Raw genomic sequence first — 282,037 nt, forward strand, 5'->3', positions numbered from 1 at the left:
TGAGGAGCCAGCTTCCGGTGTGACTTCTTATTTACCTGATCTATGTTTCCACTTCAACAATTGCACGACGCGTACTTTGTTACTTTTCATTTCAGTCGTGCAATTGTTTCTTTTCGCCCGTATTTATTATGATGATGCACTTTTCTTTTTCCATATTTCAACTTTCATTTTATTTGCTACCTTCCGCTTATTCGTATTTTATTCAAGAAATTGAGCTTCCTTTGTTTTTAACCCAAATTTACTATTATTTTCTTATCACATAGCCTCGTCGTCGTAAGTTGACGTTGTTGATGCGTAGGATCCTGTATCGATTGATACTAATTTAGGACTATGATGATTACTTCTGCATTTCGGGACCGGAAATGTTCTCGAGGTGTGACAGTTTTAAGCTGCCGATATGTGCAACCATGGTAGCGGCTAACGGTTAGTTTCTATGCTCGCTTACTTCAATTTGCTCACAACAGATGTCCTAGTTGCTTTTTCTGGTCACTTTGTGCTTGATTCGTACCTTCTACTTCGTTTTTGCTGCTCTAGTTCGCTTTTAGCTTTAGCTAGATCCGTTTAGTCTTTGAAGTTTACAGATATGATTAGTCAGCTCAGTAGGAATTGCTCAGTTTTAGCAACTTAGCAACTAGCTTTAGAATTTTGAATACGTGTAGATGTGTATAATTGAGTTGGTGATCAGGGAGTTGTTGCAGAACTGGCCAATTACGATTTGTCAAAAGGAGGTTATGTTTCTTGTTGAGCTAGAGGAGGTTTTGGAGGCTACTCTTGACACGACCCGTCCCAAATTTACCATAATATCGAGGCAAATCGTGCGGGGACCATTGGTAAAGGAGATATACCAAAATTTCGGCATAATCTCATGTGAGCCCCTGAAATTTTTCGTCATTTTCCAATACATAGAACACGGTAACTGATATTTTTCTGAGATGTCGAATAAGCAGTTTAATATTTTTGTTCTAAACTACACGTCGTCACGAGCTTGGGACTGTTCACGGAATGTTTTACCAACGCTCAGTTATTTTCTACGAATTTTAAAAGTTTTCGTGTGTTATAAATGTTTTCTAATTGTTTCCTCATTTTAAAATCCGAACCGCTGATTCTAGATTGGGAGATTTTGGCCGTTCATTTCCTCCTTAAAGGGCCAAGCCCATTACATTTCCGGGGCTTTTTTTTCTTTCTTCTTCCCTCTCTCTCTCTCTCTCCCTCACGGAGCTCTCTCTCTCTCTCTCTCTCTCTCTCTCTCTCTCTCTCTCTCTCTCTCTCTCTCTCTCTCTCTCTTTCTCATGTCTCTCTATTTCAAACAGAGAGGCACAGTCCCTCCTTCTCCAGGTCGCATTGCCGCCGTCTGGTGACTCCTTGCCACGAGACCACTACCACCGTGATTGCCTCCCTCTCGTCTCTCCGATGGAGCTCCGGAGACGATTTCTCGAGCTCCGACGACTTTACATAGATTCGCTTGGTAAATCATTTTATATCGTTCATTGCCCAATGATCTATTATCTATTTCCTGTTATTGGAACCTTAAACTTGCGTATTCATCTCTTTGGTTTTCGCCGGCGTGTTCTTTGAACTCCGGAGTTTGTGTCCGTCGATTTCGGAGGTGAGCTTCGATTTCTGGGTTCATTGTGAAGCTTGGAGAGGCAGCAAGAATGTCTGGGAGGTGAGGAGGAAGTCCCAGCAGCCCGGATTTGAGGTGGTGGAGCACAGAGGCGACATGATCTCTTTCTGTGCTTTGTTGAGGTATCAATTGAACTCTGATTCCTTTGATTTTGGTGTTGTTGTGTTCGTAGCATCGTTTTGATTCATCTAGTATAATTGCATGTTGATTTTTGGTTGATTGGAGTTGAAGTTTTGGCCGGAATCGTGATCGGTGATGCAAGGGTTAAAAACCCTGGTTTTTACCGTTTGAAACTTACTCTTTTACTTCCCTTAAAGGAATTTTATCCCAAAATTCAAGTGCTCTACTCAACAAACAAGTACGGATATATTGTCCTCATATCTGATTCTAGCTCCTAAGAGGCATCCCCCTCATCATGGTGACTCCACAAAACTTTAACGAGCTCCACTTCTTTCCTACGAAGTTTATTTGTCGACCTATCCAAAATACAAACCGGCTCGATAACAAATGTGGCATTTTCCCTCACCTCAATGGAGTTATGATCAATCACATGTGACTCATCTTGTGTATACTTTCTCAACATGGAAATGTGGAAGACGTTGTGAATACCAGACATGCGCGTAGGTAAAGTTAGCCGATAGGCCAAGTCTCATACCTTCTCAAGAATCTTGAAATGGCCAACATACCTCGGAGCTAACTTACCCTTCTTGCCAAATCTCACCACACCCTTCATTGGGGAGACTTTTGGGAACACATGGTCACTAATCTCGAACTGGACATGTCTCCTCTTTAAGTCTGCATAGCTCTTTTATCGACTCTGTGCTGTTCGGATCCTATCTCGAATAATCGAGATATTCTCTGAGGTTTCTTGAACCACCTCAGGACCCATTAGTGCTTCATCACTAACTTCGGCCCAACAGATATGTGTCTATATGGTCTACCGTAAAGAGCCTCATAAGGTGTCATGCCGATGCTAGAATGGTAACTATTGTTTTAGGCAAACTGTTCAGGTCGACAGAGTCGTACCTCAACTCAGTTTCGATACATTGTTGTTGTAAGATGGTTTTAATATATTTGATTATTTTAGAGTTTTCATGGCTTCAAATTCGAATTTTTATCATTCGGAATTTCGGGGCTGTGACAATATATATATATACGTAGTTTTTATCCAGAGTAAATTTCATTATTTGACTCACTTTTTTCGGTCAAATTTTCACATTTACACCATATATATCTTAGAAAATAATGTATAGATCACTCCTGCAGAGTTTCATACATTTTGAAGGAGTGATCCCCCACAGGACTTTGGAGTGTTACTAATAAGCAACTGATAGACGCATAATTATACATTATTTGTGTCATATTTCCCTATATTTTACTTGCTAGTTTAGTATATATTATAGTTATTTACTTCTTTATTTGTTTAGTAGGTTTTTCGAAGCAAATAGGAAGAAAAATAAAAGAAAAGAGGCATTGACTAAAAAACAATTCGAGATATCTGCCTATGCAGATCAGTTGACTTCGAAGGAGCATTGAGATAGATACTGAAGTCTAGTTTCCATAGCTTTTTATGGTTCATCAATATTTTCTAGAGGAAGTTATATCCAATTTAGTACCCGAAGGTCAGTCTGCGCGTGAAGTTGAATCTAGATAGGATTTTATGTTACGTGATCCAAATGACGAGTTTGTGCTTCATGACCCGACTTTTTATACATATATGATGCAGATGATGAAGAAATAAATGAGTTGGTACCAATCAGAATGTCCGAAGGAAACTTATATAAAAAAGAATCTACGTCTCTCTTTCCTCTCTCTCGGAGGCTACACTCTCTTTGCTTATTCTTGTTGTTCTTCTTATATTATGTTTATTTAGGTTTTTTATAGTTAGGGGGCTGTTTGAAGCCCTAGACATGATCCACAAAATGATTTGAGATTTGGTTTTACTTTCTTTTAATTCAAGATGAGACTTTGGTTTACTACTTCTCCATTGATGAATGCTTGATGTGACGTTACGTTTGTGGTGACTATATTTATATTATTGTGCAAGAGTCGCTTGGTTGTAGTTCAATAAACATGTGTTGATTGTTATATTGTACGTGGTTTTTTCATTGAGTCTTGTTAAAACGTTTTCTGGTCTTCGGACGTTGTTGGCAGTAATCGGAACCAAGCCTTGGCCGGGTGTCAGTTACGATCAGTTAGAAATCTAGTATGTATGCCGGTGTACTACATGAAGGGTAACAGATGGGTTGCCTGGGTCTTATGAGTACCCATGTTTTGAGTGACATTGGGTAACAGATGGGTTGCCCAGTGTCTATCGGCGTACAACATAAGGGGTAACATATAAGTACTTGGGTCTCATGAGTACCCGTGCTTTTAAATGATATTGGGTAAACACATATTTTTAAATAATATTAGACAACCAGATGGGTCGTCCAATGTCTCATGAGTACGCTTATTTTTAAATGATATATGTGATTTTTTTTCTTTCATTGTATGCGATGTATGTTATGCTGTTGGTTTACTCATACGAGCTGAAAAGCTTACCGAATTTGTATTTACAATCCCGGTGCACCAATTCGATGGTGTAGGGGATAGTTCTGCAGGTGGGGATTAGCAGAATCGGATGGCTCAATATGAAGATTTCTGAATATTTCTTTCTTCTGTTTGTGGTGAGAATTGAGTGTATTTTACATTTCCATTTGTTTCAATACTCAGGTACAAACTGGTTATGTATTATACAAGTCGACTTAGTCGTATTGTGAACTCAGTTTCGATACACTGTTGTTGTAAGATTTTTTCATTATATTTGAGATTGTTTTTGAGTTATTATGGCTTCGAATTTGATTTTTTGTCATTCGAAATTTCGAGGATGTGATAGTTGGTATCAGAGCGTAGGTTGCGTATTTGGTGATATATCAATATCATCCAAGAGCGATGGCCCGACTACAGCGGATCCCCATCACATGTTATTCGGTATTGATATGTCACTAGATACGCAAGAGTGTTAGGAGCCACACCTTAAGGTTTGGTCCTCTAAATATAAGTGTTGTGATAATACTTCAATGATTTATCTTCCCTCTAAATATATTGGTTAATATATGTTTGATCAATTTTATTTAGGTTCAAGATTTTACATGTATTGACTAAGTCTTTAAATATTTCAAGGTGATGAATTTAGAGAAAGGACGTGCGAGAGGCTGAGGCTAAGGCTGAGGCTGAGCTAAGGGTGGAGGCCGAGTCCGCAATATGGAGAACCTTTATGAGGAGGAGACACCACAGGTTGAACAAGTGGACCCCGAGGCTGACGTGGGTCGTGTGCTTAAACTGATCAAGGACATCAGTAGTCTGTCAGCACCATTTTTCATGGGGGTCTGAATCATATGGTGTTAAATCATTGTATCGAGAGTATGTAAACCTACTTTGAGATGGTGATGTGCTCGGAGATTGAGAAGAAGATGATAGCCACATTCTTCTTAAAAGATGATGCAATGGATTGGTGGAAGAGTACAAGACGGACTATGGATGTGTCTACTCTGACTTGGGAGGGTTTTGTGGCACTCTTTCGAGACAAGTACTTCCCATCTACAGTGCAGGTGATAGGAGCACTTTGTGCGACGTTTTTAACATGTTTTTACCTCCATTTGTACTTTACTTAGCCCTTATTGTTATACTATTGAATTATTGAGTCGTACTAAGAGTCTTGGGCGGTATTAGATGCATTTTTATGCTTACATGAGTTAAAAACGCATAATTGGTATAGAGTCCTAGTTTGAGTAGGAATCCTTGTAGGACTAGGAAACCTAGTTGGATTAGGAGTCTTCATCTTTCTACGTTTTGGTCACATTGGCGATATTTTGAGAGTCCTTGCACTAGGAATCTTTGTTAGGTTTCGAAACTAATTATCTCTTACTTATGATTTTATTTTCATATTTTCATATTGGATTTAAGAGATAATACTAGAGGAAAACAAGGAGAAGTCATGCACATTGAGTCCTATCATCAACAAGTCATGCAACAATAAAATAGAAGAGATAAAAAAAAGTGGAGAGAATTAAGAGATGGAGTCCTTACCGTTGGAAGAAGAAAAGAAAAACGAAGAAATAAATGTTAAGATTAATTAAGTGAAAAAGAGAGATGGAGCCATGCATATGCAACCTAAAAGCTAGAAGATGATCATTAAAAGAATAAAACATGGCATGAATTAGGGAATAAAACATGACATTATAATAGGAAGAAAGAGAAAACATCAAAGTTCAAACCGTGCAAGCCTACCCTCCCTCTTTCCTCTATATATACATAGCTTCACCTCTCAAATAATATCACTTCTCATTAGCATTCAAGAGCCAAAACTCTACCAAAACACCACCATAAACGTCCCTCACAAATTAGCCAAGCCGTCCACCCCAAAACCATCATCATCTCCACCGAGTTTCACTTATTGCAGCCGTACCTCTAAGGTTCCTACAACGTGTGATTCTCGCAACTCATATCCATGGCTTCGTCTATTTGTGTTAATCTACACTTCTTTATCTATGATAATAGTAAGTTGTTGTTTATGTGTAAATATTGGTTTTGTATTTATTTTAGAATTTTTAGATTGTATTTGATATGTTTTTGAGACTATGCCGAATCTATGTTCTTATAATTATTGAAGTTTGTATTTCTATTGTTGTGTTCTAATCATCTTTCTCATACTTTTAGATATTTTTCAGATATGTGCATATGAATTTAATGCTTGGATGCAGTCCCTAAGATTTTGTTTGAGTGCTAGATTCATCAACCATATTGACACAAATAGAATCATGCCCTAAGTAGGTACGGTTTGTGTTGCTTAAAAGTGGTAAAAATTATGGAAATTTGCATGTGAAACCATGGCGGGTGACGCCATACATGAAACATGTCTCCGACAAAGATTTGGTGCTTAAATGCAATCTTGTTTGATTTCTACCCTAAGTGTTGTTAAACTGGATTGAATGCAATTTAGGTGAGGCCCTAAGTCAACCTAAACGTCAATAGAAATCTTGCATGATTATATGTTCCCCTAAGGCTCTAATTTTATTAGTGTCTAAAAATATGTAATCAAATGAATTAGAATACATGATAGAACCAAACTTGTAATTATGTGGTGCATTGGTGAATTTGGTTTAAGTTTGCTAAAGAGAAGTCGATCATGTAAATAGTAATTTCGGTTTTATTTTAGTAGTTAATAATCAATCTCAAATCTCTCATTATTTGTTAACACTAAAAGTTTAGAGTTCCCTTCAATTCCCCGGACTGAACGATCTCTGCTTATTCTATACTAATGATGACATTTTATAGGGTTTATTATAGACGTTTTAATTAACGCTCTATCAACAGGAGGAACTGGAACTTGAGTTCCTTGATCTAGTGTAGGGAGATATGACCGTAAGGGAGTATGAGGCCTGTTTTGCACAGTTGTATCGGTTTAGGGTTTAGGTGTGGGCAAGCGGGACATATGGCTAGAGACTGCACTCGACCTTAGCAGGGTAGATATGAACATCAGCAGAGGCAGTTACTTGCGGGCCAAGCTAAAGTGGGTCAGTGGGACACAGAAGTGGAAGGTACCTTATCTATTTTTGACTATCTTGCTAGAGTACTGTTTGATACAGGAGCATCACACTCTTTTATTGCTAGTTCGGTAGTGGATGTGTTAGGTTTGATTCCTACATCTCTTGGAAACTTTTTATGTGTCAGTTCACCTCTAGTGTCTCTCGTGCTGGAGACAATCTGACAGGCTTGTCCTATTGTGATTAGAGGTACAGAATTCTCTGCTTCTTTGATAGTGACTCCAGACCGCACCAATGATATGATCTTAGGAATTGATTGGTTGAGGCTACAACATGCTTTGATCGATTGCTTTGACATGATAGTGTTTTTCCATAGTCCCAGGGAACCAGTTTTTCGTTATCGTTGCCTCAAGTCAGAAAATGCCATGAGAGCAGGAGTCTTGGCACATGTGGAGTCTGTGGATCAGGAAGTAGTTATCGCAGACATTGTTGTGGTATCCGAGTATAGTGAAGTGTTTTAGGAGATACCGGGTTTACCTCCTCAGAGAGTGTCAATTTCTGCATTGATGTTGTACCCGGTACAACACTTGTGTCGAATGCGCCTTATAGGATGGGGCAGAACGAGCTTAAAGAGTTGAAAGTGCAGATAGATGGGCTATTGGACCGAGGGTTTATTAGACTTAGTGTTTCACCTTGGGGAGCGCCGGTGTTGTTCATGAAAAAGAAAGATGGTTTCATGCGGTTGTGTGTGGACTATAGGGAATTGAATAAGGTGACTATCAAGAATAGGTATCATTTACCTAGGATTGGTGACTTCTTCGATCAGCTTAGAGGGGCTACCTTTGACCAAGTTGAACAATAAGGATGTTCAGTTTGTGTGGACAGAAACATGTGAGGATGCTTAACAAACTAAAGACTAGATTGACTACGGCTCCAGTGTGACAATTCCCACTAGTGGGGGTGATTATGTCATTTATAGCGATGCTTCGCATCAAGCCTTAGGGTGCATGTTGATGCAGCATGGAGGTGTGGTTGCTTATGGCTCTAGACAGTTAAAGGTTCATGAGAAGTATTACCTCACTCACGATCTAGAGCTCGCTGCACTTGTATTGTAAGAAATTTCAACTCTTTTCTGATTAAAAGAGTTTGAAGTATCTGTTCTCACAGAAGGAATTGAATATGAGGTAGAGGAGATGGATTGAACTCCTTAAGGATTATTACTTCACCTTGGAGTATCATCCTAGAAAAGCAAACGTGGTTGCCGATGCCTTAAGTAGGAAACCGAGGGGTATGATAGCTTCTCTTATGGTTCAAGAATGACTTATGCTCGAGACTGCATCTGAGTTTCATCTTGTACAAGCATGAAGAGAACCAACGGTCTTTCTTAGTAGTGTCTCAATGCAGCGTACATTAATCTCAAGGTTCATTTAGGGTCAGGCACAAGATAGATTCTCACGAGCTAAGGTGGCAGATCTCGTAGTAGATTTGCTTGATGGATGTCAATTCGAGTGGAGAGTTGACTCCGATGGAGATTTGAGGTTTGGGACAAGATTGTGTGTTGCAGCATACTGATCTCGTTATACAGTGCACACAAGGAGTACCAAGATGTATAAAGATCTCTGTAGGAAATTCTGGTGGAATGGGATGAAGAAAGATATAGCAGAGAGTTCGTATCAAAGTGCCTTACTTGTCAGAAAGTGAAGGCAGAACATCAGCGAGAAAGGTCACGATGCAATATGGGTGATTGTCGATCGATTGATGAAGTCGGCACACTTTCTTCCAGTATCGATGAAGTACTCAGTGAATGTGCTAGGGAAGTTATATGTGGATGAGATAGTGAGACTTCATGGAGCTCATGTTTCTATTGTTTCTGACCGAGATGCACGTTTGCAAGTACCCCTATGACTAACATTCTTTTGTGGGTTATGAAAAATTGGTATATAAGTTTGGTAGATGTATGAATCCATTCCCACACCTGCAGAATTATACCCTACACTATTGAATTGGTGCACGGGGATTGTAAACACAAACCCTGTAAGCTTTTCAGCCAATATGAATAAACCAACATTATAACACACATCACATACGAATGAAATATAACATATAACATTTCAATACATGTGTACTCATGAGACACTGGACAGCCCATCTGGTTACCCAATATTATTCACAAATACGTGTACTCATGAGACACTGGGTAACCTATCTGTTACCCAAAATCATTTTAACTCATCTGTTATCCCTCATGCAGTACACCGGCATACAGACTAGAGCTCTAACTCATCGTAACCGACACCCGGCTAAGGCTTGGTTCCGATTAATGCCAACGACGTTCGAAGACTAGAAAACATTTTAACAAGACTCAATGTGAAAACGTACAACATAAAAATCCACACATGATATTGTACTACAACCAAGCGACTCTTGCACAACAATATATACATATAGGGTCACTAAAATAATGCATTATACTGGAAGGTACGTTATCTCCCTTCCGCCACAATTAATCGAAAACAATACAAACTCATAATTTAAATAGAAACTGTAACATTATATAATAGAGCAACCCATACATATGTATTGTATTTACCAATTTCGTACACATACACAACCCACTATATTATATATATGTCACAAATCATTCTTTTTAAGAAATCAAAATATGAGTCACCGCCAAGGGTAAACTTGTTATAGTGAGATTTACTCACCTTATTTTCTGCGTGCAACTTCTACAACACCGAAAGCGATTTCCTCACTCGTTTCGTCAGTCACCTAACATCATGACAAAATGCTTAGAAAACGACTCGTAAACTAACAGGTGATTATTAGTTACAGTAAAAACATTGTTCATGAAAATATTGTTCACGGAAATACTGTTCACGTGCCGCCTACACGGTCGCGCATGGGGCTCACACACCATCCTCTGGCAGCCACAAGTGGCGCTCACACGCCACCCACAGTAGCTGCGCGTGGCGCTCACGCACCGCCTCATTCCATCGCGTGTGGTGCTCACGCGTCGCCCATACAACCGCATGTAAGCTTGCCTGCGGCCACCAATTCCAACCCTCTTTCCACCTGTTCCATCCTACGGCCTAACGCCGTCTCTACGCCACCCCACTTCCTCCCATGCGCATGCGCACCACCACCACCTCCACCCAAACTTCATCAATTCACAACACTTCCAACATCAAGTTGTAGATCACAAGGTAGAGATCGTGACCATACCTTTAGTTCGTCCCAAGTCGGTCGGAAACCGCCGAAATCGCCACCACAAGATCTCAGATTGGAGATTGAAGATCGGAGGTTATCCGGCTCGATTCGGGCCTCACCACCGGTGGATTCGTGCCTAGGAGGAGTACGGAGGACTTGCCGTCGCAGCCTTGAGCTCCAGCGTCACCGGCGACATCGTGTTCGCCGGTGCTACAGCAATTCTCCCTCGGTGGCGACTGCGACACGGCGCGGGGTAGATCACCGCTACAATAGGTCGACGCGGCTCGGCCGTGCGATTCCAACGACACCGGCAGTGTCGAGCACGGCGGCTGAATGAGAAAGATTGCCATTGGAGAAATCGGCGAAGGGGGGTCAGGTTGGGGGAGAAGAGAGAGAAGCTGCGGGTGAATTTTCTGATTTTGGAAAGTTTCCAAAAATGTCCTTTTATAGCTTTATAAAAACGGAACCAAACTTCTGTTGCTAACAACTTTCACATACGACATCCAATTAAGGTGTGCCATGCATGCACAAACTCGTATCGACGAGTTCTACAACTTCCGTGAAGGAAATTTTCAGAGATGAGCGACTGAATAGAAGTCAACTCTCGAGCCACAGAAAATGTAACATTTTTCAATTTAAATTTCCGAAATCAGTTTCGTTTCACAAAAACTTTGACGAGAAGGCGTAAAAAGGCGATTTTTCTCGAATTACCAAGCTTAATAATTTACAAAAAATGATATGAATTTAAACCCGAAAATTCGGGGTATTACACTTCATTTCCTTTTAAGCTTCTTTGTGTTGGAAAACTTACTCATGTTCTATATTGTCTTGTCACATTCTCATCTTCTAGTGTGATTTTTCAGGATCGAGGCTCGAATAAAAAGATTGGAGAATGATTTTTTCTAAATGATATGTTGTACATTTCTTCATCTGTAAGCTTTTCCAAGTGTCTTCTTGCGTAATCAAACACCACCCTTTTGCAGCATGATCTGTGGCACAAGCGATTAGCTCACCATTCATCTCAAGTCATGTCTTTTATCTTTCCTGAACTATGTAAACATTCTCACATTTGTGCGATTTGTCAAAAGTCAAAGTCAACACGTTTGTTATTTTCCAGTTCTATGTCTAGAGCTTTTAGGAATTTTGAATTGAAACACTCTGATGTATGGGGACCTGTAAAAATTATATCAGTTGATGGGTATAAATATTGTGTGACTTTCATCGATGACTTCTCTAGAACAACTTTTGTGTATCTCTTAAAATCCAAGAATGAAGTTGCAAAGTGCTTCCAGGATTTTCACAATCTTGTCAAAAATCATTTTCTTCAAATATTTGCACATTAAGATCAAATAATGGTCTTGAGTACACTTCAAAACCATTTACTCAATACCTCAGTTATCATGGAATTTTTCATCAAACTTCATGTACTGGCACACCCCAACAAAATGGCATATCAGAAAGAAAGAATAGAGATTTACTTGAAAAAAAATCACTCAAGCTACATGCCAATGTTCCTAAAGGGTTTTTGGTCTTATGGTATTCACATTGCTGTACATTTGATTAATAGATTGCCTAGCAGTGTTTTGGAGTTCAAGTCACATTTTCAAGTTCTAAAAGCAATAGATATTGATGTTAGTCATTAGAGAATTTTTGGATGCATCTGCTATGTTCATCTACAAGCAAAACAAAGAGATCAAATTGAGTCAAGAGCTGTTAAATGTGTTTTTTTTAAAGATATTCTACTTCTCAAAAATGATTGAATGCTATGATCCTATTGCCATAAAATCTTATGTGTCAAGAGATGTCAGGTTTGATGAGTCAAAATATTTTTACCAAAAGCATGAAAATGATCTTTAGGGGGAGGGTGCGAGGTGAATTATTTGATGTTACTCCAACTGCAGTTGGATGAAACAAATATGCAGCGTATCAATATAGCAAAAACCCTTTACCAAGCAACCTTGATATTGAAGCTGATGGTGATGCTCTTTGTGATATTACAGTTTATCAAAGGCTAGTTGGTAAGTTGATTTATCTTACAATAACTAGGTTGTTATTACTTATGTTTAGTCAAAAGAATTATGAAATATCTCAAAGGCAGTGTCACTAGAGATATTTTAATGCACATTCATGATCATTTCAGTTTAGAAGGGTATTGTGATTCAGATTGGACTGGAAATTCAATTCATAAAAAATCAAATACTGGTTTTCGTACCTTTGTTAGTGGTAATTTAATCACCTAGAAGAGCAAGAAACAATTAGTTGTAGTTAGATCTAGTGCAGAAACTGAGTATAGATCTACGGCTTCAACTGCTTGTGAGTTATTTTTTGGTTAAAGATTATGCTTGCTGATTTAGGAATAAAGTGTTCTAAATCAGTTAGGTTGCATTGAGACAACCAAGCAGCCATGCACATCGCTACCAATCCTATGTTCCATGAAAGAACCAAACACATTGAAGTTGATTGTCACAAAGTGAAAATCGACTTCAATAAAAAATTCTGAAATTAATTTATGTAAGTTCTTTAGATCAGCTAGCTGATATTTTTACCAAGATTTTACCTTCAGCTTATTTTGATAGATTGTTGTGCAAGTTTGGAACGAGTTTGTCTCTTTATTCAGCTTGAGGGGGAGTGTTGAAGACTTTGAGGATGTTGGAGCTGTTGGGAGTGGTTGAAGACTTTGTGGTGTCTCAAGCTTTTAATGCTATTGATCTTCTCGATTTGTTTCTTCAACTTGAAGCATGTTAGGTCATACTTTGTCTTGGAGTAATTCTAGGGATTTTAGATCTCAATGTAAATGGTGCTAGTTGTAGTTGTTAGGATTGGTTTTGTTCAGCTTGTCCAAAATCTTTTTATTTATGTACTTGTAGTTTGTATTTGATATGAAAAATATACATGAGAAAATTCTCTCCATCGTTTTCATCTTCTCCTTCATTTTGTCATAAATTCAATGACATAAATGCCAATTTGCACCCCAAACTTGGCTGAAATTGTCAATTTGCACCCCGAACTTGCATTTGAGTCAATTTACCTCCTAAACTTGGTAAAAATTGCCGATTTACACCCCGAACTTGTATTTGAGTCAATTTACCTCCTAAACTTGGTAAAAAATTTGCCGATTTGCACCCAATCCGTTAAATTTAACTGTTTCTATCCAATTTTGCGTCACATGTCATGCATTTAAGGGGTAGTATTGTCATTATATATTTATTCATATTGAATAATGAAATAAATTAATAAAATTACATAAGAGGAATACTTGCTACAATGTTTGTTTTTTCGAAACATGTTATTGATTTATATATTTATTATTTTATGTGATATGGTATGTTAAAAGATATTAGAAAAAATATAAATAAATAAATACATTGAAAATTAAAAATAAATGTGTGTTCCGAGAGAATTACTATTCTACTATTGTGTGTGTCTTAGCCTTATTAGGTTTTCTGTTAGAGATAGATTCGCATCTCTGTAATAGATTAGGACTCCGAATCCTACGGGATTTTGGTTATGTAATGCCTATATATTGGCCTCATTATCAATCAATAAACGGTTACGTTCTGTTCTATTACGTCGTTATTATTCTCGTTTTGTTCATCCTCCAACAATGTGTATATATAAAAATATATTTATACACAACACACTATATTTGAATGGGTGGGTACAATGAATATATAATTCAAAGTAGGGTTAAGTAGGTAGAAGAAAAAGATGTAAATAAATAATTAGATTAACAAAATAATCCTCATTTTAAAGAATATTTTTATTTGTTTTTAAGAAAAATATAAATATATAATGACAATACTACCCCTTAAATGCATGACATGTGACGCAAAATTGGATATAAACAGTTAAATTTAACGGATGGGGTGCAAATCGGCAATTTTTACTAAGTTTACAAGGTAAATTGACCAAATACAAGTTCGGGGTGTAAATCGGCAATTTTTACTAAGTTTAGGAGGTAAATTGACTCAAATGTAAATTTGGAGTGCAAATTGACAATTTCAGCCAAATTTAGAGCGCAAATCGGCATTTATGTCTAAATTCAATAGATTTCAAGCAGGCCAGTGGCCTAACGTTTTTGTTGGGTCATTGCAGCAGGACCACCGGTTGGCGCACATCCAAGAAAGGCTGGTGGATTAGGTGCATAAAGAATAGTTTTCCATCCTTAGTTATGGATTGAAAGCCCAGTGAGGACATCTTCAAGAATTCAGTTGTAGATCCATACATCCATCCCACCTATACAAATTCGTCGCAAGAGGTAACTGTATTTAACAACAAGAATGATGAAAAGATGGAAAATCATTTAACAAAACCATATGAAACGATTTAGTTGAATCCTTTTTTAATATTTTAATTCAATTTTGAGATCGGTGTAATAGTTTAAACCATTAACTTTGATTATTAAACGGGCTTGTATAAGTTGTATCTATATTGAACTAATTTTATATTGTTATGGAAATTACTTTATTCTAATTGATCGGTTACATGAATTTTTGTTTGATTTTCTTCTTGTTTTCACGGTTTGATTAAAATTCATGTACTAAATTGATAAAACTCAGATAAATATTTTTTATCATTATTATAAAGAAAAACAAGGCATATTTTTGTTCAAAATAAAAACCACCAGACATCGTTCTGATCAATATCCACTTTTTGCCCCAATGTGTGCCGTACTCATATCCAACCCCAGCAACTTGGTATGCTACGTCAATAGTTTCTATATGCATTTTTGGACACTCTGCCTTCCCGTTCAAAGCATTCACAGCTGATTTGGTAAATTCCTTCCAAACATGTCTACTAATTCTTCATCAGCTATCTTACCTATCAAAGGAAACTAGAAGACTAAATTTCTTGATTACCATCTAAATATATTCAATCGTGTATATGTGTAATATCCAAGATTTTTAATCTCATTTAACCGACACATTAAGACTAACTAATCGACATTAGTCTAACAACATAATTTAATACGTCGGTATTAAACTACACGTTACCATAAGCGTTTCCGACACTCATATTTATCTTTACTGACTTTACAAATAGTTTCTCGTGTTTTAAAATGTTTTCACGCAAGTTGGTTTTACATTTTTACACGACAACGTTAGCTATCGATCTTACAAAGTCCAATCTCCATCATTTGATCAAATTTTAAATAGCAGATTTGGACTGTTGGGGGGCTTTGGAAAAGCCCATTTCTTCTCCTTTTCACTCCTTGGCCCGAGCTCAATATTGGCCCATTTCCTTTTCTTTCAACCCGGTCAATTCTCTCTCTCTCTTGCATTCCTCATTCTTTCGACAACTCAACAGAGTTTGTCACTCTCTTCCTCCACCGAAACACTGAGACCGCCACCGTCATTGTCACAGCGTCGCCATCACTGCCTGTTATAAAAATCAATGATATATTACATACATAATTTAATAAGCTGAATTATAAATAATTATAAATCAGAAATGAAGAACACGAAAAGAAATTCAACAAAAATACCGAACGATTTGTGATGGAAGAACTAGTCGAGACGTGTGTAATACCACACTGTCCTTAAGACGTTTACGCCTCCTCTACCGGTGCAAGGATGCTTAGCGCTTGTCTCCCAGGATATAACGACTAAATAATTCTATAAAGTTGCACTACTAACTAGAACCCTCAACGAACTCTAAAGGTACTTCTATCTATCACCAGAGAAGAACTAAGAACTTTGAGAGTGGGAGAGAAATGTGTTTCGAATGAGATTATTTTACAATGAAAGGATGGTGACTATTTATACTGTGAGGATTTGCAATCAGCAATTAATAAGATGGCTGTTATAGAAATCAAAAAATCATAACATATATGAGTTACATATGTTACAAACATTGATTTCAATTCTGTTATAATTCTCCATAAGACACAATAACTCAGTTGTTACAAAAGAAGAATTTGAACAGTCAAGAGAATTTGAAAAGTTAGAACTGAATTTTCGGAAATGCAAAAAGAATCTGCGTTCCGACCCTCAATTCGGTGTTGCATTCGTGTCCGCATATCGCACGGGCATACACGAGTTTCCCTTGTGACATAGGATTTGCACCCCCCTATGCGCGTGCGCGAGAGGGTATAAGGGGGCTTACACACTTTACAATCCATACACAATGGATTCTATATAAAGTCTTTTCAACACTTCTCTTTTCTAATGTGCGACAAATACATTTCCCTCATTCTAAGTAACCATCTTTGAGTGACAATTTCTTATTCACCCACAAACCAAATTACACAAACAAACATATGATCTTGTAGCCCTCATTATGGAGAACTCAAATCTATGTTCATCTTTGATTAATTATAAGTTTAACTTAATTTAATTAATCAATTAAAATTTGGTTTTAAATAGTTTTTCCAACCATTTTTTCCAACAATGCCCACTTTCTTCTTCCTTGCTCCATTGTCTACACCGCCATGCCCATTGACATCAACTTAGCTCAATTCATAGTTCTGTTGGGAACTGAAGCAGTACCGAGTTTCCATGGTTTCCGACTTGAAAACTAGGACTTCGGCAAGCTTCTCCAACTCCTTTTGGTATGTCTAGCACCTTATCGAGTACCCAATCCAATTTTATCAGATGTTTCATAAATCAGGATCTAATTGAAATTCACTTTTCTTGTATCAATGTTACTTGGCTTCACCGAGCTCTGCCGGTGGGTCACTGTGAACTCTCATCTCCGTCGGAAAGGACAGTAGCTTCAGGAACCGATCACTCCTTCGGTAAACATCCCTTCTCTCCCTTCAATTTCAATCTGATTCTCATTCAAAATTTCATGGATTAGAACCTGAGGCCAAACTCTTATTTTCCTCTGTTTCTACCATCGTTGTTTTTTCCTTCGAGCCCTGATGAAGCTTGTGGGGTGTAAGACAAGTTATGGAAGATTTCTAAGGCAGCAACATGTATTTCGAAAGAGCAGGGAGTTGCAGCTGCTTGGGCACGTAGAGCAACCATTGATGCTACCGTTTTGGTTCGTCAAGGTAGCAATTTAATCCCTTTTTGGCTTCTCTATTGTATATTGGTGCATGTCGGATGGGTTTAATGTATTAGAAGTTCTGCTTGTTGATTTTGTTGAAATTGTGAAGTTAGAACAGTCACTGGAATCAGTCGGAGTAGTTAGGGTGAAAAAATGGGGGTTTTTACTATTACCGAGTTACCCTTTTACAGTTTTACAATAGTGTGAAATTACCATTTTACCCCTGTTAGAAAATAACAGTTTTACTGTTTATCTTAACTGTTTTACAAAATGGTTTTACTTTTATCTTAGGGTAATTTAGTAAAATCTAAATGTAACTTGGCGACGAATATTAAACGATAGTTCTGATTTCCAACCCGTTCGGAAATCGAGAACTCTTTAACGTAAAAAATGTGTCGGTAATCAATTAAATCGTCAATATGGTGGTAAGTGTCTTGAATAACTTTAAAATATGCTTATTATCGTTCGACGACTGAAATTAGATTATTTTCTAGTTACTCAAGAAATAGTCGATAAAAAGGTTAACTCCTGGTCAAACCAGGAAAATCGGGTCAACAAAAAGTCAACCTTTGACTTTCCTGGTCAAAATAGGAAAGGAGATCGAGTCATTAGTTTTCCAACTTTTGAATTTATGATTGACTCTTTTGCACTTCTTTGGAATCCAGTGATGGTGTTACACGAGTTGTTCGATCCTTGGAGTATTAGCATTATTTTTAGAGCTAGAGCTTACGTTTTTATTTTCGGATTCTACATTTCATTCCAAGTAGGGGAGCTAACCCTCTTATGTTGCTTTGGCCAATTATATGAAATTTATAGCTTATGACTTGAGATTGAATTATTATTTGAATTATTATTGATGCATTAAATGCTTGTGAAAACCGGAGATTTGTCAACTTTTAAATATGATTGTTTAGAGTGTTCTAGACTTGAGAGCAATTGAGTTCTGGGATACCGATCCCGTGCCCCTAGATGTTACCATGTTACCTTTAAATGGACGCTCTCGCTCCTTTATTGTTTTTAGCAATAAGGGCGGTTGACCTCGACTTAAGAGGTGATTCGTTCGCCTCCTAGTCGTTAGGATCGGTCATTTATTCCAATATATTTATTACAATCCTACGAAAAGGCGCCTACTGATTTAGTATGATGTATTTATTAAATCTACATTGTTTTGAGAAAAGGTTTTCTCTGAGCTCAAACTACCCTCAAATGTTTTATAAAACTTTATATCCTTACCTGATTTGGTTTTCGAACTCATGGGTTGACTGGCCCCTACAGGGCAAGCAAGGAAGACGCTCACCCCTACTATAGTATCTTTGCAGGTTGTTTTGTTATTCTAGAGCTAGGAGCATCGATAGAGAGTCATCATTCATTTATTGTCTTTGTGTTTGTCTTCCTGGCCTTTGTTTCTTATATTTATATCTCTAAGGTTGCTTAGAATATTCAGTCACCTTTGTATTTGTTATTTTTACTTGGGTTGTTGTATTTTGCTTAAAATTTGGCCGGTGACATATCACCATCTTCCGTCTCTTTGTTTTGTAAACTTTGTAATTTGCAGAATCCGCATAAATGTTTAAAGTTGTTTGTTTCTCTTGTCATTGCAAAAAATTTGTTCATAGGTTTACTTGATCTTAGTGAGTATACTTAACGAACTCCTTCGGTTGTTTCGCTTGCTAATCTCATTTTTAATTCAAATATAGTATATTCATTCTTTTCCAGGATGTGACAATATGAGAGAGGTTTGTGTTTCTTATCTGATTACCATTCATCATGTTTTTCCACTTGTTTCTCCAACTTTCATGTAATTGGGGAATAGACCATAGATGACTTTTCGTCTATGAATACATCCTGTTCCGGAATAAAAAGGCCCTGAGTTCCTTAAATTGCTTGTGCTACATACTAGAAATATAAGAGATGCATACTTTCATTAGTTAGATACTAGGAACAACAGTCTGTACCTACTACCAACAACTTGTAAGTAAAATTACAACATTTAGTGTCTAACTGTATCAGTGGTCGACTGTATATAATGTATTGCTAAAACCTAAAAGAAGGCAATAATTTTACCGGACCCAATTTGAAATAACAGTTATCCCAAGTAGACATTATTGAATATAATAACAACCAAGGAGAAAAGGCTTATGACCAGGTAAATTCATCTATAACTTGTTACTAACACTCTAGAGTCTTGTGGGGATCACTCCTGCAAAATGTGCAAAATGTATGAAACTCTGTAGGCGTGATCTATACATTATGTTCTAAGATATATACAGTGTAAATGTGAAAATTTGATAGAAAAGTTCACTAAATAATAAAGCTTCACTCTGGATAGAGACTATATATCAGTCCCTATCCACAGTGAAGCTTCACTCTGAAATTACAGAGTGAAGTTCTAATTTTGGCACACTTTTCGGTCAAAAATTTTCACCATAAGCAAATCAATATTGAGGTATGTTATTCAAGATCATCTCTACAAAATTTCATCTAATTCAGACACCGTTAATGTATTGAAATTAGATTAAATCAATGAATGAATTAAAACTGTTCAACGTGAAAAGTTCGTGTAAATCTCAATTTTGAAAGCTCAAACCATTGTCAAATTGGATGAAACTTTGTAGAGATGATCTTGAATACCATATCTAAATATTGAAGCGCTTATAGTGAAAAACTTTGACCGAAAAGTGTGCTAAAATTAAAAGTTCTGAATAGGGACTATATATATATATATAATCAAAAAAGGACATCCTTAAACTCCAAAAGTGAGGATGTTTTCATTTCGAGCATGTAATAAACAATTTAAACTAACCATGTACTACATATTTATACACATATGAATCATATATAGGAAAGATTAGCAAAAACGCAAATCATTAACTATTCAATTAGCACAATGTTTTCTCATATAAGAAAAATCAGCCAAAACGCAATTCTTGTGTAATAACTTTCAGTATAATTGTTATTTTTGCAAAAAGAATGAGTATCTCCCTCAGTGTAACCATTGTTTGCTCTCGTCATTTGTTGGAGGCGGCAACACTGGAACTAGTGATGATGGTTCTGGCCAGATTCATGCAACCCGGTGGCCTAGGCTACCTAATTTCATTCTCATATCTTCTTTGGCGAGTGTAGACCTTTTGGAGAAGTCAATTTGCGGATCTCTCAAAGGTATGATTGTGGGTTGGGGTAGCAATGATCTAGACCCTTGGTAGCAATACGGTTGGAGGACTCGATCTACTGATGGTGGTTCTGATTAGCATGATAGTTTTGCGGGTGCAGGTTGTTAGCCAAATTCTGAGGTGGTAGCTATGGTGGCTAAAACTTACGACTTTGGCCTTAGCTTATGGTCGTGGGGCTGGTCTGGAGATGTTGTGCGTCCTTTGATGTAGGGCGTTGCCTAGGCAACCAACGTTGTGATTGATGGTGATGAGGTGCTGGTGGTTATCGATGGCGGCCTGCTAGGTCTGAAGCTTGGGTTGTAAAGATGGAGTTGGACTTTAGGCTTCGGCTTTATGGATGATGTGAAGGGCCCGGCCCAAGCCCATGCAGATTAAAGACGAAACTGGAATTGCTGAAGATACCCTTGATGGGTGTGGGCCTCGTGCTTTGATCACTGGCTTTTGAATTAGTAGTGTCACAAGTTCGTTCAAGGTTCTTTGAGCCTATACCCAGAGATTCAGCAGAGGAGTGATTAGAGCTCTAGTTCTTAAGGTTTACAATCATTATGCACATTTCAATTATGTCGTAGTCCGCAAGGGCAAAATGTGTTCATAATGTATCGTACTTTATCCAGTTCTAATATATGACTTTCGTCGATTTCCAAAAAATATATACTTGTGTAGAATGATAAAAATCCTAAAGTTCTTAAATCAAGGATGTCCTCTCTTGATATATATATATATATATATATACACACATATATAGCTCTCCGAGTGAGGGATCTTTTTTTTGTTTAAAAAAAGGATAGATCATTGGACAAACTTCTCAATTATATTTTCACATCTCCACCAAATTTTTAGAGTCTAATCTGAAGATCAACTCTGTAAAATTCCAGTCAAAATGGAGGTGTTCAAAGCATTCAAAACTGGAATTGAAACTTATAAACATTTAAACATGAACGGTTCATGTTTAACTGATTTGGTGCGTCTATTGTTTTCACCAAATTTGATATTTTAACGATTACCATTTTGGCTGAAATTTTACAGGGTTATCTAAAAATTAGACTCTAAAAATTGAATGGTGGAAATATGAAAATATAATCGAAAAGTTAGTGAATGAATTATCTTTTTAAAATACCCAAAAAATAATCCCTTAGTGGAAGGCCATATATATATGACCAAGTCTCTTGAGTCCCAGACTATTTTCTCGCACTCCAGTTTTATGTTTTATAGAGTTCATAGCTTCGGAATTAGGGTTACATTGTATCAGTCAAATATAATTTGAGTCCATAGTTAATTTGATATCACTCAATTCAAGATCGATTTCATACAGTGGTACTCAATCAAAACTAGTTACAATGTAGAGTGTAGACCCAGTACTAAATCAAAACTTTGATACATATGACTTTTTCGATCGATGTTTATCAAAGTAGATAACCTTGGGCGCCAAGTCAAATGCCCCCTGCGAATATAAATTAGCCTCCAAATGCAGGACTACGGACTTTTAAAATCCTATATATAGAGGGTGCTATTGGGCATATTATTGCACACATCGATATCGAACAAAACACTCAAGTTTAAGCTAAACATGTCCTTCTCTAAATCAATCCCCCTGTCTTTCTTGCTCTTCTGTCTTTTGCACCATGCAGCCTCTGGTGCTTCTCCACTTTACCATATCTGTTTCAGCAAGGCAAACTACACTGCTGCTAGTAGTCCATACCATGCTAACTTGAAGACCGTGCTCAATCTTTTATCCACCAAAGTTCCTCCCAGTGGGTTTGGGGTCGCTTCAAGAGGTACAGGACCGAACAAAGTGAACGGACTAGCACTATGCCGAGGCGACGTCTCAAGCTCAAAGTGCAAGACTTGTGTCGTCGAAGCAAGCAAAGAGCTTCGTGCACGCTGCCCTAGTAAAAAAGGAGCAGTAATATGGTACGACCATTGCATGGTGAAGTACTCAAATGGGAACTTCGTTGGGGAAATTGATAATACAAACAAGTTCTATAAGTGGAGCATCAAGACCGTAAGCAATCCCAGCATATTCAACAAGAATGTCAAGAAATTGTTGAGTGGCTTATCTGATAAAGCTTCTTCTAACCAGAAGTTTTATAAAACTGGTGTGCTCCAACTCGATAATTCAAAGAAGTTGTATGGTTTAGTTCAGTGCACGAGGGACCTGTCTCGCCTGGAATGTAAGAAGTGTCTTGACGCTGCAATAACCGAACTGCCGAAATGTTGTGATGCGAAACGAGGCGGGCGCGTTGTAGGTGCGAGCTGTAACTTTCGATATGAACTTTCGCCCTTTGTTTAGTTAATGATCGATCGGCCAGCTGCTTGGATCATATATATCAATATATGTGTAATAAATCTGATTAACTATTAATCAGTACTGTATGATATTGTGCTTACAATAAATAAATCAAGTCCTACTGTGACTTCTGCTTAGTTAAATGAAGTATTTGTATTAACTTCCTTCGGCATAAGCCACTAAAACTAAGGTAATGTACTAGTATCTATTCATTTTACGATACAAGAGTACAATAGTATTTCTTTCTAGAGAAAAATAAAATAAAAGAGTACAAATGAGAATGTACAGACATTAAGAGATTGAGTATCACATTTATGGTCCCAAATAGCAAAGAAGTCGTCGCTGATAATACTCTGCTTCGCGGCCCAGTAAAAATACAGTGTACAAGTTGTTAACAAGAAATAGAGCGGCAAACATTATGAGAGCCGGTCCTCCTATTTGCATCAGGAATCAAACAACATAGCATTTAAAAGTTGTTTAAGCACTCACTCGTTTGGTCAAGTAAAGTGCTTCAAGCATATTTTGATTCGGAGTCCATAGAAATACTAAATTGACGTAGATTTTACAAGAAAGGAACGATCATGATCGAGCTTCTCAATTGCATGTAATGAAGGAAATAAAGGAGTTATTATGTATGTTACCTTGGGAAGGAAACGAGAGTTGCTAATGATACAGTAGGCCAACAAAATGTAAATGGTAAAAACCCATGGAATTCACCCTTATCTCTCCGATCAAATCCCGTAACCAAAACCAGTTCCAAATCGTCCTCAAATAACATGCGCTAAAACAAGTTCCCAACAACGCAATCAGCACAAAATCGTAATCCAGAAATCAAAAGAAGAAGGCTTGCTACCTCAGTGGAGTTTCCAAAAACGCAAAAGTGTTGACGGTGTGCTCCACCGATCACTTTGTTGAGCTGCTACCGAGAAGCTCCATGCCCCTCCCCAAGCTCGTCTGGTTTATCATCAAGCTCGTCTTACCATTCGGAGAAGGAGAACGGATTTCATGGTAACACATGAAACAGAGGAAAAAGGAACTGGGATTATGTTCCAATTCGGAGAATTCAAGGGTAGAAACTAAATCTAAAATAATGATAGAAAATTGGGCTTACCAAAAGGGAGAATTGTGCAGCCAGAGATCAAAGATATCGCCGGAATTCCAAGATTCACTGCGGAGGAACAGTGGCGGCATATTAACTCAGAAAAAGGGAAATCGAACTTTAGATTGAGTGAAATTGTAGAAAAGATTGAATCGAAAATGAAGTAAGGAAGCTAAGCTCAAACAAAACGAAGGATGGGAGGCTTGTCACTCGTCAGGGCTCGATGGTGGTGATGAGTCTCCGACTGTTCTTCACTGCTTCAATTTGATTTGAAGCCAAAACGTGGGTGTTTAAGTGTTCGATGGGTATCAATAAGAACAGAAAGGAGACGGGAGTTGATGTGTGGTTGCATGCGGCTGGAATTTCCGGACGGCGGCGTGAGAGAGAGAGAGAGAGAGAGAGAGAGAGAGAGAGAGGTATGCTGCCGAGTTAAGTAGAAGAATTGGGCTTCTCCCAAGTCCAAAACAGAACCCAAAAAAAAAATCTATTTTCAATTTTTTTAAAACATTTCAAACATTGAAAATTTATAAAAATAAACATTGGAAAAATATTATGAATTTATTTTCGAGCTCGTGGCAATTTGTAGGTCAATATCAACGTATTAACTACGTTTTCGACATTTATCTTAAATGTCGATAATTAGTTATAATGTGCCGGTAATCGAAATTAGAAATTACGGATATTACATTACTGGGTGTCAGTAATTTATTATTAAGAAGTTACTGATATCAATAATTTATTATTAGGTGTTATTGAGTATTAGTAATTTTTCCCGGCGCCGGTGGACGGAGTCAGGTGATTATTCTTCCCATTCTTTGGTTATTCCACCATGCTCGAATTGATAGACCAGTTCCAAGGAACTCTAATATAATGTACATACTATAGATCAGCAACACAGCTAAGGGTATATAGTAAGCTGGTTCTTGGCCCTGAATTTACAGTATAACACTATAACACATATCTAGATGTCAGTGTTATAAAAACAGTGATATATTGCATATATAATTTAATAAGCTGAATTATAAATAATTATAAATCAGAAACGAAGAACACGAAAAGGAATTCAACCAAAATACCGAACGATTGATGATGGAAGAACTAGTCGAGACGTGTGTGATACCACACTGTCCTTAAAACGTTTACGCCTCCTCTACCGGTGCAAGGATGATTGGCGCTTGTCTCCCAGGATATAACGACTAAACGATTCTAGGAAGTTGCACTACTAACTAGAACCTTCAACGAACTCGAAAGGTACCTCTTTCTATCACCAGAGAAAAGCTAAGAATTTTGAGAGTGGGAGAGGATTGTGTTTCGAATGGAATGATTTTACAATGAAAGGATGGTGGCTATTTATACTGTGAGGATTTGCAATCAGCAATTAATAAGATGGATGTTATAGAAATCAAAAGATTATAACATATATGAGTTACATATGTTACAAATATTGATTTCAATTCTGTTATAATTCTCCATAACACACAATAACTCAGTTGTTACAAAAGAAGAATTTGAACAGTCAAGAGAATTTGAAAAGTTAAAACTGAATTTTCGGAAATGCAAAAAGAATCTGCGTTCCGACCCTCAATTCGGTGTTGCATTCGTGTCCGCATATCGCACGGGCATACACGAGTTTCCCTTGTGACCTAGGATTTGCACCCCCCTATGCGCGTGCGCGAGAGGGTATAAGGGGGCTTACACACTTTACAATCCATACACAATGGATTCTATATAAAGTCTTTTCAACACTTCTTTTTTCTAATGTGCGACAAATACATTTCCCTCATTCTAAGTAACCATATTTGAGTGACAATTTCTTATTCACCCACAAACCAAATTACACAAACAAACATATGATCTTGTAGCCCTCATTATGGAGAACTCAAATCTATGTTCATCTTTGATTAATTATAAGTTTAACTTAATTTAATTAATCAATTAAAATTTGGTTTTAAATGGTTTTTCCAACTATTTTCCAACCGTCAGAAGAGTAAACACCAAATATATTGTTATAACGGTCATCAAATTATATGCATCTGTGTGCGCACGCACGTAAACTCTTGTAATAATACATCTGCACCTCATAAGCATTTTGTTAAAGGCATTTATATCTGTCCATATCTACACCTCATACAGTGTTTGATTTAATAAATTTCATCTCAAGGCATGGTTCTTTTACCACCTAAGAAAAGTAAGAAATTTATCCCTGTATGAGGAAAAGGCATTTCATAAAGAGCCTTAAGAAAAGTGAGAATGAAAAGCAAAAAGTAGGTTGTTCAGAAAAATTTTACAAAAAAAATTGACCGAGTTGGGAAACATTAATTATAGTTTCTGCATGTCATAATTCCATACGTTTAGCTAGCTTTGCTTGAAAAAAAAATGTCTCACCTTGGGTAAGAAGTGCGAGTTGGTGATGATACCATAGGCTGGCAGGGTAGCATAGCATAGCTCAGGAACCGAGCTTAGCCCCCATGAAAGGATCCAGAAGTAGCTCAACAACTGCCTGAACTAGAGGTTTGCAAAGATAGCACCAAATATGGGACAGTTTTTGCAGAAGAGGATTTCAAGCAGGCCGGTGGCCCATCTTTTTTGTTGGGTCATTGAAGCAGGACCACCGGTTGGCGCATCGAAATTATCTTATCATCACAGCGTATCATTAGTGAGGTCATAGTACAACTCAGTCAAATGGATTATTACAAAACCAATTTAAAATTTAAGCATTATTTCAAATGGAAATGTATAATCCTGACAATCCTCACCACAAAATAAATAAAGAACTTCGAAGTTTTCAGAGTGGTCCGTCAATTCTGCTAATCCACACCTGCAGAACTATCCTCTACACCATGGAATAGGTACACCGGGATTGTAAACACAAACCCGGTAAGTTTTGTAGCTCGTATGAGTAAAACAACAAAACCCGGAGGATTCGGCATGCATAAGATGGATTTTCATCCCCTTGCATGGATCTTTATCCCAGTAAGGTCTTCAGTTATAGACCCATAAATCCAGTCTACACTGAAGAAATCGAGGCAATGCCTATCAAAACAGCAGGCTTGACTTCATCTTCTTTATTTGAATGATATAAGGGCCTATATATAGGCATTACATAGACATAAATCCTGTAAGATCCGAAATCCTAATATATTACAGAGATGCAAATCTATCTAATAGGAAACCTAAATAGACTAAGACACACAAAAATAATAGTAATTCTCGCGGAACACTTTTCCTTGTGTCATATGCATAGGTTACATGTCGCACAATGTTGTCTCGATAAAAACCTTGTCAAGTAAAACAAAAACCTCATGGGTAAAACAAAAGCTTGATTAAAGGGAAAAAGAGCACAACACACCAACTATTAAAGCTCTGATAAACGACACATGTCAATACTCTTCAGATGTTTCACAAAAGTAGATTTAGACAAAGACTTAATGAACAAATTCGTAACAGAATTCAGTGAACTCACTTTATTAATCTGAACATTCAAGAACTTATGTTGTTGAACATTGTAGAAGAACTTGGGCAAAATATGTTTGGTGTTGTCTCCCTTGATAAAACCTAACTTAGTATGCTCTTTGCAAAAAATATTATCTTCATAAATGCACGTAGGTTGATCAGTTGTAGGGACTAATCCATAAGATTCAAGAATATGACGAACAAGTGATTGTAGCCAAACACATTCTTTAACTTCTTCATGGAGAGCAATGATCTCCGCGTGATTCGAAGAAGTAGCAACAAGAGATTGTTAGTGGATCTCAAAGATATCGTCGTATTCCCAACGGTAAACATATAACCGGTTTAAGAATGAGCATTATGAGGGTCAGAAAGGCACCCTACATCGGCATAACCAACTAGGAGGTTGTTTGGAGTCTTTGCATTAGGGGAAGAAGTAGGATGGGACAAATCCTTGCTCTCGGCACCGTGAGAGGCTGCCATGCCGTGGTTGCCGGCAGCGGCTCTATCGGGTACAACAAGGCTGCCGGCGGTGCCGGTGTGAGGTAGCACGGACACGGTGGTCTCTCTGTTGTAAGGATATAACAATCTCATGTCAAGGGAACCTTTCAAGTACCTAAACAAATGCTTGATACCATTTCAATGACGTAGCATAGGCGTGGAGCTAAATCTAGCTAATAAGTTCACTGCAAAAGATATGTCTGGTCTAGTACATTGAGCTAGATACAATAGTGCCCCAATTGCACTAGGTATGGAACTTTATGACCAAGAACCTCTTCAGCATTCTCTTTAGGACAAAATGGATCTTTCTTAATATCTAGACTTTGGACGACCATGGGAGTAGACAATGGATTGTGTAGATCTATATTGAAACGTCGAAACATCTTCTGTGTGTAATTATATTATTACACTAAGATATCGTCAGACCTAGGTCCTTCATCTCAAATTCCGACTTCAAATAAGACACGGTCTCTTCAATTTCATCAAGAGTACCAATTATGTTCATGTCATCAATGTAAACCACAACGATGACAAATCTGAAATTTGTCTTTCGTATGAACATGCATGGTCATAGTTCATCATTCTTTTAACATCTCTCTTTCATGTATTTGTGCAACCGTTTGTACCACATTCTTCCGAATTGCTTCAACCCGTACAACGAACAACGTAATCTAACTGCATGAGCACTCCGTGGTCTGGAGGCACTTGATGAAGATAAGGGTAGTCCTTTTGGAGCTTTCATGTATATCTCTGCGTCAAGATCCCTATAGAGATAAGTTGTGACCACATCCATAAGCTGCATGTTTAGTTTTTTGGACACTACCATACTAATAAGGTAGTGGAAGGTAATGATGTCCATAATAGGAGAGTAAGTCTCCTCATAGTCAATTCTAGGCCGTTGTGAGAATCCTTGTGCCACGAGTCTTGCCTTGTAAACGCACGACCTTCTTCATCTCATTACACTTACGAACAAAAACTCATTTATGTCCAACAAGTTTGACATTTCTTGGAGTCAATTCAACCTTTCCGAAGACTTTTCTCTACTTCAATGAGTCAAGTTCTGCATGTATTGCTTCATTCCACTTCGGCCAATCTGCTCTGCATTCACATTTAACAATAGAGTGAGGTTCAACGTCGTCTTTAGATATGATCGCAGGTGCAACAGAATAAGCGAAAATATCATCAATGCAATTAATGGTTCGGTTTCAAACTGATATCTTGCTAGTGAAGTTAACGGAGATTTCGTTGTTTTCTAGCACCAAACAAGGTTCCATAGCATCACACGGAAACACTTTAGTTGATTAATAAGACATTCTCATACGATGGTGATTCATCATTGATGACGCGTTGTGCGTTGGTCATTCGCTTCTTTCTAAGCTTTGAATCCTTAGAGATTTTTGGTCTCCCTCTTTTCCTTTGAGGAGCCGAGACCAAGTTGCTCTTGCTCGGACCATCTCGGCACCATTGCCACAAAGGGCACCAGTAACACCGCCAAGTACAACTGTGCCGCCGCCGGCTGCCGTCCCATTGTCAGGAACAGACTAACAGTGCTAGGTCCAAGAGATTGTCTTCCACACTCGTATTTCTGGACATCTAACCTTTCTGGTACATTTGCAGTGGGTATGTTTGATCTCATCACTTTAACAATATCTACAAAGTCGTCGGGCATTGAAAACGCGACTTTCTAGAGATCAATAATGCGTTGCACTTCTAACTTACTTTGAGCAGTGCGGGGATCGTAATGAGACATAGTAGGGACACACCACGTCAATTCCTGACGTTCAATTGGAATGATAACATTCTCATCTCCCCCTAACGACGGGAAGCATGTCTTATCGTAATGACAATCTAAAAATCTTGCACTAAAGATATCTCCGATGTTTGGTTCGAAGTAGCGGGCAATAGTTGGAGAATAGTACGCAGTGAAGGCTTAATAAGCACATAGACAGTGCAACTAAATATGCGTAAGTGCACAATATTGGGTTCATAACCAGTGACCATCTGGTACGCACTAAACGCTTGGTTTGCCGCGGGTCTGAAATGAATAAGTATCGATGCATGCAAGACTGCATATCCTTACGCAGAGACCGGCAAATCAATACCCATAACCATTGCCCGAGCAACAAGCTGAATACGCTTGATGGTAGTCTCTGCTAAACTGTTATGTGAATGAACATGAGAAACAAGAGGTTCAACTTTGATCCTAATAGACATGCAGTAATCATCAAAGGTCTTAGAGGTAAATTTTCCAGCATTATCCAATCGAATAGATTTGATAGGAGGGTCAAGGTGGTGAGCCCTAAGTTTGATGATCTCAGCTAATAACTTAGACAATGCAACATTCCTTGTGGTTAGCAAAGCGACGTGTGACCAACGCGTCGAGGCATCAACCAATACCATACAATATCTAAAAGATCTACATTCTGGTTGAATAGTTCCACAAATGTCACTTTGAATACGTTGTAAGAATGAAATGTTCTCGGTTGCTGGACTTCCTTGAAATTTAGCAAAAGAACAAGCTTTGCAAAACGAGCAATTGGCATTAGAGATTGTCATAGAGGCATTAGAAATAACGGGAGGCATCACAAGCTCCTGTGAGGGAGGGGACGCCACCACTGATGGCATTAATGTCATGGAGCTGCCAAGAGGGGCCAGTTGCTCCACACCATGCAGGGCACAGGTCAGCTTGGCCTCATCATGTGGGGCACGGGTGAGGTGGTCCTCCAATCGCTTCTGGGACTTGAAAAATGGATGACCATGTGAGCAACCGCGTATAAGAATTTTAATCATCATATCACGTCCAGGTGCCTGAGAGGGCCATGCCAAGGCATATAAGAGTCTAAATCACAAAATTGTGAGCAACCGCGTATGATTCAAAGATTCGAATGGAAGTAAGATACAAACCATTCCCAAGACTCTTCATCTTCTCTAAGATGCGGCGCTGGTCTTTTTTCTCAGATGACACATAGATATTCCTCTCAATTCTCAACATAAGTATCCATATGAAAACCATTGTCACATATGTCCTTAAAACTTAGCAAGCTATGGGGAGACTCGGCACATAAAGAGCGTCAAAGACGTTGAGAGTCGTACCATTAGGCAACATAAAAGACGTGGTGCCTCTACCTTGAATGATGGATTTGGAGCCAATCATTGTCGTCATCGAAGAAGTCGAAAACATTAGATTCGTGAACAACTACATGTGCCATAGAATATTGTGGGTGGTTCTGCAATTAGCAAGACACTCTATTTCGCCGCGGGACATCTACAAAATAATAATTAAGGAGTCAGCGACATGGTAGAGATTTCTAGACAATACACCGTAGAATATTGTAAGAAACGGGATCGGAACAAAATGCAATCTCATGAAGTGTATCACATGGCAATAATACTACATTCTTCAACTAAAGAGTTGGTAAAACATGATATTGAAGCAGTGAAATACCAAACAGTAAATATGATGGTAGAAACCATCCAAAAATGGTGTAAAAACACGCTTAAAGAATGTCGGTGAGTGTAGATAATGAATTTGGAGAAAACTGAAAAAAAGTAACAGGAAAACCATGTCAAAAATAACTCAAAACCATGTGAAATTTGGATTAAGAAAACGTTGCAGCAAAACTATTAGAAATATGCTGAAAAAATGACGATAAACAACGAAAAAACTCACTGGAAACTGGCGGTGGTTGGAACTAGCCGGTATGAGGCTAGAGCAGCAGAACCAACAAGGAGAGCCTGCATTTGGCCAAAAAACGGCCAAAAACAACTAGAGTTGCTGGAAACCGGCAGATTGCAAGAAAATATAGCTGGAAATGGCCGGATCTGAGCCAAAAAAGGTAGGGATCATTCTGACATCAAATTTGATGTTCCGAGCTTTGTTTTCCAATCTTTTAAGTTCCAAATTCACAATGTAGTGTTATTGGGGTCCCATGTAACCCAAAAACGTCCAATTTAAAAACCACATGAGTTGCAAACGTTGACCATCATGCTAAGTGTAAGGTAAATAAAATTCTCAAGAGATCGACTTGTAATCAAAGAAACGAGAAATTGTATTGAATGTCAATCTTTAAGACATCATAAACGAACTTCTAATTCCAAAATCATAAGACTAATACAAAGTCAATGAAAATAACAATGGCATAGCCATAACAATACTTGAAAGCTTAATACTAGAATAAGCTAAATATGACTAATCAAAGTCTGGAGTATCCATTGTAGGTGTCGGAGTCTTTGCCTTGGAAGCAAGGGGCTCATGCTTTATGGAGATGTGGTAAGTCTCAATCTCGGGTTCTTCATCCACATGGTTCAATTTGGGTTGTAAAAACTTCTTGTAGGTGGAGTATGCCTTGATCAACTCCATGCTAGCTCTACAATCGCGATTAAAATGCTTGAAGGAGTCACATTTGAAACATGGAGACTTGCCATGAATGGAGCTGGAGGCAGAAGGAGGGGCATGGCCTCCTTGAGGGTTCGGACGGGGGGACGGCCTCCCCCAAAGGGTGCGGCGCCGCCACCACCACGGGTCTATGTATTGGACTTGGGCCGAGGACGGCCTCTTTGCCTAGCTTCCACCACGAGAATTGTTGCCTTGTTGTTAGTATGAAGCATTTTTTACTTGATTCTTTTGCTTATGAGCTTTCTCATAGTTAGACTGTGGCCTAGCAATCTTTTTAGTTCCAACATGTCTATTATTATTGTTGAGGATGATCTCAGAGTGTCTCTCTTTCTTTGCCAATAGCACCATTAAGTCGGCGAAAATCCGGATTTTTCCTTCCTTTATATGAGTGTGGTACGTATGAGCTTGAACCTCATAGTTGATTGGAAACATGCCCAAAGTCTTATAGAGAAGATCTAGGTCAGTCTTGATGACACCAACAGTGCCAATGTCGGATTGCAAACACAGCATATCCTGATTGAAGTCATCCACTCTCTTATAGTCCAATAGACGGAAGTTATCATGAACGTTGTTGTATCGCAAGTGAAGTTTGTCCCATAGTTTTTTAAGATCTTTTGCTTCAAGTATTGCCTCTTGAGAGTGACATGGATGTGACATCTCATAAAATGAGAGCTCGAGTTTTGGTCATAACGGGAAAAATAGCAGGAGGGTCATCAAACATGCCTTAGATCCCTCTGCTCTCAAAAGCGAGCTCCATGTCGGAGACCCAGCGATAGTATTCATTGCCTTCAAGATCAAGAAGGCCAAATTCCGGTCGCGATGTCGACGACATCTAAAAAACAAACACGAAATCAATTTGATTCAAGTATGACATGAATTAGAAGGGGTGACGTATATGGTCACAAGAAAAATCGATGCAAACGGCAATACTCACGATCGTGACTCCCCTAAGACTGTCACACAAAAAACATCGACCAAAAAGAAGAGTGGCGAGTTTCCTCGTTTGGCCTCATTCGCTGTATAAAAACAGCGGAAGATAGAAGAAAGGTGAATATTGCTCGATATAATATATTTATACGTTCAAGAACGGGAACGTTAATTAAAAGTTACCTTTTGAAAGATTGGAGAAGGTGAAAGTAGCTTCTTTTGAGCGAAGTTATTACTTTTGAAGTTCGCGTTGTTTGCGTGAATATGTTAAAGGAGCGCTTTTAAAAGCTTTGATGCAGAGTTTTGCGGGGCAAAAAGATGATTTTGCGGAATGAATGCGTATGAGGCCCTGCGGAGCTACGGGGCTGCCAAGGTCGAAAAAGGGTTCTGGTGGCTGAAAAACAAAGGTCACCGGTCGGAACAAGAAAAGTAGGGAATTTTCTGTTTTCCTAAGGGATTCTAAAGTTCAAGATTTTAGCGCTAAGTGCGTGATAACATGGTGTAGTATACTCTCTTATTCATTAATTCGTATAATAACGGTAACTTTATTGAATGATATGGGAACCTACATATAGGCATTATATAGACTTAAATCCCGTAGGATCCGGAATCCTAATTTATTACAGATTTGCAAATCTATCTCTAACATGAAACTTAAATAGGCTAAGACATACACAAAGGTATAATAGTAATTCTCCCGAAACAACAGGATCATAGTCTTTGTACTACCTGATCAAATAATTGTAGTTACTCTGAGTAAATGATCACATTTTGAATTTTGTCATTCAAATGGTCACAAAAGGTCCAAATTTATATGAATTGATCATTTTTTCCTAAAATGGAAGCTCCCACGGAATTATTATATGTAGATAAAAACAAAGGCTTTCCTTACCGAGGATCTCACATTTCCCAGAGGCATACAACAAAGCGATACTAGCTAGATAAAAACCTCAAAAAAACATGCCTGAGCCCTGACTGCTGCTGGCTTGTGGTTAGGAACACAAAGAAGACACTGAAAGCAAGCTACCATCCTGATATTTGCACAATGTGTAGAACAATAGTACAAGACCTGCAGACTTAGATATGATAGACATAGGAATCCCATACTTTCCTGATCGAAACAGACCTTGTAAAAATGGCCATAAGCATACCACCAACAAAACACTGCACATAGTCTCCAAAGAGCCTAATCCTACCCCATCATGGGTTGGTGTTTGAAGCCGCAACAAAGAGGTGGCCAGTGCTGTTAAGTGCAGAAGCAAAATTGCTGTGGGAGGTATGAAAACTGCGGACTGGTCAAAGGTGAATTTTCCAGCTTCACTGTCTTCAGTGCCCTGATCACTTGAAGTAGATTGATCTTTTCGTGTTACGACAAAAACCGTCTCAGATATGCCCAAAAGTTTGAGTATGACACCAAGAAATCCAAATAGCCATGCACTCATTGTGGTTATTCTTCCCATTCTTTGGTTATTCCACCATGCTCGGATTGATAGACCAGTTACAAGGAACTCTGATATAGTGTACATACTATATATCAGCAACACAGCTAAGGGTATATAGTAAGCTGGTTCTTGGCTCTGCATTTACAGTATAACACATTTCTAGATGTCAGAAGAGTAAACACCATATATATTGTTTAACGGTCATCAAATTATATGCATCTGTGTGCGCACGCACGTAAACTCTTGTAATAATACATCTGCACCTCATAAGCATTTTGTTAAAGGCATTTATATCTGTCAATATCTACACCTCATACAGTGTTTGATTTAATAAATTTCATCTCTAGGCATGGTGCTTCCACCACCTAAGAAAAGTAAGAAATTAATCCCTGTTTGAGGAAGAGGCATTTCATAGAGAGCCTTGAGAAAAGTAGGAATGAAAAGCAAAAAGTAAGTTGTTCAGAAAAAATTTACAGAAAAATTGGTTGAGTTGGGAAACATTGATTACAGTTTCTGCATGTCATAATTCCATACGTTTAGCTAGCTTTGCTCGAAAAAAAAAATGTCTCACCTTGGGTAAGAAGTGCGAGTTGGTGATGATACTATAGGCTGGCAGAGTAGCATAGCATAGCTCAGGAACCGAGCGTAGCCCCCATGAAAGGATCCAGAAGTAGCTCAACAACTGCCTGAACTGGAGGTTTGCAAAGATAGTACCAAATATGGGACAATTTTTGCTGAAGAGGATTTCAAGCAGGCCGGTGGCCCATCTTTTTTGTTGGGTCATTGAAACAGGACCACCGGTTGGCGCGCATCCTAGAAAGGCTGGTGGATTGGGTGCATAAAGAATAGTTTTCCAACCTTTGTTATGGATTGAAAGCCCAGTGAGGACATCTTCAGTTGTAGATCCATACATCCATCCCACCTACACAAAAAGAAATTGGAAGTTGGAGAGATTGGTAGCAAGAGGGAAAAGATGGAAAAAAACATTTAACATAACCATATGAAACAAGTCAGTTGAATCTTTTTTTTTTCCATTTTTTCTTATTCTAATTCAAATCTTGAGATCGGTGTAATAGTTTAAACCATCAACTTTTACTATTAAGTAGGCTTGTATAAGTTGTATCTATATTGAACTAATTTTCTATTATTATGGAAATTACTATATTCAAATTGATCAGTTACGTGAATTTTTGTTTGATTCTCTTCTTGTTTCCAAGATTTGATTAAAATTCATGTACCAAATTGATAAAACTCAGATAACAATATTCCTTTTCATTATTATAAAGAAAAACAAGGTATATTTTTGATTCAAAATAAAACCACCAGACATCGGTCTGATCAACATCCAAGTACCAATAAAATTCATATCAGAGGGTTCAAAGTTCAAATTAATTCATACCTTTTTGCCCCAGTGTGTGCCATACTCATATCCAACACCAGCAACTTGGTATGCAGCGTCAATAGTTTCAGTATGCATTTTTGGGCACTCTGCCTTCCCGTTCAAAGCATTCGCAGCTGATTTGGTAAATTCCTTTCCAAACATGTCTACTAATTCTTCATCAGCTATTTTATCTATCAAAGGAAACTAGAAGACTAAATTTCTTGATTACCATCTAAATATATTCAATCGTGTATATGACAGAGGTTTGTGTTTCTTATCTGCTTACCATTCATCATGCTTTTTCCATTTGTTTCTCCAACTTTCATGTAATTGGGAGATAGACCATAGATGACTTTTCGTCTATGAATACATCCTGTTCCGGAATAAAAAGGTCCCTGAATTCCTGCAATTCCTTGTGCTACATACTAGAATATAAGAGATGCATACTTTCATTAGTTAGATACCAGGAACAACAGTCTGTACCTACTACCAACACAACTTGTAAGTAAAATTACAACCTTTAGTGTCTAATTGTATCAGTGGTTGACTGTATATAATGTATTGCTAAAACCTAAAAGAAGGCAATATATGTTACCGGACCCAATTTGAAACAACAGTAACCCCAGCTAGACAGTATTGAATATAAAAACAATTAAGGAGAAAGGCGTATGACCAGGTAAATTCATCTGTAACTTGTTACTAACACTCCAGACCAGGCAAAAAATTATATTCTGCGAATGCGTACCTTCCACAAAACTATCATCTGATTTCCGAAAGGATCATCCTTTAGACCATCATAGAAGACTTGCGGACACTGAACAAATGCATTTTCATTTTCATTTTTTGAACCAAGTAGCATACACATTGCATTAAGAATAACGTTCGGGTTGTTGACGAACATGTCACAATCCACGTTTAGCATGTAAGGAGCATTGGTCATCAACCCAGAGACTCTAGTCTGCAGAATATTGTGTGATTCAATACTAAGTTCATTATTTAGTTAATTGGAAAAAGCTGTCTGAAACAAATTAAAGCATACCAGAACATTCATGGCCCCAGCTTTGGCATGATGTGGATGCTTTGGCCGTTTTTCTCTGGATATATAAACTAAATGTGGCACTGATTGATTCGAATGAACTTCTTTGTTCTCCCAAATAACCTTCAAAAATGAAAGGCATAGAGCATCAGCATAATTGATTTGGAGACCAACTTGTTCAAGTTGTGTACGATGTAAATGAAATAATTGATTTTGTTTCCGAGTTATCACGTTCTCGAATCTTGAATTTTCTTATGGCAAAATTCGGGGCGTGAGAAAAGAAGTATCAGGCAAATGTTTCTACAAGATGCACTTCCATTTACTTCAACAGGAAAGACACTTCAAATTGTAATGAGAAGAAATCAACTACTAAGAAAAGCGCTTGAACAAATAGAGCTTTCCTGAACTGATTTTCTATAACTCTCCCTTCATAGACTATTACAAGTGCTTTATTAGCAGTTTAGCACCAACTCCAAAAACAATTGTAGAGAAACTTCAGACAGGGACAAAACCAATACAAATCAGTAATTCCAAGTCTATGCTGTAAGCTTGTGTTGTTTACCTTGATAATTGTTGGATGATCATTACGTTGTACAGTTGAGAAAACTGAAAAATCGAATTCGATAGTATCAGATGGATTGATAGATTTGCTAACAGCATCCTTGATTTTGCCGCTAAGTTGCTCATACTCATCCTACAAAACATGAAGACAAACAATTTTATTTGTCAGTAGAACTCAGATCTTATCTCACAAATTTATAGAACAGAATTAAATGGACTTGAAGTAAAAGCTACACAAGTAAGATGATCGGACCAATCATTGAACTGACCAGAATCGCTTAACAGACTCCAACCACAAATAAATTATCATCACCTTCACTCTCTTCCAATCTTGTTTGAATTCAATTGAGCTATTATTATTTTCAGAAGGCGCAGAATTATTGGTGAAGTATCGAAAAGGAGCTCTAACTTGAACGTTGTACTTTTTGCAAAAGGGAACCCAAATCTTAGCAAATTTTGATGCTTCCACAAGTGAGTACAAGGTGATAGGAGAACAGCCATCATCAGAAACATAGCATGCTAATTTATTTGTTGGGTAATTTATTGCCAACAGAGACAGAACAGTGTTTACGGTAATGACTGGTGGTTCAAGCTCTGGGTCTGTGGTGGTCACAAACAAGTCTACTGCAGGAAGCTCATCCTTAGGCACCCTAAGAAGTTACATCAGCAAATTAGAAGTAAGAAAGGATTTAAATAAAAACATAATAATTGAGCTAATGGTGAACTGCAACTCTTAAAAGAAAATGAAATGAGATGCATCTTTTGTTAGTGTTACAGTTGCAAGAGGCGGTCAGGGTATGGTTTATGTTCAACACGATTCCATTTGTTGCTGATGGTGATAACCCAGCTGAAGGTAAACCAGAGCTCACAGAGGAATGCAAAGGACCAGGATAAACCATGGTTGTTGAAAGAGAGGAGACGATAAACAAGGACTGAAAGGAGAAGAAAAAGGATTATAAACTCCACGAATTTATGCAGAGTGTTTCTATGCTTAACCCTTTCATATAGAGGAAGAGATTTTAAGTTGGCCATGGTTTATGAACTGTTCTTGGAGTGTCTCAATGTCTTAAAATTTATATTGCATGTACATATTTATAGCAGTCTAGCTAACCAGTTGGTTATGTGGCATAGGTTTTCTATTGATACGGTGATGCAAGCGTCATATAAGGTTGTAATCGAAGAGAGGGTGAACAGCTTCTCTTGGTAAGGCATGCAGGATAAAGAAGGTACATGTCATTCAGATAAAAAATGTAAATTTATAAAATTCCACTAAAAATATAAAACTCTTAGTACCAATTAGCCAAATGTTTGAGGTTGTTATCATAGATACATACAAATTAGCAAAAGAAAATCTTGTGTTAAAGCATGTTTCAGACCTGATCTCAGGAACAGAGGAAATGGCATGAATGTCAGCAAGAGAACATGGTATTCCAATTCATTAAACTACAGACCAGCAGACATGCGTAATACATATTATCATAGTCCTCCTGGAAGACTTATAAAACAAAACAGAACCATCAATTACAGATATAAGCATTGTACAGGCTACAGAGCATGCATGTAAGTTGAGAACGTAGTTCACTACTTACAAAAAACAGCTTAATACATTCGAGAGCTCGATTCCACTATGAATTCTCAAAATTTAACTAGCATTCAAACTATGGTCAAGCGGAGAGCATAACAAGACGTCAGCAGTGACTGCTAATAGAGAAAATCTTGAAGTAGTTTGCTGGTTTATGTCTTTTTCTGTGTAATGAACACAAAATATCAAAAAGGTCGACATTTCCCTTTCCACATTAATCACAAAACAATAGTGAGTGACCACAATAGAATATGTAAACTTTTTAAAGCAGAGAAGACACACAATCTGATTTTAAAAAAAAAACACACACACACACACACAGCAAGAACAACAAAAGTGCCAGTCAAATGAAATTGCAAATTGAAGGGGACGAGTCCCTGCAAAGTAGGCAATGGACTGTAAGCCTTGGCCTGTGAGCCAAATTGATAAACATCTTGTCTTCTGAAGCATATTAAGATATTGATGAAGATAAAAATATGTACCAATTAGTTCTCAAAGTGGGTTTCTAATTTAAAACTAACAACCTATTCAAGTTCTGCGAGTATTGGACAGATCAATTTAATAAAAGTATAACTACATTTTCTCCCATGTAAACTCAAAAAAGTGCAACCAGACAACTTATATCTAATTTTTTTTTTTTTTGTCTATTACCTGGAAGGACTTTCAATATTGCACGATCACTGATGGACAAATGACTAAGACTGAAATGTTTTTGGTTGCAAAAAGGAAAGGTTACAATAGGTTTATGAGTTTCTCTCCATACCAACTGTTCCAAGCATTAATACATGTCCACTTTGGTGGTGGGTTATCAAGGTTGGCTTGCTGGTAAAAGGGTAATAACACATTATGTCAATGAGTCTTATAATTACCAACTACTCACACTAAGAAAGTAAATAATCAAACAAATGGAAATGCACAAGTAGCAAATTAAACTAGGCTCTAGCATAGTCTACCCTCCCTACTGCAATTAAAATCTAAATAAGAGTTGGTCTTGAAACTCATACCAGTAGTTATATCCAATGCTGTTTAGCATAATCTGATTGACTTCTGGGTGTAAAGTAGCCAAGTAGGGCATCCATCTGAGTTCACTCATTCTTTAGTAGAAAACGTCAGGATCTGGATCAGCCATTGATAAAACTATCGTCATTGTCATCCGCCATTACACAGATTATGCGGCTGGAATTTTCTACATTCCAGAATGTACCATTGATTTCCTTCCTCACAGCAGCAACATAATCCCACCTCTCGTTCCCAGCATCAATTATTCAATTGATTCCCAGCTTTATCTCCCAGCTCAGTGGTCCCACATAAATCTACAAGAATCCAAAGGACCCCCAACACAGAAGCATCAGGCTCAAAAGGCCAGTTCTTTAGAAGTCCAGTAAGCCTCTTAAAAAGTCCTACTCTGCCTAGGAGATCATTGCCTTACACGTAAAATCTTCCTTAAATTGACATTTCTCGAAACCATTCTAATCACTACCTGGAACAACCCAACTTTCCACAAAGATCCACCAAATGCAGACATCCAGTCCCCATAAAAACAATAAACCAAGTCTCATTCCTAAACAAAGTGGTCCACGAAGCCACTTTCTCAGCTGAACCACACTCAACTGAAACCACATCCCTCTTTATCATTCACCAATCTCTACATTGCACGCAACCAGACATTGTACAGTAATATTATCAAACACCTTACCTGCATCCCATCCCACCTTACTCAAACTCACAACCTGCAGCAATGGGTCACCCAAGAGGCCAAGACGCCGCCTTTTGCATCTTGGCCGTGGAGGGCTCTGCCGGTGATGGCTTTGACGAGCTAAAAGGAAGGAGGGGCTTGGTGGGAAAGCATGTGGGTGAAGAGAAGAAGGGTCTTCTGGGCTCTGATCAGACTCATCAGAGTGTTGTAGAATGTAGAGTGGGGTTGTCTTCCATTCTAAGGAAGAAGTAGGTTTGGGTGATCTGGGTTTATGAGCTGAAGCAAAGACTCGGCCGATTGTAGCATAAAGATCATGTCTTAGTGACAAAATCATAACTTTCTGAATGATTTTATATACGAAGTCCATAAACAGTAAATACAAATCCCTAATTTCTCTGTTCTCAGTTGCATAACGGCGTCGTTTTCATACACTCGAATACTCACAGTGAAAAATGTGAGACTTTACTTTCAGATTCTAAAGGTAAATATTTTACATAGTGAAAACCATAAAAGCTCCGAGCACAATATTGGATGCATTATTGATTATTGTAGCAAAGCTATCAAATCAGCAAATGGTGCAGAAGAAGCAAAACAAGCTCTGATAATCCCCAGTACCAAACAGCCCTTCAAAAACTGACCAGATAGAAGGCTGGTGGTTCTGAACCGTAGTGAAGTGATTGACAACGCCATCGATAGCACAAGGTGTAGAAGAGTAGTCATACTAGCTTACAAACTACCATTCTAACATCTGCACAAGGCTTAAAAAAGTAGTGCAAGACCAGCAGACTTGAATATTGTAGGCAGAGGAATTCCATACTTTCCTGATCGAGACAGACCCTTCAGAAATGGCCATAAGCATAGGACCAACAAGGCACTGCACATTGTCTCCAAAGAGCCTGATCCCACCCCATCACGGGCTGGTGGTTGAAGCCCCAACAAAGCGGTGGCCAGTGCAGCTAAGTGCAGAAGCAACATCGCTGTGGGAGGTACGAAAACTGGCGACTGCAGAATTTATATCATTTTATAGAGTTGTATACAGTGGGATATATGCATTGTTCAGTTCAAAAAAGAATCTTCTTCTCAAGGCATGAAGATGCAACGAGCTACACCTCTTCATGTTTAACGTGGCATTTCAAGTAACACCATTTGCCCATCTCAAGAAAGATATAAATAAAAACCAAGTGTTTTAGAAACATTTGCAGAGAAAACTTGTTAAATGGTGCAGATTGAGCCTGCATATGTGGCAATTTTGCTGACTAAGAAGCTTTTTGGTTGCGGTTTCTACAGATCACAATTTTATATTCTCTCAATTTAGCTTACTTTGCAGAAAATTAATATCTCACCATGGGCAAAAAGTGTGAGTTGGTGATGATACTATAGGTTGGCAGAGCGGCATAGCATAGCTCAAGAACTGAGCGTAGCCCCCATGAAAGGATAGAGAAGTAGCCCAAGCACTGCCTGAACAAAGAGAGCACCAAATATGGGGCAGTATTTTCTAAGCAGGACTTCAAACGGGCCGGTGGCCCTCCTTTTTTGTTGGCGCAGGACCAGTGGACCACCGACAGGCACGGCGAAAAGCTGGCGGGTTGGGAGCATAAACAATGGATCTCCAACCTTTGTTATGAATTTTAAGGCCAGTCAGGATATCTTCAGTAATAAGAGGAAATTGTATGTACTCAGAAGACTAATAAGATGTGATATTATGACTAAATAATAATATGAAACTAGGGGCGTCCTTTTCTTTTTCGAATTATTTTAATATTGATATGTAATCGATTTAAATGTATTAGTTTCAACCATCAGCTTTAACCTTGCAATAGGTTTTTATATTGGTTATATTCCAACACTGAAAGGAATCTCCCTACCAAATTCTCCATTCTGGGAATTTTTGGTTGATACTGTCCCTATCAATGTAGCAAGATTATGAATAAATGTAGCAAGCTGATAAAACTCAAATACCAATTTTGAAAAAAAATAAAATAAAACAAAAAAAAAATCAAAATTCAAGTACCACTTGAACAGAAGATATAATAAGACAATTCAAACTAATTCAAATCTTTTTGCCCCAATGTGTGCCATACTCATATCCAACAACAGCAACTTTGTGTGCAGCATCTGATTTGGTAAATTCCTTTCCAAACATATCTTCATCTGCTGATTCACCTATCAAAGAAAACTCGAAAAATAAGACTTGTTACATAATATGTTTATTAAGACAATCACCTCAATAAATTCTAAATATACAGATGGATAAATTTTTGTGTTTCTTTTTTCCATTACCGTTTGTCGTGCTTTTTTGATATGTTTCTCCAATATTCACATAATTGGCTGACAGACCATAGATGACTTTTCGTGTATGAACACATCCTGTTCCGGAGTAAAAAGGTCCCTGAATGCCTGAAAATCCTTGTCCTACATACTAATCAATATAAGAGAGGGATATATTAATTAGTTGGACTATAGAAGACAGGTTTTTCAGTGCCAACAAAACTCGTAGGAAAAACTGCCAGCTAGTGACTGATTATATTAGTGATGAATGTGATTAGTGACAAAAGGATTAGTTGCCAAAACCTAGATGTACATGATGCATGTTACTGTCGGAAGACCCCTAGTCCCCTACAGACAGCAGCTGCCCCAGCTAGACATATTAGCAAAACAACTACGTCTTCAAGAAAGGCTCATCAGCAGGTATACTCATCTGTAACAAAGGACTTGTTACTAAAGTCCTGTCTCTATATCACACCAGGAAAAAAGAGGAGTTACTGAGAGTACGCACCTTCCACCATACTATCATCTGATTTCCAAAAGGGTCATCCTTTAGACCGTTACAGAAGACTTGAGGACACTGAACAAATGCATTTTCATTTTCATTCTTTGATCCAAGTAGCATACACAGTGCATGAAGAAGGATGTTTGGGCTGTTGACAAACATGTCACAACGTTCATCATGTATGGAGCATTAGTCATCAACCAAGAGACTCTAGTCTGCATATTATTTGATTCAATTGTAAGTTGATTAGTTAGTTAATAGAAAGAGTGGTATGAAACAAATTAATTCACACCAGAACATTCATGGCCCCAGCTTTGGCATGATGTGGATGCTTTGGCCCGGATACATAAACTACATGAGGCACTGATCGATTCGAACGTGCTTCTCTGTTCTCCCAGACAACCTTCAAAATAAAAGGTATAGAGCTTAGGGATAACTCACCTGTAATACTAGCTAATTATTTTTGAATGAGATGACTCATTTAGCATTGCTTCTACAATTTCCAAAAGTGCTTTTCAACAAATAGATAGTATGTTTGGAAAATATTCAAAGGTGTTTTCTCAGTAGTATTTCAAGTACTTGTACAGAAAGGCACTAAATTATAATTGAAAAAAAATCAACTTCTAAGAGAGCGCTTCAAATAAATAGCAATATCCAGGCGAAGAACCATTTTACTATTACTCCCTTCATACTGTAAGTGCTTTCATAGCACCAACTTCAAAGTAATATCTGTAAGTCAATACAAATCAGTAAATTTTAAGACTGAAATCTATGCTGCAAGCTAGTTATTTTCTGTACCTTGATTATTGTTGGATGATTATTACGTTGTACATTTTAGAAAACTGAAAAGTCGCAATGGAACATATCAGATGGATTGATAGAATTGTGCAGTTGTGCACAGCATCCTCGATTTTGCTGCTAAGTTGCTAATACTTATCCTACAAAACATGTGGACAAACAAGTTCATTTGTCATCAGGACTCAAATCTTATTTAATCTATAGAACTGAATCAAGCGGGCTTGAAGTAACAGCTACACTAGTAAGACCAAACATTGAAATGACTGGAATCACTTAATGGACTCCAACCATTATTTATCACCTGCATTCTCTTCCATTCTTATTGAGCTATTATTATTTTCAAAAAGCGCAGAATTATTGGTGATGCATCGAAAAGGAGCTCTAACTTGAACGTTGTACTTTTTGCAAAAGGGAACCCGAATCTTAGCAAGCTTTGATGCTTCCACAAGTGAGTACAAGGTGATAGGAGAACAGCCATCGTCAGAAACATAGCATGCTAGTTTATTTGTTGGATAATCAACTGCCAACAGAGACAGAATAGTGTTTACTGTAATGATGGGTGGTTCAAGCTCTGGGTTTGCTGTGATCACAAACAAGTCTACAGCTGGAAGCTCACCCTTAGGCACCCTAACAAGTTTTGACAGCAAATTAAAATTTCGCATGGAAGTAACAACGTTTTTTTATTGAAACACAACGAATGAGCTGTTGAAGGGATGTAGCTCTAAAAGGGAAAAGATAAGATGCCTCTGTTGTAACTTATAAGTGATACGGTTTCAAGAGGCGTTCGACATACGGCTTATGGTCAACAATATTCCACTTATTGCCGATGGTTATAATCCAACTGAAGGTAAACCAGAGCTCGCAGAGGAGTCAAATGTACCAGGATAAACCATGGTTATTGAAAGAGAGGAGACGAAAAACAAGGAGTGAATGGAGGAGGATTAGGATTATAAACTCCATGACTTCATGCAGTGTGTTTCTGTGTTCAACCTTCTCATAGAGAGGAAGATAATTTTTTTTTTTGGCAAAAGAGAGGAAGATAATTTGAGTTGGCCATAGCTTATGTAAGTATCTGAGAGTTGTCCTAAAAATTTATTCTGCACATACATATTTATAGCAGTCTAGCTAGGCAGTTGGTGATGTGGTGTGGGTTTTCTAATGATACGATGATGCAAGCATATCCAATGTGGAAGGACATACTAAACCAATATAACTATGAAAAAAAATTTGCATTTGAAAATGACCGATGTAATCACAGAGAGGGTAAGCAGCATTTTATATGGGCAGCGCATGCACCTTGCATATAAAAGTACCCAGTGAAGTCCATACAGGAAGAAGGTGCATAACCAGGATAGTGTACGATGGCCGATATATCACTTCATCATCCAAATAAAATATATATAATATAATAACTATATCAAGATAAAAATGTCAGATCCATTTTTAGGCGTAATTGCTCACATAATGTTCTAAGATTTGTAACTAAAACCTATTGAACTAGCCATATATCTTGAAAAAGTATATTGCTACCGTAAATACGAGAAAAAGATTCCTGCCTTCGTGAGGTATGCTTTAAACCACATCTCAAGAACAGAACAAATCACATAAAATGTGAACTATTGAATAGGTAATCCAATTGTTTGGCGAAACGGAACACTATATATGCATAACCAAAAGAACTCCTGGATGACTAACACAACCAAATTCAAACACACCCATCAAGAAAGAGACAAAACCTTTTGTACAAAACATGCATGATTTGAGAACATTGTGCAATACTTATAAAACACTAATCTGATTAATACTTTGGAGCGCTCAACTCAAATACGTTTTTCATTATATTTCAAATGGCATGCAAAGTTAAATGGTCAAGTGGAGAACATAACAAGACGTCAGCAGTGACTGCTATTGTGATAGAGCAAACCTTTAAGCTGTTTGTTTGCTTCTACTTTGCGACGAACATAAAATAACCAAAATGTTGGAATGATATTCGATACAAGTCTTGACTGACCCAACTGGAAGATGGAATTATCTTTACCCTTATTTTTCAAACAGAACAAACAGAGAATCTAACCAAGAAATAAATAAAGAACCAATGTGTCATTCAAATGAAACTACTATTGAAAGGGATGACTCCCTGCAGTATATTAAAACTTTGGCCTTTTAGCCATAGCCAAATTGATCGTATGTAGCACGATTGTATATTAATGAAGATAAAAAGTATAAACTAAACCTACCAATTAATTGTCAAAGTGGGTTTCTAATTTTAGACTGTCAACTTATTAAAGTTGTACAAGTATACTAGAAGGACACCAGTATGTCTACATAGATATTCTTCTTTAGTTCAATTCTTTGGACTGGAAGGACTATTATTGAGGGAGGTTAACAACTCTCTCTCTCTCTCTCTCTCTCTCTCTCTCTCTCTCTCTCTCTCCCAATCACTGATGGCCTAATAAGAAAGATTGATTTCTTTCATATATAAAGGAAAGGCTAAAATAAGTTTTGAGTTTCTTTACATGCCAACTTTTACAAGCATTGATTAATATCCTGGGAGGTTTTGTATCAAGTATAAAGCTAACTTGGCTTAATGCTAAAAGAGTAATAACCAATAGTGTTAATGACTCTTTAGTTTACCAAATACTCATTCTACGTATAAAAAAAATGAAAAAAACAACAGCAACAAACTATTCTAGGCTTCCAGCGTAGTCTCCTCTCCCTACTGCCAAAAAAAGTGTACATTCTAATTCTAAACAAGAGTTGGTCATAAACCATACCGGTGGGTTTTTTTTATGACGTCCACATAATCTGATCAACTTCTGGACGTAATGTACGGTATCAATCTGAGTTCTGTCATTCTATAGTAGCTAACATCAAATTCTAAAGAAAAATAGCTGTCATTGTCATTCGCCATTGCAGAAATTAAGTGGCACAAATTCTACCTTACATCAATCATACTATAGGCTGGACTTTTCTGAATTCCAGCATGTACCATTTCTTTCCTCACAGCAGCAGCATGATCCCACCTCTCATTCCCAGCATTAATGTTTGACAGAACCAAGTATCGTCCACAATGATGTGGCTGCAACTCGATCAATCTTTTCCCAACTTCATTTCCCAGCTCAGCGGTCCCATGAATCTTACAAGAACCCAAAAGAGCCCCCAACACAGAAGCATCAGGCTCAAAAGGCAAGCTCTTTAAAAGTTCAGCTGCCTCCTTAAAATGCCCTGCTCTGCCCAGGAGATCAATCACACAACCATAGTGTTCCATTACCGGTTCAACCCCAAAGTCCTTGGACATTGATTTAAACAAATCCAAACCACACTTCACCAAATCCCCACGGGCACAAGCTGTGAGAATCGCAACAAATGTAACCACATTGGGCCGCAACCTCTTTTCCACCTTCATTTCCTCAAACAACTCCAAAGCCTCCTTCTCCCACCCATTCAAAGAAAACACCGAGATCATTGCATTCCATGTACAAACCTCTTTAACCTCCATTTTCTCAAAAACATTCCAAGCACTTCTCAAACAACCTGACTTCCCATAAAGATCCACCAACGCCGTCCCCATAAACACACTCAACTGACTCTCCTTCCTAACAACATACCCATGAACTTGCTTTCCCCAATACAAAGACCCCCACCCTTCCAAATTAGCACAAGAAGAAATCACACTAACATAAGTAGCTTCATTGGGCTTCACCAAACCACTCCTCACATCCTCACTCACCATCATCCTCTTGAAAAACCAAACCCCCTCACCAAACCACCCATTCCTCCCAAACCCACTAATCACACTCGTCCACGTAACCACATCCCTCTCCACCATCCTCTCAAATATCGAAACCGCACCAGCCATGTCCCCATTCCTCCCCAACACATCAAGCATCGCATTACACGCAACCACACACGGCTCAGTCATTTCATCAAACACCTTACGTGCATCCCAAGCTTCCTTAAACCTACCATACAAGCTCACAAACGCCGTCTGCACAAACGGGTCCCCCCAAACGCCGCGCTTCACAGCTTGCCCGTGGAGGGCTCCACCGGAGCACCGCAACCAGCCACCGGCGGCTTTGACGACCGGAGGAAAAGTGTGGCTGTTGGGTTGTGCTGAAAGGGACAACATTTGGGTAAAGAGCAAAAGGGTCTTGTGGGGTTCGCCGGAATCGAGGTGGGCTCTGATCAGATTGTTGTAAAGAAGAGTCCTCTTCCATTTTGGGGAATTAGGGTTTGGGTTAGGGAGGAGATGACCGTTGGTGATTAGGCGGGAATGGATTTGTTTGACTTGGATTGGGTTTTTCAGGAAGCTTTGGAGTAGCTGAAGCAAAGACTCAGCTGACTGTACCATAAAGACCAATTCTTTGAAACTAAAAATCGAATCTTTATACAAAATCAAAAAGCCCTAATTTTGTATACAAATCCCTAATTTTACAGTGACAAAACGGCGTCGTTTTAGTGGCCTTTTCGGCGTTTATAAACCCCCAGTTTGGTGGGTAAGGGCCACAGTGAAGAATGCTAGCTGGGGCTGGGTTTGCTGTCAATTTGAGATCTTTATTAGCTTCCAAAGCCTTCTCCAATTCTCAGTCGACTTTCTCACTCTCTTCTTCACTTTCTCGGGTTTCTGTTCGCGCCATGGCTGCATCTGCTGGGCCGTTTAAGAAAGTCCAAATCCAGAGAGATGATACTGTGAGTTTTTTTTTCTTGGGTTTTCTGTATTTGAAATTATGGGAGTTGGAGATTGATTGGTTTTTCAGTGAAGTTTCAAGCTTTTAGGGTGGAATTGAATTGAGTTTGTGTCATTTCTTGGATTTGTATGTGTTGATTTGGTGAATCAGCTCTTGCGAAGCTTGCCTCTTATCTATGGTTGAGCCAATGCTGGCTGTAAACCTTACCTTTTGTTCATGCTATCTAGTTTAGTTATTTAGTTAGTATGATATATATGTCTTATCAGTTTTTGATTCACAATTTAAGCTTTTTAATCAATGTTGTCTCACTAGCGTTTTGATAATATTGTATAATGTGATGTGATTATGCAAAAGCTTTTGGGTAATCTTGAGACTTGCGAGATTGTATTTGTTGAACATTTCAGTCTTTGGCTGCTACTAAACTGTGTATCATTTTTGTTTCTTTCTATTCTTTTATTATGTTGTCAGGCATTTGATGCGTATGTTGTTTGCGAAGAAGATGCTCCGGGAATTGTTGTACTTCAGGAGTGGTGGGGTGTAGATTTTGAGATTAAGAACCATGCTGTCAAAATCTCTGAACTTGCCCTGGATTCAAGGCACTTATCCCTGAGTAAGTTCGTTGAAGTCTAGTTTCATTGAAGGTTGTGAGCCTGTCGGTTTTACTATGTACTGCGTTTGATTACTGACCGTCTTCTTGCTTTGTTGTTCCAGCTTGTATCGGGGAAAGGTTGGTTTGGATGTTGCTGAAGCACAACATTTGATGGATGGTCTCGATTGGCAAGGTGCTGTAAAAGATATCCAAGCTTCAGTTAATTGGCTGAAATCAAATGGTTCAAAGAAGGTGCGTCGGATTTTACTTTTTGTTGTAACTAAAAGTGAGTTTGCTAGAAACTACAATTTTGGCTGGTTTTGTGTAATGATGCATGTATCTCGACTTGTGATACAACTTGTATTGAAAAAATTCGGAAGACATGGGAGAGGAAGAAGTTAACATTTACATGAAACAGTGGAAGATATGTAAACTTGTCCATATAACAAAACAAGGAGAAACGTGAAACATATATTCAATAGTTTTTGGCTTTTACAGTTTCGTTCTTAGAGAAACCACTTTCTAAAGATTCAGTGTACTATAGACCAAATACTGGATCAATGAAGGGAAATCTAAACTATTGTCAGGCTCAGACAATAAATTATTTTTGTACCTTTCTTTCCTAAAAGGGGATTAGGTTTGTGCTTGGATGTGTAAATTTGAGTTGTACATTAAACCAATCTCATGAATGCATAGTAAGTCTACAACTGTTTTGGCGTCAAGAAAAAAAAAGTTTACAACTGTTTCTACATCAAGGAATCTTGCAAACATTCCGACAGAGCACAATATATTTCATCAATTTCTGTGATGTTACTGGTCCTTCTACGCCATTGTAATTGCTAAACACACCTGTTTGCTCATCAAAATAGGTTGGTGTTACTGGATTTTGCATGGGAGGCGCTCTCTCAATTGCAAGTTCTGTTTTAGTCCCTGAGGTAGATGCTGTCGTTGCATTCTATGGATTACCATCATCAGATCTTGCTGATCCTGCTCAAGCTAAGGCTCCTATTCAGGCTCATTTTGGAGAGCTTGATGGTTTTGTTGGCTTTTCAGATGTGACGGTAAGTGCTTTTCTATTTGTATCTTCATCTTTTTTGTTGGCTCTTCTAATTGTATCTTTTTAAGTTCCTTAAATTATGGATACTTTAATCTATTGGTTGTTAATCTAGGCTCAATTTGTTGAGCACCTTGGTTGTGATGTTAAAAAATGCTCATTTAATAGTATAGTTGAAATATAACATGTAAACCACTCATCTGGAACCAAAACAATTATGAAGAAGTGAAGTGGGAATATAAGAATCTCAAGTTGCGATTCATATGTAAATCTGAAATGGCAATATTGGGTTAATTGTTTTAAATTTTCATTTGGGAACAGTAATTTGCCTTCCAAATCTGTTTTGTGCATGCGCAAGCATCCTACATTTCATAGGTTGCCTAGTTCTATTTACTGGAACTGTACCACTTAAGTTAAAAGGAACTATATTTTCAAATTGTTTTCCTCTTTACTACCTTCCTGTTAAATTACTCTCAAGCTGCACTCAAACTATTATGGGATGAGCCATAAGTAGGAGTACTTGAAAATTGGAAATGTGGGGTAGTTCTGAGGGTTCAGTCCTTGTATACACTCCTAGACATCATCCTTCTTTGAAAGTTAAATATTGAATACTGGCTGCTGAAACATAATAGCTGATGTGACGGCAGTAGTGATTACTTTTAGAGTACATACTTGAAGAAATAAAAATGTCTCGTCATATCACTGGATTTTGATTTTCAGGCTGCCGAGTCTTTGGAGGAGAAGCTGAAAGCATCAGGAATTCCATATGAGGTGCACCTGTATCCGGGCAATGCCCATGCTTTCATGAATAGGTCTGAAGACGGTGTGAAGCGCAGGAAAGGCATGGGAATGCCTGATGAGGATGAAGCTGCAGTCCAGCTCGCTTGGTCTCGCTTCCAGTCATGGATGACCCGCCATTTGTCTGCTGAAGCATAGTAGTGTTATGCACCCGGTCGTATGCTACTCAGCAATTTCTACTTAGTACCCATCCGTCTGTTGCGAGTGGGTGTTTTATTGAGACTCAAGGCCTTTAAGGATTGAAGTTGTGTGCTTGTAATTACCCTACTCTTTTGTTTGCCTAGCAATACTATCGTAGTACTTTGATTCTATCTTCTCTCCACGAGCAATCTACTCCTTTTTCCATGATTCTAGATTGTTGGCTCAATGATGCCCAAAGTTTGGCAATTCGGTTCACGGAAGTGAAAGGAAATCAATTCTTTGCATTTTCTGTGGGCATGTGAACCACTTGCCTCCTAATTTTCCTTACCTTTAGAAAACTATTATCCTTTCCGGTTCATTTCCAATTTCAGAAAAAACTGGAAATGTATCAACTTCCTTTCCCAGCACTGATTTCGCAACCAAGCATGACCTTAAGAGTCTCCAGGAGCCGACTGATAGATGATTCGAATAAATGCATGTGAAGTTGATGAAGATGTTGTCATCGAAAAAAGTTGATGAAGATGTTGAATAATGGAGAATCACTGTTTAACTAATCCCTTGGACTGCAAATGTATATATACCAATACTGGAACTATTTAGTTGTATACAAATTCACATTATATCATCCAAATGGACCACTCATCCTCTTTTTCTGTGACTGATTTTAATTTCTTTGTACTCTCTGCACCCTACATGCATACATTTAAGATGATTAAAATGGCCACAAGTCGCATAAGGAGGGGGAGGGCCATGGACCTTCACATGTGCTCCGAACGTCATTTGTGTTTGAATACTTGAAAACGAAATGATAAGTTTCTTGACATTGGAGACTTCGTAGTTGGATGAAGTTGGCCGAAAAGCGAATAATATTAGTATTGTGCACGTTAGAACACTCGAAAATGATGTGCTGCAAATCCAAACCCTAAAGAATGAAAGGCTAGTTAAGACTGCGACTTGTCAGGGTTGATTGAGGCTATCTAACTCTATTCTTGATATCAACTCGCTCTTACTAACGTTGTCTGTTAACTTCAACAGGCTAGTAGACCTAGCTCATAAGCACCTTCTCAAATTCTCTAGTCTACAAGTTCTTGGATGCCATTTGCGATTAAAAATCGAGCAAGAAACTTCAAACTTGTATATAATTTAGGGAGTCTGTAATGGTACTCCAGAACGTTATTTAAGTAAAGCACAATTGTTCAGTAGATTGCAATCAGGAAAAATTGTTCATGAGTAGATGAAGGGACCTGCGTAAAATTGCTAGGGACCATATGAAGTTGCTTATTTTCTCTTGACTTATGATCAAGTACTCATACCTAATCTCTATGACTTGAACTTCTCCTTCTGATTCGTTCAACATCAAATTTAAACCCAGAATTAGATACTCGTCATTCTTCAACTACAAATCACCTATTTCTTTCCTTTCCTTTTCTGACTGTTAACCCAGTTGCTTTTTGTTTGTGCATAAAGGACTACACGTCTACACTAACTCTCCTGATCATGATCGATATGGTCATATGGTTGGGGTATTAGTGACTTAAGTGACGTTGTAACTTGTAACCATTTAAGGGCAAGGTTGCAGAACAAAGAATATAACAAAAGAGCGATCAAGTTTCCAGTTAGGTAATTTATACACTTTAATGATGGGATTTAGAATTACATGGCCTTGTACCGTATATGAACATGTATATATAATTATATTTCAGTTCGATATGACAGATTGATTGTTTTATGACTCTTATCTATAAAATACCAAAATGAAAAATCTTAGGGAACTGACTTATAACATTTTTCTGTCTTCCTAATTATAATAAGCTTCTGCATATGCATCGAAAATTGGCTTAACTAAATTGAACTCAGAGACAAAAACTAAGCGTACGTACTATTTGAACTTTGACAAAGTGGGGATAAATTAGTTGACTCAAGCTTTATCAACCAGTGTATGTCGGCTGATAATTCTTTTAGAGCTAGACGGATGTTTGGATAATATATGTTGAAAAACCTTAAATTAGTTGACGGCGCGGACGGTGCCGACCGTGCTCCCCCTCCGGATACTCTGGTATGTGCCGGCCGGAGCTGTAGCCCACGCCGGACGGAATCTCAAAATGTCAAATTTCAGGACACCTTGAGGAAAGTTTTGAGATTCTGGACGGCATAGACCAGAGCGCCGGGAGGGGGAGCACAGCCTGCAACATCCGCACCGTCGTTGCGCGTCACCGGAATCACCTCGTTGCGTGTCGGCAGAATCACTGAATCTGCACCGTTCGCAGTTAAGATTTTCTATATATGATATATATATATATATATATCATGTTATTTATTGTTATGTATTTTAAAATTGGTAGATATATCATATATAAATGCACGCACGTGTATAGCTAGCTCAACCATCCCCCACCATCGATATATCATAGTATGTATAAGTCTTATCCAGCATCCCAGCTAATAATCAATCATATTAAACCTCTACGTAATTTCGCTGCTGCTAAGAATCATTACAGCATATTCTTCAGACCAACTTAACAAAACCAAAGAACGGGAGAAAAAGAAGAAAAAATTTACAGCACATTGTAAACTTATTGCGTGCTAGCTAGCTAGGTCTTGCTTTTCAAACATATATATGTTAATTAATTATATACAGGCCATCTCTCATTGATCATGCAGCTTAATTATTAGTTTCTGTTTCATTGGACCTAAGTATTCATTCAGGTTAGGTTTGTAATAACGATGGCTAGCTCGCTAGTCAATGGTTGAAGCAGACAAGAACAAAGCCGCAATCACTGAAGAATTAGGAGGTCTGCCTCTATCTCCTTCTCCATGCAGAGCCTTAAAGCAAAATTAGTATTACTAATACATGCAAAGACAGTTCTATTACTTCTATATAGAAACTATATTAGAAAAGCGATTCTGAAGTTGTCAGGGAAGTCGGTCTTTTCAAACCCTAGAAAGAAAATGGATGTCTCTACGAACATTAGAACAACAAAAGCTGTTTAAGAGCAATGATCGATTAATTAAAGTTTGAGAATCGTATGCAGCAGCCTTCTTTGTTAGCATAGGCACTGAGTGCACTCCACACTTCTTCAACTTGTATATATATGTTAGTTACAGCACACACAGAGTGGCCCATGCATAGTTGTCCGATCCCAAGCACAAGCAGTGAAGCAGGCATAAATGCCTCTACTGCCTAAATCGTCCAATTATGCATTTGTTAATTAAACAATCACACTAGAAAAGCATGCGGCAAATATATTTGGAAACTTTCAGACCAAAAATATAATTTGGAAACGATTTTCAACCGTGACTAACTCTCGTCTTTTCTTAAGATGCAGACAAGCCTGGCTTTCCAAACACTTTTTGCCTATTTTTCTCTCATTTTGGAAGACAACTTTAAGGTTTTGTAAACTGTACTACAGATCAAGTAAACATACTTGCTTCTACTTTCTGGCCGGTGGCCAGAAACATCTGGATTAATTGAATCACGTTTTAGTCCTAAGATTTCTCTCGCAGAAAATTAAACTTTTCATGCACTTTTCAAATCAACGATCTTATATATCTCGATCTTCACTATATCAGTTCCCTTTGGACAGCTGCCGAACCTTTTTCTTTGGCCAATTTCACATATCTAGCTAATTGCATGCCAACGAGGGAATTATTTTTTTTCCGGCCATGAATTTCAAAGAAGAGTCTGGCAGTTTTTCTTTCTGGTCCATTAATTAATATATACGATAAGCTTCATATTGGCAACCGGCCTCGAACTTATTACAATTCACATGACTCACGTAGATATCACAAATGAAGTTTGAGTTGCAACTTGCAACTTGCTACAAGCTTTGATTTCTGGTAAAATCATCGGAGATATTAAGACAATGGATCGGAAGACCCTTTTGCTCTTTTTGATAACTCTAAGTTGTTCAAAGTTCAAACTATGCGGCTCCCTTTCAATTCCTTCATTTATTTCAATGACTCGATCTATACTTTTGCATCATGCAAAAGAGTGGAGATCGATCCTATTTACTTTGTTAACATGTTGATGAATTAATATTCAAGTATTCAACCTAGGGTAAGAATGGAATCCCCGGCCATCACTTGGTACCTTAGGTAGTAAATCACCTTGAAATCTCAAGACTATTAATTTTATGTCTTATACGTACATCATCGTCTTTTCGAGACACGACTTGTATGAGTATTTGACTGTATCGTTGATTCATAGTCATCCTGGAGTGTCCATCGATTATTTTATTACATAATTTATTTAGATGTGTGGCATTATGGTGTGAGTATAGTCATTGAAACCGTAATGCAATTAAGCTTATAAGGTTAACTGATTCTCGCATGTATACGCCGCACCATTAATATCATATAGCTCTTTATCACTCAAGTCACAATTTCCTAGGGCTGTTAATCGGTCCCGGTTCCTTAAGGAACCGTTGGAACCGAACCAATTAAGACCCATTCAGTTCGGTTTCTATGAGAAAAAAAATACATATATGACTAGAACCGAACCGTTTTATATAAAAACGGTTCAGTTCGGTTCTAATATTTGAAATGCATAGGAACCGTTGGATATAGTCTGAGATAATACTGATCGTTAGATGTCTAAGTAATTATCTATTCAACCATGAGTGATGAGGCACACGCAATAACAGTTCGACTCTGCACTTTAAGACTTTAACAACCTCCCACTCCCAAAACTTCAATCCGTTCCCAAAGCTTCCAGTCTCCGGTTCATTGACGAAAACACGGCGCGGAGCTCCATAAGACCGCTATGGAGAGTGAACGACAATTTTTCTGATGGTGGTAGATTCGCTGGGTGGTTAAGGAGTTGACGAGATCCCCGACAGCGGGGGTGGGTGAGTCAGATTGGGATTCCGGCGATGGCTTGGTTGTGATTCCCATTGTCCATTGGAGCTTCTTCAAGTACATATCAGTTACTCAGTTTTTCAGGTAAGCAATTTTGATTCATTCGAGTTATTCGATTCTTCATTGTAATCGTTGTTTCGATTTACAAGTCGCAGATTAGAAGTTGTTTGTTTATCTTCATAGTATTATCTTGTCCTTTGGTATATTAGTATTGGGTTTGTCAAGCTGTAGAAGGCTATATATTCCCATCTCAATCTTGTCGTGTCTGGTTTCAATATCTTCTCTCTAACATTGAAGTTTAAGTGTTTGGTACTATGCTTGGGGATGTTAAATTTTCAATTTTGTAGGCTTGGATTTGATGAATTGGGCACTAGGAACTTTAAACTTCATTTGGCTATTGGGATTTTGGTTTCGCTTTCTGATTTTGATCATTGAGGTATTGGGATCATAAAGTTTTAATCTTTCTGTATAGAGCTTGGGTTGTTAGTTTGGATTTGATGAATTGGGCTCTATAGTCTATGACTGCTCTGAATTGGTTTTTTCATGTCTCAATATCTGCTTCTCGACATTGTTGTTCTGTTGGATCCTGCTCCTTTTAGTATATATGATTGAAACCTATTACTGCTCTGGTTGATCATAAGTGAGAGAAATAAAGAGGGAAAAACTAGAATCTTAGTTCTAGTTAGTGATGCTCTACTTCTGATATCGATGTCATGTAATTTGTTCCCGGGGGTTGCTGACAATGGTCTTGATCACCTCTGGCAGAAGAAGAAGAAAGCTGAAGTGAAACAACAGTAGAAGAAGCACTATGAACTTAAACAGATTTTTTCTAGTATTATTTGACTATGTTTTAAGTATCCAAGTGAACTATTCTATGGTGTAGTGTATTTTTTTATGATGGTGGCAACTGGTTGGCATCTCTTTGTTGTTGACTTCTGAGTTGATATACTCATTAAAGCTTAAGTTTGCTGGATTTTTTTTTGAATCTGTGGTCTTGATAAATTGCCAAACTAACTAGCGTTGTTTTATCACTTTATGTTTGTTGTTTGTTGTTTGTTGTGTGCACAAACAACTTCTGTTCTGCATATGCATAATGCCTTACTCCTGAAAAGCATTGCTATTTGCTTTAGTAAATACAGCTAAACACCCGCTGGCATTATATGGACTTTTGCATTTGCTTTAGTTTTCAACAGCATTTGCAGGAACCGTTTTAGAACCGGAACCGTAACGGAACCGTTTGGTTCGGTTCTTAACGGTTCCTACTCTGAAAAACACAAAAACCGAACCGTTTAAATAACACGGTTTGGTTTACGGTTTTAATTATTTTTGACGGTTTTGGAACCGTTTACAGCCCTACAATTTCCTCACTCGGAAACGTACAAGATCATTTAATAATCTCAAAAAAAAAAAGTTGAATATGTGCGTAGTGGGTCAATAAACTAAGTATCTAAATACACATTGGTCTGCACACTTTTTTTAACACGGTCGACATATACTTAATGTATCTAAGGTTTTAAGTTGGATCATAACTTTTTTGAAATACGTACATGCGACAAATTTACATTATCGGTATAGCAGTCAATTAGCGAAATGCTCACATACCATTTTGAATTCTTCACTTTACATTGTACTAGATAAGTAATTTGTTTCCCTATGACTCAATCAAAAATATACCTAAAAGTCATATAATATAGCCAACACTTTGCTTATTAGGCGTGCCAAAAGGAATTTTTTTTTTACAATATTTTACTAGAATAATCAACAAAATAAAACCAATTAATTTGTCTTCATAGATAAAAGAGAAATTGGAAAGGAACAAAAACGGAGTCAAGACTCTGACCCAGATGGACCACTATTGAAACATTTGCATTACTGACTACTATAGTTTATATCTAAGATGTCAGATCCTTAGGTAATCAGATTTAAAGAAAAAAACAGTAAAAGATAATTACAAAACACTAAGAAAATAGTCATACAGTGTAAACGATTCAGATTATAATAAATTATATATACACGCCATGAATAAATTTTATTTTAAAAATTGAGCCGTAAATCATACACTAACCTGAAGCTGACGGAGTCAAACCCATCCCTGAAGACTCAATAGTCTCTTATAATCTTCACCGTTGACTCGGACTTAGCTTTGCACGAGAGGCGCCGGGCCAATCAGGGAACGTCTGATGATTGTCATAAGCTTGAGCCCACAGAAGTCGTCCCCTCTCATTGATCCGTCACTATTTTAATTTGCCTGGTGTAGTAAAAGTCGTAGCGTAACTAGTAGGGTAACTAGGGTTTTATCATGAGAATTAAGAAATCACTCCAGGTATGAGGATAATTGACACTTCTCATTCACTATACATAATGTCGATTACTTGTTCAGTAATACATGAATCAGGTAATTTCCTACCAGGACAAATGTTTTAGATACTGTAGGAGCTACCAAACTTGCCATTGTTAATTAAGAGATTGTATTAACAAAATACTTAGATGTGTTCCGGGAGAATTACTATTCTACCCTTGTGTGTGTCTTAGCCTAATAGGTTTCCTGTTAGGAGATAGATTAGCATCTCCGTAGTAGATTAGGACTCCGAATCCTACGGGATTGTGGTGTTGTAAATGCCTATATATAGGCCCCCATATCATTCAATAATATATAAGTAATTCATCCTCAAACACGTTATCAGCACGAAGCCCTAAAAACCCTGAATCTTTTAGAGCCTTCCGAAATTTTTCTTCCTTTCCTCCGCCGCCGCAAGCTTCCTGCCGCCGCCGCAGCCCCTGCCTGCTGCCGCCGCAACCCCCTGCTGCCGCCGCAACCTCCTGCCCTCGCAGCCCCTGCCCTTGTAGCCCTGCAGCCTCGCAGCCCCGCAGCCCCTGCCCTCGCAGCCCCGCAGCCCTGCAGCCCCGCAGCCCTGCAGCCCCGTAGCCCCGCAAAGCTTCCTCCGCATTCGCCGCTCGCCGCTCGCCGCATTCGCCGCTCTCCGTTCGCCGCATTCGCCGCATTCGCCGCTCGCTGCTCGCTGCTCGCCGCTCGCCGCACCTGCTGTTCGCCTCAAAGCATTCAAAATTGCTCCTCCCGCATATTCACGCAAGAGACGTGAAAGTCACAAGCAAGGACTTCGCTCAAGAGAAGCTACTCCCGTATACTACAAACCTCCCAAGGTAAATTTTTATAAACGTTCCCGCTTTTGAACGTATAGATATATTATATCGGGCGCTATTAGCCTTCTTCTTGTCTTAAATCCGGCCTTTCTTATAACGCCGATGAGACTATAGAGGGATGAGTTTCCCCTCTTGGTCGATGTTTTCTGTGTGACGGTCCTGGGGGAGTCACGATTGTTTTGAAAGGGAAGTTAATCGATTTTCGTGTGGTCGCCTGAGTGCACCGCTGTTTTGGGTGCGATCATGAGTATCGCCGCTTGCATCGATTTTTCATGTGACCATATACGTCACCCCTTCTAATTCCTATTATACTTGAATCTAATCGATTCCGTATTCGTTTTGTAGATGTCATCGTCATCTCGACCGGAATTTGGCCTTCTTGATCTAGAAGGGAAGGAATACCACCGCTGGGTTTCCGACATGGAACTCGCGTTTGAGAGCCGAGGGATTGAAGGCATGTTTGCCGACCCTCCTGCTGATTTCCCACCTATGGCTAAGACTCAGACTCTCATCTTTATGAGACGTCACATCCATGCAACTCTCAAGAGGCAATACTTGAACGTAAAAGATCCTAAAGAATTATGGGACAAACTACGCTTGCGGTACAACAACGTTCATGATAAGCTTCTTCCTGAATTGACCATTAGATGGGATAACATCCGTCTATTGGACTATAAAAGAGTGGATGAGTTCAATCAGGATATGCTATGCTTGCAATCCGATCTTGGCACCGTTGGTGTCATTAAGACCGACCTAGATCTTCTCAATAAGACATTGGACACGTTTCCAATCAACTATGAGGTTCAAGCTCATACGTACCGCACTCATGTAGAGGAAGGGAAGATCCGGTCTTTTGCCGACTTAATGGCACTCTTAGCTAAGAAGGAGAGACATTCTGAGATTCTCCTCAACAACAACAATAGACCTGTTGGCACTAAAAGAATTTCTACGCCACAGGCTAACTATGGGAAAGCTCCTAAGCAAAAGAATCAATCAAGGAACGCTCCATATCAGCACCAAAATAACAACTCTCGTGGTAGGAGGCAACAAGGCCGATCTCGGCCTCGGTCCAATACATGGACCCGTGATGGTGGCGGCGCCGCACCCTCAGGGGGAGGCCGTCCCCGTCCCACACTCCAAGGAGGCCGTGCACCTCCTAATGCCTCCACTTCCGGTAATGGCAAGTCTCCATGCTTCAAATGTGGCTCCTTTAAGCACTTTAATCGCGATTGTCGCGCTAGCAAAGAGATGATCAAGGCTTACTCCGCCTACAAGAAGTTTCTACAACCCGAATCGAACCATGTGGATGAGGACCATGAGATCGAGACTCACCATATCTCCATGAAACCCGAGCCCCTTGCTTCTAAAGCTAGGCCTCCGGTTGCTACCATGGATACTCCCGACTTTGATTAGTCGTTTTAGCTTCTTTAGCTTTATGATTCAAGTATCGTTATGGCCAACTGCCATTGTTATTTTCATTGACTTTGTAATAGTCTTTTGATTTTGGAATTAGAAGTTTATGTGTGATGTATTAAAGATTGGCATTCAATAAAATTTCTCACTTCTTGCTTACAAGACGATCTCTTTGAGAATTTTATTTATCCGACACTTAGCATGATGATCAACGTGTGCAACTCACGTGGTTCTTAAATTGGACGCTTTTGGGTTACATGGGACCCCAATAGCACTACATTGTGAATTTGGAACTTAAAATTCGGAAAACGAACCTCGGAACGTCGAAAACGACGTCGTTTTGCCTTGGCCGGCCCCGGTTACTATTCCGGCGTTTCCGGCACGTTTTGCCGGCGTATTCGCCGTCTTCCGGCCATTTCCCGGCGTTTCCGGCACCGCCACTCGGTCCCTGCCGGCGTCCCCTGTCGGACCTGAAGTCCCGGCCTCCATACCGGCCAGTTTCGACAGCCACCGGCCAGTTTTTCCGGCAATAGGTGTCGGCGGTTTTCCACCGAGTTTTTCGACGATTTTTCGTCGTTTTCTCGTGATTCTTCCGGCATATTGCAGCAGCCCCTGCTGCCACGTTTTCCTCGTCCAAAATTCACCCGGTTTAGAGTTCTTTTGACATGGTTTTCCGGTTTGTTTTCCCGGTTTTCTCCAAGTCCGTTATATGCACTCACCGGTACTCTTTGTGTGTGTTTCCACACCATTATTGGATGGTTTCTACCACCCTCGTTTACTGTTTGGTATTTCACTGCTTCAATACCATGATTTCCAACTCTTTAGTTGAAGAATGTAGTACTATTGCCATGTGATACATTCGATGGAATCGCGCTTTGTTCCGATTCCCTTTCTTACAATATCCTACGGCGTATTGTATAGAATTGTTCCCGTGTCGCTGACTCTCTTAATTGTCATTTTGTAGATGTCCCGCGGTGAAATCGAATGTCTAGCTGATTGCGGAACCACCCACACTGTCCTACGGCACAGGCAGTTGTTCACGGATCTAGTGTTTTCGACTTCTTCGATGACTACAATGATTGGCTCGAAATCCATCATTCAAGGAAGAGGCACTGCTTCTTTCATGTTGCCTAATGGTACGACTCTTAACGTCGTAGACGCTCTTTATGCGCCGAAGTCTCCCCGCACCTTGCTAAGTTTTAAGGACATACGTGCCAATGGTTTTCACCTCGATACTTATGTTGAGAATGGAGAGGAATATCTTTGCGTTACCTCTGAGAAAGCAGGCCATCGCCGCATCTTAGAGAAGATGAAGAGTCTTGGGAATGGTTTGTATCTTACTTCCATTCGGATCTTTGAATCATATGCGGTTGAACGCAACTTTTGTGATTCGGACTCTTATATGCTTTGGCATGCCCGTCTCGGGCACCCTGGACGTGATATGATGATTATAATTCTTAAGAATTCACATGGTCATCCATTTTTCAAGTCCCGGAAGCGATTGGAGGATCACCTCACCCGTGCTCCGCACGGTGAGGCCGTGCCGACCCATGCACCGCATGGTGAGGCCGAGCATGCCTCACTCGGCAGCTCCACGGCTTTCATGCCGTCGGTGGCGGCATCCCCTCCTTCACAGGAGCTTGTGATGCCTCCCGTGCTTTCACATGCCTCCATGGCAATTTCTGATGCCCATCGCTCGTTTTGCAAAGCTTGTTCTCTTGCTAAATTTCAAGGAAGTCCTTCTTTTGCTAAGGCTTCAACCGAGAACATTCCATTCTTACAACGTATCCAAGGTGACATTTGTGGACCTATTCAACCAGAATGCGGACCTTTTCGATATTTTATGGTATTGGTTGATGCATCGACGCGTTGGTCACACGTCGCATTGCTATCCACAAGGAATGCTGCATTTGCTAAGTTATTAGCTGAGATCATCAAACTTCGGGCTCACCACCCCGATTATACTATCAAATCCATTCGTTTGGATAATGCTGGAGAATTCACCTCCAAAACTTTTGATGATTACTACATGTCTATTGGGATCGAAGTTGAACATCCCGTTCCTCATGTTCATTCACAGAACGGTCTAGCAGAGGCTACCATCAAGCGTATTCAGCTTGTTGCTCGGGCAATGGTTATGGGTACTAACCTGCCGGTCTCTGCGTGGGGATATGCAGTGTTGCATGCAGCGACACTTATTCGTTTCCAACCCGCGGCTAACCAAGCGTTTAGTGCGTACCAGATGGTAACTGGTTACGAACCCAATATTTCACACTTACGCATCTTTGGTTGCGTCGTTTATGTGCCTATTACGCCTCCGCTGCGTACTAAGATGGGTCCTCAGAGACGATTAGGTATCTATGTTGGCTATAATTCCCCAACGATTGTCCGCTACCTAGAACCAACCACCGGAGATCTCTTTACTGCAAGATTTGCAGATTGTCACTTTGATGAGACATGCTTCCCGTCGTTAGGGGGAGATGGGAATGTTATCATTCCAAATGAACGTCAGGAATTGACGTGGTGTGTCCCCACTATGTCTCATTATGATCCCCGCACTGCTCAAAGTGAGTTAGAAGTGCAACGCATTATCGACCTCCAGAAAGTCGCGGATTCGATGCCCGACGGCTTTGTAGATATTGCTAAAGTGACGAGATCAAACATACCCGCTGCGAACGTACCGGCACGGTTGGATGTCCCGAAATACGGGCGTGGAAGACAAGCTCCTGGACCTAGCAACGTTGGCACCGCCCCTGACAGTGGGACGGAGGCCGACGGCGGCACCACCGTACGCCGTGGTGTTGCCGGCGCCCCTTGTGGCGACGATGCTGAGATGGCCCAGCATGGAGCAGCTTCGGCCTCGGCTCCTCAAAGAAAAAGGGGAAGACCGATAAACTCTAGGGATTCAAAACCTAGAAAGAAGCGAATGACTAAGGCACAGCACGTCATCAACGATGAATCACCATCGTATGAAGTTGTCTCTGATTACAGCTATGTCCATGAATCAACTCAAGTGTTTCCGTGGGACGCTATGGAACCTTGTTTGATGCCAGAGAACAACGAAATATCAGTGAACTACACAAGTGAGCAGTCGGTCCGAAACCGAGCCACTACATGCATTGATGACGTTTTCGCTTATTCCGTCGCACATGAGATCATGTCTGAAGACGACGTTGAACCTCGCTCTGTAGCTGAATGCGAACGCAGAGCAGATTGGCCGAAGTGGAAGGAAGCAATCCAGGCAGAACTTGACTCATTAGCGAAGCGAGAAGTCTTCGGAAAGGTTGAATTGACTCCAAGAGATGTCAAACCTGTTGGACATAAATGGGTCTTCGTTCGTAAGCGAAATGAGATGAACGAGATCGTGCGTCATAAGGCAAGACTCGTGGCGCAAGGATTCTCACAACGACCTGGTATTGACTATGAAGAGACTTATTCTCCTGTTATGGACATCATTACCTTCCGCTACCTTATTAGTCTGGTAGTGTCCGAAAGACTAAACATGCAGCTTATGGATGTGGTCACAGCTTATCTCTATGGGGATCTTGACGCAGAGATATACATGAAAGCTCCTGAGGGACTACCTTTACCTCCATCAAGTGCCTCCAGACCACGGAGTGCTCATGCAGTCAGATTACGTCGTTCGTTGTACGGGTTAAAGCAATCCGGAAGAATGTGGTACAATCGGTTGCATCAATACTTGGTGAGAAGGGGTTACAAGAATGATGAACTATGCCCATGCGTGTTCATACGAAAGACAAATTCCGGATTCGTCATCGTTGCGGTCTACGTTGATGACATGAACATAATCGGTACTCTTGATGAGATTGAAGAGACCGTGTCTTATCTGAAGTCGGAATTTGAGATGAAAGACCTAGGGAGGACGAAATTCTGTCTCGGCCTTGAGCTTGTGCATAGGGCCGACGGCATCTTAGTGCATCAGTCAAATTACACGCAGAAGATGCTTCGACGTTTCAATATGGATCTATGCAGTCCATTGTCTACTCCCATGGTCGTCCGAAGTCTAGATATCAAAAAGGATCCCTTCCGTCCTAAAGAGGATGATGAAGACGTTCTTGGTCTTGAAGTTCCATACCTTAGTGCGATTGGGGCACTATTGTATCTTGCTCAATGCACTAGACCGGACATATCTTTCGCAGTGAACTTATTGGTTAGATTTAGCTCCGCACCTACGCTACGTCATTGGAATGGAATCAAGCATTTGTTTCGATACTTGAAAGGTTCCCTTGACATGGGATTGTTCTACCCCTATTGCAGAGAGAACACCGCCACGGTATCTCCCCACACCACCGCCGTCGCCGACCCCGGCCTTGCCGCCGTACGCCGCAGCGACGCCGCCGGCCGCCATGGCGTGGAGACCGTGCGCGGTGCCGAGAGCAGCCACCGGTCCCGTGCAGCTCTTTCCCCCGATGCAAAGACTCCAAACAACTTGTTAGTTGGTTATGCCGACGCAGGGTACCTCTCTGACCCTCACAAGGCTCGTTCTCAAACCGGTTATGTGTTTACCATTGGGAATACGGCGATATCTTGGAGATCCACAAAGCAATCTCTTGTTGCTACTTCTTCAAATCACGCGGAGATCATCGCTCTCCATGAAGCAGTGAAAGAATGTGTTTGGCTACGATCACTTGTTCGCCATATTCGTGATTCTTGTGGATTAGTCTCTACAACTGATCAACCTACGTGCATTTATGAAGATAATGCTGCTTGCATAGAGCAGACGAAGTTAGGTTTCATCAAGGGAGACAACACCAAGCATATTTCGCCTAAGTTCTTCTACAATGTTCAACAACAGAAGTTCTTGAATGTTCAGATCAATCAAGTGAGTTCAGAATCCAATGTTGCGGATTTGTTCACCAAGTCTTTGCCTAAATCTACTTTTGTGAAACATGTGAAGAGCATTGGCATGCGTCGTTTATCGGAACACTAGAGTTTGGTAGACTTCAGGGGGAGTCTACATCACATGTTAAGATCCTTAAGTAGTTGGTGCGTTGTGCTCTTTTTCCCTTCGATCAAGCTTTTGTTTTACCCAAGAGGTTTTTGTTTTGCTTGACAAGGTTTTTACCGAGGCAACGTTGTGCGCCATGCAACCTAGGCATGCGACACAAGGGGGAGTGTTCCGGGAGAATTACTATTCTACCCTTGTGTGTGTCTTAGCCTAATAGGTTTCCTGTTAGGAGATAGATTAGCATCTCCGTAGTAGATTAGGACTCCGAATCCTACGGGATTGTGGTGTTGTAAATGCCTATATATAGGCCCACATATCATTCAATAATATATAAGTAATTCATCCTCAAACAAGATGATTTTTTTTGTCAAGTACCGGTTAGTATAGCTGCATAAGTTCAAATTTCCCGAACTGACGCCACTGTTGAGAAAACCAAGTAAAGAGGCTCACGTCATTTCCCTCGACTAATCTATATATATTCTATTTTTTTTTCTTTTTATATCCCAAGATCCGATTCTGAGTTTCATTTCAAATAATCACCATTCACACTTATAATATAAAATCACATTAATACTTTTTTTTTACAAACCACATTAATATATTTAGGATATCTCTTTGACCAACCCAAAAGATGCCCCATTTTGAAAATATTGCACCCTGGAGGCCTGAAGATAAACTTGGTAAAAATCCCCAAAGATCATTCATGTGACACCTCTCTATAGTCATCACTCATGTGATTTTTTTTTAAAAAGCAAAATATCCAACTTGCTTGCTTCTCATTAAATACCTCTCCTACCATCCTCCCCCCTCAACTTTATCATTTTCCATAACAATTGTTTTCCTCTAGCTCACCCAAAAAAAAAGGTCCAATAATCAACACGACAGCACATCATAAACAAGTAGTCATGAAGAAACAACATAGTAGATTAGTAGTAATGCCCAGCTAGTCTCTTGCTGATTTTCCTCTTTCATTTTCTTTTTCTTTTTTGGATTTGTTTTTTTGGGCGGGTCTTCTTCTCCAAAGTCCAACCTCCCTCTTTTATTGCCTAGTCATCTGCACCTCTTTCTCCACACTCCCACAGACTCTTACACCTACGCACATTCACACCTCTCTCTCTCTATCTCTCGTCTAGTCTCTATAATTTTATGGCCAAAGGAGGTGGACTCCCCATTGATTCAGATCCAATTGCCTACTTGTCTCTTCACAAACCCATAGTCCTCAACTCCTTCCAACATCACTGCCCTAATAATTCTACTTCTGCTTCTTCCACCCACCACCGCCTCTCTGCCTCTTCTCCAATGGATCACCACCACCACAACCACCCCAGGTCACCACCACAGCCTCCTCCTCCTCCTCCCTCCCCTCAGCCCCAGACCCTACAATTCTCAGTCAACCTCAACTGCACCGACGACAACGAAAACGACAACAACAACCACCTCAACTCGCCGCCGCAGTCAGACGACAACCAGCGCAAGGTCGTCGACGAGCGCGACTTCTTCGCCGATAACAACAACAACAACAAGGCCGAGGAAGCTTCCACTGACAAAATGGACTTCGACGACGGCCCTTCCGGCATGGATTTCAACGTTAACGTGAGTCGACTCGCCGCCCTTTCTCTTTCTGGGTTTTCGAGTACTGTATGAAATGGCTCCAAAGCTTCAAGCTTTTTGGTTTCTGAGACTAGCCTAATTGAACATGCACATGTTTTTATATTAAAGAAATGCTCTTATTATATTTTACTGTAGTCTGTAATGGTTTTAGCCTATTCATAATTGCTGGGGGGTTTTGCAGACTGGGTTGAATCTTCTCATAACAAATACTAGCAGTGACCAGTCGGTTGTGGATGATGGCATTTCGTCGAGCATGGAGGATAAAAGAGCTAAAAGTGAGGTAAAATATCAATGTGAAAATTAAGTTTTGATCTTTTTGTGTCAACAGTTTTGGGTTTTTGCTGATCTTGCGATTTTTACTTGGGTTTGTAGCTGGCTGTTCTTCAAGCTGAGCTGGAGAGGATGAACGCGGAGAATCAAAGGTTAAGAGGGATGCTTAATCAGGTCACTACTAATTACAATGCTCTACAAGTGCATTTGCTGAGTTTGATGCAAAACCCGAAGGGTGAGAGCATTGCAGAAGTGGAAGAGAAGAAGCTTAGTACTGGCAATGGACCGCCTATAGTTGTTCCGAGGCAGTTTATGGATCTTGGACTGGCTGCAGCAAATGGGGATGCCGAAGAGCCGTCGCAGTCTTCTTCGGATGAGAGGAGCCGGGAGCAGCGGTCTGGTTCAGGAGACAATGGGAAGATTGGTGCTGGACATGTTGGTGATGAGGGGCATGTGTTTGATCAGGAGAAGAAGAAGTTTGGTAGGGGGGTTAGTGGGAGAGAGGAGAGTCCTGATCAACAAACGCAGAATTGGGGACCTAACAAAGTTCCAAGGATTAATTCTCCAAAGGAGGTTGATCAAGCTGAGGCTACAATGAGGAAGGCTCGTGTTTCTGTTAGAGCTCGATCGGAGGCCCCCATGGTAAGTCTTATTTCAACTGAAATGTTAGCTTCATATGTGTTCATTGCTTTTCGGACGAGCTGTAACTAGTTAGTAGTATCGTACGGTGCAAGACATTATCTTTGTTTGTACCAAAATGTTTGTTCATGGAAAACTTTGTTGGTTTCAGATCACTGATGGATGTCAATGGCGCAAGTATGGGCAAAAGATGGCGAAAGGTAACCCATGTCCTCGAGCTTATTACAGATGCACCATGGCTGCTGGTTGCCCAGTTAGAAAACAAGTAAGCTTGTTATTTTTTTGAAAATCTAACAGTGTTGTCTTTCTTTTTTGAACTTAGATGTTATGTTTTTACATTGCGAATTTATGTATTGATTTGAATTACTGAACTGATCAAACAGGTACAAAGATGTGCTGAAGATAGGACGATCCTGATCACAACATATGAAGGCAATCACAACCACCCGTTGCCGCCAGCCGCCATGGCAATGGCATCGACCACATCATCTGCAGCTCGAATGCTACTCTCCGGGTCTATGACAAGCGCTGATGGCCTAATGGATTCAAACTTGCTCACAAGAACCATTCTCCCATGCTCCTCAAGCATGGCCACTATCTCAGCGTCAGCTCCATTTCCAACTGTTACATTGGACTTAACACAGTCCCCCAACCCTTTACAGTTCCCAAGGCAACCAGGACAATTCAACATTCCATTCCCAAACCAGCCCCAGAACATAACCAACGGACCAGCTGCTGCCTCATTGCTGCCCCAAATCTTCGGTCAGGTGCTCTACAACCAGTCAAAGTTCTCTGGCCTTCAAATGTCACAGGACATGGACCGTAATGCTCAACCAGAACAAGGTCAGCAAGGACAGCAGCCGAACTCATTGGCCGATACTGTCACTGCTGCCACAGCCGCTATCGCAGCTGATCCGGGCTTCACTGCAGCTCTAGCAGCAGCCATCACCTCCATCATTGGCAATGCTCATCCAAACAGCAATGGTAACAATTCAACCACCAACAACACAAGCAACACCAATGGGAATGGAAACAACAGCAGCAAATTGCAACAATAAGAGTATTGGCAAATCCAGTTTTCCAGGGAACTGAAGAAAGCCACTTTTCTTTGTTCCTTTTAGGTTTTTTCTTTCTCTTTTATTTGGAGATGGAAAGAAAGTGAAAAATATACATGTTCTTTTTTCTTTGGGGATTTGGAGGGGATACAAGTTGAAACATAGGTTCCTTATATTCTTTTGTTATTTGAATAATGTCCAAACTATATGTCATCAAGGAAAAAAACAAAGGAAGAGCTAAGAATGCAAATTGGTTTACCAATTGTTGTTTGTATGCGGAAATAGTGGGGTTGGAGTTTTTTTGGCAGCCATTATTAGTTTATGTCAAGGTTCTATGTTTTCCTTTGTACCAAAAAAAAGGTTCTATGTTTTCCTAAAGAGCAAACAAAAGCCATTAGATGGGAAAGGAACAAAGGAAAATATGAATTTAGGAAAAGAACAAGAGGGAATTAGGGTTTATATGTTTTCCTGCTTGGAGTTATATAAGTGGCGGTCAACAAAAACGTCTGGGAGTGACCCCCCAAAGGAGAATACGAGATATGTGGATTAGTTTGACACGTTAAGAAGAAAGAAAGAAAGAGACTTTGGCTGGTCACATTTTTTCTTCTGATTTCTTTTCATGTCATCATGTTTGAAATTATCATTTTCCTTTTTTGCTGCAATCGAATTTTTTTTTCCTTTTTTTTTTTTCCATTTTAAAGCAGTCCGAGTGTGTCTTTAGCTTCACATATTTGGCGTCCTATTTTGGTAGTCATATCCTTTTGCATGATGCAGTACTTATGGCTTTGATAATTGATATGAATGGTTGGATTGTGAAAGGGGTTTTGAGTTCAGAGCTGATGTGATAGTGAGAGATGGACATTGGCAGGAGTGGTTGGTAATCAAAATTATTGTAGCTTGTTGGGAACAAGGCAAGTCTTGAATCTTGCTATGCTATTGCGTTTCTTAAAAAATTTAGTTGGTTCTTTGGATCTTTTGTAAGACGCGTGTTCATGATTTTCAGAAGTGATCACATTAGTTTTGTATCCTCAAAATCGGATCACAAACATGTTTAGATTACTCTAGGAATCTTATAGGCGTTGTTTACATGATGATTCAAGACGATTGCTCACCCCGGCCTTATGTTTAATTCTTCATGGCTAAGATGCAAATCCTCCTCCATTAGATATGTCTCATCTTCATCAATGGCTCACTGAGTCATTTGTATTATGTCGTTGGGATTGTTTGTAATAGATTTTTAAACGAGTTTTTCTCGTTATGGAGCGTATACACAATAAAGTTGGTAGTTCTACAAGGAAATGCTTGGCCTGTGGATATTTGTTCCTTCGATCTATTTGCAAATAATTCCTTCACTTCTTTTTTATTTTATTTTTGTTCCCTTTCTGCATTATGAGGATTTTAAGCTTGTTAGTATGGCTTGTGGAGATCTTTAGATGGTGTATGTGCTGTTGTGGTTGCTCGAGACTAATTTGAAGCTTTTGCCCGCGGATATAGTGATGTCAATGTGTCACCTTTGTCGTGCTTTATGAGATTGTCTATGTTTCATAGATTTATTTATTTTGATTTTGATGTCTTGTGGGAGTCCAAAGAGTCCTATGCACTACATGTATATACTGTAAATGGTTAAAATCGATAACTTTCATATGGATACATGACAGCTAAGACATCTTAATTGTCCATATTACATCAGTAGTTGCACACAAACTCGATAGTTTTGTTCTTGTTTGAATCTTACATCACCGAATTAACAATAATAATAATAATAAAGATCTAAGACAAGGCTTATGTGCTTCCTGGGCTTTCTATAATCTTGCAACTCACATAAAGGCGCCAGTATCCAAGTTTCAAAACCAGACTGGTAGGTGACCCCCTAGACCCGGACAGTGACTGGAGCTTGCGATTGCCTCCAACTTCAACGCTCACGGTCCCAAACCTAGATCCAATAGAAACAAAACACCTCAGCATCTGGGACTGTAAAAATATCCCAACCGTCCATCGACCAGCATTGAACCCATCAACAGAAAGAGTAGCTACACCGCAACGTAGACGAACCTCCCTCGTTTCTACTTGTGTCCTATGATTGAGTTTCCTCGTTATTTCAGTGTGTTCGTCTTCTCCCAGGAACCCAACTCAGTTCAACTCAGAATGTAAGTAAATTTCTTTTTCCACTTTTTCCCTACTGTTTGATTGTTTCAGTTTCATGTCTTATGATTCAACTCTCACACATATTCCATGTCAAATTGTGATTAGAAATTATTATTTAATTTAGTTATTAGGGTTCCTCAGAAGATTTTTGAAAAGAGTAAAAGAACATAAATTTGAAGCTTGATCATGTTATTGTTGAGACCCTTTTGATTTTCTTAAGTCAAACTTGTCGGGTATTTTTAGTAGTGATACAAATTTGGCTGGTTTGTTTTGCAGTGCTGAAAAATGGGTACCAAAATCAGGGCTTGTTTGGTGACTCTAATTCAGTTTCTGCTTCTGTCCCATGTGGTGCTCTCCGAACCCAATGATGGGTTGATCAGAATTGGACTTAAAAAGGTGAAATTGGATCAAACATCTCAGCTTCATAGGGAAACTAATGCTAAAAATGCACAAGGTGGTGTTAGAGCTCCTTTGAAGGAGTACCGTCTCCGTGGGGATTTATCTGGGGACACTGATATTGTTGAACTGAAGAACTATATGGATGCTCAGTATTTTGGGGAGATTGGTATTGGCACCCCTGCTCAGAAGTTTACTGTCATATTTGATACTGGAAGTTCTAACCTTTGGGTGCCCTCGGCAAAGTGTTACTTCTCGGTAAGTTTATTGAGTGGTTATGTTGGACTGGATTTGTATGTAATTTGTTGTGTCACAATGTGGTTTTCTTGAAATTGATTTTTATGTTTTGGAATTTAATGATTGCAGGTTGCTTGCTTCTTTCACTCCAAGTATAAGTCTAGTCAATCAAGTTCACACACAAAGAATGGTTAATTTCTGTTCCTCGGTCTACTGCATTCATATCCTGAAAAGATTATTGCTAGACATTATCCTTTTTGTTTTCATTTGTTTATAAGTTTATACACCTAGAGTTTTCACAAAGATCCGAATGGCCAACAACCTGAGTCTTCCATTGATCCACAGTCCACTATGTTACCACTTAATGCCACAACACTTTATTTTCAAATGCAGGGACATCTGCGGCTATACAGTACGGAACTGGGGCAATTGCAGGTTTTTTCAGCCAGGACCATGTCACAGTTGGAGACCTTGTTGTTAAGGATCAAGTAAATTTTGACAGAATTTACAACCAGTGAGTTCCAGGGTTGGGAATTAACCTTTGCTAATTGCTATTACTGCTGGTTATTAGGATTTTATTGAGGCAACCAAGGAGCCTGGTGTCACGTTTGTGGCAGCTAAGTTTGATGGCATACTTGGACTTGGATACCAAGAGATCTCGGTTGGAGGTGCTGTTCCTGTCTGGTACGTTACTGCTGCTTGTCTCTTTATAGAGCGAATCAGTTGATTGAATCTCTATACTTGAAAGTACTAAATTTGCTATTATCTTCCTTTATCGAAATGTTTCTTTTAACCTAACAAATTCTGTCAGACATGAATTATCTTTTTTCTGTTCTCAATTGTCTTTTAAGTTCATTTGACAATACATTTGCTATTAAACAGGTATAATATGGTCAGTCAAGGTCTTGTTAAAGAGCCAGTTTTTTCATTCTGGTTAAATCGCAACACTGAAGGGGAAGAAGGGGGTGAGATCGTATTTGGTGGGATGGATTCTAACCATTATGTGGGTGAGCATACATTTGTTCCAGTGACTCAAAAAGGCTACTGGCAGGTAAAATATGACCATCAATTCCACTTGATGTCATCTTTGTTTTTTCTTTTTATTGGCTCACTAATCTTTATATTATGTGCAGTTTGATATGGGGGATGTGCTAATTGGTGGTGAAACATCTGGTATCGATTTACTTTACAGTTTTTTTTTCTTTTTTCTCGGCATCTTACCATGCTGAAACGATAGAAAGTTTTTTATATGCTTAGCCTGCTTGTATGTATTGAAACATTGTCATGACATTTCCCAGGACTTTGTGCTTGTGGTTGTTCAGCAATTGCTGATTCAGGAACTTCCCTATTGGCAGGGCCAACGGTAGGTTGTTGCAAAATATACATCTATGGTCTTTTCCTTTCAGTAATTAGAATAAATAAGAAAGATGTCAGTATATCAAGAAGCATGGCAGGAGACATACAAAGATCATGTTTTAGTTTCCAATGGAATGTGGATTTTCTGCCTGTCAGTTACATATGTACAAATTACAATGTTTATGGTTTCCAATTCCTAGACTTTATAATCGTTTCATTTAATGCAGCTATCTGCCAGAAACCATTTCTAGTTCACTTAGCCAAATGTCTATAATTTTCTGATTTACGTCATTGTATAATCTCGCTTTCAGACTATTATCACTCAAATAAATCATGCAATTGGAGCATCTGGTATTGTAAGCCAGGAATGTAAGGCGGTTGTCGACCAATATGGGAAAATTATACTGGAAATGTTACTGGCTCAGGTATATGATTACAATATTTTTATGGGATTTGCTTAATCTTTATTTTATTATGTAATATTAAGTTTTCTGTATTTGATTTTTTCTTGTATTGGTATATGTTCTAGGTTAAACCCCAAAGAATCTGCTCTCAAATCGGTGTATGTACTTTTGATGGGACTCGTGGTGTGAGGTTAGATTCAGTTCAACAGAATTTCTGAATGTTGCTTTGGCGAGGATAGTAATTAACATTGACTATCATAGCATTTTCTGTCACATCGCTTCTCATCTTAATGTAAATGTGTTGATATCTTTACAGTATGGACATTGAAACTGTGGTCGATCAGAATATGGAAACTACATCTGATGGTGTGCATGATGCTGCATGTACTGCTTGTGAGATGGCAGTGGTATGGATACAGAATCGGTTGAAGCGAAATCTTAATCAGACAGAGGAACAGATCTTGAACTATGCAAATGAGGTAATTAAACTCTTTATTCACGTTTCTGTGATTCGTCCTTTATAGCAATCCCATGCTAATCTGTGCTTGCAGCTCTGTGAACGACTGCCCAGTCCTAGTGGTGAATCAGCTGTTCAATGTAACGATCTATCCTCCTTGCCCACTATATCATTTACCATTGGTGGTAAAGTATTTGACCTTGCTCCAGAGCAGGTATGGTATCATGACCTTAACTTTGAATCATGTAATCTTTCAATTGCAGTACCTTGCTGATTACAGAAAAGTTTTCCCCTTTTTCTGTTATCACTCTAATATATATGGAAATTTATGTAGTTACATATCTGATCAGGTGTTTTTAATACATCCCACGGGTGGCTAAATATGAGCTTAGAGGCTAAAATCCGATTTATATCATATGAATGATCCAATATAGTGCAGTTATGATGGCTGCACTACAAACTCAATAGTAGTTGTAGAAGGTCAACTTGTGTTTTGCCATAAAGTGGCTTCTATTGAGACTTGAAAGTTTATAGGGTCCATTTACCACCCAAATCAGAATGATTATTAATCACTGCTTCAGTTAGGAATGAATAGTTATAGCTAAGTTTGCCGACTCAACAGTTGCTACTTGCAGTTCTGGTCAGAGTTAGATAACAATTTACACCAAGAAAAAAGTTTTTTTTCTTGGAACTGTCTCACCTTTCAAGTTGTCACTTATGATAATGATTGCTCTTCCTAGAATGTGTCATACACTATTTTATATTTCCTGCATGTAATAATTATCACATTTAATTAGGGCCGAATTAGCTTCAAGCTGTTATATCTCCCTCTTGTTTTTTGTGTCTATATCAAATACTATGTGCTCAAGCTAAAGGAGTCATATTACAACTATATTAACCTTTTACAGGTTGAAATTTTTATTTACTATAGGCATCCCATTGTTGTCTTAATTTTCATTTATACAGTTCAGATATTAGTCATATTACCGCTCCGAGATTTGTTGTATATTGTTCTGAATGTTGGTTTGTGGAACAGTATGTTCTCAAATTGGGTGAGGGAGCTGCAGCACAATGCCTTAGTGGATTTATAGCTTTAGATATGGCTCCACCTCGAGGACCACTGTGGTATTTATCTCTGCTTATCTGTGCTTATAACATCTTTTAGCTTTTATCGTCCAACTACTATTTTACATGGAAATTGGTTATGCAGTAACCAATATAAATCATTGTTGTCTGCCTTTATTATTTCTGTATCTAGAGAAGTGATTCTCAGTAGTTCTCACACCCTTATTGCAGATTTCTTGTTACTACAATTATGGAATATATTCCATTTAAGTAGATCAAATCAATGACAGTGGCGTTAAGACTTTTCACTTTCAGAAGACTAATCTCATTTTCACGTCCTCAGTCTTCATCAAGACGTGATGGGATTACCAACTAATATGCTGCTTGTGTGATGCAGGATTCTTGGAGATATTTTCATGGGTCAGTACCACACGGTGTTTGACTATGGGAACGCTACTGTTGGATTCGCTGTAGCAGCTTAAATCTATATCTATCCTCCGATTGCTTACTCTATGTAAAAAAAAAATCTGACATTACCAGAAAAAGCTCGAGACAATGGAACTCGATAGTGTGATGACGAGCCGTGGGCATGAACCTTGTTATCTGTAAATAAATCAAATCATGATTGTGTAGTATCTCTACAAGAATACTGGGTATATGAAAAACCGTTGCTTCCTAATGTGATTGAAATGGACACTTGGCTTCACCTACAATCTTTAGCTAATCATTCTGCGAGCAATTCATATTGTTGCCTTTGAATTTTTTAGCACATAAACCAGCCGTAAGCCGTTCTAGAAGCGATGTGGATATCATATCATTTTCAATGAGGATTTGCCTACGTAGTAGAAAGAGTCGCATACATAATGATGGGCTCTTTTAAGAGTGAAGTCTCTAACCAACAAGTTACATTGACGCCTAAACAAACGTGTTAACGGGTGCTGAGTTTTTGTCTGTCTAATCACCACGAAGCACTTTCTATAACGGCACGTCCAAGCAAGCAAAGCCAGGCAAAGCAAACACATAAACATCTCCATCCATGATCCATCTCTATTCTCTAGTCATTGAAACGCCGGCTAACAACTTTATCATGCTTAACCACAACAACACTCCATATATTACTCAACAAACTACAACCTACAACTCTTGTCACCACTTCTTCTTTTTTGGGTATTGAGTCATTAAAGAGTATGATTTAATTGTGAGATTTCTCCAAATAATTTTTTTTTCTTATCACATTCGTGAACCATCAATTCATCATATTTTATCTTCATTGAAAACCGGTTAGTTTTTCGATTCTTTAATCACTTCATTACACGGAAGAATTGTTCTTTGTACTCCAAACTCATATTATGCAATTTATTCGGAGAAAGAAAACGGGATGCTACTTTAGTTATTCACTTCCCTACTCAAAATTCAAAATGCTTCCGTAGCCATTTGCATGAGTAGGGCTTTGCTTCTTCACTCCTACTTTGCGTGAAACATGATGCATTAGATAAGTGGGACGAAAACTTTAAGTTCAATTTTCTTTCACTCAAAATATGCACTAGCCAGCTAGCTAGATCCTTGGAAACTTCCATGGCGACGCCAATCTTTAAATATACATTAATCCATTTAAGAGTTTAGAGCATTATTAGGGCATAATATAGGGAAGTGGGGTTAGAATCTTAATGGGACCAAAATTAACCAATTGCAGTCATGCAGAGGCTTCTTTGTTCTTCCAAGTTCCAACTATTAAAATTCGCCAGACTAGAAATGGCACCAGAATTCAGTACTTTCGGTACTGTTCTCTCGTCATATAATTAGAAAAGCTAGCTACCAAAATATGAATGGAAGCTATATATAAACGAAGCAACCTACCTATATAGGAGCAATACAGAAGTGACATCATTAGGGTTCTCAGGAAGGAAGGACTCGAGGACCACGCACTCTACTCTTTTCTTCTAATTATTTCAGTTGCATCAAACTCACGTAAGCCTTTTTTTTTTTGGGATAGAAAACTCACGTAAGCCTTTGCTACACGCACAAACATCCACGTACAAAACGTGCATGTTTTTATGAGCTTGAAACAGTAATAGCACCAACGTGTACAATCTCCAATGGCTCGTTTCAATCCGGGGACTAAAACGTTTTAGAAGTGTGACTTTTTGCAAAGTTTTACTTAGGGCATATTGCTTAAAATGATTGCCAATAGTTTTCAAAAAATTGTGAGGGAGAAGTGAACTTGATCGGTAAAAATATGTACATGGTACTATTATTAAATTCGATCTACTCATAAATTAAGTGCATGTGATTGAGATGTACAAAATTATTAAGTCTCACTTAATCACCACCATCGACGAAGCTCTTCTCTCGAGATGCATCTAGAGAATGACAGCAGGATTTCCAGTCGCACCGAGAAGAAATGCATGCTTGGCCACACTGGCATAGGTCCTCCGACGACTCCCATGTCCATCCAACGTTACACCCATTTGTACCACGCTAGCACACCGTGGAGCCCGACTCAAGCTTTCGCCATGTCGTTGTGTAGAGTATTCCCAAACTCGAGCAGGATTGGCGCATACCATGCCATTCCAACCTTTTACCCCCCAAGACAGTCCAATCTAAAGTTATCAGTAAATTGTAATAATTTATCAAACATCTTATTATCTTCTACATAAAAACATATTCGATTGAATTATAAAACTTATCAAATTATTAAGGGATTCATTAAGAATATTCAATGGTTTACAAGATATAGTTTGTAAGCCACGCATAAGATTTGATTACCAACTAACTAAAAGTTTAAACAAGTTTGACGGGAATTAGATGAAGCGCAAGTTAGTGCAAGAACACCATTGGAGAGAACTCTTGATTAGGGTTGTTGTTAGCCCTTTGCTTTATAACTACAAAATCAACTAGCTAGCTAACTCAACCCCACATTCATATTTGTTAGTGTAATTTTTTATTCAACTCATGGTCCATTTGGAATAATTTTGGTTTCACACTTTCACCCTCTCTACCACTTCTTTTGCCCTTTTCCACTCTTGCTTTGAATTTTGATCCTTTTCTCCAGCTCTCTTCTGCAGCTCTCATCTCTTCTAGTTCGAAACCAAACCAAGCCACCACCTTTCAACTTTAGCTTCCGTTATTTAGTTCATCAAGCTCATCTACCAGTTTTGGGTTCCACTATTGTTGATTATAATTTAGGAAATAGTAGTGTACTTTTAGGCACGGTGGGGATTGGAGAACGATGGCTCAATTAAATCCTTTTATAATTAAAGATTCAAGATATGAGGTTTTAAGCAACGAGACGTAGCATATATTGAAATCAAGCATCGTGCTACGTGTGCTATCTTAATGTTTAGTTAAGTATCATATAGTCTCAACTAATGGGACCTCTATGTGTTTGATTAAGAGTGTGCTGAGAAGGTTTAGTCCCTTAATTAGTTAGCTTTGGTAGAATTGACCCACACGTGCATAATATGCATATACATCACACTGGATCATTAGTCTCAATTCCTTTGTATGCAATCAAACATGGAGTAGGGAGTGTGATTGTTTAAGTTTTTCACTGTATATTGAGCATTCACGATTGCTTTGCTTAGGGGACAAAAATTTCTCTTAATATACCCAGTAATTAAAGTGAAAACTATTGCTAGGTTAGTGTAACTTGACCAAAACACAGTTCTTTTTGACATCTTCTTCTTAACTTTGATAAAACTCCCCCATGTTGGCATATTCTGATATTCCATACTTTGACATTCTAACTAAACACTTATCCATACCAAAATGACTTCAAATTTGACAAGGCTTTGGCAACATGCCTAAACTCAACCATATACCAAAACTGAATGTGAAAGTGATACTAAATTTCAACCCCATTTTGGTGGTTCAACACACCCTCTACACCTTCCCTAATTCTTTAAACTTGAAACTCCCCACCTTCAAAAAAAACAAATTAGAGAATCCTATTTGTAGGAGACTTTATCCAATCCAATCTACTCTACCAAACCAAAACCAAATATGGTACTCCATTTGGAGCTTTGCCAACTCTTAAACCCCAATTCTCCTCCTTCACAAGTGTCGACGCACCCATTTTGCCAAGTCACCACGCCAATGCCGTCGAGTCCATCCAAAACCCTACACGTGGTGGACTTGCGTTAAAGGAATTGTCAACCCAGTTGGCTCTAAATTGAAAGTTGAGAGACCCAACCAACCAATAGACTATATACCCTTTTTAAAATGCCACCCTTGTAATGATGGCTAGTGAAAATGATCGAAGTAGCCAACTATATATAAAGGCAAACGCAACAGGCATCTTAACACAAAAAGATATTTGTACATTCTATTCTTAGCTGTATCATCTCCCAATGGACTGGACTAGAGGCCAGACCATTGGCCGTGGCTCCTCCGCCGCCGTCTCCCTTGGCTCCTGTTCCGCCTCCGCCTCCAACGTCTTTGCTGTCAAGTCCGCCGAGCTCCCCCAATCGGAGTTCTTGCAAAGGGAGCAAAAGATACTCTCTTCTTTGAGCAGTCCTCATGTGGTAAGCTGTCTAGGACATGACATTACTAGAGAGCACAACAAGCTCATGTACAACATATTCATGGAGTATATGGCCGGCGGCACGATCATCGATGTGATTCGCAACCGAGGAGGCCAGTTGGAAGAATCAGCGGTCGGGTTTTACACCAGGCAAATTGCCAAGGGGCTAGAGTACTTGCATTCAGTTCGATTAGTACATTGTGACATAAAAGGGAGGAACATCTTGGTAGGAGAAGATGGTCTGAAAATTGCCGACTTTGGATGTGCCAAGTGGGCTGATCCTGCAGCTGAAGCTGTGCCAATTGGCGGCACGCCGATGTTCATGTCGCCGGAGGTGGCGCGTGGGGAGGAGCAGGGTTTTCCTTGTGATGTTTGGGCTCTTGGTTGCACAGTTATCGAAATGGCTACCGGAGGATCAGTGCCGTGGCCTAATGCAGCTGACCCTTTAACTCTTCTTTACCGGATAGGACACTCCGGTGAGTCGCCGGAGATACCAAGCTTTCTTTCCGATCAAGCAAGGGATTTCTTGGGAAAGTGTCTCATGAGGGACCCAAAAGAGAGGTGGACGGTTAGACAACTTCTAAAGCATCCGTTTCTTGAGGAAATGATGATCACCAATTCTACTACTAGTACAAAGCAGGTTCAAGAATCCACTACCACTTCATTTTCTCCAACAAGTATTCTTGATCAAGGGATATGGAATTCATTACAAGAATCCCAAACTTTGAGCAATCTTGCCGACGGCCCAAGTGTCGAAAATTCGTGCCCCGACGATAGGATCAGACGGCTGTCGTTGTTTTCAGGGATACCCAGGTGGAGTTCTGATGAGGGTTACTGGATCACAGTGAGAGGGAATGATTGTGGGGAAAGCAACCCAATAGTGAATGATGGTGAAGCTCAAGTTGACGTGGTTGATAGCAAACGCAGTTGTAGAGATATAAATTTGAATAATTTAGGAGCCTGTAAAAGTAGAAAAATTACTAGCAGTAGTAATAGTAGTGTAGTAGCTTTGAGCAATCTCATTTTTGAGAGGCACAAAGAGAATTTATTGTTTCCTTCAATACCAATTTTCTAGTAATGATAAAAAAAATCACCATCTTTTTTTTGTAGATTTCTTACTTTTACTTTCATCAAGTTTTGGTGGGACTATGATTCTTGGTAGAGAAGTTAATTAAAACTGAAAGCCATCATGATTCATATCATCATCCTCTTGTTCTATCTGTTTCTCTGTTTGGTAGGTGAAGAGGGTGCCAAACTGGGTTGGTTTAAATTCAAATTTGCCAACTGCTGCTGAAGTTGGGGGTAGTTCCTCAAATTCAAGTGGCTGAGAAATTATAACTATAAAGAGCCAATCTAGGCAACTGCCAGAACAGATGGGATAGTGGATATCTAGCTAGTTAATTTGGTAAACCAGAACTTCCAACATCCACAACTGGATTCTGGTATCTGTTCCCTAATGTTGGAATATTAATCAGGAATAAACACCTTCAAAGGATATCTAGGAACATTGGTGTATATATTAAGATCCACATAACACAAGCACTACTAGTTTCAGTGGCTCTAGTTATTACAGGTGGAACTGTGCCTAAACCTTGTCTTCTTGGCCGGCTGAGGAGTGATCTGAGTAGTACCAGAACATTTTGTACGACGCTTCACTATCTCTAGTTGTTAGTGCTAAAGTTTTTTCAGACCATTGTAGGGACTAATAGTTCTAGAGGTTAACAGCTACTTTTTCACTTGTAATCCATCACTTGGCGCAGGTAATGGAGGTATCATTTTACCATAAATTTGGCCCCAACAAGGGGTTCATTACCATTCGTTAACATAGATTATACGAGATTGAGATTACGAGTCTTGTTAAATTTATCAATGAACGAAAGTCATATAATGTTATTATTGGTGAGTACTGATGTTTTATGTTTCATTAATGAACGGTACGAGGACTGCCGTTCTAGTCTTTCTTTCAACAAAAAAAAAGTATTGAGGATTGATTTTGTTTCTAATCTCAACCAAAATTTCAACATCCCTCAACGAGGTCAGGCAATTTTCTTCAGAAGGGAATTGATTGAAAAACCCCAGTTAAGAAAGTAGATTGCATTAATACCGCCGAAAAGGCCCAAATACATGACAAGGTACGAAAGCCCAGAGGCATATAACTTGCAAATACACACACAAACTATTTTGGAACTGGTTCATTTAGAACAGATTGATCCTAGTGGTGCAGCGAATGATCGAGTGGGAGGTTCTATTGTCATAGTACATGCTCTCCAATGTGATACAGCCCTTCGCATATCTGAACGTTCCGGTCCCTGAAACCACACCAAGCTCCTTGTACCTTTCGAACTGACGGCTGGTGCCTTGTATCTCAAGGCTGCTACCATTTCGAAAAGCAAACGACAATGCAACATGAACATTAGAACCGGAAAGTGATGAGGCCACCATGATGCCATGAGCTCGACCGATCTCGGCCGACCTCTGGTCCGCGGTTACTGTGATTGGGTCGTCGATGGTGAAAATGGTGCCGAATGAGGTGAAGGACATAGGCCTGTTTCTTATGCCGGTGATGGGGCCGGGACAACGATGGCGTTATTACCTGAGGCCAAGTCCTTTAAGTAAAATTCAGTAATTGTTTCGGTAGGCCTTTGAGCCTTTGCTAGAGATATGAGCATGAGTGCAAGAACTAGAAGCAATGGTGAAGGCATGGACATGGGTTTGATGGCTCTCGAAGACGCCATTGATGATTAAGAAGTGAAGAACAAATTGATCGAGCAGCAAGTAAAAAGTTTTGGGGATAGTTTTGCTTGTACGATAGTATTGTACCAATGGGGGTTAATTTATAAGGGGAAAGAGACGGTTAAAGACTTCAAATATTGTACCAAGCGTTAAACTTAATATGAACTGAGCACAAGATTGGTGCTGTTTTTTTTGACTAAACAAGATTGGTGCTGTTGCTTTGGGACCTATTTGAGACGTTTTGATGAAGATCAGTGTATCATGTGACATGTGACATGTGACAAGGTTGAACTTAAAATATGATCGATGACCTCAGTACTGTTACATATGCCTTTTGAGTTATTCAAATTTGGGATTGAAATTCAAACATCAAATTTTCGGGGATCAGAGTTCATACATAGATATGAAGCTGAAAGAAAGTAAAAACGATCGTTACGTAATTGCACTTCATTATATATCTTATTTAGTCTTTTTGGTATGCAGTGCACAAAAATATCTTATTAAGTCTCAGATGGTAGCATCGAGGTTGATTATTGATCACCATTTCACGTATACTTATAGCTAGTAGTGTTGCACAGTAACGTTGCATCGTATAACTGCGTAAGAAGTAGCAGGGTTCCCAAAAAAACATTTCAAAAGTAGCATATCCTCTAGCAAATCGAAACTTTCCGGTGCCGGCTACCACTGCAACCTCTCTGACTGGCTCGAACTACTTTCTGTTTACTTTCCTTGTAACTCTAGAGTGCTGCCATTGTACTTCAAGTTTGTGAACACAAGAGACACCAAGACAATGGTATTATTGGAGATGAGAGATCCCACATCTAAGAAATGACAAATAAAATAGAGATTATAAGTGGGTGGATAATAACCAATTGTACCGAGGCCTTTTGTGATTAAAACCCAACACCTGTAAGGTGGCTAAGTTAGGACAATATCGGTACAGTTGGTTCATGGGCCACACTTGTCGCTGTTTAACATAGTATCAGAACGAGTCCCTCTCCAGTCGTGCCTCCAATCTGTCGTGGGCTCGAGTTGGGTGACACTTTGTCATGGGCCCATGATGTGTGTCATTATCATGTCATCGGAGGATTTTCTGATTAGATGGTCACCAAGTGTCGTTAGTTACTGGATTTTGGTTTATTTTGTCTTAGTGTGTGAGATGTTAATCTATCACGTGACGGGGCGTGTTGGAGATGAAAGATCTCACATCTAAGAAGTGACAAATAAAATAGAGATTATAAGTGAGTTGATAATAACCAATTGTACCGAGGCCTTTTGTGATTAAAACTCAACACTTGTGAGGTGGCTAAGTTGGGACAATATCGGTACAGTTGGTTCATGGGCCACACTTGTCGCTGTTTAACAGTTATTACGTCCGTTCAGTGCCGATGCCACCGATATGCCTTGAGCACGTCCCACAATGGGAGAGCTTAAGTTCGGGCTTAGGGTAATGGCGCCGTCGTAGACGTAGATTGTTCCGAATTGAGTCATACTCCACAGCTTTCCAGCAATGCCTGCAACAGGTATGCTCGTGACATTTGGACCTGCAGTGAAGTACTGTAAGTACAAGGGTAATCGGGTTTCTTTGAGAATAGTGGTAGCTTCAGCTAAACTCATGGCGAAAACCAAAAGTAGTAGTGGTGGTAATCGTTGAGTAAGCTTCGACGTCAAGTTGAATGCCATTTTTGGCTAGCTAAATTGGGAAAGGGCACTGGCTAGTAAATAGAAACTTGTTCTGCAGTTGCTGTGTGATTTCTTCGAACGAATGGTTTCGATTTTTAGAGCACAGAGCTGCATAGTCAACGGATCAAGCTTTGCTTTCTGATGAAGTTGAATGCATTAAACCCCAAGCATGGGCACAATTGCCAAACTCTACTATCACATTTTCTGGTACCTGATAAACACCAAAGCGGCGCGTCTTGGTCCACTTAATTAATCTCCTCTTTTACTGTCACCCTCTATGTGCAGCAAGTATAGGTCACTAAATTAACTTCCACTTCCAGAGCTATCACACGCAGTATACCCCTGGTTCCTCCTCGTGTTTGAATTGCAAGAATGCTGCATCCGCATTAGGTTTTGTAGAGGAAACAGGAAGCAATTAATAAAACTGGGAGCAACTGGACGAAACGAACCAAGGCTAAGGGGGAAGTCTCTGTAACTGAATAATTGGATGACCGATTGAACTGTATATAATACATTTCAGACCTTGCAATGCCCTCAAGCAAATCTAAAAGTTGCAGTTCCTGATACGTCTCAATAGTATTAGTACTGCTTCCCTGAGCTGAACTCCTTGTTTGGGCACACAATAACAAACGTACAAACAAGACGGGAAAATTTAAGATCTGATGTCATGGACGGGCCTTCATGATGACCAACTGTGGCGAGTAAGGTTGTTCGTGGTGAAAAGAGTTGCAAACTGAATGAACATCAAAGCACTCGGACAATACCTGCAATAGGAATGGCTGCGGCATCCGGAACAGCAGAGATGTGTTGGCGTGAAACACGGTTCCGGAATTCACGGAGTGAAATACGGTTCCGGAATTCACGGAGTGAATCACAGATTGCTTTTGTGAGTAGACTAGTATATATGTACATCATGTGTGTATGAATTAATCATTCAAGCAAGTGTAAATTGATATTCCACTTGGTATCTGAGCCTCTTGCTCTGTTTTTTTGGGATCTTTTTTTTTGTTTTTCCTTCTTTCTTTTTTCCGGCAGCTAGCTCGGCGTTGTCACCAGCTCGGAACTTACCCGGAGCCGTGACATACCCGACCCGGCAAGCTCCTCCTCCACCTATACCCGGAATCGCGACACCATGTTCCGGCGAACTCGCTACTCCCTCGCCAGACTCCGCTGCCTCTCCTCACACTTCTTCACCTCGCCGCCGTCGATCCACTTCTTGATTCTCCCGGCGAACAGTGCCTTGAGGCAGTCCTCGAGCTCCACGCTGTCCGACGGCACCGAGACCTTGGCATCGAGCCAGGGGAGGAAGCTGTTGACCCGGTCGAGAGCCGGAGTTGTCCTCCGTCGTCGGGTTTCGTCCGCCTGTATTCGCTTAATTCCTCCTCCTCGCCGATCCGGTACTCTCGTCGCCTCCATGGGCCGCGCCTCCCAGAGCTAGACGATCGCCCGACCCGGCACGCTCCAACCCGCTCCGACCCGGACCAAATTCAATCCGGTCCACCCGACCCGGTCAGAATCAGTAGTCTTTCTTCCTGGCAGTGCAAGCGCACCGTCAATGCAAGCGCACCGGAGACAGATTCAATGGGTTCTACGTTTCTTAATGTTCAATTAGTTCCGGAACCAGATATTTATGGTGTGGTTGGGCATGATTATCATACTGCTGGAGGAGCACCTACAGCCTCCATGGTGGGCCGTAGTCAAATTGGTATGGCTTTTAATATTTCTAACTCTGTTAGTTTTGGTACATGGATTATTGATTCTGGTGCATCTAATCATATGACTTATGATAAATCTTATTTTACCGTATTGTCCCATCCACCCGTACCCCATGTTACTAATGCTAATGGTGAGGCATTCCCGGTATTAGGGACAAGGTCTGTTCGTATTACTCCCGCCATAGAGCTTCACAATGTACTTTATGTACCTGCTTTTTCTCATCATTTGATATCTATTCCCCAATTGAACGCTGACGCTCAGTGCTCTGTGACCTATTTTTCCTATGTATGTGTTATTTCAGGATCTTCTCACCAGACGGGTAATTGGTCGGGGGTATTTGAGGGGCCAGTTGTTTCATCTGGATCTGACATACGCTGGGGCAAAACCAGGGGGCAATCTCGGACCGCTTCACTCTCTACTTCTGACAAGCTAAGTGAAATTTGGTTATGGCATCGTCGCTTACGGCATCCATCTTTTAGTGTTATGAAAAAATTCATGCCTACTTTATTTATTAATGTGGACGAGTCTTGTTTATCTTGTGAGACATGTGTTTTAGGCAAGAATCATCGATCTACTTATTCCCCTAGTACCTCTACTAAAAGTTTTCTTCCTTTTGAATTAATTCATTCTGATGTTTGGGGACCCTCTAAAGAGTCTACTGTGTCAGGAATGCGATATTTTGTGTCATTCATTGATGATTGCACACGTCTTTCCTGGATTGTTCTTCTTAAAAATAAAGATGAGGTTTTTCCCGCTTTTTGTGCCTTCCAAACCTCTGTCCAAACACAATATAATGCTACCATTCGAGTTCTTTGTTCTGATAATGGGGGGAGAATATGTGAATCATGTCTTTCAGGAGTTCTTTAACACACACGGAATTATTCATCAAACAACGTGTCCTTACACACCTGAGCAAAATGGGGTTTCTGAAAGAAAAAATCGTCATTTACTTGATATGGCTCGGTATATTTTCTTTACTGCCCACATGCCTAAATACCTTTGGGGTGATGCTGTCATTACTTCCGCCCACCTCATTAATCGTCTTCCATCTCGTGTCCTTCAGGGGAAAGTTCCTTATGAGGTGCTTGCATCTCATGTCTCATTACCCTCTTTTCATAATCTTCCTACCCGTATTTTCGGTTGCGTTGCTTTTGTTCATCTTCCCCAACATCAACGTTCTAAGTTGGATGCCCGGGCAGTTAAATGTGTATTTGTTGGGTACTGAGGACATCAGAAAGGGTACCAGTGCTATCATCCACCTACCCGAAAGTACTATGTCACTATGGATGTTACCTTTTTTTAGGACATGAGTTATTTTTCCTCTTCTGATACTGCTCTTCAGGGGGAGAATTCATATTTTGAAGAGATGTATCATGGAGAGGGAGAGACCAGTGAGCCAGTCGATATGGTAACAGGTTATGTTGAGATTACCAATGTGTCAGCTACACAGGCACCACCGAATGGTCGTCACTCGAGAGATTCAGGCACCAGAAACTGACAACACAACTGCCCCTCATGTTTCCCCTACACCTGTTTATACCCCTGACCAATGCTCTCCTGGTACAGAAGATCACTCATCTGAGGTTAGTCATTCTATTAGGGATAATAGTAGACAATATGTTTTGCCAAATAGGTCTACTCGGGGTCAACCAACAAAAAAATATGAACCTACCATTCAGACAAAAGCCAAGTATCATGTGGCAAATTTTATATCTACCAAAAGATTATATAAGTCATATGAGTCATTTGTAAATCAAATATCAACTGTATCAGTACCTAACAAAGTGCAGGATGCATTGAGAGATCCAAAATGGAGAAAAGCAATGGAGAAAAAGATGGAAGCATTACAAAAGAACAATACTTGGGAGCTTGTACCTCCACCATATGGCAAGAAGACTATAGGATGTCGTTGGGTGTTTACAGTGAAGCATAATCCAGATGGGTCAGTAAGCCGGTATAAAGCACGCCTAGTAGCGAAGGGGTTCACCCAGACATATGGCATAGACTATGATGAGACATTCGCACCTGTTGCAAAGATAAACAATATCCGGGTATTGCTCTTTGTCGCTGCTAATTTGAACTGGCCACTTAGACAATTTGATGTTAAGAATGCATTCCTTCATGAAGAACTAACGGAGGAAGTATACATGGATCTTCCGCCTGGATATGTGGCCGCTTCTCCAAGTAACTCCGTATACAGATTGAGAAAATCTTTGTATGGTCTTAAACAGTCACCTCGTGTTTGGTTTAGAAGATTCTCACAATTCATGAGGAAAATTGGCTATATGCAGAGTAATTCAGACTACACATTATTTCTCAAACACCAACAAGTGAAGGTAACAGCCCTAATCATATATGTTGACGATATGGTAGTTACTGGTAATGATACTATTGAGGTGGACAGATTACAAAAGTAGCTAGCCACAGAATTTGAGATGAAGGACCTAGGTACACTCAAGTATTTCTTGGGCATTGAGGTAGCCCGGGAAAGTGATGGTATCTATCTGTGTCAGAGGAAGTACATCCTTGATCTACTAACGGAGACATGTATGTTAGATTGCACTTCAATTGATACTCCTATTGAGCAGAATCATCGGTTAGCAGAGTACCCAGATCAAGTGCCCACTGACAAAACTCGTTATCAGAGGCTAGTTGGACGCTTGATTTATTTGTCACATACCAGGCCAGATGTTGCGTATGCAGTAAGTGTTGTGAGTCAGTTTATGCATAATCCGAGTGTGGATCACATGGATGCTGTTGTGAGGATTTTGAGGTACTTGAAGTCAGCTCCAGGGAGAGGAGTAATGTTTTCTAATCACAACAATATCCTTGAGATTTGTGGCTTCACAGATGCAAACTGGGCTGGAAATATTACAGATCGAAGATCTACATCAGGGTACTTTACCTTTGTTGGAGGTAATCTTGTTACGTGGAAGAGTAAAAAACAAAATGTGGTAGCTCGATCTAGTGCTGAAGCAGAATATAGAGGTATGGCTCAGGGAGTGTGCGAATTGTTATGACTTAGAAATTTGCTACAAGATTTGTGTATTAAGCCTCAATGTGTCATGCAGCTGTACTGTGACAACAAGGCAGCTATCGATATTTCACATAATCATGTGCAACATGATCGTACAAAACATGTGGAGGTTGATCGTCATTTTATAAAAGAAAAGCTAGACGCGAAGATCATTAGTTTTCCCTTTGTTTCTACAGAAGAGGAACTTGCCGATATGCTCACAAAAGGAGTGTCTAAAAGGGTATTTTATGATTCACTTAGCAAGTTGGGCATGGTTGATATGTATGCACCAACTTGAGGGGGAGTGTTGGCGTGAAATACGGTTTCAGAATTCACGGAGTGAATCACGGATTACTTTTGTGGGTAGACTAGTATATATGTACATCATGTGTGTATGAATTAATCATTCAAGCAAGTGTAAATTGATATTCCACTAGATGTCTTGTAGGTACATGACTTGTTGAGTTTTCTTAACTCGGTACTGATTCAGACTGAACATGTTACTAAAGGCTAGAGGCAAACATACTACCAGAAGTGCAGAAAAGAAGGATGAAGCTTTTGATAAGTAGAGCAGGAAGATTTGTTGCTTTGTGAGCTGCAGTCAAGATATATGGTTGCTATCTAGAAGTCTATGACTATATGGCCAGCAACCCATTGTAATCATATCGAATTACTCCCTGAAATGTCATAATGTACTCAAATGGTAGCTTCAACTAATGAACTCTAAGTAGAAGAAAAACAATAAAAAAAATTAAACGAAAAGCGTCGTTGTAATATGACTCTGGCAAGACTAGAACATGCAGAAGTTAGAAGTAAAACTATTACTCTGAGAAATATTTATCAGATAATACTGAGAATCAACTACATTTGAATGATTCCATTGTGGTCTGCAGGTCCATGTAGGCTTGCTACATGGATGCAAGCAGAGCTGCAGCCTCTCTGCAGGTTGGTTGTCATCCAGCCCTGTTAGTGTCGTTTGCAGTTTATGGTTTGGTGGTCATTTGGGCAAGTTCTTGTCGTCTCTTCTCCCTCTGTGCATTAATTGCAGAACATGCAGTTTCTGTGAAGCGTGCACGAAATCTTCTTGTGTCCAATCTAATCCTTCCGATTTCCCTCTTTTTTGTTCAGTGATTAGTGATTAGTGCACAATAGTTAGTATGATGTAGTTGAGGTTGACACGTAGTGTAGTAGTTGGAGTTGTTTTCTTTCTTGTATTAAAATGGCTGCTTCTGCCTTTATTTTTTGTTCTTGTAAGAACGTTGATAGTTCAATCATAAATATTATTCTGCTCAAACTCGTTGTTATCTTATTCATAATTTCTTTATGGTATCAGAGGACAAGGTTCTAAAAAACGCTAGGCGTTAATCGGGCGGACAGCTAAAAACCAGCACCCAGAGGATTAATCGGGGATTAATCGGGGAATAATCGGCCCAAAATCGAGGCGGCCAAGGGTCTCCGGGCGCCTAGGCGGGGATTTTTAGAACATTATTCAGAGCAGTGATCCATATTGGACCTGCTTCTGTTCTTCATTCTCATTGTTTCATCTTCAGTTTTTTTTTTCTCTTCATTATGACTGGTGGAATCAGAGGCAAAAATGATGCCTCTTCGTCTAGAGTTGAGAATGTTGACACCAACACTTCCACTCGTCTCATATCCTCATTATTGAATGAATTCAACTACATTTCATGGTCAAATGCCATGATTCTTGCTATTGGTAGGAGAAATAATCTTGGATTCATCAATGGGAAGATCAAGATACCTTCAGCCTCCACTCCTGAGTTTGATGCTTGGCAACCTCAAGATCAATTGGTTAGAGCTTGGATCATTAACTCCATGGAACCAAGGCTTCACCAGATCTTTCAATTCTACGATTCTACTGCTAAGATGTGGAATGATATCAAGGAGTTTTATGGTGATCTCAACACAAAATTTTCAAATCAACCAGGAAATTGCAGCCATTCAGTAGGGAAATCTCACCATCATAAAGCACTATGGTAATCTCACACCAAAATAGAATGAGCTTGAGATCTACAAGCCTCATACCACCAACTCTACCACGATCTTGAAAAGAAGAGAAGAAGACAAGATCGTCAAGCTTCTGATTAGCCTTGGACCTGAGTATGAGGATCTTAAAAGCCACATTTTAATGTATTTAGAGCTTCCCTCTCTTAACTTTGTCAGTGCCACTATTCAGAGAGAAGAAACTAGAAAGAAGATTATGAATGTAGATGTAGTTGTTGTTTAAACACAAGTTATTGAGAGTAGAGCCTTTGCTAGTAGCAGGCCATATAGAGGCATGAGGCCTTATTTGAAGTGCACACATTGTGAAAAAATTGGTTGAGCTAGGATTGGTCATCTCAAAGAAACTTGTAAGATTCTGCATCCTAAATTCAAGCCAAAGAACTTTGGTGATGAGAGTAGATTTGAAAAAAAGGAAGATGAAACAAGCATATAATCCTAAAGCAAACTGCTCAAGCTCTGCTAACAATTCCTCCGACGAGATGATGAAGTTCATGGCCAATCATATTTCTCTCATCAACGAGTTTGCTAATTTCTTGCAACAAAAGTAATGCAACACTGAAAGTGATGAACAAACTGCCATGCTAGGCAAATTTGCATGATTTCTTGTAGAGGAGAAAATTACAGAGCTTGAGGACATTCCAGGTATTGTGTGTATTATTTTCACTGCTCTAAATCTTAGCAAGGATCATAATTTTTGGATTGTTGATTCCGGTGCCACTGATCATATGTCAAACAAGTCTTTTGAGTTAAAAGATTTTCATGTCTTTGATAAACCTTCTCATGTATCTGTTGCTAATGGGAAAGAAGTTATTATTTTGGGAAAGAGAAAAATGTCATTGTTCTAAAGTCATAAAGAGTCATCCATTTTGTATGTGCCATCATTTCTATTCAAATTGTTATATGTGGGAAAAATCATTCGATTGCTAGATTGTCTTGTCATTTTTTCAACTCATTGTGTGGTATTTCAGGATTGAGTAACTTACAACAAGATTGGTGAATGCTTCTTCCTTAATGGCCTCTATTACATCTCTACCTCCTCAACCTTTCCAAAAAGTCTCCTAGCTAAAACCAAGTCTTCATATCTGCACCACTTATGGCACATGCGTCTAGCACATCCCTCCAATCATGTTATGTCGTTTTTGTTTCCTGATGTATGTAAATCAGTTCATGACTATGAAATCTGTCACATGTCTAAGTCAACTAGATTACCTTTTCCTAGTTCTAGTTCTATAGCAACTCAACCTTTTGAAGTTGTGCATTTTGATATATGGGAGCCTGCTAGGGTCACATCTTTTGATGGATATAAATTTTATGTGACCTTTATTGATGATTTCTCAAGAATAACTTTTGTTTATCTCTTGAAACACAAGTCAAAAGTGATGAAAAGCTTTCAAGATTTCCACAATTTTGTTAGAAACCATTTTTCTTCCTAAATTTGTGTCTTAAGATCAGACAATGGCTCGAAATCTTGCATCAAACGAGTTGTGTAGGAACTCCTCAACAAAATGGAGTGTTTGAGAGAAAGAATAAAGACTTACTTGAGAAAACTTGTGCTCTAATGTTGCAAGCTCATGTATCTAAAAAATTCTGGTCACACTCAATTCAAACTGCTGCACATTTGATAAATCGTTTACCTAGTAGAGTGCTTGATTTTAAGTCTCCCTTTGAGTTCTAAAGGGAAGGAAAATTGGCATTGATCATCTGAAACTTTTGGAAGTGTTTTCTAGGTTCATGTTCAGAAACTATAGAGAGACAAGCTTGATCCTCGAGCCATAAAATGTGTCTTTCTTGGATATTCCTTCTCACAAAAGGGGTACAAGTGCTATAGCCCAGAGACAAGGAAAGTATATGTTTCAAGAGATGTGAGATTTGATGAATCACAGTTCTTTTACCAGTCCAGTGATGCTGACTATTCAGGGGGAGTTGTTTGATATTGTAACTCCTAGAAATGTTCTTGAGCATGAATATGTCAATCCTAACCGCAATGATGATAATGTAATTGACCCTGAAGTGGCTAACAATGAGATTGTTAATGATGTAGAAGAGTTACATGCTGAGCCTCAAAATCATGATGTTCCTGCTCAATAACATGAATTTGCTTCTGAGCCACCATCATCTCAACCTCGATATCCTAGTCGAACTAGGAAAATCTCCACTAAACTGGATGGTTTTGTTCATTATGTTCCAAAACATCCCCTTGGCAACTCAGTTAACTCAAACAATGTTTATGCACCTCATTTTGTTTTTCTGTCTAACATGAATGATGTCAGAGAACCTAGAACCTTTGATGAAGCAGATTCCTCTCCAGAATAGAGACAAGCTATGCAAGATGAGCTCAATGCACTCAATGACAACAAAACTTGGAGCATTGTTCCTTTGCCAAAGGGTCAGAAGGTTGTTGGAGTTAGGTGGATTTACAAAATCAAGTTTCATTCCAATTGCACTATTGAGAGATACAAGGCCAGGTTAGTAGCTCGTGGATTCACTCAAACTTTTGGTGTTGATTATAAGGAGACATTTGCTCCGGTAGCTAAGATGAATACATTTAGGGTGTTGTTATCAATTGCTATTAATCATGGCTGAAATCTTTTTCAAATGGATGTGAAAATGCTTTTCTACATGGTGATTTAGAAGAGGAAGTTTATATGCGACTTCCACTTGGTCATGCTCGTGAAAAAGAACCTGACATTGTTTGTAAGTTACATAAGGTCATTTATGGACTTAAACAGTCCCCTCGAGCTTGGTGCTCCAAGTTGAGTTCAGTTCTATTTTCTGTTGGTTTCAGTCGAAGTAGAGCATATTCATCCATGTTTATTAGAAATGGTAAAGTTGGTCGTCTTATTGTCCTTGTGTATGTTGAGGATTTGATTATAACTGGTGATGATGCTGAAGAAATCAAGGCCTTAAAGTCATCTCTTCATGCCACCTTCTCCTTTAAAGATCTTGGCATGGAAAAGGTGGCATTGACTCCATTATATATCCATCCATATTCGTCCTGTGGAGTAAGTGCACTCACTTTCCTTTCTGCCTCAATGCGGATCTACAGTTTCCCTCATTGAGGTAGATATTTGACATGTACTGAGTAACTATTGTCTTACGTCTTCTTTTTGTCATCAGAGTGTAATATGCTCTGATCAATTGATTTCAACTGGTACTGGTCACGAAGATGTTGGTTCTCTGCCATCAGGCGATCATATTCCAAAAGAAGTCCCTCAGATTGCTTCTTTAGGGCCTCAAAAGCCCAGTCAAAGCCTGACCTTATGGGCATAAGGTCAGGTAGAAGCCGAGGGTTCAAAGCTTAAGCTCGGCCTGATGGAGCCCATAAGGCCAAAGTCCGACCAGGCCCGACCATAAAAAGTCTGTTTAAAGCCCATTCATTTTTATAATTAATAATTTTATATGTATTTATTTGTTGTATATGTTAATTAGTTAAATTATTTAATTATATTTCTTATTTTTGTACTATATTTAGTTCAATAATTACCATAACCTATTTTTTCTTAATAAATATACATTACACATAAATATAATGGGCCTGGCTCGGCCAATTAAAAAAGCCTGGCCTGGCCCAGAAAAACTCATAAGGCTCAAGCCCATGGGTATTGATTTTATTAGAAAGCCCAGCCCGACCCAGAAATTTGAAAAAAAAATGATTTGAGGCCCGGCTCGAGTCCGGTAGTAATGGGCCAGGCCAAGCCCATTTCCGACCCTTATTCCAAGGTGATATAACCCCTCGCATATCTGAACGTTCCAGTCCCTGAAACCACACCTAGCTTCTTGTACCTTTTCAAATTGATAGCTGGTGCATTGTATCTCAAGGCTGCTACCATTTTGAAAAGCAAACGACAATGAAACATGAACATTAGAGCCGGAAACTGATGAGGCCACCATGATGCCATGAGCTCGACCGATCTCGGCTACCTCTGGTCCGGGGTTACTGTGATTCGGTTGTCGATGGCGAAAATGGTGCCGAATGAGGTGAATGACATAGGTAGTGTGAGTAATCAGAGGTTTAATAGGTAAAATTGGGTTGCTAAGGACGTGAGGTCTTTAGCGGTTCGGATGTTGTTAGTAGATTTGCTTGAGGAGGACTTGAATAGGGTTTGCCCAATGGGTCTTGTTTAGCAGATGTGTTGATTTGTATGTTGAGAATTGTGTCATTCTTTTGTGCTCTTCACCTCTTTATATAGTGGTTAGATTAGAGTTTTAGCGATTCATTGGTCTTCAAGGATTATAGATTTCATTTCGTAGAGAGTTTGATTCTGATTACAACAAAGATTTTCACTTCCTTGCCGACTTTGACAGCTCATGACTATGTGAATAGCTTCATTTTGCAAATAAGATTATGCAGATCCTATAATAAAAAATAATAAAAATAGTTTGGATCGCATGTATCGGTATTTGGACTAAATTAATTAGAATTTAACCTTTAGTTAAATTGGGCTCAAACAACAAATTGATCGAGCAGAAAGTTAGAAGTTCTGGGATAGTTTTGCTTGTATGATTGTAACGGTGCAATGGGGTTAATTTATTATGGAAAAGAGACGGTTAAAGGCTTCAAATAGTGTACCAAGCGCTAAACTTGATTTGAACTGAACACAAGATTGGTGTTGTTGCGTTGAGACAATGAGACCTATTTGAGACGTTTTGATGAAGATCAGTGTATCATGTGACAAGGTTGAACTTAAAACATGATCTATGACCTCAGTACTGTTACATATACCCTTTTGAGTTATTCAAATTTGGGACCGAAATTCAAACATGAAGTTTTGGGATCAGAGTTCATACACAGATGTGAAGCTGAAAGAAAGTAAAATCGATCCTTACTTAATTGCACTTCATTATATAACTTATTTAGTCTTTTTGGCAATGTACAGATATATATATCGACAACAACATGCTCATATGGTAGCATCGATGGTGATTATTGATTCATCGATCACCATATCACGTATACTTATAGATGGTAGTGTTGCACAGTAACGTTGCATCGTATAACTGCGTAAGAAGTAGCAGGGTCCAGAAAAAACGTTTCAAAAGTAGCATATCCTCTAGCAAATCGAAACTTTCCGGTGCCGGCTACCACCGCAACCTCTCTGACTGGCTCAAAATTCTTACTGTTTCCTTGTAACTCTAGAGTGCTGCCATTGTACTTCAAGTTTGTGAACACAAGAGACACCAAGACAAGGGTATTACGTCCGTTCAGTGCCGATGCCACCTTTATGCCTTGAGCACGTCCCACAACGGGAGATGTTAATTTCGGGCCTTGAGTCATGGCGTCGTCGGTGACGTAAATTGTTCCGAATTGAGTGAAACTCCACTCCTTTCCGGCAATGCCTGCAACAGCTATGTTCGAGATATTTGGACCTGCAGTGAAGTCCTGAAAGTACAAGACTAATCGGGTTTCTTTGAGAATGGTATTAGCTTCAGCTAAACTGATGGTGAAAACCAAAAGTAGTAGTGGCGGTAGGAATCGCTGAGTAAGCTTCGACGTCAAGTTGAATGCCATTTTTGGCTAGCTATATTGGGAAAGGACACTGGCTAGTAAATAGAAACTTGTTCTGCAGTTGCTGTGTGATTTCTTCGAACGAATGGTTTCGATTTATAGAGCAGAGAGCTGCATAGTCAACGGATCAACTTGCTTTCTGATGAAGTTGAATGCATTAAGCCCCAAGCATAGGCACAATTGCCAAACTCTACTATCACATTTTCTGGTACCTGATAGGCTGATAAACACCAAGCGGCGCGTCTTGGTCCACTTAATTAATCTCCTCTTTTACCGTCACCCTCCGTTTGCAGTAAGATTTGTTGCTTTGTCAGCTGCAGTCAAGATACATGGTTGCTACCTATAAGTTTATGACTACATGGCCTGCAACTCATTGTAATCATATAAAACTACTCCCTGAAATGTCATAATGTACTCAAATTGAAGCTTCAACTAATGTACTGAAGAAGAAAAGAAAAAAAATACAATAACAAAAATCAAACGAAAGTTAAAAAAAGACCAGTGTCGTTGTAATATGAGTCTGGCAAGACTAGAACATGCAAAGTTAGAAGTAAAACTATTACTCTGAGAAATATTTATCAGATAATACTGAAAATCAACCACATTGTTGCGCATCATTTGACTACCATTGGCACCCCATTATATATCCATCCATACTGATCCCATTGAGTAAGTGCACTCATTTTCCTTTCTGCCTTAATGCAGATCTACAGTTTCCCTCATAGAGGTAGATATTTCGCCTTACGTCTTTTTTTTGTCATCAGAGTGTGATATGCTCTGATCAATTGATTTCAACTGGTCGCGAAGATGTTGGTTCTCTGCCAGCAGGCGATCATATTCCAGAAGAAGTCCCTCAGATTGCTTCTTTAGGGCCTCTACCTCAGCACCTGCTACCTTTGCCTTCTTTTCTTTGGTCTCATGTTCGGTTTCCAGATTCTTAACTTTTGCCCTCAGTGTTTCATTCTCTTGTACCAAAGTCTTGTGGCCCTCGTTTTTCTCCTCTTGAGTAGCCTGGTTTTGTTTCTTTGCAGCCTCCATGGCCTTCCTCAGAAATCTAAGTTCTCTTATGTAATGGTGCAATCTATCAATCATCAGTGAAAGAAACAGAAAAAACCCTGCATTCCATAGTACTCAAGTTATTATACAAATTTGAACAAATAAACCAATCAAATTGTGAGATATTCCTACCGATTTTACACACTAAAATGAACTACATATTATATAAAACAACAGATTTATGTCCAAGGCACAGCCCCCGTCACAACATGGCCAAATATATTTCCTAACATAATAGGCGGAAGATTACTTTTGTAAAACTAAAATCAAGGTAGTCAGCAGAGCAAGTAATAATATGGGTCCGATGCACATAGGTAAGAATTGAAAAAAAAAATTGACATCTAGGGGAACTGTAAAAAGAATCTAGAGTAAACTCCATTAGAATGTAAAAAAAGAGAATCAGGAGGGTGTCGTGTCCAACAAGCTAGTTACACATAACATTAGCACTCAACATAAAAGTAAATATGAGGAAGTTCAAAGATATTGTGAAAATTCAGATACTGACGGGTGGTACTTCAAATGTTAACATGGGAAAACATGTGACCAATTAGGTTTGCCGTCAGAGACCTGAACCAATATCTTAGTTTATCAAAACTAATTCATTCTGATGTTAGTGAAACAAAAAGGGCAAGTAGAAGAGCTATCTACACAGTTCTCACTTCCCGTTGTAGATATGAACTCTGCCTGTAATAAGCACTCCACTTCTTCAAATGTCATGACATTGAACTCAAACTGCTCAACTAATTGACACGCGCAAGACACAAGTATAGCATATCTAAGGTATTAAAATCAAGCCAACTGATTGTGGAAAATTTAACTTCAAACAAATTGAATATAATGAACAAGAACACCGTGAGTTAATTACACTAAGAGCATATCAGCCGGTACGGGTTATCACTGTTTGTTACCTTAAGCCAACAGCAAGCACAATTTTCAACTAAAGAAACTCGGAACATATCAAAATATCCTCATATCATTTTTAATGATAAATCAAAATATACTCACAGAACATATCAAATTTCAACACCACCACCCCGAAAAAGTTTCACTTTACTTTACACCCTTCCTTCCATGTTAGTTTTCAACAACCACATACTTGGTCTTTTTTCCATATATTAACACGATTTACCATATATTCAATTATAAATTTTCACCCGTCTGACCTAGTTAATTTTCAATTCCACACCGAATTCAAATTAAGATATACTGTAAATCCGAAATTCTACAGCTAAAAAAGTGAGAGAGGTGGCTGTTTTACCCATGAGAGAAATCTCGAGCATTTTCATGGACATGAGGACCTCGTCGGTGGGATTAAGCATGCCGGCCTCGTTGGTGCGGCTCCTGAGCTCGTTGATATTGTAGACGCTGGCCAAGAGCACAGCGGCGACGGTGCCGCCGACGGTTTTGACGACAACAGGGCCTTTGCCTCGCTTGAGCTTATCGAGGCCCAAAATCACGAGCTTCCTTAGAGGCGTCTTGAAGAGGAGAGTCAGAATCAGCGCCATTTGGCTGAAGATCGCGGTGTACAGTAGCTGCATCATCTTGGTTTAGACCCTGTAGATCTGGGAGAATCGGAGAGAGTGAGAAGGTGTGGGTTTGAATCGGTAGGGGGTGACTCTATGTGTGGGTTGGTGTGGCGGTGTGGCCTTTTGGGTCGAGTGACTTGCGCGTGGGTGGTTGGGTTTGTAATTAAGGAGTGGAGTCATCGTCTATTGATGATTCTTTTTTTTTTGGTCAATTGTCTATTGATGATTCACTAGGCGTAACTAGGGTTCTTTCAATTTATTTATTTTTTGGTTACATACGGGGTCAAAAAGGACCTAAACAAGAAAAAAAAACATAAAAATTAAGACTCATAAGAATAGTCAACTCTTCTAGCTCTAGTAACAGCACATAAATTATTAAGGACACATTAAGCAGCATTCTCAAGAGGACCATTAGAGTAGATAATACCCAAATCATGATCAGTGCTGACTTTGGCTAAAAATATGTACCAACTTAGTATCAACCATTTTATCCATGAGTCTTCTGCAGCCCATAAGAAAAGAACCAAGGGGACGGAGGGCAAAGTTAGAGCTTTGGAACAGTTGAATTTTAGTATTACTAAAAATTATTTTTTGACATTGTTTTTATTCAAAACTCTAACCATGACAACAATTAGACTTCAACATAAACTTTGAAACATTGAACAGGATGAGAATGAGCAAAATTCGACAGGTGATTTGCTACGAAATCGGCTTCATGATACACACGTCAAGACATGGGCGCTCTGAGTTATATAGGGCTCTAGGTGAATACTGAAATGAGGCTCATTATCGTCAAATATATTTTCTAACAGTTTTATTCGTTAAAAATTACTTGTACGTGAAATAATATATCACTCAATTTCATTTATAATATATTGTATAACAGATTTTTCAAATGATTAATCGAATTCAGAGATTAAGTTGATAGTGAGTGTATGGTGAAAACGATAATAAATGATAATGTAAGGATAAAAAAATGTAAAGGTAGAAAATATAAAGAAAAATTAGAAAATAGAAGAAAATAAAAAATAAAATACATAAGTGCAATCGTGTTTGAACACAAGATCACCCCATTATATATCATAAAATCCTCTTATCCATTACAACAACTACACATTTATTGAATAAGAGAATTTATAAGTTATTTATTTAATAATTTTAATTTTTTGGGACCGTGTGAATATGGGGGCTCTAGGCACAGGCCTACTGGGCCGGGTATGCGTCGAGAAAATGATGATAAACCTGCTTTATAAGGTATGAGACTATGAGTTATGTATCGGATGAAACGCTTTTATTGCAGAAATCCTTGAATGCACGGAGAATTTTGCTATACGCTGCTGCATGGTATGCATCAGCACTTTTATCCACAAACAATCATCTCATACCCACTGTGTATTTTATCAAACCATTCCTTCACCACACTTACAACAGACAAACCCTGAATGCACGACATACAACTGTAAAAGTCCACAGAACCGCAGGAGATAGTTGCCCATCATACGGCTCACCAACTTCACTTGTCTATCTGTCATTGTGTACCATTGTGGATACTAGCACTATTAACTACTAGATCTGTCTATGGATGGCAGCGGTAATGTATGTAAAATGCTGTGGGCTTCATTAAAAACGGGGTCCATAGACTGAACCCCTTAAATTCAGCCTCACCAATTGAAGCCCAATAGTTGGGCTGCCGGATCTTGTTTCACTCCGGACTTCGGATCTTCTTGCCTATCCACCCAAAATTACGAAAAGTGGCAAAACAAAAAAAAGAAAAAAAAAAAGAGAGAAGGAAGGGTACGCACGTTTGATGGTCGGCGTGAAAATCGCTAGAAGCTCATATTCTTCTTCTTCTTCAATTGCGACCAATTCCGATCTCCCTACTAGTCTGATTTCCCCCACCCAGGTAAAACCCTCTCCCGGAGGGCTCTCTTCTCTTCACTTTTTAATTCCGCTTCTACCCCTACCGCTCCTACGCATTCGCCTCTCTTCTTCTTCTTCTCCATCTAGGTCGTTTCAAATTTCCCATATCTCCGGTTTTAGGTACACACTCCCTGATTTTCATTTCAAGCTCTTATATCTTCAATCTCAGTCTTACTCTCCATTTTGACCCCATCGATGTAGCCATAAGTCGTTTTCTACTTTTCTACTATATGCTCTCAGCTATTCCAGCTCTGATTTGATTTATTCTTTTTATTATTATTAATCTGGAATATAATCGTGATTTTGAGTTACCAATTTTGCTGGTTATGATTCTTTGTTTGTTCGGGTCAGGTTGCTGAAGAATTGAACAGAAATGATTTGGGGGACTATACGCCGGAAAGTCTCTTCGGTACTCATTCACACCTCCATTTGATTTTTCTGTTTGTATTTTGATCTAATCAGCATACTTTGTGGAGCTTTCGTGTCGTAATTACTGAAAGAAATAGATTCATTCTGTTGTTTTATGATCGACTAGTTATGTTGAATCGTGTCGTGGTTTTGTACTCATGCATTGTTTGGATGAACAGACTCAGGTGTTGGGACAAGCGTGGAAGGTTAGGTCTGCAGCCTCCACGCCGCGCTGTTACCGCACCGCACCTAAAGAGGTACTGATAATTTAGTTTCTGTTGCCCTCGTGCTGTGTTTCAGTGCTTTAAGGATATAACTTGGATGTGGCGTTGCAGTTGTGTGTAAACGTATTTCTTAGCTGCTGTGGAGTATCGTCTGATAACTTTTTGATCACATGCAGGCTTTGTTCAGTGGGAGAGGATTTGAGTGTATTCAGCGGTCAAGCTACCATGTTGCCTCAGGTAAGGGTTGAGTTCGTACAAGCAAAATCTGTGTTTGTTATGGCTTCGTATTAATTTTTTTATATTCTAACTCTGCAGGTAGTTATGCATCAAAGTCAAGCAGGTACTGAGCTCTGATCTTTTATACTGATGACTCTTTGTATTCCTCCCTTTCCTGAGATCCACGGCACTTTCAGGAATACCCTTATCACAGTCACAAAGTGCAGTGGGCTTTTATTTGTGGAGAGTGCAAGTCTGATGTGATGTTTACATTTTCCTCTTGGTTGCAGGGTGGCCACTTCGCTGATGCAAACAGAATCTTTTATGAGATTCCAGAATAGACCATTTTCTTCAGATGGTAAGTAATGAAGTTTGCCCACCCAATATAATCTAATGGGTAATGATATATTTATACATTTTTTTAAACATGCAAAACTCCTCAAAGTTCAACTGTTGAAATTGCAGGAGATTTGGTTGAAGCTGTTGTTCCTTTCATGGGTGAATCTATTACTGATGGCACTTTGGCAACATTCCTAAAGAGTATGTTGATGTATTTACTTTATCTTTGTTTCCAATTCCCTTCTCTGCCTGTGTGTTTAGAAATGAGTCGGATTTTTAAGATTGATGCTGTTGACATTTTGTGTGGAGATCTTTATTTGTTTACTGTTTATGTGTATTTGATTGTTTTGTAACTCATGCTTATGACACATTTGCAGAACCTGGTGACAAAGTTGCAATGGACGAGCCAATAGCACAGATCGAAACTGATAAGGTATCTTTCTTTTCTTTGGTTGAACAATGAGGTTGTTGCTTTGTATACTGTACTTGATTTCAGTAGGCTTTCCACGAATTTATGTATTTATTTGCATATACCTTTCCTGTTTACCACTAGGTGACAATTGATGTGGTTAGTCCTGAAGCTGGTGTGATTCAAAAGGTAATGTTTCAGCAACATCACTACAGAAGATTCTTAAACTAGCGTGTCTATACTTGCATTCACTTGTCCTGCTTGATACTAATTTTTTTTTATATATTGAACTTGTTATTGTTATTGTTAATAGTTTGTAGCAAAGGAAGGTGAGACTGTCGAGCCAGGTGTTAAGATTGCCATCATCTCAAAATCAGGTGAAGGTGTAGAGCAAGCTGCTCCATCAGAAACTTCTAATCAGCCAGAACCTCCTAAAGAAAAGGTAAGTGCTGGAAAAGAAGTTCCCAAAGCAGAACCTGCCCCTGTCAAGGAGATATCACCCAAAAGTAGAGCACCTTCCTCGCAACCACCACCTAAACACATGGCGTCGGAACCAATTCTTCCTCCCAAAGACAGGGAAAGACGAGTAAGTTGTAGTTTCCTTGTTCATATGGGGAAATGTATAGGGTTCATTGATTAACACTGGTTATACATGGGTTGCTTTTCACATCTACAGGTTCCTATGACAAGACTAAGGAAGCGGGTGGCAATACGATTGAAAGATTCTCAGAATACGTTTGCTTTGTTGACAACATTTAACGAGGTTGATATGTAAGTTCAGTAACCCCACTATTCTGGTTGCATGATGTCTCATTTCAGAACTGATGTATCTTGCCTTCCTGATCCTTTATACTGACTTTAAGATTGACATGTATGCAAATATGTGATATCAATGATGAGATGTGAACTAGTGTATCTGACTCTCGAAACACATACTAGTGTCCTGAAATACTTTGGTATCTATCATATCTGGTTATCGAAACACTTTCTAGTGCCATTTTTATTTGTTATGAGATAGGAATGAGGGATGTGAAAGTTCTGACTTATGTTGAAACTTGGAAGTGACAAAGAAGTCACTTGTATTGAAGTTGGTTGCTGGCATTGTTATGCAGTAGATCCACTTTTCTTGTCATATTGATTTTCTGTATGGTGCAGGACTAACCTGATGAAGCTTCGTTCAGACTATAAGGATGCCTTTCTTGAAAAGCATGGAGTGAAATTGGGGTTTATGTCGGGCTTTGTGAAAGTATGTGTAATTTAGCATGTTGTGTCTAAAGTAATGTTCTTGCCAAAGAACATAGCAAGGACAAGATACTTTACCCTTTTAAGATTGTTTACTACAGACTATGCATGTGGTCTATCAGTAAAAATGTTATAATGATTTCTTTCAGGCTGCCGTTAGTGCACTCGAACAGCTTCCGGTTGTTAATGCTGTCATTGATGGCGATGATATCATATACAGGGATTACGTTGATATCAGTATTGCAGTCGGGACACCAAAGGTATGCTATTGTTCTGTTCCTTAATTACGAGAAATTTAATTTGAATTCAACATATTGTTATAATATCTTGTCAAATTTTGTGGTTAACCTGAGAAACTTCACGACATGAAAATGCCTCTTCACATGAGAACTAACAAAATCAGATTCCTGTCATTGAAGGGTCTGGTTGTTCCAGTTGTCCGTAATGCTTGTGGTATGAACTTCGCTCAGATAGAAAAGGAGATCAATACGCTGGCTAAAAAGGCGGCAGATGGATCTATATCAATTGATGAGATGGCTGGAGGCACATTCACTATATCAAACGGTGGTGTATATGGAAGCCTCTTGAGCACACCAATCATCAACCCTCCACAGGTATTGTCCTACACTACACCCTGCAGTGCATTACAGTTTAACTGTATTTGACTATTATTTATTTATTGCTGCTTCCTCTCGCAGTCTGCTATTTTGGGCATGCACTCCATAGTGAACCGTCCCATGGTCGTTGGGGGCAATGTTGTTTCGAGGCCAATGATGTACATTGCATTGACATATGATCATCGTCTCATTGATGGAAGAGAGGCTGTTTACTTCTTGCGCCGCATAAAAGATGTTGTGGAAGACCCTCGCAGACTTCTCCTTGACGTGTAAAGGATTTAGTGGTTTGCAAACTATAGGCTATGGACGGCAAGTGAATTTGTCGATGTCTTTTTGATTGGAGAGTTGGAATGCTATAGGACAAGGGGGTGAATAATCCTGAATGCATTATCCTTTATACTCAGTCACTTTGTTATTGACAGGGGGTTTTAATAAAAAAGCAAATCTCATTTATCAATCCAAGGAATCTGGGATTGGGCATACTATGATAAGCTAAAGTTCTTCACGATTAACATTTCTTAGTTCCTACCATGTAAAAGGGAACCGGAAACTCAGAACACAGTTTCACTGAGGATCTAAAACTGATGCCTTGCTAAATTTTCATGCATTAATTTTCAGCTGTAACTATCATACATATGGAGAACCTAACGCAGATAACAGCACAAAATCAATAGACTCGGCTAGGCAGAGGCCCTAGAGGCATCTGAGCACTGATTTGGTACAGTTTTTATAACTTAATTCTGTATACTACAAACTTTATGCTTCATCTTCTGGTCATCTGCTTAGGTGACAAACAAAAATTTCAAGTCAGCTTCAGTCAATTTCCCGAAAGCCTCTGTAGAACCACCAATGGTGCTGCAGAAGGGAAAAAGAAGGGTTTTAGATCCTGAATCAGGTATATATGTACACGAAAGAAAAGACAACAAGCAAAATCACACTTTACCCCTCAAACACTAGTTCCTTCTTTTCCTGTAGTTTCAAAATCCTCTCCTCAATTGTGTTCTCAATGACAAATCTCACAATCCTGTAACATATACAAAACATATAAAATTCCAACCTTTCGAGAAGCAAAGTGTATTTGACAGGGTATTATGGGGTCTACAGAAATAGACAAGGAATGCGAAGCAAAATTTGAACCTGATCGGTTTGTACTGCCCTATCCGGTGGATTCTATCCTGTGCTTGCCGCTCCACAGCTGGGTTCCACCATGGGTCCATCAAGAAAACCTATAGAGTTCCGACAAATAAAATTAAATACGTGCTTGATATAAAATTTTCAATGATACCTCTGAAGTACCTTATCCTCGATTATATAGCATAATTTCAAGCAACTTATGAAACAAAAAACTCACATGTGATGCAACTGTAAGATTAAGAGCAACACCTCCGGCTTTCAAACTCATCAAGAAAATTCTGCAATCTGGATCCTCAGTGAATCTCTTTATAGCATTATCCCTTGCAGACATGGTCATGCTTCCAACCAATTGAACGCAGTTGACACCCGACTGCCAAAATTCTTTAAATCACTATCCGTACTTTATCGCAAAAACTTATAGATACTGTGTGGAGTTTAGTTTTACCTTTTGCAAGGAGTAGTGAATGAGATCTAAGAATGATGTGAACTGGCTGAAAACAATTCCCTTTGCGGAACCATCTCTTTCAACCATGAATCTTATTTCTTCTTTCTGGATATGGAAAAGAATACTGCAAAGTCAGGGTGCAGTATATGATAAAAAGTGAAAATAGCCACCATAAACCAGTGCTCATATATTAGACCAGTTCAGTGGCCTCCAGAATATCATAGAAAGGAAGAATATAGAAACGGTGTTCTCATAAATACGTACCAAAGCTTCTATTTTTGTGCTAGTCTGAAAATTCTCAAGCTGAATTCTGTTCAAAATACTCGAGGATCTAAACCCCTTAATGGTAGTTTTAGTAGTCTGATTACCAGCACCTACACTTGTGGTCATATCCACTGTAAGCAATGTTGAGCATGAAGGGCATGAAACTTGTCCCAGGGAAGCAGAAAATTCAATTAAACATGCCTTGCAAAAGACATGTTCGCAAACAGTTACCTGGAACATAGAAGTAAAACAATATCAGAGTACACGTATTGGAAAAAAAAAAGCAGATTACCGAGGATGTGACTTCAATCCAAGAAAATATGTACTTTAATCAATTCCCGACTAAACAGACACCAGGAGAAAATACACATCCCGACCCCCCAACAATCACTTTAAACCACTTCATAGCTACTTCCAGCTACAAGTTTATCTATCTGCCAAATTCTGCTATCAAAGAAGATATACTAGAACCAACCTTTCATAAACATAAATAGCGACCATAATTGCCATCTCAAATTCATGAAAGGGAAAAAATCAACTTTACATAATCAATCTATTAGCGTAAGGGAAGGATCAACTAACCACATGATCTTCAGCTGGATCATGACAAATGCCACATATTTTCTCACTGTTATCAATATTGGCCTGGTTTCCATTTTTTAGTGCAGCACTTGCAGAATACACGACAAGGTACGGATGATCAACGGCCTATAGCAATTGAAATAAAAACAAGCCATGACTACAATTCAAAATGAAGAATGCATAAAGTATACTTTTACATGTCAAAATCAATAACTACCTGCCGCAAACGTGTGAGAAGATCAAAGATGTGAGCATAATTATTCATCAGAGTTCCCGCATCAACATATCTGTAAGCAATAGAACATATTACATACACCAAGAAAAAAAATTTAGAGGGAAAATCAAGGCTATTGTCGAATGCCAGTAGCCTCCAGAACCAAGATCATTTATTGGCCAAAAGAGGCAATTGCCCTTAGTAATAAAATACGATTCCATTTTTCTTTTAAATAGATTAACTAGAACACAATTCAAGAAAATAAAAAATTTAAAACATGAAAATTTTCCAAAAAAGAATATAAGAACAGAAGAGAAGTCAGTGGAGTTGACATACGTACGTGTTAAATAATGCCTGACTATCAGTATATAATGACTCATAATAATCTTGTTCCTTGATATCCAAGGTATCCTTCCTCAGCGAAACCTATAGTATACAATAGGAAAGGAACATTAGAACCAGACTTCATGATTTGAAACATTAGCATAGTGCAATGAAACTTACAATTCGAGGAGGAAGTGCAAGGTCAGCAGCCCTTCCCTTTTTAGTTCGCCGCAGCACTATGTTCTTTAAGATCTTGTGTTTTAGCAATATCATTGCTCTTTTGCCACTATATGAAGTTCCAAATGATTGTATTGGTGTGGCCACATTCTTGCAAAGATTCAAGGATCAAAATGATGTAAGCAAATACACACTATGTTAATATATTAAGAAAATGCAACATTAAAAAAGAATGGTAATGAATTGCAGCCTTACTTTATTCCACCAACAAAAATGTCTAACAGAACTATGAGGGCAATTTGAACACTTTGTTGTGGAACTGCAAATGGACACCAAGAAATAAAAGAATATTTAGGCCAAGTAAAATTATAATTATGATAAATTATGATAAATGTCCCTTGTCCTATATGTCTGCCAGTACAGTTATAGTAGCATTCATTCTTCAGACATACCTATGATCAAGAGTTCTGCAGTCACAGTCCTTACACAAGTAATACGAGTACGGGACTAATTGCAAGAAGCGGACCTGTGTAAATCAAATTATATATTTGAATAGATGACGAAGGGAGACCCTGATTATAGTCAATATGTTTAAGTAAAGTAAATTTACCAATGAATAAAGTTCTCCAACACGATTCTGTAGGGGTGTGCCACTTAAAGCCCATTTATATGTAGATTCTAAAGCAAGAACAGCTTTTGCAGTATTGCACCGCCTAGATTTTATATAATGTGCCTGTGTTAATACAAGATGCAGCCACATTGAAAGTTAGCATAACATGGAATTTAAACCAAAAGGAAGTGAACAACTCAATAGATTACAAGGTGCAGGCTATTATTCCTTGTTATTTGAATTAAACATAAATTTAATTACCCCCATTGGCATACTACAAAAACAATTATGCGCACCTCATCTAAGATGATCCGGTTCCACTTCACAGCATGCAAAACTGAATTGCCTTTGTTCATGCCCCGTTCAATATCATCTAAGTCCATATTGTCATCTTTGTGCAGCTTTGATTTTCCTTTGTGAGCTCCTTTCTTCCAATTCTTTGTGCCCGAACTTCCACTGATCTTTTCATTTAAAGACTCACTTGTCTTCTTCGATGGCAGATGCATTTTCCTTTGTTGCTTAGACTGCTTCTCAGTTCTGGTGGCATTAGGTCCACAGAAGTATTTCAGGTGGACGGACATTTTTGTTTCATAAAAAAGCTTCCCACAAAATACACACTTTTCTTTGGGAGGCATCACATGCTTCCTATAATCAGCCTCAACAATGGAGTAAGTAGTTATGACAAAGTCATAATCCTGGAACTGTTTGGAACTCCTCTCTCTGTTGGCTCCATGATAAACCAGGATCTTTGCACTTCCTTTTGAAGTAAAGCGCTCAATCTCACTTACCCACTGGCTCACGGCAACCACAGGGCAAACTACAAGGGTTCCTTTAATGTGAGGCAAGCCTTTAGAGGATTGGGGTTCATGAAATGTCCAATTGATCTCCCGTTTAGCAAATACAAGAGCAATCGCTTGTATAGTCTTCCCCATACCCATCTCATCTGCAAGGATTCCGCCTCTAGTTTCAGACTCTTCCTGTCTCAGAGCCCAAGCCAACCACTCCTTCTGATATCTCAGCAAAGGCATAATCAAATCAGACGGTGTCTCAGCAACTTCATTTACCACATTATTCTGAACATCAAGATCACAGTCCTCAGTGAAATTCTCGTCAATCCATCTATTATGCTCACTTTCCCAGATATTCCACATTAGAATTGGCTTTCGCCCACCAGATTTTGACTTCCTTCTCTTGCTTTTCCCTGTCAAGCGAAGGAAGTCTATTTCGACTGGTTTTTGTAGAATCAACTGTAATTCATCAAAACTGTCATAATCCCCTAATTCCAATTCCAAACTTGGCTGTCCTCTTTTATTCTTCGCCTCGACCTTCCCCTTTTTTCGCAAACACTCCTTCGTTTTTCCTTTTGCTCTATCGTTTAAGTTAATAACTGCCTCCTCACTGTGTTGGTTGTCTTCACCTACACAGAAACTCATGTATGTCAGTGACAGATACAACCCACCAACATAACAAACTCCTTTCTTACAAGAACCTAAACGGCTAAACATGCTACCAACAATCTCTATAAAAAATTTCACCCAAACAAAAGCCACAATCAACTGAACTAAAAGCTTCATCGAAACAGCAACTTAATGACTATATTTCAACCATCACATTCGACACAAAGCATCACTCATCTCCAGTCACAAAACATCAACTTCACCTATTCATAAATTTGCTACATTTTCATCTCAACCAATTCACCAACCAAAACAAAAAAACAAAAGTACCTTCACTATCAGACCCTGAAGCAGAAACCCAATCCGAATCCGAAGAACAAAGATCATACAAATTCACATCAGAATGATCAGAGCTTCCACCACTCTCACTGCTCCCACCTTCCTCCTCCTTAAGCTGCTCAGTTCCTGCTTCCACAAAATCCAATTCCACACACAATTTTTTAGGGCAAAATTTTCACACACAAACAATAGAACCATCTATAACATAACCAACACAAAAGCCAACTCCAAATCACTTCTCCCGTCCCAAATTTCACAACAACATTCATAAATTTCAACGCTTTTAACCCAGTAACCGAAAAAGCCCAATTTTTACAGCGAAAAAAACAAGATAGCAGATGATGATGATGTAATGAGAGTCTGGGCGAGAGACTTACCGCCGGCGACCCTCTTCCGAGAACGGAGCTCCATTACCGGATTAGGGTTTTGGCGATCACGGTTGTTGTGAGAGGGTTTTTGATTCGGCGAGACGGAGGAGAATAAAATCGTCAAAAAGATCGGCGGGAAAGTCTTATTATTATATAGATGCGAAGCCGCGGGAGTACGGTGGGTTGGGATTGGATGCGGGCGCGGTAGGGGAGTGGAGAGATCTGGAGGGTTGGTTAGTGGGAGTTGAGAGTGAGGGACGGTGGGGATTGTGAGACGGTTGTGGGTTTGGAGAGACGCGACCCTGGGAACTTGGTTCCTTTGGAATTAACTAAAATGGATTTTTATTAATAATTACGTTTTTTTAGTCTTCTTCTTGTTCTGTTTGCCTTTTCTGTCGTGTTTTGGAGATGGAAAATAGGGGATATCAAGCTTTCTTTGCAAGCTTTTGTGTTGGTAGTGGTTTCTGAGAATATTAGAAACAAACTTCGGGCGAATTGGTCTGCTTACTTTTCAATTCGGGTATGAAATGATAGAATGGGGTAGACGAATATTTAGATTAGTGGATGGACAGTGTGAATGATGTTTCAAGTTCGATTTTTTCTTTCTAGATTAATTTTACCGAATCATTTATCTCATAATCGGTCTCTTTTTAGTAGTGTGATGACGATAGACTTGTGTCTTTTCTCAACATAACTTATACTGTATTGGTCAATGTTGTCTCATTTTTTTTCTACCAACTCTTACTTGCTTTAAGAAATGAAAACACAGTGTGTCTTCACAGTTTGGCTGGTTTGGCATGCCTTGACTAGGTACCATATGGAATGCCTCCCACATTGTACAGGGGGCTTTGTATAAAAATAGCCTAAAATGCAAAGTGTCATCCTCTGGAAATGTATTTAACCAGACTGCAGCCCATGCTTAAGAAAAGTTTTGCATTGATATTGATCATACAATTTGGATTTCTGATAATTTAATGCCTTGATGTGGCTAAATACATGTAGTAACTCAGACTAGATAAGCTCTCACTTCATACATATGTAACACTGATACCTTTAAGCACGCAGTCGTAGTTGTTTCTAAATCAAACAAGCCTTAATGTTTACCACCCCCACCGGAGCCGCTCCCACTCCCAACTCCAACTCCTTTACCAGAACCAGAACCAGCTCCCACTCCAATGCCAATCCCAATTCCAATTCCAAATCCTCCTCCGTGGCCACCGCCAGCTCCGCCACCTACACCCCCGCCGTGGCCTAAACCACCACCAGCTCCACCGCCGGCGCCAAAACCTCCTCCATGGCCAGATCCTCCACCCACACCGCCGCCGCCTCCTCCTCCACCACCTCCTCCTCCACCTCCTCCACCTCCTCCACCAGCTCCACCGCCTACACCACCGCCGGCACCGAAACCTCCTCCGTGTCCAGAACCTCCTCCAACACCACCACCGCCTCCGGATCCTCCGCCACCTCCTCCTCCAAGACCTCCACCTCCACCAGCTCCACCGCCCACACCACCACCTGCACCAAAGCCTCCTCCTTGACCAGAACCACCACCGACACCACCACCGCCTCCTGATCCACCTCCACCGCCTCCTCCTATACCTCCCCCGCCTCCAGCTCCACCACCTACACCGCCCCCAGCTCCAAAACCTCCTCCTTGCCCAGAGCCACCACCAACTCCACCACCACCTCCGCTACCACCCCCTCCACCAGCACCACCTCCTACACCTCCACCAGCTCCACCACCTGCTCCAAAACCTCCACCATGACCTGCCCCACCTCCGGTACCACCTCCACCGCCTGCTCCGCCACCACCACCACCACCAAAGCCACCACCACCGCCTATACCACCTCCAGCTCCTCCACCACGACCTCCACCACGACCTCCACCGCCACCAAAACCTCCTCCTCCTCCAATGCCGCCACCCCTACCACGGCCACCGCAGCGGCGGCCCCATCGACAATTATCATCACGAAACCTAGCTTTGTCAACCTTGTCATCACCTTGAGCAAGCATTGCACTCAACTGGAAGACAATGCAGAGCACAAGAAGACTCGCAGGCAACCATTTCCGAGAGACACCCATATCTCTTCTTCTCTCCCAATTAAGCTAATTGAATTATTCTCAGCTAGCTATCTCTATTAGCTCGCTCTGCTCTGTTCGATCTCACACCCTCTCCTTTATATAGGCTTCATGTCACCAGCAAATTCAACACGTACTGGTTACAGCACCAAACAGCCATTAATGTTCTGCATGATCGAGCCTTCATTGGACGCGTCGGAACCGTTGGGGGATTGGCGGGAACAATAAATATTGAAAAATAAGTCAAATTAGACGCTGACCTGGATTTCATATATATATATATATGTATATATATATCCAAATCAATTAAATTTGACTTAAGCTTAGGTCTCACCCTGAATCTTATTTCAGTAGTGATCCATAAGACCATTGATTTAAACAGTTGGGACTTGATGTCTTTCTTCAAATTAATTTGATGAAAGTGATCGGATTGAGACCAGAGATAGTGAAGACTTGGAAGTCGGTCAACTCTAACTAGCTAGCCACCGACGATGGACCATTATTGAGGGGTTCATCGATCTTTAGCAGATCAAGTGGAGTTAATGAAATCTATCTACCTTCCCCTTTTCTGCAAATTGCAATCTCAATAGTCTCGTCCTGTGGGATCTCGATTGTGTTCCTTTTCCATATATATCTTCGACATGTGAGAAGCAACGAACATGGTTCCTGACGTGGATATTTATGGCGCCAGTGGCTGCTACTGGGCTAGTGTGCAGCGGTATGATCAGAAATGTCATGAGTTGGACAGTCTTTTTCTTATACCATAAGTATAAGTATGGATCTCTAAAACGACACATTATTCGCTACACACGCATGTTTCTCCTTCAAATTCATTTTACATTATTTTTTAAGAATAAGAAATTTTACATAGTATTTTATCTTATCCATGACTTGTAAGTCGTTTAAGTGGTAACTAATTCCGAAAAGTTGTAATTGAAGTGTGCTCAAAGTGGTACATTGGATGGGATTATCATTTGAGTGATTGATGAAGGATGAAAGTGGCAATTAAGATATGTCAATATGTCATAGTGTCATACCAAGCTTGTAAAGAACATCACCCTGTTAAGGCCGTAATTATGATCTTCTCATGGGGATTAGGTGTATTTGATGGAGATAGATTGAGCTTGTTGAAATTAGTCAACACTGATATTGCCGTCCCTTTCACTCCATCACTGCAGTAGCTTTAGCCTTTAGGTGGTTCATATAATCATATATTCATATCAGGTCTTTGAAGTGTGTATGTTCGTAGTTACCTGCGAAACTGTGGTAATATGCAAGTCCTGTAACAAAACACTTGCTCTGGCCAAATTTACAGAATCACAGTAACCTCTCCCGCTAGCCAAACTGCCAAAGAGGTATATAATGTTATATTTACAAGATTAACGCTTGGATCTTGGCCATAACAGTAACATTGTTTCATTTCTAAGGACTGCAAAGTGTAAAGAATGACAATATCCAACAGCTCTTAAAGATAAAGGAAAAGAGTTGGGCTAAATACTTGTTCTTGAATCTTGATTAAAAATCGTGGAAAAATAAAGAGTACAGGATCCATGAGTTTCATATTGGATCACACATATATGAGAAATTAATAATTCCTGTGATGAGCATAACTGACCCTGCTCAGAAGTAAAGTCTGAAAATGGCTCGAGTTTAGCCTTGACTACAACTTCTGCAGACATATTTTCCTTCCTAGTTCAAATCTAATGCCCTGACAACCACTCTTGACAGTTTTACGTACATTACAATGATGCGCCCCTTTTTTCTTACAGAGGCCGAGTTCGCCTGCCTGATGCCCGGCCGCACAGAAGAGCATTCTTCGGAATAGGATATTCATCCCTCCATGAATTTACTGGAGAGTATACACGAAGATAGAACTGCTGGCCTAAGTACTGTCGAGCCCAATTCTCAGACCTCACATTCCACATTCCCACATTGTCCAGAGGCACATAAATTGCAGTCCATGAGTTGGGATACACCTGTGAAATGAGGTTGGAAAAGTCACATCAAAATGAACCATTAACAAAGAACTCACATAGTTATGAAGATGATCATTGCAAAATTTTGCCAAATTTATTCGTCATGTTGTGTTTACCTGAACGGTGCAACGAGAAACAGTGTCCTGCAGATTGTATCTTAATTTGCTTGCTGGTGTCCACTGTCCACCATCCATACTGTCCATAACAAAACTATCTTGTTTGAGAATCTTAACAAACAGCAATCAGAGTTAATATGAACTTTTGGACGTAGAATTTGTTGACTTACCCAACAACAAAGAAACTATAACCATCAAGGTGCCATGACTGCACAGTATCCTCTGGATTTTCAAACACAAATTCAACAAAGGCTCGGAAATCAGCATGCATTACAGAAGTCTGGAGATAACCACCACCACCAGTGGGGTTATCCGAGATGCTTCCAGTGGAGAACACTCCAGAGATCTTGAAGTAGTCAGCAAGTTTTAGTGGTGTATCAGGTTGGAGGAAGGAGACACTATTCACAGCATATCTTTGCTTGCCATTGATTATCGGAGCAGAGTTTGTAAGCCTGATTGTCCTGGTGATGTTGATCAATCCATAGTGATATGAGCCTTGAGGGTTAGGCCTTGGTCCGCTTGCTGTCAAATTCCTCCTGAGTTGATGCATTACACACATCGAGGGGATTTAGATATACACCCAAAAACACAAGTTTGTCATCAGGACAAATAATAACTCGTACTACCTCATCTTTCCACATATTGCGCCACCTATTTTTTTTTTTTCTCATCCTTGATGGTATCTTAACTCCCATATCCCTTAATTGAAGTTTTTAAATTAAACACTTCAGTTGATATCAATGTTATATATAAGAGGTAATATGAATTTATTGGTAGGATAAAAAATAGTTGTGTTGAAGGTATCTATGGATTTTCTAGTTCATATTTGTTTTGTGAATTTATTCTAGCAAAAAAGTATATGTTTTTCGATACCTCTATTCAAGATATGATTCTTCATGATAAATATGTGTTGCATTTTCCTTCTAGCGTACAAGTACCTATGTGTGTTTCTACTCTTGATTACACATAGTATGAATGTTTTGTCTTGTGTGATGTTTTTAGGTGTTTGTTTTTTCTTTTCTTTTTGGGTCAGTTTAGTTTAATTTGTTATGTTTAGAAGTTATAAAAGGGTGGGAGATCTTGAATCTATGGAGTGTGTATTGAGTGTTGCTTCTATTATGGTAGTAAATAGTTTTTATTCATGAGTAGTAGAATTTAATTTAATTTGAGGTGTTTAATAGGTATGCTGAGTATATATCTGGTTTGTAGGTAACGCACAGTAGACATTTGTTTCGTAGGCAATGCAGAGTAGATATCTATTTCGTAAGTAATGCAGAGTAAACATTTGTTTGGTAAGTAATGAGTTTCAATATGTTTTGTACGTAGACAACTTTTCATTCTCTCACGTAAAAATATAGAATAAATTAAACATAGAAAATTAGACTCCATGAAAGAATTCTATGTTTATTTTTAACATAATTGCGAGAAAAAAAAAAGAGTTTTTAACGCATTCAATCAATGTGATTAACACATACAAAAAATATACATTAATTTAATTTTTCATTTGACTTTTTGTGTAATTTCTCTTACCTAATTTATTTCATTAATTTACATGTACATTAATGTTTATAATTTTACATATTTATTGCATTTGAAAAATTCTAACGAACTATTTATGGAGTTAATTTTCCTTTTTAATTAGAAGGGTAAAACTGTGAATTGAACTAAAAAAATAAAATATGTTAATTATTCAATAAAACCCTGTAAGGAAGGTTGAAAAAAGTTTTAGGTGTAGATTTAAAAAAGAATTGGGTGTGGGCTAATCTTAAAAGAGGACTTAAAAAATGGGTTTAATACTAATTTTCTGTTAGACAACAGTATACAAAGTATATACATTCTAACAGTACAAAATAATGAAAATAATTTTTGTAAGGTAATGTCATAAACACCCTTTTTAGGGTGTTGAAATTGGCACACCCTAATTTGAAATTTGCACACCCCTTGTCTGTATTTTACCATAGTACCCTTTGACTTGGATCGTCCTCTCCCATCGCGTAAAGCACACACACTCCTCTCTCTCTCTCTCTCTCTCTCTCTCTCTCTCTCTCTCTCTCTCGGCACCGATTCGATCACCTCCACGGACTACTCGTCAGGTCCCTCATCATTCTCAACCAATGTTTAACTCGCCGCTGACTCTCTCTTCCACGTGAACACCCCTTGTAGTAGTTGTTGAAGTTGTCAAGGCCGATGACGCAGTCGCTGTGCTTTCTAAGAGTGACGGAGTCGTGGGTACTGACGAATTTGACGGCCCCAGTGATGAGGACGGACATGCCGCCGGAGCGGTGGATCTGGGCGGAGCTGCGGACCTGCTTCTCCCACTGGATCCCGCTCCATGAAGTAGCGGTTGTCGGAGTCAACGAAGCTCTGGAAGCTAAAGTAGGAGGCAGTGAGGGCTATGAGGAAGAGGGCCCACATGAACATGGTGCTGGTGGCGGCGAAGCAACGTTGGAACTTCCGGTTCATGCTGTGGTGGTGGTAGGACCCGCCCTGCTCAATCTCGAACTTTCCCGGCGTCGAGGGGAAGAGCTCGTCTTCCAATTGCGACGGCGACAACATTCTCCTCTTATTGTTCGCAATTTTCTCCTCCCTAAATCTTTAATTAATCTCACGGTTTCTAAATTCTTCTTTAACAAAAACTAGGGGGTGGGGGGATTTGAAGAGAAAGAAGAAGGAGATTGGCAAGTGTAGATAGAATTGGGATTGGAAACAAGAGAAATGGTGATGATCATGCTTTTATGTGTGTTTGGGAAGTGTGTGGGGGGGGGGGGATTTTTCATGTGCTTTTTTTTCTGATCATAATTATCTGCCTATTGAAGATGACACTCACTTCTGGAAAAATCAATAGGGTGTGTTAAACACCCTTTTTTTACTATTAACACAATTTCTCACATAATTTTTCTAAAAGATGATGTCATCAATACCTTTTATGTGAAAGAGAATGTGCTAATTCTTGCAATGTACGGTATATGCTTTCTACCTGAAAGATCGAGCTTGTTCAAGAGACCAGTCGACCTCAGTAGTTGGGCCACCAGGTGGAGGACCAGAAACGCTTCCTGCCGAGTTACTGTAGTGAAGAATGGAGGTTGCAGATAGCACTTGTGAAGTGAAACGCGTAGAGACGACAATGTAGTAATCTTGTGGTGGTTGATCAGCTACCACCAGAACAGAGAGAGACTGCCCCAAATGAATGTCGAGAGAGCTGTAAGTATTTTGCAAGGTGTGAATGCCTTCCACCTCAACCAGTAACATCTTGTGACCTTGGATTCTGAAATTGATGGAAGTTGCAATTCCAACATTTGATATTCTGAACCTGTAAGTTTGACCTGCAAAGCAAGTATGACAAAATGAAGCAAAGTTGTGAGCATTCTGTTACAGATCTCAGACAAGAATGGTTCTTTGACATGTATTGACTATTGACTAGCTACCTTGATCAACTGTAAATGTATTCCCATTTGATCCGCGGCCATTGATGAGCAGTCCGTCGGGGAAGGGAAGATTATTCCCACCATCTAAAATTGCCTTCAAATCCTGTAACATTCAAACATGCCTATCAATTAACACAGATCAAATGCCTCATTTTCTCTACTCTCTACATATGTGGCAAAAATTAACAGTTTTGAGACATCTCATTAATTTGGGCTACAGTGTTATCATAATCAAATTAACATAACCTCCAAGCAATGCTACTTACAGTGTGATTTTGCTTAAACCAGTCCCCAGCCAGAATGGTGAAATCTCCAGCAGGAGGAGGAAAAGGCACTGGAATTCGAGGCCGGCTTACGATTTTGATACCCCCAAACCCTCCTGCAGCTTTGTGGAAGCCAAGGGAGGCAAAGTAAAAGTAACTTCCAATCTGATCCTTGACTTGGAGAATATAGGTGAAGTTCTGTCCTGGTGGAATGGGACAATTTGTGCCAAAGACCCCATCTTGCCATGAGTTCCTTCTCTGCTGCACACCATTCCTGTACACAATTGCAGGATTTAATGGTCACACTACTTATCATTACAGGTTTAAGCAAAGGTATTCACTTTATGTCACATGCAACAGCCTCAAGTACTATGTCTATTCATATAAAGTGACTAAAATATTTAAACATGCATATTCAATATGAGATTGAATCATGTCTTCAATTTTTAATAGGGTAATAGCAATTATACATGAAGTAATTGGTGCTTAGACATAAACATTATATACTTTTGTCAATATACATAAACATGCATTATATAAGGGAGAAGATCACTAACCAAGAAATGAGAAAAGGTTCATCCAAACTGTTGAAGACACTGATAATAAGGTTATCATTGGTGACAGAATCAATCTGTGGCCCTGGGAATTGCCCATTTATCAATATTCCCTGCATTTTGTTTGAAAACTCAGAATTAGCAATCACTAATTGTTCTTTCCATAATTAGAAGAACTCCCAGAAGAGAAAACTGCTGAAAGACAAAATGTACTTGCTTGTCTGTATGAATGTGAGAGAGAGAGAGAGAGAGAGAGAGAGAGAGAGAGAGAGAGATTACCTGTTGTTTCACACCAAGGGGATAGATATCACCATAGGTGACAGTCCAGTTGAAGAACCTGTACGGATCTTCCCCGTTTGTGAAGCTCACATTAAGCAAAGCAACAACAAGACACAAGACACACTTGTGTAGAGTCCCTCCCATATGAGAATATTTCTCTACTTCTCCAAAGACCCAGATCCTTTATCTATTCCTGAAAGCAATGGAGATGACAAATGGGACTACTGAGTACTGAATAACTGAAATGCAAGTAAGAACCTTCAAGAAGAGAAAAAGATTCAATATTTGCCTCTCTTTCTCAGTTTCTCACTGTAAAGCCCTCAGCCTCCTCTGCTTTATCTTTCTTCTTTTTCTTTGAGGAAAGAAAAAGAAAGGTGTTATATAGAGGATTCTCAGAAGCAGCTAGTCTAGTCTGTTATCAATATCATAATGCTGGATCTGTCTTGGCATTTTTCTTGATGGGATTTGGTCCCTTATTTTTAGAAAGATAACAATGGCCAATTGCTTCTGTCAATGACTATGAGCTGTATCTCAATCTATCCATGGAAAGAAATAACTGAGTTTTGCATCTTGCAGTCACTGCCTCAGCTCAAACCGCGTATCTTGTTTTGAGTGAAGTAATCTCAATTTTATTTTTCTTCTCAAAAGAGGTATTCTTTTTAATTATTGGGGAAATATAGAGATTTCTTTGATTAGTCTCTTGGGATTTTCGAAGGAAAAAGGAAAAGCCATCACCTTTGGTTGCTTCATTTCCTTTTGTGGAAATTATTGGAGTAATGGGAGGTTAATGGATATCGATACTATTATGTTGCATTGTCCTGGAAACTAAACAGTTTAGAATTTTGATTTGTTTAGAAATTCTTCAAAAATGAGTTTAGGGTTAGATTTCGGATTCAGATTTAGGTATTGCATAGTAGTATATTGCATCTGCAATGTAACATGGACCATGCATGGTTGTATCTTATGTTTTACCATGAGCCCTGTCTTTGTTAGGCAGACAATATAATAGTGGAATAAGTGGATTGGTTAGGCCTCCTGACTTCAAGCACTGAATGCAGAACTTGGACAATGAAATAAGAGTAATGCCCATGCATTAAAAAGAAGGGTAGCAGATCTTACTGACCATGGAAGACTTTGGTTTCAAAACATTACTACAACAGCAAGCTGGTCATGTACGGATGATGCACACATTTTATATGCTAATATTCTAGGCATGATTCTTGAATATAAGATCTAATCTTTTTCTCAGATTGACTCAGCTACTAAGCTCTTTCTGTGTCATGGCTTTTAGTGGTTTAGCATCTTGTATAAGCAACCCACCGACAGAATTAAGTGTTTTTTCAATCCATTGATAACCTGATATTTTGGTTTTAAGTGCAATATGTTTCAGTATTGGATCACTATTCCCAACCCAAATCCCACTTAATTTTTTGCTGTGGATTTTGTAAGATTATTGTGTTATACTGTTTATGAAGATATCCTTTGAGAAAGTAAAAATTTTAATAACAGTACATGAAGTTTCGACCATTGATAATTTTAATGTTTTAAGTTTCAAAAATAACATATTGGTGCATGACGTTTATAAACCAACTCAGTTTATGTACACGCTGTTAATAACGGTGTTAACATCATGTCATTATTCATCTTTCCGAAGGGCAAGTTGGTCTCTCTTCAAGCTCTCCTCTCCCTCTCAGGCTCTCACAATTCAAACCAAGAACATCAGAAGCCCTCCACCAGACCACCACATCTCAGAAATTCATGCACCCAAATCAGAAAAAGACTTAATACATTTCACATTCACTTCAGTTTGGACCTAAGAACTGAATATTTGCACATATTCAAACCAATAATTACATTTTCTCAACCACCAAAGCAAACAAATAAGAAAGCAAAAGCTAAATTAGAAACCCAGGAGGTGAAAATCAAAACAATTAAAGAGTGACTATAGATTTGAAGGGATCTAAGCAATTGTTAATCTAAATAGACCTCATGAATTACCAGAGCCAAACCCCCATGCTTCCAGTTCGAGCCAATCCAACCATACATCTAAAGTCCCCATATTCCTACCCTAACCTCCCTAATACCTGAAAAAGGCAAAGACAATCTCCAAAGCTTGGAGGCATGTGCAACCCGCTCTCCTTCCCTATTGATTTTGATCAGTACGTAAACGATCTTGCCGACTTATTGTTTCTTAAATTTCTGGAAAATGGAAAGAGGGAGCAGCCCAAAGAGAAGCGAACAGACGATTTTACCCTTGAAAATTTGCTTAGTAACATACTAACGGAGACATTAAATTTATGTACACAACTGGGTTGGTTTTTAAACAATGTGTTATTTTTGAAACTTGAAACACTATAATTATCAGTGGCCGAAACTTCATGTAGTGTTCTTAAAATTAACTCTTTGAGAAAATGTCTGGTCTTAAGTGATTCTATAGCATAAACAATTTGACACTTGACGTGTTTTCTTCTGTCATTGGCATTTACTAAAAAAACTACCATGGGCTAAGCAAACCTCATCTTCTCCTGAGTACTGCCAATGATACACGTGTTTTCTGGACCCAGAAAGTTATTCTGACTAACATTTCAACTTGTATTAGAGCCCAGTTCTTTTATTGAAACCCAAATGTCTCTCTCGGCGTCTTCGGCTGTGTTTTGAGCAAAATCAGCTTTTCTGTCTCATATTTTCCACAAGGCTACATAATGGTTCCATACTTTCACAAATGTTTTACCAAACTATGGATCTAACTGCGGTGGCAAGTTTTGGCGGAGAACATTACCAAGATTCATAGTTTCTTACCCTGGCATGTGTCTGTAAATAGATACGCGTCCGGTCTTTAGTTATGCATGTCATCCCAATGTTTTTTCGGAAAATTTAGCTAATTAGTTATTATCAGGTAGAGCTAACCACACCCGTCAAGGACCGGACACGTGTCTATCTAAACTGTTATAATAACGTTATTCTAAATATGATGGTGTACGTATCATGAGCAAGTGCATTGAATTATGATAATAAAGAAAAGATTTGAAAAAAAATTAAAACGTGCCTTATTGGTAAATGTCATACTCCTTGAAGGCTAAGTCTTTTCTTCGTGGTCAGAAGATTTATCTCCTTTTACATCCGGTGTGGATTATTCTCTGAGCGAACAAAGCGTTTTAGGAAACTTTGTGATCTCAATGAATAAAAATTGTTAAATGGAGATGTAGAGTTGAGAATTCTTACATATATAGCTTGCATGTAGAACACATACCACTAATGTTACAAGTTTCCACACTCAGAGCATCATCTATATCGCACTGAGTTTACCTCCCAAGAATATTCTTAGCAATTGAGTGTTCTTTAGTACCTGATCCCTACTTTCTACACTGAATGCAGACGCAATTAATTAGTCAATTATCAGCATCCATAATAGTATTGCTTCTCTGACCTTGCATTAAACTAAATTAAGCCAAAGCGTTTAGCTCGTGCATTCCTAATTTTTTTGGGTAGGTAAGTTTTGGGTCGAAAACGACTTGTTGATGCCGTTACCGTTCACCAACAAATCAAACGTAAACTGATTCACATGTTTTTGGTTGTTTCTGTCAAGGGCTGAGATTTTTAGTCCACAAAAGTGGGACATGTCCCATATATAGATTATAGTCATTATACTGTAACAGAGAACCAAATAAAAGCACAAGGAGACTTTCACTTTCAGAGCCGAAGAGAAAAGATGGGGAGCATGATCAAGGCGGCTCTGGGGGATGCAGTGCTGACCTCTATGTGGGTTTTCAGTGCTCCATCCATGGAATTTTCACAACCATCATAGCTTCGTTTCTTGGAGTCCAAGCTAGGTCCTTGGTAGGGCTTTTCATCACCACCATACTTGCCACAACTATGGTCTTGACTTTTCAGCTTGATTGGCAAGCTCTTGGGTGGTGCCAACTTCAATCCTTCCACCACAACCAGCTTCTACGCCGCCAGCCTCAGCCCCGGAACCTCCAGGGTCAGTATTGAGCACAGAAAGACCTAGTGCGAAACTTAAAATGAGTCTTATATATAAATAATTAAAAAAAGTATGTAATCATCATCAAACATCACATATAAGGTGGATAACTATTGGCATTCAATCATTTATCATCAAAATCACAGGAAAAATGAAACAAAAACCTACATGTATTTTCCATCAATTTAACTATGAACTGAGAATCTCCGCCAAATTTCAAGAACTTCTTGAGAATCTACGCTAAATTTCAATAATTTAACTATTACTAATCCATACCAAGAGAGATTAGGAAAAAAAGATTTTGGGTGGGTTGAATAATCAGGAGGCACCTCTATGGGATCGCTTAGATTTGTGTTGGTTAAAGGCAGATGTTAGGGCTTAGGAATCACAAAAAACAAATATAAATATTGGTTAAACAAAAAAAATGGAAGGTTGAGTTTTGAACCCAAAACATGTGTGCCACTAAGAAAACCACCATGTCAAGTTGCCAACTAAACTGAAATATATTATATGAGGGACTATTTCCAATGAGTATCATCTTGTTAATGACTAGTTGAAGACTTCTTTGATTCACCAAGTTTTCGATCTCGTATTTAAATATTAACCGTTTAGCTTAAAGATATATATGAGTAGATCATCATTACAAAATTTCATTAGAATTGACAATTGTTAAGACATTCATAAATGAGATTTACTCATTATGAACTTGAAAGGTTCATGTTTGACAGTTTTGGTTCGTTCATTAATTTGACATACTTTGATACCTTAATGATCACTAAATTAACTAAAAGTTTGTATATATAATCAACTCATATATATCTAATATCTAAACGGTTGAGATGAAAAAATGTGATCGAAAAATAAGTCTAATTAACAATTAATTAGAAAGTCATTAAATATTCTTTAACAAGATAATTCTCATTAGAAAATCTCTCAATTATATGAATAATTGGTTTGACAATTTAATTAGTAGTATCTTTTTATAGGAACAATCTGGATTTTGTGGCCTTGCCAGAGCGTGGGGCCTTGTGCGACCGCACCACCAGCACTCCCCTATGGCTGGCCCTGGGAACCTCCCTAATCTCTATGGTGGTCAGGTTCCCCGGTCAAACGGCCGGCAGGGTAGGCAGCGCCAAGGCCATCCTGCATGTGATGCCTGACAAGTTCAAGCACTTTGTCAGAAGGCCTTCTATGAAAGGGGATGTGACAAGTGGTGTTGTTGTTGAAGGGTTATTCACTTTTACTCTATGTTTTGCTCTGCTTTGGATTATACTCAGAGATCATAAGAATCCAATTGTGCAAATATGGTTGCTTTCTGTGAATACTGTTGGATTGGTTGTTGTGGGAATATGGGGAGTGAGTATACAGGGCCTACTATGAACACTGCTAATTCTTTTGGCTGGGCGTATGTTAATGACTGGCACAAAACTTGGGAGCTCTTCTTGGTTTATTGGATTGGTCCTTTGATTGGAGCAATTTTGGCTGCTAGGGTCTTCAAGGTCTTGTTGCCTCCACCAAAACCAAAGGAGAAGAAAGCCTAAAGTATTTGATTATGTAGTAGATATGGGAAAATTCTAATATACATTGATGCATGTATCTATTTCTGATCCCGGTGTATCAATGTAGCTCAATGAATTAAGGAAATGAATAAATATGGATCAAAATTAGATTGCATTTGGTCTGCATAATTGGGAAAGGGATGAGTTCGGGTGTTGTGGTTTCTCTGTTAATAAAGACTACTACCTTTCTTTATGCAGTTGCAGATCCAAAACACTTTGTGCACCATGGCTCTTGTCACAGGTATCACGTGCAATATATGCTAACCGTGCGCAAGCTAATTTTTCTCGCCTGCCTTCTACCTATGATGGTGCTAGGGTGATCAATCCCATCCAGCCTTCCCTTTACGCAGCGGAATCTCTACGTTTTGTTTACCCTTATGAGCGATTAACTCCCAACTCAAAAGTCACTCTACACAAGCGTTTTCCAATTGTGCGGGGGTCAAAATCATGCACATACACACACTCAGATTTGTGGAACTATTGCCCATTTTCTCATTTATGGAATTCAAAGTACAACCTACAAATCTAGCATGGATCTTTACAAGTCTTTCTTTCCCAAAGTCTCATGCTTTCACTTACAAACTATTTAAACCTACTAACCAGTATGGAAGTTGACATCTCCAACTTCCCTAGGACACATGACATACATGCCTTAACTATAGGTGTAGTGGACAGTCCCCAGTACTAGGTATATTAACTGTCAAGACGAGGTGGCATGCTTGCATGCTTTTCCAAGGCATGCAACTGCCCAAGTAACTGCCCCTAAATTCGTGCACCAACTTCCCTTGCATAACCCCCTCTCAACATGCGTTAACTACCCCTGAATAACCGCCCACTAAACAGCCAAGTAACCTCCCATAAAGCTCTTGTAACTGCCTAGGTGAGTGCCATTATCCTTGCTCTGCAACTGCCCCTGTTGACGAGGCTAATATCCCCGCAACTGCCTGCTGACGAGGCTAAACTGCCTACATGGTATGCAACTACCTAGTGAGGCTAATCTGCCTGCACTGCCCTCCGCCACTGTTGCTGTTGGCGAGGCTAATATCCTTGCACGGATCTGCGTTGCCTTCGGGTCATCCTTGCCTGCGTCTGTGTTGCCTTCGGGTCTCAGTTTACCTGCGTTGTTACTGGTGAGGCTAATATGTCTGCCTGCTAGCGAGGCTAATCTGCCTCTCTGCCACCGAGGCTAATAGCTCCGCACAAGTCTACACTTGTTCTTCGTCTTGTTCCTATGCTCCTACTCCATGTTTTAAGCTTCCCACGCATGGACAAGGTGTAAAGTGAAACCATGCCCTGCGCGCCCCTGCCTATAGCATTAGCGAGGGTGTAACAGCTCTCCATCTGTGTTTTTGTATCCAAAACGGACCCTGTGATGCTGTAACTGATATTCTAGCTAGGTACTTTTGAAGTCATACCGCCAAGACATTCATAAAAGAAATTTCTTCATAAAATAATTGTCATATATTGTCATATATATATTTTTTGTTTGAAGCGGTGTTTAATATTGTAGCGTTACTATCTTTTCTCCATTCTTTTGCTTGTTCATTGGCGTCTTAGAGTGTTATGGACATTCGAAGATGTTTGTCGAACACTTTAGCATGAACGATGGAGCGATGGAGGTCACCGGTGCCCCGTGGTTATACGATTCTTGGTTTTATTTTAATTTTTATCGTAATTTCATGTCCTCATATACATTCACCGTGTCTTAAACTAATATTGTCTGCCTAATCTTCGATGTAGAGAGAGACGTCAACACAAGCTACCAGCAGTAGAAAAAAATATGTCACCTAAAAAGTGAAAACATATGTCATATGTGTATCTAGACCAACATTTGTTATTGCGATCCAACTATTGTAGGGAAAAATTATTATATGTACTCAATACATAGTCTACGTGGCGTACCCATTTAATGTTATTGATTCATGTTTTACTGTGTTTGTTTCTGACTGGTTACTCATATTTAAATAAGCTTATCACATTTCACCGCGTGCATGTTTATCACACATTAGAGTAATATAATTAGCTGGGTAAACCACATAGTAGTGTCACGTGGTATTCTGGATACACAAAATATTTACTATATAGGTACCATGTCACCAATCAATAGATTAAGGGATGAATATGATTGATTTGATTTTTGGGAAAATTATTGTTTAGTAAGAAATTCAATCTTAAATTATAAAAAGGTCAATGGAAAAAAAATCAATTATAAGATGATCATTACATTCAATTAGAAATTACAAGAAGGTCAACAAGCTTTAAACAAAATTAGAAAAAAAAATTATTTTTTAATATTTTCTGGACTGGTTTGCCATTTCTCACTTTTTTTTCATTCTTCTTCTTGTTTCAGTCGTAACTTTGTCATCCGGCGATGAATTTGAGCGTGGTTGGTACCGTTGGAAAGATCTCTCTTTCATTTAATATCATATCCACTCCGAACCGACTACTGTATAAGGCGCAGAAACCCTTGCAAGGGACTGCCGCCATTCATTGCGGTGCTCCAACCTTTTCCACCAACATTCATACCGGTTCCCTTTGAATTTTAACATAATTTCGTAGATTTAAAAATTTCTCTCGGCATGTCACGCTTGCAGTCACACCGCCAGTCACACCAGGTATCACACTGGTAACTACAATATCGATATTGTACCTAGTTGTGTGACGACCCGTGTTTTTAATAGTGTGACTATGTTGTGACAAGAAAAAAAGTGAAAAAAAAAGAAATAAAGAAGAAAATAATAAGTAGAATTAACGAACTTTTGTCTACTGTTATGTGATTTTGAAATTCTCAAATCAACTAATATGATTAAAATATCGGCATAGTCAGACAAATAATTTGTCAGCTGCAGTCACACAACAAGTCACACTAATGTTGTGATGTGACGAGTAGCGTGACATGTAAACTAAACTTATAACTGCACTTGTATATAACACTTCCCGTCATATTGAGCACATTCATACAAATCTCCTTGAAATTCTTACAAAATTTGTTGATTTAGACTTTCTCCCAACACCTAGCGAATAGTCACATTAGTGGTTACAATATGGACATTGTGACTACTGTTGTGGCTGATAATGTGATTGTACTTGTGACGGGCACTACAATGTACAAAGAAAAAGAAACAAAATTGATGTTGGCACCCAAAACTGCTATGGGCACCGATGTCACATCTCTGCTTTGAGCAATCAACTTCAACCTCTCGTTGTTGTTGAGCACGAGCTTGTAGTTGCTCTTCTTGATGAGATTGAGGTTGCGGACGGCGAGGACGATGTGGCGGTGTTCGTGGTCGATGTAGATGAAATAGGGCGGCGCTTGGCCGAGGGTATGACCACTGGGACTTGGATGCAACTATAAAGTTGAAGGAATCGCAGCGGAGGCAGGAGAGAATCTCTGGCGCGACATTGTAATTCCATAAACAGCGGCCTGTGGAGGAGCGCGGTAGCACGGTCAGGTAGCAGTTCGGTGACCAACTGACAAGTGTGCTCTATGGCGCCGCCGACGAGTTCTTGGCTTTACTGAACTTGGTGTTTTTTTTTTCCGGCAAGATCTACATCAATAGCAACACAACATTGTCGCCTCCAGATTGCACTAACGACGTCGTTGACAGATCCAAATCGGTTCATATTGCACTACTGTTGCCGCCTCCGATGCACTATCAATTGGAGCCACGGATCCTCGCTTCTTGAACGTGAGTTTGTCTCCAAATTGCTTTTTCTCCATCGCAGATGTAGCAGATCGGATAAAGAAGATCTGATTTTTTTTTTGATGAAGACGACATGTCATTGTCAGTGACAATTTTCATAAATTGAATGAAAATGGTGAGCTACGGTTTATGCATTTTTAAGAAATGACCTTTTTATAAATTTGAAACGGTCATTGATTGTTTTATAATTAAATGACTCAAATGTGAGTTTTTTATGAGAACCCCTTGATTTTTTTTTTCAAAATTGTAATATGATTTTCCCCTATGAAACACATAAAACAAGAATTACAAGGAAAACCCCCAACTACAACTCACTCTTAAATTATCTAGCAAAAAAAGCAGAAGAAGCAGAAAGTGGTAGATAAAGACACCAACTCCGTCGAAACACTTCATGACCAGAATGGAAAATGATTGATTAATTTGGAACAAGTAAAGTTGTAATTTATAATATTTAAGGCAAGCCAGTAAAATGAGTTTAAATGTGATTCATAATGATGTGTTTGTTTGAATCCAGGACGGCTTAGACAGACGTGGGACATTATCATACATAGGAGTAAACAAAGCAGCTTCTCAGAGCCACTGAAAGCTAGGATGAGCAATCTGATCAAAGCTGCTGCAGGAGATGCAATTTTAACTTCGCTGTTTGTTTTCGTCGGACCAATCATGCGGCTTCTCACAGCCATCCTAGCTTCATTTTTTGGCTTTCAAGCAAGGTCCTTGATTGGCCGTTTCATCACCACCATACATGCCACAGTTCAAGTCTTGATCTTCAGCATGATTGGCAAGCTCTTGGGTGGTGCCAGCTTCAACCCCTGCACCACTCTCACTTTTTACGCCGCCGGCTTCAACCCGGGAACTTCCCTGATCTCGATGGCAGTCCAGTTCCCGGCTCAGGCAGTCGGCGGGGCAGGTGGCGCCAAGGCCATCCTGCAACTGATGCCTGCAAAGTATGAGCAATTTGTTAGAGGGCCATCTCTGAAAGTGGACGTGAAAAGTGGTGCTATTGCTGAAGGGTTGTTCACTTTCTCTCTTTGTTTTTCCCTGCTTTTTGTTATGCTCAAGGGTCCTAGGAGTCTTATTCTGCAAATATGGCTGGTTAAAGTAGCTACTGTTGGATTGGCTGTTCTGGGGAGTGGGTTTACAGGGCCTTCTATGAACCCTGCTAATGCTTTTGGCTGGGCTTATGTTAATAACTGGCACAATACTTGGGAGCTCTTCTATGTTTATTGGATTGGTCCTTTAGTTGGAGCAGTTTTGGCTGCTAGAGTCTTCAAGATTTTGTTTCCTCCACCAGAAGCAAAGGAGAAGAAAGCCTAATGATTAGTTTGAGTATGTGATTCAGTAGCAGATATATATGAATGTGTGCATTCATTTGATTAAGAAGCTGAATGGTTAATTTAGATCAAAATTAGATGCCCTTTGTTCTATCTTTCATTGCCTTGCTGCAGAAGTGGGAAAAGAACATTGGCTTGTAACAAAAAGTTTGGTTCTTAATGCAATTGCAGATCTAGAAAGAACTCATCTTAATTGAAAGGGATATGAGACTCATGAGAGGAATCTGATTCCTTCCATTATTGGGTTTGGTGCGTGGGGTTTGTCACAGTATGAATCTGGTACTGAGAAACTTATTCCTTTGCATTTTAGGAGTTTAGGACACATAAAAATGGCTCTATATATAACCAACACGCCTCAAACTAGACTTAATCTTCAGTGAGGTAGGTTCGGCATATAGTGCATTTGGCCAAAGCTATAGACTTGTTATTTTGTTAAATATAGCAGGTTAGTGTTCATTTCCCCATATGCTTGTTGTATATGATCATGTGCATGTTTGAAACACAATTTACAACAATGCTTAATTTCCTTAAGTTTTCTGGTTTAGAGAAGTGACTATTAGGGAATTATGCCATTTCCAAGGTCTACTAGTACGTGAAGACACCGGCTTAAACTCCTAGTTTCGGTTACCATTAAGAATTTCCACAATATTTTATTTCATTCTTTTGTCTATGTAAGCCTCCAACAATCTGCGTAAAGATGGAAAAGGAATGGCTTCTGATTTAAGCCTGATTATGCAACTATGATATGAATCACAGAGGTTTAGATTTGTTTTTCACAGAAAAAAAATTCTGTGTTTCATTTGCTCATCTGCAAGAAGCAGTCACGAGTTATTTTCTACCAAGGTCATTGGAGTACGGAGGGTTTACTGAGCTTGAACTTGCAGAAAAGTAATAACAAGTGTGAAAAGCATGTTACTTCATTGTAAATATATCTTGAATGTTCAACTGAGATATAGAGAATTATTGATTGATATAGTACACACTTTCAATACATAATACAGATTTGAAGAAAACTCAGAACTCGGGAAAAAAAATCTCTCAATTGGGAACCTTACAATATAATGCAAACAGATTCTTGATCACTACTATAAAAGCTATAATTGACATGCATAAAAGTCTGCCCATCATATTGCTTCAGATATTTGTGATCATCAGCAGAATAGGGGCAGACAGTAGTGCGGTAAAAAATTACCACAAATGACTTGAAGTTGCGAAGGGGAACTCTTCTCAGTAACTATAAGGTCATAGGAACAGAGAGCTCCTAAGAACATTGATGATCATGATCATCACCATGATCTGATCTAGAGGATAATCTCAGAGAAGTACTTGATAGGTCTGTAGGACAATAGGAGTGAGTCACACAAAGAGGTTCTATATGGAAGGCAATTTATGCTGCAGTTCTTGCTTTGCCATGTGAAGTCATCATCTGTCCTCATTTTGGGTTTCCGCACCTTAATCTGACGGGTTCCTACCAGAGAACGGCAACGGGCAATGTAGGACTATTTTGTACTAATACGATCACACGGTGATGACAATCCTCAGCTCCACTGAACAAAACCAGATGATATGCATATAATTAGGTAATTACACTAGGAGCGGAACATGATTTAATCTATTCATCCTATTATTAAGAGAATCTTATTGAGTGATGACATTACTACACGAATGGTCGTGGTAAGCAAATTAAGTTTCTTTTAATCAAAAGAAAAAAAAGAAGCTTCTTTAGGTGTCCGAATTCCGTGTCATACGTACCTTATAATAAGAAAATATGAAATTGGTAAACGATTCACATTGTGACATATTTATATAAAAATCTATTCCTAATGTTTTATCATGAGAAGATGAGCAGCACAGTAGTCATACATAACAAGACTCATTCCCTTATAATACCAGAACAAGTTGACTATGCAATTATGCATACACCCTCATAATACTATATATCCAGCGATAGCCAGGATTAGTGCAAATCCCATCTTCCATTGGACGTATTTGAATATCCATGGAATCATACAAAACAAAAAAGAGGAAACTATAGAAAATAGATATGCATTAAAGAAAAAACTTGACCAGAAAGAATCGAAATTGAGGAAAGGTACCATGGAGCTCGAGGAATCAAAGAGGTTGAAGATGAAGATGAAGATGATGAAAGATGGTTATATAGGAGAGGGTGGCTAAAGGAGTACTCGATCGGGTTAAGAACGAGAAGGTTCAGACAAGGCCATGATGATCGATGAACAAAGCTGAAGAAAAACTCTCACATTGCTCTTTAACAGCTAGCTAGTGACGTCCCATCTATCCCGATCATGAACAAAGCTTAAATAAGAATCAGCACAACCAAAAAGAAGGTCATGGCTTTTGAGATTCATTGAACCTGGCCAAATAGTGATCACTGCACCCTTTTCTAGCTAACTCAGCTTTGCTACGCTAAAGGCCTAAAATTGGAATATTTTAAGAACATTGATACTCCTAAGTCCCGACCATCCACGCTTTGTAATGTTGTCAGTATTTAAAATAAAACATTTGTGTGTCATGGTACTGTATACTGTATTAAATTAAACAGAGAAATTTGCATACCCTAAAATAATACATCTCTAACAAATTCTTATGATGGAAATGTCAAAAGTGTCCATATCTTGATAATTTGAATAGAAAAGCATTGGTGAAGATATTCAAAATGAAATATTTTCTAATGATTACTGATTTAGGACTTTCTAACTGATTGTTAATTAGATCTATTTTTGTATCACATTTTTTCATCTAATTTAGATATTAGGTTCATATATGTAGATTAGATATATATGTTTCAGCCAATTTAGTATTCGTGAAGGTATTAAAGTAGCTCAAATAAATAAACGAACCAAAATTGTCAAACACGAACCGTTTAAGTTCATGATGAGAAAATTACATTTATGAATGTCTTAACGATTGTCAATTTTAATAAAATTTTTCAGGGATGATCTACTTATATATCTACAAACTAAATGGTAGAAATAAGAATATGAGATCGAAAACTAGGTAAATAAAAAATGATCTCAATTAGTCTTTAACAAGATGGTCATCATTGGAAAAAAAACCCTTAAAATGACAATGAGGAAGTAAATATAGGTCAAGACTTATTTAGTGTATTACCCAAAATTTTTAATCTCGTTTAACCAACACATTTGGACTAACTAATTAACATTTGTCGAATAATGTAGTTGAATACGTTAATATTAAACTACACGTCGCCATAAGTATTTCCGACGCTCTAATTTATTTTTTAGACTGTACAAAATATTTTCTTGTGTTTTAAAAATATGTTTTACTTAAATTTGTTTTTAGGCGATTACAATTGTGGTCCTCGATTTAACAACGTCGAACCTCAATGTCTGGATCAATTCTATCAACTAATCTGAGCTAACTCTTAAGCTTTGAGAAAAGCCCCAAATCAATCACCTCTGGGCCCAAAATCGAGCCCAAGCACCTTAGCCCAAACTCCATTTCTTTTTAAGTTAGCCACCACTTTCATTTTTGTTCGACACCTCTTCTTCTCTCCCTTCTCTTACCGGCGTAGGACACCGCCTGGCTTCTCCGCCTCACAGCTTTGTCGTCTCGGCGATCCAGCGCCATGAAACCTTCCCATCATACTCGCCTCTTCTTCCATTCCTTGCCCATGCCCATTGATTATCAACTCAGCCCAATTCACAGATTTTGTCGGGAACTGTAGCGGTACCGAGGGCTCCGACAAGCTTCTCTGACCCCTCTTGGTAAGCCAAGCCTTTACCCTTTAAACCTAACTCGATTCCATCACAAATTTCTCTAATCAAAGTCCAATATGAACTCTCTTCTTCTCTGCCATGTTGTCGCCGCCACTGCTCCACCGTCGTTCTTCTCCAATCAACAATTTTGAGAGCTGTAGCGACTCATCTACTCACTTCATGGTAATCTCTTCTTCCCTCTTTGATTCAGGACCTACACCTACACCCATATCCTTTGATTTGTTGAAAACACAGATTCTAATCCTTCTTCTTCTATGTTCTGATCAGGGGCGGATCCAGGATTGAAATGATGCAGGGGCTTCAATAACGGGGCTTATCTGACATTCTGAAATTAAGCATATTAACAATGAGATCACAACGACATAACAAGCTACTGTATGTAATTAGACATAGGCTATGAAGAGGCACATAGCACATTTGATAGAGGAAATGTAATTAGACATAACAAGCTCAAGTGCTAACCAACGTAGCACATTTGTTCCATGGATGTTAATATGGATTGCATATGCTAATTAAGCAACGCAGTACAAAGAGTATTAACAAATAAGTATACCAAAGATAGCAATATGTAATAAAAAAAAAGAAACTTTTTTTGGTGAATTAATAATATTTCATAAAAAGAGGGCCAGAAGAACCCAACCAGTCAACCACACAAAACTAGCTACCTAAGAGAGGCTGGTACGTTGAAACGTAGTTATACTTATAATTAGCAGCAGTTACATATTGTTCATTCTGTAGCTTCTGGCCTTCAGATATTTCCAAAAACCCTAGTGTAACCTTGCTCGATGCTAATGGTTAAAACAACAAAATTACGTACAAGGCTACTGCAGGTTTTGTAAATACAGACAGGAGTACTAAATATGGTTGGGTGAAAGCTACTGCAGGATCCTAAGCTGTGGAAGTCAGTACAAAGAGATCTTATGGTTGGGTGAAAGCTTTGCCTCAAGGCAGTTCTATGGGGAAATTGAACCCTTGCTGCCAGAAATCTCTTCATTGCTATCACTGTCCCACCCTAACATTGTTCACTGCCTTTGCGCGTTTACAGATGAGGAAAAGAAAGAGTGTTTCCTCATTATGGAGCTCATGAATAAAGACCTTGGTAGCTACATCAAGGAGATTTATGGCCCGAGGAAGCGAATTCCATTCACTCTTCATGTTGCTATTGATCTTATGCTTCAAATTGCAAGAGGAATGGAATATCTCCACTCAAAGAAAATTTACCACGGAGAATTAAATCCTTGTAACATTTTGGTCAAAGGAAGAGGGTTATCCACAGAAGGTTTCTTGATTGCAAAGATTTCAGGTTTCGGTTTAACTTCTATTAAAAACTCCACACATAAAAACCCTTCAAATCAGAATGGAAGTCCACCTGTTATATGGTATTCTCCTGAAGTTCTAGAAGAGCAAGATTGCAAGAACACAGTGAAAGTAGTGAGAAAAAGTACACAGAAAAGTCTGATGTTTATAGTTTTGGGATGATTTGCTTTCATCTTTTAACAGGGAAAGTGCCATTTGAGGATAGTCATCTTCAAGGGAAAGTGCCATCCAGTATTCTCTTATCGGTTAAGCATAAGATTAGTTTAAGAAGAAGATGACCAAAGAAGCTATCTAGGCACTTATTCCTACCTCCACTTCCAACATACATTAACATACAAAGACCTCTTATTACTACAACAGAAATAAGCTTAGCTGCTCACATCTCATCTCACTGGGAGAGAGGAAGAAGAACAGTCTAAGACAGTAAGACGCAAAAAGAAACTTAACAAGAATTCACTTCAGAGTTCAGATCACTTCATTATATTACTCAAAGGTCAAAGCAGTCAAGCACTCAAGCAGATGTCAATCATCAACAAGAGTACAAGACAACAACAGAGGAGTTCGCATCTGATTGATTCTACTTGAATTTTCAGTCAGATGCTAGGTAATAAGGAATTAAGGATGTCAACTAATGCAAAACGCAAGACTTTGAACAGTCAATGAGATAATTGAATTCAATGTAGCACAAATGCACAATCCATTTGATATAAATTACATCAATCAATCAAATTGAAAATCTGAAATCAGATAAGTGAGAGAACCTTTTTGTGGTGAAATCGACAGAGCCCGAAGGTGAGGGTGGGAGGAGCGTGGACTGTGTGGACGTATGGCGGAAGGCGCGAAGGACTAGAGGCAGACAGAAGTCACAAAACAGTGGGCGGCTGGGCAGTGGGCGCTGAGCAGCAGACCGGCAAGCAGCAATCAGCAGAGGGTTTCGCGTGAGGAGAGAGACGAAGGACGAACGATTGGAATGAATGGATCGAACGGTGGCTGCGACGAGAACTACTCCAAAATCCAAATATCTAATCTGTTTTTTTCCTTGGGCTAGCTAATATATAATAAATTTTTGAAATTCAAAATTTAAGCATGGGCTCCAGCCCAGGCAAGCCTTGGGCTGGATCCGCCCCTTGTTCTGATCCATCGCAACATTGACGACTCCGATGACCTTTTCCCTATTCCACGGTTGACGAGATGACTTGAAATCTTCTAGGTAACAGATCAAGTTGGAGCCGAGGAGTGCAGCAGCCTCTATTTACGTATTTTCAGTTTGTGAAGGTAACAATTATCTCTCTCTTGCATGGAGGGAACCAGGAATCGAAAATGGATTTGGCTAATTTTCACACAACACACTTATAAAATATTGTTTTGAGGTTTGGAACTCAGTGGGAGACTCATACTCACGCCTTTATATTAAAAACATATGAGGGGGACGTAAAACCAAAATCTAATAAATTGAAAACTACAATAAAAATGATTGTAAGAAAATAATAAACAATAACCTATAACTATCTAAATCGTACCTGCCTGGTTTCACTAACTTCAAACTTCTGAATCACATAATCATTATCAACACTATCTTTCCCATGTGGAAGTTCCGCTCATCGAAATCGAAACCAAAGATAGTATTGTGTTTGCACATCGTTTATCATCATCTTCTCTCTATATATATCCATTACTGAATCTGTAAGAAGAACAGAAGGTGATCAGGTGAGAAAGATGAGCAATTGGGGGATTGCTCATCAGAATTGGGAATAAGATAAGGAGCCAATTTTTCTTTTCCATTGAGCTGGGCGGGCTGGAGTGTGATATATACCTAAGAGTTTTTTGGCCTACTTTTCGGTTGGGCTGTAGCCCATATAACCTTTGTACTGCTTCCAACCTTGCTCTCTTGCATCTGCGGATACGAGTTTGGAAGTGTTTTTTTTGTGTGAAGTGTTAGGATGTATTGCATGTTACAAAGGTATCTTTCTAATGTTTTAATGCTTATGTGAAATTACTCTTCTGCCCATGGCAGAGAGTTACCATTTCACTGTTTTAATGTTTTGACTTTTACCATAAGTTACATTTTACTAAATAGTTTTTACGATTTTACTTTTTAATTAAAGATAACTTAGTGAAAATGTTATTTCAACTTGCCGATGAATACTAATCGATAAGTCTGATTTTCCCCTGGTTTAGAAATCAAGAATTCTTTTAACTTAGATATGTGTATGTAATCAAATAAATCGTCAATATGGTTATAGGTGTCTTTAATAACCTTGAAGCATGCTTGTTATCATTCAACGACTAAAGTTATATTGTTTTCGGGTTATTCGAGAATTAGTCGATAAATGTCAAACAAAGTCAACATAGTCAACTTTTGGTCAAATCATGAATGACTTGGTCGATAGAAAGTGAACCCTTTCATGGTCAAACTAGGAAGGAAGATCGAGTCTACTTATCTACAATATCTGGATTCATATATGATTCTTCATTCTACATAGATTCAGAGATTAAAGAGAAATGATCATTCAACAATTGGAGGAGCAGTGTTATTTCGGAGCTAGAGCATACGTTTTGGACTCAGAAATTATGCACGTCATTCCAAGTAGGGGAGTTAACCCTCTCATGTTACTTTGGCCAAATATATGAAATTCATAGTCTAGGACTTGAGATTGAATTGTTGTTGATGCATTAAATGGTAGTGAAAACCCGAGACTATGCAACGTTTTAAGATATGATTGTGTCGTGAGTGTGATAGACCTTAGAGTGAATGAGGTCCTGGGATACCGGTCCAGGACTTCGTGGTATCGAAACCACAAAACCTCTAAATGGGCAATGCCCAATTTTATTATCTCTCTGAGACTTGGTTCTTTGTATACAATGTTTATTTAAGACATTTCAGTAAATGGATACTCTCGCTTCTTTATTGTTATTTTAATAATAAAGGTAGTTGACTATGACTTAAGAGGTGACTTGTTTGTCTCTTATTCATTAGGGTCGGTCATGCATTCCTATTATATTTATTACAATCCTATGAAAATGATCATACTGTTTTAGCATGATATGTTTATTAAATCTACATTGTTTTGAGAAAATGTTTTCTCTAAGCTCAAACTACTCTCAATTGTTTTATAAAATTTTATATCCTTACCCAGTTTTGGATTTCAAACTTGTGGGTGGTCTGGCCCCTATTGGGCAAGTGAGGACAACGCTTACTCTTACTATAGTGTCTTTGCAGGTTCACTTGTTATTTATGGAGCTAGGAGTCTTGTTTGAGAGTTAACATTCATTTATCGCCTTCATGCCTTCCCTTCTTATGTTTATCATCAATGTTTTCGAATAAAGTTTAGCTGAGATCGATTCCTTAGTATTCTTGCCCCTTTTACTTAACTTTGGGCTGTCAAATATGTTTAGTATTGGCCGGTGGCATTAACGCTATCTTCCGTATTCTTGTTGTATAAATTCATTTATTTTCGCAGAAACGTAAAGAGTTATTCATTCCATTTTGTGAATGTATTCAACTTGTTAAAAAATAAATTTTGTTCACATATTCATGTTAGCGAGTGTCCGAGCGAAACCTATTCGCTCTGTTTACTTGTTAATTCCTATCCAGAATGTGACATTTAGCATGAGAGTGTTCGGAAAGGTTTTTAATATTGAGACAAAAATATTTTTCTTTTCCCTTTAATACCACATCACCCGTGTAGGAATTCCCTCAGCTAGAAGATACTAGGGATTAGATTTAGTAATTGTTTTTGGACGCCATTACTGTTAATCAATACCGGAAATTAGAGATAAGAAAGTTATTTTCAGTTGATTATATTAGAGCATCCGCACCCATAAATTGCATTTGCTCAAGCAAATGGTAGGGCCAGAAGCAAATTTTGCTTCAAGCAAATCGATTTCATATTTTGCTCAAGCAAATCGATTTTTTCACACACCCATTTACAATTTGCTTGAGCAATTCAATTTTGTCTTGTTGTGAAATAATTAATTTTTTTTATCAGATATATTTACAACCAATAATAATGTGCCACGTGTCATTATCGACTCGATATTATTCAAAATTTCCGATAAGATTTTCGACTAATAGATAATTGACACGTGTCACTACCACGTGTCATTGTCGCTAAAATAATTGGAGCAGATTTCCGATAAGATTTTCGACTAGTAGAGAATTGACACGTGTCACTGTCAGCAAAATAATTGGACCAAATTTCTGATAAGATTTTCGACCAATTTGCTATAAAAACGTCTAATATCACTCATTATAACTCATCCTTCAATCTAAACACTTAGCAACATTTCCTTGTTCATCACTCTGATGAATCCTTTCAGCTTTCACAATTTTTTCAGGCGGAGACAACGTCAACAAGAAGAGGATGACGATATGGAGCAATCATTCGTGAATCAGGTGGTCATGGCGGAAGCACAACACGATGATGAATCAACACGACCAAGCGGTTCACGTCGCGGTAAAAAACCGAATAAGCCACGTCAAAGGCTATCTAGGGGACACAATCTCATGGAAGATTACTTCATCGAACGTCCAATTTTCGACGCTCAAGACTTTCGTCGGAGGTACAGGATGAGCAGAGACCGATTCAACATTATCATGACGGACCTCTGCAACCACGACATGTCTTGGCATCAAAGAGAAGACGCCACTGGTTTGCTAGGGCTACTTCCCCAACAAAAGATGACCGGGGCTCTACGAATGCTAGCGTACGGGTCAGCCGCAGATCAGTGTACTGAAATTACAAGGATGGGGGAATCGACTACCCTGAAATGTATGAAGGAGTTTTGCAGCCAAGTTGTTCATCTCTATGGTCCAAGATACCTCCGCAGTCCAACACCGGCAGACCTCACGCGACTATTAGCTAAAGTAGAACGCCGAGGTTTTCCAGGTATGATTGGAAGCATCGACTGCATGCATTGGGAGTGGAAGAACTGCCCAACCGCCTATCAAGGGGCATACTCGGGCCGAAAGGGTCGCCCAACGGTTATCCTAGAGGCAGTGGCCTCGTATGATACGTGGATATGGCACAGTTTTTTTGGCTGTCCTGGAGCTAAAAATGACATTAATGTGCTCCACCTATCGAATGTGTTCTCAGAGATCCTTGCCGGAAGAGGCCCAACTGTCGTCTACGAAGTCCACGGACAGAGGTACACCACAGCTTATTATCTGGCTGACGGAATATATCCAAGGTACTCTACATTTGTCAAAACAATTTCCAATCCCCAGACGCCGCAAGATAAGCTCTTCGCAAAGAAACAAGAGGCATACCGGAAAGATGTGGAGAGGGCATTTGGCATCTTGCAATCTCGATGGGCAATTATACGTCATAGTTGTACATTGCACCACAAATCGGTAATGACTACCATCATGTTAGCTTGCATTATATTGCATAACATGATTGTTGAGGAAGAGTATGTGGATGATGAGGATGATGATGAGGAAGAAGAAGAAGACTTGCAAAACCCATCGAGGGCTTTCCGGGTTTATGATGGGCCGGTGAATGCACAAGGGAATCGAGTTCTTTTTGAGCCAATCAGTAGAGATGGAGCTAATATACAACGGTTTCACGACCGTGTTGCCGATCTCGAATCCGCTTACATCCATCGAGAGCTCCAAAAAGACTTGGTGAAACACATTTGGAGAGTGGAAACCGGTGAAATACTTTAAATATGTTTTATTGTGTGTTTTCATGATGTTTGTGTTTAATTATTAAGCTTGTGTTTAATTTCAGTATGTGTTTTAATTTAATGTGTATTTCAATTTCAACTTAATAAATAAATTGCATTTTATTTCTCGAAAAATTTAAATTACATAAAATGACGAGCCAAGCCCAGATTTATTCTTAGTACAATACTATAACTACTATGGAAAAAGCACGCGATTTGGGTGATAACAATCCAAATATGTTTCATCGGTAGGTTGATCTTGACTAGCTTCTCCTTCATTAAGGATTGCTAGTTTCCTCTTGGTAAAATACCTTTTCGAGATTGGGGTCATAGCCTCCAAATCCATTGTCATGATCCTTGTGTCATTCTCTTGTTTCTTCAATCGTAACTCTTCTTCCGCCCTTGCTTCTTTTCGCTTTTGAATGTCTATGTACTCCGCATAATAATTAAGCTCACTTTCATTATGGGCTAGCCTCTTGGTATGCCATGATGCTTGGTCACTTGCAATGGTATGCAAAACCTCCACCCGTTGCTCAATAGGAGTCTTACCATGTTTCTTTTGGCGCCTAGCTTCCTTTGCCGCCTTGGTTCCCATTGGTCTAGGTGGACTCGATGGAGTTGCCGTGTTGCTTTGAGGTGTCTCATTCAATTGGTCGTCATCCAAATTGATGGTTGGAGATGATTCAGTTGCGGAAGGAGTACCGTGGTAACTACTTGCATATGGAGATGGAGTAGTAGGTAGCACCGCAACGAAAGATGGATGATCTTTAACCACTTCCCAACATTCAAAGTGTGTAAACTTTTTCTTCTTGGCATTATAGTAACATGATTGAGCTTGTCGTTCCTGATGTAAAAAACTTATATTAGGTATTTATTTAATTACATAATTTAAATAAATTAGATAAAACAAATAATGTAACCAATTAGATATATTAAAACAAATAATGTAAACAATGCTACATATTTAAACAAATTAAATAAAATAAATAATGTAAATAAAATTAGATATATTCAAATAATTAAATATGTAAACAATGCTATATATTTAAACAAATTAGATATAAATTACATAATTTAATTCATATAATCAAATAAAAATTATAATATATGATAACACAATGTACTTACTTCGTCCATTAGCGAAGTGCCGCTAGCTATACGTTGTCGTGATGCCGCCAAACATTCGCCCCATTTTTGCAAGAGTAGCTTGAACTTGTTGTAGTGAGAAGCGAGCGCGATTCGGGTCGTTGGCTCCTTCGGAGGTTTCTCACCCGGTGCTAGCACCCAATTTTGCATATAATCGCAATGAATTGTCTCCCACAATTTGTCCCTCTTTTGTTTGTTACCGTCATATTCATCAATGCTATGACGGACAAAAGAAATGCACATTTGTAAATCTTCGGAAGGAAGCCAATGGGTGCCCATTGTTTTAGAAAAAAATGCTAAACGAAAAGAGAGAGGAGATACGAAAAGAGAGAGGAGATGGAGGAAGATGTGAAATTTGTTGTGCACAAATTGGTGTGAGTTCATAACAAATTGAAGTAGTATTTATAGGCAATTTTTTGGGAGAATTTTGAAATTTTGGGGATTTTTTTACAATTTTTTGGGTTTATTTCCGTTATGATCAAATAGTAGCCGTTGCCAATTAATTCTGACCGTTGGATCGAAATTTCTGATTCAAAATGGAAGGCCCAGATCAATTGGACCGTTGGCCAATCTGCTTGACACGTGGCAGCCATTCATTGGCTCGCTTTTTTTTTTTGCGCGTGCGTTGCACGCGCCTAACATAAAAAAAAATTCGCCCGTGCCTGACGTCACCCACGGGCGGTGGGCTCCGCCAGGCGATCGAGCAAACGCCGGAGCAAAATTTGCTCGAGCGATCGGACGAGCACCGCGGCTGGGTTGACTGGGCGAGCAGCTCGCCTCCTCCTGCTCGCCGGTGCGAGCCTCCCCTTCTCCTGCTCGAGCTCCTCCGGCTGGTCCCTCCTCCTGCTCGAGCACGCCGGCAAAATTGCTCGCCGCTGCGGATGCTCTTAGGAAAATTTATATATCAAAACTTTTCTATATAAAGATAGGGATTGATAAAGATGCACGAATCTCTTTCTTTGCAAGGTTGGTACGCTCTATACGCACGATCACAACCTTTCAGAAACTAGAGTACCATATTCGCGTTATTTAGATCAAGATGGGTCTAAATTTGCCGACTATCATGTCGATATTCATGTTCTTAGTGTTAGCGCCTACAGCAAAAGCCCAACCCCGTGTCATTTTGACGTGACAAGTAGAAAATATGGTGGAAAATCTAACTCTGATATAACATATTCCTTAGCACAAGCTTGGACTGATGCTTGTGCTTCACCATAGCCGAGCAACTCATTGTTCCAAGGGGCACATATTGGTTAAGAGAGCAACTTTTAGAGGTCCTTGTAAGGCTCCTATTGAGGTGCAAATCCAAGGAACGTTGAAATCTCCCAAAGATGGCCGCTATCTTGTGAAATCAGATTTTTGGGTTGGTTTTCAGTATAGATAGGCTCTACTTATCAGGTGGTGAGATTATTTCTCAATTAAGTTCAAATACTTCTCAATTACTCCACAAACTACCTAAACACACAATCAAGTTAATATGATATTTTTAAAGAAATAAACAAATAAAAATACACCGATTTACACTGTAATATCGTCGCATAAAATGTTCTTATCATCTCTATGCCCTAATTTGAAGACTGAGTCGCGGAAGAAGTCGTTGTAGTATGTAGTGGACGTCGACAATGCGCGGCGGAGGAGGAGGTGAACTTGGTCGAGGTCAGAAAGAACAATCGGGTTTCTCGATTTCTCGTGTTTAGTTTTGCGAATTAAATTCTAGGTATTTTGAATGCGGGTGATTGGGTTTAGGGTTTTGTTGACTTGAAATTGAGTTGTGATTTTGGATTTACAAATTGGGTACTCACTCACCGCCTTGTTTTGGAGTCAACATCTGTTCATACTTGTTTTCAGTAATAGGTATCAGGAACAAAAGATTGCTACCTGCTTTCCCGTTGCAAAGAGAACATGTAATGCAATTACTTTTTCCGATTTATCTCAACCTTTTGGTTTATGTTTTGTCTAGAGCTTATTGATATGTGTCTCCTACAAACTACTGTGATGCATATGCTATTTCCGTACAATTGATAAGCAGATTTTGCTACCTCTATGTCATTTCAGTTGATATGTCTGTTGTTCAATTGATATGTCTAGAGCTTGTTCTGCTCGTGGTGTTTGTTTACTGACAGGATGAGTCAGGAGAGAGAAATGAGGTGAAGAAGCTTGCATTTTCCAGCCACGCTTCTTTGGTTTTCGGCGAGCTTCAACTCGAATTCAGGTAATGAAGTTGATCCTTCAACTATGTTGCATGTGCCTATGTTTTGGTTGAGTTTGCAAGAATTTTGAAGTTCATGTTTTGATGTTGTTTTGGAATTGCTGCTCTTGGTTTTGATTTCTGTTCATATTGGAAGAACTGGTAATTGATGCTATTCCGAGTTTAATGTATTTGTTGTGCTTTTGGGGTTTTGAACAAGTTATATAGAAAGTGCAAAGCATGATTTGGGTGGTTCGTAATGTTTATTTGACGAGAAGAAGGGAGTTGCTACTTTGCGGGTTCACAGTTGGTGGTAGTGACTTTGGTGTTTTTACTCAATCTAAAATCGTAAGAAGGTTGTATAGAATAGATGATTTTAGTTGCTACTGGCGCTTAATTGAATTGATTGGTTAGTGGTTCTGCTTAATTGAATTGATAGGTTGAACTGACTTCCAAGAATAAGGAATCTGACAATATTTTCTTTGTCATCAACTTTGAATTGTGTAATGTTGAGGTTTGATCGAGGAATTTGGGGTGGAGGTCACAGGCTACATCTTATTTAAGTTGTGCAAAGAAGTGGAGCTGGGATGATATAATTTTTTTTTTGTGAAACTCAGATAAAATCATGGTTGACTAGTGCCCTCAATGGTGTATCAATATGTTTTAATAGTTCCAATGCATGCTGAAAACTTGTGAAGTAATCAGTTGAAGCTCTTTTTTCTTTGCAGGATTATCATAGTCCTATTATACTTTCGTCTTGTAGAAGTTTTAGCTTGACTACTAGTGATACTGACCGCCCACGTCGACGGGGTGAACAACCTGCCTACTTGTTTGTAGGAATGCATTGCATCTTTGACCAGTATAGAGCCTTTGGTAAATTTGCACACATATATAATTGACTTATAAGATTGGGTAAGAATAGAACAGTTAGTCACCTAGCGATATGAATCTCATTTTCTGAACTGTGTTACAATGTAGGATGTTTAGGTTGTACTTACCCGTGCATGTGTTCTTTCACTTTTGTTCAAATCAGTATATAAAGTCTTCATTTAAATGTGATGTTATATGGTTGCAGAGAACCAAAGTTAGACCTTATTGGGGCACAACTAAGCTATCTATGCATCCTCGCTACATATATGATGGTGTCACTAGATCAAGTTGTTATTGAACATGGTGCAGTTCCCCTGTTTGTGCACCTTCTAAGCTCCAACAGTGATGATGTTAGAGGTCAGGTTCCGACTACCTCTTACTACTTTTTTCTACTTGATAGAGTAGATAAGCGAATATGGCCAGCATATGCCTCTCTATGTCTTTATTATCACCAGTTGTCCCAATTGCACCTCTTATAGAGTTGGGTTGATCTATTGTTCATGAGAGAATGTAATAGAGATTTTGGGATATGTTTTTATTTTCAGACAAGAGGTTATGAGTTATGTTGATGTATTGTTGAATATTTGAGTTCAATATATATTTTTTAATTCAATAATTACTACATTCTTACTGTAGTTACTGTTGTGGTAAGTAATGAAATATTGATTTTTTGTGTGCCTAAATCTGCAATTATTCCAAATTAGGAATGGGAAACCAAAAGAAAAGGATTGTCAATGGGCACAAATAGCCCAAGTGTCCCTACAAGTGTAATGTATTTGTACAAGATATGAGAGTAGAAATACATTTGTAGTTTGAGAAATCATAGGTCACATTGTGTTTATATGAGGAAATATAATTTATATGTGCCATAAAACAATAAAAACACTAGCATAATGAACATTTGTGTTATGTGTCTCTATAGATCAATCCCCTTAAGCATATGTCTTGTAGTGAGTCATTGTTTGAACGCATTCCTTCTTTTTTCTTACATTATTGGATTGATCAATCGAAGCTCGCATGGATATACTAATTGATTAGCCAGATCAGTAAGTACTATGTCCTACATTTATTTGGACTTTTTCTATAGCACCATTAGATCGTAATCTATCTGCCCCCACGAGCTAGGGTTTTTGCAGACAAAGCACTCCTCATTGCCATGTTTGTGGGCGCTACTAATTATGGCCCATTGACTAGCAAGTGCATCTTGGGCCTGCAATTAGTCCAAGAGTGGATCTGGCGAGCCAATTAGATACAGATTTCACGTACTAAAGCACCAAATCTGCATAATATCAATCTCGAGTAAAGACCTGATACGATGCTTTAAGAGCTGCCAAAATCATATTGAAATGCCAAAATCACTTCCGCTCAGTGGTCTAGGTTTATATGTAGAGCGCTAGTAGTGCTGCTAAACTAATTATGTTTGGGAGCTTTCAATGGTTTGAGAGTGTTGCTCTTTTATAATTTTAAGTAGCTGGGTGTCGATGTATCCAGCTATGACTGGAAGTCTGGAACGATGTATATGTTCTCGATTTATGCTTCCAACTGTTTGATAATCAAGGCTAACGTAGAGAAACTTCGTCTAAAACAACCTTTTGTCTTTTGCCTTGTAAAATCTAGTTGGGGCACCTACTCACACCTACCTCCAGTATTCTGATCTGATAACTGGATTAGTGGGATTCGGCTTTAAGACTTCATATATGATCGATGTGGCATGGTACTTGTGAGGAAAAATTTGGCCCAAATGTCCCCAATTAATCGAGCCACTCGGTGACAATCTCCTTTCCTTTCGTCAATGATTATACACATTCTCCTTCTACATCGATCGTCGGGCGTAATGCTACTACTCTAGCTTTTCATACTGGCAATATTCCACCAGGTACATCAGCAGACTAGGGTACGTGACCCTGGATGGTCCGATCCATTTGTTCATCACATTGTATATAAGTTCGTTTATAATTCACCAATTCTCCTAGCAGTACTATATAAATCCGTCATCTGTAAAGCATGTAACAAAAAACATGATTTTTTAGAGTGTTTTCCGACTAGCTTAAGACAATAAGCCACCTCAATTGTCACCTCAATTATCAAATTCAAATTTGACACAAACATTTATTGGAGTTGCTCTAAGCCTCTAAGCATCAAAATATTCAAGACATGGTTTCCATTTTCGTAACGCGTAGGGTTATGGAAGTCCATTAAAAAAATTACAGCTCCTTTAGGTCTTATATTTTTTTATGACTATGATCAACTGGGTTGTGTGAGAAATTTTAATACACACCCTTAAATACTTAATACACACTGATTACTCAATATACTACTCATTTTATTTCTCATTCTAATTCTATACTAAATACACAATCCAAAGTGCCTAAAACACCCTTAACTAAAAGTATCTTATAATTGCACATGATTTTTCTAATAGATTTCATATAATTAGTTTGTACTAAGATATAATAAAATTTTCTAGAGGTCCATATATTGATTATTAAGAAATCCTTACATATACTCGTTATTCGAATCCTTAAACATGAAATACGAAAATTACATTCTTCATCTTGTTTGATAAAGTTTTACCTATTCTTCATTTTCATTGTAGACTTTATTTTTTTTAAGACGCCAAAATTTATTTAATGAAATGAGAAGATCATAATGGTTTAACATAAATTACCTTGGTTTGAGATTCTAATTTGGAAATTATCATGATTTTTAATAAATAAATAAAGAGATGAATTGATAATCAAATTTTTCCACTTAATTTTTTTTCCATGGATAAATGTAATTTCGTTACTTAATTTCTTACATTATTAGTTTATGAAATTTTAAGATTTTAATATTATATATTTTCTTAATCAGAGGTATGTTTTGATCATTTCTCATACATATAAAATTTGATTTGAAATCTGAAAAAATATGTTGTGTTTTGAGTAATTAAGAGTGTGTATTTAAAACTTCTCAGGTTATGGATAGTCCAAGGACAAAATAATTTATAAACTGAGAAACTTGCGAACCACTCCACCTTGGCTACTAACGTCGTTAATATATTCTCTCGGAAAACAAGGTATCAGCAAACTCAGTAACGCATATATAGCAAACTACACAAAGCTATGTTTTAAATAAAAAGTACAACAATGTGAGTTTCACCTACGTAACAAACCTTGTAACCGGCGCGATTACCTCCCACAAGAAAAGTGTGGCCGGGCCATCTAGTCAGAGGTGATTCGCAACAAGACATCCGAGATTCCGGCCACAACAGTGTGCACTGCTTGGCAAGAAGTTAAACGGCTGAAATCTTATTTTTATTGGCAAAATTAAACGGCTGAAATCAGCTTACATGAAAATCCCGATGGGTCGAGAAACAGCTATTAAACTAAGTGGAAGTCGGCATACGTATATAAACACAAAAACTTTTTCAACTGGTGGTTTCGGTTTTATGACCATTGGCCTTTTGCCTCCCCTTATGCAGCAAATGATGCGTGGAAAGTGCGAAGTTAATATTGATAATATAAGGCAGGTCATAGGAAGAAAAGTCCATATACTAAAACGGGTTTCAGAGTTCTATATATAACTCAGAGACATCCTTCGATCGAGAGCGAACTGCAGCAGGTAATAGGTATGAGGATTCCTCTCTCAGATTGTGTGACCCACTTTCCTCCCTTCTGACTTCTAAGAAAGTTAGGGATATGTAGTCTCTCTCTCTCTCTCTCTCTCTCTCTCTCTCTCTCTCTCTCTCTCTCTCTCTCTCATGAGCTGCAGGAGGGTTGGATCAGTTTTGGGGAAGAAGATGGATCAAGAAGCAGGGTCCAGGCTAGGTTTCGAATTGCAGGCTACAAAGATGGAGGAAGGTGTAGATACATACAATAACGAAGGTATTGACGCGTCTCAATTTGAAGATATGGCTATGTAGTCTTAGTCCTGTGTTTTGATTGAGCCGCGTCAATATCTCCTTTTGCACCTCTCGATCTCCATCTTGATTATCGACCAGAAACATCGAGCATCACGGTATGTTCATTCTCATCCCCTCTCATCGATAATAATCTGGGTTAGGTAATAATGACAAATCGATCACCATCAAGATAATTTACATGGCATCTACCTATCATGAGGTCTGTCGATCATAGTTTCATACAAGAAGATCTGAAAGAAGTAGATAGGTTAATCAAAGCCCTCAAACTCTCAACATCGGCTCCTATGCTAGGGTTTTATCATATAAAACTCTCCTCATCGGAGTGGTATAGAGATGAATAGCATTATTTGGCAATTTATTGTCGAGGTGAGAAAAGCAGGATGTTGTTGATTGTCATTAGAGTAGTTGGATAATTTAGGGCGCCCTTATCTCCAGTTCTCCACTAGCCTTATATATATATATATAATATATATATATATACACACACTCAATTATTTTGTCGAGGAAATTGAAAGAGGATCTCGCAAAATCGTTATAAAATTAAAAAGATGGAAATTAAGGAATAAAGAATAACACGTACGTTCATATGATATTAACACAAAGACATGGGATCGATAAATATGAAAGTAGCCAATGACGCATTAGTTAACTAAAAAATCTTGCAGGAACCTTCTAATGATTGTAAAAAAAGAATCTAAGATTAATATGGAAAATGAAGGGAATATGGAACATGTTTTATGCTCATCAAAATTTGCATATTTTCTCTCGGTCAGGTCAACTGAAGATACTGGCTTGAACGTTGTGTGCCCAAGTCGTTAATGATACATATGAGCGTATGTGGCTGTCTGCACATCATGTCTAATTATATAGGACCAGTGTACTGATGTATAGACTGTACCAGATTATGGCTATTACGTACCCGTCATTCATACGTTTTATCGAGAAGCAGAAGAAGAAAATCCCACAAAAATCTAAGGAACAGTTTAAATGATAGAGATTAGAGACTGGAAGGGAATCTAACACAGACAGCATGTCAATGAAGGAATCGTTTATATATATGGTCCAAGGCTAGCAAGGATGATCAACAATGATGAAGCGAAGAGGGAACCATAACTGCAGTATCATCAGTAGGGTCGGCGTCCGTCCCTTTGCTTTCAGCTGGGGATTGCATTAATGTTTTCAACCCTCTCTGTCTATTTCCCTCGTCTGCTAGGCAAAACCCTAGAACGAGCTAAAGGAAGTTACTCCAACGGCTGGTCTGGGAATAATTGTGTCTGATCACAATAACCACAGGGTTCTCCAAGTGTGAAAAAACTTGTAGGGGTTTGACGATGAGGGTAGAGCTAGCTATAAACTCAAAAACGTGCATAGTAACTCGTATGAGTACTGAACTACTGATATGGTGGTTACGATGAGTGACAAAACCGCCCAGCCCTACTAGATAACACAACACATGCATTCCCCTACCGTACTCGATCCCACAATATACTAGTTTCACGTGTATTTCAGAAATTATATAACTGTAGATATAAGAGCGTATATCTACATATTTCGGGCCGGAGATGGTACTACGCTCTCGTCTCTTTCTCAGTTTCTCTTATAGATGAACTTTGAAACGAGGTCTCTGTCATGGCGATGGTTCTATGCATATCTGATCCGTGCAGGATTCGTTCTAGCGAATGAAGCATCACTATCTCCAACGTCGCCACCTCTCCTTCATCTTTGCGCGCACATTGGAGACCTATGTTTGTTGATGATGTCGATACTAAGAGCTTTTTCCAAGATATCATTATTTGATCATTATTTGATGAGAAAAAAAACAAATTAAACCGTTGTAAAGAATTTTTGGATATGTTACATTCACCAAAGCTTAATCGCTTCCTTTCTTTCTTGTTACACATTGATGTCATAGAATCGTCATATTTGCATCAGAAGCTGGTAGAGGACTAAGAGGAGGCCTGGATCTGGCCAGTGTTGTGTGGTTAGGTGGGTGTGGGGGTCAAAAGAAAATAGAAAGCTGTTAGATTTATGTGCCTATTTGACAAAATTTGGCAAAGGGGCCATATTTTTGATCCTTGATGATCGATTTGATTGTTTTACTTTTCTGCTACATTTGTCTTTATTTCTAACAAAATCAATATCAGAGTCCCACTTCGGAGATGTGTTTGGATTTGGGGTAAAATTCATGGACATCTTTGATATTTTTAGTCATTACTTTCCATATCTTCTTTAGAGTCTTTGATTGACTTCTATAACAATGTTCTTTTTGTAATCTCAAGTCTACAATTAAAGCTAACTATTATCATTCAACGTGTAGTCAACATTAGCTACCCAAGCAGTGAAGCACCCACCTTTCAAGACAGTTTATGTCGCTAATTTAACAATACCACTATCTATGTAGTACGGATACGGATACGAGTGTCTGTATTGGACACGATTCGATACGTAGACACGGCATATATAAATTTTTTTGGACACGGACACGTGGTGGACGACACGTCAATTAAAATTATTTTAATATATATATATTTATTAAAAATTTAATTTAAAAATTTGAAAGTATTTAGATGTATATATATTAAAGTGTGCATAAATATAACAAAAACTGAATCTCTTGGAATGATTGAGGATTTTTTGGATCATTTGGATGACTAAGGTTCGAACCCCACCACAAGCATTCTTATTTTTATCATGAGTTTCTCTCCTTATATATATATATATAATAAAGTGTGCATAAATATAACAAAAACTGAATCTGTTGGAATGGTTGAGGAGTTGTTGGGTGCCTTGACCAAGGTTCGATTCTCACCATAAGCACTTTCACTTTTATTATGAGTTGGTGCGTGTCCGTGTGTCCAATTCGGACACTCGCGTGTCCGATTCCGACACTCGCGTGTCCGGGCCGTGTCCAAATTGAGTTCGCGTGTCCGAGCGTGTCCGCGCGTGTCCGTGCCCGTGTCCGTTTCGGACACGCAATACGGACCCTTGTCCGCGTGTCCGTGCTTCCTAGACCACTATTGATGTAGAAACTTTAATCAGTGAAACAACCATACCAAATTGTTACCGCGACCAGATTCAAACTAAAGACATATTTTGGGTCACAAAGACCACTTTTGTTCAATTATTAAATTATACATAAAAAACCACTTTAATTGATAGAACGAAGGCCACACCCACATGGGCTTAGCAGAGGCCCAAAGCCCAATCGACCTAAACTTGCCAAACCCTAACGACAGGGCTGCTAAGTGCTGCACTGATGCCAACTAGTGTGCCACCGCCATATTCTGACCACCATCACTGTTGAAAGAAGAAAGCCAGACAACCTAATTTTTTGCCCCAATATGTCCACCTGTTGTCGGTCTTCTTCCACGCCAAGAGGAAGCACCTTAAACTGATCAAAGCCATGTCGAACCACCGATGCAGCAGTATTGACTGCGGAGGGAAGCGATAACTGTGTTACCGCAAGGAAACTACCATAAATCCAAACAACCTTCACCCCAAGATTTGTTGAGCCACCCACAAACACTAGCACCCGCCCTCACATCTAGAGCACGTTGTCCTGATTTCAAATTAATGTGTACCATATATGGCCTTTTAGACTAGTAAACAAGATTGCTTCTAAATGCACGTCCGGACTTGAGGTGAGGCCCAAGTAGCGGCCGCCTTAGGCTCCAAAATCTGACCATTTTTATTACATAGATATTTTTATATTTAGAGAATTTTATAAATAATAAACCTACAATTGTTGAGAAATTGTAATCTTTCACATCATTCAATAAGAATTTTTTGAGCAGATTTGAGTAATTTTTAGTGATATATTTTAGAATTTGAGAATTGTAGTTTTATTTTATGATTTATCGTATGATACAGATTTTATTAGTTATCATTCGTAAGTCCAATACATGTTTTTTTTTTGTACCAAAGTAGTAGAAGACACCATTTTATGATCACATCTCAGGTTTGACCATGTCTAAAATATACCCAATAGATATCTAAATTTGCCCAACATTAAAAAGTAATCAGTCCATTTCTATTTTACCCTTTGTTGCACAACAATAGTGATCACTCAATCCAGCTTATTCTGCTTCCTCACTACGCCTACAATCTGCATCAGATTTCACCGACCTTCTACCCAACATTAACTTGCTAAGTTGATGGGTATCTGTTTTTTCTTTTTATGAGAATAAAGTAAGCGGTTGAGAGTTAAATGTATACTATTGGGTCTTAGATAGTTGTCGGATACATTTAGCAACACCCCTTGACAAGTAATATGTGTCAAAAGGCAATGATACTGAATTGAAATTGCCAAATCATTTCACAATGTATTAGTGCACGAGGAGCTATGTAATATATAAGAATAAGAAACCCCAGCCCAGCTATGACGTTGCCATCAACAATAAGGCCCAGTACTGTACAGAACGTCTCAACATGGATTCACCCCTCGCTGGTCAATCCAACAACACTGTTTCCGGTGACCAGGATAAGTTGGGCCCTTCCTTTACCCATAAAAGGCACAGGAGACGAACAGGGAGGCAAAGACAAGTCACTCCACTTCCCCTCCACAAAATCAAAATGAGTTAAAAAAGAAACATACTATGAATTATCCAATCCCTTCTATCACAATACCCACCCTCACCTTTCTTAATACCTTCCACCCAGAAAAACCATGGTTATTAATCTCTCTTCTTCCCCACCCTCATCTTCTTTGTCTCTCATCAAGCTAAGCAGTTCAAGGTCCCCCGTCTCTGAGTTTCCCTCAAAACCCAAAACCCACCTCCCAAAGCCCCTATCTTGCTGCTCGTTCTCTTCATCAGACCTCAACTTGCTCTGCAAGGATCCATTTTTATCTGTAAAGGGTGGGAACCCAATTAGGAGAAGGTTAAAGTTCAGGTCTTGTGCACTTCCTGGTTTTGATTATAGCAACTTTGAGAGTGTTCAGTCAGTTTTGGAGGCAGCTGGAGTGTTGACAGCCATCATTGTTGTTCATGAAAGTGGTCATTTCCTTGCTGCTTATCTTCAGGGCATTCATGTAAGTAAATTTGCAGTTGGGTTTGGTCCAATTTTAGCTAAATTCAATGCCAACAATGTAGAGTATTCCCTTAGAGCTTTTCCTCTAGGAGGGTTTGTGGGTTTTCCTGATAATGATCCCGATAGTGATATTCCAGTTGATGATGTAAATTTGCTGAAGAATAGGCCCATATTGGATAGAGTTATAGTTGTTTCAGCTGGTGTTATTGCCAACGTAATTTTTGCCTATGCTATTATCTTTACTCAAGTCTTGTCAGTTGGTTTGCCTGTTCAAGAAGGCTATCCTGGGGTTCTTGTGCCGGATGTTCGACCCTTTTCTGCTGCTTCCCGAGATGGGTTGCTTCCGGGTGATGTGATCCTTGAGGTTAATGGAATTCAATTACCAAAAGGGGGACCTAATGCTGTTACAGAGATTGTTGATGTGATTAAGAAAAATCCAAAAAGAAATGTGGTTCTTAAAGTTGAGAGGGCAAATCAGAATTTTGAGATTGGGGTCACCCCTGATGAGAATTATGATGGAACAGGAAAAATTGGAGTGCAGTTATCACCCAATGTTAAGCTTTCGAAGGCTAAACCCAAAAATATAGCAGACGCTTTCAATTATACAGGGAGAGAGTTCTGGGGCTTGTCTTTCAATGTTTTGGATAGCTTAAAACAGACTGTTTTAAACTTCTCGCAGACAGCTAGTAAAGTTTCGGGTCCAGTTGCCATCATTGCTGTTGGTGCAGAAGTTGCTAGGTCGAATCTCGATGGATTGTATCAATTTGCGGCTTTGCTTAATCTTAATCTTGCAGTGATCAACCTCCTTCCCTTACCTGCTCTAGATGGAGGTACATTGGCTTTCATACTTATAGAGGCTGCTAGGGGCGGGAGAAAACTCCCTTTAGAAGTGGAACAGACAATTATGTCATCAGGGATAACAGTAGTTGTTTTTCTTGGATTGTTCCTTATTGTCCGGGACACACTTAATCTTGATTTTATCAGAGACATGTTGTGATTGCTGACATGATCTCATAGTCCAAATGCAACTTGGGTTGGGGTGAGTGCCAGTGAAGCTTATCCCTGATGTCCAAGAGAGGGAACAAACACAAACCAAGAAGTTAGATGATGCTTGGCATGATGTTGTTGCTTACATCCAATAGAATAGGTTGGAGTTACTTATAGCATCCTCTTTTTTTCTCTATTTGTTTCACAACATGTGGTTCTTTACGTTCCTGTAAATCATACTTTCAAATAATGATGTCGACAACATTTAAGTAAACAATGTATTAAATATCTCAATTCGCTTTATATGTCTCCTTGAATACAGTGGTTATACTTTCGTTTGTGGTTAATATCTGGTAATTGAGGTTGTGTCGTAAGTGGTAGATATTTGGATTTCATTGGTGTGCTCTATTTCTAAATTTTGTTTGCTCTACGTTAGGCTGTACTGAATCAGGTACGGGTACGCGGAAGCGAAACGTTTGAAAATACGGAAGCGTTTTTTTTTAAAATTTTTAGGAAGCAGGTATATTTTGGAAACGTCGAAATAAAAATTATATTTAAATATATTTAAATTATACAAAAAAATAAACATAACAAATTTTTTATAAATAACTCAAAATCTCAAATAAATTAAATAATTTAGTGTTCTACATTCGAAATAACACAAACATAATGAGAGATCTAAGTATCAACCAAAGGGAGGGAGGGTCGGCGACTCAGCGGGAGGTCGAAAATATGTCGAAATGAGTCATTTGACTCGACTAAAATAGGTCTAGCCCTTCATTTTTTAGAAAAAAAAACATAAAAAACTTTATTTTATCGGAAACTCGCATTTCCACCGCATTTTCAAAACACTTTTTTTTTTTTTTCTGAAAACGCGTTTCCGAATGTTTTCGTAGTGGTTCTATTGCGGAAGCGTGAAACACACCTTTCCCGCGTTTCCGTGCTTCCTAGGCTCTACATTCTTTTCCTTTCTAATGTATATCTTTCCTTGGTTTTATACATAAGATGTCGCAATAGTGTCTTATCTTTTGCTTCTTTTTGAACTCTCTTGGCTTGTCACTCCAGAAGAAATACATTGTTCTACTATTTTTCTGGTCAAACTTGGCATTAATTCATTATCTTCTGTGTTGATTTCTTGCATTTTTGCAGACTTGTATATATTGCAGAAGAGTTATCAGTTATGCTTTAAGCATCAGTTATTATGGTATAAATTGATGAAAATATCACTTTCTCAGGAAGCAGTGAATCACACACTAAAAAATTCTATATACAGTTAGAAAAAGTCAAAAAACATCCACTTGTGGTATACCAAAGTAGTTGACTATTGTCCATACGAAGTCACCCGTAAGAATTAAATGTATAACATTGCACTTTAAGCAAGAAAGACGGGAGTACCGTGCCAGCAAGAGCATAAGCAACCACTGACGGAGGTGAGGCAAGGTAATTAGCTCTTGTCAACGGATGTACACGGCCCTCAAAGTTCCTGTTTCCAGAAAGAACAGCAGCTGCTACTATGTCTGCAACAGAAGCAAGGAAATTAAACACGAGCAATAAATAAAGTAGCAAATAGTTAAATATGCTATCAATTGTTGCAAATCGAAGTTACCATTTTCAGCTATGGCAGACGCAACAGAATCATCTAAATCTCCTGAGTTTCCAATGCATGTAGTGCATCCATATCCAACAATATTGAAACCCTGTTCATTCAGATACTTCTGCAACCCACTGCATCAGACGAATTAACGGTTCAATTGACTGTATGTACTGATTACACAATAGCAACAATATTGGCAAAGAAAAATACCTCTGGAGAAGATATTTTGTAACAACTCCTGAGCCAGGGGCAAGACTTGTTTTTACCCATGGTTTGACCTGTGTCATAGGTTAAACAAGAAACCATCAGAAAGAGTTGCTTGTACATTCCAATTGAAAATATACTTATGTATATACACAGAGAGAGAGAGAGAGAGAGAGAGAGAGAGATGGATGTGCTAGAAGCTAGATGGTAACTGCAAAGATGCCTTACCCGTAGACCTAGTTCACTGGCCTTCTTTGCAACAAGAGCTGCCCCTAGCATGACACTTGGGTTTGACGTATTGGTGCAACTTGTGATTGCAGCAATGACAACGCTACCATGCTTAAGCTCTGCTGGCTGCCCATGGAATGAAAAATCCACTTTTTTGTCGTGTACCTCTTTTGGTATAGCAAATCCCTGCAGCACATAAGAATGTACATTAGACAAGATGGTGACAAATGAATATATGAGAAGTTTTAGAACAGTGCTTCAACTACACTATCATCATTTTTGTAGGTGCACCAGTATCTAAACTTATCTAACCATGACTCAACATACTATCACTACAAACTCCAACATACAGACAGTTCATAATCACTTCAATTCACACCTGACTCCCTAACATGATACGGTGATACCAATAATTGATTAATGGCACAACATTTACCAAGGTTCGGATGCAAGAAAAATGCATTTCCATAAAAGAAAATGACTGCCATAACCGGCAGGAGATTACTTTCAATGTAGAATTTAAATGTACTCTCACTAATTATGTATTCCCTTCCTAACCTGTACTCGCCAATAATGTTCTCTTCCTATTTCTGAGCCAGTTGTGGCTCTCAATGTAGAGTTGACTATACTGGGAGACAACAGCAATGACACTAGCAATTTGAGGGAACTTATTGTATAACAATAATTAAAAGTTAAATGACGATACTAAAGAAACCAAAGGAAAAGAAGTCTATCTTGGGCCAGCATGCCAACCAAAAAAATAAAAAATAAAAACAAAAACCAGGGAAAACAGTTATACACCTCACCTTGAACCCAACTTTGTTATCAAGACAGGCATGCCAGTCAGATTTCATATCTTTCAAGGTCACCCGATCATGAGGTCTGCCAGAAATACCGATTACATGTTAATAAAAAGAAAAGTTCAAGAACCAGAGCAATTTACACAATAAAGAAGAAGCACCTTTTTGGTCCTGAAATACAGGGCTGCACTTGCGAGATAACCTTCAATCATGGCCACCTATAAATGAATAAAAGAGGTCACTTTTTTTAAAGAGATATGAAAACATTGGGAAACTAACTGACAATAAATCTTGTTAGCGGACGGAAGATAGTTTCAGGTTTTGAAAGAAGTATAAAATGAACTTTTAGGGAATTAGGGTTTCTAAAAACAGAAACCAGTCCCCCCTTCTCTCTCCTTCCCCGCAGCCCTCCCTTTCTCTCTCTCTCCCCGACCCTCTTTGTCTCTCTCTCTCTCCATCGCCTCCGGCGATCTCCACATCTCCGGCCTCCGTGGCCCTCATTGCCTACCCCAAAGGCAACACGCGGTCCTCAACAGCAGCCCCTGACCTTGACACGCCGCATCGGAGCTCAACCGGCAACACGAAGATTTCGCAAAAACCGCCGCCGTTCAAGCTTCTCCTCCGGCGACACAGTGCACGAGGCTAGCACGTCTCCACCGCTCCTCACCCCCGGTGCCACCTACAAGCGGATTGGGACTCGAAATCGCGCCTCACTTCGTCCTCCACAAGATCGAGCACAGTCATTGATCTAAGCTTCTCCTGCGACATTTCGGGGGTTCTAAGGTTCAATCTAGGTAAAAGTTTGTTTTAATTGATGGTTGAGATTGATTGTGTGTGGATTTGTGGCGATTTGTGGAGAATCGGAGGAGGAGGAGGAGAGAGAGATCTTACCGCCATCTGTGGCGGCGTGTGAGGAGGGCAGGAGGTGGCCTTAGGCCGTAAGAGGGTAGATTGGAAGAAAATGAAGGGTTTTGGGCGGCGTTAGGCGAGCTACGCGCCGGTTTTGTAATTAGTGTGTGGGCCCCACGCGCTGCCACTGTGGGCGGCACATGCGCGCCACGAGCGGCTGCCGGAGGTGGCTCGTGAACCCCACGCGCTGCCACGTGCGGCAGCACGGGAACAATATATTTCAAATAGTAAAGTTTTGTAAACAAATGATTTCTGTACGGTAAATGTAAAAATTAATTATGTATAGTAATTGTAAAAGTAGTTTACGTATAATAATTATAAAAGTAATTTGTGAAAGGTAAATCAGTGATCAGTATCTACTGGAACAGTAATACGTAAGCAGTACACACATGAACAATAATACGTAAATAGTACATATATGAACAATAATACATAAAACAGTACGTATGTGACCAGTAAATACGTAAACACCATAAACTGCTGATCAGTAACAGTAGAACTGATTCGGCATTTGAGGTTTTATGTAACGGTTTTAATCACTTCTTATCCAATCTAGGTGATCGACTAAACAAGTGAAAGATTTGTTTTCGGTATTGTGGAAATTACGCTCAGGAAAATAAGGTGAGTAAATCTCACTATGACGAATCTACCCTTGGTGGTGATTCATAATTACGCTTTATTTTAAAAGATTGAACTATGATATGTATATGATAAACTGGATTGTGTATATGTATAAATGGTAAAATCAATACATATATATGAGTTGCTATATTATATACTGTCAGATTTCTATTTCCAAATAAGTTCCTTCACTTGTTTAGTCGATCACCTAGATTGGATAAGAAGTGATTAGAACCGTTATGTAAAACCTCAAATGCCGAATCAGTTCTACTGTTACAGATCAGCAGTTTATGGTGTTGACGTATTTACTGCTCACGTACATACTATTTAACATATTACTGTTCATGTACATACTATTTACGTATTACTATTCATGTGTGTACTACTTACGTGTTACTATTCCAGTAGATACTAATCATTGATTTATCTTTTCAGAAATTACTTTTACAACTACTGTACGTAAATTAATTTTACAATTAATGTACGTAATTACTTTTTACATTTACCGTACAGAAATCACTTTTTACAAAAATTTATCAGTTAGGAATTTACTATTCACGCGCCGCCGCATGAGGCAGCGCGTAGGGTTCACGCGCCTCCTCCGCCGATAGCACGTGGCGCTCACGCGTCCCCACAGTGGCAGCGCGTGGCTTGCCCATCGCCGCCCAAAAGCTCTCCTTTCTTCTCCTCGTCTCTTCCACGGCCTAAGGCCGCCTCTAACCCATCTCACCTCCCCTCACGCGCCGCCTAAGGCGGCGGTACTCCCTCCACCTCCGATTCTCCACCAAATCGACACAATTTCAACCCCATTCAATCTCAACAATCACAATAAACAAACCATTACCTAGATTGAGCTTTGAAACCACCGAGATGTTGCTGGAGAAGCTTGAACTAGGCTGCAGTTGTGTTCGAGCAGGGGAGAGACAATGGCGCGAATCGAGTTCCAATCCACTAGCTGGTGGCTTCGGTGATGAGGATCGGCGTAGGTCGTGTGGTCCCCGTGCCCTGGTTTGGTCGGCGATGTGCTTGGACGGCGGAGGAAGTCACAGAAACTTCGATTTGGCGAGGGAGCTTTGGCGCGGCGAACGGTGGCGTGTAGAGGCGGAGGGTGGAAGCGGAAGGCCGTGCGGTGCCTTTGGGGTCGACGGTGAGGGCCACGGAGGCCGGAGCAGCTATAGCCGGAGAGTCGGGGAGAGAGAGAGGGAGCGACTGCGGGGAAGGAGAGAGAGAAGGGAGAACGGGTTTCTGTTTTTGGAAACTCTAATTCCTTAAAATTTCCTTTTATATTTCTTCCAAAATCGGAAACTAACTTCCGTCGCTAATAACTTTCACGTACGACGTCCGATTAGAACGCGTCACATGTCCACGAAATCGTATAGACGAGGTCTACAACGTTCGTGAATGAAGTTTTTGAAAACGAGCGACGGAGTAAAAGTCGACTCTTGCGTCTCAGAAACATAACGTTTTTCCAATTTAGCTTTCCGAAGACGGTTTCGTTTTCGATTCGATATCATCGTGAAGCGAGAAAATGTGACTTGGTAAATTTACTAAGTTTATAAATTTCTACAAATTAGTACAAATTGAACTCGAAAATTCGGGTTATTACAACTTGGGTCTCATGAGTACCCATGTTTTAAATAATTTTGGGTAACCAAATTGTTTGACCAGTGTCAGTCGGTGTACTGTATGAGGGGTAACATATGGGTTGCTTGGGTCTCATGGGTACCCATGTTTTAAAATAATTTTGGATAACGGATGGGTTGCCCAGTGTCTCATGATTACACATATTTTTAAATGATATTAGGTAACAGATTAATTGCCTAGTGTCTCATGATTACACATATTTTTAAAATAATATTGGGTAACAGATGGGTTTCCCAGTGTCACATGAGTATGTTTGTCTTTGAATGTTATCTGTCATATACTGTTGGTTTACTCATACGGGCTGAAAAACTTACCGGGTTTGTGTTTACAATTCTGGTGCACCAATGCGATGGTGTAGGGGATAGTTCTTCAGGTGTGGATTATCAGATTCGGAGGGCGTACTCTGAAGATTTCTTTATTCTGTTTGTGGTGAGGATTGAGTGAATTTTACATTTCCATTGGTTATAATACTGAGTTATAAACTGATTATGTATTATTCAAGTCGACTGAGTTGTGCTGTGGACTCAGTTTCGATACAGTATTATTATAAGATGCTTTCAATATATTTGAGATTGTTTTAGAGTTTTCATGGCTTCGAATTCGAATTTTTATTATTCGAAATTTCGGGGCTGTGACAATGTTCTTGGTAATCTTTATAGTGACAAATATGTCAAGATTCATGAGTTTTTTATTTAATTAATGACTATAATTAATTAATACAATTACTATATAGGCATTTCATACACACACACACACATATATATATATTTATATATATCTCGTCCGCGCGCACACATACACACAGATATATATATATATATATATATATTTCAAGCATATTTTGTATATATCGTATTTTTTTATTACATTTAAAAAAATAAATGATATAAAAAAGAACTACAAAATTTTTTAGTAATAATTTAGAGCCGTTGGATTAATAAGGATAAAATTATATTTTCATTCAAAAATAACATTTTGTAATTATTATAATTGATGACATGTCACGTGAGACTGTAGCGTAAAATCTGACGCTATATTATAACGCTAAAACATTTTCCGATAGAGAATAATGAAAAAGTAACTACCAACGACAAACTGACAGAATAAAGAGGCGTATCTCTGTATATGGCAAAAACAAGTGCTCAGTAATAATGTCCATGCAAACTAATAATTTGACGGATCAATAGGGTGACGTAACCCTAATCAAACCAATTGGCAGTGATTGGATAAGAACGCCGGAAATACGCTCAACTTTCGCTACATACGACAATATTCAACCTTAATAAAAGTCTCAAATAATTTAATTATTAGGAATTCGAGATACATTATATGTGTGTCAATCATATATATATATATATATATATATATATATATATATGATGTTTCTAATTATAAGATATTCGGTCAACCGTACTGTCCAAATAAAATAATAGAATGGGATCATAGGGGGCAAATACGTACAATGAAAATCCATCCCAATACGAAACTTGCCAAAGTTTTCTTCAAATGTATAATTTGACCTACAAATTAAAAGAACATGTAGAAGATTACTAAATTTACCACACACTTTCAAAAGAAATGATAAAATGCCCAAAGTGGTGTTCTAGAAGTGAAAGAGAAGGGGGGAACTATGGCTGTATATATTAGCAATGAAGGGTGGAGATAAAAAAACGCGTTCCCGGACGTACCACTTAGCATGCAAACCGGACCGAAATGCGTTCTCTTCCCTCTAAATAAATCCCTTCAAGCACACTCACCTTTCACCCCCAAACATCAACTTTGGAACAAAAAAAAAAACACAAAGCTTCCCATCTGTCTCTCTCTTTTTCTTTTGTTTTCTTATTTTCCTCTCTAAATCTGAAACCCTCTCTCTTTGAACACCAAAATCAAGGAAAGAAGATGGCGAAAAAAATTAATTAGAGAGAAGAGATAGCGAATAGAGACAAGGAGCTAGCGTGGTATTTCTGTATCTCTCTCTCTAATTCTCCTCTCCTCTTTCCTGTATTTCTTCTCTCATTATACCCTGGGAGAGGAGAGAGAACTCTTCTATAAACCAGCTCTCCCCTCTCTCCCTCTTTCTGATATTTTTCTCTCTGATCTCATTTCTGGGAGCCGATCCAAACCTAAACCCACCGACGAAGATAACCTTTGAAATTATAAAACCATTTCCAAGGCAGAACTCAAAAACCAAACCCTCATTCACTCCAGAAAACTATATATAGCAGGTTGTGGAGGGTAATTTTAGCTATCGACATATCTTTCTTTCTCTCCACCCACCTATCGATCTCTAGCCGGCTAGCTTTGTTGAGGCGAGAATGATCATGAGCAATAGCGGAGATGGATCAATGGACTTGAACGAGATAGTTGCAGCATCCCAGTTAAGAGGTGGGGCTCATCAGCTTCATCAGCCTCTCCGGGGGTTGAAGAAGGGGCCGTGGACAGCAGCCGAGGATTCGATTCTGATGGAGTACGTGAAGAAACACGGCGAGGGAAACTGGAACGCTGTGCAGAAGAACTCGGGGCTGGCGAGGTGCGGCAAGAGCTGCCGGCTCAGGTGGGCTAACCATTTGAGGCCTAACCTCAAGAAAGGCTCTCTCACAGCAGAGGAGGAGCGAATCATCATCGAACTTCATGCCAAATACGGCAACAAATGGGCTCGCATGGCTTCTCAGGTATATAATACATATGACTTGCTTATTGATCTCAGATTCTCTTGTTAGATTTTTCATTTGGTTGTTTGAAGTATGTAAATATATGTCTTCTAATAAGCTTGTGAACTCTTCTTCTTCTTCTTCTTGTCTATTTTATGATGTGAATTCTTCTGGATCTTTCTATTTCATCTTGATTCGGATTGTGACCCTAGCAACTTTCATTTCCTGTTACCTTTCGCTTTCTCTTTTATTCTTCTTGGTCCTCTTGGACTATCTGTCTTAATTTTCACAATCTTTCTTCTTTTTTCATAATTGATTTGACGGAATTCATTTTTCTGATATCTTCTTCCAATTTCTTTTTTCGTTAATTTTCTTTTGGGACCAACCTTTTTAAGTTCTTATGATTCTCTCAGAACTACGCACTCCTATGTGTCTGTTTATTCTTGAGTTTGACCTTGTTTTCATGAAATCTCTGCTGTCTGATTAATTAACTAGTTTCATTGTGTCTGACTGTCTGTTACGTTCAATTTGTATCTTCAGTTACCCGGTAGGACTGACAATGAGATAAAGAATTACTGGAACACAAGAATGAAGAGACGCCAGAGAGCCGGATTACCAATTTACCCTCACGAGCTTCAACATGAAGCCGCTGTTTCATTTCATCAGCAGCAAGTTCATCAGCAGCAGCAGGGGCATAACTCAAACTCGTCATCTTCTTCATTTTCATCACTCCTTTCCTCCTCTCATCCTCGAAAAGCAAATTACAGCTCTACCCTCTCGCTCTCTCTTTATGACCACATGAGTTTTGATGCCCCTCTCCATAACCACCATAACTCTCATTCCCTCAATTATTCCAACACCACCATGACGGCCCAGTTCAACGCTAATGGCGGCTATGCTATCCCCCTATCTCCTGTTTCACTGGTTTCCCCATTTGGGTCATGTTCTTCAGCTCTGTTCAACAAGGTCAGTGTTCCAAACCAGACCCTTCTGTCAACTCCATCTCAATACTACAACTCAGGTCATGGAACATTTGGTAACTACAATCTTAGCCTTAGCTCAATGATCATGGGGACTCCTACTTATGAGCCAATGAATTCGGAGCTCCCTTCGAACCAAACACCACCGTACTCGCCATACACCCCCACAAAACCTGCTTCTTCTGCTGACTTCAATGGCAGTGAGGGTGTAATGGAAGCTTCCGGCAACACCAATGGCTACGAGATTGAAACTTTAACCCCTCTAGGAAAGAGAGGCAGTGGTCTATTGGATGATTTGTTGGTGCAAGCTGATTCAATGTCCCGAAACAAGAGATCAAGGAGCGGAGACAGTTCGTCCGGCGAGTCAGGTAAAGACAAATATATTGCGGAGGAAGAGAATGAGTCTGCTGACCAGGAAGAGGAAGAAGATAATGTGCAAGAGGAATCAACTTGGAAGAGCAGCGGTGAGAATAGTGCTGAAAACCTAAGGGATGGTAGCTCATCTCCATCAGTTGGTACGATACTATTTGCACATTTTAAAGCTTTAATACACATTAACCCGTTATTTTGCTTCACTCGATCGCCTAGTCTCAGTTTGTATGAATAAAAAGCAGTAAAGATATCTGACGCCCTATTTAGGGAACAAACTCGATCAGCTACATCAAACTAATTAGTTTACTTAAAAGAGTAATAGCTGAACTTGTTTCCTTTCGATTTTGTTGTCTCAGGGATGAAACCAACTGAAGATCCTCTGGAGGACATGGACGATGACTTGTTAAGCCTTCTCAACTTCCAATCTACAGCACCAGTCTCCGAATCGTGGTACGGGGGAAGCATTTCTGACCAGGCTTCATCAGGCATGAATGGTGCAAGTGACATTAATGTGCGTCTGGATGTTCAGCAAAACACATCGACTTATGCATCCACAGTGAACATGAGTGCAGCAGAACCTGATGATGAAATTAAGCGCATCCTTCCTCCCTGCTTCTGGAATAACATGCCTGGCATCTGCTAAGATTTGAAGCTCTCTACAATCATGAGATTCAACGCTGATTTGCGTTGTCCGTTTCGGTTGAAAAACTAAAGATAGTGAGTGTACCATATGAGGAATGATCAAGACTAGATCTTAGTGTGCACACATGGTCAGAATGCTAGAGTACCGTTCCTAGCTAGTGAGGATCAATGATCATGTGGATTTATGTTTTAAGTAGTTAATTAGGTTTCCTTAGGGCTAGCTTTTCTAGCAAAAAGAGACAAGGAAGCTTAGAGTTCTCTTCATCTAGTATTCAGTTTTCAATTATGCGGAAGTTAAACCGAAACTCGGTAATGTTTTATCTCATGCATGCATGTGTTGTGTATATATCATCGATGTAGAATGTAGCAGTTCTAGTGTCAGCCACGGAACCGGCCAGCTCCATTCTATTGAGTTAGAATTGGTTCTGCATGGGTTTCATTTCATTTGCTAAAATAAAGTTTCAAGCTTTTGGTTGCCGTTTAAATTTCTGATGCTTCGCAGAAACTAGAAATTATATCGAACTACATCTCCACTACTATAATTGGAGGCCCTCCTTTAGTGTCAACAACTTCATCAATCTTTCAAAATTCTAAAAACCCCCTATTTGCTATAAATAAATATGTTAGAATGATATACTATGGTAAAGCAAACACAAAATTAAAATAAAAGGAGAAACATATTGGATAGTAGTTGAGAAAATTAGGAAACTTGATGATAATCAGTTTTCATCCCAATATTAATGAGTGGGAAGATTAATCGTACTAATGCACGGGGTAGAAGGCTAATTATTTTAATTTGGATACCTCAAACTTTAACTTATCCGGCATTCTCTTATCTCCCTCGCCAATTGTCTTCGTAAAAGGTGGTTTCCCTTTCCCTGCACAATATTATTGATTATGAGGGTTCGATCATCCTAAAGTGCAGCCATCATATGCCAACAATTAAGGTCCTTATTCCACAAGGACAAATACGAAAAATTCAATTATTACAAGTAAGCAGCTTTATCACGAAACTTCGCCCAAAATATAGCACTACAAATATGCTAAATATAGAGATGATTTTGCAGCTTTAAGGAGGAAAGGTGGATCACCGTTGATCGATCAAGATACTTTGATTGGCTTTAGGATTTTTCATTTTTTGGTATGAAAATAGGGCTTCACGCATACTAACTTTCCCCAATCGCCGGCTATTTTTCCCAATACTGCTGTATATATATATATATATATATATCAAGTAACATATATTAATTTCTCACGAGTGATCGTGCATGCACACCAACATTGTTCACGATCCATCTCCTATGCTCTTTTCTGCTTATAGTACTGAAATTCCTGAATAGAAAGAAGACACTGTAACCTTCACGCCAGATAATTAAAGATGCTATCACTACCAAAAACTTTGGCAAAGCCCACAAAACTTGTGTGGCATTTACAAAAAATGCCACAAATTTCATGTAAATGTGACAAATTTTTGTAAGGGCCACACACGTTTTGTGGGATATGTGGCATTTGTCCAAGTTTTTTGTAGTGTATTGGAAGAAAACAAAACTGGAAGGGAGAATATGTAGCCAACGACGGCGCATATGGTGTCAGCCGTGCTCCCCCTCCCAGTGCTCATGTCTGTGTCAGCCGGATCTCCATCGACGGTCCACGAATGCCAGAATATGCAAATTTTCCATAAACTCGAATTTTTTGGAAATTTGCAAATTATGAGTCGCCGTGGGCCGATGATGGAGCTGTGGCCGGCACAGACAGGAGTGCCGGGAGGGAAGAGCACACCGGCACCTTTCGCGCCATTGTTGCGCATTGCCTTAATCGTCGACCTAGCCCATACGTACAGTACGCTCCTAATCCAGCATATATATATATATATATATATATATATATATATTCAAATATATATCAATTATATATTCAAATGACCACGTAATTTCTTTTGACATGCCTTGTTTTCTTGTAGAGACGTAGAGTTGATCTTTGATCAAGAAAGACTTTTAATTGGTAAATTTGTTCCAATTGAACTTGTCTTACTAATTGACTGCTAATTGCCTCTTGAAATTGATCAGGCAAACTGGCAAAGAGCCAGTAAAAGACTCAACTGATCAAGAAGCTAGCTAGCGAATATGGTAAACGGGTCCGTCTTGAACCAATCGGCAACCAAGGTTTTGAAATTGTCAATGGTATAGGCATCAGTAAACAGTTTTCCATAGCTAGACCATTTTTTGGTTCTGGTTGAGATCGTTTACCAGTCAAATCGATTTGGGGAGAAAATGTACACTACTTAATTATCGATTTATCCTTCAACTTTCGTAACTGAAAATAGATGAGGACGAAAGTTGGAACTCGTGTGATTCAGAATTCATGTATTAATGTATATAAATCGTATCCAGTCTAATGTCCACCTGCCGTTTCCCTCAGCCTTAGGTTAGGTTTGAACTTTGAAGCGTTACATTTCCATGTTGGTTATCGTTCTTATTCTTTCTATTGTTTTTTTTTTACAAATTACAGTATTGAAGACGATGACGATTATGATTCAGGCTAAGTCAATCTTAAAAAATGATGCAGAAACTAGAAAGTAGATGCTCTTACATGATCATGGACAAAATCGCCCCCATTCACAGTCCACCAAATTACTTATCAGATTCTCTCAAATTTAAAATTACATGGTACATACGTTCTTTAAAAAAAACAAGAAGAAGAAGAAATAAAGTACATGATTAAGAGTATCTCCAACAATTCATCTTAAAAATCTCTATTATAGAGGATGAAACACTAAATCTTTATTGGAGGTTCTGCGTGAATATATATATATAGACACACACATTAATCGATTGCATGTTTAGCACAAATTGGCACATTGTGATACCATGTAGTACGTTTTGTAGGGAAACATAGAGATTGCATGATCAACAGATTGTGTGGATCAATTGTCACAATTACCTGTCCATGTAGCTAGCAACCTAGAATAGTATAGGCGCTAATTAACTCATGCAGAAGGTGAGGCAAATTATATTTTCCACACTATCTCGTTTCTAGCCATTGAATCTCTCGAGCTCAGCTTACAAAATTTGTGCGACTTTAAATTTGTAACTTCTCTACTTTTTCATTTCATCCATCCTTCTTACAAGTAAGATCGAAAGTTGCCTTAAACTCACTGCAGGCTAGCTACTTTGAACGATTTAGCCTTCCTTTAGCTGGCTCTCCATATCCTTTGCAAACTCTCCCTAAACGATTAAAGTATGAATATATCTACCATGGTACCCTTGCATCTTCACTTGTTTCCCCATCAGATTCAGTAGATTCCTCGGTCACTCTGTCCCTCTCAGTCCAAACCTGCACCAAAAATGGACAAAGCTTATAAATTTCGCACCACCCAAATTAACATGCAAATATGACGCACGCCCCATATTTCAATTTTCAATAACATGTCTTCTTATATATCTGCATGTGCAGTTGAATACATCATATTCATGCTTAGAGAAACATAACATAATTTGACAGTGTGTGTGTGTGTGAGAGAGATAATGTAGATGAAAACAAATGGCATTAATTTAAGGATTAATTCAATCACCTCATACCTCATTGTACCCCGATATCATGCCAGAAAGGGGATCGGAGACCTTTGCATGCTTGTTGACATGGTTAAGAGCAGCCTCGAGCATTTTACCCCCGGGCCCAACATGGTTCCATTTGGGAAATTCCTGTTAATTAATTCAACTTTTACATCATTTCATACATACAGTTTAAGCCATACGTACGGTAATTTAAAACAGTTAGTAGTTTTTTGGGTGCTTATTCAGGGCACTTGCCCATGTACAAATCATGTGCCGTTAGTCAAAACACCACAGTTAGTTAAAATTTTAGAACACCAGTTCTGCCCCAGTTCTTTGTTGAACTAACTAAACCAAATATGGAATATTTTGATTATATCGTACTGTTGACCCATTCTCCATCAACTGTACCAATCTCACAAAACTATATCCAATCAGCCACCAGTCCCAGCACTAGTTTGATACTCTTAATTTGAATAAGGGCTTTGTCTGGGAATTCCTCTCAAGGACGACATCTTTCACCAAACATAATCTGGATTATGGCCGGCTTCTTCTCGATCAATCACCACCTAAGAATCCATTATCCATTGTCAACCATACAATCTCACCCAATTATACCCTATTGGCCATTAACATCACCAACCCGCTCTCTTATACCCGATTTGCTCATGCTCATCGATCTTCTGGATATTACCTCATACTATTATTCCTAATTCCATTTCCAACTACAACTCCACCGTTGACTTGTTCGTGGGTATCATTCGCCAAACACAACTGGGATTTTGGGCGACATCATAGATCCAAATCATCTGAAAAAAGAAATATGAAAAACCCAGGTCGATTTGCTTCCTTTTTCTCATCAGTTCTCTATCAAGTCGAGTTTGCTCTTGCAAAATTTTTTTTAAGTTTAATTTTGTTGTAACAGAATTAGTCTCGGTGTTAGTGTCATTTGACTGCCAAATTAAATGAAGAAGTCTCTGTAACGACCCCAAAATTTCGAGTATAAAAACTCAAAATTTGAAAATCGTTAAACACCAAACAATCTCAACGAATCGAAATCATTTAAAATGCCACAGTGGATCATCTCTGAGTTCAAAATAAAACTCAGTCAAACTGATTATTACAATCCAAATTATAATTCAACATTATAACAAATGAAAATGTATAATCCTCACAACAACCTCACAAGATAGTCACACAAAATCCTCGCTCCAGCTGGAAATAAATAACTTCAAGCTCTCTGAGCAGTCCGTCAATTCCCGCTAATCCACATCTGCGGAGTTATCCATTACACCATCGAATTGGTGCACCGGGATTGTAAACACAAACCCGGTAAGCTTTACAGCTCGTATGAGTAAAATGAAAATATATAACTCGCATATCAATATATACGAAAATCCAGAAATCAAACAAATATAAATGCACTCATGAGTCAATGGACGGCCCATCTGGTCGTCCCAAAGAAATATGAAATAAAACGCTCATGAGAAATTAAGTAACCCTTCTGGTTACCCAAATGCATTTATATTACGGGTACCAAGAACGCTGGTACACATCTGTTACCCCTCTCGTAATACACCGCCGATATTGGATAGCCACCCGCTACCCAACATCCAAAACAATCTGAGTACCCATGAGCATATAACCACCCGTTACCTCACATGCAGTACTAAGGCAGATAGACTAGAGCTCTAACTGTATCGTAACTTTCGCCCGGCCAAAGGCTAGGTTTCGACTTGCCAAACACGTACAATAATCTCACATCATATTGTACCAAACATCAGGTCCGAAGACAAATCACATTTTAACAATCTCAATGTTAAAATCACGTACAATAATCTCACATCATATTGTACAAATCAAAATCACATGCTCGATATATCTTGTCATCAAAATGACGTCATCACAATAAATCATAACAGTATATTATATAGCAAACTATATATATATGTATTTATTTACCATTTATACAATGCATATATATAATCCACTATATCATACACATGTCATAATTTATAAACACGTCCGAAGACAAAACGTTTAACAAACCCCATATTAAAATCACATGCTCGTCATCGAAATGACCTATTTCAAATGAATTCATAACAGTATATATTATAGCAAACCATATATATATGTACTTATTACCATTTATACAAAAAATATATAATCCACTATATTGTATACATGTCGTATTTCAATATTTAAAACTTGCAAAAATCTTGGAATCACCGCAAGGGTATATTCGTAAATATGTGAGATTTTACTCACCTTATCGACTCGAGCGTAATTCACAATTTCCGAAGATAATTCCTTTCCTTGATTTATCGATCACCTTGAAAATATAAGAAAAGAATTTAGAAACGTTTCGTAAACCTTTAAATGCCGAAACAGTAATAATCGGTTACTGTTCAGCAATTTTCGGTTTTACGAATTTACTATTCACTGTTAATATTCACTGTTCACGTATTTACTATTTGTGTATTGCTGTACAAATACACATCCAATACATATCTCTGTACGAGTACATACTGTTTACGTATTTCTGTACGTATAAATATTATTCCAAAATACATACTGTTTCAGTAAATATTAATTACTGATTTACCCTTCTGAAATTACTTTTACATTTACTGAAAGTAATTTATATTTACAATTACCGTACATAAATAAAATTTACATTTTTACCCTTCTGGAAAACATTGTTCACGCCGCCGCACGTGGCGGCGCGTAGGGTGCACGCGCCACCTCCGGCAGGCCGCGCGTGGCGCTCACGCGCCACTCACTGTGGCAGTGCGTGGGCCCCACGCGCCGACACTAACCAAGGCGCGTATGACGCCACCGCCGCCCAAAATCTCTTCTCCTTCCTCCCTTCGTTCTTCCCACGGCGTCACACCGTGCCTAGCCACCTCCACGTGTCCACACGCGCCGCCTAAGGCGGCGGTATCCCCAAATGTCCTCCTCCTCCGATTCTCTCCCAAACTTCATCAAATCGATCCCAAAATCATCCACACACATCACAACATCAAATTAAATGCATTCCTTACCCGTACGTTGCCCTAAAATGGCCGGAGAACTCAAGATGTTCGGCGGAGTCCAGATCGTGCGATCTGCGACTTGGGCGATGCGAATCGAGCTCCGGTCGCGCCGTTGGTGGCTCTGGAAGTGAGGAGCGGCGGAGGGGGTGAGCGCCGAGGTCTGCGTTGTCGGGTACGGAGGATGCGGCGGCGAGAATCGTAGGAGGCTCGGTTGTGGCTCGCTGCTTCACGACGACGAGGCAGGGCGTCATGGGCTCGGGGTCCGACGCGGAGGTCCTTGCGTGGTCGTGTGGAGTGGCGGTGAGGACCACGTCGTTCCGTCTGTGGAGATCGCCTGAGGCGATTTGAGGGGGAAGGTGAGATCGGGGAGAGAGAGTCGCGAGGGGGAGAGGGAGGAAGGAGGGAGGCGAGGGTGAAGGGTTTCCAGAAATGGAAACCCTAATCCCAAAAGTTTTCTATTTATACTAGTTTCCAAAATCAGAAACGAACTTCCGACGTTAATAACTTTCACCTCCGATGTCCGATTAGGACGTGTCACATGTCCTCGTACTCGTATCGACGAGCTCTACGACTTTTGTGAAGAAAGTCTTCACAAACGATCGACGGAATAAAAGTTGATATATACGTTGCGGAAACGTTACGTTTTTTTACTAAATAAACGTTCTGAAACGTTTCCGTTCGTGTTTCGAAATTTTGCAAGCAATCCAAATTTCATTTTAATGAATTTCACCACTTAACATAAATTAATCCATCCAAACATCGTTCCGAAAAATCGGGTTATTACAGTCTGATTGGGTAGTAGTTTACTTCCACCTCAAGGCATTGAATAAGTTTCCGTTTTTTCCCATGATGTTAAAAGAGTTAAATAATTAGTAATTACCTGGTAATTAGAGCAGCATATATATGAGCATATTTTCTTCAGTGTGGTAGTTAAGGCATCGATCATGATATCCAAATTCCTCCTTGATGAATCGAACTTTACCTAGGAACGATAATTATGCGTTGATTGACTTTTATCTTAATTATAAAAGGGATAAATTTATGTTTAGAACAAGGGCCAGAAGGTATGAACATGTCGGCTTAATTAACATGTATTAATATATAGAAAATATCATCTTAACTAACATTCAGGAGGGCCGTACGTGCCATCGAAAAATCTCAATTCTCAAAGCTGGCTGTTAGGGTTTATTCTCACTACTTCTGTTTTTGGTCGCACAACCGCAGCGTTCCTTGGGAGGTCGACACTAAAGAATTCTCGATGACGTCGTTTGTGCGGCACACTTCCTTCTCCTCTCGAGGCAAAGAAGGAGCTCGATCCAGAATAAACCTAATTGAGCGCCTTGCAAACCCCTAGGGCAGAAACGTTTTTTATATACTGATATCTATCTAGTATTCTAGTATATGGGATGAGAAGTACATACGTACGAATTCCTAATAGTTTTAGGGTGGTACTGGTCACACACCTCATTTATTAATAAGCGTTAATAAGTATCAAGCTATAAAAATAGATGGGATTCTTCCTATACTTTCGTTAGTCCTATAGATAGTATTTCGTAATGTCAGGACCATCGAAAGCCCTTCCATGCATGTTTAAGAGAAAAGTACGCGCGTGAAACTCAATGAATATTAATTTGATGGCATATATGATTTAATGAACGAAAGAAATATATTATCAGTCTGCTCGGGATATTCAGGCAATGGAATTCCAGCATTTGGTTTTACCTTTCTTAAGATCTGGGATGATATATACCACACAGTAAACGGCAAAAGTTGTGGAAGGACAAACCAGTATCTCACCCTCGATCAACATAGTCGCGACATATCATTTCACCTAATTACTCGTCCAACCCCGGCCCAAATGTTGAAACGATCGACTATATGAATTAACCATGCAATTAACACCAGTACACCACATAGGCAGTTAGGCGCGCACATATGAGTACTCTCCACCAAGTTTGTTTCGGTATGGGTGGTTCGCAGCTCTTCGTGAATCATGAATGCAGAAATGCACAGTTCAAGGAAAATGAATCAATGAAGGCTACACCCATATATGACCTAAACATGCTCTAGGTTCTACCCCATACAACTGATACAGGTTGGGAGAGACAAGTCATTTAAAAAGTTGGGCCGAGCGTATCCATATAGCGCCACACAAGTGTGCAACACATGAAGCACAATAACATCTTAGAAAGTACTAATGGTCTTGCCACAAGAGTACGTATAAGATGTTAATTTCTACTATTCAGTCGGACAGTATGGTTCATATAGTCGGTAATTAAGTGATGAAGATTTGGAGCTGGTGTACCATTGGGTTACAAGTTACAGCCCAGGTTGATTGAGCATATGGTTTCTTTGATCAATATCAACTCACCAGGTGAAAACAATTAGTCCATTGGGTGATTTACCTAATGCAGCCCCTTCACCTCACGTCTTCCCTACAATTTAAAAGCCATAATTTTTTTTTTCTATAGAGTTTCAATAATTGTTGGGAATTAAATTATGGGAAAATGATATATTAAGTAACTCGATAAAATATAGTACCATATATGTAGCTTAGTTGAGTCTCTCCTTCGTAAATGGGAAGATCATCAGTAGTTCAATTGTGATATTATTAGTCAATTTGATTAGTGAAAAGTTGAATTGATAACATGAGCCCAGGGCCGGCCATGGGGGAGTGCCACTGGTGCGGTTGCACAAGCCCCAATCCGGTGAAGACCCTGAATTGAGATTTTACAAAAAAAATGTAATAAATATATTTTAAAATCAATTTAGATACATTAAGCACTTCAGTCCAGTTGCCGAGGGACCTTACATTTTCTTGGTTAAGTTAGCATACGTCTCAGGTTTAAGACCCATCACAGACTAACACTCACATTTTTTTTTAAATCAGTTAGATACCCCTATGTTTATAAATTGCAAAAGAAAAAGGGGTGATGACCAAACACTCTAACCCACCCATAATTCTTTTTTGATCGAGTGGGTAGTGGTTGTGTTAGGGGTTTCAAGTTGCAATTTTTTCTTCTGGTTGAAAAAAAAACCACCCGTAATTCTTTTCTTGTTAATTACCTATACAATTCTGAGTGGCTCATACTAGAAAATATACATCAAGGTATGCTAGCTAAACTTATAAAAAGAGAAGAACATATGATTTGATTCAATCTCAAAAAGGAGGTCTTGATACATTCTTATCAAGAAACCACAAAATATAGCCAATACAAACGCCAATTTAGAGCAAATTCCTAATGAAGAATTAAACAATATACATATATATATATATATATATATATATATATCAGGTCTTCTTGGCTGCGGAGGTTTGCACTAATGGTTTTCATGCGGATTTCCATTTTTACAACATTTTGTTGATTGAATTTCCTCATTTTCATTTTCTAGTATCTAGATAATTTTGTGTAGATCATCTCTGTAAAATTTCAGCCAATTTGGTAATCGTTAAAGCCCTTAAAATTGCGTTTTTTTGTTATAAACATGAACGGTTCAAGTTTGACAAATTTCAGTTCGTCCATTTGTTTTTTTAGTTTAAGGGCCTTAATGATTGCCAAATTGACTGAAATTTTACAGAGATGATCTACACAATATTATCAAGATAGTAGACGGTAGAAATGAGAAATTTTGATCGAAAAGTGGTGCAAAAATGGAAATCCGCACTAAAATCATTAGTGTATGTGGAGGTCCGCACCTAAGAAAAATCTTATATATTTCAATGTAAGCCTCATTTCAAATTTCGCACTATGCCCTTAAATGTTTAGGACCAGCCTTGCATGAGCCTCTGATTCGACATGAAAAATGACGTGGTACTGAGCTTGATGTATGAACTTTGGTAACACTTTTGTCCCGGTAGTCGAAGCAAGAGCTCTTAGGGATGGCTTGAAGGCGGTTTCAGACGGGTTTCAAGGTTATTGAAGTGGAGAGAGACTCCAAACTAGTTATCGATTCCATTAATGGATGTGTACAACCTCCTTGGAGGATTCGGATGATTATCCATGATATCCGATCCTTAGCTAAGAATTTATGTTGTATTAGTTTTAAACACGTCTTTAGAGAGACCAATTTTGTTGCGGATGTTATTTCTAATTTTAGACATTCCTCCTCGAACCATTGAGTTGAAGAAGTACCAATAGAAGCGTAAAGAGCTTTACTATCTAATATAACTTTTCTATCTAATACAATTTTTCTCTCATAAAAAAAACTGAGAGGGTACCCGGGATCCTCAATAATATTATTACCAAGATAGTTTAATAGTGGGGGGGGGGGGGGGGGGGGGGGGGGGGTTCAACATCACAACCATCTTCGAAGAGAGCATTCCGAAGAAAAATATCTTTAAAAAACTTCGCATACAAATCAGATGCTTTTATTATCGAAATGATCCATACAAATAAAAGTCGTCAGCATACAGATCTAATTAACAAAGTTTTAATAAAACACTTGGTTAAAATGTCATATCTTGGCTCATATCGATCCGACACTCAACTTAGTCATTACTTGACTTGGATTACCACTTTTCCAATATTAGAGCTGGTGAAGAGTGACCCTAGTGTCACAGACCTATCTATTCGGCTGCCACACTTGGTCCATGCGGCGCTCCATTCCCATTAAGCCAGCCTTATCTAACGGGGTAATGCACTGATTTCGCCCTGCCTTGGGCTCATCAAGGGATCGGCTCCAGACCCCAACCTGTGTGTAGGGCGGCCAACTCCTTTCTTTGACGTTAAGTCCCCGACTAGCGACAAGCTCTCCGAAATGAACTGGGTCAGCCTGCCTGAACCCCTCGGAAGGAGCAACTATATATCACCCACACTTGTTATCTTGGAGCAAATCTCACATATGCCTGATGTTCTTATAGCCAGCGACGCTCACGATTGACACTCCCGAAAACAGGACGTGACACTAGGCTCACCAAAAATTTGTCAATGTCATGGATGATCTTAACCAAAGACTTGATCTTTCGTTCCTTTAGGTGGCTCTCCATCTCCTTCACGAAATCCCCAAAACGATCCATGTATTCATCATGAAACCTTGCATCTTCACATCTTTTCCTATCATATTTAGCAGATTCCTCACTCCCACTTTCTCCGTCCAAACCAACACATATGCACAAATATAGATAAACCCTTGATCAGTCAAAACGAACCAGAAACAAGCCTTTCTAAAACGCCCATTTCCATAAAAGTGTCTTTTATGTATATTCCATGTCTTCATCTTTCTATACTATCAGTGTTCTACTTGGATCAACTGAGAGCCTGGGAGAGGCCGAGAGGGTGTGGCTCGAAGTTATATGTTCTATAATTCGTTTTGGTTCAGTTTTCCCAAGTGTCGTGAAAAATTCATTATGTCTCGCCCTACCGCAAATTAAACAATATTTATAGTAATAAAAAGATGATTAAATCAATGAACTGATGATATATCAGTTTAACTTGATTATGCGTACCATGTTGTAGCCAGATATCATTCCACAGAGAGGTATCTTTGCATGTTTGTTGACGTGGTTGAGAACAACCTCAAGCTTTTCACCACCAAAATTGTCGAAGTATACATCAATTCCGTTGGGGAAATACCTGAAAATAGCTAGCTAAATTACTATGACAATACAATTAGGTGTATGTTCACTAAGCTTTTACCAGCACTATTAGGCTAGGCTTTTAGCCAGCAGCATTAGGGTTTTTGTATATAGCATTGATCGATCAATTCTAGTTCATGTGGTCTATCAGCAATTTTCTTCCCGTCACTAGTTGCTTCTCAAGGTCGCATGCAGTTATGAGCCGGTACATATATATACGAACTCATGTACTATTAAAAATAGCCAATAATTACTTGGTTAGAGCAGCATCGTAGTCTGTCTCCGTATGATAGTTGAATGCATCATCACACCCAAATTCGTCCTTTATGAGCCTTATCTGCATGGATTATCGACAGTATCAGTTCAGACTTCTGTGTCTAAGTATAATAACACTTTCGATTGACGTATTTGAATCCCCCTATTGTACGTGAATGCATTGATTAATTAATTGATTAAACATGTTAATGATTCAGGTATTTATATAGGGGTAAGATATACAAATTTGTATCGATTTCTAATAGGCGCAAACGCACCTACAAAAATACCCTACTATGGAATCAATTATATCAATGTAGTAAATGACAAATAAGGGTCATTACCCCCAGATGATTGGTAAAACTAAGACTTAAAAACACAAACAGGCGCGTAAACTAGAAATCTGACAGACTCGACATAGGAGCGGAAACCCAATTAATTAGCTAATTTAGACGCAACCAAAAATTACGAAATTAAATACACACTAACTAAACACAATGGCGGACTACCATACAAATTCTGACGATATTTGGAATTGGTTGGATTGGTGAAAACAAATAAATAAGACATAAATATTGCTTAAAACATAATATTAAAAAGTAAATATGGATGTAGATATGAGAAAAACAATAACTAGGAACTTCTCTCCACCACTAGATATGTTTTAATCACCCCAAAACAATGTCAATAATTATAGATGAATGCACTCACAGTTAAGCCAATGTCATTAGGTCATTAATGATATCGACTTAACTATATTCTCAATTAATTGATCTATGAAATGTCGGTATCTAGACCAAAATAATTAAAACCGTGAAGTTCTAAGAACTTTTGAGTAACAACAAAGAATCTAAGGTCAATGTCGGTAGTCTTAGATTACTAAGGAATCACTTCACACAAATACCTGCAAAGAACTTGTTATCTCTCACAGAATATGCAACAATATGTCGGTCATATACATATTCAAGATAATAAAACCCTAAAACATGTATCAAAGTATCGACCCAATGAGACATGCAATAGAATTATCAATGAACAATCAGTGAAGAAATTCTCATCTAAAATTATATAAATTAATTAGAGTTTGGAATTGAAGACATATCCAAGAACTTTGATTAGCCCCTAACTATCAAGGAATTTAGTTACACATAATCTTGAATAAAAGCATCAAAAAATACATGAGAGATGAATTAAAGGAGAAGAGACCGAACTTCATTTTTCTTGTGGAGGCTTGATGAGATTTTAGCACCTTGATGAGATGTGGGTTGTAGCTTGAGGAGATTGAAGATGACTTCACTTCGGTTCTCCTTGTCCGTCTTCTCCCATTTATCTTCTCTCTTTATCTCTCTCTCTCTCTCTCTCTCTCTATCTCTCTCTCTCTCTCTCTCTCTCTCTCTCTCTCTCTCTCTCTCTCTCATGGTTGGTTGTGGAAAAATGGTGTGTTTTGAGATGGTGGTGATGGAGGTTTTTCTAGAGGAGAATGATGGTGGAAAAAGTAGACAAAAGTGGAGATAATGATGTAGTGAGTTGAGTGGTTGGTCATGGAAGGAAGTTGGTGATCATGAAAGAAGTGGATGATCATGGAGGAAGTGGGTGATAAAGAATGAAGTGATGAACCTAAAGGTGATGATTACACCCAAAATAAAATCAGATTTTTACATAATATAGGTTTAGATTTTTGGACAATAGGGATCCATGATTTTATGAGAAATAGAGAAAAATTGTGTAGTTAAATCTCAACTAAAAAAATGTGATATAGTTGTGATAGAACAATGTGTTGCTCCTCCATAAAATTAGGCCGAAAATGCATGACACCACTAAAAATAGTAGTGCTCGAAAAATTACCGGAATTTCACATTTTTCTCTTTTTGTCAACATATTCGAGTTAGGAATTGGATTTCCCTCTCTTTCATCTCTCTTCTTCTATATTCCACTTCAAAATATCTAAAAACAAATAAAGTTAATCAAAAATATAAAAAGATAACAAAATAACTAAATAAAATGAATAATTAACACAATAAAAATCACATAAATACGTGACTATCATCTAATTACCAGAATCAGACAAGTACTGACATATAAGTTCACATGCAGAACCAGCAAAATTAGGAAGCTACCACAGCTAAATAACAGTCTTGAAGTTAATTTGTGTTGATTCTTTTGCAAAAACAATCTTCAGATCGATTTGGAATTTTAGATTCCAATTTAGAATACGATTTGAGGCACTGAGGGCTGAGGCTGTGAGTGGAGTTGAAAAGGCTGATGTTGCTGTAGGCGCTCGGTGGTATGTCGACTAGAATCACTAGATATCAAACAACACAAATACACAATGATGTAATATTGCAATTATATATATACATGCTGGTAGAGTGGTAGGGCATATTTGATAGTTGATACGTACCCACCTCGTACCATATTGTTGAGAATGGACAGGCTCTACTGCTCTAGAGACTAGAGTACGTACTGTAAAACAGCAATGCTGCTTGTCATCTATTGATTAACATTATTGTTCTGTAGTGTTACGGAAATTTCCAAACAAACGATCTTTATTAGGTTATTAGATAGATGACCGATATGTACGTCTTGCCTTAGTTGTTTGTAGAAAAAGATTTTAACGTGGTAATAATCAACGTTACACACTGCAAGTGAAAATTCGAATCTGCCAATGAAAGATAAATAATGCTTACCTTGTCGTCGGATCCAGTGCTTCCGACAACCCTACATCCATTGAGCTTGGCCAACTGCCCTGCATACACCCCAACGACCCCAGCTGCGGCTGAAATGAACACATTCGACCCAGGTAGTAAGGGCTCTGCCACCGCCTCAATCCCCACCCACGCTGCAAAATTCAGGTGTCACAACTCTGAAATTTCGAATGATAAAAATTTTTGAATTCGAAGTCATGATAGCTCTAAAACAATCTTAAATATAATGAAATCATCTTACAACAACAGTGTATCGAAACTGAGTTCATAGTACGACTCTATTGACTTGAATAATATATTACCAGTTTATACACTCAAATATTAAAACAATTGGAAATGTAATATTCACTCAATCTTCACCACACACAGAAGAAAAAAACCCTTAGTGATCCTCCGAATAAGCTCTCTGAGCCAGCTAACTCCACATGCAGGACTACCCCCTACACCATCGTATTGGTGCACTGAGATTGTAAATACAAACCCGGTAAGTTTTGCAGCCCGTATGAGTAAACTAACAGTATAACATACATTGCATACAAATGAAATATGATAGATAACATTTAAAAACAAACGTACTCATGTGACACTCGGCAACCCATCTGTTACCCAATATTATTTAGAAATATGTGTAATCATGAGACACTGGGCAACCCATCTGTTATCCAAAATCATTTTAAAACATTGGTACTCATGAGACCCAAGCAACCCATATGTTACCCCTCATGCAGTACACCGACAGACACTGGGCAGCTCATCTGTACCCAATGTCACTAAAAAAATATTGGTACTCATGAGACTCAGGCAACCCATTTGTTACCCCTCATCTAGTACACCGGCAGACAGACTAGAGTTCTAACTGATCGTAACCGACACTCGACCAAAGTTTGGTTCCGATTTACTGCCAATAACGTCTGAAGACCAGAAAACGTTTTAACAAGACTCAATGTTAAAATATGTACAATATAACAATCCACAAATGTTTATGTACTACAACCAAGCGACTTTTGCACAACAATATAAGTATTGTCACTCCAATAATCCGTTATACGGGAAGATACGTTATCTCCCTTCTGGTCTCATCCACCACAATTAATTGAACATAATACAACCTCATAATTTAAATAAACACTGTAACATTATATAATATAGCAACCCATATATATGTATCGTATTTACCATTTTCGTACACATACACAACCCACTATATTATATAGATGTCACAGTTCAGTCTTTTTAAGAAATCAAAAATATGAGTCACCGCCAAGGGTAGACTCGTCATAGTGAGATTTACTCACATTCACCATAGTCCATAATCACTAAAACCTTTTTTAAATCATTTATTAAAATAGCGTTTTAATTACCCATGAACCGTAAACGATCAAATTCACGTAATTTAAACCAAAACATATTTTTAAAATAATTTTTATAACTAGTGATGCAACGACTATGGTGACAACTCAAACTAAATTCAATAATTATAATACTACTTCGATCTGATGATCATTGTGAGGTTTACTCACCTTATTTCCGGCGTGCAACTTCCACGACACTGAAAGTGATTCCCTCACTCGTTTCGTCAGTCATCTAATAGCATGATAAAATGCTCAGAAAATTATACGTAAAATATAAGGTGACGTTCAGTACAGCTAAATGTTGTTCATAAAATATTGTTCACAGAACATTGTACATGTTACTGTTTACTAAACATTGTTCGGGTTTTCTGTTTTACAAACACTGGTCACAATATTGTTCATGAACATTGTTCATAGTCTTGTTCATGAACATTATTCACAATCATGTTCATGCGCCACTGTTTCCCGACCATCACCAATGACCACTAAATTTTACCACAACAATCTAAATGACATTTCTAACAATTTTCTAGTTCACAACAAAGTTTAAATCAAAGCTTAAAACCTCCAATTTCGGAATTTCCTAAAAATCCCAAATCAAGAACTCTAGAATTGAAATTTCTTGGTTCAAGTTATTACCCTTTGATTTAGCTCAAAACCTTTGCAGGGGTTGTTGACGACGTTGAGGTAAGGATTTTGAGACCGGTGCTGAATCCTAAACTCGCCGGAAAACCTCAGAAATTATTTCTTTGATGGTGTTGTCATCACCCATACCATGCTCCTTCATAGCAGCCTCTAATTCATCTCTTGTTATATACCTGTCAGTTGAAATTGATAGTGATGAACTGATTAACTTCCCTCTATGAAAAAATGATGTAGAATACAAACCCTGCAATACTTCTGCTCTTGTAAATCAATCAAGTAATTAAAACTTGATAAGAAGCATAAACCCATTCAGATAGATAGAATTTTATATTAAGATTTTTCAACTCACCCACTGCTATCCTTGTCAAAATACTGAAATGCTTTGTACAGGTGTTCATCTCTCTCTAGTCTCTGTCTATGCATAGTAGCAGATATAAATTCAATGTAGTCAATCGATCTATTTCCATCAACATCAGCCTGACATGTATAAACAAGATTTACAACAGTGCTAGTCATTTAAGAAAAAGCAATGCATAATAGCTGAAGATAAACTCATTGAGTTCTAGCAAGTCATAACAGTAATCATATTGATGTATGTATGTTGGTTTTGTGTTTTGGATTTGAGCACAGTATGACCAGATCTGGTCCAGTATCTTAATAAAGTGCTATTGTTTAATATGCAGAAGAAGATTAATGAGGAGTTCAACAAGGTGATGAGAGAAGTGAAGGAGAAGCACCATGACCATCCGGAAGAGATGTATATCAACTATTTTGACGTTCCCATTCAAGCTCAAGTTCTTCGAGATGCACTGGGACATCGGAACAATGGTCATATTCGGGGGTTGGGAGGAGCATGCAGCTTTGGTGTGACTTATTCATCACATGCTTCAGCCTCACGTCGCCAATCAGCTGTCATGGTTGATGAAGAGGTCGAACAAGCTAAGCAAGAAGCCAAAAAGCGAAGGAGGAGGCCCGAAAGGCAAGAGAGGAATTTGTACAAGCCAATGAGAAGCTCAAGTGGGTGATGAAATTCATGTTGGAGACATTTGGATGTGAGCCACCATCATTCCCGCCTCAGCGTCCCTCAAATGAAGATGAGGATGAAGGTGGTGAGAATGGTTCCCTTAGCATTGGTAGTTGAATTTCTTAATTGCTTAAACTGTGTACTAGCCTAGCACTATGATTTTTTGTACAAAGATAGATCATCCTCTATATATGATTGTTTGTATGTGATATATGGATGTAGATCACCATCTAAACTCAATGATCTACAAAAACTTGCTTGCTAGCTAGGTCATTGTACTCAAGGGACCCTTTATATATATATGATAATCTTGTTTGAAATTGATCATTCACATCAATATTTGATTTATTATATTAGATTCAAATTATAATCCATTTAATACAAATTAATTATTAAAAAATAAATAAGAACAGTAAGGTAACAAACTCTTTTCTCGTTGGCTTATATTTCGCCGTCTTACACCTAAGTTAACGACAAATTTTGTCACTACAGATCATCAAAATTTGTTGGCTAACAAACATGGTGACGACAACAAGTTGTCGTCTAAGTACTGCAATTCGTCATCTTAGATATCAGGTAACATAATACATCTCGTCACTTAAGAATTACACATTGTCAGTTTAGTAGTAACGTGACAACAAATATGTCGTCATTTAAATATTAAAATTTCGTCATCTTAATAATAAAGTGACAAGCGTAGTTTTGTCATCTTACCTGTGAGCTTAGGCGACGAAATACCTAATATTGTCATCTAAGTACTTGGGTGACAGCGTCTACTTGACGGAACTTAGATGACAAAAAATTTGTTGCCTAATGACTTAATACGACGAAAATAAGAACTTATGCGACGAAATGTCGTCATCTAAGTCATTAATTCTGGTAGTGTGAAGAACACAACCGGATCACCGTCGGGTTTCCGGGCCGACTTCCGGACTTCGATGTGTGGAACCGGCGTGCTACTCCACGATCCACCACCACAGGGAGGCGCGCAAGAAGGAGACGAAGCGATCTGGGTTGGCCCGGTCACCTGAAACCGTTAGAGTCGGCCGGAAAAATTGGGTCGGGTCGGAAGAAAATTTTCGCCTTTGAAGGCGCGAGTGCAGAGAGAGGGGGAGAAAAAAAATGGGGTTATTACAAATACATCATTATAAGAGATGAGTAACAACAGTTACAATGTTAGAATGATACTCCGGTGTATGGTAATCTTTCAACTGTCATGTTGTTTTTCTTTTTTTCACAGGAGGCGGATTTTCAGGCCGGGATTATCTTAGAGGAAAGAAACTAATCACGTACGTACCTAGCGTACTGATGCATTCAGGCAATGGAATCCCAGCGTCTGGATCAATCTTTCTTATTAAAGCCTGCGATGATACCACACAAAATTCAGCAAAAGAAATGAAGGGACAGAGCACTATGTCACCTTCCACAGTTACTATCCTCTGAACGAACTACCCTTCCAACGCCAAATCCTGAAACAACCTGCATTACAATTACAGCAGATACAAATTAAGATAATGTGAGTGAACTTTATAAATATATATAAAGTCATCCATGAGTACGTGATACATAGCTAGTTAATTAACCTCGTTGAGGTTGCTGCTTCTCAAGTATGGATCGAGGGAGATGAAGAGGGTCTCAAGGATGACATGCTGTTCGGGGATTGAATCGAGGGCAAGGGAGATTTTGACTGTGCGGAGTTTGAGATGATCGGAGGTCGGAACACCTTCAGGCGCATAAACAGCCATGTACCACTCTCTACTCTCTACCACTCCTCATATCTTCACTAATCTCTCGCTCACCTTCTAGGTTCTCTTCTAGATGTTTGTTAGGTCCATAGAAATGCATCTTCGATATATAATGGAGGACATAGTGACCTTCTCCCAGTCCCTACGTACGTTCATGTACGTGCTTAATTGCAACCCGAGTGAATTACGCTAGAAATTGGCTTACGAAAAAATCCAAGCAGAGAACCGGATCTTACTCATTAATTAAGGCTTTTCAAAGTGGATTAATGGGAGTTAGAATTTGGTAAAACCTAACACGCACGATAATACTTAACACTGCAGTAGGTAAAACAACGACCGAGTAGTGATCACTAGTGAGTACAAGATGGAAGAGACATCATCACATTTTGGTCGGTGATCAAATCAAGATTTCTGATAGATCCTTTATAAAAGGATGGAAAAAAAACGCTAGAAGGAGGGTTCGAACCTCCGACCTTGTGGTTAACAGCCACACGCTCTAACCAGCTGAGCTATTCCAGCTTATGTTACGTTTTCAATTCTATTAAAATTTAATATTATTTGTTTCCCACTAAAGTTTCAATTAAACTTTCATGCTACGTATTGTTATGTGTTCCTCAAAAACGGCCAGGCTCGTCTGTGATAGTAGGAGAACAGCGAATTACATAATGTAATCCATGGAAAGTGGAATGTAAGGAAGACCGTTAGTCTATTTTGGTCGTGAGGTCCATCAGATCAAAGAGAACTTTTCGGTTCCCAGAAAGCGCGGGATCTTTGATGATCACTGCCTTTGAATGGTTGAAATGAAATATATACCAGATATGGACATTGCGAATCTCACAAAGCATTTCTAATTTTGATCGTTTTCTAGGTATATATAATCTTTCTAATCCAACCAAGAACTATATATTTAGATAGTTTTGTCAAGATATAAACTTATAATTCCCGTAAGTATCTTCATTGTTTTTTATCATCACTAGTTGTCCGAGATCGAATAGGTACTCTAGCTCTTCCACTCAGTTTCTTTGTCAATTTATTTGATATGGCTCAATCACTGGATTTGATATAAGAAAAACCTGTTTCTCGATCATGGATGATTTTATGTACGTAGTTCGGTTTCCAAATTACAAGATCTTTTTTAAGAGGTCTCTTTCACAGCTAACTGAAAAGAATTGCAGGCACCATGGGACTATTTGGAGGCTCATCCGGTTCGGAAGATGAGAATGAAAAAATCCGATCAGGATTAGAAGAGGAAGAGGAAGAGATAGAGGAAGAGATAGAGGAGGAGATAGAGAAAGAGGTAGAGGTAGAGGAAGAGATAGAAGAAGAGATGGAGAAAGAGATAGAGAGAGAGGAAGAGATGGAGAAAGAGGAAGAGGAAAAGATAGAGGAAGAGATAGAGAAAGAGGTAGAGGAAGAGATGGAGAAAGAGAGAGAACTAGAGGAAGAGGAAGAGGAAGAGATGGAGAAAGAGATAGAGAAAGAGGAAGAGGAAGAGATAGAGGAAGAGCTGGAGAAAGAGAGAGAGGAAGAGGAAGAGATGGAGAAAGAGAAAGAGGAAGAGGAAGAGATGGAGAAAGAGATAGAGAGAGAGGAAGAGATAGAAGAGATGGAGAGAGAGATAGAGGAAGAGGAGGTGGAGAAAGAGGTAGAGAGAGAGGAAGAGGAAGAGATAGAGAGAGAGATAGAGGAAGAGGAAGAGTTGGAGAAAGAGGAAGAGGAAGAGATGGAGAGAGAGATAGAGGAAGAGGAAGAGGAAGAGATACAGAGAGAGATAGAGAGAGAGGAAGAGTTGGTGAAAGAGATAGAGGAAGAGGAAGAGATAGAGGAAGAGATGGAGAAAGAGATAGAGGAAGAGGAAGAGATGGAGAAAGAGGTAGAGGAAGAGATAGAGGAAGAAGAAGAAGAAGAAGAATAAGGGCACCAGAGCTAGGCTCATGTCAAAGGCAAAAAGAGGATTATTCAGAAAAGTCAATGGCTTGTAAAGTTCTTGGCTTGTCCATCTGAACCTCAATGCGCGTACACATTATGAATATATTGTATCCAAAGTCAATTTTGCAACACATTTACACACAATGACAGTTCTCTTTTTTTATGAATAATCCAGCTTCATTGCGCACAAATCCTTCCTTGTATTGTATTTACATACCATTCCATTCTATGTTAGAAACTAATAATCACAGCTCAGATGAATCTAACAGGAAGAAAAGATAGAAAAAAGATAACACATAATCAATCTGAGGAAACACGTTTCTTCATAGAAAATAAAGGGTCATTAACTCGAAACTAAAGACTTCTGTCTCAGCAAATGCATCAGCGCAGAATATAGAAGTAAAATTAATTACAACTCTTCAAGTAATTTCTATATCACCATTCAGCATAATTCAGCACGTTCCAAACGTGCTCTCGCCACTGTATGTCATATAAAGAAAACCATCTTCTTCCTTATTTTCCTCATAAATTGCAGACAACAAAGCAGCTGCAACAAAACAATAAACACACATTACAGAACTTAGAAAGGAGAAAGTATTGAAATGTGATGGTAATTCATTGTTGTGTTTCCTCTTACCTGTGGGTGGCAAAATATTATTAACGAAAATGAAAATTGCTTTGTCGGGATCAAGCTTCACTTTTTTCCGGAGCACCCACACAAACTGCCCAACTGTAAGATCAACAGGCACCAGGTATCTATATTCAAGCAAATAAGGTAACATAGAATTTAGTACTTCTATTACCATACATGTACAGTCACCACACACACGAAGAGAGAATAGGAACTTGTCTCAGATACAGAATGAACAAAAATAATATAATAAAAAAAAATACTAATCATCAACCAAAGGACGATCATTAAAAGAATCTGCTGTTTTTACAAAATTATGGGGTACAGACTATAAAAATTAACTAAAAAGCGTACAAACTCGAGCATCAATTACATTGATGAACCTACATCTATGATATCATAAATAGAAGCAAAGAAGATGGCCAGGCCAAAATTAATATCAGATCAGTGAATTTTTGGAATTTTGGACAACTTACTTTTTCTTCTCAATATCAGGCACATCAGTCTTTGCAGCCTTTTCAACAATCACCTACAGACGACAACGAATTTCAAAACAAAACAGAGGAGAAACATAAAATTAAAACTGCAAGAGCAAAGAAGAATCATACCGGTATTCTATCTGGATGCTGCTCTCTGATGCGACCAGCTTCTGCCAGCCTTTCATCTTGAAAAAGAAAAAAAAAAGGACACAAACTGACATAAGTGTGACAATTACAACCTTTTTTTCTGCTAATTAAGCAGTCATGCTTATGATTTCCATTGTTTGCCTGCATATGCACATCTTAAAACTAAACGGATGATAAAACACAAACTAAGCACGGGGCATGGCCAGTCATAACAATCAACATGCATGAATCTTATTTAATCAAAGCATAGAGCCAATCTTTGTTAACAATGCACATACTAACGTTCCGAATAACTTACTTGAGATCAACAGAACATACCGGTTTCCTAAATAATCATATACCAATAATTCACGATATTATTTTTCCCGCATAGAATCTTGCAACTGTTTTACTTCTTCGTCTTTCAAGAATTTCATAGCAAACCAAAGAACATTACAGGCTTCAAGAACCGAATTTTCGCAATTATAGAAGAACCCAGATGGAAAAACTAAAAACTCCAAAGGCAATTCCTCTGTTTCATACAACCAAATTTTAAGTTTTTTAACTTCGACATTGTCTCGGAACCTAATTTATTCAATATAAAGTTCCTGAAATACAAACTCAACCGAAACATTTTAAAGATTAAACATGGAACCCAGAAACAAGAACAATAAAAATTCAAAAGCTTCAAGCAGAGTAATTGAGAGAGTTAAGACAGAGGGTTAAGATTTAAGAAGAAGAAGAAGAAGAAGAAGAAGAGACGAATACGAACCGAAAGAGTTTTCGGACTTGTAGGACGAGTTGGCCGTGACAACGCTTCTGCTAAAACCCAGCATTGGGATATCGACGAGGAGAGAATTAGGGTTCAAATCAATGGGGGTTCTTTCAATTTATAGTTTTTTGAAAATAAATCGCGGTGTTATTCTTTTTTATATTAATTTTTAAAAACAATTCTTATTTTGGGCATTTTCGATTGAAATTCTAAAAGAGGGTCTTGTCTTGCCTTCCCGGCATTTTCGATTGGGCTACAAATATTTATGCAATTTTATGATGTAGAAGACAAGGTAATTTTGTGATACAAGTTCACAACATGTGTTATGTGTGTTACTTAAAAAAAATGAGATATTTATGTGAAATCCGGACTTAAATTGAGTCTTGATAATGGTGGGACTTTGTTACAGGAGAATGGTCCGTACATGTACTCGAGTCGTTGGAGTTAACCTTGGTTGATGATGCGAGTTAGTATTTGAGTCTTTTTGTGGAGTGTCGATTGCTTTAATTGGATATATGTACTCTTTGATGTCGTATCTAGTTGAATTCCTGAGTATGCATTAGGGTATATTTACATCGTATTTAAACTTTCATGTGCTACTATGTTTTATGTTTATTATATTTCAAGTGTGACAATAATATATAAATTTTTTGATATGCAAAATTGTAAAAATATCGCTACTATTAGTAAAATAACATATTCATCAAACAATTGAACAACCTCCATCTTCTCATCTAGGTTGTATACAATTCATGGATCTCTCCACTCTAAGTAAATAAATATGTCGAATGTATTGGATGAGAACCAATTATGAAAATATGTTTTCCCAACACATTTATCAACACAAAAGAGAATTAGAATGAAAATAAAATTAGAATGAGCAATGATATGTAAAACCACCTTTTTAGGAACCCTTCTATGTGTCCGTCTCACAACCATGTCATTTAATGAAACATTCAGATTGAGTAGAATATATGTCACATACGTAACAGCAGGGGCGGATACACATTGCGGGTTCTATGGGCTGCAGCCCAGACGATATTGTGGTTATTATAGAAACCGGTTACCTATCTTTAATATAGATGTCATTAGATCAGTTGGCAAACTGCTTTGCTATTTTCTGTTTCCCCATGGTCATAGGTTCGAATGCTGTCAAATCACTTTTTCAATATTTCCTCTATTTTATTTTACTTTTTATTTCTGATGCCAATCTCTCGGTCTCGAGACCTCATGGTCTCTGCAATTAGAGCAAAGTCAATAGACCACTGAGTGACCAACATTTTCTCTATTTTATTCTTCTATCCTTTCTTATTTTCTTTGGTTAAATTAAATCTAATTTTCTTTTCATTCATACTTTTTCTAACTTTATTTTTCCCGAAACAATGAATATTCTACTTTTCTATTATATGCGTAGAAAAATTTTGAATATGTTTACTCATATTTCTACATTTATATCGGTATCTTTAGAAAACATCTCTAATAAGACTTAGCTTCGGTTCCAAATCTTTAGCAAGAACAAAAAAACACATTTCAATTAGCCTAGACGGAATTTTAATTCTAGATCAGCCACTGCGTACCAGTACACATAAAATAGATTCTACGTGAATAATCTGTTAAATTAGGGCTAACAATATACCTGGATTCAAAACCTGACGTGAGGTGAACCAATACAATTTCTGATTGACGTACTGTTGATTGCCCAAGGTTATCCACATAGGAGCCCAACTTACTTGGGGCCTGATCTGTATATTCATCCAGGATTCCAGGGAAAGTTGAACCATCCCAGTAATCTCATCCTATAAATTCCAATACTCGTAATTTTCCGTCCAGCTAATTCTGTCATGTAAAACCTCTTTTGTTGCATTGATCATCACACCTTTTGTAATTTTTATCTGTACAAGATCTTCACTTTTGAGCAGCAGCATGAATAGTAACTTAGTAACTTACCGTGGAAAAGTGCCTGTTCTAACGTGCATCTTCCAACTGTGACAACTTCGAAATGTTATACTCTAATGAAGATGTAGATATGATGTTTTAGGGATCTATACTTCTATTAGTCAGAAGCTATTTCAAAAATTTAAGTTGGTGAACTTGATTGTGGTGCTCATTGACGTATCACATACGATTGCAATGTATTGCCAGATATAATGATGGAGAATCTATTGAAAGAGACTCAAGATTGAATGAGCAATGGCATCAAAGTGTGAAGGCCGGGGGAAGGTTAAACTGTAAATTAAATCAGTTGGTGTCATCCGACTCATCTCGATATTAATTGACTCGACCAAGCAACACAACTCATTAAATTCAATGCCTTGGATTTAGAATAGTAGAATCTGATGTTAAGTTGACAGAAGCAAGTCAAGCAACTCGTCTTCATCAATCTTTTGCCTAGTCTTTTCCAACTCTTACAATGCCAAAGCCTTTTTATTTTTCTTTTACGAAAAACACTACCTTCAATCTAGTTTCATTTGTTTCGGAGATGTGATCAATCATGTAACGTGGTGATCGACTCAATCTTTAGCTAAATCATCGTCGACTGAAGCTATCTCGAAACGTAGGCTACTATATGCGATGTGATCTAGTGACATGATGACTCAACTTGAATCGTCTCTGTAATCTAAATTCAATTGAGAGAATAATGAGACAATTCTAATGAGTTTAAGTAATTACTATTCTTTTCATTTGAAAGCTGAACACTTTCAAAGTTTCAAGTAAGAAACAGTTGCTTACATGAACAATAAATAGCAGATGTATCTGGGGTGTGTGTGAGTATAAATGCCACAGCATGTATGGCATGACCTTCTTGTACTAGGGTTACCTCAATGCTCGTTTGGCCTACAGAGTTAATGCACCATGACATTGCAGAGAGAGAGAGAGAGAGAGAGAGAGAGAGAGAGAGAGAGAGAGAGAGAGAGAGAGAGAGAGAGCTTTCCCAAAGAATTGCAGGCAAACAACATTTGCAAAAGAAACTCGAGACGATTTTGCAGAAGTGGGGAAAGAGTTTTGAATTCAAAACACGAAAACAGAAAAGGGGAACGTAGCAATTAGTGCCTTGATTTGCTTCATGGGATGGGATGGGATGGGAGGGTAGTAAACAAAGGTACTGAAACCAATTAAAAACCGAAACCAAACAAAACAAGACGAAGGTCCCCGTTCCCTCTTCTTCTTCTTCTTCTTCATCTCTCTCTCCGTTTATAATGCGGATTGAACAGAACGAACATCAGCTCTTCTCCTACCCCATCATCCATTAATGTCCACATTTAAAGCTTCAGATTTGTGTCCGTGAACCCTGTTTTTTTTTTTTTGGCTTTGAGGCTTTGCTTCAAGTAGAACCCTTAGATTCTTGTACCACCATTGTTATAATTAATATTCCCAACTTCCTTTGTTGAGATGGTTGGAGATTTTAATGCAACTTCTTCAATGCTACCCATCTCTCTTTGTTTCTCTTGGGCATTACCTTCTTTAAGACTCCCTCCCCTCCCTCTCACTCTCTGCCTCTCTGCTTATTCTCTCTTATGCTCCCTCTCCCTCTCTCTCTCTCTCTCTCTCTCTCAACCAGTGCCCCATTTCTACTTTGCCCTCTTCTCCATTTATACCAAACCACCCAAAGACTTGTTCTTTGTTCATTTTTTTGCTACACCACCTAAACCCCTGGTATGGTCCTCTGCTGGTTTTGTGTTTCTTGTTCTGTGTTCTCTATGTGTTTGTTAGTGAAAAAGGGTAAGTAGGTTGGTTTGTTTTGAAGCCAAATGAGCAATAGGAGAATATGGATGGATCAGTATAACGGGATATTGGTCCGGTTCAATAAGAAAACAGTGCTCGAAGTAAGCTCGAGCTCTATTTTTTGATTGAGCCGTGCCAATATCACGTGCCACTGCTCCAAGTTCTCCTATTTCTCCCTCGATGTCCCCATCATCGGAGATTTCTAAAGGTATAAACTTTTCATTTCTGGTGTTTGTTATTCCCTCATGGCCCAGATTTAAACTTGGAAATTTCTGTTACTAGTTTAATACATTGGTGTATGGCATTATTTGGAGTTTTAGTGAAAGAAAGATACATTGGTAGCGGACTAATGGTAGAAAGATATGGCATAAGTAACCATGACTCATGAGATACAAGGTCTTAATAGCACCCTGTTTTACATCAGAATTTTGCTATAGTATTCAGAGCTTTCAACATGGTAACTTTTATTTTATGTAACCCTGTTGATGTTCACAGAAGGCCATGCAGTATCTCTATTCAGTATTCAGTATTCACTAATAAAGCTCTTTTCAAGAACTATGGTACTTAACCATCAGATACATTGCTATCTTCTCTCACCTTTCTGTATACAATTTTTGGAAACCGACTAAAAGGCTTGGTGTAAAATTTTAATTCTCTGTTTGGAGACATATTATGTTTCCTAGCAAATAGTCCTGAATATCAATGAAAGGTTTTGAATCAGATGCTATTTTCTGCATAAAAACTATGTCTTGGACTGTCCTTGTTCTCATATCATGTGTAGGTTGGTAGAAGATTGAAGCTCATAGAGGAGCTCAAGAGATCTTGTATGCTAGTTACAGACATTGAAATTTTTAGGAAGTCTGGAGAGATTAAGGACAGATTTTGAGAGTTCCACCAATTATTACTTGCTTATTTGTACAGCAGAAGCTCATGTATACTTTAGCAGTACAGTACAGATTACTTGCTAATTAGTCATATTATGGTAAAGTTTCCAAAGCTTTTACTTTTAGTTAAATTTCTTAATTACAGTTGTCTTATCCTGTATATTGTCTCAAGGGGTTTCTAATGAAGGTATGGAGTTGAATGGTTATGGGGCCAATAAGTTCCCATACAGCGATGTTCTGTGCAGAACTGCTAAATCATTTAGTAGATCAAGTGTTCTTCAAATCGATTTCTCGGACTGGATTTTGTCAGCATTTAAAGGAAGGTTGATCTTTCAAATTCATGTTGTTTCTGTAAAAATATAAAAGTACCATGAAAGCAACATTTCAGCTTTTCTTTCCTCATGGATAGGTTGCCTTTCAAGTTTCATCTATGTTCATGTACTACCTAACTATACTGACCCAAAAAAAAAATGTACTACCTAACTAACAAGTTCATCAGCTTGGTTTTACCTTTCAAGAGTCAAGACCCTCTATCCATAAAAATGGTCAAATTAGTCCTTCACTGTAATCTGTATATTTATGTAATGGACATCATAGAAGGGGTACTACTGACAATCTGACAGCGGTCAGATGAATCACAAGATAAAAGGGAAGGACATGAATATGAGAAATAATGTGTTGTTCAACTGTTCATCATATTATGTGAAAACTAGTGAGACAAGATTGTACAAGAAAGACAGGCATAAACAGTACCCACACAGATATGCATTTATTGAGTACTTGAATCCATAGAACTGTAACTTACAACTTGGCTCTTCAAGCCTCAAAGAATTTGTATATATGGGGTCCTATTTTTGCTGCATCAGTGACCAGAATCCCTAATAAAATGGAAGTGGTCCTATTTTTGCAAAGTTCTCTCTTTCGCTAATTTCTCAATTGTGAATTATAATTTTCTATACTAGGCACAGAAAGGGGGGCAAAAAAAAAAAAAAAAAGACTAGCACACCTGCCTTTATACTGAAGCCCAAAAATCTTCCTGAGATTGGAAGAGCTTCAAGATCTTCTTAGAAAGAAGCACTCCATAAAGCGTTTTCGCCTTCTCCACAGCGTCGATGGACTTCCTTAATCCTCTCAGCTGATCTACAAATTCCACTGCAACTCCAATCAAATGAAGCAACACATACGTTGCCTGCCTGGGCCTTCCACTCACAATCTGCAGCGACATTTACATTGAAGTTACACAACTATACTGTTAAGAAGCAAGTACATTATCTTATAATTACACCCAAATTAACACAACATGGATCTGATAACTTCACTTCTGAACCACTACAGACTAAGAATAGAGTACACTACTGTCAAGATCTGAGATTTGAAACCACTCTCTTCTTGACCCTTTAACCCCAGTCAAACTCTCTCTATTCTCCAGAAACCAAACAGTCTTTAAACAGGGTCTTCCCGTTTGCTTTGTACGTAAATCCGATTAGTTCGGTAGTACCAAAAGGGACTGGTTGAAGTTTGTAAAGCTTTCTGGTCCTGTTTGTATCTGTAGTTGTATGTTTTTCTTGTTGTTTTTATCGATCCAAAACGGATCTCGTGGTTGTAATTTTGTTCTTGTTTGAATAAAAAACCTTCCATCACCACAAAAAAAAAATCTGAGATTTGAAGCACAGAGTTGTGACCATTTTGAGATTTTGTTATGGAAAGGCTGACTGTGATTTGAAGCAGTGTTCTCCAGCAGATAACATTCCCAGACTACATGATTATCTATTGAAATCAGTAGCAAAATGATAAATACACTTACCAGGTGGGGTGCCACAACACAGTCTCCGATCATCGATATGCTCCACATCAAGTCCAATAAACCAGGCTCCCAAAGAAACATCCTCATTTGCAAACTTGTGGAGGACATGCCTGACAAATCAAACATGATGTGAACCCACAAATGCCAGAGGATAAGAGAAAATATTTACCAGAACAGATTTTGATTTATATCCAGAAATAAGGATTGAAGCTTACTGGTTTATTGAAATATAAGTAGCCAAATCTTTTGAAATAGCATATAACTGTCCTGTAGCATGACGGAAATACTTGTTCCCAGGTTCACCAAATTTCCAATACTCAGGTTCATGGTATCTCACTCCCCTGTATGAGTAAATGTCAGTCAAGAACTAAAGTCTATTGCTTTCCAACGTTACAAAGTATAACAGACATAAGAAGCAATGGCTTACTTCTGTGCCAGAACAGGACCCGATTTCATGCATCCAATGTAAAGACGCGATTTCTTTCGGTGTCTAACTAGTGTTTCTCCTAGTGTTGCTGCAGTAATTGGAAAAAGAGATGGTTTTTATCAGAGAAAAGAGATACCTTGAATAAAAATGAAGGTGAAGCTACAGTAATCCAAGTAATTTAGACCTTATGAGCATATGTTTCTCAATCTTAGATGAGAACACCACTCTTATTAGAAATTTAGTTTTTCTTTTATTCTGCTCAACAGCATGATAGTAAATATATGTATGACTGTTACTGTAAGTAGATTTTGAAATTACCAATATTTACGTGGACATCATCGTCGACTTTGACATAAAAATCAGCATCCCACATAGCAACAGCAGTAGCAAAATATATTTTTGTCTTGGCAGACAACTCCAGATATCCTTCAACGTGGTCCTGCTCAAGTGATATAGACATGAAGTCACAAGGTGTTTATTCTAAGTGAAATGCTATGTTCATTCTAGTAACTGAGAAAGCATGCATGTAGAACAAAGGAACAGTTTCAAGTGACAACAGAAGAAAAGTTTAAAGGGTTACCAGCCTCAGGAGATCTCCGTGCTTTCTGTCCTCAGCGTCAACTGCTCTGTCTAGAATGCCTCCTGATGTGGCACTGAACAAGGAGGAGAAAAAACTTGTAAGAAAATATCATTATATATATAAAGTTGTAACTTGTATGTTATCTTAAACCTATGAAGCTTGAAAATCCTTTTACTTCGAACACAAAATGAAATGCTTTGTAGGAAAACAATTGAACTAGTTAGATTCTACCAGCTAAGATCTAAAACACTTCAGTATAATGTGCAAATGTGCAATCCACATTATCTACAACAAACAGAAATAACAAACATACCTATGACCAATGACAAAACGAATTATGATACCCTTCTCTTCCTCCAGCCTCTTTCTTTTCTCGCCTGCAATCCATGGTTTTCAGAAGCAAGAGTCTTCAGACCACACATACAAATAAGTACCCCGCAATATGGAAGAAATCAATTATGAATTATTAACCTTGAGGCATCCAAGTAGCACGAACTGAATCTCTTCTTTTCCGGCTGCTAAAAGCAGTATTGATTCCAACAACCATTAAATACCTTCTCTTCCCAGATGAGTCAGTCTTCGAGTCATCTGGTGAAGGAGAGCCACTACGTATAGACTCTTGCGTTGCCCTGGCAGCAGCTAATTCCATCTCTAAATTTGAAATAGTCTTATCTAGTGTCCTGATTCAACATACCAAATTCCAATTAGTTACCAGAGAAATCAAAATTGGGAAAGTTAAGAACTTGTATGGTGAGCATAACTTACTGTATAGCATTATGAGTCTTAAAAACTTCTCCAAAAATGTCCTTAGTTTCTCGCTTTACTTCCTTCTGATGCAACTAAAATTACCAAACCCGATAAAAAGAAGTTTGAATGAGGAACATGATTTTATAATCCAAATTGCGGAGAACATGATTTCAAGAAGGGGATGAGACATTACAGCTTTGGGATTGCAACCCTCTGATACTAATTTTAATCTCTCCTCTTCCAAAGCTGTTCTCCGAGTTAGACCTTTGCTTTCAGGAACCCTCCACATCCTGCAAGTAACCAGTTTATAAGTTTCTGAGGAATTTCATCAGAAAATAAAACAAATAAATCGTAAATGCAATCCCCACATCAAGAACTTGGAATTTCAGTCTCACACAACTACATAGAATATAAAAGATCACAAATTCTTCAAAAACTAGCATAAAAAACCAATAACAACTATTTGATCATAGATCTCAGAACAGTATAATTTGACTCGAGCCCATTTCAGAAACAAGTCTCAGCTACCTGATTGATCACAAAACAATCCCCACGAACACACCTTTTAAAAATTATGAAGAAGATTGAGAACAAGCAATACCTATTGGTGAAGAGCATTCCAGCACAGAAGCAGCTTAAACAAAGCAAGAGGGTCCATTTCTGTGAAATTACACTTCTGGAAGAAGAAGAGTCTCCTCTGCTTTTCCAAGTCATCTTCTTATTCTTCTTCTTCTTCCCCCCCAAATTCTCTTCCAACTTTCCAAAACCAAATGTTCCACTAAATTCCCATAAGAACAAAACAGTGACCAAATGGACAAAAATCAAATGCCCACAAGGAGAAGCAGGCAGAGAATATGAAAGCGTGACAACGTTTGAAAGCAAGAGCTTTAGGTACAAGATTTAAGGAGGGAAGGGTGGAACGAGAGAATCAGAACAGAGTGAGTGCTTCTCTGTTTTTAACTTGTCATTTGTATTCTTGTTCCTTTCTTTATCCTATTGCTTTGCTTTGAGCACTTTCTAGAGAGAGAAAGATGGGGGAGAGAGAGAGAGAGAGAGAGAGAGAGAGAGAGAGCTCTTCTTCGCAGGCAAGGGACGTTGAACAAGAGTGAAGAAGAGGAGGACTCACTAACTAGCACTTAAGAGTTCAATTTACCAAACCGTCTCTGTCAGACCTTTCCTTACTATTTCGGCTATATAATAACAGCTCCCGAACTGACCTTATTGCCCTTGGGGGACTAATGTATACTCTGTATTTAACTTGTAATTCCCACATATATATATTACATGGGACCATGGAGACAGTGGGCATGTTCTTATTACTGGTGGTCACATGGCAAAAACATGCCTATAGGTTTGCAATTTTCAAATTTGTAAATGGGTTTACTTATGTAATGATCGAAAAGGAGAATTTATACATGTTGGTACGTAATAAGTAATGTATACATCTTACATCTATAACACGGGATGTGATTATACTTGTGATACCTAGTATGTGCTTATAATTAATCCTTAGATATACATTCAATTTTAGGCACGTTCTGAGTTATAATTTCTAATAGGCTTTAGGTGTTCGATCGATCGAGAGCTGTTGCATTCTTCTTCGACTTACCAACTTTCATTATCATATTAATTGTGTTAAATTATCTAACTGTCGGCGTGAATCCGGCGCCAAATCCGGCGCAAAACACGGGCCGTGATTCACTCCAGTAAATCATGTTAGATTAGGCTATATAATTGTTGAATCTGTGTATGAATGTATTAAGCAAACAATCAGTTTAATTCAAGTTGGTATCAGAGCTCTTGTTGAGCCTCTGTTTTCTGGGTATTTTTCTGTTTTTTTCCTTTTTTAGCCGCCGAGCATTGCTTCTCCGTCGTGCCACTTCCGCTCCGTCATCTGCTACGACCGGCTCTGGTGCCCACCCTCCCGGCTGTCCTCTCTGCTCCGCCCTCCCGGCTGTCCTCTCTGCTCCGCCCTCCCGGCTGCCCTCGCTGCTCCGGTGTCTGCCTCGCAGCGACGACGACACACGCACAGTCGCGCTCCACCGCCGAGACGCTCCTCCTCTCCGGTCGCGCTCCACCGCTGAGAGCTCTCCTGCCCCTCGGATCTCCTCCGTCAAATTCCCCCGATCCGATCGGCGAATTTCGGTGAATTTCTGCCCACTCTCGACCCGACCCGGCCTTCTCTCCACCCGGCCCACTCTCAACCCGACACGGCCCGCTATACAGGACCCGGTCAACTTGACCCGACCCAGAAACATGACCCGACCCGGTACACCCGACCCGACCCGTCCAGAAACAGTAGCCTTTTTATCAGTGCATACGCACCGTCAGTGCACCTGCACCGGAGACGGATTCTTCTCCATTTTTATCCTTTTTTTGCTGCCATGGTCAAATTGGTCTGGCTTTCAATATTTCTCACTCTGTTAGTTTGGATACATGGATTATTGATTCTGGTGCATCTGATCATATAACTTATGACAAATCTCATTTTACCGAATTGTCCACTCCACCCGTACCCTATGTTACTACTGCTAATGGTGAGGCATTCCCCGTGTTAGGGACAGGGTCTGTTCGTATTACTCCCACCATAGAGCTTAACAATGTACTCTATGTACCTGCTTTATCTCATCATTTGATATCTGTTCCCCAATTGAACGCTGACGCTCAGTGCTCTGTGACCTTTTTTCCTATGTATGTGATATTTCAAATCTTCTCACCGGACGGGTAATTGGTCGGGGGTATCTGAGGGGCCGGTTGTTTCATCTGGATCTGACATACGCAGGGGAAAAACCAGAGGGACAGTCTCGGACCGCTTTACTCTCCACTTCTGACAAGCTAAGTGAAATTTGGTTATGGCATCGTCGCTTAGGGCATCCATCTTTTAGTGTTATGAAAAAATCCATGCCTACTTTGTTTATTAGTGTGGACGAGTCTTGTTTATGTTGTGAGACATGTGTTTTGGGCAAGAGTCATTGATCTACTTATTCCCCTAGTACTTCTACTAAAAGTTTTCTTTCTTTTGAATTAATTCATTCTGATGTTTGGGGACCCTTTAAAGAGTCTACGGTGTCAGGAATGCGATATTTTGTGTCATTCATTGATGATTGCACACGTCTTTCATGGATTGTTCTTCTTAAAAATAAAGATGAGGTTTTTCCAGCTTTTCGTGCCTTCCATACCTCTGTCCAAACACAATATAATGCCACCATTCGAGTTCTTCGTTCTGATAATGAGGGGGAATATGTGAATCATGCCTTTCAGGAGTTCTTTAACACACGGAATTGTTCATCAGACAACGTGTCCTTACACACCTGAGCAAAATGGGGTTTCTGAAAGGAAAAATCGTCATCTACTTGATATGGCTCGATGTATTCTTTTTAGTGCCCACATGCCTAAATACCTTTGGGGTGATGCTGTCATTACTTCCGCCCACCTCATTAATCGTCTTCCATCTCGTGTCCTTCAAGGGAAAGTTCCCTATGAGGTGCTTGCATCTCATGTCTCATTACCTTCTTTTCATAATCTTCATGCCCGTGTTTTCGGTTGTGTTGTTTTTGTTCATCTTCCACAACATCAGCGTTCTAAGTTGGATGCCCAGGCAGTTAAATGTGTGTTTGTTAGGTACGGAGGACATCAGAAAGGGTACTGGTGCTATCACCCCCCTACCCGGAAGTACTATGTCACTATGGATGTTACATTCTTTGAGGACATGAGTTATTTTTCCTCTTTTGATATTGCGCTTCAGGGGGAGAATTCATATTTTGAAGAGCTGTATCGTGGAGAGGGGGAGGCAAGTGAGCCAGTCGATATGGTAACAGGTTCCGTTGAGATTACCAATGTGTCAGCTACACAGACACCACCGGAGGTCTTCACTCGAGAGATTCAAGCACTAGAAACTGACAACACAACTGCCCCTCATGTTTCCCGTACAACTGTTTATACTCCTGACAAATGCTCTCCTGGTACAGAAGATCACTCACCTGAGGTAGACAATATGTTTTGCCAAACATGTCTACTCGGGGTCAACCAACAAAAAGATATGAACCTACCCTTCAGACTAAAGCCAAGTATCCGGTAGCGAATTTTATATCTACCAAAATATTATCTAAGTCATATGAGTCATTTGTGAATCAAATATCTACTGTATCAGTACCTAACAAAGTACATGATGCATTGGGAGATCCAAAATGGAGGAGAGCAATGGAGGAAGAGATGGAAGCATTACAAAAGAACAATACTTGGGAGCTTGTACCTCCACCATATGGCAAAAAGACTGTAGGATGTCGTTGGGTGTTTACAGTGAAGCATAATCCAGATGGGTCAGTAAGCCGGTATAAAGCACGCTTAGTAGCAAAGGGGTTCATCCAGACATATGGCATAGACTATGATGAGACATTTGCACATGTTGCAAAGATAAACACTATCCGGGTATTGCTTTCTGTCGCTGCTAACTTGAACTGACCACTTAGGCAGTTTGATGTTAAGAATGCATTCCTTCATGGAGAACTAACGGAGGAAGTATACATGAATCTTCCGCCTGGATACATGGCCGCTTCTCCAAGTAACTCCGTATGCAGATTGAGAAAGTCTTTGTATAGTCTTAAACAGTCACCTCGTGCTTAGTTTGGAAGATTCTCACAATTCATGAGAAAAATTGACTACATGCAGAGTAATTCAGACCACACATTATTTCTCAAACACCAACAAGGGAAGGTAACAGCCTTAATCATATATGTTGACGATATGGTAGTTACTAGTAATGATACTATTGAGGTGGACAGATTACAAAAGCAGCTAGCCACAGAGTTTGAAATGAAGGACCTAGGTACACTCAAGTACTTCTTGGGCATTGAGGTAGCCCGGGAAAGTGATGGTATCTATTTGTGTCAGAGGAAGTACATCCTTGATCTACTAACGGAGACAGGTATGTTAGATTGCACTCCAATTGATACTCCTCTTGAGCAGAATCATCGGTTAGCAGAGTACCCAGATCAAGTGCCCACTGACAAAACTCGTTATCATAGGCTAGTTGGACGCCTGATTTATTTGTCACATACCATGCCAGATATTGCGTATGTAGTAAGTGTAGTGAGTCAGTTTATGCATAATCTGAGTGTGGATCACATGGATGCTGTTGTGAGGATTTGAGGTACTTATAGTCAGCTCCAGGGAGAGGAGTAATGTTTTCTAATCACAACAATATCCTTGAGATTTGTGGCTTCACATATGCAGACTGGGCTGGAAATATTATAGATCAGAGATCCACATCAGGGTACTTTACATTTGTTGGAGGTAATCTTGTTACGTGGAAGAGTAAGAAACAAAATGTAGTAGCTCGATCCAGTGCTGAAGCAGAATACAGAGGTATGGCTCAGGGAGTGTGCGAATTATTATGGCTTAGAAATTTGCTACAAGATTTGGGTATTAAGCCTAAATGTGCTATGCAACTGTACTGTGACAACAAGGCAGCCATTGATATTTCACATAATCATGTGCAACATGATCGTACAAAACATGTGGAGGTGGATCATCACTTTATAAAAGAGAAGCTAGACGCGAAGATCATTAGTTTTCCTTTTGTTTCTACATAAGAGCAACTTGTCGATATGCTCACAAAAGAAGTGTCTAAAAGAGTCTTTTATGATTCATTTAGCAAGTTGGGCATGGTTGATATGTATGCACCAACTTGAGGAGGAGTGTCGGCGTGAATCCGGCGCCAAATCTGGCGCAAAACACAGGCCGTGATTCACGGAGTAAATCATGTTAGATTAGGCTATATAATTATTGAATCTGTGTAAGAATGTATTAAGCAAACAATCAGTTTAATTCAAGTCTAACATGATATCGTGATTTCAAGTGACGAAAAATGGAAGTTTCTCAACTACAAGTCTAAAAGTATAGGACAAAAAAACAGTAATAGCAAAGCTAGGGTTACCGAGAAGGTAGGGAGCCTTTAATATGTAGTTGGCTATACAAAATAATTGCATATAGACATATACTTATGTGCAAGAAAGACGAAGAAAATTGACTTGGCATGTGGTTCTTCTTCTTCTTCTTCTTTATGTGAATCTTGTGATATAGTCATATAGGGCGGTGATGTACATATATTCCCTACAAATGTATATAATGTAGGTTCTGCAGGTCTTTAGGTGCTACATTGTGCTAGTTGACTTCAACAATAAACATATAACCAATTGTATCCCAAATACGTACGGCATATGCAATATAGGAACGTATTAAGCTCTCATCTAATTAAGTAGTGGTGCTCATGAAGCCTAGTATGTTTGAACTTTAAACAGCTCACAGTGCAATACAAAATGTTGGAAGAGGAGGAGCTTGTTACACAACTAATTGTTGTTTTTAAGGATTTTTATGGACTGTTTAACATTTCATAACACAAGTGGGAGCTCTAGGTCGTGAAAGTTCAAGCAACCCACGTGTGAAAAGGCAACGATTATCCTTTTTTGGTTTAAATTTTGGAAATAAAGGGAAGAAATAGATCGAATGGAACTCGAGTTCAAGCTACAAATGTGTATAACAATTTCCGGGGTTAGCCTTTACATTTTAATCTGGATGATGAATTGGGATGCGTTCTTAATGAGGAGAAAAAGGTTGGTGAAAAATTTGATGCTGAATTGGGTTTGGATGGCCAGTATGGTACTGGTATTCGCAAAAAGAATTTGGAAGTTCATCTGTACGTTCATAGTCATGATTATAAGCTAACATTTTGGCAGTAATAAATCGATTACCGTAGCTTAATTAAATATGGCATTCAGTCATTGAGATATGATCAATAAAGTTAGTTGTTAAAACGTATCAAAAAAAAGTTAGTTGTTAAAATTTTGTTTGATTCTCAGGAGAGCCCCTGTACTGTTTAATGATATACAGACCTCAATCATGCATATAAAAATACTGCTTGGAAGTTTGCCTTACAGATCAACATGCATAGTTCAATCTAGGCGTTTAGCATCAACATAATAATTAAATTGCCTCCATGTATAAAAATAATAATAGTAGTGACAATCCATATATAACTCCACTAGTATAGGATAACGTACTATATACAAGTACCGATAGGTCGTGCCAAGACTAGTAAATCTCACTCCTAGCCAAAATGGAATTAAACTATAAGCCTCAAATTACAATTCACAAAAGAGTTAGCTGGTAAACAAGGGGACATGGTCATAATTTAGGATCGGAAGAACACAAAACAAATGAACTCGACTCGTTTATAGTGGTTCATGAATCATATGATTGAGAAAGAACTAGTTGTTTAGGAGGTGAAGTCATACTTTAACTTGTAGATCAAATGAAAATAGAATGATTAAAAGATTATGGAATCTTAAAGCTAATAATCATGTAGTGAGAAACCTGAACAAAAAGAGAAGCCAGAGCATTTCACTTGCTTACGGAAAAAGCCGCACGTGCACGTGATCAGATCTAAGAACTCGGTTGCGTGGCGCACCCCATTGGTGGGTTCCCTTTAGTTGGAAAATTTGTCAGTGCTCCTAATTGTGCAATGGTTTTTCCGAACACATGAATTTATTACACTTAAATTATAATTTTATATATTTTTATTATTTATAAAATGATATTCATGAATATTAATAATTTTAAATTATAATTTCGGGTTAGAATTTAGAGTTTAGAGTAGAATTTATAATTTAGAATTTAGAGTTTTAGAGTTTATAGTATTAAAGTGTAGGACTTAGAGTTTCATCAAGAAATTTAAAATAATTTTTAATAAAATAACTTAAACATAATTAAATCATAAATATGAAATGGTAATATAAAATGAGTATACCGGTTTTGTCAAGTGTTGTGCGGACCGAAAAATTCCTCGGTTGGTTGTCCATTAATCATGTGACACATCACGTGTAAACTGAAAAAGTTCTCCTCCTCTCTGCATGGAGCGGGGCCCGCACCACGAGAACGGAAGCATCACGTGTCATTATTTGGTGCGCCATGTTAAACTGTCAGAGTTTCTTTTCTGCTCATCATCAACATCAACATCCTCCCTGCTGGTTTGTTCCGAACTTCCGATAGGAGGGGAAGATTAATATTTAGGGTTTTGCAGATTTGATTTAAATGTGTTCAGATAAAGGTTCTCGGGAACATGCACATTGGAGTTAGCTAGCTAGTTTAGGAGTTAGTTTAACAATTTACAAGAGATCGATCTAAAGAGGAAACCAAACTATAAGGATTCAACATGCCTAGCCCCTTTGGAAGAAGATCCCGCGGAGTTGTAGATACATCATGCACGGACTCCATAGCTGGATGATGTAGTTTGTGTATGATTACGTACATCGGTACATGTCTAGTTGATCATGTAATTATGGTGTAGTTCTTTTTTATGAGGCCATGCCACATTTTGCCTCCTGATCGAATGTAATATCCATGCATGAGTACGTACGAGTATTGATAGTATTATTCATTCTAGATTTATAAGAAGAATAAAAATATAAAGAGGCCGGCCAGGAAATTAACCAAATTACAGTTTGGTTAGTTATATAGACGATTACGGCCGTTTTGAAGGAGTCCATTGTAGACATCTCGGTGCCCGCCCTTTATTGTGTGTGTGTATATATATAAAAATATAAAGAGGCCGGCCAGGAAATTAACCAAACTACAGTTTGGTTAGTTATATAGACGATTACGGCCGTTTTGAAGGAGTCCATTGTAGACATATCGGTGCCCGCCCTTTATTGTGTATATATATATATATATATAGAGAGAGAGAGAGAGAGAGAGACCGGATTGAGAGCGGACGTCAGCCTTGCACTAAAAGTCTGGACGTCGGAGATTTCGGCGACCGGCGAAATTTGAAATTTTTCAGAAATTTGCAGATTTCGGCCGCCGTATATTAGCGCTTGAGTTCTAACTGGCACAGACAAGAGTGCCGGGAGAGAGGGAGTGCGGCGGGCACCATCCGCACCATCTTGAACATCACCGTCTCCGAAACGGGCGAATCCGCACCATGCAGACGTTTGTTCCTGATCTTCCATATATATATACACATACGTGTGTGATGCACAGTGCGTCCTTTTAACAGTGGTAACTATACGTCCATCTACCGACAAAAACATACTCTTTGATTAAGATTATGTTGATTAGTGATTACTTAATGAATTAACATCATGATACTCAATTTTGTGAATGATGTGAAGTTTTATTATCATTAATGTTCATTTGTTTCTGTTATCTTCTTAATTCTCAAGACGTCATTGTTCCTTTCTAGTCGGCTAAATTGTCAAAAGAAGAAACTTTAATTTGGCGAAGGGATCGACATGAGGTCTTGTTTGTAGCGGACCGTTCTTATATAATTTCAGTCACGAAAAGTTTTAATTAGTTTGAGACTATGAGCTTCTTTCACCCAATAACTGGAAACATCTCCCAACCATAAAATAGTGTTTTAAAAAAATTAGGCTTTATCTAATTTGCTACTCTAGGAATCATCTTAGTGTAATTTATTACCAAAAATTATATTTCTGTCAATTTGCTATCCTAGGTTTTTATAATTAGCCAATTTACTACCCAAAGTATTATTTTTTGTCAAATTGCTACCATATGTTTCTAAAATTAACTAATTTTTATCATTTTGTCATATCATTTTGTCAATTTTTTAATTCTCCCTAATAAGTGACTTAATATGAAAATCCAAATAAACAAATGGGTTAATATTGAAAAGTCTGAAATAGTAAATTTTGCTTAAAGTTAGCAAATTGACAAAATTAATACTTAGGTAGCAAACTGGCAATTATGCCAAGAAATTAATAATAATTTTGTCTGGATATACAGTAACTATCATTAGTTCAAAGAGCTTCTCCAAAAAACAAATCACATCATCATTAGTCCAAAGAGGAAGGGAAAATGAAGGGTAATTATTCTGTGTACCCGGAACACCACGTTATGTGATGTACCTAACCAATCATTACTTCATGGTGTGGTAAATATGTACGCGGTGAAATGAGAAAATATTATTTAAATATGAGTAACCAATCAGAAACAAATATAGTAACAAATAAACTAATAGCATTAAGAAGTATGTCAAGTAGATTATGTACCAGATACATATAATAATTGTTCAAATCATAATTAGCAGGTAAACAGTATTTTCATGCGGACGTTAATGCAAATGGTTAGTTGCACTTGTTTGTCATCTTATGAGATATTTTGAAAATGAAAAGACTTTGGAGATACGAGTACGGTAGACATTTTTGATCATTTTCATATCATACGAGCTAGTATAGGAATTTTCAATTTTTTTGTTTTGCTACGACTGAGTATGGAAACTAATTTCATGTGTATCAATCCTGATAAAAGAAAGAAATTGATTCAATCTTCAAATGTAAAACTGTAAATGGCTGCGCTTGTTGGGAAATTGGATGGATCGCTAGCTGTTTGCTTGCAAAGGGAGTCCCTGTCGCTTTACAACACCTCTTCATGGTTTCTATTCTCTGTCTCTCTATTCTCTAAGCAACCCAAAGCTGCCATTGCATGTACTAGACCATCCATTGTTTGGTGCAGAAAATCCCATTTTCAAGCCACAAATCATCTGCAATAAAACTCAGTACGTACGAGGGAGACTTTGTTAAGAAGCCAAAGGGCAATTGTGTATTTGTATACCGTGTACGCACTACGCACTCTATATAGGACGAAACACTATGAGCCATTTGCCAATTTGCAAAGGCTGCAATTATTTCGTTTTTATATGCTGTCACTGTACTTTATGCGCGCAAGAGGATCATTCTTGAATTCAAGTTATTACGAGTGTTTGATTACCATAGTCTACGGCTTTAACCTGATATTATAGTTTTTTTTTTCCAGGTCAAAAGATGAGAAAATTAAATTAAGACCCTAAATGAGCTAAAAGACGTATGCAACAAGAAGTATAATCCTTCAAAGTTTAGCTAGCTACTTGCTAGTTGTTAGCTAGTTAGTTCAATCAAATTAGCACGAGGCTTTTAGACCAGGGAATTTTAGCGCATAAGAAGCAAATCCTTCCGGAGCTAATAGTTTCTCTAGTGATTGCCTAGCCATGGTAAGTATGAGACTCGCTCTTCTTTAATTACTCATTGTCTTCTGTCTTTCGCAAGTTGGTGGTTGTACCCTTTATTTATTTTAGATATGTTTCAATATGTACTATATATTTTTTATATATACTATTAGTGTTTTAGTCTTTTTTTTTCTTTTTTCTTTTACTTTGTTTATAAGAATCAAACGAAGGATTAGAGATATGGAGATCGAGTCTCCCTGCTGATTTGTTAATTTGTTGAATTATATCTTTTGCTAGTAGGTTAGGAAAAGTAGAGATATGTCAAGCGTGAATATATGAATCCACAATAAGAAGATTATTTGGTTGAGTTTGTTGAACTTCCACCATTTGAAAATTGAAATAGTTGCTTTCCAGCAAAGACTAAAATGGATCAAACCTTTAGCAGTTGTGCTTTCAGCATATATATAATCATTTCCAAAGCTGGTTGAAGAAGACTTACCAGCTCGTCTCTTATATTCCTACTCCATCAAGGTCACACCTTTAATTTCCTCCATCATACGATCGAGCTCTCTCTTTCTCCCACTCACACTCGAGATCTCCATTCTCCATCATGCAGGCCCATGCAAGATGAGATCATATTTGTTGGATCTCCTTAAATGGGAACATTAATACCCCATTATCCCATCGTCTCTTAACCTCCACTGCTCACTGTGCTGTAAGCTGTAGCTAGCTTTCAGTTTCAGGCCCATTTACAAAACATGTGGTCTTTAATTTCTGCCATTCTTTCTCTGCATTCTAATCAGATGCACATATGATTAGCTATATATATTCCATTCCCAACTAGATAGCCTCGTTTAGTTTACCTTTTGGTTTTGGTATATCTTGAAGAATTCTGAGTCTCAAATTTTAAAGCAAGTGCAGCCCTCATCTTAAGAGGAGGACGGTAAGAAAAGAATCTGGAAATGCAGTGGTAGCGGTGTGGGACTGGAAAATGTCAGATATAATTATAGCTTTACCTAAACATATCATGCTAATTAGTTGTGTCACTTTCCATGGCGCTCCATGCCATAGCTATTTTCCATTCATGACCCAAATCAATGAAAAGAATCAAAAGATCATAAGAGGAACATAAAGGAAGTTTTTTTTTTTTTTCAATCCATATATCTCAGTAGCATAAATTTTATATCACCAGGCAGCTTCAATTTAGACTAGTACTCAAGAACCCTTTTATATCTCACTTATGTATAAGAAATATATAATGAATTGATCCGATGAGCATTTACTGTACTCTTAATTCTTACAACGTATTAGTCTACTTGTTGTTGCTGTGGTAGACGTGACGTACAGTACTGAAAGCCTAGGGAATAAAACATGAAAGGTCATCAACAATGTTTAAAAAAAAACTCGCCTCAAAATCAGGCTTGAAAAACTTAAGACTACTTATATAACGAATCTGTTTTTCGATCTAGGTAGGGAGGCTTAAAAAGCTTATGTTTTTCACATCTATAACTATGTTTTCACGTCTTTTACTACGTCTTAGAAAATAATATTTTTAGGTATCTTTTTATATTTATATATATAATGTGTTTAAATTGATGAAAACTATCTAAAAAGTTTGAAATATGAATTTCATTATAACTAAATGTAATATATTAGTAAGTTTTCATGTATATTTGTTTTTTTATATGTGTATAATTATATATTTACATATTTAACTACTAATTTTTTGTAACATAATAAATCTTATGCGCCTTAAGTTTTAAAACTCAAGACTCTTAAGAAAAAGTTTTGAGGTACGTTTTCGTTTTTTAAAACATTGGTCATCATAGAATAACAAATTAAAGTACCAAGAAGAGCAAGCAAATGTAATTGGAACAAAAAAAACTAAATAAATGAAATAATCCAACATACTACTCCATCGTACGTAAGAACTACTTGTTCTCTTGCAACATCTTACTAAAAAAAAGAAGAAGATAAAATTAGATGGTATTAGAGCGAGAAAGCCGAGCGAAGAAATAGATTATGCACTTTTAACCCTAGGAACTGGTGTTGGCCACCATGGAAGCGTAAATGGATGGATAGGTGTCCCATTCTGGGAATATTGATGACCGGCACGAACGTCTTCGCAAGCTCCGGTAAGAAGGTTGCACCTGCGAAGGGCTCCGCCATTTTTTATCACATAAATGGTAAGCTCCTCCGATGAGTCGAAAAATATTAAAAAACGGCCAACACGGTCGCAAAAGCTCACATTATCAGCAAGTATCCATGACGAAACGCGGTGTTCAAAGAACCATTTGCTCAACTGCTGATGATTATCATCTCCTGATCTCAACTCCCAGATACTAATGTAGCCTCTATTAATCGACATCGCCCGCATACTCCCTCGGCACACACCTAGGCACATGAGTCGGCGTTCGAACTTCTTATCGAATTCTAATTCTATGAAACAACAGTACTTAAGAGTAACATCGTCACTACTAGTATTACAATCAATTGCCAAAGCATCCAACTCCACAATGCGAACTTTGTCCAGCCAGTACAACTTTCCATTGTAAGCAACGCTTGGCCGGACGGTGGTAAAAAGGTGAAACTCGTAGATATGTGGCGGGCGGGGTACATAAAATTCTCTCCATTCACCGGTTTCGGAAATATAAATATACACGCGTAACTCATTCAGTTCAAATTTCATGATCACGACCCGGAACTTGTACTCAGCATTAAGGACGACTTTACTAGCTGCACCATCTTCTTCCTCGTAAGTACAGTAGGGTTCACATATGATTCCTTTTTAAGTCCCATAAATGTTACATTGTGGATGAGGAAGAGCAACCCGTTGCATGATATACGGATTCCAGATGTTCAATTCAGTCACATCTGACCGATAAAACAAAACCAAGTCATTATAAGTCGCCAATAACGCACAATGTTCAGTACCTTCTTCTAGGGTTCCAATAGACGGTAGAAAACTGATTGTCCACCTCCATCGCAAAGATGGCGAATACTGGTTCTGGAAAATCATTCCACTTGTGACGGGCGTTTTCTTCTCACCGTGTAGACATAGAAAACGAACCTTAAAAGAAGGATCTGATATAAGTTTGTACCAACCTTTGGACACGCACTTGCATTGAAAAGCCGAGCGGAGAGGAAGTCGACATAGGATTTCAAATACCACTTCACCAGGGAGATCATCAATCTTGAGCAATCCCTGCCGCATATCATCGATCATTAGGTAGCAAAAGCAGTAATTCTCACGATCGATTAGGGTTACCCTTTCAGGGTTAATTTATAAAGGACAACTGATATCGATTGGTTTCTTAAAAAAAAAAAACACTGATATGGATTGGTTACACAGACGTTATGTACGCCAATCTATACTTTGGTTACAGATGATAAGAAGTGATCAACAAAGAACTTTTTAGTTTGAGGAATCGTAGCTGAACTGGAAGACGTATTGGAATCGGTTGGTTTATCTCTGTTGAACTAGGGAATGGTTCCCCCCTGCCCGGCCCAATTGAGGCCCGAAATTGAAAATTACTGCGTGTCGGCGTGTTGTGTGATAAATGCGGCCACGTAAGCCCCATCCCAAAGAAAAAACGGCCAGCTCCTCCGTGTAGTATAAAGCCGCATCTGAACCTCGACGAATCCAACGACGGGTGATGAGTTATGAGTACACTGATATATGCTTGCCCTTCTTTCTTTCGTTGAGAGATGTCGGAGAGGAGAGATTCTATATATGATTAGCTGTATATATTCCATTCACAACTAGCTAGCCTCGTTTAGTTTACTTTTAGGTTTTGGTATATCTTAAAGAATTCCCAGTCTCAAATTCTAAATCAAGTGTGGCCCTTATTTTAGAGCATCTCCGACAGTTTTTCTAAAAAAAATTATAATAGATGATAAAAACATCAAATCTTTATAATAAAAAAACCTAAACTCCAACCGCTCATCTATTTTATTGTATACAATTAAATACAAATTTGTATAGTTAAATGAAAATCAAATTGAATCTTATAAAATCATAATGTCATAATTTATACCAAGACTAGAGAATGAATGATAAATAATTCCTTTTTTGTTTTGTGTTATTTTTTTAGGAATGAGAGTGAATTTGGTTTGGTAAGAAATAAAGTCTAGAGATTGTTTTGAAAATTATAAAGATTTTAAAAATTCTATAAATTTAGGGATTTTGTTTATCTTTTCCCACTTTTTCTATTATAGAGAATGGTTTAGAAGAGTTGTTGGAGATAAATTTTAGGTTTTTTCTCTATAATAAAGTTATTTAAGTTTTAGAAGAAATGTTTTAGATGTTCTTGAGTGAGTACGGTGAGAAAAGAATTTGGAAATGCAGTGCGGGCCGGTGTGGGACTGGAAAACATATCATGCTATTTAGCTGTGTCACTTTCCATGGTTCCATGCCATGGCTATTTTTCATTCATGACCCAAATGAATGGAAGGATCATAAGATGAACTTGATTGACGGAAATCAAGCTATGAATATTACTCCTCAGGCTAAAATAAGAACACCCACGCACTTTCAGCATGGGAAGCCATGTATTCCTTTCTTTTTCTCTGCATCAGAACGAACCGATATTCTATATTTTTGAAAACGAATAGGCCGGACTAACATTGTGTGTAAAATATAAAAATATAAAAAAGATTGCCGCTTTAGAAACTCCAGAAAATATGACTATATAACAAGGTAACACAATCCACACCACAACATATATTACATAAACACAATATATGTCATAATAGATTGTGATTCATTATATAGGCATGCCAACAAAAATCCCTATGAATCAAGGAATTCATATCTATACGAGCCAAATATATCGATAGTTCTACCATGCTACTAAGCACACATACTCGGAATTTCTCACCTGTTGAATGTAATGGCTGAAAAAATAGTAGCATCACAATTATTCTCCGGAGCAGATATAGTCCAAGTTCTCGCATGTACGGAAATGAAGCTTTGGGTTCTTGATGTCCATATGAACAAGTTATGATATCAGTAATGCATGCCCCTCAAGGAAGCATGAACTGCTAGCTAGCTAGCTAGCTGGGTGTTTCTGTTGCCATTGTCAAAAAATCACAAGGAAATAGCCAACATGTCATGCATATTTTAGACACCTAACATATATCTTAGCAATCTAGTGCAAGTTTCTTCTATTCAGACACTGCAGTGTCGTGTATACATATAGATATACCTTCTCAAACACCAAAAAGGTGAGCTTGCATGTATGTCATTGCCTGTAGGAATGTAGGGTATTTCTAAAGATGGGAACTCGTTGAAAGCAACAGTACTATTGGTTAAGGCACTCCATCAATCAATTTCCTCATCAACACTATTGATGAGGAAGAGCAACCCGTTGCATGATATAAGGATTCCAGATGTTCAATTCAATCAAATCTCACCGATAAATCAAAACCAAGTCATTATAAATCGCCAATAACGCACAATGTTCAGTACCTTCTTCTACGGTAGACGGTAGAAAACTGATTGTACACCTCCATAAAGATTTCGGCGAATACTGGTACTGGAAATTCATTCCACTTGTGACGGGCGTTTTCTTATCACCTTGTAGACATAGAAATCGAACCTTAAAAGAAGGATCCGATATAAGTTTGTACCAACCTTCGGACACGCACTTGCATTGAAAAGCAGATACCACTTCACCAGGGAGATCATCAATCTTGAGCAACCCCCCCCCAGCCCCATCATCGATCACGGTAGCAAATCAAAGCAGTTCTTCTGATCGATCAGGGTTTGCGGCGAAGTAAAGTAGTGTAGGTGGTTAAAATTCCTCCAGCTCGGCCCATTTAAGGCCCAGCGTTAAAAAATTGCCGCGCAGAAAAAAAACGACGTGTCGTGTGACAGCGGCGACGTAAGCCCCAGCCCCAAACGGTCAGCTGGAGGGCGTCGTATAAAGCCTTGAAGTTTGAAGCGGCGAAAACCCAAAAGCTTGAGGAAGAGAAAAATGGAGAAGAGAGAAACGGTGAAGATGATAGTAGTGGCCCTCGCTTCTCTCTCAGCTTTCTCCGTCCACTTCCTCTACCGGAGCCGCTGCCAGCGCCCCCAGACTCGCTGTTATTTACAAGACGAGACAAAGCCGCAGCACGGATTCAAGCGAGTGCTGGCCGACAATTCCTACTCGCCGTTCAAGCATTTGAGCCTCGACGATTCCAACGGCGACGGAGGTAGCAGTATACTAATATATATGGTGTTAATTTGATTTTGATAGAACAATAATAATGGGAGTGGAGTTTGTTTTGGTGATAAAGGTAAGAATCTGAATTCGCATCCGTACGAGGCGGAGATCACGGCGCTGTTGGAGAGGGCGCCGATTGAGCTGAAGAGTGTGACGGAGAAATTTGAATCGGAGATGATCGAGGCGTGTGTTTGGGTTGTTGGAGGAGATGGTTGAGGTTTTGAGTAAAGAGAAGATATTTGGGGTTGATACTGAGCAGCATAGCTTGAGGTCATTTTTGGGATTTACTGCTTTGGTATTTGAAGAGTGGAAGTTGGTGGAAGAGTGTTGATTGTTATGTGTGTGTGGATTTTTTATTTTGGTTGCGTTGGGATAGATTTCGACTGAGAAGGAAGATTATTTGGTGGACACTATTGCTCTACATGATAGTATGAGCCTTCTGCGGCCGGTTTTCGCCGATGCTAGTATTTGCAAGGTAGTCATTTTGTTTGGGGAGTAGATTGTAACTGTGCGTGATGGAATTGTTATTGTAGCGGTGTTGTTGTTTGGAGTTTTAATGTGGTGTATTGTGTGTGTAGGTTTTCCATGGGGCGGACAGTGATGTTCTCTGGCTGCAAAGGGACTTTCATATTTATGTTGTCAATATGTTTGATACTGCAAAGGTGAGCTTTTTCTATCTGATTGTGTTGGATGACAGAGGGGGGAGAAGGTGGTTTGACAGTTGAAGAACTCTATCGTTAATTGTTTTGTGTTGGTATTACGTGCAGGCTTGTGAAGTGTTATCGAAACCGCAGAAATCATTGGCTTATTTACTTGAAACTTACTGTGGAGTTGTCACTAACAAATTGTTTCAGGTTAGACCCTGTTTAAGCTCCCTCGATATATTTATTTTTGCTCCTGATTATTGTCATAACCATCTTTGAGAAATGTTAAGCATGACTTAAACTTAATTTCTGCATTTTCTGGGGTGAGGTTATAATTAACGATCTCTATCTGAACCATCATTAAATTGGTTTGTACTTTGTAGCGTGAAGACTGGAGACAACGCCCTTTGTCAATGGAAATGGTGCAATATGCTCGAACAGATGCACACTACCTGCTTTACATTGCAGGCCGTTTACTTGCTGAGCTGGATTTGCTGGATAATGATGCTGGTATCTTTTTTTTTTGTCTTTCCTTGTTTCACAGCTTCTTTTCGGACACTTCAAGTTTCACTTGTTCTGCTGGATTGGTTTATATAGAAAGGACATAATTTCGACATTTAATCATGAAAATACAATCTAACAGGTATGCTATGCCTGAGTTTGCACTCTCGTGAATATATATATATAATTTTTTTTTCTGGAGATTTTGTGTTACAATACGACTTTTTGGGTTTCTGTGAACTTGTTAAAAGTCAACATTTTGTGATGATAGTTTTAGCTAAATGGAAATGTTAATATTGATGGAGGTGTTTTGACGCCCGTTTATCACTCAAATTAATGATCTGTATAAGAAACATCTGTAACATCAGTGTTACATGGTCATGTTCAGCGTCTCTGATGATAAGATTTAGTTAACCTTTTATCTGGGATACATGAGCTAAGCTGAATCTTAGTGCATCTGTTATCTGCTAATATTCATAACTTACCCATGCTTTCCAGTTGATAGGCTGTTAAGATTTGGTTCTACTTTTTCTCTGTGTCATAGCATGAAAAGTTCTAAATATCTTATTGTATCAGAAGATTCTGGACCCAATGACAACTCACGTTTTGTTCTCGAGGCTAGTCGGCGTTCAAACATGATATGTTTGCAACTGTACACTAAAGACGTAGAAGCTTCAGCTGGAGAGTCTGCTGCTTCATCAATATTTAGCCGCCATTTAAATGGTGAAGTAGGCATTGCATCAGCATCTTATAAATTCCAGGTTTGTTTATTTTTTTATAAATTTTTCTTTCATGTTCATTACACCTAAGTTCAAGGTGTGATGACCATCCAGTAAAGTAATACAACAGTTGTTCACCATATGATCTAGTCATTGTTCGGTGGCCCAGGGGATTTGGGGAAATCTGAGTTCAGTGACTTTAGGCTGGAATGGTAGTTGTTTTAAGATAATCCAAGACAGCTTTGAGAAATGTAGTCCTCTTATATGGGTTCAGGTTCGTTTTGGTTGATATGAAAAGAGAGAGTAGGTCATTTGAGGGCAAATCATTTGGTCTTGGTATTGAAACTTTTATTACTTGATAACAACAATCTTATGCAAAGTTTATGCTTTGGTTTCAGAATGTGGTTTGCCGGTTTTTTGCATGGAGATTTTGATGGTTAGTATTTATTGAAGTTTGACAACCACGCTGTTTCTAGATATTTTGTATAAAGAGATTCAAACTATGATGGTCACTTACAGTAATGAAATTGATGAACATACAGTAATGGGAAACTCTGATTTATTGTATACATATTAATCATGTGGCCCTTACTTCCTTTCCAGGCTCGCATACATGATGAAAGCTTGAGGTATGTAATATCAGATCAGGCTATTGTTGCCCTCGCAGAAAAAGCTCCAACTGACCCTGCCTACATGTTAACCATCATTGCAGAAGCTTATGATAATGTGGATTCAAGTCTCAATTCTGACCTCTCATCTCCATCTCCTGTGGTCTGCAGTCATGTGGATGATTTCCATTATCTACTCCAGAACAAAAAAGGCAATCCTGATGACTTCTTACCCATGATTCTTCATAACTGCCTGGGCCAAAAAGGGAGTTGCCCACTTTCTGTCTTCAACTATGCTTTACTGGTTAATTATAAGATGAAAGTGACAGTGGTTGCCAAACAAAATGGGGTCAGAAATCGAAAGAAAGTAGGTCGAATGGCTTCTCGAAAGCTGTTTGTTCAACAATTTCCTGCAAAGCTCCAGTTTATCATAATTGCAGGATCTATGCAAATGATGGGCGTTTGCTTTGTTACTGTGACCGCAGGAAGCTTGAATGGTTACCATTCATATATACTCATATCTCTTTACAGCTTTTACCACAAAAATGTGTATTTGACATGGTCAATGCTGTGTTTTATAGGTATCTTCACCGGAATTTGGCTAAACTTGTTGAGGACGTTCCACCTGGTATTACGCTTCTTTTTTAGCCCAAAGGCCGTCCAGAAGATGACGGCAATGATTTCTACATTCAAAGTAAGTAAAACATTTGTGTTGGCTGTGGTGAAAGAAATCATTACTTAAGGTACCGAATTATTCCATCATGCTACAGAATGCACTTCCCTGAACATTTGAAAAGCCACCGTTCTCATGATATTGTCCTACTATGCATGGACTGTCACGAGATTGCTCATGCCGCTGCAGAGAAGTATAAGAGAAAGATTGCTGCAGAGTTTGGGATTCCACTTTTTGTTCGTATAGTGATTGATTCGCAACAAACTCAATCTTTATCTGGGAAACCTGTGCCTGTAGCAGACGTTGAGGAGGCAGGTGTATCTCCTTTACAGTTGCGAACAGCTGCTATGGCTCTCTTGCGCCATGGACCAACAATGCCATCCAAATGCCGTGAGGAACTGACAGAGGTATATGGATACACACACACATATATTAACATTTTTGCAAAATTATCACCAACATAGATCAGTTTCTGTAGTTTTATAAGGCAAACATGAAGCCAGATATTACAACCCTTGGATTGATCACGTCATTTCATATTACATTAGTTATGATGAGGTTTCTGTATTCTTCCTGTTATTAATTTAATATTCGGTTGTCCTGTATATTTTAGGGGGTTATGTATGTATGACTTCAAAGTTCCACTTTGCAGATTATTAAGACATTTTATGGAGGGAGACAAATCTCTGAAGAAGATTTAGAAAAGGCTTTGCTTGTTGGGATGACACCTCATGAGAAAAGACGACTTCAGAAGAAAAAAGGGTATTCTTTTCAACATTCTAGAGAGAGTACTTCTATAGATGCAGAGGAGAAAAGTACTGTTAATACTTCCACATCTGCCACTCCGGATGCTTCAGAAGTTGATACTGTACATGCATCTTTCACCAATGATGCCGAAGCATCTGTGATATACCAAGAGGAAGATGTTTCCACAGTGAAGGATATTGATTTGAGCCCCTCCACTTTAAATCTGAGGATTGATGAAAGAGAATCTTCCAGCAATGAGAAAAACATGAATTCAGAGATAACCAAAGTGTTCAACACTACACTTGTTTCTGTTGTAAATGGTGATGGTACTAATGACAGGAAAAATACACAAAATGAATCAGTAATCGGCCATTCTACTTCCAAACGTAATCATAAATCAAAACACTCCCTGTTAGGACATGGTCCACATGGTAAGCAAGTTGTGGATCATCTGTTAAAGGAATCTGGGGAAGATGGTATTAGTCAGTTCTGTCAGCGGTGGAGACAAGTATTTGTTGAAGCTGTTCATCCGCAATTTTTACCTTCCGGCTGGGATATTACACACAGGTATATACTCAATCCTAGCATGATGTTGATAAATTAGTTAAGACTTTCCAGTGATCTATTCATAATATGTTTAGCTTCTGAAGTTATGTTTATCTGTGCCAAGGGTTTGATTTTGGGCACTGTATTTTCCAGTGGTAGGAGGGACTTTGGTGACTTCAGCGTCTACAATCCAACCAAGAAAGCTTCTGCTGCTACTTAAGAGTTCTTAAGTCAAATGTTGCACTTGCACATTCGTGACAACCATATTCAATAGGGAATTCATTGCTCTTCCCTTGTATCTTAGTGGTTCATTGATACTTTCCTCTGTCAAAACGAATATAAATATATGCATTCCCCTTTAATACTTGTGTTATCAGAATGGCTTGCTGGAGGAGTTTCAATTTCTGGTGTTTTCAATCGTTGAAATAGCTTGGTAAAAAAATGCGGATGCTTTGCATGTGATGATAATGTAAATATTTTAAAATTGCGATCAGAGCTGGAATAGCTCAGTTGGTTAGAGCGTGTGGCTGTTAACCACAAGGTCAGAGGTTCGAACCCTCCTTCTAGCGTTTTAGGCTGCTCTTATTTCTTTTGAGAATTCTTTTTGGATCTTCATACCCTAGAGTACGGTTACAATACCTCTTTGGCCACAGTTAGCAACAGAAGATCCAACAATGGCAGCCATCGATATATCACAAATTGTGTGACCTTGCGGGCTAATGTACTCAAACTCCTCAAAACATGGCGAGAAAAATACCAAGTTCATGTTCAAGTATCTAACTACAAAACCATCTGTCCTATAAATAGGAATGGAAGATGGAAGATTGAAGTGATTAGTTCCATTAACTTAAATGTCTACAACGAGCTACTTCCGTCTCTTTTTTTCGTTACATGTTTCCTTGTATATACTCCTGTTCCATTCAGGATAATGACGAATGTGGCATAATATCAAATCGTGCCTCCATTCAAAATATGTAAGAAAGCAGTCGGGACAAAATGTCTGCTCCCCAGCATCAAGGTAATCTGCAAATGAAAAACAAAGGTTGGTATGTTCCTTAGACGAAAATTATGAATATCAGCAGATATCAATCTTTCCCAGTGCGGACTTACTGTCATTTTATACCCAAGTTTGACTTCACAAACTTGCTACAGTACCAACAACTGAGACTTGTGGTCGATGCCATTGAAGATGAAAGTCCCAGACAAGGGTACAAATTGTCTTGTTATAAGCTGTCGGTAAAATGTTAAAGAAACAATCAATATAGCACAAAAACACATGCACAAAAAATATTGTTGTCACACATAATTATTTGAAAAGCAAGAATTACACATGCCTTAATCACTTCCTGAGATGCTATTCCTCCAACGAAAGCAGCAACTGCATGAAGTTCTGCAGCACCAAATCGGCACATCTCATTGATAAGGTCTTCTGTCAATGTTACGCCACTGCAACCCAAATCATTAAGAAGGCCAACAGCTGTTGTCTTCAATCTAGATATGTCCTCATCCATCACACTAGGGGAAAATGAGCTGCAGGAATCAGTGCACTACAACATAATTGTACAGCATATGACCGTAAACAGCAGGAGAGTTACCCATCAAATTGCCCGGGGAAATTGTTGTAATTAGCAGCAAACCGGTCAACAGCTCTAAGCAAAATGTAAAAGCCACCAGCTACACTGTTGTACAAATAACAAGAAAAAGATGAGAACTTAAAGCACAGAGAAAAGGCTTCTAGCTACATGGTTCTCTACTTTGTTCTTTATTTGGTAATTCAGTATGCCAAAAATTATTTTTCATACAAAATGTAGGACGTCTATTTTTTTTTTTGTGGGGGGGAGGTAGGAGAGTATAAGTTTCTATTAATATAAAAAAAAATATCGAGATAATCAACGCATATCAACTTGACAGTACTATATTTTGTAATCGAACAAGAGCTGCAGACCATGCAAGTATCATTTTCTTAACAGCAAAATTCATTAAAATTGTACATTGAGTTTGATCTGCAAGAGAATATACCAAATAGGACAACTAAAGTAGATAGTTCTGTAACTGTACCTGTAATCCTCATCTGTTAGATACTTTTGTAAGTCTGATTGGGGTGGAGAACTGAACTCATCTTCAATGGGGCGGTACCGGCAAACCTGAAAGTAAATATTAGTCAACTGAAATGAAGTACGCAAACATAAAGAGGCTTTATATAAACTCTCTAAAAGACCACAATATTGAGCCCTAATTTGTAGGTAAGCTACAACTGAATCCAACAATAACCTTATTAAGAATCAGAATCCAGAGACACATAATTTATAATGGGGTGGATAAACGTTTTTATGAAGTATACACGAATCTGTAAAAATTTGTAGTTCACAGAATAGTAAATTTCTCAAGGAAAGGTACCAACACTCTGACATTTGGACTTTATCTGCCTGAGTGGTTCCCATCTACCTATAAACCAATTTGTTGCAGTACTACAAAATACAGGTAAATGACAAAAGAAAACCCCAACACTTACTTTGAGTTTCCTTGCATTCTTGCAGAAACTTTTAATAGTTGCCTTTGAGATGCTACTGGGATCTCTGCCTATTTTCTTTAGAAGAGTCCTAACCCTTTGGTCAATAACTAGAAAATCAGCCTCAGCCTTGGCTTGGTAGATTTTCTGTAAGGCTATATAGTGCCTGCAAGAGAGTAGATAAAGCGCTCATATCAACAAATTAGCTTTGAGGCACAAACAAGAAACATTAAATTCTGGGATGTAGGCCACTAACTCAGTTGAAGATGTCATATCTGGTATTGATCCCTCAAGGGGTGCCTCACCACCACCTTCATTTGCTAGGAATTCCTATAAGAGAAAATTCCTGATCATACCACTTAATAAATGCATAATGATATGACTGAACAGATTTTAATTAGATAGATATGAGCATCCAATTACTTGATATCATAATACAATAAAGAATTATAAATAATAAAATAACTTTTGCAACCTTCATGAATTGAAAGAAAATGGCAGAAATCTCTAAAGGCCTTGTTTAGGTAACACGCCTAGTTTGGGCCCTCCCTGAACCACTCAATTAGGTAAGATGCATCAACTATGGGCATTGAATTGTGGTTTACATTGATCATGACGGTTACTTAGTACTAGAGCTAAAAAACTTGGTATGCAAATGATATGAGTAAAGCCATTAGCACTGGGTTTAACTTTTTCTTATCATGCATCAAAGTTAAACCGCCTTACAATCGAAATTAAGAACATTGAATCATTTTGAAACTACAGTTTCATAGTTGAAATGACAGGCCAGACACTTGTCTCTAAAGATATCTAAGATTTATCAATCAACTCACAAGTTATAATAAGGATATCTGTTGGAGAGACTAGAAAATGTGTAGTTTTATGTGAAAAATAAAATAAAAAACACACACACACTCTCACTGAGATAAATATATCGAACTTATGCACGCTATATCAAGTTGCCGCATATTCAATCTTGATTTTACAAACCTTCAATGCCGCTACCATAACCCAAAAGTCAGCTGAACTGGAATCAATTTCAGAATGGCCGTCACTAATTATCTGTTGCAGCTCCGAACCTGAGACATAAAGTGAGTTATATCAACCACCTGCTCAATAAGGACTAAAATTTACACATGAGTATCCAGGACTGAAACCCAGATTATGGCGATAAAATTGAAAGAAGTGTGTGCAAAACCATAAAGCCAAAACAGCCCCACAGGAGCCACACTGCATCTATGCAGGTGCACTTACTGAGTGCAGTTTGTAGTTTGGTTTAACAAACACTACTTTTAGATTTCACAACGTGAAGAAACAATGTCATTGCAGAATTGTTGTGACATGCAATTATTGCACATTATGACTTTCCATTTACAGCAGCCACTTTAATCTAAAATATTCTCACATTTCAACCAATTCTTAAATAATATATACTCACTGATTCCTCGAGCGGTAAAGACTTTAAAGGAGTTCTCATTGGCTTCTGTGTAGTTTTCTTCATCAATTGCAGTCATCCTGGCTTTGATAAGCTCCTAAAAAATTTGAGAGTATAAGTCAAATTACTAAACAGAAATTAAATGATTGCTCACGAACAGATACTTCAAAGCCAGAAGGTAAACCTTGAACTCTTTTTTCTCTTCCCTGGTTGTTGGAAGTCCACCTTCGTGATTCTTGGCCCACTCCTGTGCCATCTTGACAAGAATGACGACATATGGCGTGTGTTTGTGGGCAACAGGATCTGACACATCTAGATCGATAGTTTCTGCAAACCTATTGTAAATGAAAAGTAAATTCCAAATCAGAATATAAACTCATAAAACATGCTCTACTAGGAATTTAAAAACAAAACAATAAAACAAAAACAAAATAAGCATGCATGGTGTCAGCCAATTAAATATGCCGGGCTATGATATAAGAATTCCATTCATCATTTCATACCGGCTGAAACCAACTAAGGAAGACAAAATGCAATTTATCAGAAATCCAAAAGAGACTGACATTGAAAATTCCTTAGATAAGAACATGAAAATAAAACTATGTACCCTCTTAGCTCAGGCCATGGATTATTCAACCGAAGGTCATCCAGAAAATGTTCAGGCTTGGACTCGATCACTGTATGTTCCTGTTCCACAAAACCATAGAGAAAATGGAGAACATATCTATATTAGATTCAAAGAAAAAAGACTTGAGTTACGACTATCACTATATAAAATCAATACTGCATTATGTAAGTACTTTATCATCAGCTAACCAAACATACTAAGAAATCATCGATCAGGAATATATCCATTAATTCAACAGTTGATCATCTCATCCTTCACATTGCCTATTACCTCTTTAAAATATTATAGAAATATCCTCACTTTCCATAATAGCAAGATGGGAAAAAAATTACAACAAAATTTTTTAATATGTTACCTTCAAACTGATGCGGACAAGCCCAGTGAGGCCATAAGAGCGCGCAAATATCAGTTGCACATTTGAATCCCTGCATATTCTGTCGAGCTTTACCATTGAATCTTCCACCAGCTGATCAAGCAATTAACAAACGGCAGTCAGATAGTGCATAATAAGATATAGAACTATTCGAAGTGAACATATAAACCAAAGCAAACCTCCATCCGAAAACAGTACAAGACAAGTCTCGACTAATACTACGCAGGTCTTACAATAAAGAAAGAGTGCACTAAAAAGCGTGCGACGCATATTAGTAATCAAACTGATAAACACACATATAACAAAACTAACAGAACAAAATGCATCTAGAATCTACTTCCACAACGAAAAACAACATTGTTATCATTGCTTCCATACCTGAGTAGCTACAACCAAAGTGAACTGCGAAAAGAAGGAAGGATTGGCCTGAATCAAAGCCTCAGGTTGCTCCTCAATAAACTTAGCCTTAACAGCATCATTCAGCTCCTGAAGAAACTGACACACACATTTCGCCTTGGATTGCCCCACGCACGATTCATCAACTACAAAACAAAACCACACCAACACACATTAGAAAATAGCTAGAAACGAAACAAGCAAGCAGGCGGCGAAAACGCACCCATGAAATTGTTGCCGAGGTCGCCGGGCTCGACTTTGGATCCATCAATGACGGTGATGCTTCCGACGCCGCCGAGAACGAGGTTCTTGAGGGTTTCGGAGCCGGTGGGGCCGCAGTTGAGTAAGCAGACGCTGGCTTTCTCCAGCGCTGCTTGGCCTTGCTCGCCCCAGATTCTGCCAATTCAATCGGATATACAAAAACCTTAGGAATACATAGAATTTTACGGCGAAAAACGAGCCGGAAAAGCTCGAAGGAGAGCGGAGCCCAATGGGGAAGGGCAAAACGGAGAAGCGGAGAGAGAGTACCTGAGCTGACGGTCGTATTTGACTTTGGGTTCGGCCATTGATGATGATGGTGTGAGACGGAGAGAGACGAAACGGAGCTCCAGTACTAGTTGTGCTTGAAAGCTACGCACAGCTCCCGAGTCCTAACCGATCTGAGAGAGGTACTCAGGCGGAGAGTGAAACGAGGCTAATACTTATTTTATTTTAATTTGAATATACGACGTCGTTATGTGTCGTTCCTCAAGTTTATTTTTATTTGTATTAAATTGATTGAAGGCTTAATAGCCGATCTGAAAGCAGTAACAATTGTCAATTCTTCTCATCCATGCTCAAATCAACTTGAACATAATTGCATGTCAAATTTGTCAGTTCTTCACCAAACATTTAATAATGCTTCGGTTTTATAGATAGGGTATCATCTAATCTCTATAAGAGGGGCACTAACAGTCGCCTAAATCAACTTGAACATAATTGCATGTTAGAAGTTGACTATCTCCTCAAAATGTAGTCATTTTCTTGGTTCCAACGGCGAGATTTGGTGCTTAATCAACTCACGAGCACATGGGGTGATGATTATATAATAAGTTGTATATGTAGCCTGATCAGTAAGGAGGAGTACGTTATTGCTCGTATTATAAATACAACCATAACCCTCACTCGAAAATCACACAGCAATTTCTCAAAAGCTTCTCAATTGGTTTCCCAGTTCACCACCACAGCACCTGCCATGGCATTGCAGTCCAGTTATCATTCCCTACTACTTGTCGTGGTTCTAGCCATGACTACATTCTTAGACAAAGCCAGCAGCACAGTTGGATTGAGAGAAACCAAGCTGTCCATGTATTTCCAGGATTTCTCTGCCGGTCCAAATATCTCAGCAGTACCAATTGCAGGTATTGCCGGCAAGCTATGGAGGTTTGATCAATTTGGGACAGTTATTGTCACTGATGACCGTCTAACAGTAGCGCCGAGTCCGAGATCAGCAACAGTTGGCCGAGGCCAAGGCTTGGCTGTGACATCATCACTGGATGGACGCAATGCTCATGTTTTGTTATCAATCGTGTTCACAAACAAGAAGTACAATGGCAGCACTCTAGAGATACAAGGAACTAGCAGGCAATTTGAGGCAGTTAGAGAGGTCTCGGTTGTGTCAGGCACTGGAAAATTTCGGTTTGCAAGAGGATATGCTACATTTGAAACTTATTCTGTGGACTCCCCAAATGCATACGCAGTTATACGATTCAATATTACTGTGCTACACTAGTAAGTGAAATATTTGTATGCCTACAATAATCGACATGAGCTGGTACAAAGAGTTATTCTTTTCGTGGCTTTTGTACTTATTATGAAGATGAAACCTTGAACCATCATGTGTTTTGCTAGCTATTCTATCATTTCTACGGAATTCTATTTATAAATGGGGCTTTGGATCAGGATATGCTCATGATATGCTATCTAAATTTTATGCCTTGAACTTTAGCAGCACAAAGCTATAAACATGAAACAACTACCGTAAGAAAATATCTGATCTCGTTAGCACTAGGCTTGCTTAGAAGTAATATAATATGATTTCTTGTGTTTTGCTAGCTATCTCTTAGAAGTAATTTTCTTTTGCTACTGCCATGACACAGAACACAAACAGTAAATGCCTAAACTAGCATTGACAAGATTCACACAGAACTATAGATGCCTTGCTGCAACATTGGTCAATGAAGGAGAAAGAAATGGATAGCAGGTTCACGGCCAAAAGCCTAAAACTTAGGGTCTGCATTTGAAATGCAACACAAAGCTCAGTTATGTGATCAACTGATCAGCTTCCGCTCCAAATTAAGTTTGACTAAACACGACTCCTGCAATCCAAATTATTTAAGCAAAAACCAAACATGGAGCAATCTTGATCCACTATCACAAACAAATCAACCAAACGTTCACAAACTGATAGCTCATGCTTACTTTCTGCTCATTGCAAACAAATCAACCTGCAAGTCTTATGATCTTTGAGCATGAGCAAGTAGTCGACCAAGGAGCAGTAAACAAACAAACACCAAGCAGGAAACTACCAAAGATTTAGATATACATTAACAGGCAAGAAGATTCACAAGTAAAAGGGTAGATTGTGTAAATCAGAAGTTAAAAGTCAGTGAGACACTGAGTGAAGAAGGCAATTTTTCTGTATCAGCAGTTTTCAATGCTACCTATCTTGACTGCTAGAAGAATGGTGTACTTGACTGTTAGAATGCAACTGCTTATCACTGAAGAATGACAAAAAGTATGAAAAATTAAGACACATCAACAATCAAACTGGAATTCATTTAAGCACAACATGAACGTGTCACTAATTAGTAATGAATACGAGAAAACATAAGATTATACCTGCAACATAAGTGAATTTAGTATCAATATATTACATTATTGAGATTTTAGTTCAGTAATCAATAAATCCTCAGGTTAAAACCAAACAGTGACGAAAATTATAACCACAACCACAAGTACAAGAAAGGAAAGGCAGCAATGAGCAGAAGTAAGTATGAGCTACTACCAAGATGCAAACATTCAGTACCAAGCGACATAAACTGGACTATGGTAACCAAGCCACTACCATACCAAGCAAGCCCTCTTTCTTTTGTCAGTACTTCCTTATTAGATTACTATATAATGAAAAGCCAACCATGGAAAACAGGATATACATCGAGCAGAGGTATACATCCAATGAGTTGCCATAATCAGAAATTAAATGCATCAATCAAAAAAACTGTAAGTTAAACTCTGTTAATACTTCATTTTCTCAGATTTCTTCATAAATTTTACCTCATTATGAGTCCATAATATGAAACCATTCAAATCACAATGCAGTGCCAAAATCAGAAACTAAAACATTAAAATACGAATCGGTTATAGACTCTTAAGTCAAATCTTGTTTGAAAGTTTATACCGGTGTCATATTTAAGTGTGCATAAGATTAAATCACAATATCATTTAACTACCCAATTTTAACCAAAACCAGAATTCAGAATTTGGGAAATGCATCAGATATAGAACATTTTGGTATAATTCAATCAGAAATCCCAGTCATATCTATGAAATTCTCCACCAAAGCACCCCCATGATTCCATTACTACGCAGACAAAACTCAAATATCAGCATAAACAAGAGCAAGAACTGAGTTAAAGGCCACACTTTAAATAGTTTCCACAAAACAAAAACAAAATCAGTTCATAATATCAAGCAGCTAAAGCACAGAAATCAACCTTTCAACAACACATCAGTTATAAACTCTATCTTAATATCTAATAAAATCAACTCCTTTTTATCTAAACAAATACCAAAATCGACTCAGTTCCACCAATGATTACCATTATCAAACCAATCAAAAACCCTCACGCAGTACCAAAATCAGAATAATAAACACCACCTTAAGCATCTGATATGGAACATTTTGCAACATCTTAGACACAATCACAGTTTCGTAGATACTTTCAAACAGTTAAAGCACATCAGCCGAAATCGAAAACTAACAATCCAAAAAACACATCAAATACAGAATAATTTGGTAAATTTTATTAATAATCTCAGTTGTATCTAAGAAAATCTTCCGCCAAAGCACCATACATATTAATTGATCTACAACATGTCCAATTGGATTCAATTTATTAATGTGCAGCAAGAATATCACTACTAAACACATCGATAATCGGATCGGGCAAGTCGGATACCGGACTCGGCGGCGGCCTGAGGAACATCACAGACTTTCCGGCCACGAGCTTCTTCCTCTGGGGGCATCTCGGGCCGTAGATCCTGCCGGAGAAGCAAGGGAATCCGTCGGCGGCGACGGTGACCTGTGGGAGACCGGCGTCGGCGGCGGACGGGGACATCGGCGGAGTGGAGCGGATCTGGGAGATCCAGTTGATTCTGTGAGATCTGGAGCTGCTGATTCGCGAGTCTCGGATTTGGGCTAGGGCTCCGGGCTTGAGGAACTTGAGGAACGGCGACGACCGGTTGGGTGTGGACCGGTGGGTGGTGCGTGCGCGGCGGTTCATGGCTGAGAGAGAGAGAGAGATGGGGTTAGGTTTTGGAGAGAGGGAGAGAGATTTGGGGTTTTGATTTTAGAGAGAGAAAGAGCGAGGAGATTTTGGGGGTGGGATTGAGGGTTTGTTTGGGGGTTCTTAAGGAGAGAGAAATAAGAGAGAGAGGCGGGAAGATGTGGAGGGAGAAGGGAAATGAGGGTTTCAAAACACCAAGTTTGAGGCGCGGAAAGACTAGTAGGTTTTGTTTTTTTTTTGTAATTTTGTTTCGGTTCGTCGAATAGGGTTTTTCTTTGGTTTACGCCTTTACGGTGACTTGACTTTCTAGGAGGAGGTGACGCGTGGCTGTGTGGTCCGGTTGGTTGTCCATTGTGAGAGGGGCGTAGCCGATGCCGGATCTCAGTTGGCGCCGGCCGGCCACCTGGTTGAGTAAGCTTCATTTTGTTAATTTCTAGTAGGGGGACTGACACGAAGAATATCGATTAACTGATTTGATGCAAGAATCATGAAAATTCTTGTCATATATATCCTCTTATAATTATTAACTATTGAAATGACTGTTTTTATAAGATATGTAAGAAAATTATATTGGATAAATTATTGGAGATGAGTTTAGGTAAGATATTTGATAGACGTCAATAGTTTGGTGTACCATTGACGTAATACACTGTAATAAAATATGACATGTGGGAGTTTTTGTTATGGTAATGCAGTTAAGATGAGTAATGTATCGTTTTCCAACTTTGTAAATATTGTTAAATGTAACTCATTGTTAGTGTTGCTGATTAAAAGACAAGTACGTCGACTCATATCTAATGTCAATGTGATTTAAAATCATGCGTTTAAGCTAGTTTGGGACTACAGCATTTCCAAATGCGGGTGACCTTTTCTTTTGAATAATGATAGATAGTTAGAATTTGATCATATTTAGTTTACTTTCTTAAACTTTATGATTAAAATCAATATGATCGCTCTATATTTAATTCGATCACGTTAGTCTAACGACTCTCATATGGCAAAACTCGAGTTCAAAATTTGAAAATTGTGCGAAACATGTTGCCATGCAATGAGTTGGTTAACTATTTAAGGGCCTAGCTTGCTTTTCAACCATTGACCCTTTTATAAAAGGCATAATTAAATTTGAACTGAAAAATAGGAGTCTCACCTCCGCTCCAGTCAGCAAGTAACATGTTGTTCAACACAATTTCAATTTGTGATTGAGAGCCGATATTGAATCCAAGCCCTAGCGTTAATTTGTTGAACTAAAATATAATCCTTCAAAATTTTGACCTTGAGCTAGATTACAATTGTGGAGCCAACCAATTTATGATATGTGAAAACGTATTGGTTTCGTAGCAAATTATGTATCAATCGAGTGAAGTATACCCATGTAATTTTGAGTGAAGAGTTTGAAACATGTATTTCATGACTATCATGTATATTTTATGTATATGTTATATTTATAAACCACGAGTTTGCAAGTTACAAGTTCAGTGCATAAAGCTAATATTCAATATTTTTCAATGTGATAATAAATCAAATAAATGATATATTGGAAGAAATTAATCTTACAACGTGACTTAACACATACCTATTACATTGTGTTGCATTCTACATGTGTTATAGGATGAGTTATGCACAGAATGTGACAATGTGTGTGGCCTGTTTGAAAACATATGGAAATTAGTTGTTTGTAAAGCTGACTATGGTTGGTGTAGCATGGTGGTGCAAGTAAAACAAAACATAGACGTAGCGGTGTTAGATTGGCCCTCCATTTTCATTTTGTATACAAAAAGGTAACTAATTTGATTAGGTGAGTTTGTGATATGGATAGATCTGAAACGCTTAATTTATAACTTTTAACTCCAGATGACCTTTAAATACTGGTATTAAAGTATCAAATGGCCTAAAATTGAGATGTACTTTATTTATTTTTTTACTAATTTAGTTGCTAAATTTTCTATAAACATAATGAAAACAAGCTAGAGACGTTATGTTTGGAGGCCTTTGGACTAAACCAAAAGCTAATCACTACAATATGATCAGTGTGTTTGTATCGTCAATGCCTATATGCAAGAAAATTAAATTAACTATCCAACCTCAGGAAAACTTAAGTCAAGTCTTAGACAAGAGAGAATTATTTGTTAGTTATTTGTCAGTAATAGTAAAAGAGTAATGCACCTATACCCCACTTTGAGTGGCACCTGACACGATATAGCCACGTCATCATCACATACTTTTTTTTTCTTAAATACAAAATTCCTTAAAATTAAACCATATATTTTATGTTTTCTGATATGATATATACGATTTGTCATCTATCCATCTAATTTTCTTTATGTTCTTATATTCTATACCATTTCTATTATTCTCTCATAAAAAAAAAATTTTAAGAATGGCTGGTGCGGTTGCTCTAAGCCTTGATTAATAAAACTATAGAATACAAAGAGAAGACATAATGCCTAAATCTCAAATAACAATGAGGATCGTATTCTCACCTACACCATTTAGCAAAGAGTGCAACATTGGCTACTCTATTTGCTTTGACAAAACGGTGAAACAACGAAAAGATAATTGTACTAATAGTACTGAAAGTATTGTGGACAAGCATCGGAACAAATATTAGCGCACATTTCCTACTGCATTGCCGCACATAAACATATCCGGCGACCTTTTATTTCATCTTGCCACTAGGAGGCTGCGAAAATTTGACGAAGCAAAAAACTCGCCATCTAACTAGGACAAACCAAGCACACAAGGTGCAAACACCAGAGCAAAACCAACTTCTTCATATTGAAAGCTGAAAATAACTATAATTAATGAAAATAAAATAACAGTAAATAAAACATAATTTCACATAAAGGACTAATCTTCTTAGCACAGGCCGAGCCCAAATGAAGGGCCCAAGCCCAAGCTTCAAAAGCGGCAGGAAGGAAAGTCCACTTCGCCGATCTAGACCCGCCGAACCTCCACCCCATGCCGGCCACCCTCGACTTTGTAGCATCCATGCCGACGCTCCATACCCGACCGACTCCCAACATTGTCATGTAACCATCTAAGCGCCATAAATCTGAGTCATCTATGCCAATATGCAGCTCCAATCTCCGATGAGATATACATCCCCTCAAGACCAGGTTGATTCGACCCAAATCACACCGCACTAGCACGTCTCTACAACAATCTAGAGATCTCTGATCTCATACCATGGATATCGGTTAAGGATTATGGCCTACCTAAGACCCACATAGGGTCGACAAGATCCAGTCTGACGACGGCGAACGAGCACGTCGCGGACAGGGGAAGCACTCACAAAGAGGTTTTCTCTCGCTTTTGGGTTTTTTTTTAACATATAAACTTAAAATCCTTCTCTCTCATCAAGTTAGAATGCAGAGGTATTCGATCGAATAGTCTCTCACTATTAATAATAAGGAGATGGAAAACAAATGGTGTGATGATGAACTCATGATCCTTAAGAATCCAACGTTTTCTTTTTAATTTGGGATTGTCAAAATTAAAACAAGTGATACCTATCAACTCCAGTGGATTCGAGCCCTAAACTAAAGAGATTGAAACACGTTGGGGTTTAAGACATTGTTGAATACCAGTAGAATGAAGATCTTTATTCATCGATGGATCATGTTGAGATAGACAAAATCAAAAACATAATTAATAGACCTAATTTTGTGCTCAATCATTTTACTCCAGCATTTAGTTGGCATAAGAATAGGTGATGAGAATCATGAGACGTGTAATAACCCTAATTTTCAAAACAATATTTGGTTTGATTTGAATTCTATAAAGTTGTGAAATTCAATTAAAACGAATGTGATTGTTTGCGATGTTACGAAACGAAAAACGGAAACGTTCTCGGAACATTTAATTAGAAAAACGTTACGTTTCCGAACGAATTTATCGACTTTTATTCCGTCGCTCGGTTGCAAAAATTTTCTTCACAAAAGTTGTAGGGCTCGTCGATACGAGTTCGTGGGTATGTGACGCGTTCTCATCGGACGATGTATGTAAAAGTTATTAACGATAGAAGTTAGTTTCCGATTTTGGAAACGAGTATAAATAGGATATTTTTATGTTTAGGGTTTCCATTTCAGGAAACCCATTCTCTCTCTTCCTCTCCGCCTCCCTCCCTCTTTCTCCCTCCCTGAAAGCAACTCTCTCCCTCCTCAGAAATCATCTTCGTCGATCCGTCGCCTCCCGGCCGACGTGTCCCTCACCGCCGACACCAGCAGCCTCGCAAGCTCGACGCAGCCCCCCTCCAAGCAAGCCACAGTCTCCAACGCCGACGTGAAGCTTCGAGCGACTCTCAAGAACCGAACCCAGTCGGTCCAAACTCTCCGACAAGCTCCGGCGCTCCCAAGGCCGGAATAGGTGAGGTTTCTATCAAATTGGATGTTGTGATGCTTGTTGTGTGAATTTGTGTTGTTTTTGGTTGGATTGATGGAGTTTTGGAGGAGATCGGAGGGGAAGGGATTTGGGGGAGATGCCGCCGCTATGGGTGCGTGCAGGAGGTAGGGACGGCGGGAAGCCGTGGGGAGGAAGAGGGAAGGAAGATGGAGGTTTTGGAGGCGGCGGTGGCGTGCTACGCGCCGGCCGTAGGCTTGGTGCGTTTGCCCCACGCGCTGCCACAGTGAGTGGCGCGTGTATCCCACGCGCGGTCTGCCGGAGGTGGTGCGTGTACCCCACGCGCCGCCACGTGCGGCGGCGTGAACAGTGTTTCCGGAATGGTAATTTTATAATTTATTTACGTACGGTAAATGTAAATGTAAATTTTATTTACGTACGGTAATTGTAAATGTAAATTACTTTTAGTAAAGGTAATAAATAATTTTGGAAGGGTAATTCGGTAATTATTATTTACTGAGACAGTACGTACATTTGAATAGTATTTATACGTACATAAATACGTAAACAGTATGTACTCGTACAGAGATACGTAGTGGATGTGTATTTGTACAGTAATACATAAAATAGTAAATACGCGAACAGTGAACATTGAATAGTGAACAGTAACAGTGAACAGTAAATTCGTAAACAAAAAATTGCTGAACAGTAACCGATTATTACTGTTTCGGCATTTAAAGGTTTACGAAACGTTTCTAAATTCTTTTCTTATCTTTTCAAGGTGATCGATAAATCAAGGAAAGGAATTATCTTCGGAAATTGTGGAATTACGCTCGAGTCGATAAGGTGAGTAAAATCTCACATATTTACGAATCTACCCTTGCGGTGATTCCAGGATTTTTGCAAGAGTTTTAAATATTGAAATACGACATGTATACAATATAGTGGATTATATATATATATATTGTATAAATGGTAATAAGTACATATATATAGTTTGCTATAATATATACTGTTATGAATTCATTTGAAATAGGTCATTTCGATGACGAGCATATGATTTTAATATAGAGTATGTTAAACGTTTTGTTTTCGGACGTGTTTATAAATTATGACATGTATATGTTATAGTGGATTATATATATGTATTGTATAAATGGTAAATAAATACATATATATATATAGTTTGCTATATAATATACTGTTATGATTTTATTGTGATGATGTCATTTTGTTGACAAGATTTTATCAAGCATGTGATTTTTGATACAATATGATGTGTGATTATTGTACGTGATTTTAACATGGAGATTATTAAAATGTGATTTGTCTTCGGACTTGATTTTTGGTACAATATGATGTGAGATTATTGTACGTGTTTGGCAAGTCGGAACCTAGCCTTTGGCCGAGCGAAAGTTACGATAAGTTAGAGCCCTAGTCTGTCTGCCAGAGTCCTGCATGTGAGGTAACGGGTGGTTATCTGCTCATGAGTACTCATACTTTTGGATATTGGGTAGCGGGTGGTTGCCCAATATCGGCAGTGTATTACGAGAGGGGTAACAGATGTGTACCAGCGTTCTTGGGTAACCAGAAGGGTTATTTAATTTCTCATGAGCGCTTATTTTCATATTTATTTGGGACAACCATATGGGCCGTCCATTGACTCATAAGTGCATTTATATTTTTTTGATTTCTGGATTTTCGTATATATATTAATATGCGAGTTATATTTTCCTTTTACTCATACGAGCTGTAAAGCTTACCGGGTTTGTGTTTACAATCCCGGTGCACCAATTCAATGGTGTAGGGGATACTTCCGCAGGTGTGGATTAGCGGGGATTGAGAGACGACTCCGGTGCCTCGAAGTTGTTCGTTACCCTGCTTGTGTTGAGATTTATAGAGTGGATTTGTGAGTGAGAATTCGTGAGGTTTTAATTGTGAGTTTTGTGAGAGATTGTGAGGATTATTACATTTCCAGTTTTATGTATGGATTATAAATTTGGGTTGTAATAATTGGTTTGTCTGAGTTGTATTGAAAACTCATTAATGATCCGCTGTGACATTTTAAATGATTTCGATTTTATTGAGATTATTTTGTGTTTAACGACTTTAAAATTTTGAGTTTTTAAGCTTGAAATTTTGGGGTCGTTACAAGACGAGAGAAGAAAATTGCTATTGTTGAATACATATTAGATCGATCATAAAGAGGACTAATAGGGTTTAATGATAAATTCATACAATTAAAAATAATATTACAAAGGTATTTCACAAAATTTATCAAAAAAATATAATAGAAAATATAATTTGGTTATACCATGACAGCTGTCACATAGGCACCATGTAAGCTGCCACCTAAGGTGGGGTATAGATGATACACTAAAAGTTGGTTCACCTAAAATTACTAAAAATAAATTTGACTACCACCCAAAATTTATCATATACTAAAAATGTGAGCGTGAGTGGGAAATATTTGATTAGTCGGCAAATTTACTTATATAATTGCCAAGTAGATAATAAGATTCTATAAGCAGCAATAAGAAATAACAAGAAACAAAACATTCACGAATCAATCACGAGACCTAGAAATAAGAGATTGCCTAATTCCCACACCCTCCTAGGCTCCTAGCTAAACATACACAATTTCCTATATATGTATTTTTTAGAGATTTAGGGGTGTAAAAGAGAATATTGTAATTATTTTACGAATGTTAGCTTATTATTGGAAATCTAAAAATGTACTAACTACAAGAATATTAATCGAATTTTCAGAAGGATCCAAAACAAATCCTATCAACAATCACTAACCCGCCTATGTAAGTGCAACCGTTTGCTTTGATCAAATTGTGAACTTTGCCAAAAACGAATACATACACGGTATACATGACTCTCTTCAGTCTCTTGGCCTTTGAAGAAAGAGGTGAGAGGGCAGAATGCAACGTGTAACCAACGGTGCCTACCGAAGTAGCAAAAAGCAAAGAGCAACTTGGCTAGGTATTGGGTGCTCTCTTATTGCCACTTGTCAACGTTCATGCAACATTGATCATTCTTCATTATTATTTTTATTTTTATATGAAGATGGAATATATAACATGCACACGACACACTTTATAATAAGCTCATTATTGTGTTAAAGTGGCAGACTATGACTTCTGGTTAAATTATTCTTGCATTAATCAGTATATTATGACAAATATCAAAGTGATTGTGATTGTCTGAAGTGATCATAAGGGGAAAAAATAGTTATAACGATACTATACCAGTATACACTGATTTAACTGAGATTCCTATAAGTTTACTTAATTGGTTGCTCAAGTAAAAAGTGTCACCATGGCATGTTTGTCTTGATCAGTTCAAAATGTAGCTCAAAAGGCCAGATGGACACTATCACCTTCTTTTGTATAGGACATAAATTTTTCATGACCATAACCACTCCAATATTCCAATATTTCACGTTTAAATTTCAAATTCTCCGTAACGAATATTATAGAAGTCCGTTATGATTCTCACGATTTATAACACTTATAGTTTAAAACACACTTCCTAAGCTTTGAATAATCAAATTGAACGAGTTACTGACAACATAATATTTAGATCGTCACTGAACACAATACTCAATATTCACTGTAATTTCAGTTTATCAATTATGAACTTTTAACTGTCAGAATCCATAAAGTGAAGAAGAAGAAAAAAAGATTGACATTTTCAATAAACACAAGCAAAAACAAGATTTGTCATCTCCCGAAATGAATGTTGAATTGTCCTATAAATAGAAAATCAAATGAAATTTCCAGTCCCGTATTAAAATTTAGAATCAATCACCAATAAGCTAATATTCGATCGTCAACCTAGCTGGAGATCCCTGATTGGACAGTAGCACTATTAAAACCGATCCATTACATCAACCCCCAAACCCTCCTCCTGCTCTCAGCTCCAGCCTCCCTACTTCTAGAAGCGGCACGGAGCCCTAGGTCTCCACACGCCATTTAGACTCTTCTTCTTCATCTTCTTCCTCCATTTCTCCCCATACCTCCAACTCATCCCTTATCTTCAAATCCCTAATCCTTTCGTCTATGAATGCGTGATCGTCGTCACTACTGACAGTCATGTATATAGCCACGGCTTCTTCCTCTGCCTCGGCTCTTCTCAGAGCTTCTAGGGCCAGATTCTTCTCCTCCTCGACTTCCACTCTTTCCAGAACCTTCTTCGCCGCGCCGCCTCGGCCGCATAGCTTCACCGCTCAGAGACTTCTTAGCTCATCGGCCGCGTCTCGGTGGAGCCACGGCGTTCACTGGCGCGCTCCTTACACGCTTCGCTCTCAGATCAGAGCCATCGCTCCTGTCATCGAACGCGTCCAGCGTAGGATCGCTACCATGGGTACCGCCTCCACCTGATTATTCCGACTTTCTCGGAGTTTCGATTCTGACTTGATTATGTGTGATTTATGCTTGCTAGTTCCGTAGACTGCTTAGATACTGTGAAAATGAAATTAAAGTGATCTAATTTCGATTCTGGTACATTAGGATCTGATATTTTCAGCGATTATATTGAAGAATTTGATATACTGACTGGTTTAATTTCTGTGTGGTTTCAGCTCCGGAAAGTCATCCATTCAAGGAACATTTGACAACTCTTCCCAAGCCAGGAGGCGGCGAGTATGGGAAATTCTACAGCCTTACTTCACTGAAAGACCCGAGGATCGGTAAGTTTCTTCGTCTGCTTGTTTTTTTTTTTTGGATTCGTTTGTACTGTTTGTTGTTAATTTTTGTATTGATGATGAGGTTTTGTGTACATGTAACAGACAGGTTGCCGTACTCGATCAGAATTCTGCTTGAATCTGCGATTCGTAATTGTGACAACTTCCAGGTGAAGAAGGAAGATGTTGAGAAAATTCTTGATTGGGAAAACACTGCTCCAAAGCAAGTTGAAATTCCTTTCAAGCCTGCTCGTGTACTCTTGCAGGTATACTGTTTGCGAGGTCAACAGTTTGGTATACAAGCTTATTTACTGTTTTGGTGTTAATATCTTCTACACTGATTGTGCTGGCAGGACTTTACTGGAGTGCCAGCTGTGGTTGACCTTGCGGTCATGCGTGATGCTATGAACAATCTTGGCAGTGATTCTAACAAGATCAACCCCCTGGTATGTGGAATTCTTATTATGAATAGCCACAATTTATAGTACTGTATTTAATTGTTGGTAGTATATTCCTTTTTATGCTCTATTGCATTTTACTTAGCATGTGTTCCACACTTATGCAGGTTCCTGTTGATCTTGTTGTTGATCACTCTGTCCAAGTTGATGTTGCAAGATCAGAAAATGCAGTGCAGGCGAATATGGAACTAGAGTTCCAGAGAAATCAGGAGAGATTTGCGTTTCTTAAGTGGGGGTCTACTGCTTTCCAGAATATGCTTGTTGTTCCACCTGGTTCTGGCATCGTTCATCAGGTAAAGTAGTTTTAAAACAGTACGCCCGAGTTTCAATGGCAGGACTTATCACTTCAAACATCTGTAATAACAAAAGATATGCTGAACATTTGAATGCTGCTTATTTATGCTAGTACGTATCCAGGTTGGAGTTACTTGACATGTACTAATTTCAGGTTAATCTTGAGTATCTTGGACGGGTTGTATTCAACACTAACGGCTTGCTGTACCCCGATAGTGTGGTCGGAACTGATTCCCATACAACTATGATTGATGGTTTGGGAGTAGCTGGCTGGGGAGTTGGAGGTATTGAAGCAGAAGCTACTATGCTTGGTCAGGTATGTCAAATCACAGTATCAGGCTTTTACACGATGCCTACTTGTATTTTAAAGCTAACATGCTTGACGCTCTTCTGAACTCTAACTAATTCTTTATGCTTCTGATAGCCCATGAGCATGGTGTTACCTGGAGTTGTTGGCTTCAAGTTGTCTGGAAAGTTGAACGATGGTGTTACTGCTACTGACTTGGTCTTAACTGTCACACAAATGCTGAGGAAGCATGGAGTCGTGGGGAAATTTGTTGAGTTTTATGGTAATTTGATTCTCTCAAGGTTTACTGGAAGCAGTTTCTGCCTTACTTCTTAAAGTGGCTGAATATGATGTGTAATTCTTGTATGTGCCTGTAGGTGGTGGTATGGGTGAACTATCGTTAGCCGACAGGGCAACTATTGCCAATATGTCTCCTGAATATGGTGCAACCATGGGTTTCTTCCCAGTAGATCATGTTACTTTACAATATCTCAAGTTGACCGGCAGAACTGATGAAACTGTAAGTACTTCACCAAATAACAAGACATAACAAGATTTATTGTCAGTTAGTTTCCCAATGTTTTCATATCTCTTTAAAAAAAGTGACCTCTTTTATTCATTTATAGGTGGCCATGATTGAAGGTTATCTCCGGGCAAATAAATTGTTTGTTGACTATACTGAGGTAAAACAGGCTTTTCAAATTCATTATAAATTACTGTATTTACTTTTTTAATTAAAATATTGACGAAATGTTCTGTTATGTCAGCCTGAATCAGAAAGAGTTTACTCATCTTACCTGGAATTGGACCTTTTGCAAGTGCAGCCCTGTATTTCAGGACCAAAAAGGTGCTTCTTCTTTATTGTGTAAATTGCTCTGGTTCTTGAACTTTTCTTTTTATTAACATGTAATCGGTATTTCTGGCAGACCTCATGATCGGGTGACCTTGAAAGATATGAAATCCGACTGGCATGCCTGTCTTGATAACAAAGTTGGGTTCAAGGTGAGGTGTATAACTGTTTTCCCTGATTTTTGTTTTTATTTTTTATTTTTTTAGTTGGCATGCTGGCCCGAGATAGACTTCTTTTCCTTTGGTTTCTTTAGTATCACCATTTAACTTTTAATTATTGTTATACAATAAGTTCCCTCAAATTGCTAGTGTCATTGCTGTTGTCTCCCAGTATAGTCAACTCTACATTGAGAGCCACAACTGGCTCAGAAATAGGAAGAGAACATTATTAGCGAGTACAGGTTAGGAAGGGAATACATAATTAGCGAGAGAAAATTTAAATTCTACATTGAAAGTAATCTCCTGCCGGTTATGGCAGTCATTTTCTTTTATGGAAATGCATTTTTCTTGCATCCGAACCTTAGTAAATGGTGTGCCATTAATCAATTATTGGTATCATTTTAGGGAGTCAGGTGTGAATTGAAGTGATTATGAACTGTCTGTATGTTGGAATTTGTAGTGATAGTATGTTGAGTCATGGTTAGATAAGTTTAGATACTGGTGCACCTACAAAAATGATGATAGTGTAGTTGAAGCACTGTTCTAAAACTTCTCATATATTCATTTGTCACCATCTTGTCTAATGTACATTCTTATGTGCTGCAGGGATTTGCTATACCAAAAGAGGTACAAGACAAAAAAGTGGATTTTTCATTCCATGGGCAGCCAGCAGAGCTTAAGCATGGTAGTGTTGTCATTGCTGCAATCACAAGTTGCACCAATACGTCAAACCCAAGTGTCATGCTAGGGGCAGCTCTTGTTGCAAAGAAGGCCTGTGAACTAGGTCTACGGGTAAGGCATCTGTGCAGTTACCATCTAGCTTCTAGCACATCCATCTCTCTCTCTCTCTCTCTCTCTCTCTCTCTGTATATACATAAGTATATTTTCAATTGGAATGTACAAGCTACTCTTTCTGATGGTTTCTTGTTTAACCTATGACACAGGTCAAACCATGGGTAAAAACAAGTCTTGCCCCTGGCTCAGGAGTTGTTACAAAATATCTTCTCCAGAGGTATTTTTCTTTGCCAATATTGTTGCTAATGTGTAATCAGTACATACAATCAATTGAACCGTTAATTCGTCTGATGCAGTGGCTTGCAGAAGTATCTGAATGAACAGGGTTTCAATATTGTTGGATATGGATGCACTACATGCATTGGAAACTCAGGAGATTTAGATGAATCTGTTGCGTCTGCCATAGCTGAAAATGGTAACTTCGATTTGCAACAATTGATAGCATATTTAACTATTTGCTACTTTATTTATTGCTCGTGTTTAATTTCCTTGCTTCTGTTGCAGACATAGTAGCAGCTGCTGTGCTTTCTGGAAACAGGAACTTTGAGGGCCGTGTACATCCGTTGACAAGAGCTAATTACCTTGCCTCACCTCCGTTAGTGGTTGCTTATGCTCTTGCTGGCACGGTACTCCCGTCTTTCTTGCTTAAAGTGCAATGTTATACATTTAATTCTTACGGGTGACTTCCTATGGACAATAGTCAACTACTTTGGTATACCACAAGTGAATGTTTTTTCTGACTGTATATAGAATTTTTTAGTGTGATTCACTGCTTCCTGAGAAAGTGATCTTTTCATCAATTTATACCATAGTAATACTGTTATTGAGTTAGGAGTGGAATTTGAATGATTTACATGGCTTTTTAGTGGTGTCTGAACTCTACTGTCATTTTGGACCCCCAATACCATTTTTAACAAATGAATTATTGAAATTTTCTGGGACATCACATTTATGTTGCTGATATGAATTATGGCAATCAGTATTATTCCTTATTTAATAATATTGTTATCACACTTCAACTTTTGCTGCGTGTTCTCTGCCTGGATGAACAAACTACTTAAATCAGCTATTAATAATAATTTCATTAAATGAACCATTAGTTCATATGATTCACAATCAATTGTGTTCCAGGTTGACATTGATTTCGATAAGGAGCCAATTGGAACAGGCAAGGATGGCAAGAGTGTCTATTTCAGGGATATCTGGCCATCTACCGAAGAAATATCACAGGTATATCTTTATTTACTTATGATTGTTTATTGGCAGAAATGTTGTAGGTTATGATGTGAACTTAAAATTGCCTGCCTTGTAGGTTGTTCAATCCAGCGTGTTGCCAGAAATGTTCCGAAGCACTTACAAGTCTATTACTAAGGGCAACCCCATGTGGAATCAGCTCTCTGTTCCAGAAGCCAAACTGTACTCATGGGACCCTAACTCAACATACATTCATGAGCCCCCATACTTCAAGGGCATGACCATGGATCCTCCTGGTGCTCATGGTGTGAAGGATGCCTACTGCCTGTTGAACTTTGGTGACAGTATTACAACGGATCACATATCCCCAGCGGGAAGCATCCACAAGGACAGCCCTGCTGCAAAGTACCTCCTTGAACGCGGAGTGGATCGCAAGGACTTCAATTCCTATGGAAGTCGTCGTGGCAATGATGAAGTGATGGCAAGAGGAACTTTTGCCAATATTCGCCTTGTGAACAAGCTATTGAATGGTGAAGTCGGTCCTAAAACAGTTCATGTTCCTTCTGGAGAGAAACTCTCTGTGTTTGATGCTGCAATGGTGAGTTCCTCTTACTAAATATCTGCCTGACCTCGCTAGTTTTGTCTTACAATTGGACTTGTTTATAATATGTCTCCTTTTCCTTTAGCACTTGATCTGTTACAGTGCTTTCAAATTTTTGATATTCACTGGTGAATTTACTGAATTACTCCTGAAAATGGCATTTTCTCCCCGTACTTCAGCAGTGTAAATGTTTTATCTTTGGTAACATTTGATGAAAGTACTCACATCAGTATATCGAACTAGAGGTGTCATCATTGCAATTTTCTGTAAAATTGAACTTTAATTTTTAAAAGATGAGAGAAAGATTTGATGATAGATTCTATGATTAACCATAAACTAAGTTGTTTACTAAAATCTTTGCAATAATGTCTGTATTCCAGAAATACAAGTCTGCTGGGCATGACACCATTGTTTTGGCTGGTGCTGAGTATGGAAGTGGAAGCTCCAGGGATTGGGCTGCCAAGGGGCCAATGTTGTTGGTAAGTTGTGTATGGCCGTGTTTCAATTGATTTCAGGGATTTATATATTGCTGTGCTCACTTCTCTGACTGAGTTTAAACTTTTGGTGTGCAACAGGGTGTTAAAGCAGTGATTGCTAAAAGTTTTGAGAGAATCCATCGCAGTAATTTGGTGGGGATGGGTATTATTCCACTCTGTTTCAAAGCTGGTGAGGATGCAGATACACTGGGATTGAGTGGTCATGAACGGTATAACATTGACCTCCCTAGCAACATTAGTGAGATAAAGCCCGGCCAAGATGTGACTGTCACCACGGACGGTGGAAAGTCTTTTGTATGCACTGTGCGCTTTGACACTGAGGTACTTTGTCCTCCTTTTGCTTGCAATATCGTTATCTTCTCCCTGCCGTTGTCGTATGTTATGTGAACAATGTCTTATTTAAATTCTTTCAAGGTGCTTTAATATATTGTGTTTGCATCTGCAGGTGGAATTGGCTTACTTCAACCATGGAGGTATTCTTCCATATGTGATCAGAAATCTGAGCAAGCAGTAATTCAAAACACTGTTTCATAGGATGTTCTCCACATCATGCAAACCTGTTCAACTGTAAAATGAGAGGAAGCAAAATAAAGTTTAAATAATCAGAAAAGGTCCCTACGAAGGGACAGAGGTATTTCTTTTTGGAAATTCATTTGAGCACTGCCCGCACTGCCCGGGGTGATTAGGCATGTTAATTGGTCTGTTAACAGGGGTAAAACAATAGTTTCAAGCAATATAATTTTTTTCCCTCCTCCGATTGTTGCTTGTTTTCAAGCGGTTAAATATTTACCTTGCAAGTTCAAGGCAACCATGTGATATAGGCAGTGCTATGCCTCTTTAACAGTAACCTTATTTATATGATTTTGTTCATGGGAAAGCTAGCTGGTTCCAAGCATTTTTCTTTTCTCAAGTTTGTGGCCGTGTTGATGATTTTTCTCGTAACTTGTGTTTATCACTTTATCATGGCAAGGCAGATTCCAACTATACACCATATTCTTGCTCGTCTATAGTGTTTAACATAGATTTTGGAGAACTGTCATACTGCAGAAGTACGTGGTCTATAAATTAAGAGCAGACAAACCAACACAGCCACACTACCTGCGTCTGCGTTCGAAAGTATGAACTGTTTGGTTCAGTAACTTACACACAAATGCCATCCAGATTAAGTTTGAACCGCTGTTGTGGCGTGCCTCTGTAGAGGCGAACTCCACCGTTGGCATCTATGCTACTTCACTACTACTATATAAAAAGTGAAATTTAGAAACGACATCCCTTCTCATGAGAGCAATAGGAAATAAGGAAAAGTAAATAAATCACCAAATTGCAGCCTAGAACTAATCAAAAAGTCATTAAAATAATACATTGTCTTCAATTCTAAATGGGATACACTATTATTCGTAGAATAGATGCGAATTGTATCGTTTCTATTTCAGACATTTTCTTTTTAACTGTGACCATTTGGATATGTTGTATCACTTTGGTGCAAGTCACTAACTAAATAACCCTACTTCTTAACTTTTTGGCAATGTGACTATGGGTTTTATTGATCTATTCGACTTCCCTATTTGTACATTGTATGTGCATGCATCTATTTTAATCAACTAGTAATCAAAACATAAGAATGACATCAATGTTTTAGGTTACTCCAATATCTTAAAAAGTAATGCGTTGCAAATAAAAGTGTAATATGTTAGTATACCTCTGCAATTAGAGAGTTTTCTTTTTCTTTTTGATTCTGCAACATATTGTTTTCAATGAGGTACTTAGAAAGTTGAAATTCATTGTATTATGAACTCTGACTACACCTCCATCATATTGCTAGCATGTGAGATGGATGAGAGCTCATGTTCACAATATGCACTCATGTTCATCCTCCTGATAAAGTGATAAATATATGCATCAGCTATTTGTGATTGTTACATACCATGATACCAAATCCATCTGGGATATATCATCGACATTCATTTTACTCGTAGGGTGAACAAATGAATCATAAACAACTTCACATTTTGAGGTTAACTCTAGCTCAGAAAGTAAAAGTAAAAGACGTATATATGATATTGTCATACAGACTCATACTAACTGTGGCCACACCACATATAATTAACACTAACTCTTACAATTAGTACGGAGAGAGAAAAAAAATTATCAACAATACTGGTCTTCTGAAATACTCTCTAAAACTGGTCTTCTGAAATACTCTCTAAAACTGGTCTCCAACTTTCGCCACTGGCTGCATTGGTTCCACTTTGATCCTTGGAAACCCTCCTTCCCGATCTTGATTTCAATGAACTTAACAATTGCTCCACAGAACAGCGGTTTGATTCTATATCACTCTTGTAATCCAGTAATTGTTTCAACTCTTCTTGAGTCACCACTAGTCGAATTCTCACAGCTCCAGTTTTAGACTCATCATGTGTACCATTCTTTATTACTCGACCGTCATCGTCTTCATCTTCTTGTATATTAAACCTCACCGTCTTCTTCTTCTTCTTCTTCGGCGACATTGGAGCAGCTGTCTTCTGTATCACTTCTGCTTCCTTTCCGGCTGGTTCATCATCATGATTCTCATGATCTTGTGCCGAAACCTTGCTATTACTTATCATCAAGCAATTCCCCATTTTCTGAGATCAGATAGATGAAAGAAAGAGAGCAGTAATGTAACAAAACAACGGAGAAATCCCAGAAAGTCTTGAGAAATGAAAGACACAGAGAGCTAGCTATCTGTTGCAAACTAGAGCTCAACAATTTATAATGACATAGAGAGAGGCCGCCAAACCAGGTGGCGTAAAAACAGCACATGCAGCTGCGTTTGTTGCGCCGGGCATTTCAATAGACAAAGTGGAGATTATATTTTAACTAATACTGCTTCAAACCAACACTAGCTACCTTTTCTATATTTAATCAAGCTTCCTGATCATACAAAATGGCAGAGAGCCAAACCGAGTAGTATGTGTTTGTTCTATTCAACTTTACGTTACTGCTACCTTTTTTTTTAATACTCTAGGTCAACCCAGAAACAGAGCTTTGGGGTCATTATTATAGTGCTGGCTTTGTCAATATGAAGTTCTGTTAGACTAGGATTCCTAACCAATCCGATTCACATTTTAATTATATAGACTATAGGCGTGTGTTCAGCTTAAATTTGCAATAAAACTTGAGTGAGTAGTTTCGTTGAGTCGTTTAATCAATACTAATTAAACAAAACGGTGCAGCTAGCTAGCTAGCTGCCCTTACTGTACATGACGGTACGCATTTGTTGGTAGCAACCGGGAATAATTATGGAATTGCGAAACAAATGTGGTAGTTTAACTCTAGCTCAGATCCTTTCCCATTATATTCCTGATCTTATCATATCTAGCTAATTCTGATAAATGTAGCCAATTCTGGTGACGATGCATGAGATGTTCTAATCACCATGATCGATATGGACCCAAACGGTGTATCCAATGCGTGCACGTCAGATATATGCCGGTTTCACCCAGATGTGTTTAATTCTACGCCTACTTCTCTTGCCCACTTTGGCTTCAAACAAGTTTGATCTAAGTTAGCTAGCTTTATGAACAACTTAATTCTAATGTAAGGAACCGTCCATGTTCCTCAAATGAATTAAAGTTTTAAGAGTCTCAGAACCCCGAGTAAATTGTATATACATATGAGGATCATGAACCAGGTTGTGACTGCATGTTACCTTAAAGCTGTTGCATGTGTCTTATATATATGAAGACTTGTTAATCGAACTGTTCTAAAGGGTTTAAATCATAGTGGCATAGTGTTCAACTGGGTGTTTATGGCATTAGGGTTTTGATACAATAGTTTTATTTTCCTTTTGTTTATTAATATTGTTTCGAGTTATTTATATATCAAGCATGCATTTTGTATATATCACGTAAAATATAGGAGAAATTCACGATGCACGTTTAGATACAAAGCTAGCTTCATAGGGTGTACACAAATCCAACTTACGTCGGGACGCGTAGGGATTCATCCTCACGCAAACACCACTTGAAAATATCAGCATGCACATTGTAAAATCTGATTACAAGTCACTGAAGTCATGGTCAAGAACAAGCAGATTAACGTAGCTGGGTCTGAGATCGAGTACGTGATGGTGAGCATGGTGGAGAGTGGGGTTCAGCGCATGTGAACTGTGACGGAGATATGCTCTTCATGGAGGAGCCTGCAGCGGTGGTGGGTTCACTGTACCATGTGATCCTTTTCTGGGTTCCAATTTGAACCACGACCATTATTGCGGGGGTTGTTGAACTTGAAGCATTTGAGGAAGAAGGTCGTTTACGCGTCAAAAACAGATCACGAATCGTCTCACATGGAACGGAAGTAGTAGTTTGAGTAGTTTATTGGTGGATTTCTTACGAAATATTGGAGAAAGTCATATCATGCATATATATAATATATGGCAGACAACCACCATGTGACCAAGACATCAAGCCTGGAATTGAGATAGCATTGTTTTATGGCCTCTGAGATTTGGACTATGTAGACACCGACTTGTAGCTGACGCTTCATCATAGTATTTTAGGGTTTATGCATGTATGTTCGTGATAAATGTGTGATGTAGTGTATAACTCAAGAAAATATATGAGGTGTCATCACATCCGACGGCTCTGATCTCCTTACGCTGACCGGCATCAGACGTGTCAGGAGGCTTCTTGCCCTACCAAAAACGAAACACGACATCAAAACGCATGCAACCCATCACGTGCCCTCTCTAAACTCTTTCCCCTCCCCAGCACGTGATCGTCTCTGACATGTGTGCCTCCCCTCTCTCACACGTGTGAACTCTGCAAATGCGTTTGAAAAATCTATGGAGGGGGTAAATTGTCTTTTACATTACTAAACCGAACATTTTCGGTCATGCGTATTTGCCCATGTCCGGCACGGTTCCGAGCGTATTCTTGGGCTCAAAGACATGACACTCTCAAATGATAGCCGGAAATGCTTTTGTTACGCTCGGAAGCGCGTACACTCTCAAATACCCATTTCTACACATTCACACTAAGCCCACTTTGAAGTACTCTCTTCCCTGAGTTTCTTTTTCCAGCATTTGCGCGCTTTCACACTCCAAACTCAGCTCTGAATGTTAATATGTTATTATCAGATGTTAAAGCTCAGAAGTCTCTATTTGATTCACTGAAACAATGAGGCAAAGGGTCTCTTCTGGTCTTAACCTCCTCAGTCTTACTCTGCTTTTCGCTCATTCGTTTTTTTTTTCGCCTTCACTAAATTTCCTATCTTTTTGTGGAATTTCATCAAATTTATGAACTGGGTTTGTGGTATGTAAGCATCATTCTTGCATTCTTACCTGACATTGATTTGGTGTTTGGGAAGTTTCATACTTGCTGTTATTACATCTCTATCAGCAATTCAGCATTAATATGTTGAGCATTTGATAATGTTCATGTTTCTGGTTATTGAGAATAACACCTATGTTGTTGAATGGGATTAAACTTGTCATATGGGATCGGTGCATTGGATTAAACTTGGATATTCATGGGCAATTTGACATGATGGTAGTGTTAATTTGAAGAACTGCTCATTTATTAGAAGACCGTGTTGTTCTGTGAGTAAGCTGTGGTGTTTGTTTTTTTTCCTACTTTTGCTCATGTTAAACCTCTGTGCAGGTGTATATAAATCCCATTGTGGGTTAGTTGACAATGCGGAGGCAATTTCTCCTGATATCTCTTCCAGTGTAGACCCTCAACCTTATCTGCCTTTATTAGCACCTTCACCATTGACACCTTTCACAAATAACAGCATTCGATCAGGTATGAGGTACATGCGTTTACAGTGGTGCATTGTTGTGGTAGCGTCCAAAATGCTTGTATAAGGAGATAAAACACAGTATTGAAAGGAGTCTATTGATGATAGGTTGAAAATGTTATCTAGCAATTCTGATGGGATGCGTTTTCCAGTTGTTCATTTCATATGGACATACAATATCATGGTGTGAAAAGTATTTTTAATGGACAAAATTTCACATCGCTGAATGATTAGAAAGAATTATGTGAAGGTTCTAAATATATAAAAAATTCATCAATGATAAAAATGCAGAAAATACAAGCGAGACTAATGGCTCACTTTATTGGTTTCAGGACTATGTACATTGAATTTTCCAGCTGCGGGTGATATGATGAGCAAAACAGCAACTGACTGCTGGGCCTTTTTTGCACCTGTATTGGCTAATGTAGTGTGTTGTCCTCAGCTTGAGGCCACCTTGACGACTCTTATAGGATACTCCAGTAAATACTCTAGGATGCTTTCGTTGAATATAACTCATGCAAAGCACTGCCTCTCCGATGTTGAGAAAATTCTAGAGAGTCAAGGAGCCAATAAGACTATTCAAAAGATATGCTCAATTCAACCAGAAAACCTCACAGAAGCATCTTTCCCTATTACGGATGTTGATGCGTTTGAGAGCATTGTGGATCCTTCGAAACTACTTGCTGCTTGCGGAAAAGTTGATCCTGTCATTGAGTGTTGTCAGGAAGTTTGCCAAACTGCCATATCAGATGCTGCTAGACAGCTTTCTGAAATTGGTTTTGCTGCAAACTTGGAAAGTGTGCATGCCGTACATGAACAATCAACCAGGATAGATAATTGTAAGAATATTGTGCGGCGATGGATAGCAAGTAACCTTGATGCTTCTTCTTCAAATAAGGTCCTTAGAGGACTTTCAAATTGCAAAGTAAATAAAGGTAAGCCTGGAAATGGAAGAAGTATAGTAATTTTGTAGCTTAATATGTATATAATAACCACTTTATTGTACATTTACATTTCATTGTTAGGTAAAGGACAGATTTATACAGACAGACCCAATGCTGACTTGAACATCTTTATTATTGTTTTCTGGTCTGGACGTCTGGTTCAGTGTGTCCTCTTGTTTTCCCCAACATGACACATGTTGTGAAAGAATGTGCAAGTACGATAACAAGCCAGGCTGCCTGTTGCAAAGCAATGGATAGTTATGTTTCGCAGTTGCAAGAGCAGAGCTTTATTACAAACTTGCAGGCCTTGAATTGTGCTGCATCACTTGGAGTGAAGTTGCAGAAAGCTAATGTATCCCAAAATGTTTATGAACTTTGTCACATAAACCTTAAGGACTTTTCTCTTCAAGGTTTGTTTTGCTATATTCAGCTAAATGAAGGACTGCTCTGTATTTTATCCTCTTGCAACCTTGTTGGTAAAATTGATACTGATCATTGTTTTTCGTTTCTGACCTGTCATTTGTGATGGTGGACTTTACTCAGTGGACTCATCAGTTGGTTCACAAGGCTGAACCATATAGTCAAGTACTCTCATCCATTTGTTCTTATGTTGTGACTTTCACTTTATCACGTTTTTGCCAACTGATAATTCTGTGCTTTAAGTTACATTTTTTCTTTCTTTTAGAGTATGGCTGCCTTCTGCCAAGCCTGCCTTCAGACGCAACTTTTGACAAAACTTCGGGAGTAAGCTTCATTTGTGATCTTAATGACAACGTTGCAGCTCTGTGGCCCTCTTCAATTTCCAAATCTTCATCGTCCTGCAATAGAAGTATGCTAGGAATCTAATCATTTTCTTCATTACAGTATGATGTTCACTCTACGCAGTTGAATTCCTGAGCCTCCTGTGGTTTGTTTTGCCTCCATGCTTTTCTGATTTTCCATTGACTTAGTTCTTAAATTCATGAAATTGCAGCTATGAAAATCCCAGCCGTACCCAAAGCAACTTCTGCACAAGGCGGTATGTAATTTTCTCTATATTGTTATGTAGAACAAAACAGTCTTCTGTGATTGTCATTACCAACAATGTTGAAGCTGGCAGCTATTTTCAATTTAGCTGGCTGCATTTTGTCAAATATTGAATGATGTAGTATTCATTGACATGTTTTGACTTTAAAATCATACAGAGAAAAATAATCAAATTAAATTTATTAGGTAGTGATAGCATTTGTTTGAACTTTTTCTTTTTGGACGAAAACAATTGTTTGAACTTGGCTGAGCTAATCTTTGAAATACAAAGGTTCGAAGAAGATTTGTAATGTAGCAACTGAAAATTGACTATTTACTCAATCTTAATAGACATAGTTTGTTCATCAATAAGAATGCTTATAAACTCACGAAGATTAATATTCTGAGTGCATGCAGAGGAAGAGGAAGTCTGATGCAAATTGTTGGGGAAAGTATCCCCTCTTTATTTTGTGGTTCTGTATGATACTGTCAGCAACACTTTAACTAACTAGTAATCACATTTACGTGTTTATATATTACGGGTCTGTACAACAACTTGATGCTCCCCTTCTTCTTTTCCTCCTTGGTGGTTCTCAAGCTGCTTCTCTGAATGTGGTAGCTGATCTTAATTCTTTGTTTCAATTGGTGTTAAACATAGCTTTACATACCATTTTAGGTGTCCTGATGTGTATCTAATATGGAGATGAACTTTAAAATCTACAGATCTAGATAGTATGTAAAAAGAAACAGTTGATATTTATGATAATTTAGGTGCAGCAGAATATGAATGAATGAAAGCTTATGAGCCATAATTATAGGATAGATGCATCCTTGTTGACACGTGAATTTTCTACTGCAGTCATAGCTACAACTTTCAGTATGTTCTAAGCAAACCATGCCTGAATATAAAATCATGTCTACGATGTCCTTGGGGACACTAAAGTCCTCGCACATAATTTCGATGAACTCTGATAAAAACGGTGTAGAACTGTCCTATGAATGTCTTCATTCAGATTATTTGATCCAGATTATATCCAAAGTAGCTTCTCAACGTAAGCACCCAAAATAGGGTTTGTATTCTCATGTTATAATCCTCAACTAGGATGCTAATATGTTTCTTCCTACATTATATAATTTCCCAGCTAGACACACACACACACACACACACACACTAAAGATGTGCTGCTTATAAACCTCAGTAATCACTATACCTGTATTGTATATGTTGGAAAATACCAAATTAAATACCATTTAGCTTTGGTGTCTTGCTAAATGGTTAGTTGGTTGTGCGTTGGAGTTTTAAGTTTTAACGTCCGGCTGTCACATACTACTTGAACTTGATGAGGCAGAATCAGATGTTTGAGACAAAGATCTCTTTAGTTGTAGGCCTTCGTGAACCAATTAATCCTACTTACAAGTGCAAGTTTACCCGATTTAGTCCAAAATTTAATCTGGGCTTCTCAGAAGGATTACTCATTACATTTATTAAACAAAAACATTTCATTCACACAGAGAGCACAGTCATCTCCAGTGAAACAATTGTCATTAACTCTCATCAATTTGAACTGAAGCGAAAAGATATAAAACCAAAGCTAATGAGGATCTGGGTCGATTCTTCTAAGCCCTCTCGCCTCTTATTCTCCTGGCAAGCTGAATATCCTTGGGCATAATGGTGACCCTCTTGGCGTGAATAGCGCAGAGATTGGTATCCTCAAACAGACCCACCAAGTAAGCCTCCGCCGCCTCCTGAAGCGCCGCCACCGCGCTGCTCTGGAACCGGAGATCGGTCTTGAAGTCCTGAGCAATCTCTCTCACAAGCCTCTGGAAAGGAAGCTTCCGGATCAGCAGCTCCGTGCTCTTCTGGTACTTCCTGATCTCCCTCAGGGCCACGGTTCCCGGCCTGAAACGGTGAGGCTTCTTCACTCCTCCGGTCGCCGGAGCCGACTTCCGGGCTGCCTTGGTGGCCAGCTGCTTCCTTGGGGCCTTGCCTCCGGTGGATTTCCGAGCAGTCTGCTTGGTACGAGCCATTTCTGAATCTGGAAATTTCTAGGGTTTTGGGGATTGAGGATTTGTGATCTTGGGGTGAATTGGTGGATGGTATTTATAGCGGTGAGGTTTAAATTAGCTTTGAAATTTTTGGAGGGTTTTTGAAAATTTTGGGAGGGGGAATATGGGGCGTTGATTAGGTTTGTAATTGACGGTGCTGATGGCGATCCGTGTGCTGGTCAAGTGAACCAATGAGAGTGAATTATTTAGGCGGGAGGTGCTTTTTCGACTGTGGTTCTAATTTTTGAGAGAGGCGGGTGAAAGTTTGGTAATTGCCTAATTGGTTATGGATAGCCCTGATGGGCTTCTGGAATTTGACCCATCATCATTGGAGCTAAATTTCCGACTTAATCAGTTGTATTACTTGTATATATATTTTCTGTATTGGGACTAAGGAACTTGCTTGATCACTTCTGTTTAGATTAGGGTTTAGGAAGCTAGCAACACCCGACCTACACATACATACATACTTCGTAATTGCCATTGTAATAAACTGATAGAGATGTTCGGCTCGTTAGCAAAAGAAGCTAAAAATGAAGCCAGATTACCAGGCGAAATTATTTATGAATCCTATTGCGGCTGCCGATCAAATCTTTACTCATGAAGTCGTGGAATTCTCAGGTCAAGAGTTCCAGTTTCATTCTAGCTCATCTTAAGTCCTCATTATTAATCCAATCCAAAAAACAACAAAAAAGATGACCTTCTTCTCTATTACATGCCCTATGCTAAAAAGAGGGCCGGTCTGGTGGTGAGTTTTCTTACGTTGGATTGTGATAATTTTGACGATGTTTACACTTTACACCAAGCGTCGTGTTATTCCGACTCCGATCCAGACATTAAAGCAGTTTCAATAGATGGATCAACCAGGTGTATATCATGTTGGAGCTTGCAACGGCCTCGATCATCTGCCTGGTTATCATGAAAAACGGATTCTAATATGGAATCCGCCCTTGTGTTCGAAAGTTTTTGATTCTTCCTAGTCCAAGGTTCTCGATCGCCCGACGAGATTGTTTTTCCAGTCTATCAATTAGGCTATCTGTGATTCACGTACACTACCAGTGATCGACTTTAAGTTTGTTCAAGTTATGGTTCTATGCAAAATGTTAAAAGATGACCAAAGGCCATGCACGTTTTCAAATTTTATTACTCGCTCAGGGGATCTTGGAAGAATTTTAGCGCCCCCGTCAAGAAGCCATTTCACCTCTTTGAGATCACCCTTGCGCAAACCAATGTGAAGTAGAGTCCATCCCCTATCATCCATGCTGGTTTCATGACCACCAGACCTAATACTTGAACGCCTCCTGAGCATACCTTTACATTTACATTTACTTGTCCCCCAAAAGCGTTATATGCAGCAACTACAACGCCGTGGGGAACTAAGAGAACAATAGCCAACTTTCCCAGTGGTTTATGGAATACGATAAACCATGTTGATTTAGGATTGGGATTGAGATTTGATCAGGTTTCCTAAATCACAATGGTAATCCTAATGGAAAACCCGAATCCTAATCAATCATGGCATCCGTTTGCTAAACCATCTGGGACTGGGATTAGAGACATGGTTAGTGTGCCAAATCGACAAGACCCGACCAGGTGTGCACCTTGGCGGATTTGCCGGTGCAATTTTCATCTCGGGAAGTTATTCAAGGGGATGATAGGCTGGCAAATGGTGTTTTACACGCATCATTATCACTTAACTGTCCAAATCTTAATACTTAGTATTGTGAACAAGTTAAACGGACTCGTGCAGGGCATTGTGCATGATCAAAGAATCATGTACCACGAGCTACAGTGAACTAACAAGCAGAATACCGGAAGAATAAACGACAGCTAGGCAGCAATAATCTCAATAATTTTGATACATATTGACAAGCGCAAATGTGAAATTACAAAAATAAACCAACACCAAGGAAAGACAATATTACTTCTTCTTTCCTGCTTTTCCTTCCTTTCTTCTTACAATTTCGTCAGCATATTTAACTCCCTTACCTTTGTATGGCTCCGGAGGTCTCCATTTCCTGATGGAAGCAGCAAACTGGCCGATTTCACTCTTGTCATATCCACTAACTACAATTTTGGTGTTTTCTTCCACCTTCACTTGTATGCCATCTGGAATATCCATCCGAACTGGATGGGAGAACCCAAGACTCAATACCAAGATCCTTCCTTCTAATGTTGCTCGATAACCAACACCAATCAACTGTAGCCTCTTCTCGAATCCTTTGGATACTCCCACCACCATATTGTCCGTAAGTGTCCTAAAAAAGTTATCCAAACAGAGGCACTGAAGGATTAAAGATATTTGACAAGCGTTGACGATTTTCAATTTGGCCCTAACATGGCTAAATCTAATTCTCCTTTAAAACCAGGTAAACACTATGAAAAGACATTCAGGAATATAACAGTTACGAAAAAACTATTAAATGACTAACTTCTAAAACATGAGAACTGGAGGTGTCATTCCAGGCAACATAACACCATCCACAAACTACATTACTCGGACATGTGGCTACTTGCATAGTTGTTTTTGAATTACCTACTCTCTTACCCAGCAATAATCCATATATTTTGTTAAACATACTACCTATGATATGGGAAAGCAAACATCCAATGACAAATTAGCATATCACAATACCACAACTCTATCTATTCCCAATCTCATATACCTTTTCTTTAGAAGTTTCAATATATCCTTGAATTCAACAGATCAACAGAAAACACAATTTGAGAAGAAAAAAAATTATGAAGAATTGAAAAGTTCAATCTCATTTGAAAGTAAATGGCTGAAGGATGGAAGTAGTTTTACCTGAAAAGACCATGCATTTGACTGGCCCTTCTTGTCTCCATAGCTTTCTTGACCCTCAGAAACCCAGAGTCCTTCTCTACCACCACTTCTCGTGGGTAAGTCATCGAAAGCTGCCCCAAAGGGCCCTTCACTTCAATATCCTGACCTTCCAATTTCAGTGTCACATTGGTCGGCACCTCAATCGGCTGCTTCCCAATTCTCGATTCCTTACATTCCACAGCCTTCTTCAAAAACCCAACATTAGCTGCAGGAGCACTGTATACACTGAAACCCTTTCTCTCACCAAAAAAAGCCGACCGCAAATTACTGAAAACACAACACCAAAACCAGTCTTCAGAAAACCAAACACCCTCCACAACAGTTACCAAGTTTACCATTACAACAACACTAATCAAACACTAGCATGACAGAAGTAACAGAAACTCCATAAACATACATGTTTTTGTATAATTAATTAATTATATGCATTTGGGGACAAGGGTGTTTACTTCCCCTAGATTCTAAACAAAATTAGCTGAAGGAAAACAACAAAGACTCCAACTTTCACATTCTTATAGCAAATATTGTGACCCAAAAACCATAAAGAATGAACCTTGTGCAATGTGATATGCGACCAAACGAGAAGTGGAGTAATAATGGTGTGAACGACTGAGTAAGAGAATTGCATATGAGAGAAGAGTTGAGAGAGAGTAAGATATTAAAGAGAAGAGACCTGGTTTGGAAAGAGGAAGTGATTGGGGAAGCCATTGTTCAAGAGCTTGAGCGCATCAGCTGATTCTGTCAAGTGTGAACCCTTTTGCTTCTGTTAACGATGATGAGAAGAGCAGAAAGAGGATGGGGACTTTGTTATCCGGTTCCAGCTTCTAGTCGAATGACGGAATTGCCCTCAAGTCTTGGGCCTTTACAATTGAAAATATAAACTTGGGCTTTCCTATAATCCTTGTGATATCATGACCCTTTCTGTTTTTGGTCGAGAGATGTATGCATATCAGGCATATCGGCATGTATCAGCAGATGAAAGTCATGAAACTAGGAAGTAGAAAATTTTCTTTAATTTTAATTGAAAAATCCAATATTTTTTTCCTTTTGTGTAATATTGTATGAATTATTTTTCGATGGGGTTTTCCTCATTGATTGTTTAGCTAGGAAAAATCTCTATTGTATGTTTAGACTTTACAATTTTTGCGGTAATTGTCCCTTTCAGAGTAAACTTCTTGAAAATGCAACATGATATCTCAAGGCTCAAGCTCTTTTCGATAATGGTTTGAACTTACATACGATGCAAGCATGCTCATAAGACTTTGTTGGTCAAGGTGATTGAGCCGACATTTTCTAACTTTTCTTGATGATTTATTTTTATTCTATTAGAATTTAATAATGAAATTTTGAAAGTGACTATTGACAATATCAGTATTGTTCACACGGTCAGTCATTGTAGAATTCATGCTAAACGATGTAAATCCAAGAGTTGAAAATAAAAATACTCAATTTTAAAAAGATTCTGCTCACTCTTAAATTTACATCAAATAGTAGTTGAACATGAATTTCACGTTCAGCTACTGATCGTGTAAACGAGACTGTTGAAAATATTAGTTGGTTTCAACTAGAAAGAAAAAAGAAGAATTATTTATTGGGTGAGAAAAGTATTTATCATAGTTTAGGTGATTAAGAACTTATTTTTTTTGGTCGAAGGTGATTAAGAACTTAAGCATGGTCGTGTAACGTAGTAAACGTACTAACGATGATAAGAAACACAGGCAAAAAATGACCTCAAAAATAAAGGGAATAAGGAAAAGCCCTGAGAATATGACATGCAAGTGGACCCAAAATGCTCTCCTTCAGAATGTAATTCTCATTCTCACAACTTGGAACTTCATGTTCCCAGATCCCAAATTCAATTTTTCAACCACCACAATCCCATTTTTACTTCAGAATTCCTTATTTTTAATCATACCCATTACTTTTCTCACCAAACCCAGTTCTATGAGCTCTGTCTGAACTTCAGTTGTGGACTTCTGGCTTTGAACTATCATGTTCCAGTTCTCAGTTCAATCTTTTCTGGAAACCAATATTTCATTGGTGACAGTTCGCAACTTCAATACTTGAATAATTCAGTTTTGGAGTTTGAGTGTTTTCATCAAATTTGAGTTTCATTCTCAACTGGGTAGTGATCAAGAAGTTGGAATATATTCTTTATGTGGAGTTATTAGTTATTCTCTTGGCACCCTCACAAAGCCTTGCTTTAAAGTTTTCATCTTTATCCAAAGATAATATGTTTTATACTTATCCTTTTGAAGAACTCGTTAAAGGTTGAGTCTTTACTTTGAGGAATTAGAATACTGCTGGGTTTTAACTTTGTTCCAGTATGAGATATTATACTGTGGTTTTGGCACTTCACACTCTCATATGGGTGTTGCTCACTGGTGCTTTTTACTGCCAAAAGCCTTCTGTGGTGAACGTTGGGGCCATTTTTACTTTGGACTCTGTTATTGGTAGAGTTGCAAAGCCAGCTATGGAATCAGCGGTTTCTGATGTTAATGCAGATTCAACAATACTCAATGGCACAGAGCTGAAGTTGTTTATGGAGGATGCAGATCGTAGTGTGTTCTTGGGATCCATTGAAGGTACCTTTCTAATTAGTAATTTTTTTTTGGAGAAGATTCTGATTAGTAATTTTGGTACTCTGAGTATGATTACCATTTCTTATTGTTTATAGCAGTTGTGAATTTTCTTTATTGACTGAAATTTGACATAACAGTACATGAACTAATTTTAGCAATTGATATTGTATTCTGTGTCTATTGCTTTTGAAGTCATTCATGCGTAAATTTTTTCAGTTTCCTAGGTTCAAGTTTATCTCAATTTGCTTAGTACTACATAATCTATAATCTATGGAACATCTCATAATTGTTGCTGATTTACTCATACTTTATGCAGTTTCCTAGTTCCAAAATTGATGTTATATTTCTTTCATCTCTGCTACTGCATATTACTGTAAAAGGAAGTTTTTCATCATCACAAACCCTTTATCAGCTGTTTTCCTCCCATTCGTGTCCATTTCAACTGCATAACAGATCCTTCATGTAAAGTAATCCCTTCAAAAATATGCATACTCTACCTTTTTATCACACTATCAAGCAGTGTGTTTGGTTTATTTTTCTATGATTCTTTTCCTTTTTTGGTAAGTTTGATACTCTACTTGACTCAGAATTCAAATTATTGCAACCTAGTGAACCTACATTATTGTAAAAGCATACTTCTCTGCCCAGCATTTCAGGTACTTGACAAAGATATAGTGGCCATAATTGGTCCGCAGTCCTCTGCAATAGCTCATGGGATCTCTGAGATTGCTAATGGTCTTCAAGTACCTCTTATCTCATATGCTGCCACCGATCCAACTCTGTCTGCTCTTCAGTTCCCTTACTTCTTCCGGACTACGCAAAGTGATGGCTATCAAATGGCTGCCATGGCTGGTTTGGTCGATTACTATGGGTGGAAACAGGTAATTGCTGTCTTTGTGGATGATGAATATGGGAGGAATGGAATATCTGAATTAGCTGATGAACTTGAGAGAACAATGTCAAAAATTGCTTATAAGTTGGCTTTGCCCGTCGAATTTAATCAAAGTTATCTCGCTGATTTGCTCAATAAATCCAAATTGTTTGGCCCTCGTGTCTATGTTGTTCACATTGAGGCTGACCCCTGGTTGAGGATCTTTCATGTTGCCAAAGGACTTCAAATGATGACCAGTGATTATGTGTGGTTATCAACAGATTGGCTTTCTACTACCATAGATTCATTCTCTCCAATGAATCGCACTTCACTAGCTGTTCTTGATGGTGTTGTTGCATTACGAAAACATATTCCACAGTCCAATCGAAAGTGTGCATATATGTCTAGGTGGAAAAAAATGCAGCAAGAAGGTCTAGCAAGTTCTGAGTTAAATGTCTATGGACTGTACGCTTATGATACAATCTGGACAGTCGCAAAGTCGATTGAACGTTATATAGATGAACATGGAAATATTTCATTCTCTGTGCTTGACAAAATATTAGAATTGAAAGCATCTGAAATTCAGCTGCGGAAGCTTAAAATATTTGATGGTGGACCTCTTCTTCGGGAGAAGTTATTGGAGACAAACATGAGTGGTTTAACTGGTCAGGTTAAATTCAATCAAGACAGAAACATTGTTGGTGGTGGTTTTGATGTCATAAATATTGAGAAGATGGCAATTCATACTGTTGGTTTTTGGTCTAATTATTCAGGGTTTTCTGTTTCGCCTCCAGAAATTGTTAAGAAAGGGACAAGCAGCAATCTTCCGCTGGATCAGAAGCTTGGCACTGTTACTTGGCCAGGTGGAAATACCGTTACACCACGTGGTTGGGTAATTGCAGATGATGAACAACCATTGAGAATTGGAGTGCCGAAAAGAGTGAGTTTTGTTGAATTTGCTACAGAACAGAACAACAGCCACAAGATTGAAGGATACTGTATTGATGTCTTCATGGCAGCACGGAAGTTAGTTCCATATGATATTCCTTACAGATTTGTACCTTTTGGGGACGGTCAGTCTAATCCCAATTATGATCAGCTTGTGAAGATGGTGGCACAAAATGTAAGTAAACTTTACTCGCTTTGGGGTAAGATAATGTACCGATACATGATGTATGAGTTAGCACCTTCAGATAGCTCGAAAGAATCTACATTTCAAGTACGAATCGGACATTATGGAGGACCATAGTAATATCTCTGTACTTCATTTGATCAAAACTTTGTAATTGAAAATTTTGGCAGGTATTTGATGCAGCTGTTGGGGACATTGCAATTGTGAAAAACCGGACAATGATTGTAGATTTTTCTCAGCCCTATGCTACCACAGGGTTAGTGATAGTGGCGCCTGTTAGCAATTCAAAATCGAATGCTTGGGTATTTCTTCAACCATTTACTTGGGAGCTCTGGTCTGTCACAGCAGCTTCGTTTCTGATTGTAGCAGTTGTTATATGGATTCTTGAGCATCGAGTCAATGATGATTTTCGAGGTCCCCCTAAGAAGCAGCTTGCTACAATGTTCCTGTAAGCCTTCTAAATGTTGAAATGTAGGCCATTACAAGTACAACTCTTCCCAAAACCAAATATCTTCAATGTTATTATTGTGCCATTTCTCTTTTCTTAAGAGCTAAATTTTCAATTAACCAACCATATACGTACTTGGGAAACTTGGTTTTGAAGCCATTCTGCTGTTTCTTGTTGCAGGTTTAGCTTCTCAACACTTTTCAAGAAAAATCGTAAGCATCTGTCTGTGTTTTCACCATTATTACTCATTAGTTTATCTGGTTCTCTAAGGGAGTAAGGCAATACTTCCGAATTTCCAGTTTTAATATTAATAGAGGAATGATAAGGTCGTTTTTAGGAGAGTGTTTTCTGATACAATGTCATTGATTATACATTATCTTTTTATTTGGCCAATTATACATTGTCTGCAAAAACTAGAAACTTCAATGTTGCTCGAAACTAAAATGCATAGTGAACTGTAGTTCATTTTAAGTTTTCATTGCCACTCAGTGAACTAACAAGCTACATCAGCTGTTGTTGCTCCACAGTGCCACATGATGTTCCCAATGAAGTTTAAATTTTTTCATCATTCATCTCGTATGCTTTCTCTTAGGAATTTTAAAGTTATAATTTTGCATGCATATATTAAAACTTGTTGCATATTAATATAATGACAAGTTCATGAGCAGATATCACTGACATATGTAAGGCTGAGATGGTTTAAGGGGATTTAATAAAGTTATAATTTATATATAAGCATCTTCGGAAGGCCGTGTTACACTTTGCCGCTAATGACATAACTGTTGTCTTATGTCATATTGTCCTCTTTCAAAGATGTCACCCCCTTTGTAAAGCAAATGGAGTTGCCATTGTTGCACTTCTTGCTAAATTGTGTGCGTTGGAATGCATAGGTGTTGTACGCTGTCCTGATTTTATTTCGGGAGGTTGTTACAATTTGTGTTCTATGGTTTCATTAATGGCAACGGTATGAGGGCTGCCATTACTAGTCCTTTTGTTCAAAATTTTATTGACAAGTTTCTTTCCATTGACACAAGTCATCTTCGTACAGGAAACAGGATATACACAGAGCATTGACTTTTATAAGCTCTGAACTATTTGACTTCTAGTTTTGCTGTTGAATATTGTTTATCAATATATTGATAGTAATGTTGTATTTAAAATGATGAATTAGACTAACGTGTGCCTGTGTGGTGCTTCTGTTTAACAGTCGGTTGGATTTGAGATTATTTGTTTTTGTAAACTTTGGTGTCACATAACGTTATAGTAAAGTGTGTACTCTTTCATCAATTGCAGAAGAAGATACTGTGAGCCCACTTGGTCGGATAGTGATGGTGATATGGCTTTTCGTATTGATGGTAATTACGTCAAGCTATACTGCAAACTTGACTTCAATCCTTACAGTGCAGCAGCTTTCATCACCCATCACTGGAATTGATAGCTTGATCGCAAGCAATTTGCCCATAGGGTACCAAGTAGGATCATTTGCTTATAGCTATCTCACAGACACCCTCTACGTTCCTCGTTCAAGACTTATTCCTCTAGGTTCCCCAGCAGAGTATGAGCGAGCACTGCGGAAAGGGCCAGATAATGGAGGGGTGGGAGCTGTTATAGATGAGCTAACTTATATAGAATTGTTTCTCTCGAGGCTAACAGACTTTGGGATTATTGGGCAAACATTTACAAGGAGCGGATGGGGATTTGTAAGTATCTTTATCTATAGCTTCAATAGATATGCATACATGCGTACTTGATACTTTGTTCAGGGAAACTGCAAATGCAGATGTTCCCTTACTGGTTTACATTAAATATTACATTTACTTTTTAGGTTGGAGATTTTTGCATCTATATTCATTTATTGTATCCATCATACAGCGGCAGAAGTATTTTTCTTTACAAAGTTAGAACAACATCACGAAAACAAGCCTTTATATTTTCTTGGTATCTTGTTTGCTGATTATTTTGTGTTACCTCCTCTTATTTGTTTGTTCATCTACATAAATTAGGCCTTTCAAAAGGATTCTCCCTTAGCTGTTGACATGTCAACTGCAATCTTGAAACTTTCTGAGAATGGAGAGCTTCGGAAGATCCACGAGAAATGGTTTTGTAAGATGGGTTGTCCTGGTGATAAGGATCAGAACGTTGAGCCTAACCAACTCCACATGATCAGCTTTTGGGGTTTGTATCTATTATGTGGTGCATTCTCTGTTGCTGCATTCGTAGTGTTTCTTATGAGAATGATTTATCAATTTGTCCGGTACAAAAGACGACAAGTAAATTCTCCTCCTCTATCCACAAGCTCATCGAATACTCGATGTTCTCAGGTTATATCTAACTTCTTTGACTTCGTTGACGAGAAGGAAGAAGCTATTAAGAGAATGTTTCATCATGATAAAACTCAAGTTCAGGTTAGCTGATATGTATCTAGATATGTTGTCAAAGAAGGAAAAGCTTAGATGTTTCATAGCACAAATTGAGAACTTTTAGTACTATTCTTGCTGGTAAATGATCATAATATTACGATACTCAGAAATCATGTATATAATCACCTTCTTAGTTCAATGCTCAATTGAGGCAGACTATTCTGTATGACATGAGTACCTATTTGCAGCTTTAGTTGTTTGGTTGAAGATTATCTTCAGACATTCTTAGGCAATCCTGTATCAAGAAGGAAATGTTGGATAATCCTGAATATATCACCTCTGTATCTATCTGCTAAATTACTTGGGCTTCACTGCTCCATTCTGGCAAAAAAAAAATTGGCAGCAAATTTTACAGAGTATTTTTGGTTAGTAATATTACAAGTACTTTTTCTTCTCAGGAAAAATTCATATGAAATTGAAATATAAGGCTTCAAAGGGATAATACAAAACAAATAGCTGATTATTTAGTAAAAAGGACGAGTTCACTGTTCGAACGAAATGATGGAATGCATTTACATGGTGTAAACGGTAACTGCGAATTAACCTAGCTCAATAATAGATTGGTTGTCTCACTGGCCTGGTTGGTGCAAGGTGATAAAATGACTTGCTTTGCAGCCTTGCATGATTGCATCCACCTTAATGCACAATGCACAGATGAGAAGTTTCTTGGCTCCTTCCAGTGGTCCAAGTTCCTTGCCATTGTTGTGGTGCTCAGGTCCTGGACTCCTAGAACTAAATAGTTCTTGTCCTAGATCCTTGTTCTCATGCTTAGATTTGCCAACACAATTATATATAGCGGACATTTCATGCTGCCCTACAACCATAAGAATCCTCAGATAATCTTCACTGTACCCTACCTTCATTTAGCACCATAGGGTCCAATTACCAGAACATTTGTAATAACCCGAAATTTTTTCGGAACTAATTATCAAGTATTTTCAATTTGTTAAATTTGTGAAATTAATTCAAAACGACAATTGGTGGTTCGCGGAATTTCGAAACGAAAACGGAAATGTTCTCGGAACGTTTATTTAGAAAAACGTTACGTTTCCGCAACATATATATATATATATATATCGACTTTTATTCCGTCGCTCGGTTGTGAAAACTCCCTTCATGAAAATTGTAGAGCTCGTCGATACGAGTTCGTGGACGTGTCATGCGTTTGAATCGGAAGTCGTACGTGGAAGTTATTAACGACGGAAGTTAGTTTCCGATTTTGGAAATGAGTACAAAAATGAAATGTATCAGTTTAGAGTTTCCAAAATTGGAAACCCTCTCTCTCCTCTCTTTCTCCGCCTCCCTCTCTTCTCTCTCCCCGAACTCTCTCTCCCTCACCTCAGAAAAATCGCCTCCGACGATCTGCCTCCTTGGGCCGCCGTGACACGCACCGCCCGGCTCAACGACGTTGCAAGGCCGCAGCCACCCTTCAACTCGCCAGCCTGTGCCCTGCAGTCGTGAAGTCGCAAGGACGTCGCCAAGTTTCTACAGATTTCCTCTGCCGCCGTCGAGCCACTCCGGCGCCTCTCCGATGCTTTCACGGCTTGAACAAGGTAAGGGTTGATTGAATCGAGTTGTTGTGATGTTATTGTGGTGTTTTTGGATGGATTTATGGAAGATTGGAGGAGATCGGAGGAGAAGGAAAAGAGGAGGGGTTACCGCCGCCTTAGGCGGCTCATGTGGGTGCGTGGAGGGGGTAGGAGGCGGCGTGAGGCCGTGGAGGAGAAGAGGGAGGAGAAAGGAAGAGAAATGGGGCGCGGTGACGTGCTACGCGCCGGCTTTAGGCTCGGCGCGTGCGCCCCACGTGCTGCCACAGTGAGTGGCGCGTGTACCCCACGCGCCGCCACGTGCGGCGGCGCGTGAACAGTGTTTCTGAAGGGTAAATTTGTAATTTATTTTTACGTGCGGTAAATGTAAAAGTGATTTACGTACGGTAAATAAAAATATAAATTACTTTAAGTAAATATAAAAAGTAATTTCAGAAGGGTAAATAAGTAACTAATATTTACTGAGACAATATTTACATTTGAATAGTATTCATACGTACAGAAAATACGTAAACAATATGTATACGTACATGGATACATAATCGATGTATATTTGTACAGAAATACGTGAATAGTAACTCCGTGAACAGTAATTTCGTAAAACCAGAAATTGCTGAACAGTGACTTATTATTACTGTTTCGGCATTTAAGGTTGACGAAACGATTCTAAATTCTTTTTTTATTTTTTCAAGGTGATCGATAAATCAAGGAAAGGAATTACCTTTGGAAATTGTGGAATTACTCTCGAGTTAATAAGGTGAGTAAAATCTCACTTAAATACGAATCTACCCTTGCAGTGATTCAAGATTATGCAAAAGTTTAAAGAGTGAAATATGACATGTACTTAATATAGTGGAATATATATTCGTATTAATGGTAAATAAGTACATATATATAGTTTGCTATATTATTTACTGTCATGATTTCGTTGTGAATATATTCATTTTGATGATGAGATTATATATTGAGCATGTCGATTTAATTGTACAATATGAGGCGATGATTATTGTATGTGGTTTTAACATGGAGTTTGTTAAAACATTTTGTCTTCGGACGTGTTTGATGTCTTCGGACGAGTTTTTGTCTTCGGACGTGTTTATGTCTTCGGACCAGTTTGGCATGTCGGAACCTAGTCTTTGGCCGGGCGAAAGTTACGATACAGTTAGAGCTCTAGTCTGTCTGCCGGAGTACTGCATGTGAGGTAACAGATGAGTTATCGGCTCATGAGTACTCATATTTTTGGACATTGGGTGGCAGGAGGTTGCCCAATGTCGACGGTGTACTACATGAGGGGTAACAGAGGTGTACCGGCGCTCATGAGTACCAGTGTTATAAATGCATTTGGGTAATCAGAGGGGTTGCCCAATTTCTCATGAGCACTTGCATTTTATTATTTATGGACAACCAGATGGGTCGTCCATTGACTCATGAGTGCATTTATTATTGATGTTTTTGTGGATTTTTGTATATGGTGATATACGAGTTTTATTTACGTTTTACTCATATGAGCTGTAAAGCTTACCGGGTTTGTGTTTACAATCCCGGTGCACCAATACGATGGTGTAGGGGATAACTCCGCAGGTGTGGATTAGCGGAAAGTGACGGACCGCTCAGAGGACTTGAAATTATTTATTTCCAGCTTGTGGTGAGGATTTATTTGTGGATTTTTGTGATAATTTGTGAGGATTATTACATTTCCATTTGATGTAACGTTGAATTATAAATTTGGTTTGTAATAATTGGTTTGTCTGAGTTGTATTGTGAACTCAGTAATGATCCCCTGTGGCATTTAAAATGATTTCGATTCATTGAGATTGTTTTAGTGTTTTCATGACTTCAAAATTTGAGATTTTATGCTCGAAATTTTGGGGTCGTTACAACATTAGCCCCATTCTTGTCTTATGCAAACAGTTGACATTTTCTTACACTGCTCTAGTAACAGAAATTGAAAATTTAGCTTGGGGTGGATGCAATCATGATTGAATAATCAATCATCCTAGTAGTTAAAGTATCCAGAAACTATGAAAAACTTTGTACAATATGAAAGAATATTTGATTCTCAGTTCCAGTCATGACTTAAAATCTCTATCACTAGGCAGTAGGCACTGGCTTGATGCCTTGTAATTTATATTGCTGGTCCATAATGCATAGCTGGTATATAACTATATATACAAATAGTAATAATGATTTTTGTACAAGTGACAAAGAAATTCGAGCATATCTATGTATGATCACATTGTTTAATGTCGAGAGTCATTGTCCCTTATTTAGGAGTTTCTATTTTAGGGTCACCATGCCACGGTGCCACGGCCAGAGTAAAATCTCTGCCCTGGAAAATATCTGGCAACGATGGAAAATTACGAGTCACATATGAGGTAGCTTGATTCCCTTTCAAAAGCTTCAGGTAGTTTTCAGGTCACGTAGTTTTGACACATGAACTAAAGCACAGAAACCAGCATGAGAACATGAATTGCTTGGCTTTTTTTTTGTTCTTCTTCTTTTTGATCAGATATTTTGCTTCAGTTGAGGTGACACGAGGGCCATGAAGCTATGCAATCACCAAGATCCCATATTAGAGTCCAACGCTGTAACTGTTTTGTGTTAAACTCAATGTTTTAAAATGCGAAGTCTTACCTAAGATGTTTTCTTAAGAGTACTAAGTCTTAAAATTTAAGTTACATAAAGTGTAAGTCTTATATTATAAAAAATTAGTAGTTAAATATGTACATGTATAATTATATACATACAAATATAGCATATATACATGAAAACTTACTAATATATTACATTTATATATAATAAAATTCATAATCCAAACGTATTAGATAGTTTTCATCAATTTAAACACAATATATATTAATATAAAATATTACTTAAAAAGTTAATTTTCTAAGACGTAATAAAATGCGTAAAAAACGTGAAAAACGTAGCTATATGTGTAAGTTTTTAAAACTTCACTGCCCTAGACAAAAAAACATAGGTGTTTTATAAGTAGTTTTAAATTTTTTAAGCCTGAAGCGAGTCTTAATGAGAGTTTTTTAAACATTGTTTACACTTGTTACAGCCTAAACCAGAGAAAAACAAAAAGAGATGCGAGTTCTAAGGAACACATGTATCATGCTGCCTTTCTTGTCTTGAAAGTCTCTAACAACGCAAATGGTTAATTAGCATTGAAAATGCATATTTGAGACAGACTTTATCGTTGATGCCCTTGTAAATTATGGTTATCAGATATGAAAAAGCATGCAAGTTTCGTAACATACATAATCTCTTCAATGAGTTCAATCTCATAATACTTTTAACTTGAACAAAGAAAAATTTAACTCGAATCAGTTCCTCGTTGCGAGTCAACATGGATACACATTCTGGATGGTCGATATATTCCATAAGATTGATTACTTTGTTAAAGTTACTTGCCGTTATTCTCTTATTCTAATTCAGTTTCAACCAAGTTGTGAAAGAATGGGTTTGATTCTAAAGTGGTATGGAAATGAAGAATGCCCCCAACTCAAGCTAATAGGTTGGCGGAACACATTATCTAGTCCACTTTAATGATTTCTAGTGTTATAACTGTTTTTACTACAAATATGAAAAAAAATCTCATTGATCAAACAATTAAACGTGTATCAATCGTACGTAATAATCTGGATTTTTTATTAAAGACTTTTCTTTATTAATAATGGAGTAATGGACAATGAAAATGTGAGGGTCATGAAGACATGAACTGTGGTGGCGGCATTGGAGCCAAGTCCCAAGTGAAGAATTCAAGAATTTCAACTGTCCAAAAATGATAACTATTTTATATTTGGCACGATTTGAAGACCCAAAAATATCTCACTGTATAAATTCATATAATATGATGCATTCAGTAATCACCAGTATTTAATCGCCTTCAACTACATGTAGATGAAAATAATTTGTTTAAAATGTGCGCAAACCTTCCAGAAGAGATTTTGCTTCAGCTATCCTATATCTCCAAGTCTTTAGCCAATAGAAATTAAAGGATTGACGTTCTAATCTCGTAGGATTGTTATTAGATTGAGAATTATTAGTTAGTTGTGAATTTAGGTATGCTAGTCTCAAACACATCATGTGTGTGTGAAAAATAAAATTTTAACTGAACGTAAGATGAGTGAAAAGTGAATGATGTAGAAAAAAGTTAAACATAGAGTTATCATCTATTTAGATTGAATTCTCCTTTATTTTTCTCCTTTCATTCTTTAATTTTATTTTCTAATTTACATTTTACAAATTACAATCATATTTTTCAAATTATAACTAATTAGATTTAAGAGTTTAATAAATGGTGAGGTTTTTAGGAAGTTAAAAAATTTAATCCGTCAACATATCAAATTTTTTTCTTATTTTATTAATAAAAGATTTTTAAATAAGCTTTTTTCGATAATGATTTTTAAATGAACTTCAACTCTAGGAACTGCATGGTTCTTTTAATATCCTTATCCACTGATGGATGATCTACTTAATTATTCTGGGTCCAAAAATCGTTGTCATGAAAGAAAATCAGAAGGTTGTGACTGAGTCACATGTCTTGTTTACTTGTGGCATGGCAGTAATAACTGTAATATGGTTTTGGTATGTAATCTGGACATCTGGTTCCTATCTGGTTTACTTCTAACACAAGTCTCGGTTTATTTCCTCTGAAACTTATTTTTACCACCTTCAATCATCTGGTGGTTGATGCAATGCATTCACCACACTCTATTCACATGGACATATCTGATGTTATTCACACAATCACACTATAGAACAACCTTTGTAGCGGTCATTAAGTACATTGTCGACATGTTATTCGATTTTACAGCAAACGGAAAAGTGAAAAATATCTCTCTAAAGTTTTACATGAAGAACTGACGATCATGATATTGAAGTATGTGGGTGTGGATGGTGGAATCATCACTGCACTGTCTTCATTTGGACCCAGCCAGTCAGTTGCCCAACATCTCCTCTCTTACGTCTTTCTCCTAGAATCTCTATGCTGGCCTACAATTAGTTTATGAGTATCCATATATTACCATATTAAAAACAATTTTCTCTGAGGTAAAAAAACCAAGTGTTAGAATTCTAAAACATCTGCTGATCATTGTGAATTGCTAGAAATATGATTCTAAAGATGCAAGTTTTAGTAAGGATTATACTCTCTTCTTTTGTTAGCATCAGATAATTTTGGCTCAAGAGGAAGCAGTGAGCCAGTGAACACAATGTCAAGACTAGGATTTATTCTTGCAATCCATTTTTGTGGGTGAATTCATTACTTCATTTCAAATTTTCAATTATACATAGTCAATGCTAAATCTCATTTAATAGGAGCAATAAGTGTGAATGAGCCTAAATTGACGAGAGAACAGATCTATGATTAGCCACCTAAATTGACAAAAGAATTGAGAGGATATGTCCCATATGTTTATCAGGGGCTAGGGGATCAAAAACCCTAGCCGTCATGCTCTCCCTTGGCCTCTCCTTCTTTATCCGCTGGAGCTATTTGCTCCATCTATGGAGATCTTCATCAGCTCTCCCACCATGGTGGCACTCTCAAGACTACCTGTTAAATAATGACAAATGTGGCTCATGTACCAACTATACCGATATTGTCTCAACTTAGCTACTTCACAGGTGTTGGGTTTTAATCACAAAAGGCCTCGGTACAATTGGTTATTATCCACCCACTTATAAACTTTATTTTATTTGTCACTTCTTAGATGTGGGATCTATCAACTCCAACATGCCCCCTCACGTGCAACCTAATTTTTAGGTCTGCACGTGACAGATTAACATCCCACATACTGGGACAAAATAAACCAAGGTCCATTAACCAACGACACTTGGTGACCATCCAATCGGAAACTCTCCGATGACATGATAATTGCACCCATGACAAAGTGGCACCCAACTCGGGCCCACGACAGATTGGAGGTGCGACTGGAGAGGGGCCCGCTCTTATACCATGTTAAACAACGACAAGTGTGGTTCATGGACCAACTGTACTGATATTGTCCCAACTTAGCCACCTCACAGGTGTTGGGTTTTAATCACAAAAGGCCTCGGTACAATTGGTTATTATCACCTACTTATAAGCTTTATTTTCTTTGCCAGTTCTTAGATGTGGGATCTCTCCTCTCCAACACTACCTCCATTTGAAGCCTTCACAAACCTTCTCACTATGACAACCATCCCAAGCTCCCCTCCCTTGGTGCTCATCAATCACCCTCCCAATCTTTTTCCTCAGTCGATAGTTTCTAGGTCGGATATTTCAGTCTGTTATGGCCAGTGGTGATGCAGGCTTTAATGGTATTACGGCGGTGCAAATGGAGGAGATCTCCAACAGTTGTAGTGGCGGCGACGCAAGGTTCTGGACTTCGGCGGCGTTGATTGATCGGCAAGTATGTTTGCCAGATCCGATCATCTTTCGGATTTGGGTCGAGAGCTGAGGCTTTTGGGCCTAGGTCATGGATCAGATCTGAGACATGCATTAAAACATCCCTAGGTCGAGTTTGGTCTCAGGTCTAGGTTTGGTTATTAAAATATGTTTTATTTGTTATTCAATTATGACAATTCAGATTACTTGTGGATATACCTATGCTATGTACTAATTATGAGTTCTCTCATGACCTCATGTTTATCGATAGTGTTAGCAAATGAGTATGTAATGGTTATTCTGACATTTGATGATATAAAAATCGTTGATGATTTTTCTCAAAACAAAAAAAAAAGTGAGAATTTATTCGTCATTAAATCCCCACTCCGCAGTAGGGTCTATCATTTACACACTTACTGTTATTCACATCTCCAATATGAAACTGAAAATGACCATATTGTTCTTGTGTTTCTGCTTTGGGACTTTGGGTCAATTGGGTGAACCGGTGAAATATGTATAGTGGATCTTTTGGTCAAATACTTCTCTAGTGCTTATGTCATCCAGAAGGAGAATGCACGTCACATGTTTGCCAAAAGTCCAGTGCAATCTAAACATGTGTCCTCTTCTTAATTAATTGAGGGGATGATCATTCTCGGCTATTTGGCACTTTGCTTCAAGTCTTTGAGGTGTGATAGAAGTGCCCATGAAACTGGGTTCCCATAGTCTTGGCTGATGTGTGCTGATCAGAGCCACAATAATTCAAAACGGTACATAACCCAGTAGAGTCATACTCATCATGTGTGTATAATATTGCAGAGATTGTGAGTTCCCCAGTTGTTCAAGACTGAAGAGTAGTGATTCTTTTTTGTATTTCTTTCTTTGAGAAAGACTGAAGAGTGATTCTTTACTAGTTAGTAAAGTTGGAAACTTGAGAAAGAATGATTCTTTACATGGGTCAGGAACACTGTTATGATCTTTGAGGTTCTTTGTCTCCCTCGTTTTGGCTGATAATGGGAAGGTGCTCTCTTCAATGTCCCTGAGCATATGCCTAGTATGGCCTTTATCAAAGCTCGGCCTTCAGGTAACTGAAAAATGCCAAATTTTTTATCATTTTTATTTAGGCTTTATTTTCCTTTGTACTTTATCAGTCTGGCATGTGGTTGCCTCACCAACTAGTTCATATAATTTAGAGTTTTGTTTTTTGAGATTCCAGGCTTGATTTGGTAATGATGATAGGAGTTTAAAATATTGTGTTTTCAGAAATACCCATTTGGTAACTTTTTGGTTCTTCTGGTTTCCCAAGTGACTAAGTGAGTATCAATTTTTCTAAAATCCAAGTTGGCCTAGCTCTGATATTATATATTTTCTACTGGATTTTTGTTGGGTTTTGGGGGCAGAATCTTAGTGTTCAAGGTAAATCTTTGTATCTGATTCAGGTTCTGAGAATTTTGGACTTGTGTTGGTTTAAGTAGAAACTCTTTCTTTCTTCAATCTGCCTTTGTTGACATATTTTTCCCCTTTAATCAATGCTGGTGTAGCCTAGTTCAAAGCTGAAGGAATCGACGGAGCTCTGTAGAAATGGAGGCCTTCTTGAACGATGAATGCAAGACAAGAACACTGCTTGCATTGATCTTATGTATTTGGGTGCCCATGGAAGTGATGGCTCAGACTGGAAATGCCACCGTCTCGTCTAGGAAGCCGAGTAGTGTGAACATTGGAGCTCTGTTTACTTTCAATTCAGCCATTGGAAGGTCAGCCAAACCAGCAATTCGAGCTGCAGTTGATGACGTTAATTCTGATTCAAGTGTTCTTAAGGGGACAAAATTGAACATTCTTTTCCATGATACAAATTGCAGTGGGTTTTTTGGAACTGTGGAAGGTACATCCTGAAAATCGATTCATATTTTTCTTAGCCTATTAAGTTTTGATTTCCCTCCATTTTTGGGAGGTAAGAAAATGATACTGCTACTATTCATAGACTGAAAGTACAAATTTTGGAGGATATTCTGAATTGGGAACATATTTAGTTATCATTCAATTGCCAATTGTAATCTTGAATTTTAATTTCTGCATTGTTATCTTTTAAAGTTCAGAATTTTTGGCATGACATGAGTTTTGGACTTCTATGGTGTGAAAATTAGATTATCATGTTGATAGAATTCAGTCTTTTTCTTGTTTTTGTTTTTGTTTTTGTTTTACAATTATTTTGATTTGTATCCTGCATAGATATAGGATACTTGAAAATTTTAAGAAATCAGAGACTAAAATACAAATGTTAATTCAGGCCCTTTAGCTATTTTTTTTTAAAGAAAAAACACTTGTTTAGAATTTGTTGAGTTCATATGCCCTTATCTCGGATATTAAGCTCCAGACTACAACTTTCGTTTAAGTTATGGATGAGAACAGAATCAAATAGGATCATTTCTGTAAATGTTATCTATGGCATTCATTTTCTTTAAAAAAAAAATGTAATGGTGATGTCTTTCTCTCTTTCTCCATGTAGCTTTGCAGCTAATTGAAAATGATATTGTTGCTGCAATTGGTCCCCAATCCTCTGGAATAGCTCATGTCATATCCCATGTTCTAAATGAGCTCCATGTACCACTTCTGTCATTTGCAGCAACAGACCCCTCCCTTTCGGCTCTACAGTACCCATACTTTGTTCGCACCACACATAGTGACTACTTTCAAATGTATGCAATTGCTGAGATGGTTGAGTATTTTGGATGGAGAGAAGTAATTTCTATATTTGTAGATGATGATTATGGCCGAAATGGGATTTCTGTGCTAGGTGATGCCTTAGCAAAGAAGCGTTCCAAGATTGCTTACAAGGCTGCCTTCTCCCCTGGAGCCCCCTTGAGCGATATCAATGACTTGTTGGTTGGAGTAAACCTCATGGAATCTCGGGTGTATATTGTACATGTGAATCCTGACTCTGGTTTGTCAATCTTTTCTGTTGCCAAGGATCTTGGAATGATGGCCGCTGGTTATGTTTGGATTGCAACAGATTGGCTTCCTACTCATTTAGATTCATTAGTACCACCTGATCCTGACATTATGAATCTTTTACAAGGGGTTATTGCTGTTCGTCATCATACCCCGGATACTGATCTCAAAAAGAGTTTTGCATCTAGATGGAACAAACTAAAGCATGAAGGGAGTCAGGGCTTCAATTCTTATGCTCTCTATGCGTATGATTCTGTTTGGTTAGCCGCTCGTGCCCTTGATATTTTTCTCAATGAAGGAAGGATTGTATCTTTCTCTAATGACCCAAAGTTGAAAGATACAAATGGAAGCGCACTGCACTTATCATCACTTCGAATATTTGATGCAGGCCAACATTACCTGCAGACAATTCTTAAGATGAACTTCACAGGTGTAAGTGGTCGGTTACAGTTTGATCTGGATAAAAATTTAATTCATCCAGCTTATGACATTCTGAACATTGGTGGAACTGGATTTCGTAAAATTGGTTATTGGTCAAATTCTACTAGTCTTTCAACCACCGAGCCAGAGAAATTACATGCGAACTCGTCCAATACTTCTGGCAGCACTCCACATCTTTATAGTGTTATATGGCCTGGCGAAACTACTGCCACACCTAGGGGATGGGTATTTCCCAACAATGGTAAGCCACTGCGTATTGCTGTTCCTGACCGAGTAAGTTACAAAGATTTTGTGTCTAAAGCCAATAGTCCTCCTGGGGTCAGAGGTTATTGTGTTGATGTATTTGAAGCTGCTGTAAACTTGTTGCCTTATGCTGTGCCACGCACATATGTGTTGTATGGAGGTGGCAAGAGGAATCCTGAGTATAATGATCTTGTATCCCAAGTTGCTCTAAATGTGAGTATCTTGCTCCATCTTTAGATGTTCAGTTTGAGGTAGAAGAAATTACCTTAATAGATAATTGTCTGCTTAGGATTAATAAATGCTAAATTAAATTAATCTTGTACGTTGCAGTCATCATTTCTTGATAAAGTATTGTCAGAACTCTAATAACCAATTATTAAATGGGCTTGATTTGGGATATCTGGATTGCTGACTAATGCTCTTTTCCTTTTTGCAGAACTTTGATGCGGCTGTTGGGGATATTACAATAACTACTAATAGGACAAGAATTGTTGATTTTACACAGCCTTACATGGAATCAGGACTAGTTGTAGTTGTTCCAGTCAAACAGAAGAAAACAGACCCTTGGGCTTTCCTGAAGCCATTTACTTTTCAGATGTGGTTAGTCACCGGTGCATTCTTCCTTCTTGTGGGGTGTGTTGTTTGGATTCTTGAGCACAGGATGAATCACGAGTTCCGTGGTCCACCGAGGCAACAGCTCATGACTATTTTTTGGTTAGTATGTTATACATCATTGAGGCCTATGATTTGTTTGAGACTTTCTGATTCATGTAGTCACAAGGTGTCTTTCTTGGAAAGAAAAATGCCAAATTTGCTAATTGGTCAAACCACTTGGTGATGTAATTGAAAAACAAAAAAGTCCTGAAAATCATGATTGTGGTCTGACCTGACATGTTTAGCAATTGGCATGATAATAACTTGAGATTTCTGTACTTGACGATTGTTAAAGTAAGAATGTGATTCTGTAGCTGCTTGCTTTGTTTGTTTTTAATGTTCACTGAAACTGCTTTTGTCTTACAGGTTTAGCTTCTCAACAATGTTCTTCTCACATAGTATGTACTTTATGCTTAATCTTCATTGGTTTAAGCAATGCACTTCCTATTACTCCTATTAGGCATTACTAACATCCTCTATTACTGAACTTGGCTCAGGAGAGAACACTGTGAGCACTCTAGGACGGTTGGTGCTAATAATATGGTTATTTGTGGTATTGATTATCAATTCAAGCTATACAGCTAGTTTGACATCGATCCTCACTGTACAACAGCTGACATCACGAATTGAAGGGATAGACAGCTTGATATCAAGTAATGATCCAATTGGAATTCAAGATGGATCATTTTCAAGGAAATATTTGGTTGACGAGCTGAACATACCAGAGTCTAGACTTGTTACCTTAAAAACCATGGAAGACTACACTAAAGCCCTTCAGGATGGTCCAAAACGTGGAGGAGTAGCTGCCATTGTCGATGAGCTACCTTACATTGAGCTTTTTATGACCTCCACCAAGTGTGCATTCAGGACTGTGGGGCAGGAGTTTACAAAAAGCGGATGGGGATTTGTAAGTATCAGCATATATTAGATTCTGATTTAAAAGCCTGAATATCACTCGAATGAAATGGAAGACATATAGCATGAGAAGCTGTTCATCTTAAATCATATTGTCTTCAATTATTATACTAGTGGATTAGTCCGACATGAAAATTCCAGTATGCGTGGTTTATCATGTGAATTATACAATATTGCATTGGCATCTTCAAGTTTTAAATAAGTGATGCATTTCTACAGCATTTCACAAAACAGCCTTCTCATAGTCTCTTGCCTTTCTCAGGCATTCCAAAGGGATTCTCCTCTTGCTGTTGATTTGTCAACTGCCATTCTTCAACTCTCAGAAAACGGTGACCTCCAAAAGATCCATAATAAATGGCTTAGGAGTAGCGAGTGCTCTATGCAACTCAATGAAATCGATGCAGACCGACTATCACTGACGAGCTTTTGGGGCCTGTTCCTTATATGTGGTGTTGCATGCTTCATTGCTCTGGCTGTGTTCTTCTGTAGAATCCTATGCCAATACCGCAGGTTTAGTCCAGAGCATGTCGAAGGGGATGTTGAGGAAATTGAACCTCCTACCAGACCCAGTCGACGCTCACTCCGGACAACTAGTTTCAAGGACCTGATGGATTTTGTAGATAAGAAGGAAGAAGAGATCAAGCATATGCTCAAGAGAAAGAGTAGTGATAACAAACAAGAGGCTAGCCCAAGCTCTGATGGCAAGTCCCATTCACCCTCTTGAAGACAATTTTCAGCTGGCTGATTTTCCTGAACGTTCTCCTCTGGTAACTACATTTTTAATCATAAATTTACATTTACTTGTTAAGTGATATATAATTTAGGTAATTAGAATAACAGTACATGGTTTATAGAAAGAAAAGGAAAACAAAGAGAGATGTAATATCCTGGAATTTTATAATTATTATTCGGAGATATTTAAATTGGTGGTAATCCGATTATATAGTACGCGGGAGAAAACGAAAGTGTTCGAGCGTTTTATACTCAGAAACGTTACCGTGAGGGGTCAAGAGTTGAGTTTTAATCTGTTAGGAATCTCAGAAAACGTCATTCATGAAAGTCGTAGAGTTCGTTAATACGAATTCGAGAACACGCGTCACACCTAAATCGGAGTTCGTATGAAGAAGTTACGAATCAAAAGGTATTTGGACATTTTTAGAAAATAGTATAAATATGGGAATTAAAGAGAAAAAGGGGGAGAAAATCAGAAATTCGGATCAGTACTTTTTATGGGTATTGTTCACCCCGAAAAATATCCAGAAATTCTCTCCCCGAGCGGCCGACTTTGGGCCGCCGGATCTGGCCATCATAGAGCGGCGCACCTGTCACGTTTGAAAGGTTGCTGCATCCCCTTTCGATTGGTGGCAGCGCCACCAGCCATCTCGCCACCGTTTGAGAGCGGTGAAACCCGAAAGTTCCCCCGAAAATGCATATTTTGCCGAACTTCAACTCGTCGGATCTCCCTCATCCGGTAACCAATCTGTGAGATTCGTGTCCCATTTTGAAGGTCTCCTTCCATACTACAAACCCTCCAAAAGATTTAACCAAAATCGTTGTGTGCTAGGAGAATCGAAGAAAAGAAATCCTAGGTTTTAAATTGGGGTTTTTCGATTTTTGTTAAATTGAAGTGTTTAGGCTTAGAATTAGACTTTGTGGTGAACTAGAAAGTTGTTAGGTTGTGGTGGTGAAATTTGGTGGTCATTGGTGGTGGTCGAGAAACAGTGGCGCCGCATGAATAGTTACTATGAACAGTTACGGTGAACAGTGTTCATGAACAGTAATTGTGCGCAGTGTTTTGTAAAACAGTAACCCGAACAGTGTTTAGTAACTAATGTTCTGTGAATAGTGTTTAGTAACTAATGTTCTGTGAACAATGTTTTATGAACAACATTTAACTGTACATAAATAATCACCTGATATTTTACGTATTGTTTTCTAAGCATTTTATCATGTTATTAAGTGCACAATTGCGTGTACAATCACGTCCTAAAATTAACCTTTTATTTTTCTCAATTAATGTTCAATCCATGCATTTTATAGCTCTCATGAGTTAGTTTGATGATGGGGAACGTTTTCTTAACGCCTGGTGCGACCAAAGCCTTCTTTGTCTTATTACGTGTCGTGGTACGGTTGGTTTGTTTTTGAAATTTCATCTGTCTATTTACCCTTCCCCTACACACCAATGCTCAAGTTACTTTCAGATGGAATACTTCCACGCTCTTCTCTTTCCTATCGTTTCTCTCATCTGAGTGGTCTCTCTCCTCTCCCAACACAGCAGTAGCGATACTTCACCACCAATAGCTCCCATCTGATTCCCTAGACACATGCGTAGGTTTCATTCACCATGTCTATATTGTCAGAGTGAGTCATAGAATGTAATTTATGGATGTACATCATGTAGTTAGTATTTACCTATTTTGTAGATGGTAGTACGTAGTACATAGAATTATAGTATAATGTATTCTCTATATATAGCTTCCAGTATGAGATGAATAGATATTTAAAAATTTATTCTCCAACTTGTGTCATAATTGACTTGGTATCAGAGCAAAGATCCGAAATGACTTTGCCTCTTTATTTTTCTGCTGCAATTTTATTTATGGAATTAAAACCCTCTTGTTAGGGTTTGTTCCAATTGTTCGACATCATTCCCAATTGATTTTTCTTCGTCTGTTCGACACCTTGGGCTCCCGATAATCATGCGTCGTCATCAGAGTAGACAAGATCGTCCCGGCGTCTGTTAGATTCAGTGTTGCCCTTTGACGACCTCGTCTGCCCGTCTTCATCTGCAGATTGACGTCTCTGTCTACAGCCAAATCATCTGGTGTCTTCAGGCCTGCGTTCTTCAGCCCTGTCGTGATTTTTCAACCGTCCAGATCCGGTTGTGTTAGACTCAAGTCCAGCCCATTATGGTTCCTATCTTTTCATGTCCCCCCTATGTCGTTAGTCCATTATTGTATCTCCCGCGTCGAAATCTCTGCTCCAGATTGGCATCGTCCCCAGTTTAGTACTCTCCGACCTAAGCAGGTTCAAAATTATCTGATCTGACCCGGTCATCTCTCTGACCTGCTCCATCAGGCCCAATCCATCTTGGTATGATTTGTCTATACACCTAGAGATCTGATCAGTACACTCATTTAAAAAAATGACTCGTGTGTACATGGATAATCTTGATTCTCGGGTTTCAGAAAGAGAGCTTGAAATTGAGTTCTGTAACTTCGGAACTATCATAAGAATATGGGTTGCAAGGAGACCACATGGTTATGTTTTCATTGATTTTGTCCACATGAGAGATGCTGAGAATGCTATTTGCGAGTTGGATGGCAAGAATGTAGATCACAAGGAGGGAAACACAATTGTACATGCGTTGCAACCCAAATCGCCGGAAAATGGTCGGAAAGTCACCGGAAAGCTTTGGCACCTCCAAGCTTGTCTCAGTCGTTAAAACCATCAATTTTGAGCTCCAAATTGATGCTAAACCTAGCTAAGAGATTGAAATCAAGGATCTATGTCTCGAAACTCACCAGCGACGAAGCTTGAATCGGTGATAGAATTTGCAGAAATCGTCGATCGTCGGCGTGGCTTCTTGGCGACGATGGAGGGTGCGTCTCGTTCAGGGGTTGGAGTAGTCGACCGCGAGGTGGTCTTAGGACCGGCGGTGAAGGCCACGGTGACCGGAGGTGAGAGATCGGCGGTGGTGAATTTAATGAGGGAGGGTCGGGGGAAAGGGAGAGAGAGCTACCGGGAGGTGGGGGGGGGGGTTTCCTTTTTGGGAAATTAGGTTTCCCAAAAAATTTCATTTTATACATTTCCAAATTCGGAACCCAACTTCCGTCGATAATAACTTTCACATACAACGTCTGATTAAGGTGCGCTGCATGTCCACGAACTCGTATCGACAAGCTCTACAACTTCCGTGAATGAAGTTTTCAGAGATGAGTGACAAAATAAAAGTAGACTCTCGAGCCATAGAAAACGTAATGTTTTTTTTATTAAACTTCCGAAATCAGTTTCGTTTCGCAAGACATCGACAAAAGGCGTAAAATGCGATTTTACTCAATTTACCAAGTTCTAATAATCTACAAGAATTATACGAATTAAAACCCGAAAATTTGAGGTATTACACTAATGGTACTCCAATTCCTGCTTTTACTAAGAAGGTAGGGAGAACTCACTTCCTAAGGGATGAAGCTTTTACTTTAAGAGCATGTCTTTCTGCTATTTTTTTACATGGTCATAAACATTTACATGTTGAAGGAGATTCCAATATTATTAGACTGCATTAATGGTGTTTTCAAGATTCCTTGGAGAATTCACTCTCTTGCCTGTGACATCTAGATCTTGGCTTTAAGGTTCTAGTCAATCGAATTTCGTCATGTTTGGAGGGAAGCCAACTTCATTGTTGATGTTATAGCTCATTTAGGCCATCAAATGGAAATTGGAAGCTGGACAAATACTTTTCCTCCCTCTATAACTAAAGCTATATATTTTGATGCCTCTGGATTAGGTTGTAATATAGGTTTTTTCCTCTAATATGTTTGTTTTCTTTTGCTTTATCGAAAAAAATGTACCCAAGGTACATATTTTCACACACTAAAAAATGATAGTATATATTATGGTTATGTCCATTACACTCACATGTATTGATTGGTACACTAATTTTCTGGTGTAAATACACTTGATTTGAAAGGAAATAAACCAGAAAAAGACTTTCTTTGAATTGAAGCCGGTAAAATCAGACAGAAAGTTCTTTGACTTGAGGTTGATTGAGTTTGCCTACAACAACAGTTATCATTCTAGCATCGACATGACACCTTATGAGGCTTTTTATGGTAGACCATGTAGACCATTTATCTGTAGGGCTGAAGTTGGTGATGAAGCACTAATGGGTCCAGAGGTGGTTCAGGAAACCACGTAGAAGATCTTGATTATTCGAGATAGGATCTGAACGACACATAGTAGACAGAAGAGCTATGCAGACTTAAAGATGAGACATGTCGAGTTCGAGATCGGCGATCACGTGTTCCTAAAAGTCTCACCTATGAGGGGTGTAGTGAGATTTGGCAAGAAATGAAAGTTAGCTCCAAGGTATGTTGGGCCTTTGAGATTCTTGAGAAGGTATGAGAATTGGCCTATCGACTAGCCATGCCTACTAGCATGTCTGGCGTTCACAACGTCTTCCACATTTCCATGTTGAGGAGGTATGTACCAGATGAGTCTCATGTGATTGATCATAGCTCCATAGAGGTGAGGGAGAATGCCACATTTGTTATTGAGCCGGTTCGTATTCTGGATAGATCCACAAAGAAGCTCCGGAGGAAAGAAGTAGAGTTAGTCAAAGTGTTGTGGAGCCACCATGATGAGGGCGATGCCTCTTGGGAACCAGAGTCGGATATGAAGACAAGATATCTGCAATTGTTTGTGGAGTAGAGCACTTGAATTTTGGGACGAAATTCCTTTAAGGGGGGCAGAATGTAATAACCCGATTTTTCGGGTTCAATTTATATGAATTCTTAGAAATTTATAAACTTGGAAAATTTAAGAAATCGCTTTTTTTCTCACTTCACGACGATGTCGAATCGAAAACACTCAACATGAAAGATGAAGAACAT

General features: G+C 38.7%; 33 protein-coding genes, 2 long non-coding RNA genes, 2 other non-coding genes and 4 pseudogenes across 39 annotated transcripts; 21 read left to right on the forward strand and 20 right to left on the reverse strand.

The window, feature by feature from the left end:
- The first annotated feature begins 17,008 nt into the window (after positions 1 to 17,008).
- LOC126800462 (uncharacterized) lies at positions 17,009 to 17,453 on the forward strand. Its single transcript, XR_007672717.1, has 2 exons — positions 17,009 to 17,098; positions 17,231 to 17,453. It is a non-coding gene; the product is annotated as an uncharacterized LOC126800462 (long non-coding RNA).
- A 4,624-nt stretch (positions 17,454 to 22,077) lies between these two features.
- On the forward strand, positions 22,078 to 23,799 carry LOC126797857 (cysteine-rich repeat secretory protein 38-like). Its single transcript, XM_050524597.1, has one exon. The coding sequence runs from the start codon at positions 22,090 to 22,092 to the stop codon at positions 22,810 to 22,812; it is 723 nt and encodes a 240-aa protein (XP_050380554.1). The 5' UTR covers positions 22,078 to 22,089; the 3' UTR covers positions 22,813 to 23,799.
- A 10,069-nt stretch (positions 23,800 to 33,868) lies between these two features.
- LOC126797855 (cellulose synthase-like protein H1) lies at positions 33,869 to 41,174 on the reverse strand. 2 transcript variants are annotated; one of them, XM_050524595.1, is made up of 9 exons: positions 40,189 to 41,174; positions 37,916 to 38,252; positions 37,604 to 37,735; positions 37,045 to 37,164; positions 36,751 to 36,963; positions 36,292 to 36,430; positions 36,024 to 36,196; positions 35,196 to 35,546; positions 33,869 to 34,759 (listed from the first exon to the last, which is right to left on the reverse strand). In XM_050524595.1, the coding sequence occupies exons 1-9, from the start codon at positions 40,275 to 40,277 to the stop codon at positions 34,175 to 34,177; spliced, it is 2,139 nt and encodes a 712-aa protein (XP_050380552.1). In that variant the 5' UTR covers positions 40,278 to 41,174; the 3' UTR covers positions 33,869 to 34,174. The 2 variants fall into 2 exon arrangements, with proteins under 2 accessions (XP_050380552.1, XP_050380551.1); XM_050524594.1 differs by lacking the exon at positions 40,189 to 41,174 and adding an exon at positions 38,378 to 39,762.
- A 327-nt stretch (positions 41,175 to 41,501) lies between these two features.
- On the reverse strand, positions 41,502 to 45,775 carry LOC126797305 (cellulose synthase-like protein B4; annotated as a pseudogene).
- A 1,513-nt stretch (positions 45,776 to 47,288) lies between these two features.
- Positions 47,289 to 48,799, reverse strand: LOC126797856 (putative pentatricopeptide repeat-containing protein At1g10330). The gene has a single exon (XM_050524596.1). The coding sequence runs from the start codon at positions 48,797 to 48,799 to the stop codon at positions 47,384 to 47,386; it is 1,416 nt and encodes a 471-aa protein (XP_050380553.1). The 3' UTR covers positions 47,289 to 47,383.
- Positions 48,800 to 48,959: 160 nt separating this feature from the next.
- On the forward strand, positions 48,960 to 51,925 carry LOC126799343 (uncharacterized). The gene is given in 6 exon segments (XM_050526527.1): positions 48,960 to 49,137; positions 49,605 to 49,716; positions 49,719 to 49,746; positions 49,848 to 49,977; positions 50,595 to 50,786; positions 51,500 to 51,925. Coding segments are annotated over 6 exon segments (852 nt in total). The 5' UTR covers positions 48,960 to 48,963; the 3' UTR covers positions 51,716 to 51,925.
- A 4,473-nt stretch (positions 51,926 to 56,398) lies between these two features.
- Positions 56,399 to 57,560, forward strand: LOC126800114 (uncharacterized). Its single transcript, XR_007672684.1, has 2 exons — positions 56,399 to 56,659; positions 57,341 to 57,560. It is a non-coding gene; the product is annotated as an uncharacterized LOC126800114 (long non-coding RNA).
- Positions 57,561 to 67,176: 9,616 nt separating this feature from the next.
- Positions 67,177 to 70,567, forward strand: LOC126797845 (probable WRKY transcription factor 31). Its single transcript, XM_050524577.1, is given in 6 exon segments — positions 67,177 to 67,712; positions 67,912 to 68,010; positions 68,103 to 68,642; positions 68,791 to 68,904; positions 69,023 to 69,666; positions 69,668 to 70,567. Coding segments are annotated over 6 exon segments (1,908 nt in total). The 5' UTR covers positions 67,177 to 67,265; the 3' UTR covers positions 69,732 to 70,567.
- A 1,111-nt stretch (positions 70,568 to 71,678) lies between these two features.
- Positions 71,679 to 76,460, forward strand: LOC126800827 (aspartic proteinase A1-like). Its single transcript, XM_050528234.1, has 14 exons — positions 71,679 to 71,841; positions 72,116 to 72,493; positions 72,602 to 72,662; positions 72,866 to 72,960; positions 73,044 to 73,156; positions 73,355 to 73,523; positions 73,606 to 73,645; positions 73,771 to 73,835; positions 74,140 to 74,253; positions 74,358 to 74,422; positions 74,549 to 74,711; positions 74,784 to 74,903; positions 75,726 to 75,814; positions 76,152 to 76,460. Exons 2-14 carry the CDS (start codon positions 72,125 to 72,127, stop codon positions 76,234 to 76,236), a joined length of 1,548 nt encoding a protein of 515 aa, XP_050384191.1. The 5' UTR covers positions 71,679 to 71,841; positions 72,116 to 72,124; the 3' UTR covers positions 76,237 to 76,460.
- A 3,629-nt stretch (positions 76,461 to 80,089) lies between these two features.
- LOC126799707 (mitogen-activated protein kinase kinase kinase 18-like) lies at positions 80,090 to 81,351 on the forward strand. Its single transcript, XM_050526957.1, has one exon. It carries the CDS (start codon positions 80,104 to 80,106, stop codon positions 81,349 to 81,351), a length of 1,248 nt encoding a protein of 415 aa, XP_050382914.1. The 5' UTR covers positions 80,090 to 80,103.
- Positions 81,352 to 82,472: 1,121 nt separating this feature from the next.
- Positions 82,473 to 82,817, reverse strand: LOC126797306 (dirigent protein 23-like). The gene has a single exon (XM_050523952.1). The coding sequence runs from the start codon at positions 82,815 to 82,817 to the stop codon at positions 82,473 to 82,475; it is 345 nt and encodes a 114-aa protein (XP_050379909.1).
- A 753-nt stretch (positions 82,818 to 83,570) lies between these two features.
- Positions 83,571 to 84,692, reverse strand: LOC126797308 (dirigent protein 22-like; annotated as a pseudogene).
- Positions 84,693 to 93,768: 9,076 nt separating this feature from the next.
- On the forward strand, positions 93,769 to 94,716 carry LOC126797309 (uncharacterized). Its single transcript, XM_050523953.1, has 3 exons — positions 93,769 to 93,911; positions 94,232 to 94,448; positions 94,564 to 94,716. Exons 1-3 carry the CDS (start codon positions 93,769 to 93,771, stop codon positions 94,714 to 94,716), a joined length of 513 nt encoding a protein of 170 aa, XP_050379910.1.
- Positions 94,717 to 96,403: 1,687 nt separating this feature from the next.
- Positions 96,404 to 97,252, reverse strand: LOC126797310 (dirigent protein 22-like). Its single transcript, XM_050523954.1, has one exon. The coding sequence runs from the start codon at positions 96,953 to 96,955 to the stop codon at positions 96,404 to 96,406; it is 552 nt and encodes a 183-aa protein (XP_050379911.1). The 5' UTR covers positions 96,956 to 97,252.
- Positions 97,253 to 97,489: 237 nt separating this feature from the next.
- LOC126799265 (uncharacterized) lies at positions 97,490 to 99,654 on the reverse strand. Its single transcript, XM_050526430.1, has 2 exons — positions 99,267 to 99,654; positions 97,490 to 98,067 (listed from the first exon to the last, which is right to left on the reverse strand). Exons 1-2 carry the CDS (start codon positions 99,547 to 99,549, stop codon positions 97,694 to 97,696), a joined length of 657 nt encoding a protein of 218 aa, XP_050382387.1. The 5' UTR covers positions 99,550 to 99,654; the 3' UTR covers positions 97,490 to 97,693.
- A 1,650-nt stretch (positions 99,655 to 101,304) lies between these two features.
- Positions 101,305 to 105,366, forward strand: LOC126799259 (dihydrolipoyllysine-residue succinyltransferase component of 2-oxoglutarate dehydrogenase complex 2, mitochondrial-like). Its single transcript, XM_050526424.1, has 15 exons — positions 101,305 to 101,436; positions 101,800 to 101,863; positions 102,042 to 102,119; positions 102,263 to 102,323; positions 102,402 to 102,426; positions 102,593 to 102,660; positions 102,768 to 102,842; positions 103,019 to 103,074; positions 103,195 to 103,239; positions 103,364 to 103,636; positions 103,727 to 103,821; positions 104,206 to 104,296; positions 104,442 to 104,552; positions 104,712 to 104,906; positions 104,991 to 105,366. The coding sequence occupies exons 2-15, from the start codon at positions 101,828 to 101,830 to the stop codon at positions 105,180 to 105,182; spliced, it is 1,401 nt and encodes a 466-aa protein (XP_050382381.1). The 5' UTR covers positions 101,305 to 101,436; positions 101,800 to 101,827; the 3' UTR covers positions 105,183 to 105,366.
- Positions 105,367 to 105,495: 129 nt separating this feature from the next.
- Positions 105,496 to 110,889, reverse strand: LOC126799254 (DNA repair protein RAD16). The gene is made up of 17 exons (XM_050526419.1): positions 110,773 to 110,889; positions 110,387 to 110,521; positions 108,956 to 110,076; positions 108,660 to 108,782; positions 108,502 to 108,575; positions 108,305 to 108,368; positions 108,053 to 108,199; positions 107,889 to 107,974; positions 107,552 to 107,621; positions 107,335 to 107,460; positions 106,753 to 106,983; positions 106,489 to 106,593; positions 106,261 to 106,413; positions 106,047 to 106,135; positions 105,853 to 105,933; positions 105,657 to 105,764; positions 105,496 to 105,602 (listed from the first exon to the last, which is right to left on the reverse strand). The coding sequence occupies exons 1-16, from the start codon at positions 110,804 to 110,806 to the stop codon at positions 105,692 to 105,694; spliced, it is 2,712 nt and encodes a 903-aa protein (XP_050382376.1). The 5' UTR covers positions 110,807 to 110,889; the 3' UTR covers positions 105,496 to 105,602; positions 105,657 to 105,691.
- A 967-nt stretch (positions 110,890 to 111,856) lies between these two features.
- On the reverse strand, positions 111,857 to 112,846 carry LOC126799262 (glycine-rich cell wall structural protein 1-like). Its single transcript, XM_050526428.1, has 4 exons — positions 112,696 to 112,846; positions 112,573 to 112,662; positions 112,459 to 112,530; positions 111,857 to 112,371 (listed from the first exon to the last, which is right to left on the reverse strand). Exons 1-4 carry the CDS (start codon positions 112,844 to 112,846, stop codon positions 111,857 to 111,859), a joined length of 828 nt encoding a protein of 275 aa, XP_050382385.1.
- Positions 112,847 to 114,572: 1,726 nt separating this feature from the next.
- LOC126799255 (L-ascorbate oxidase homolog) lies at positions 114,573 to 119,607 on the reverse strand. Its single transcript, XM_050526421.1, has 8 exons — positions 119,457 to 119,607; positions 119,181 to 119,290; positions 118,627 to 118,897; positions 118,361 to 118,463; positions 117,913 to 118,258; positions 115,106 to 115,471; positions 114,936 to 115,014; positions 114,573 to 114,819 (listed from the first exon to the last, which is right to left on the reverse strand). The coding sequence occupies exons 1-8, from the start codon at positions 119,598 to 119,600 to the stop codon at positions 114,607 to 114,609; spliced, it is 1,632 nt and encodes a 543-aa protein (XP_050382378.1). The 5' UTR covers positions 119,601 to 119,607; the 3' UTR covers positions 114,573 to 114,606.
- Positions 119,608 to 123,165: 3,558 nt separating this feature from the next.
- On the forward strand, positions 123,166 to 124,998 carry LOC126799264 (aquaporin SIP1-1-like; annotated as a pseudogene).
- Positions 124,999 to 129,218: 4,220 nt separating this feature from the next.
- On the forward strand, positions 129,219 to 130,075 carry LOC126799263 (aquaporin SIP1-1-like). Its single transcript, XM_050526429.1, has one exon. It carries the CDS (start codon positions 129,293 to 129,295, stop codon positions 130,016 to 130,018), a length of 726 nt encoding a protein of 241 aa, XP_050382386.1. The 5' UTR covers positions 129,219 to 129,292; the 3' UTR covers positions 130,019 to 130,075.
- A 4,114-nt stretch (positions 130,076 to 134,189) lies between these two features.
- On the forward strand, positions 134,190 to 135,388 carry LOC126797311 (light-sensor Protein kinase-like). The gene is given in 3 exon segments (XM_050523956.1): positions 134,190 to 134,224; positions 134,678 to 135,215; positions 135,218 to 135,388. Coding segments are annotated over 3 exon segments (744 nt in total).
- An 18,084-nt stretch (positions 135,389 to 153,472) lies between these two features.
- On the forward strand, positions 153,473 to 155,228 carry LOC126799260 (probable membrane metalloprotease ARASP2, chloroplastic). Its single transcript, XM_050526426.1, has one exon. The coding sequence runs from the start codon at positions 153,552 to 153,554 to the stop codon at positions 154,908 to 154,910; it is 1,359 nt and encodes a 452-aa protein (XP_050382383.1). The 5' UTR covers positions 153,473 to 153,551; the 3' UTR covers positions 154,911 to 155,228.
- An 895-nt stretch (positions 155,229 to 156,123) lies between these two features.
- LOC126797312 (aconitate hydratase, cytoplasmic-like) lies at positions 156,124 to 158,494 on the reverse strand. The gene is made up of 8 exons (XM_050523957.1): positions 158,441 to 158,494; positions 157,888 to 157,928; positions 157,733 to 157,808; positions 156,927 to 157,112; positions 156,705 to 156,772; positions 156,507 to 156,625; positions 156,296 to 156,417; positions 156,124 to 156,153 (listed from the first exon to the last, which is right to left on the reverse strand). The coding sequence occupies exons 1-8, from the start codon at positions 158,492 to 158,494 to the stop codon at positions 156,124 to 156,126; spliced, it is 696 nt and encodes a 231-aa protein (XP_050379914.1).
- Positions 158,495 to 163,215: 4,721 nt separating this feature from the next.
- LOC126799257 (transcription factor MYB101) lies at positions 163,216 to 165,546 on the forward strand. Its single transcript, XM_050526422.1, has 3 exons — positions 163,216 to 163,572; positions 164,092 to 165,046; positions 165,260 to 165,546. Exons 1-3 carry the CDS (start codon positions 163,216 to 163,218, stop codon positions 165,544 to 165,546), a joined length of 1,599 nt encoding a protein of 532 aa, XP_050382379.1.
- An 11,084-nt stretch (positions 165,547 to 176,630) lies between these two features.
- On the reverse strand, positions 176,631 to 186,261 carry LOC126797313 (NADPH-dependent oxidoreductase 2-alkenal reductase-like; annotated as a pseudogene).
- TRNAN-GUU (transfer RNA asparagine (anticodon GUU)) lies at positions 185,881 to 185,954 on the reverse strand. The gene has a single exon. It is a non-coding gene; the product is annotated as a tRNA-Asn (tRNA).
- A 1,366-nt stretch (positions 186,262 to 187,627) lies between the features above and the next one.
- Positions 187,628 to 189,469, reverse strand: LOC126799266 (autophagy-related protein 8B-like). Its single transcript, XM_050526432.1, has 5 exons — positions 189,373 to 189,469; positions 188,604 to 188,659; positions 188,472 to 188,524; positions 188,002 to 188,120; positions 187,628 to 187,911 (listed from the first exon to the last, which is right to left on the reverse strand). The coding sequence occupies exons 1-5, from the start codon at positions 189,434 to 189,436 to the stop codon at positions 187,817 to 187,819; spliced, it is 387 nt and encodes a 128-aa protein (XP_050382389.1). The 5' UTR covers positions 189,437 to 189,469; the 3' UTR covers positions 187,628 to 187,816.
- A 5,253-nt stretch (positions 189,470 to 194,722) lies between these two features.
- On the reverse strand, positions 194,723 to 198,608 carry LOC126799261 (probable beta-1,3-galactosyltransferase 2). The gene is made up of 11 exons (XM_050526427.1): positions 198,139 to 198,608; positions 197,731 to 197,827; positions 197,556 to 197,629; positions 197,262 to 197,470; positions 197,104 to 197,167; positions 196,791 to 196,863; positions 196,529 to 196,649; positions 196,211 to 196,298; positions 195,999 to 196,124; positions 195,784 to 195,893; positions 194,723 to 195,192 (listed from the first exon to the last, which is right to left on the reverse strand). The coding sequence occupies exons 1-11, from the start codon at positions 198,249 to 198,251 to the stop codon at positions 195,044 to 195,046; spliced, it is 1,224 nt and encodes a 407-aa protein (XP_050382384.1). The 5' UTR covers positions 198,252 to 198,608; the 3' UTR covers positions 194,723 to 195,043.
- Positions 198,609 to 214,511: 15,903 nt separating this feature from the next.
- On the forward strand, positions 214,512 to 219,478 carry LOC126797314 (protein RRP6-like 3). The gene is given in 14 exon segments (XM_050523958.1): positions 214,512 to 214,731; positions 214,816 to 214,939; positions 214,941 to 215,037; positions 215,119 to 215,217; positions 215,321 to 215,404; positions 215,510 to 215,596; positions 215,770 to 215,896; positions 216,467 to 216,648; positions 216,776 to 216,880; positions 217,210 to 217,621; positions 217,624 to 217,711; positions 217,796 to 218,294; positions 218,540 to 219,201; positions 219,334 to 219,478. Coding segments are annotated over 14 exon segments (2,853 nt in total). The 3' UTR covers positions 219,401 to 219,478.
- Positions 219,479 to 219,675: 197 nt separating this feature from the next.
- On the forward strand, positions 219,676 to 219,749 carry TRNAN-GUU (transfer RNA asparagine (anticodon GUU)). The gene has a single exon. It is a non-coding gene; the product is annotated as a tRNA-Asn (tRNA).
- Positions 219,750 to 219,837: 88 nt separating this feature from the next.
- LOC126799258 (NEDD8-activating enzyme E1 regulatory subunit AXR1-like) lies at positions 219,838 to 225,185 on the reverse strand. The gene is made up of 15 exons (XM_050526423.1): positions 225,050 to 225,185; positions 224,745 to 224,917; positions 224,504 to 224,667; positions 224,108 to 224,218; positions 223,732 to 223,811; positions 223,309 to 223,459; positions 223,128 to 223,221; positions 222,680 to 222,768; positions 221,946 to 222,019; positions 221,693 to 221,855; positions 221,239 to 221,324; positions 220,776 to 220,859; positions 220,515 to 220,695; positions 220,291 to 220,410; positions 219,838 to 220,203 (listed from the first exon to the last, which is right to left on the reverse strand). Exons 1-14 carry the CDS (start codon positions 225,085 to 225,087, stop codon positions 220,327 to 220,329), a joined length of 1,572 nt encoding a protein of 523 aa, XP_050382380.1. The 5' UTR covers positions 225,088 to 225,185; the 3' UTR covers positions 219,838 to 220,203; positions 220,291 to 220,326.
- Positions 225,186 to 225,755: 570 nt separating this feature from the next.
- On the forward strand, positions 225,756 to 226,292 carry LOC126797315 (pterocarpan synthase 1-like). The gene has a single exon (XM_050523959.1). It carries the CDS (start codon positions 225,756 to 225,758, stop codon positions 226,290 to 226,292), a length of 537 nt encoding a protein of 178 aa, XP_050379916.1.
- Positions 226,293 to 228,549: 2,257 nt separating this feature from the next.
- Positions 228,550 to 229,207, reverse strand: LOC126799949 (uncharacterized). The gene has a single exon (XM_050527211.1). It carries the CDS (start codon positions 229,063 to 229,065, stop codon positions 228,679 to 228,681), a length of 387 nt encoding a protein of 128 aa, XP_050383168.1. The 5' UTR covers positions 229,066 to 229,207; the 3' UTR covers positions 228,550 to 228,678.
- Positions 229,208 to 237,306: 8,099 nt separating this feature from the next.
- LOC126801165 (aconitate hydratase, cytoplasmic) lies at positions 237,307 to 244,142 on the forward strand. The gene is made up of 20 exons (XM_050528632.1): positions 237,307 to 237,780; positions 237,998 to 238,105; positions 238,205 to 238,365; positions 238,453 to 238,545; positions 238,665 to 238,850; positions 239,006 to 239,167; positions 239,276 to 239,420; positions 239,515 to 239,657; positions 239,764 to 239,820; positions 239,905 to 239,984; positions 240,064 to 240,139; positions 240,752 to 240,937; positions 241,090 to 241,157; positions 241,237 to 241,355; positions 241,445 to 241,566; positions 242,072 to 242,170; positions 242,253 to 242,732; positions 243,116 to 243,214; positions 243,311 to 243,553; positions 243,678 to 244,142. Exons 1-20 carry the CDS (start codon positions 237,510 to 237,512, stop codon positions 243,744 to 243,746), a joined length of 2,967 nt encoding a protein of 988 aa, XP_050384589.1. The 5' UTR covers positions 237,307 to 237,509; the 3' UTR covers positions 243,747 to 244,142.
- A 1,267-nt stretch (positions 244,143 to 245,409) lies between these two features.
- LOC126797316 (uncharacterized) lies at positions 245,410 to 245,853 on the reverse strand. The gene has a single exon (XM_050523960.1). It carries the CDS (start codon positions 245,851 to 245,853, stop codon positions 245,410 to 245,412), a length of 444 nt encoding a protein of 147 aa, XP_050379917.1.
- Positions 245,854 to 248,354: 2,501 nt separating this feature from the next.
- Positions 248,355 to 251,728, forward strand: LOC126797317 (uncharacterized GPI-anchored protein At1g61900-like). Its single transcript, XM_050523961.1, has 8 exons — positions 248,355 to 248,453; positions 248,798 to 249,018; positions 249,346 to 249,948; positions 250,122 to 250,367; positions 250,513 to 250,524; positions 250,643 to 250,786; positions 250,931 to 250,974; positions 251,504 to 251,728. Exons 1-8 carry the CDS (start codon positions 248,392 to 248,394, stop codon positions 251,570 to 251,572), a joined length of 1,401 nt encoding a protein of 466 aa, XP_050379918.1. The 5' UTR covers positions 248,355 to 248,391; the 3' UTR covers positions 251,573 to 251,728.
- A 626-nt stretch (positions 251,729 to 252,354) lies between these two features.
- LOC126798168 (histone H3.2) lies at positions 252,355 to 253,013 on the reverse strand. Its single transcript, XM_050525031.1, has one exon. The coding sequence runs from the start codon at positions 252,988 to 252,990 to the stop codon at positions 252,580 to 252,582; it is 411 nt and encodes a 136-aa protein (XP_050380988.1). The 5' UTR covers positions 252,991 to 253,013; the 3' UTR covers positions 252,355 to 252,579.
- Positions 253,014 to 254,841: 1,828 nt separating this feature from the next.
- LOC126799425 (50S ribosomal protein L6, chloroplastic) lies at positions 254,842 to 256,619 on the reverse strand. The gene is made up of 3 exons (XM_050526627.1): positions 256,527 to 256,619; positions 255,815 to 256,120; positions 254,842 to 255,266 (listed from the first exon to the last, which is right to left on the reverse strand). Exons 1-3 carry the CDS (start codon positions 256,559 to 256,561, stop codon positions 254,930 to 254,932), a joined length of 678 nt encoding a protein of 225 aa, XP_050382584.1. The 5' UTR covers positions 256,562 to 256,619; the 3' UTR covers positions 254,842 to 254,929.
- Positions 256,620 to 257,710: 1,091 nt separating this feature from the next.
- Positions 257,711 to 263,509, forward strand: LOC126797631 (glutamate receptor 3.7). The gene is made up of 6 exons (XM_050524304.1): positions 257,711 to 258,438; positions 259,084 to 260,429; positions 260,609 to 260,886; positions 261,067 to 261,098; positions 262,180 to 262,586; positions 262,890 to 263,509. The coding sequence occupies exons 1-6, from the start codon at positions 258,180 to 258,182 to the stop codon at positions 263,298 to 263,300; spliced, it is 2,733 nt and encodes a 910-aa protein (XP_050380261.1). The 5' UTR covers positions 257,711 to 258,179; the 3' UTR covers positions 263,301 to 263,509.
- Positions 263,510 to 271,934: 8,425 nt separating this feature from the next.
- LOC126797690 (glutamate receptor 3.4) lies at positions 271,935 to 277,325 on the forward strand. 2 transcript variants are annotated; one of them, XM_050524375.1, is made up of 7 exons: positions 271,935 to 272,307; positions 272,765 to 273,105; positions 273,730 to 275,069; positions 275,293 to 275,570; positions 275,877 to 275,908; positions 276,008 to 276,417; positions 276,688 to 277,325. In XM_050524375.1, the coding sequence occupies exons 2-7, from the start codon at positions 272,805 to 272,807 to the stop codon at positions 277,147 to 277,149; spliced, it is 2,823 nt and encodes a 940-aa protein (XP_050380332.1). In that variant the 5' UTR covers positions 271,935 to 272,307; positions 272,765 to 272,804; the 3' UTR covers positions 277,150 to 277,325. The 2 variants fall into 2 exon arrangements, with proteins under 2 accessions (XP_050380332.1, XP_050380333.1); XM_050524376.1 differs by lacking the exon at positions 271,935 to 272,307 and adding an exon at positions 272,535 to 272,639.
- Positions 277,326 to 282,037: the final 4,712 nt, after the last annotated feature.

This window comes from Argentina anserina, chromosome 6 (assembly GCF_933775445.1).
Source record: "Argentina anserina chromosome 6, drPotAnse1.1, whole genome shotgun sequence".
NCBI lineage: Eukaryota > Viridiplantae > Streptophyta > Magnoliopsida > Rosales > Rosaceae > Argentina > Argentina anserina.

What these genes read in the sequence shown, in the direction of transcription:
- LOC126797857 (XM_050524597.1), top strand. Translation starts at nt 22,090, where the DNA reads ATGTCCTTCTCTAAATCAATCCCCCTGTCTTTCTTGCTCTTCTGTCTT.
- LOC126797855 (XM_050524594.1), bottom strand. Translation starts at nt 38,634, where the DNA reads ATGGCCAACTTAAAATCTCTTCCTCTATATGAAAGGGTTAAGCATAGA. An exon ending in AAGATTGGAAGAGAGTGAAG is followed by an intron (nt 37,736 to 37,915) that starts GTGATGATAATT and finishes CATGTTTTGTAG; the next exon opens with GATGAGTATGAGCAACTTAG. An exon ending in AGATGATAGTTTTGTGGAAG is followed by an intron (nt 36,431 to 36,750) that starts GTACGCATTCGC and finishes CTTATATTCTAG; the next exon opens with TATGTAGCACAAGGAATTGC.
- LOC126797856 (XM_050524596.1), bottom strand. Translation starts at nt 48,799, where the DNA reads ATGGTACAGTCAGCTGAGTCTTTGCTTCAGCTACTCCAAAGCTTCCTG.
- LOC126800827 (XM_050528234.1), top strand. Translation starts at nt 72,125, where the DNA reads ATGGGTACCAAAATCAGGGCTTGTTTGGTGACTCTAATTCAGTTTCTG. An exon ending in TTGACCTTGCTCCAGAGCAG is followed by an intron (nt 74,904 to 75,725) that starts GTATGGTATCAT and finishes TTTGTGGAACAG; the next exon opens with TATGTTCTCAAATTGGGTGA. An exon ending in CCACCTCGAGGACCACTGTG is followed by an intron (nt 75,815 to 76,151) that starts GTATTTATCTCT and finishes TGTGTGATGCAG; the next exon opens with GATTCTTGGAGATATTTTCA.
- LOC126799707 (XM_050526957.1), top strand. Translation starts at nt 80,104, where the DNA reads ATGGACTGGACTAGAGGCCAGACCATTGGCCGTGGCTCCTCCGCCGCC.
- LOC126797306 (XM_050523952.1), bottom strand. Translation starts at nt 82,817, where the DNA reads ATGTCCTTCACCTCATTCGGCACCATTTTCACCATCGACGACCCAATC.
- LOC126797309 (XM_050523953.1), top strand. Translation starts at nt 93,769, where the DNA reads ATGCAAGATGAGCTCAATGCACTCAATGACAACAAAACTTGGAGCATT. An exon ending in ATTGAGAGATACAAGGCCAG is followed by an intron (nt 93,912 to 94,231) that starts GTTAGTAGCTCG and finishes TGTTGGTTTCAG; the next exon opens with TCGAAGTAGAGCATATTCAT. An exon ending in ATCCATATTCGTCCTGTGGA is followed by an intron (nt 94,449 to 94,563) that starts GTAAGTGCACTC and finishes TTTTGTCATCAG; the next exon opens with AGTGTAATATGCTCTGATCA.
- LOC126797310 (XM_050523954.1), bottom strand. Translation starts at nt 96,955, where the DNA reads ATGGCATTCAACTTGACGTCGAAGCTTACTCAGCGATTCCTACCGCCA.
- LOC126799265 (XM_050526430.1), bottom strand. Translation starts at nt 99,549, where the DNA reads ATGATGCAGCTACTGTACACCGCGATCTTCAGCCAAATGGCGCTGATT. An exon ending in GCTCGAGATTTCTCTCATGG is followed by an intron (nt 98,068 to 99,266) that starts GTAAAACAGCCA and finishes TATGGAATGCAG; the next exon opens with GGTTTTTTCTGTTTCTTTCA.
- LOC126799259 (XM_050526424.1), top strand. Translation starts at nt 101,828, where the DNA reads ATGATTTGGGGGACTATACGCCGGAAAGTCTCTTCG. An exon ending in TTATGTCGGGCTTTGTGAAA is followed by an intron (nt 104,297 to 104,441) that starts GTATGTGTAATT and finishes GATTTCTTTCAG; the next exon opens with GCTGCCGTTAGTGCACTCGA. An exon ending in CAATCATCAACCCTCCACAG is followed by an intron (nt 104,907 to 104,990) that starts GTATTGTCCTAC and finishes TTCCTCTCGCAG; the next exon opens with TCTGCTATTTTGGGCATGCA.
- LOC126799254 (XM_050526419.1), bottom strand. Translation starts at nt 110,806, where the DNA reads ATGGAGCTCCGTTCTCGGAAGAGGGTCGCCGGCG. An exon ending in ACCGGATCATCTTAGATGAG is followed by an intron (nt 108,783 to 108,955) that starts GTGCGCATAATT and finishes GTATTAACACAG; the next exon opens with GCACATTATATAAAATCTAG. An exon ending in AAGGAACTAGTGTTTGAGGG is followed by an intron (nt 105,765 to 105,852) that starts GTAAAGTGTGAT and finishes TCCCTTCTGCAG; the next exon opens with CACCATTGGTGGTTCTACAG.
- LOC126799262 (XM_050526428.1), bottom strand. Translation starts at nt 112,846, where the DNA reads ATGGGTGTCTCTCGGAAATGGTTGCCTGCGAGTCTTCTTGTGCTCTGC. An exon ending in TGGCTTTGGTGGTGGTGGTG is followed by an intron (nt 112,531 to 112,572) that starts GTGGCGGAGCAG and finishes GAGGTGGGGCAG; the next exon opens with GTCATGGTGGAGGTTTTGGA. An exon ending in TGGTGCTGGTGGAGGGGGTG is followed by an intron (nt 112,372 to 112,458) that starts GTAGCGGAGGTG and finishes GTGGAGCTGGAG; the next exon opens with GCGGGGGAGGTATAGGAGGA.
- LOC126799255 (XM_050526421.1), bottom strand. Translation starts at nt 119,600, where the DNA reads ATGGGAGGGACTCTACACAAGTGTGTCTTGTGTCTTGTTGTTGCTTTG. An exon ending in CCCTTGGTGTGAAACAACAG is followed by an intron (nt 119,291 to 119,456) that starts GTAATCTCTCTC and finishes AACAAAATGCAG; the next exon opens with GGAATATTGATAAATGGGCA. An exon ending in TATAGTTTCTTTGTTGTTGG is followed by an intron (nt 115,015 to 115,105) that starts GTAAGTCAACAA and finishes TGTTATGGACAG; the next exon opens with TATGGATGGTGGACAGTGGA.
- LOC126799263 (XM_050526429.1), top strand. Translation starts at nt 129,293, where the DNA reads ATGAGCAATCTGATCAAAGCTGCTGCAGGAGATGCAATTTTAACTTCG.
- LOC126799260 (XM_050526426.1), top strand. Translation starts at nt 153,552, where the DNA reads ATGGTTATTAATCTCTCTTCTTCCCCACCCTCATCTTCTTTGTCTCTC.
- LOC126797312 (XM_050523957.1), bottom strand. Translation starts at nt 158,494, where the DNA reads ATGTCGCAGGAGAAGCTTAGATCAATGACTGTGCTCGATCTTGTGGAG. An exon ending in TGTATTTCAGGACCAAAAAG is followed by an intron (nt 157,809 to 157,887) that starts GTGCTTCTTCTT and finishes TATTTCTGGCAG; the next exon opens with ACCTCATGATCGGGTGACCT. An exon ending in CTTATGCTCTTGCTGGCACG is followed by an intron (nt 156,154 to 156,295) that starts GTACTCCCGTCT and finishes AGAATTTTTTAG; the next exon opens with TGTGTGATTCACTGCTTCCT.
- LOC126799257 (XM_050526422.1), top strand. Translation starts at nt 163,216, where the DNA reads ATGATCATGAGCAATAGCGGAGATGGATCAATGGACTTGAACGAGATA. An exon ending in GGGCTCGCATGGCTTCTCAG is followed by an intron (nt 163,573 to 164,091) that starts GTATATAATACA and finishes TTGTATCTTCAG; the next exon opens with TTACCCGGTAGGACTGACAA. An exon ending in TAGCTCATCTCCATCAGTTG is followed by an intron (nt 165,047 to 165,259) that starts GTACGATACTAT and finishes TTGTTGTCTCAG; the next exon opens with GGATGAAACCAACTGAAGAT.
- LOC126799266 (XM_050526432.1), bottom strand. Translation starts at nt 189,436, where the DNA reads ATGCTGGGTTTTAGCAGAAGCGTTGTCACGGCCAACTCGTCCTACAAG. An exon ending in CAAGTCCGAAAACTCTTTCG is followed by an intron (nt 188,660 to 189,372) that starts GTTCGTATTCGT and finishes TTCTTTTTCAAG; the next exon opens with ATGAAAGGCTGGCAGAAGCT. An exon ending in TAATATTTTGCCACCCACAG is followed by an intron (nt 187,912 to 188,001) that starts GTAAGAGGAAAC and finishes GTTTTGTTGCAG; the next exon opens with CTGCTTTGTTGTCTGCAATT.
- LOC126799261 (XM_050526427.1), bottom strand. Translation starts at nt 198,251, where the DNA reads ATGACTTGGAAAAGCAGAGGAGACTCTTCTTCTTCCAGAAGTGTAATT. An exon ending in TGATGTCCACGTAAATATTG is followed by an intron (nt 196,299 to 196,528) that starts GTAATTTCAAAA and finishes CAATTACTGCAG; the next exon opens with CAACACTAGGAGAAACACTA. An exon ending in ACTTATATTTCAATAAACCA is followed by an intron (nt 195,894 to 195,998) that starts GTAAGCTTCAAT and finishes TTGATTTGTCAG; the next exon opens with GCATGTCCTCCACAAGTTTG.
- LOC126799258 (XM_050526423.1), bottom strand. Translation starts at nt 225,087, where the DNA reads ATGGCCGAACCCAAAGTCAAATACGACCGTCAGCTCAG. An exon ending in CCATGGCCTGAGCTAAGAGG is followed by an intron (nt 223,460 to 223,731) that starts GTACATAGTTTT and finishes CATTTACAATAG; the next exon opens with GTTTGCAGAAACTATCGATC. An exon ending in GATATGACATCTTCAACTGA is followed by an intron (nt 221,856 to 221,945) that starts GTTAGTGGCCTA and finishes ACTCTCTTGCAG; the next exon opens with GCACTATATAGCCTTACAGA.
- LOC126797315 (XM_050523959.1), top strand. Translation starts at nt 225,756, where the DNA reads ATGGCATTGCAGTCCAGTTATCATTCCCTACTACTTGTCGTGGTTCTA.
- LOC126799949 (XM_050527211.1), bottom strand. Translation starts at nt 229,065, where the DNA reads ATGAACCGCCGCGCACGCACCACCCACCGGTCCACACCCAACCGGTCG.
- LOC126801165 (XM_050528632.1), top strand. Translation starts at nt 237,510, where the DNA reads ATGTATATAGCCACGGCTTCTTCCTCTGCCTCGGCTCTTCTCAGAGCT. An exon ending in CCGGCAGAACTGATGAAACT is followed by an intron (nt 239,658 to 239,763) that starts GTAAGTACTTCA and finishes ATTCATTTATAG; the next exon opens with GTGGCCATGATTGAAGGTTA. An exon ending in CTGTGCGCTTTGACACTGAG is followed by an intron (nt 243,554 to 243,677) that starts GTACTTTGTCCT and finishes TTGCATCTGCAG; the next exon opens with GTGGAATTGGCTTACTTCAA.
- LOC126797316 (XM_050523960.1), bottom strand. Translation starts at nt 245,853, where the DNA reads ATGGGGAATTGCTTGATGATAAGTAATAGCAAGGTTTCGGCACAAGAT.
- LOC126797317 (XM_050523961.1), top strand. Translation starts at nt 248,392, where the DNA reads ATGAGGCAAAGGGTCTCTTCTGGTCTTAACCTCCTCAGTCTTACTCTG. An exon ending in TTCATCGTCCTGCAATAGAA is followed by an intron (nt 250,787 to 250,930) that starts GTATGCTAGGAA and finishes ATGAAATTGCAG; the next exon opens with CTATGAAAATCCCAGCCGTA. An exon ending in AAGCAACTTCTGCACAAGGC is followed by an intron (nt 250,975 to 251,503) that starts GGTATGTAATTT and finishes TTATATATTACG; the next exon opens with GGTCTGTACAACAACTTGAT.
- LOC126798168 (XM_050525031.1), bottom strand. Translation starts at nt 252,990, where the DNA reads ATGGCTCGTACCAAGCAGACTGCTCGGAAATCCACCGGAGGCAAGGCC.
- LOC126799425 (XM_050526627.1), bottom strand. Translation starts at nt 256,561, where the DNA reads ATGGCTTCCCCAATCACTTCCTCTTTCCAAACCAG. An exon ending in ACTTCCTCTTTCCAAACCAG is followed by an intron (nt 256,121 to 256,526) that starts GTCTCTTCTCTT and finishes TTGTGTTTTCAG; the next exon opens with TAATTTGCGGTCGGCTTTTT. An exon ending in CAAATGCATGGTCTTTTCAG is followed by an intron (nt 255,267 to 255,814) that starts GTAAAACTACTT and finishes TAACTTTTTTAG; the next exon opens with GACACTTACGGACAATATGG.
- LOC126797631 (XM_050524304.1), top strand. Translation starts at nt 258,180, where the DNA reads ATGAGATATTATACTGTGGTTTTGGCACTTCACACTCTCATATGGGTG. An exon ending in GTTCTTGGGATCCATTGAAG is followed by an intron (nt 258,439 to 259,083) that starts GTACCTTTCTAA and finishes TTCTCTGCCCAG; the next exon opens with CATTTCAGGTACTTGACAAA. An exon ending in CAGCTTGCTACAATGTTCCT is followed by an intron (nt 260,887 to 261,066) that starts GTAAGCCTTCTA and finishes TTCTTGTTGCAG; the next exon opens with GTTTAGCTTCTCAACACTTT.
- LOC126797690 (XM_050524375.1), top strand. Translation starts at nt 272,805, where the DNA reads ATGGAGGCCTTCTTGAACGATGAATGCAAGACAAGAACACTGCTTGCA. An exon ending in TATCCCAAGTTGCTCTAAAT is followed by an intron (nt 275,070 to 275,292) that starts GTGAGTATCTTG and finishes TCCTTTTTGCAG; the next exon opens with AACTTTGATGCGGCTGTTGG. An exon ending in CAAAAAGCGGATGGGGATTT is followed by an intron (nt 276,418 to 276,687) that starts GTAAGTATCAGC and finishes TGCCTTTCTCAG; the next exon opens with GCATTCCAAAGGGATTCTCC.